The sequence below is a fragment of the Melopsittacus undulatus genome, chromosome 3, assembly GCF_012275295.1.
Source record: "Melopsittacus undulatus isolate bMelUnd1 chromosome 3, bMelUnd1.mat.Z, whole genome shotgun sequence".
In the NCBI taxonomy this organism is placed as follows: Eukaryota; Metazoa; Chordata; class Aves; order Psittaciformes; family Psittaculidae; genus Melopsittacus; species Melopsittacus undulatus.
Window position 1 is genome coordinate 75,555,732 of NC_047529.1, and position 251,683 is coordinate 75,807,414.

At 42.2% G+C, this 251,683-nt stretch overlaps 6 protein-coding genes across 7 annotated transcripts; 3 read left to right on the forward strand and 3 right to left on the reverse strand.

Moving 5' to 3' along the window:
- Positions 1-3,478: 3,478 nt before the first annotated feature.
- PHACTR2 (phosphatase and actin regulator 2) lies at positions 3,479-81,503 on the forward strand. 2 transcript variants are annotated; one of them, XM_031049827.2, is made up of 13 exons: positions 3,479-3,588; positions 31,226-31,393; positions 39,868-39,948; positions 43,179-43,337; positions 53,112-53,348; positions 57,022-57,559; positions 58,829-59,022; positions 60,788-60,944; positions 63,003-63,058; positions 69,271-69,332; positions 70,355-70,492; positions 72,724-72,800; positions 75,926-81,503. In XM_031049827.2, the coding sequence occupies exons 1-13, from the start codon at positions 3,546-3,548 to the stop codon at positions 75,939-75,941; spliced, it is 1,926 nt and encodes a 641-aa protein (XP_030905687.2). In that variant the 5' UTR covers positions 3,479-3,545; the 3' UTR covers positions 75,942-81,503. The 2 variants fall into 2 exon arrangements, with proteins under 2 accessions (XP_030905687.2, XP_033916833.1); XM_034060942.1 differs by lacking the exon at positions 53,112-53,348.
- A 4,755-nt stretch (positions 81,504-86,258) lies between these two features.
- Positions 86,259-94,926, forward strand: LTV1 (LTV1 ribosome biogenesis factor). The gene is made up of 11 exons (XM_031049859.2): positions 86,259-86,391; positions 87,523-87,654; positions 88,139-88,327; positions 89,398-89,485; positions 90,422-90,542; positions 91,041-91,284; positions 91,754-91,881; positions 92,841-92,980; positions 93,179-93,231; positions 93,962-94,162; positions 94,421-94,926. The coding sequence occupies exons 1-11, from the start codon at positions 86,389-86,391 to the stop codon at positions 94,532-94,534; spliced, it is 1,413 nt and encodes a 470-aa protein (XP_030905719.1). The 5' UTR covers positions 86,259-86,388; the 3' UTR covers positions 94,535-94,926.
- On the forward strand, positions 94,685-104,914 carry ZC2HC1B (zinc finger C2HC-type containing 1B). Its single transcript, XM_013129277.1, is given in 9 exon segments — positions 94,685-94,729; positions 95,462-95,543; positions 96,932-96,996; positions 99,034-99,153; positions 100,125-100,263; positions 102,124-102,242; positions 102,956-103,061; positions 103,915-103,993; positions 104,803-104,914. Coding segments are annotated over 9 exon segments (867 nt in total).
- Positions 104,915-106,578: 1,664 nt separating this feature from the next.
- On the reverse strand, positions 106,579-155,534 carry PLAGL1 (PLAG1 like zinc finger 1). Its single transcript, XM_034061173.1, has 8 exons — positions 155,428-155,534; positions 136,329-136,371; positions 121,510-121,665; positions 120,340-120,452; positions 117,902-118,051; positions 114,258-114,377; positions 112,266-112,756; positions 106,579-111,883 (listed from the first exon to the last, which is right to left on the reverse strand). The coding sequence occupies exons 2-8, from the start codon at positions 136,345-136,347 to the stop codon at positions 110,620-110,622; spliced, it is 2,313 nt and encodes a 770-aa protein (XP_033917064.1). The 5' UTR covers positions 136,348-136,371; positions 155,428-155,534; the 3' UTR covers positions 106,579-110,619.
- Positions 155,535-159,103: 3,569 nt separating this feature from the next.
- On the reverse strand, positions 159,104-169,090 carry RSPH3 (radial spoke head 3). The gene is made up of 9 exons (XM_031049868.2): positions 168,969-169,090; positions 168,602-168,689; positions 167,302-167,443; positions 166,581-166,723; positions 165,829-166,032; positions 164,654-164,816; positions 163,530-163,616; positions 161,058-161,395; positions 159,104-159,283 (listed from the first exon to the last, which is right to left on the reverse strand). Exons 1-8 carry the CDS (start codon positions 169,088-169,090, stop codon positions 161,058-161,060), a joined length of 1,287 nt encoding a protein of 428 aa, XP_030905728.2. The 3' UTR covers positions 159,104-159,283.
- Positions 169,091-178,485: 9,395 nt separating this feature from the next.
- TAGAP (T cell activation RhoGTPase activating protein) lies at positions 178,486-186,744 on the reverse strand. The gene is made up of 10 exons (XM_005150052.4): positions 186,659-186,744; positions 186,145-186,229; positions 185,983-186,036; positions 185,299-185,365; positions 183,686-183,858; positions 182,801-182,962; positions 182,223-182,332; positions 181,309-181,504; positions 180,675-180,789; positions 178,486-180,473 (listed from the first exon to the last, which is right to left on the reverse strand). The coding sequence occupies exons 2-10, from the start codon at positions 186,169-186,171 to the stop codon at positions 179,299-179,301; spliced, it is 2,079 nt and encodes a 692-aa protein (XP_005150109.2). The 5' UTR covers positions 186,172-186,229; positions 186,659-186,744; the 3' UTR covers positions 178,486-179,298.
- Between the last annotated feature and the right edge of the window lie 64,939 nt (positions 186,745-251,683).

Consider the following 251,683-nt stretch of genomic DNA (forward strand, 5'->3'; position numbering starts at 1 on the left):
GAACTGCATTTCCCAGAACACAGAATTAGTGCAACCACAGCTGATGTTCTGGTCTTCAGCAAACAAATTGATTTTGTTATCGCCCTCCCCAGAGTCTTCCCCTATGTAAATGCAAGTTCTCTACAGGAAGGTACAAATTCAATGTCACTATTAGAAACCTTAGCGTGACCCATGACTAAAAAAATTACTTAGGTTCTTGCTTGTGTTTGCTCACATGTCATAACTGAATGTCATGACTGAATACTAACTGTGTGTATTTTTTGTGAGTGCTTGTATTGAAATGTCAGTAGGATGCTAGAATCCCTCCTATGTGAAGGCAGTTACATAAATATAGCTCTACATACAAGAAATGTAATATGCTTTTCCTTTCCACAGTCCAGTTTCTCTTGTAGGTCACATTTTGGTAGATGCTTTTTTGTACACTGTTGAGAATTCAGGGTTCATACCAACTCATTGGTGATTCATAAGCTGAATTCTTTAATCAAATGGCTTAAATAGCAGGATCTAAGCAGGAAAGTGCTCTTTATTTTTCTAATTTAATGATCACTACTGTGAGTAGTCTGAGATGTGTACATTGACCCTTTGCATCTTAAGGCCAGAAACAAAGCTGGAAGAGACATAACTATTGTATTGACCAGGACTATTTATGTATTCAGTTCATATTCTCTCTTCAGGGAATTCACATTTTTGCCCATTTCACAAAACTGAATAAAGAATCTATTATGATAGTGTTGGATGCTCCCAGTATCTTGTCTACCATTAATAAAAATCCCCTTAATAAGACCTTTAAATTTTCTAATTCAAATAAATTATAACTTGTTTACAAGCTGCTCTTTTGGGTAAAATTTTAGAAGCAGAAACTTCATTTTCTTATTCTATACAGCACAATGCCTATAATCTGTTAGTGCTATAAACTGACATTTATGCTCCCTACTAAAACTGCCATTCCCTACTTTCTGCAGCAAGAACCATATCTAATTAACTCTGCAACATACCATTAAGCATTGCTGCAGTATGAAGACAGGACCCTTAAAAATGAGGTGGCTGCAGAGAAAACATGAAAGGGAGTTACCACTAGGTCAGTTAATTTAGGAATTAAACCCCCCAAACAAACCCAACAACCAAACCAAAAGAAATTGGCAACTAATTCAAGGACACTGGTGGATGTGATAACTATACCCATTTTATCAGCTTACAAATCGACCTTGAGGAGTTTATTACTTCACAGGTATCATTGCAGACAGATGATACGTACTTTTGCATTGTAAACTTGGCTTTTATGTAGCAGGGGAACACAAATTCCTTTGATAAAATTAATGAGATTCACTGGAGGCAGACAGGAACACTTTTATGTTCCTGTTTACAAAGTGGTAACTTGAGTTTCTCAAAACAAACCTTTCAAAAATAATTTTCGAGCTAAGAAGAATGAATGGGGGGAGTGGATGTAAAAAACCTCTCCTGCAAAATAAGTGACAGAAATCAGTTGTTCAACATGCCACCTGTCTGAAAGCCTTTTCTTGGGTAGACCATCTACCTCTGCCTCAACTGCCCCTGGTGCTTCTGTTATACACCCCACTCACTTGTCTGTGCTTTCTTTAGTTCTTTTGACCCTATTAAACTTACTTGTTTGAATGAGCTGAGTTCATTAAATAATCCATATAACTCTGTGGCTGCCTTGTCCTCATTATTACTCTGGTAATATTTACTCTGTCTAAAATTGCTGCTGGTGGTGATTTATTTAGTCTTTTAAAGCTGTTTGAAATAATACTGCTCTAGATTGCTGATGAAAACACTGAAGAGCCTCCCTGCAGCTCCCCAGCAGAAACGCCCTCATTAAATGTTAGTGCTACTTGGACAGTTGATCTGCTTTTCATTTAGTTCTTCATCTGCTTGTGCTTTTTTAACTTTGTGTTGTCCTCACTTTTGCTATCTTACTAAATCAAGTACCTATCATAAGTCTATTATGCTCAAGCCTGTACCTCTGGCAATTTGATGTATGATCATATAAAACAAGGGGAAAAAAAGTCCTGTTTACAAAGACCTGTTTGTTATAAAGCCCATGAAGATTAGCATTAGTTACTGTGTTCTCTATTCACCATGTATGAGTTGATGACCACATCTCTTCTGCCTGTAATGGATGCCGAGCCACCTAGACTGCACTTACTTGTGGTACTCCTTTTGCTTCCTGAGTGTCAGCCTCACACTAATACAATTCTCCATCTCTTCAGAAGAAACCATAGGACCAATACATACAAAGATCGGTGGGTCAGAAATCTCTTCAGCTAACCCCTCTAGAATTTGCACACTAGTCAAAACCATAGTTATTTCACCATATGTCTTGCTAACAAATCATAGGATCATAGAAAGGTGTGTGTTTGAAAGCACCTTAACAATCATATAGTTCCAATCCCCCTGCAGAAACATATTCCACTAGATCAGGTTGCTCAAAACCCCAACCAATCTGGCCTTAAACACTTCTAGGGGTGGGCATCATGTTCTTTAGATGAGCCTTGAGTGTCTTCCTGTGATGCATATGCATCTCCCAGGCTGTTTCTAGATACCACACAGTAATAGCTCTTAGGCACTTGAGCTTTTGTTGGTTATTTGTTGGTTTTGGGGATTGTTTTTCATCACTGGTAGCAGTTTTCTGCTCCAACATTAAGTCTGTATCACTGCTTAGATCTCAGTTATGCATTTAAAAACACTAGCAAAAAGAAAATAATCTTCGTTCCTTTTGCGCTTGTGCTATGCGCTATCTCTATTTCTTCCTATCTTCCCCATCAGATTATCCAATTTATTATGTTCCTTCTTGCCACTTGTTATGACAGAGTGCTGTCTGGGTGCTACTATTTTAGGTTATCTTCTTTCAAAAGAAACAAGGGCATGCACCTGTGAGGAAGGCAAGTGTCCGACTCTTCCTCAGACTTCTATCACAGAGAACAAAGGCTGGTACAAGCCCCGGGTGTTCCCTTTCCAGTTGTGACCGTAGTAAAGCCCTGAAAACTGCTCCCAGAGGAGAAGAGCCTCCGAGGGGATCATTGCCTGCAGCTGCCACAGGTTTTCCCTTTACTTTCCGAGGGGATGAGAAGGGCTGGAAATACCTGGACTAACGTTTTGGGCTTTGGAGAAGGGGGGGTTAAGCGGGGACTCGCGGGTTAAGTACCGACTTTTCCAATTTCCGTATAATTAAGGAAGGATTTTCTTTTCAGTTTTTATTTTCTTGCTCGTTAAGGATTTTCACGGTCCCTCCCATAGCAGAAACCTGGGTAGGGAACAGTGTGGAGCGGAGCGCAGCCCAGACCCCTGCAGCCGGGCAGGGCGGAGCGAGAAGGCGGAGGGGGGGCGCGGCTTTGGTGCCGTGGCCCCTCTCCGACCGGCAGCACAGCAGTATGACAGGCAGCCGCCGGCCCGCAGCCGGCCCCCGCCAGCCGGCGGGCTGCGCGGCCGGGAGTGTAGCCCCAGCGGAAAGTGCGATGGCCCCTCGGGGACAGCCGCGGCGGAGGCTGCGCGCCCCGCGGGCGGTGTGATCGCCCCCCGGCTAAGCCATGGGTCAGACCTCGGTTTCCACGCTGCCCGAGCCGGCCGGAGGTGAGTACCAGGGGCTCCGGCGGGCGGGACAGCGGGGCTGGGCTCCTCCGGGGCTCGGCAAGGCGAGGACGGGGAGCTCCCGGCGGCGGTGGGGCAGCTCTGCGTCCCGGGCTGGGTTACGGTGCCCGGGCTCCCTGGCGAAGTGCGGTCGTCTGCCCGCCTGTTCCCTTGGGCCGCCGTGGGGATGGTGCCAGGAGAGACGCTGCCAGTTCCTGTGCTGCCCTCCCGGCTCGGCAGCTCGAGGGGCTCCGCGGTGCCCCCAGGTCGCCGGGGGCCTTGGGGCTTCTGTTCCCCTTTAATAAATAAATAAGTACGGACTGGGGGAAAAGAGAGGGGGAAGGAAAAGAGCTCTGGCACCTCGCCCAGCAGCGCGGCTAGTAACCCTCCCATCTGGTTGCTTTTGGCTCCAGGACGTTCTGTGTTTAAGCACACTATTGAAAATAAATAAATAGCGTGTGAGTGAAACTTCCCCCCCCAGTAACGCATCTCGAGTTGTTTACAGCGTTTTGAAGATAGTACGCACTACTTGGAATGCAGTTTGGAGGCATGTTAGGATAACCCGGTGTGTTTTAGTTACTGAAAAACAGAGCGGGTCTCTTCCCACAATAATAGGATGTAGAATCTAAATTAACTCCAGTGAGGCTTGAAGTTTCCTGTGAAAATGTCACTGCACGCATGTTTTTCCTCACTGCCTGTTTCCTTTGCATCCTTTAAAAAAAAATAAGCAAATCCTCTTGTAGATTTTAATTCCGAAGGCTGAACTTTATTCTTCATTTGCTTGTTGCTGTTAATGGAAAACGTTCTGTCAAATAGGGGACAGCACAACAAACTTTTTATTTCCCCTCTTCTTTTTCGTCCCTGGTGTTTCAAAGAATAGTTTTAGTAGCAATATTTTCAGAGAAGCTCCATTATGTTGCCAGTGGTGCAACTTCCCCGTCATCCACCCCAGTCAAAATCTCGCATGATTTCTTCTCCTACCAAACGTCGCATAAAAGAGAAATTTGACCATTCTCAGTAAATTTCACCATTCTGTTGAATGTTTCAACCAGCATTGGAATTATGTTAAGGTAGGTGTCGGGACACAGATGTAGGGAAACAGATGGACTGGTGAAAAGTTTTTGTTAAACTTCCTGTACAAAAATGTATCCAAATTCTTATGTGCAGACTCCATTCTGAGATTTGCCTGGGAAGGGGGGACACACATACATACCTTGACTAATCATAGCTGTGATGTCTGTGCTCCCTCGGAAGAATGCTAATGGGCAATTATTGCACTGGATTTCTAGATTCACCTGAAAGAAAAAAGTCACCCTTGAATTCTTTCCCAACTGAAATCAGTGTTTTCAATCAGGAGCAATAAGAGACTGTTATCTGAAGATGTAAGTTATGGTGATGTTGCCTCAATATTGCAAAGTAAATTCCAGTTATCACCATTTTAAGAGCACTGTACTTGTGATGAGACACTGGTAGTGCCTCCAGGAAGTTTCACAGAAGGACAGTCCCACTACACATACAGCTCTGTTGAAACCGTTGGGAGAGTGTATCCTTAACAAGAAGCCACAGGGCAGGTAGATTTCTGGGTGGCATGGATTCTTGTGGGGGCAGTAATTTACTTTCTCTAGTCTGCTGTGCTGGTATGGTCTGAAGGCTTAATACACTATGAAGTTTGGAGTTAGGGTCCAGCTCTTACCAGGGCAGGAGAATGACTTCCATTGGTTACAGTTCAGATGGGTTTCCCCTTAGGCAAGTAGGCCTAAAATCTTCATTGATTTTGGCATGCCAGCCAACTACAAGCCATTTAAGTCTTTGACAGCTGCTAGAGATTAGAGTTGAAGGAGATCCCTGTCTTGCACATGCAGGGGCTACAAATCTGTTTTAGTGCTAAGGAATCAATAGCGCATTCAGATCCCCAGTGAGCCACACAAAAGCAGCTGTGAGAAGTTACTTGCCTGTTTGCTCCCTTGTTTTTCCCCCAGCCATGCCAGCCTGTGCGGACTCAGATCCTGCCCTCTGATCCTTGCTGTGCTGCTGCAGGCTGTTGGATGGGCATGGGGAGGGCATCACATAGTAAATCATCACAAGGCCTTTGGGTAGGCTGATAAGGTGTGCATTGTTTGATGTAGGAACCTGAAGTAAAGGATAGTACAATACTCAGTATGAACCCCAGCCAATGTCCTGATGGGTTTAAGACTTGGAGAAATTTACTCTTGCGAAGGGAAATATGTACCGGAGTACTGAAATAGACCAAGGTCCTAATGACACTTCCCCTTTGGGTTAAGTGCAAGACAGAGGTCCAACCATAAAAATTCCCAAGTCCTTCTCCACTGGGCAAATGTACTCATACCAGGTGGATTAGAGTGCCTAGAAAAAGAGGAAGAATTGGATTTTCATGCCCCATTGGAACTTCAGTAGCAATGCTGTTGCATTATAGTTTGCCATCAAGCTGAGGGTGAGGGGGTGTTAAAGTATTTTGCACAGAAGGATCAGAGCTTTAATCATCTCCCATAACTATGAGCCATACATGAGCAGCAAAGCACATCTTAGCTGCTGTGGACACACACCAGGCAATACTTTGCTTCTTTTCTCTTCCAGCTTTTCAGTCATTTAGATCATTTTCTAAAGCTTGTTATTTGTCATGGTTAGCAAATGTGAACAGTGATCATGAGAGAAGCTTGGGAAAACTGCATTCAGAATATATATGTGGAAAGGGAGGAGTGCATGCTGCCCTTGTTCATCTTCCTTCCTCTTCTGTGATTTTCCCACGCCTGGCAAGACTCGATTAACATGCCCTCTCCCCATTCATTGACTGGAGTTCAGTGCATTTGGGGGTTATCAGCCATTGTATGCAAAGGCTATAACTTCTGCTTTCTGATATACAGCTTATCAAAGGGCAACAGAGCCATGTTCTTTTTTTCAGTCATTTTTCTTTTTTTTGGCTTTGTTGTTGGGTAGTTCAGTACCAGCCACAGTACTGGGAAAGGTGAGTCCTCAAGTGGAAGCATGATCCCTGTATTGGAAAGATAACTTTTTAAAAGTCAGGTGGAAAAAGATTTTTGTTGTTTCTTGAATAGCGATGCCTTGTCGGGAATGAAACTTGCAGTAAAAACAGACCAACCAATGTTCCTAGGAAGAGGTCAGGCAGTTCAGCATGGAGTCTGTAGAGTGCAACAGAGGGTATCTGGTAGGGAAGGACAAGCTGCAAAGGGGAAGTCTCTCAGGAACCTCTTGCCCCAGTGGTCAGAGTGCTCAGCAGTTGAAGCCTGGGGTCAGAGCCCTGTGCTGACCTGCTGCACCAAGTACATACTCCATGGGCCTGTTTTCACTAGGGTGGTGTGGGGGGAGTTCCTCTCATCATATACATTTTACAGAAACAGAGCACAAATTATTAGGCTTATGTTTCATCCCATTACAGACCCAAAGTTTTTTAAGGATGTGAGAATGTACTTGGACAGTACAGGAAAACCATTTCCCACCAAGCTCCCCCCATGAGATGAAAGCAGTCGCTGGTAGGATCCTGTTTGTTGACCTTGGCACTCGGTGAAATTATTCTCATAGGTCAGAAATGAGTATGTTTCTCAGACTGCTCTTTTTCATCTCTCTCGGCTGTATGGGATTTCCTGTTCATTGACAAGGGAACAGCAGCGTCACCTGTGTCTGTGCAAAGGAGTTGTGATTGCCCTAACTGGGCAACTTGGGCAACTTGAGTAATTCTGACATTAAAAGAAAAACTATATTTGGAGCAGCTCCAGGTGTTGGTACACAAACTGTTTGTCAGTACAACAGTTTCAGGAGTGTCTAGGAAGAGAAGTTATTCTGGTAGTGCTCTGTGGTAGTAGCTACATGTGAGTCTCACTGAGGGTACTCCTGGAGCAAGCACTTCTGTTCTGAGGAGCTGGATGTGGAGATACTCAACCATAGACTTAAATTCTTATTCTGACTTAGTGCACTACAAATCTGAATGTGCAGAAAAGCACTTACAGTCATAATTCTTAATGAGTTTAAAATTTAATTTGATTTTTCACCACCAATTTTTCTTCCTTTCGAAAGTGGAACAACTTTGACATCATTGTACTTTACAGAAGGTCATCTCAAAGCATTTATAGGTGTGGTGAGCTATTCACAGCACACCTCTTAGCTGGTCATTTCAGCTTATTGCTGCACTTGAAAGAGTGGAGAGTCAAGATACTGAGATGAAATGTCAAGTCCCATTTGATGTGAAACCCTGAATGACTTGTCCACAGCCACAAAGGACATTCTGGGCAGAAACCTTCATCTTCCTAATTTTTTTTCCCAAGGGTTAAATTGGCTGGGGGCTTTGAGGTTGAGCCCTTGTAATACTGCATTGAGAATTTTATTTCTTTCCCCCCACACCTTTATGCTTTTGTATGTTATGGAAGAGTTGTAAGTACAATGCAAAGGGAATTCTGTTTCAGTTGCTGCTAAATTTACATCCAAAACTTTTCAGGTTTTGTGAATTTTTAATATGGGAAACTCTTTCCTCACCCTACCAGTGTCATCAGATGGGGCTACAATTGTGACAGCTCCATAATTTGAGTTAATTAAGTAGGCAACTTGCTGCAGACTTTTGGCTGATTGGGTGCGTATTTTGGAAACCTGGTCAAAGGCATAAAAAGCCCATGTTTTCAGACAGAATGGGTAGTCACAAATTTACCTACTACTAGTGGGAAATACAAGAGCACTTTAAAAACTTGGTCCTTGTTTGTCTTGAGCTGAAATATCAAAACTGATAGCAACTGCTGAAAATGTAGATCTTGGCACCCAAAACCATGATCCTGATTTTTGCTCTTGGTGGGGGCCCAAGTGTGGGCATATGGGGTGAATCACTATTTATAGAGGAAAAGTAGTACACACTTTCAAATATAACATGCTTACACAGAATGTATTTCTGTCTTCATGGGTGCTACTGTGTCATTTGTGATCTGCCAGAGTAAAACTGTGCCCCTGCTGCCATAGCAGTTGCTACTGGTTGGTCCAGACTGAGCTCCTCAGCTGTAGCAGTAACTCACTACAGAGGAGGCTGCAATCTGAGCCTTGGCTAAGGATCGTGGCTGAGAGCAGAGATCTTGTGAGGCTATGGAAGACCAGCCGCACCACAGGAACCGCATGTGAACCACAGGAACATTTGTGTGTTAAAAAGGCTCAACAGCTCTCAGCTCAGTATCTCACCTCTTCTAGTGCTGAGGCTGCTTCAAGAGTCAGCAGGGATTCCCCTCATTTAGCTGCCAGCGTATGTGACCTTTCATGTCAGACCTGCTGGCTGAGATGCCCTCACACACTGATGTTTGGTAGTCACTATCACCTGTTTGCATTGTTAATCATCAGCTTCCTCATCTGCCATGAGGAGGAGGAGAGCTGGCTCCCAGGAGGTCAGTGTGGGCAGGGTGCAGACCCCCATGGGCTGGATGGGTTTGTGTAGGGTTATCTTCTCAAATGACCACCCAATACTTCCCTCAGATTAAAGGCTGACAGGAGACCTTGTTTCTTCCTGAGCCCCCTGTGCTAAGCCCCACTGACAACTGATTCCTCTCCATTGGATCTCAGCCACTTCTTGGATCAGCTGTCCTTCCTTCCTAGATCCTCTTCTTTGGCTTTCTTATTGCTCATGGGTAATACTGCCTTGTCCTTAGGTAGTGTTTTCTGATACAGATTTCAAAACAATTTTCAGTCTTTTTCTTAATTTAACTGGGAAAACTGAGTGCAAGGAGGCACGAGAGCACCTAAGACAAAGTCAGGAGGAAACCAAAGAGCTCCCAAGTCTACATAAGTGTCTGAGCTGTATCACAGTCCTGCCCGTTAAAAACGGAAGAGACTTGGACATTTCTATTGTTCTTCATATGTTTTTACCTACATAAAGTTGTCTCTTATTCGTTTTGGACACTGATGCTTTTTGAGATTTAAAAAATGAAACAATAACATTGCTTAAAAATGCTTCTGAATCAGTGCTGTGTTTGGATTTATTTTTCACTTTGGTTTATTGTCTTAAAATGTAATCATAGAATTATAGAATGGTTAGGATTGGAAAGGACCTTAAGATCATCTAGGTCCAACCCCCCTGCCATGGGCAGGGACACCTCACACTAAACCATGTCACCCAAGGCTCTGCCCAACCTGGCCATGAACAGCACCAGGGATGGAGCATTTGCAGCTTCCCTGGGCAAAGTATTCATCATAATGATGATGAATAGAAAAGCTGGAGTGCACTTAATGCCTTGGGTCAATCACTGGTGGATTTTTAAAAAATACTTCAGCAAACAGTCTGATCCCAGAACTTATTTGTGCCCATTGTATTTAAATTTTAACAATGGCTAGGAAAATGCTTCTGACCCACAGAAATACCCCAACCAGCTGCCATTCAGTTCCACGTGGACAACTTTCAGAAGCGTTCATTCATTGCGTTCTCTAGTTGACATAAGAGGGATTCCTGATCCTGTGCTTTTTCTGATAGGAAAGGATTTTCATTCAAGTAGGTCTGGGCAGGGCAGAGGCATAGGGGAAAAGAGAGGAGGTAGTTTGCTGGTGACCATAAAATGTCTCTATTAACAGGAAGTGGTGGCTCTGGTCTGTTTTGCCCCAGGCAAATCCCAGAGAGCGAGGCCAACTGCTGGAGACAGCAGCCAGGGCATAGGCATATGTCATCAAGGAACGAGGCAGTTCGGTATAGTCTGTGTCCCTGAGTAGCCAGAATTCAGTTTCACCCATGCTGCTGAGAGGCCCTCGGTCAGGTCTGGTTTCAATCCACACAAAGATTTTGAAGTTAAAAATATGCGCAAAACTGAAGAAGGAAGAGAAAGGAAATACGAGTACAAACCATCAGCAGGGGAGGTAGGCAGGCAGTGAGGGTTCTTCAGATTTTATGTCCCAAAACAAAATCAAAAGCAAAGAACAAATGTGAGTCATTTATATCCTCCCTTATGTGAACTCTATAACCCCTAGGCTGTCCAGTGTATTTTGGGGCAAATGTAAAATTATGGTGGGGCTCCAGAGTCTGCTATTTTCTGCAATGCTGTAAGGTAGAAATGGTTCAGTAGGAACTAGGTAGGAAGGTCACTGTGAACATCCAGGTGATGTAGGGTGTGAAAATGGACTGTTTTCACTGTCTCTGACGAGAATTATGGGGATGTCCTGTCTTTTATTTTTGGTTTTGTTTGTTTGGGGTCTTTTTGTTTTTTTCCTTGTTTTGCTCTGGATTTAATTATTACAATATGTGGATCAATTTAACCTTGCCTATTTGCAGGCCACAGAGTGGTTTGGGCTAACAATCTGCACAGACAAAGCAATTACCTCTGTTCATTATGTGGAGACTCATTATTAGGAAGTTTGATTTAAGACTTGAGTTTCTTGCAGGCTTTATCAAGATCGCTGCATAGGAATGAATTTCTTCTCTCCCTGACTTGGTCTTCAGGCTTTTGGAAATAAGGTCTCTATCAAAAGTGAAAGTCTTATTTACCTTTATGTTATCTCACTGCTTTGAACAGGTGTGATGATCAGTGTAAGTAGGGGGGGGAAACAGCTAGGAAGAAACTAGCATCTAGGTTGCTCCCTCATTGTATGTTTGGGTATGCTGTCAGGTTGCATGCAAGTAAACTGAGAAAAAAATGGGAAGATAATGACTTGCTGACAGCTTTGTATTGATAAAGTTTTGACTAAGTATACATTGGTTAACACTTTTCTATATAATATTGTAGAACTATGGTAACACTTTGTTACTTGGCAGATAGGGAGTATTAATACCGAATTCCATGTCAATGATAGTTTTGTGAAAATGAAGTTTTGTATGAGAAGATGTAAACAGAAAGGGGTGTGCTGCCTTCTTCTCTGATTCCCGCCTTGATTTCATATGAATTAGAGTGGTGTTTGCTGAGCAGAGTTAGACTGTGATACAGCTGTCCTAACATTAAAAAGTGTGTGAGTAAAACCAGTTCTGTTCCCAAAGATCAGCCTTCATCCCTCACCCCTCGGAATGTGGGAGGTTTTCATATTAGTGTTGCAAGACGTCTTCACTCCGACCAGCTGCCCAAACCATCAGCAAAGCCTGATCATGTGGGTGGACCATCCTCCTTTCAGTATTATTTAAGCCTTTGTGCGTTTTCTGGATCTGAATGTTTTAGTGTGTTGCCCAGTAAAAGCCTGAATATGGTCCAGAGACCTTAGATGCTGGTTAAGCTTTTAAGCCTGGGCTATCACTGCTGTGTTTGAACAAGTCACATAGTCTAGAAATAATTAATGAAAAGTATGGACAATCTCTAATGTTTATTTATTTAAGCTATTTAGGTAATTTACACAATCAGAATAACTGTGATAGACCATGAAACTTGATGTTTTCACTGCGATCATATAATCTGTGTAATCTGTGTTTTCATCTTAAATTACTGCTGACAAGACTTAGAGGCAGACTGGGAATTTGCCGCCCCTGACTGTATTTCTGAGGTTTGCAACACAGAACTTTGAACACTAAAATTACTGTCATTTTGCTTGACCTTTTCTGCTGAAGAAGGCAGGACTCTTCTCCTTGCCTTCTGCTTGCATGGCTGTATGGTAGGAAACAGAAAACAATTTGGATCCCAGCTTCTGTTTGGTAGCCAACGGAACCAAGTAAAATAGCACTTGTCATGAGTGAAATTGGGCCTGAATACCCAGGAAACTTGAGAGAAGGACAGCCTGGCACTGAGTAGGATGGAATGTTGAAGAAACAAAATGCAGCGATGGAAGCTGTGCTTGCACTCCAGCTCGGCCTGCTGCAATAAGGTACACCAGTGATATTCCCTCTCAAACCAGCAGCTGGGAAGCCAGCACTGTGCATTAGTGTTGGTGCCTGCATCCTCAGCAGATTGCAGCCCCTTGGGATGCAGTCTGAGTCAGTATGTGTTGTTGCACGGATGCCAAAAGGCACAGCAGTTGATGGAAGAGTCACAATGCTGTTATGTGACAGGTTATGTCTGTTCATGTCCCACACTAGTTTCTGCTGGTAGTGTTGAGAGTGAGATGCTGGAGATACTCCTAATAAGTGTTTGCCCATGAGGCCCTGATAAGCCTCAGCATGGCTTGGAGATCTCCTACTATCTAAGGGATGCACAGAGATTTCTAATGCTTAGGCACCAAACCAGTGAAGTTCAAAGCAGCAGCATCTTGAGTTAAAAACCTGGTGTGACCATGAATAGTGAGGCACAGACTGGTTTCTCCCAGTTGCCTTCCGTGCTTATAACCAGCAGAGATCCACTTACCTGCAGCATTTATGCCATAACAAGCATTATAAAGTCACCCAGACTGAAAACTTGTTTTTTTTTTTTTTTTCCTTCTCCCAATCCTCCCCTCCTTGATCCTGGATGAATCAACAAATGACACTTCCATTGCGTTCTTATGAAACACAGACTCAGTGGGATACAGTCAAGTAGTCTTAGTCCCGTTACCATTTAAAGTTGTTGTAAGCTAGTTGGAAATGATTTTTAGATACTAGCTGTGTTACAAGGAGAAATTAAACCCCAAACAGTTCATTGCCAAGAAATTGGACATGTTTAAATTATACATATATAATGTGTGATAATGTATTTCATTGATAATAATTCAAAACTGGCTGCACATTTCCTTTCCTGTAAATTCATTCAATGTGTCTGAAGATTACTGGTTTGTTCTTGGAGTTTTATAGATTTATTGCATTTATGAGAGGAAGGAAGTATTGGTTTTGGCATGGATGCTAGGAATACTCTTGTTCTGAAAATGTGAAGCAGTGTTCTAGTGCACTGCTAATCTGGCCTCTTTTATGTTGATACAGAGAAGGGTGTAGTGGTTTCCTGCCCCACATGTTATACCCCCATGTGTGGTTCACCTCTTTTGATGCATTGTTCAACTGATTGATAAAAAGATGAAAAATATTAGTAATTCATATTAAAAATCTGTACATGTTTCAAAACTATTGCACTAATTGCAGAGTGGTTTCTGTGCTTGAATTCTTGAAATGAAAAGCTTTAGAAGGCTAGTGTGACTCTTAAAAAAAGACACCAGATTTGATTTCTTGGGAAGAAAATGCTGTTGTTTCTTGAATATTGCTGCTTTTGACACATGGAACTAGGGCATGGAAGAAATACATAAGGTCCCATGGTGGGACATGAAAGAGCCTGTGTGTGCAAGGGAGTGAACAATAAAATGGACAACTTAAGACTGTGGATAAAGCCAACTTGTCAGGAGCTGGACCAGGACCAAACAGAAATGAAAAATGGTCTGTAGTTGGAACACAAAGTCAGAGAGTAGCAGAACATGAGCCAGCAGGAAACGGAGAGAGATGCTAACTATAAAGCATTGCAGAAGCTATGTGACTGTGATGCTCGGCTTTTAAACCCTTTTGTTGGATAATACCATCATGTAACTGTGTAGTGTTATAGAGAGAGCATGGTTCTGAAGAGGAAGAAAGTTTTTGTTGGAAAGTTCAGGGGAATTCACAGAGGCCTGAAAAGTACAAGTATCTTGGACACATGCAGCAACACCCCTCTCTTAACTCCCCTCTGGCACTGTTCCTCCTGCTGATTTGATTTTCCCATCACTACTGGAGGCAGGGGAGGAGAAGAGGAGGAGGGCATATTTCAGCCAGAACCAATAAGACAAACGGTTTGCTTCTAAAGCATGTAGCGCACCTGGACAATCTCAGCTTAGTTTGAAATGTAGAATAAAAGACATGTTGAAGAGGAAAGTATTTAATGTCAGTATTGTATCTCTAGGAGCATGTCTTTTTGAAAGGAAGAGGAAAAAAGAATGCACCTTTCTAGCTGTCATCTATGATAGGTGAAAAAAAACCCTTGAGAATACAGAGCTAGGCCATTACAAAGTATCCAAAAGCTAAGCATTATTTTCAATGCATTTTTAAACCATTAAGCAATGGGTTGTGACTTTGCAGGTTTCTATAGTTAGTAGAATCTGGACACAAAATCTGGTATATATCACTGCATACTATTTATAATGCATAGATCGATTATTATTTTGGAAATGGCTGCAGTGACTTAAGATGCACACACTGATGTTTTCCTTCCCTTAGGCAGAAGTTACCCCTCTCCTGCAGCTCAGCCCTGCTAACATGCAAGCCTTTCTCAGCTGCTTCAGAGCAAAATCTGTCCGTGTGTAAGACTAAAGGTCACGGCTTATCACCCTGACATGATCAGGAGGGATTCATGTCCCCCAGCTGTGAGCACTGGTCAGTCCTGAGAGCAGGCTTGTGTGATAATTTAATATTATGGCCCCCTCACCTTGCTACAGACCTGAAAGCCACAGACCAAGGAAATAAGTGAGCACAAATGAACGTCAGGCCATGGATTTTTATATTTGTACCTTTCAAGCAGCTGTTCTTACGAGATCTGTTTAGAGAAAACATCTGTCTCTGTTGCTCAGCCTACAGTGCATTCATGGTTTTCTCAACCACAGAAGAAAAACATAGCAAGAAACATACCCAGAAGAGGAGATGAACAAGAAAAGTTATATATATATGTATATGTAAAGTGAAGTCCTTCATTAAGCATGCTCACCATGGTGGAGGAATACAGCTGGAGACAGTGACCTTACCCACTGCTGCACCTAACCCATCCTTTAGCTTTGTGAGGAGACAAGTGTCCTGAGCCCCTGCCTGTGCTTTAGCAGATAATATCATTGCACCCTGACAGTTCCTGGGTAGGAATGATGCTCTTTAGCACATTTGGCAACCTGTTTTTAGTTTGAGGGCATGTTTTGGGGCAGAACTGAGCACCAGTGAGCACCTGTCTGTGTGTGTGTCTGGTGGCACAGACCAGTTGTTTTTTTTTACCACACCCCACCCCCAGTATTGATACTCCCTCTGTATATATGGGGCTAGAGGTTTCTTTCTTTCAGTTTAATTTTTATTCTCTATGAAGTAAATTCCAAGTAAGAGTGAGGGGAGGAGGGAGGAAGAACAGATGCAGCACTGCTGATTAAGTTAGCCTTTTCTTAAAAACAAATGAATACCAGGCAGTTCAATCTCATAAAAAAAATACCAGCAGGGAGCCCGTTCTTTCTGGTTTAAGTGCTCACTTGCATGCCCAGATGTCAATGTGGGGAAAACTTGCACATCTAAAGAGACTTATTTTGTCTTGCTCTGTGTACTTCTTTACAACTCAATCTTTTCCTTGCATAAAAACCTACACTAATGTTTTTAGTTACTGTCCTTCCCCCATTTTCACTGATTACTCACCTGTTCCTACTGGCAAGTAGTTTTGTACTACAACATCCAGGTACACCCCAAAGAAGTACTTTGACCATATAAAATTGATTGCATTCTTTTCAACAGCTTGACTGAAGCACAGCAAGGACAGTGTTCTGCCACTGTACATTTAGCCCTGGAGTAAAGAAAATGTATGTACTGTAGTAATGCATTATTCTTTTCCACTCAAACCTTTGATTCCTAAAATGGATTAGAAGACAGAAGATGACTGGAGTGGGAAGTGGGAAGGCAGTGTTGGTGATGGAGCTTGGTAGGAAGGAAGCTGTTTGGATTGGAAGCTTTGATATGACATATCAAGGTTCCTTATCCTCTTCAGAGGTGGTGTTACCTAAAATAGGATTATATCTGCCCTGGGACCTTACACAATGTGTGCACTCTACCCTCCAACAGGCTGCTCCAGCATCACTGAGCCACTCTGGTGAAGGCTATCTTACAGTGGGTCACTGGCTGGGTGCTCAGCTGGGATTCTCCTCCTCATGCTGATGCCTGTCTGAATCCTACAGGGTAGCCTTTAAAATGTCCCTTTTCTTATGGGCCCTGGTGTTATGGGCATATGTCAGTTGACAAACCTGAACCTTCCGAGTTTTGGTTTAAGTGAAAATTCTTATAGCACCAGTTCCCATTCACCACTGTTCATAAATGCATGAAATGTCATAAGGTTCGTCAAAAGAACTTTTAGTTACATCATGCATACCTCTGCTGTTCAAGTTTAGCATATTATTCTTGAGCTTATAGAGGAATTAAACAATAAAAAAGCCAGTTAACAATTAATTTTAACTTAATTTTACTCCTTCTGGAACAAGAAAATATTCAGTGATGCTCTTCTAGTTCATGATGCTTTCCTAGTAAATTTTTCTAACTGGAGTCAGGCTGTGCTCTTGTGCTTACTTACATTCCTTGTATTATACATTTGTATTGATATACAGAAAACCTCCTACCAAATACAGAAATGTTCAATTTTAATTACGTGGCTTCTACATGTTTTATCGTGGTTTCAGGTTTTTCTCCGAAAAACCTTGTGTGAGCACCGCATGTGATGGGTTCAGTATGACTAGCCAGCGATGTCTTTATGCACCTTCTGTGTGTAATAGAAATAACAGGTCCACTACATAGGGCTCCCATCAGTTCAGCGGCTGCCACGTGTGGGCAATGGTTGCCCAGGGCGAGAGCTGTGTAGTGTGATGTTGTGATACCTTTTTGCATCCCTTCTGTGGTGAAAATTGGCACTCCCTCCCGGAGCTCAGCATTCAGCTAGGAGAAAAAGGGAGCATGGGGTTTAAAGTGTTGACTATGTGTGCTGAGTACTTGAATGCTGTCAGGAATGGGAGAGCAGTTTAGGGGAAATTATAAACCCTTTCTGAGGCAAGGAGGTGACTGAGCCCTTTATCACTTCTTTTAATTTCCAAAATGTCACAGCCACTCCCCTAAGCTCAGGAAAGCTGCTGTCCTTTGTTTGTAAGCTGCTTGAAAGCACTCTGTTTAATGAGTAATTGTTAACCTCTTTCTGTTTCAAAACTTGCTCTTACACAAAGTGTTTCCCTGGAGAGGGAGTTGCAGCAGCTTTGCTCAGCGTGGCAAACAGAATTTTTCAGGAGGTATTTTCTGAGGGAGGTAAATTTCTGGGGATCACAGGAGAGTCCTGTTCCTTCACTCGAGGTTGGAGCTGAAGGGGCTGCAAATCACACAGTTGAAGGGACACTGGGGGTTGGCTGTGACGTTGTGCCTTGCAGATGTGCTTGGAGGCTAGGTTCAACTCCTGGTTGCCAGCCCAGAGTTGCACTGTTCCACCTGAACCCACCGGAATGGGGACATGAACATCCATCCATGGGCTCTCTGCTTTCCTTTACCTCTTTTGGTCCCTGCAGTGATGCTGTTCTGGGGGCCACTGAGCAGGAAAAGCAGGGCCCTAAGTGAGCCCTGACTGCCAGTATGGGCTGCCTCTGGGCAAAGGCTCAGAGAAAGGCCCTGTGGGAACATGGTCAGTGGAAATAGCGTTTGCTCATTCCTTTGTGGGAGACTCTATCCCTGTATCAGTGTATTATTAAATGTGCAGATGATTAGCCTTTGCTCTCCTCTGTTGGGTACATCAGCTGCTGAGTGATTTGGAGTAAGCCCAGGATGAGAGCAGGAGAAATGCTGGGACAGGCAGAAACCACCAGCAGGAATTTCTAAAGTATTCCTGTGGGCTTTCCTAAGGGATGGCTCACTTTCTCAGGGACCCCTGGGAACAGGCGAGTGCTCCATCACATAATGTTCCCTCTCTAGGAAAACATTTGGTAGTAGTTTAAAAAAGAAAACTTAATTCCAAAGCTAAAGATGAATTTGGTGAACCCTGATGCTGTGCATACCTACTTGGAGGATTTTGAATTTCCAGTGCTGCTTGGAGTTGCTAGGAATAGTCGCAGGGCTTGCCAGTCATATTCAGGCTTTTTGCACCACCTTTTTTCATTAAGTTTTTACTATGGCACTTCTAAACATACGGCTAATTCCAAAGGCTTTTGTGTTCAGCTCATCTGTATGAGCATGGTCATGGCACTTACAGATACCACAGAATCCAAATAAACATAGCATTAATGAAATCCTAATAGTTGTGAGAATGACTTCAATTTAATTTGATTTTTAAAGTAAGCAATTTTCATGTTTTCATTTGTATTCTGGCTGGTGGTTACTCAAGGGTCATGTAGCCTGGTTTACCCCTGCACCCATAAAAAAGGTCTTACTGAAAACTGTTTGGTTTAAAAGACAGTCTTTATGAAAAAAAAGACAGTGAAGTGTGTCATTCCATACAGCAGGAGTGACCTCTGTCAACATCAGTCTGGCTAAATTATTCTCGACATCTCTATTGGGTTTTGTACAAAGTAAATAGATCAGTATACTGTCTGATGCAGGACAAGCTTGAGTACATCTTAGGAGTGGTTGGAAGACTTAAAATTTCTTGTTAGGCTACACTGACTGCTGACTCCCACGTGCACCTGGCTCAGTAGGAAAAGGAAAGAAAAGGTGTTGCCAGACACCACACTGCAGTAGTGCACCCTGATATAGCTGGCTGGGCTCAGATCTCCACATCAGGCAATCAGGCATCACCTCTGGCACCATTTGAAACTGTAATTAACACTGTGTGCTGAAGCTAAGTACTGAATATTGTTAGGCTCTGTGATAGTATTGCATTAAAATGCATTGGGGATGTAGAAGATGCAGTCTGGTATTTCTTCTGTGGGTAGCTGCCTTGCAGCTCAAGGAATGCACATCCAGCTCCAGCTGAAACAATTCAATTTAAAGTGGCACATGGAAGTCCAAGTTGGCATTTTCTTTTAGCCTGCAGGTGACAAGAATATATTTTATGGTGCAATGTCAGAATGAGAGGTGTGAGAAAAGGACATGCTACAAACAAAATCATATGGACTTTTGGGTAACTAAAAAAAATGTCTCAAAAATGCAACAGCTGAGCAGGTGGCAATGAAAAATCAGAAATCTGGTGTTCAAGCTGTTCTCTTTTGTTTTATACTTAGAGCTGAAGCAAGAACAGTCTTTATGGGTTTTGTTTGTACAGCTCTTGTCACAAAGATCTTGTCCTGATCTATGACCAGCCCACTTAAGCATGCAGTAATATGGTCATCCATTATTCATAGTGAACAGAGGAGAAGTGGGGACCTCAACTACAGCATGAAACAAGCAAGTGGAGAGTATCAATTATGTATCTGCCATGTTGATGGTGTTCTTGCAGAGCAGTTGTTTTCCCCTAAGGGAAGAAGAGTGTATTCTCAGCGTCTTCTCTTACAACAAGATGTCTCCCCACCCTTTTCTTTACCCCTTTTCTCTCTGAGGAAGTCTTCATCTTTTGGTTAGTCCTGGGCTAGTGGCTAGCCCTAAAAGGAGAGCTCTGCTGGTTCTTCCATAGTGAAGTAGGATCTTGGTTTCCAACCCCATCTCCATGTTGCAAACAGGGCAGTCTCCCAGCATGTCATCCCAGTGCAATGAGACAGAGGGAAGCAGCTTTCTTATTCATGATTTGTTCCAACCCAGGCTTTTTGATTATCTGTGCCTCACTTCTGTAAACACTGATTCTATGGAAAAACGTGGTCTAAAATGTGTCTGAATACAGCCTTCAAATCTGTGTGAAGATAGTATTATAATTCCACTGGGGTTTGCTGTAGTGATTTACATTGCCACCAGCTTGCCTGACGGAATTACTATTTCTTCATTGTGTAAGAAAGGGAACACACTGGTTTTTAGAGTATAACTGAATCCCATCACAAATAGCACACATCCAAGTTTAAATTTGCAAAGGAAGAGCAGCTGGGCTGACAAATATGTCAGCTTGTGCCTGATTTTCCCCACCCTGGCCCTAATAAAGAACAAGATACAGGGAATAAAACAACTGTTTGCTATGCGGCCGGGGATGGAGGGAGTAATGAAACATGATGCGGCATAAAAGTCAGCTGCAGCTTGGCAACTCCCATTTCCTCATAGCAGAGAAGATGACTTAGGCAGCATTCACAGTTGTGATATTATAGGTACAGAGTGATAAGAACAATTTTTACAAGCTGTGGTTTTAAAGTTGGCATTTTGACTGAGAGGAGGAACTGTGTTCAATCATTAATAGTTTCTTCTGAGCGTGTTGGAGTCTTATTATTATTGCTTATCCAAGCTGGTATCTAGCAACAAAGACAAACATTTTAAAGGCAGCTAAAAACTGAACTTAAAAATACGCATGGTTTTCTCTGCAAAAACTGAAGGTCTAATAGCTTGTACAAACATTTGCGATGACAGCAACACTCAGAAATTTGCTGGTTGGATTTAAAAGTGTCTTTGACCTCCCCAGCGGGTTCTGAGGCCAGCAGGGCTGCAAACAGAAACTATTTGCTTCAGGTTTGACTTATACACATTTGAACCAGTGCAATATGCTGTTTCCTGTACTAGAAAAAAGGTGTTGAAGTGGTGCCAGTATAAAATAAAATGTTACTTTTAAAAGGCAGCGCAAGCTCCGGACTGTCCTGTAACAGGGGATTTAATTACACAACTGATCAAATTGCTCCTAAAGGTTCTTTTGTGTACATGTTCTGATACTTGCAGATCAAGAGCTCCTTGTTACAGTACTTAAGTACAAGTAAGCATTGGGATGGAAGCCCACAAAACTAAACCTGCTCTTAGATGTATAAACACGTTAATTGTGAAAGATAGTAATACTACAGAGAAAAGCGTATGTGTAATGCTCATACGGAACTGTATTTAGCAAGTGGGCTGTGTGGTCTGGAATGAGTTGTGGTGGGATCGAATGGGATAGGGTGGGGTGGGATGTGGAGAGATGTGTCCTTCCTCAGTTTCCACCATAGAATCATACAATAGTTTGGGTCGGAAAAGACCTTTAGGATCATCTAGTTCCATCCCTGCTGCTACAGGCATTGACATCTCCCACTAGACCAGGTTGTTCATTGTGCAGAAGAGGAAAATAGCTAGTGGTGTTAGGTAGCTCCCATGCTGCGAACATGTGGTGAATGGGGTCGAGGTGAGGGGGTTGGGACATGCTGCTGTGAGGTGCAGCTCTCACACCCACTGGCAGTAAGCTCAGGTGCCGACTTCATGGCAGAAATTCTCTATCTCTTCCCAATTTTGTCGTCCATCCCCTCTTTTTCTTTTCCTGCCTGAGCTCCATGGCACACCACCCAGCTCAGCCTGGTCAGCAAAACCACTGACAAAGAAGCCTGAATTTCCTGTGTCAGTGGTAGGAGCTATCTCAGTTTTAAAAGCCTAGACAAAAGGTTATTTTAGTTCTGGCCCACTGCAGTGATAAAGTGCAGCCTCACAAATGGTCATGGCACAGTATGGAGAGCAGAGTAGCTAGATGTAATCCATAGTAACTTTGGCTGTGCTTTGACTGTTTTCTTCAGTTTTGACTCATCTTAAATAGCAAGCAGGGGGCCATCTGAGGGTATGCTAGTTCCCTCTCTGAAGGCAAATGGACTTCTAAAATGACAAGGTTTGCGTTCGCCTTGTGTCCTTCAGTTTTCCCCAAATTTCTGTGGACTGTGTTTCTTATCCTTTCAAGCTTCTCAGAATGCATGTGTTGGGACATTCCCTTAGGGCACTGACATAGCATACCTATCACCCTGGCTCTCTTGTTGGGATGAGCCAACGCTGGGGACCGTCCCTCACCTATCTGCCTCAGTGGGTGCTGCTGCTGCTAGGACAGGACATCCCGGGGTTCCTGACCCATTTGGGGCAGATGGAGAATTACTTTGCTGGTAGCTGGAGAAATGGGAACAGAACTAAAGCCTTCCCTGTTAAAACACCTCATTCAGTTTCATCTCTGCATCAGTATTAATACCTATTAGTTGTCACAGAACTGTTTTCTTTTAATTCATGTTTATTACAATACAGGAGAGGGCCCATGTTCTCACTTCAGTTGATTTTCACAGTTTTAGCCACTATTTGCTGGGAAGTTTTGCCACTTGCCTGTACAACAAATATTTTCAGCTAAACTTACTGCAGTTATTTTTTCTCCCCTGTATTAAGGCTAAACCAAGAATAGTCGGTAAGGAAAGGTTTCCAGTCCTGCAGTTCTGGTTTTCAGAATGTGACTTTTTAAAAAATATCAATACAGAGTTTAAGATGAGTACATGCAGCTTACTTCTAGGTGGAATAACAAAATTATCCAGAAAGTTTTTTAACTATAAATACAAATCTATACATTGTATTCCAAGTAGATTTATTCCTCAGTATTCTGACACAGGAAACATGAATTTTCAATTCTCAGCTGTTCAAAGAGGTTCAGTTTCTCTTTTATGTACAACACTTTTAGTTGTTGTTGGGTTTTCTGTCCTCCTAAATCTCTGTTACAATGTCTGGATTATTTTTTTCACCAGTTTTTGTGGCGAAGTTGCTTGGATCCAGAATTTGACCTTTGACCTGACGTTTCATATATCTGGAAAATGTAACTGTCTGGAAGTTTTCCATTTGCTGCTTTCCGCTAAAGTATTAGAATTGAGAAAAAAGAGCAACCAACCTGCATCCTTCTGGTCAGAGCCAGCTCTGTTCAGGTTAGAGAGGAGGTAGCAAGAAGAGTTTTGCCCAGATCAGTTTCAAACCTGTATAATACGGATTGCTAAGTGTTCACTTACTCATTTTGGAGGAAGTCAAAGGGATCGAAGTAAGCATTTAATTGAAGAGGAGGAGGAAATAATGCAGGTGTTCTAATAAGGACTTCATGATGCCAAAATGTAAATAATTAATTTGCAAACACATGCTTGTGGGCATATTGCAAGCATAAGGCCCAGTCTTTATTTTTATTCAGACCTGAAGAACATCCTTTGTGTGTTTTAATACAAAAATAGATCAGAAGAGAGGTGGTATGATTGCAGAGGTGTAACTGCAGTGTTTAATGCACTGCACAGTCCCCCCAGCTCACATGCCAGGTCTCTGCTTGCCTGCACAAGGTTCCTGTGTGAGAAGTGTAATGTAGTTAGGCTGGGTAGCCCTTCCTATCTGTATTGCTTGTGGTATTTCTACAGAGTGCCCTAAAACTTTGTGCTTTTTTTTTTTGTTTTTTTTTGTAGAATTAACCCAGTGGGAGTAAAAACCATACTGTGATGTAACTCTGAAGCTGCGCATTACAAGTGCATTATCCGCATTTGGGTGGCATTAGCAAGAGACATTTTGCAGTAACTAATATGATAATGTTATAACCTATAACTTGACAAAGCAACCAAGAGCCCTTAAGTTGGTGTGGTTATAGTGACCAGAAAAAATCCCCAGAACAACACTTAAGGTAACTAAAGCAAAGAGGTCCTTTGTGCTTTACCCCAGTGAAGCAGCAAGCATGTCTCAACCCCTAAAGTTAACACTTCTATTTACTGCACCTTGTGTAATGTAGTAAGTAAGAAGCTAAGATAAGGTCCCCTTGCTTTCTGGGGACCAGTGTCTTGCAGAGTGACGGCTTCTTATTTAAGAGGCAGGTAGCTGAACAATCTCTTCCAGGCTGTGAGCAAGTTAATCCCAGGTGTACAGGTGAAAGAGTGAGAACTGGAATGTGAGAGGCATGTGGAATAAATGCATGTGAGCTTGACTCCAGCAACTGAAAAGGCATTTGGGCATACATCCTTGCAGAAACCTGGAGTCATTCAGGCAGTTGTATCTGTTCCTGCCGTGGTTATCCCAGGAGGATCCCCTCCGGCTGTTTCAGGGCAGCAGCCAGCATCCCTCTGAAGTAGCCGCTACCCATCTTGTTTAGCTCATCACCATCAGGAGGTCCAATTAACATTTTGCAGTATTGGCTGTTCCATATGGAAACTACCATTCAGCCGCCTACATTTGAACTTCAACTTTTTCCTTCCATTTAATTAAAACACAATCAAGTCAATTAGGTCTTCACAGAGTTCCCCCAAAGTTAAACTCCAGATGTATGGCAAGGCAAAAGCATTCAGATGCCAATTCATTGTGCAGCTCAGAGGTAGATTATAGCTCTCCTATTTGTCCATTTATCCGCTGGGGATTAATTACATTTTTTCCCCTTCCAAGCAGAAAATAAAAAGGGAAAAGAAAAAAGACCCATCTTTCCATCTGGTTCTGGTCAGGAAAAACAGATATAACATTACAGAATTTGAGATATGTATTGAAAATTACACTGATAGTGTCAGAATGACTTCTGATTTCTAATGGCCTTGTCAAACATTTTACCATGCAGTGTCTTGAATTTTGCCCGTAAACTCCAGGAATAAGCGGCTTACCATACTCTGCAGCAAGTCGATGACTTATTGTTCTTGTCACTAAATGGGGATAATATGCAGCTGCATAAACTTGTTGATTTTGCTGGCATAAAAACTATGACTCCCAGCTCTGTGACCTTTGGCAAGACTGTACAGAAAATCATAACATTGTCAGAAGGGGTTTCGAGGTCTCAATAAACCAAGATTACTTTTACAGCACATCCTTGCAGGGCTGCTGGTTGCAGTGAGAAGGAGAAAAAATATCTATGCTAGGTAACCAGTAGTTAATAAGCACAGAAATCATTCAGACCCAAATCCACACATAAGGTAGCTTTTATCCCCATTTAGTGACAATGAGGCCATTGCATCTTCTGTTGCATTTCTAAATTCATTTATGGTTAGATGAGACCCTGATTCACCTGTACTCCAACAAAAAGGTTATCCTCACACACTTTAAGGGTGATGTAGTGATACCATGCTAATACTGCAAGATATCTAATACTAGTGACAGCATTATGTGTCAGTACTACCTTAGTATCTGGATATTGGTGGAGCACTTGGTTCTGTGCCTTTTGCCCTCTTGATGGTGTTCCCTAGAGGAGGAGAGGCAGGAGGCAAACCCTTCCTTCATCTGACTACTCTGTGCCTTGCTATATAACAAGGATCCAGAGCAGACCTGCAGGTGGCTAGTCCTCTAAGGGAAGTGGGTGGGAGAGGAATTGCAACATGCAAGGTTCAGCACCCAGAGGGGTGGGGAAAGAAAAGAATTTGCCACTTTGCTGGTACCATCTTGTACTTAACAGCTCTGATGTGCTGTTACTCACACTTCTGTAACATCCCAGGTCTCCAGCATGATTGGAACAGTTGTGGGGAACAGTGCTGGGGAGGGGAATAGAGAGACGGAGTAAAGAAAAAATCACTTCTGACTTCTCATTCAGAAGGCTTAATAGCATTGCAATCCTGTAATGCTTTTATTTCGTATCAGAAAGATTCAAGTGATATTCTACATTCTCATCTGAAGTACAGTGACTTTTTCTTGCAGAACGCCCATACTCATTACATCACCCATGTTGTATATAAATTCCCATACCTTTGTGAATGGGTGAACTTAGCTACCCTAGTACAGCATCACATTTCTTCTGCTGTTCTCTCTTGCTCATGGCTGAATGGCCCCAAAACTGCTTTCTGCAGAGGACAATGACTCCTGCTCCTAATTGGGATGGGTTTTTTTTTGGGAAGTGAAAGGATAATATGCTTCAACTCTGTATTAGGGAGGGGAAAGGAACCTAAGTCTGCCACCTACCCTTTGAATGCTGTAGGCAAAAGCATGCCTATTTGGTGGACTCATCGAGGTTCAGGCACATGGTATGTGCCAGGCTATGTAGAGCTCTCAGGTTCATAGCTGAAGTGTCCTGGTATCCTGGTTGTAGCTGTGAAGCTGATTCAAGTTCCTGCCCAGCCCAGGCACCGGCTCCTGCCCTGTGCCACAGCCCACTCCTCACCCAGCCTTGATACTTCAAGTGTTTGTAGGATCGTGCTGGAGACTAATTCACTGAAGTGTCCAAGATTAAAAATAACCTTTTAGAAAGGAAAGAGGGTGGAGGGCATTTTTGGTCTGGATCATGAAGGGATCTACTTACGATGAAGCCCAATGAACAGTTGTATTTTTGCAACTGAAGGGATGGCATATTTTTTGTGGGTCAGGAATGAGCAGATGCAAGTGAGGAGAAGAAATTTCCCAGGCTGCCTTCATCACCAAAGCAATTTTGCTGTGGAATTCCAGTATGGATGCTGCTTTATGTACAGAGATGCAGAGATTTCAGACAGCTTTGCTGTGGGTTACAGTATCTCTACTTTCAGAACCAGGGAGCATCTAATCAGAGTTTTTTCAGGCTCCCAATAGCACAACTTTTGACAAACACATCTAAATTCTGCTTTATTTCTTTTATTGGATATAGCCTTAAATGCTTTTTACTCCAGGATCTCAAGATTATTTGTGACAAGTATAAAGTAATTAAACTTCACTTACTAGTATTGATCCTGGTGTATTTGTTATTAGTGTGGAGTGTCTGTAAGATTAAATTAAGTGATCCATGTTGTTCATATCATGTGTTACTGTTGGCCACACAGTACAAATGTCTATTTAAAATACTGTTTAGATAACAATTATTAAACAGCAATTTTATAAGACATTTCCTACTAGATTACAACAAAGTCTGTCTAATAAACTCTTTCTCACTGGGACTGAATGTACATGTGGACTAACATGATGAGGAAGTTTAAAAGTATTCAGATGCAGTAAAGGATTCTTTTACCAAAAATATGTTTTTAATATACTCCTACTGTAGCTAGCTACTTAATTACTCAGGTTTGACCTTTATTATATCATCAGTGACTCAAGTTACTTGTAGTAAAGTACAAACAAGGAATTTTAATCTAACAGCTATTAAAATATAGTTTTACTAGAAGAAGAATAGGATAAGGACATCATGGTGTTGTGTTTGATTAGGGATTTTTTTTTCCCATATCTTTTGTATTGCTCCTAACATTCACTCATGAGGATAGGTTCTTCTACTGACTTTCCAGTTTCACTACCAAGAGTAAAAGCACAGAGCAACTTATGGCATAAATGTAGCTGTCTTTTTCTGATCATGAACTTTCTCTAAGTCAGAACTTTTAAAAATAGTCTTACTGCATTTTATAACAAAAGGTCTGGAACCAGAGAATCACGGCTATTTAATTCAGAGGAATTTATATTAGACTTTAGATAAGTTTTTTGTTGCAATTTGCTTTTGCAAAGTTAGTGGCTGCCCACAGGCTTGAGGAGAGGCTGTCCTTTTTGTATCCTTCATCTAGCTCATGGCCTGTGCCAACATGATTTGGCTTCCTGGTGTCTCAGACTTGCTGTTGGTCTGCGACAAAAGCTCCTCTTTGTGTGACATCAACATGCATGGCTTGTACATTTTTTATCCTTCAGATGTAAAATCTACACCTAGTGCAAAGGACTGGAATATAATATTATAAAATAGGCAGGTAGTATAGTTTAAAGCCTTAATGTCAAACCTGATGTTTACTGATGGCAGTTAAGTGATTCACTGGGTTTTGAAGGTGGTCGGAAGAAGGCAGGACTTCATGACATTATACAAAGAAAAGAGTAACACAACTGACCAAACTCCTCTAATCTTGGAAAGCTAAGATGCTTCTTTTAATTTCAGTGAGTATGTATAATGTTTGTAATGACTAATAGAAGGCACACAAGCTCTCTGAGGTGAAAAATACACTGCTTTATTTTTAGGTAATACTTGACATATAAAGGAAATAATCAATTTTCTGCTGAGTGTTTCAGCAGTGAGGAGTAATAGCTTTGGAAAAGATCGTTCCATAAATGTTCAGGAATGTCATTGCTGAACTTGTATTTGGTTTGGTTTTGTCTTTTTTTTTCTAGACAGTTTATTAATTGGTAAAATGTGTTATCTTATGATTGCTTTTGAATATAAATAAGTCTTTTTTTTCTAGAAATGTTACTCTATCTTAGATTATTTCTAAAGTCACTCTGTGATGTTTGGCTGTGCTTATTGCTCCTTTCCAGATCAATATTTGAGTCCTTTTTTTCAAATGAAGGAACTGGTATAAGGTCAGTGGATTAGTAGATTTTCAATTATGAGAACTTACTGAACTCATTTGGGAAATCAATTCCTCATCTTTTACTGTTGGAAGGAGTTATTACTGAATCCTGTTTTCAGAAGTGACAGTCTTCCTGAACAGAATTGCATCACTAAATGGATCCTTTTTCATATGTTAGCTCATTTGAAGCAGGCAGATTTCTTTAGGTAGGATGAATACCATTATTTCAGAGTTAAATGTTTTCAGCAGAGGGCAGAGCCAGGACTGATGCAACTCCATGTTTCTTTGTGAGGAGCTATTGGAGCTATAATTCTTCTCCATTCCTGCTGGTAGGCACAGGAGATAAAAATATAGATGAGGCTTTTGTGGAAGTGGTTGCCTGCAATAGGCTGGACTCCATGACCCTGGCGGATTTGAAAAGATCTATGTTCTAGTTGTCAGAAAGACCATGCTGTCTATCACCATGGTGCAGGCTCTTCACATCAATAACCCAGACTTTCTAAGCTGTTTGGAGACAAGAACATGGGTTTTGTCCCAGTGCCTCCAAGGGGTGGGTAGCCTTTCGCTCTAATGAGCTGATGGACTACCTCTGCCAGTGAGATAATGCTTGGCTCCTGTCCCAGGACAAAACTCTTCAGCCAACAGATCCTTGTGTCCTTTCTTCAGCACTTCACTTCTGATTCTTTGGATTTACTAACACTGATTTCACAGAGCAACAGAAAGATGTGTCTTTCCACATCCCTTAGGACCATGGGAGTCTTGATTGAGACCTTGGGGGGTCACTTGGTCCAGTCCCTCAATCAGAGTAGGGCTATTTACCAACGTTAGGTGAGGTCAGCCCTGGCTTGCCTGACTGAGCCTCCAAAACCTCCCAAGACCTTCTCGAATGCTGCACCACCCACCTTCTGAAAGTGTTTTCCTTACAACTCAATGGACATTTCCCAGCCACAAGTTGTGGCCCTTGTCCCTTCTTATATAAATTGGAATTGCCAGAAGAAGTTTAGGTCTCTTCTTTTGTAAGTACCCTTCAAGTAAATATACTTCTCCCTTAGATACATTGTTTTCAGCAGAGGCATCTGTATTCCATAGGGAATTGCACTCCATAAACAGTGTCTGTAAGCCTAAGCAAAAGTGCAATCCTAATTCCAGGCAAGGCACCCCTGATGGGGTCCATCTGCTGTCCCGTACACCTCTCTTTCTGCAGGGTTGCTTGCTGCCTTTGGTGGTCTTCTCATCCCCACATCTCACCTGACTTCTCAGGTGTGTAGGATGGCAGCTGGTTTTAACGGAGTCTTGGAGTAAACTTCCCTGAAGATTGCCTTGTTCTTTAGGGTGCACAAGTGAGGAAGCTGAGGTTTAGTACTCCCTCAAGGGTTAGATATACCTGAGTCCTTGCCATAATCTTGGATTTTACATTTCACATCTTTTTGCATGTCTTTCTTCCATCTTATCTCTGTGTTACAGATCAGAAAATACCCAAGGCAATCGCTTAAATAAAAGCTTCACATTCCAGTCCATCGGAATAACAATAATTTGTCATGGAGAATTTTTCCGTCTCTCTGGTCCTTCTCTCTGACAGTGCAGAGTTTGTTATATTTTATGGTATAACTGAAATTTATTGATGTAAGAGCTATCATTTTCATACAAATTTATCTCTGGTTTTAACTCCACAGACTTGAATGAAGGTATACAATGGATCTTTTTTCCCAGTGCTTTATTTCAAAACATTGGAAGTAAAGTTTCTTGGACTCAGTTTGCATTACATCAGCTTTCTCACAGGAAAGATATTTTTTTCTTAGCATCCTGGATCAATCTAAAGTCTAGGACAAATATAGGACTCATTAAATGCCATTTGTCTGAGAAACAGAATAATGAGATTGTACAATGATGTTATGTGTCTGAATATGTATCTTTTTAGCAACTAGGACACAGGACCAGGATTCAGGAAGCCATTTGGCAAACATAAAATTAAGCACTTAACGATTCTGTGCCTCATATCTTCCATCTGTAAAATGGGGACAGTGATATTTCCTTCTTTGAATAGCACTTTTTGATTTAATGATCTATGATTATCGTTATTACTGTTCAGAGTGGCATCAACTCTGTTCTGAATTGGTTATAATTAGAATGTTTAGATGAATGAAAGCAATTACAGAGTCCGTATGCCGCAAACATTTAAGCCTGTGATTAATTTTATGTACGTAAGTAACAGCAGTTACTGCCGTGAAGCTGCTCACGTGAATAAAATTAAGACCATTTGAAGTGTTTGCAGGTCCATGAATGGAAGGCTCTAAGAAACCTCAGTTCTAAAGTAGAAATAAATAATAGTAGACTTCTCAGGGAAATGTCCACAAAACTTACTTTAACTTTGTGCTACAGCATGTTGTGGAATGAGTCTTAATTTGGTTCACAAAACTCAATTGTTACAGCCATTGATAATAAGTATTGTCTTTCACATCACCCAGTATGTTTTTGCAGAAAAGTAATCCTCCGTTAAATTTTGGCTATAGCTCAAAAGCTTATTGTTAAATATGTTTTGTTGATAAGAAACCTGACTCATGGCAGGCTATGCTGTGAATGACTGATTACCAGGGGTATCAAAGAGACCTATTTCCATTCCACTCCCAGAACAGTTATCTTTAGACTCATTCAAGAAAGGTTTTGTTTCATTCAAAAGAAATAATTTCTTTTTTATGTTGCAAGAGTTTTGTTTTCTATACGGTGACAGCTATTCAGCTTTGCCAAAGGCAGGGAAAAAAGTCACCCAAAGATATGTTCAAAGAAATTCTCCAGTAGCAGTGGAAAACCATAGTGTTATGCAGACTTGCCAGATGTACATTATGAAAAGCAAATTCTGGCTTGCTGCAGTTGAGCAGTGGAACCCAGGGCTAGCTGGGGTGCAGGTTGGCTTCTGACCATATGCTGCAATCAGATGGCCCTTGGTTGCTGACTGGAACAGAAATCACATAGATCCAAACACAGCCTGCTGCAATCTGATAGTGGAATCGTTTAGCTGTTGGGTACCATTCTGTTTTCCATCCTCCAGTTACCTTTACTTTTCTTGTTTATACAGTTGATGGTTTGGATAAGGCTTCAATCGCTAACTCGGATGGACCAGCCCCAGGATCCCAAACTCCCCCTTTCAAGAGGAAGGGCAAACTGTCCACCATTGGCAAGATCTTTAAACCTTGGAAATGGCGGAAGAAGAAGACTAGTGACAAATTCAGAGAAACGTCAGCAGGTATGTATGTGGCCTTTTGGTGGAAAAGAATAGGAAACATTGGGATGGCTTTGCAGAGTAATATTTGAAAAGCTCTTGGTGCTTTTTAGATGGCAGTGATTGTTTAGGCACAGTATTTGACATAGAGGAAAGCAGTTTGATCCTTAGCAAATTAAAAACTTAATTTTTTTCAGCTTCTTTTCTGAACTTATCATCAAAAATACACAGTTTATTTGTTTGCTATACATCATATGTGATATTCTTTCAGTGTTGATAGTACTTTGTTTTTTAACCAAGAAACACTAGGGTGTGTATTACATATTCTCAGATATGTTGTAAATGTCCCTATGTCCTCCTAATAGTTAATGGCTTGTATTATGAAACAAACCTTGCCTTCATGGGGACAGAAGTTTGGTCTGTCTTGGAGGTAGAGAATCAGACATAGCCATGCCCAGCAGACGAACAAGGATCAGCTTTGTCACCACTGCCTTCATAAAGGCTGTTCTGCCCCTTCAGTCCCCTATTGGCAAGGTTTGAAAAATGGTCTGAAGTAAAATGCTGTGGTTGCATTATGTTCCTTCTGAAAAGAGGAATATGTGAGGGCTGGGGTTCAGTCAGCTAAACACAGATGCCTGGTGCCACCTGAGATGCTCTGGGCTGCTCCCCAGAAGGCTCTGTGTCATATTTGTCATTTCCGTACAGACATTTCCAAAACTGTGGGTCATCTCAAGTGGCTGTAGACACCCAAGTTTAGGAAACTGAACACTACCCTGCATATATGTGTGTGTGTCTTTGTGTGTTACAGCTCTGACCAAGCTTTCTCCAGAAAATCCCAAATTTCTGTTTCGGGATTCAGACACTTGATGCTGTGCTTTTGTAAATTTGAGTCAACTCAGAGTCCAGTGAGCATCTATGAACTCTTCAGATTCATTACCGCAGTGCAAGCCCTCTGTCCACTGTCCTCCATGGTTCTAGGCAATAAAACCAATACTAGTCTCCTAAGGTCTTATTAGCAGTGTCTCCTGAGCTCTTAGGAGTACACTGCTTGACATTTTAACACCATACCAGCCTCGGGCAATTACTGCAAGGAACATTCTGGTTTTACAATTTAACTTCTAAACCATCTTTTCTTTACACAAGAAAGCAAAAAGAAAACATCTTCTCTGGTGTCTTCATCACTCCAGATACCAGCTGAAGTCTTGCACAGCCTTTATGGGATCTTCAAATTCTCCCGTCTCTCTCTTTTCTTTTTCTTGTTTTTAAAATTTTCCTGCATACCCTGCAAGAAAACCCCCACAACTTCTTACACTGCTGCAATCAAAGAAATTCCCTCAGTCTGACATTTCCGTCATTGCTTTCAGTTTCCTTCAGCTTCCCCAGTACCTTTATCATATTGCTAGAGCAATGTTATTTCTAGTTAATGACTCCTGGATGTTCTGCAGCTGCTGTTGGACAGGTATGTAATTTTATATGCACTGAATTCTTCAGAATAATCACCATTCATAAGCTGTGTATACAGAGATTCCTCAAACTGTCACAACATATTAGCATATGTTAAATTGCTATGCTATTAAATCATAATGCATGTGTCATTTGGCAGGGTTTTTTTACAAATTAATATCTGGTAAATTCATGTTAAGTACAGTATTTCTTACATTGTACTGTCTTTAGAGGGACTCAATCTAGGCTTACAAGCACGACACATCAGTTCTTTTAATACCAAGGCAAATCATGTGATTGTGTTTCTTTTACAAAATGAAGAAAATAAGGACAATGTTTCCAAAAGTGCCTCTTTAGTTACTTGTGTGTACTTAATTTGATTGTCTCCTTTATGATGGTGTGGTCCCTCAAGTCCTTTCAGGGTTGTGGAGAACCCATGGTTCCCATTGGCACTGACTTCAGATGGACTTACTCAGGACAACTTAGTTCAAGGTGAGCACCTGAGAAATGGAAGTGCCCAGCAGTAGCTGTAATGGACAGAAAACAGAAACTCATCTCAGAACTAATTAAAATTCAGCTTTAAAACTATGCTATAGATGCAAATAAACAAACTTTGAGTCACAAACAGCCACACTAGTTGATAATGAAGGTTGTTACTTCTCTCCCTGGACCTTGCTGCATTTATATGCCTAGATCATCAGAGCTAATGTGCTAATCACATTGCAGCAGAGTATGTGTAATATTTTACATTTTGAGTCTGATTTTGCCCTGTGTGCTCCCAGTGTATTTATTACTCTTAAGAAAGAGGTAATAACTGGGAAGCAGCATCCGTCCTACCTACCTCAAAACTAGTTTTCAAGTGGTGACTTGTCTTCCCAGTTCTTTTGGCTGTATCTGTCTGCCTTCACTGCCTCCTTTCCACTGGCACCAGTTTTGTGATGAGCAGATCACAAACCTGATCCAGCTAAAAACAAATCCAGGAAAACTGAAGAAGAAGTAGTAGTTTTCACTGTCCTGCAAAGGTTACCACTTGGTAATTACTATCAAAGGTGATTACTCTAAATAAAGCACACTGAAGCAGAGAGGAAAAACAGACCCACTCTTTTGAATGACTTCTTAAAGTTTAGACAACCTGGGCTGTTTTGTTTTTTTTTTTGTTTCACCTGTGGTTTTGCAGCAGTGCATTTCAAGTCTGGGAGCTAAAGGAGGAATACAGACCTCCTTGTCTGTTTTTCAAAGTCAAAGCTTTATTTTTGTGATCAGTGTTTTCTTGAAAATGGGGAGTGTCAGTGTGCAAACATAAATGCATGTAAGTGAGGAGAATTTGCACTGCAAATTAGCAGAAGAGCAGAGTCTATGGTGAAAGATAAGTATAGTCCATAGATCATATATGTGGGAGCTCTTTTGGTCAGTTGAATACATGATAATTTATAATTATATATGGAAAAGTGGAAGTTAATTATCTGCACTATGGAATATCTCTGTAAATGCTAAAGCTGATGGCAAAAGTTCAGTGTAGGGGGATGTAACACTTAGATGACTGAAATCTCTGCTCTAAGTCCAGTCACAAGACTTTATATATAATAGGCCTTTGTGGCACAAAAGCAACTAACATAATTGATTCCCTAAGTGCTTAATGTATCTTGTGTATCTAAAACTATCATCTATATAGACTTAAATTATCCTGAAAAACCTTTAATTTTTTACTTCATTGTTTAGCTAGCATCCTGCTAGGTAGCCATCAATGTAGTACATACCAAGCTTTTATACATTAAGGACTGTAATTATATTTAATCACATAATACAAAATAGCTAATAAAGCACAAAACCTTTCATACATAAAGAGCAGTATTTCAGTGCCTAAATGGTTTGTGAAGACTAAATATGCAAAATTTAGTGCACGTCTTGGTGAACAGATCCTAAAATATTTTACAGGAGATTCGGGAACTTCTGATATTTTTTCATTATTCACTAGTTTAATCCCTTTTCTTTCTCTAAAGGAGTACTTTCCCTCGGTTTTTAATAATGTTCTGCTTATCTATCCTGCTACACTATAAAGTCTTCTTTATTTAGGTGGTGTTATAGAAACATAGAAATGTAGGGAATTCATTTCAGATTTTCAAAACTTTGGTATCATCTTGTGCTTTCAGCATATCAGCTTGTATTTGTATGTCCCAGTTTACATTCATTTTGTCAACCATCAGCCATCGCAATTTTCAGTGCTTTTTTTCTTAAATTGAAGCTAGGATTTTTGTAATACCTGCAAATCTTGACTCTAACCTCAGAAACAGCAAGACTGGCTTTCTAAGCTGGGGAGGTGAAAAGAAAGTAAATCTGGACAGGATGAGTTCTGAAAATAAATGAAAGGTTCCCAAATAGTTATCGTATCATATGAGAGTTTTAATTTCATGTGAGAGTTTTGTCCCTTCTGACTCTCTGTGACCTGCAAATTCAGGCAGTTGGAAATACAAAAGTGGCACAAGAGCAGTTCCCAGAGCTTTTTTGTTGACAAAGTAGAATGTATGTAAGTATTGACTTATCTCCACAGAGTGAGGATTTGGAGTACCTCTTTAAGGCATATAGTTTAGTCTTGCTTAAGTGTTACTGATGTTTACCCTCCTATCTACATACAAGGCACATGTTTTCTCCCAAGCCTAGTTGTACTTTCCAACCTCTGCCAGCTGCCTGCTGTAGCCTTTACATAACTTCCATTCAAGCTGGTTACCCAGTGTTAGTACTGGTAGTGCTCATAGGGGTGATCCAGAGTAGTTTGTGTTGACTTCCAGTGCCCTCCTGCAGTTTCTCCTCTGTCTTGGCTAGAAATGCAGATTAATTCCCCACATATTTCCTTATAGGGTATAATAGGTTTAAACTGTACTGTTCTACAGCAGTAAGGTAAGGGTTGTGACTCCAGAAATCCCAGAAGCAGACAGGATGCCAACCTCAGCTGCATCATGAATGAGCTGTACCTTTTCAGCACAAATCAGGTTAGCTTGCAGTGAAAGTATATCTTTAAATGCTTGAGGACTACTTTACTGTCAGGAAGGTCTAGAGCTATAGTGCGATACTTACTGTTTTTAAGCTCTACGTGTATAAGGTATAGAATTACTTATGTTTGTATATGTGCTTCATGTGAGGCTGTAATTTGACATTAAACGTAGTTTGGGTTGCATTCATCCTGACTCAGATAGTAGTTTTGGGGAGGGGAAATATAGTTATCCCTATATTTCTTGAAGAAACAGACTCAGGACCCAACAGACACTGAGAGGGTGCATTTACCTCTCAAGTTGACCCTTGTTGTGTGATAATTGACACAGAAGAAGAAACTTGCTTATCTAACTTGAGAAAGAAATGGGAAAAAATCCATAGAAAATAAAAAACCTACAGAAGATCCTCCTCCTCAGACTACTCAGTCAGACTTTTATTTACATTACAGAATGGGAGGTCTGTGTGTATGCATGCATCTTACATGCAGGAAGCCCGTTTCCAAGCCTGAGACCATGGGAAATGGTACAACGATCTGCATATTTACTGCGTATTCTCTTAACAGGGCTGCAACTTGATAGATCTGTGTGCAGCTGAAGAAAGAGTTTCTTCTAGCACAGAATGCAGGCTATCGGAAAGAGCACTTACTGCTTTCCCTTGAGTTTTTAGTAGGCTTTTTGAAATAGCTTCTTGCTCCAGCCTTGACAGGGCATGTACCGTGCAGTGCTTTCATAAGGTCTCACATGAGTCTCCTATGGTAGCAACTGAAAGGTGTTCAGAAACAGCAAATACCACAGACATAAAAAAAAAATATGGGGGACTAAATGTGGAAGTATCTGTTCCCAATGTGGGAATGATGGTTGGAATTTTTTCCTGTAGCAACATATTTTCCATGCTGTATCTCAGAAAATTTGTTCTCTGGGCATGGTTGTATACTTTCTGCCTAGAGGGCTTTCAAAATTAAGTAAAAACAAACAGTAAATGGCATCATCTCAAGGGTTTCTTCCGTCTGCAATGTTTTCCTGTGAAGGAAAAGAAAGCAGCAGTTTGTGTCTTGGCACGAAGTGGATGCCACTTCAAAGCTCTACAGCAAGAGTGTATGCAGACAGGGAGCAGAAGGCAATTTTAGCTCTTCCTAGGTCAGAGAAAAATTAAAAATCCAATTTCTCAAGCTTCTTTTGGAAGAGCAAAACTGAAGACTGGAGAATATCCAGAATCTCACAGCATTCTTTGAGTCAGGGAATGAGTTTTAAGACTGCCTAAGGTTTATGGGGGTAGGGAGAGAGGGATGGAAATGGCTTTCTGGGGTAACTTTTCTTTCTGATTAGCATAACTGTTATTTGTATTGGGCTAAAAATGCAAATGTTTGTGGGATCCCTTTGGTGTGTAAGATTTACTCAAGTACATGAAGCCTGCATACAATGGTATAAATGCACTTATTTTCTGACAGTTACACCTGAAGTCAGGTCAAACTTTGCTTTTGACTGCAGTAGGGGATGGATTTGTACATGGGATTTTTTGAGTCTTCTGGAGCTCAGTGCAATTGATCATAAATCTGGTCATAAATTTCTAATCTGTGAAATGGCAATAGTTATGTCTAAGGGATATTACAAAACCTATGCAATGTTGATAAAATGCTTTAAAGTTCTTCCAGTAAAAATGTAAGGAGTTAATGTCTTTTAATGCCAGTTGACATTTTTCATGATAATTCATTCAGTATTGTAGAACTGAAAAAATGTGTCATCCTGAAAACTAGAGAGACACTGATGTGGGGTCTGATTCAGTGTTCTTAAACTTCATGTAAAGGTTGTAATCGTTTTCAAGTGGTATTGGAATAAGTCCTACAAATAAATATATGAGAGACCATCTCATTTCACTGTCCCCAGGAAAAGAGATGTGGAAAGGAAAAGGAGAGGAAGAACAGTTGGAAGTAAATAATATTTGTAAAGCTGAAATAAGAGGATACTTGTATTCCAAACAACAAAAGGGATATAAAGTATGTACATAAAGAGTTCATCGCTGGGGTCTATGGCAAAGGAGATTTCACTCTGCTGGAAAATACATCTTTCTGGAAAGATTAAGACCCTCAATCTGTGCCTGCCCACATAGTCCTCTGACTTCATGGCCCCTCATCTCTTTTAAAGCAGTCTTTGTTGGACTGAATGTTCACCTATATTAAAAACCCTTTGCAAGAGCAGGGAATGCTATGTTTTGTTTGCCATGGCAATGTGTGACACACAGTTACAAAGCATACACCTTAAAAAATAATGGAGAAAAACTGGGATTTCTCCTAATCGTTTAAGATTGAGACCCAATCTAACCTGATCTGTGTTTGGTCTACCACACTCTCCCCAGGGTGTCTGGCTTGTACTGAGAGTCTGCAGCCACACTCATGGGTTCCTTTATATTGTCAGATGTGATTTGAAGGGTGTGAAGGTTTGATCTTTAACAGACAGATCCCACAAAGTACTTGAGTATACAAACACAGACTTAATGCCAACTTACATGTTCTTGAGCCAGTACTGTTTGCATTCGTGAGCTCTCGATCTCTCAGGCACAGGTAGTTTGATCTGGACCAGTCAAGATGATTACTGCCCCAGTTTTGTTGCCTGGATCTGGTGCTATTTTGGCAGGGAAATGCATCCTATTGATGCAGTTGCTGAGTCCCCTCACTTTGCAGTGTGAGACAAATTCAGTGCTGTAAATTTGAGGTGCACAGAATCTGCTTCATCCTCTGATCAACTGTCCCCTTCCATGGTGGAGGGGGGGAGTAGAAAGCCATGAGCAGTGATGTCATCAAACATCTGAGGTCAGCCAGCCTGGTGGTGAGTTGCTGCAGGGAAAGACGTTTTGCTGTACATGGAGGGTACCTTTCTTGAAAGAGCCAAACGCCTCTCTCTGTGCCTTCACAGGAGCCATCACTTCACTGTATGGGTGTTCCCCTCCAGCTGGGCTAGTGCAAGTGAGATTGACAATAATTGTTGCAGTATTTAATCTGCATGCAACAGTTAGACTGGCCCTAGAGACTGGATTATTTGATGACATAAATAACCCTGTCCCATAGAATTAGTAGGGTGAGTCTAGAGTGGCTGAAGCTTTGCCGCATGCCCTCAGTCTGAGCTCAAAGCATCACTCAGGTTTTGATGTCTGTGTGTAAACAGGATAAGGGTGAGAGGTTAACTTTTCCTAACAGTGAAGACAGGATCTTACAAATGATGCCCACATTTTATGGTCCATGAACCATTGTTTCACAGATCATTATGTTAGATTCCCAGATCACTGAGCAAATTGGTGTTGGTTTAGGGGTGGGGTGCAGTGGCGGCTTATTATGTTTTGCCATCTGTAAACACTTTTCCTTATAAAACTATTTAGCATTTTTTCCATGGGAAATAAACATAATAATTAAAATGCTTCATGACACAGTCTTTTTTGCTAGCTTGTTTGTTTTTTCTTTTTTTATTTTCTGCTGTATGTTGAGGTTTTTTGAAACTTAAAACCAGGATTCTGTATTTTTTCCCTGAAAGCCAACCAGCCTGCATGTTATTTCCTTTTAGAACACAACTTTCTAGCCTCTGTTTCAGGTTTGGTCGGTTTTGGTTTTTTTTTCCCTTTAAAACAGTTTGCTGCACAAAGGCTAGTCCATGAGTTGCTTCCTCTGACCAGGCTTTGTTTTTCTCCCAGCTCGAAACATCTACAAAGCAGAAGGAGGTATCTCCAGCTAAGCTAGTCAATCCAGTCCATGGGAAAGAGATGCTTTTACATGTTAAATTCCTACACTAGAGTGAGTTCAACTTCATTCTGGGAAGTACCTTTTTCCATTGACTGGAAAAGAAGCCTCGCAGAGTCTTGCTCAGCTGAAGATACTGGATCATATGAATCCTCACCTTCTGTGCCTGAAAGTGTGGAACAATACTTTCAAAGGGCATTCATGAAAACCCAGACTACTTCTACAGAATCAGAGGAAACAAGATTTCTCAGGGTTACTATACAATAAGAAATCTTTTTGTACGTGTTTCACAGGCATTGGCAGTATGAGAATAAATCTATTCTTAACTGTGCTTTTTCTTTAGTGTTGGAAAGGAAGATTTCGACAAGACAAAGCAGAGAGGAGCTGATAAGAAGGGGAGTGCTGAAGGAAATGCCAGAGCAAGGTGATAACACGTTAACTAGAATTTAGTTACTAAGTGCTAAACATGGATAATAAAACCACTATTGCATTGTTTCCATGTAGTGCAAATAGGTATGCAGAGACAAATATGAGTATGAGAGGATATTTCGGCCAGTTGACAAAGAACTGAAGTTGCAGTTGAGATTTGTGGTCTGTAACTCCTGCCACAGGTACATCATATGACTTCTGGTCACACCCTTAACTATTTTGGTGCTCCCTGTAAATAATGTGACCCCTGTGGTTTCTACTTACTGCTTGACAGAGTATTTTGAAGGTAGTGATTAACATGTTTTTTGAGTCAAGGTCTGCTGCCTGAAGCAACTAGGGTATAATGTCAAAAATCTTGGCTGAAAAATTAGAGGCTTTGGGACCCCAAGCAAATCAATAGCATCCATTTCAGATATCAAAAAGTACCAGTGCTGGGATTGTATAGGTCCTATCACTAGCACACAGACCACATTCACAAATGGCACAGGCATAAAACTGTGGGGAAGATGCCATTTGTTTCAAAATGCTGTAAGGTTTAGTAACTGATACTAACCAGAATTTGTGTTTCAAAAAAACATGAGTAAGCCATAGTTAATACCTCTGTGCTACATCTGTTTATATTTCTAATGGTATTCTTTCTAATATTCCTGATCTTGTGTGGAGACCTCATAGCACCCTATCTGAAGGGGGCCTACAAGGATGCCAGCAAAGGATTTTTCATCAGGGACTACAGCAATAGGACAAGGGGTAATGGGTTCAAACTTAAACAGGGGAAGTTTAGGTTAGATGTAAGGAGGATGTCCTTTACTATAATAGTGGTGAGGTACTGGAATGGGTTGCCCAAAGAAGCTGTGAATGCTCCATCCCTGGCAGTGTTCAAGGCCAGGCTGGACAGAGCCTTGGGCAACACAGTCTAGTGTGAAGCGTCCCTGCTCATGTCAGGGGGGTTGGAACTAGATGATCTTAAGGTCCTTTCCAACCCAAACCATTCTGTGATTCTGTGGTCTTCTGTAAGATCAAATAAAAATCAAGTGAGTAAAATAAACTTCCTGTAGCTTGAAATTAACCCATTTATCATGTTATCTCAGAGTATAAGAATTCCATGATCACCAGAATTATTTTTCTCCTAGAAATTGTGTTACTCTTCCTGAGTGGAAGAATCGTGAAAGAATCAGTGTGTATGGTTCATATCATATACATTGATATTTAGTAGTAAAGGACTTGTTTGCTAACGTGATGTCACTTGTCTTTGCAGTGTTTCGATAATTACCAGACTATGACATTCAGCATAGCTGGCTTCTGAATTTGTCTCTGCCACTGTCTTTGTCTTAAGACATGTAGTTTCTCCATACCTCAGTGTGCCCATCTGTGAATTTGTTATGTTTTACTATATGCTTTACTGGGGAGCTGCCTCACTTTGTCCATTGATGGTTGTAAATTGCACTTAGACTGCTGGGATAATTAATGAAATGTGCTAACATTTCAGGATGGTCACAATCTGAACATAAATAATATAATTTGTGCTAAAAGTACGTATGCTTTGGTCATCAGTGTCCTTGACCCTCTATTCCATTCTTAAAATGGACTTTGGCCCCTTATGGAGGTTGAGCAAAGTGAGAAAAGGACATAGAGATGAACAATTTTCTCTCCTTCCTCCCATCTTAAGAAGGCCATTAATCCAGTTGGTGTTGCCGTCATCATGCTGTACTCCATGTCTTATGAAAATTACAATTTTTTAAGGATCATTTTGAAAGAAGATAGAATTTGTTTGAAGATGCTAAAAATGGAGATGCAGAAAGATGGTTGTTGAGCAGTGTGAAGGCAGTTAGAAGGAATGACTGGAGATAAAAGCTAAATGAAGAAATTACATAGAGTTTTGAAATGTGAGAGGTAAGAAATAAGAAGTGACAGCGTTTCATGCTGATGAAGAACAACCAAGTGGAAAATGGCAAGTGCCACTTTGGAAGCAGGAGGTGTTTGTAGAACTGTGACAGAAATAAGTGCCATACACGGAAGCAGAATGGAAATAATGGATTTATGAACATTTGGAAGAGAGAAGCTAAAGAAATTGAATGTTACGGTAAGGTAAGAAGGAAATCTTGTGCAACTGTCAGCTTAGAGTGAATGAGACAAAGTTAAGAAGGCAGAACTTAGGTTTTACAGATCGAGTTGAAGTCAGTGTATGGGTGAGAACAAAGCCATCAGCTTAACCCATGGAGCACCTGAAGTGGTAAGAGAGAGGCTGCATAGTTGTGTTGAAACCAGAGAAATGCCAGTCATCCAGGTCGGATAGCACACAGCAAGGAAGAGGAGAAGAAGAGAGTGGATTTACCATAATTAATGAAGAACCAGTGGGAGAAACCAGAAGAGATGCCCTGTCAATTTGCATAATTTTTGGATGGCCAGCAATAGAATTCTGCAGAAGTAAAGCATCTGGGTTAACGGCAGGTGGGGCGTGAGCAACCAAGTATAGCAAGCCTTAGAAATGACCACAGAAGAAAATCACAGCAAAGAGAACAGAAAGCAGTAAATATGGGAAAAAAGCAAGCTGTGAACTGGCAAGAGTCTGTGGCATTTTTCAGGATTATAGAGAAAAATAAAAAGGGAAAGAAGTTTCTTTTCAGGTTTTAAAAAGAACCTTGTATTTGAGGTAGTCTGGGTAAGTAAAATATCATCAGAGCTGGGAAAGAATTTAATGGATAATGTAATAATGGTGTGTGATATGTGATGCAGGAAGACTTCACCTTGATTCTTGAATTCATTAACTGAGCACACATGTTCTGAGAACTTCTGTCTGAATTTACCTGCTGGGATGCACCACAGTAGTCATGCGATTCTGCCTCCTAATTGTCTATATTTGGGGCATATTGGAACACACTGCAGCTCCATTGTGGTCCATGCATGCATTTCTTTGCTGTGTAAATCAAGGTGCAGGGAGGAAGAGAACAGGACACTAAAGTGTACAGATGCAAAGCTGGACCTGAAAACCTACATGCACTTCCAGGCCCACTGCTGCAGAGGTGTCCACCTAGAGGATGTGGAAGCCTATAGAGTTCCTTTACAGAGTTACTTTTCAGAGCAGATCTGCAGACTGGATGTTTCACATCTGAGTAAGTCTTTCTGCTTTGCTTCCATGGAAACTTGAAAGCACAGGGATGCTGTGGGTTGTTAATAGGTGTAAGGAAGCAGTTAAACTAAGCAACAGCTTTTTAATCTTCATTTCAGATGGTGATGTAACAGTAAATTTTGAAACTTCAAATGGACACACCATAGCCATTGGTGAAGAAACCATACAGGAAGAAAATGTGCTAATAGCCAGTGGGGATAATGGTATTTCATCAGAGAAAGCATCAACACTGGAAGGGAAAACAGAGGATCAAAAAGGTAAGCAAACACATTCTTCACAAAGTATTTTTTACATACTTAAAATATTAACACAGTCTTCCATGCTTTGAGTTCTGTTCTGCCATGAAGAAGTCAGCAGAACCTACCGAAAAGGTAAGACTTGTGAAACATCAGTATTTCTTCACTGGTAGACATGACTTTTACTGTGGATGTAGTAAGGACATAAAGAGAAGCATGGTCTGAGCATGAAAATGTGTGCAAGGATGTTTGATTTCTAAATTCAATGTGAGCCTTCTTTCCTTGGCAAGCTTTGGTTTCAGGTTTTCCTTTTGTGAAAGAAGACACAAAACGCATATGCATCACCATGTAGTACCACTGTAGAAATGGCTCATGGGTTGAATGTTCAAAAGTGTTAAAGCCACTTAAAAACCATGTATCATTTTAAAAGTAGCTGCAGCAACTCATTGCTATTGGTTTTCATTAGATCTTAAACACTTGCTATCCAGTACTGTAGAAATATGAAAGGGGCTATATCACTACCATGTTTATGGAAAATATGCCTTATGACTGTGGGGTTTTCTGTAGATGAATTGCAGTAATACTGTTAAATATTCAGCATCCCCAGAGTTCATGTTAATGTCATTACCTCTACTCAAATCTACCTTGGAAACAAGAGTTTGACTGAGTAAGGTAAAAGTAAAAATTAATGCGGAATCACAAGATTTGGACCAGTTTTCTTTCTGTAGCATCTTAAATAATGCATCACTTCTTTTCCCTGCCAAAAAGTGTTCTTAAATACTATTCCATTTATCGGATTTTCCAAAAGAGCAAGGACACAAGCGATCAAGAACTCTATGGCTGGCTGTAAGACTGAGCAGCCTTTTCAATGCCTTCTGGTAACCTCTACCTAGTGATGAATGAGCCTCTGGAGGTTGAGAGGGTCAGTTCAGCTAACACAAAAATTTGAATTCTTCTCTGAGCTATGTAAATCACTTGACCATGTAGAAAGTGCCTGGATTTCCATGGAGAACAGCCTTTTTGATGAGATTTCTAGTACTTCCTGTCTCCCAGCAAAGCAGAAATACAAGATTAGCCTTTTTTCATGACATTTAAATATGTCTATCTTTTGGTGCCAACTGGAACCAGATGTGTCTTGGGTGAGGGGGAAAGAATTATAAAAGCCATGGAAAACACCTTTAAAATGGTTCAGGTTACCTTTGGGGTTAGATCAGACCACTTATTATTTTATGCATCCCTAAATATAGCCTTTGGAACTGTCAGGTCTTGGAAGTTTTCCTAAGGTACAGATTTTTTTTAGAAATACACATTTCTAACTCTGAAATCCCCTCTGGCTGACTTTGCAGAATGTAGAACTCCATTGAAGCAGGAAAGGTTCGATATCTATTTCAAACACATTATTACCCCCTGCACTTCTTATATGTTGGGTTGCCCTTACAGGGAGAAATTAGAGAAGATTTCTGTTCAGGAGTAGACCCAGTACAGAAGAATGTACAGCTATCACTCCAGTCCATCGCAGAAAATGAAGTATATATGGAGGAAGGAGAACAAAAAAGAGTAAACTTCATGTTTTAGGCTTCATACAATGCCAGTCTGACCATATAGAAGATGCAAAGCACTATAAGTATACTTTCCTTTTATATCTAAACATGAAGTTCTTCTACATGTAAACATCTTGACTTGCCCGAGAAGGAAAACAGATTTATTGCAGAGGAATATTTGCCCAGAAAAAGGTGTTAAGGATCAGTTCCACACATCAGCAGCAGTGTTACAGAGTGCAAATCCAGTACAATTGACTGGATAGTCATTGTGAATACACTTCGGTTATTCTGAACTGTTCTGAAGTTATTCTGAAAACACTGTCTTCTGCTCGATAAAATGTTCTGGTGCTTCAGATCACAGCCCTCTGTCGTGAGAACTGAGATAGGTGGAGTGAATACTAGCTGGACAGTATCCCAGGAGTAATGGATGCAAGGAGTTCATCTTCAGGAAGGCTAATGTTAGGCATTTTAGAGTCATGAATTCTTATAGGTAAATCTTAAAGGAAGTTATATACACTTTCCATGTTTGTAACATGGGATTAATTCCTGCTATGCAGTAGCACAGAGTGCTATAGTTCCAACTCTGGCTGAATCAAAATGTTCTAAAAAATACATCTCAGCCCCTGAAAGTTCTGAGGTTATTTTAAACGGCTTTTATGCAATGGTGGTGGTCTTTACTTGCTCCCTTGTTCAGCGGGTCTTGAAAATGGCCTTCTCATATGAATATGATAATGACCACTGGAGCTGGAAACTTAGAAAGAACAAGTGATACAGGCAGATTGTGACAATACGGCAGCAATGCGTGGTAAAATGCGTAATATGTTGGGACTTAGAAGAAGTTAAAGGAAAAAAGTTGTTTCAGCATGAGCCATGGAAATACGGTATCAACAGGGCAAAGAAAGGGCTCAGCAACACAAGGTAAAAATGAGTTAAGCAGAAGTGGGTAAAGAAGATGACCCCTGAAATCTGTTCCCTGTGTTGCCAGGCAGCTTCATAAATTGTGTACCCCCATCTGCTGCCTGTCGGTTCACAGGTGCCTTTGGTACTTGGTGAAAAAAGTTCCCTTTGGCAGTTTAACAGTGGAACTGTTACTGTTTGTAGTAATGATGTCAGTCATCCAGACAGGGTGTTTAAAAAGAAATTTCTCGTTTATGGCAGGATAATAAGAAGCTGGTGACCGTTTTACATAAACCAGGTAATCGATGGATAAAACTTTGCAGATATGGAATCAGAGAAATACTTTTTCTGCACCATTTATTCACATTGCTTGTACTGAGTTGAATTCTGAATTCTTTTATTTTGACTAAGAAAAGTCCCTAGCATCTTTTGCAGAAAATAAACAGCTGATCTGTACCCATTCTCTGTGAACACCCTGGTTACCTGGGCAGCAGACTGAACTTTACCATCATGGCAGGGCAGACCTGTGGCACTTGCCTGCAGTAGCCCAAGCAGACCCCAACGCTTCAGGTTCCAGGAGTGGTATGAGCATTGCAGAGGGGATCCAGGGAATCTCTGCCTTCTGCCCCTTTCAGCAGTGTTGAAGAAGATTAAAAGCCACATCAGTGGAGTAGGTGTCAAAATTGTCACTGTTTGCCTCCTAGGTATAGGGACAGAGCATGCTCATACAGCATGCATGCTGCACATTGTAAAACTTCACAATGCTGTGTCAGGGCTGCTTTTCTCCTTTCATGCTCCCAGAATGTTTCTGGCACAGAGATGTAACACAGAACCCTGAGTTTATATCTGAGTTCGGTTTGTAAACTTAGGTCTTGCTCATTTTTATCATAGCAAGGCAAATGTTTTCATGATTCTGGTAGATACTTTCACATTTAATTGTTAGCTTGTGCTTGAGGAAGTGAAAGGCTCAGTAACCCTTAGCAAGAGACTGCCAGGAAAGAAGTAGCAAGAAGTTTCTTTTTGCATACCATCAGTCAGGTGTGGTTGATAAACAGTTGCACTGCAGGAAGCCAGAGCTCTGTTGTGGATGCTGTGAGTGTTGTGGGTGATATGGAGCATGAGCTTCTGAAATATTCCTATGGCACTGATAGCAGACTGATCTGCTCAGCTTTTCTTTCGTCCTTCAGTGAAGGAAACAGTTTGTAGACCAGTTTACAAATTAATTCATAGGATAAATCTGCATAGTGTTTTTTCCCCACAAGATAAATCTTATATCAGAGCTGGCAAAAGTTCTAGATCTTAGTACATTGGGTTCAGAGGTTCTTTCCTCTTGGTTTGCTGTCTCTTAAGTCTAATGTTAACTTTAATCTTTTTCTCATGGGTATCAAAAAAAGACAAGCTCTGATCTTACAAGCATGCATTGCTGCTGACCAGTGCTTTAGTTTCTCTACCAAGGAATGTTCTTCAAAGTCAATTTTTCTAGGTTCATTTTCTCAGAAATCTTCGCTTTATTCCCCCAAGGTGGAACAAAACCTGTTGAATTTAAGATAGTAAGCCTCATCTTCCAGGATCTCAGCCAAGGGCCTGCTTTCTCTCAGAAAACTAAAGTTGCAGACCACTCACTGTGAGAGACAAGGCAGACTTTCTTCCCTCTTGCATGCCTAGCTGACCTCCTACACTCCCGATCTCTGTAGATTATTGATACGAGCATTGTACATAAAAGGTTTTTTGGTTATGTTCTTTTTTTTGCCTGACTCCTGAAGATTCTCTCACGCCAGCTGAATTATTTGCTGGCTAGAACCGGTTCTTCCAAGAATAGTGTATCTCCAATTCGTCACCTGAACTATGTAAATGAGGCTGAATCCAAAGCTTCCTAAAAGGAAAGCTACTCTAGATAAAGATGTAGTCAGGCAGAGCCTGTCCACGAAGTCAGCCAGGCTGGCTCATGCCAGTAGGATGACACAAGAGGCACAGGCTTTCACCCACAGAAGCTGAGTGGCAGAGGAAAGCCCCAGATTTGTAAAACTGCTACTACTTTCTTTTTTTATAGGAAAGATATCCTTAATATGGCTCGAAAAAGAAGGTGGTAGATATGATTTTAATGAACTAACCTTTGAATTATTTGAACATACCTGCACAGAAAGTGTAAGGGAACGTAGAAGCCTACATGCCTTTGACTTTCCAAGTCTTACATAGGCCAAAAGATGGTGAAGGTGTGCAGCTGACAGTGAAGATATTTTAGTATCCTCTCTTAATTTAACAGCTTACTTTTTGCACAAAAGTTGGACAGTTACCAGTGTAAAATTACAGTCAATGTTTTGGTTTGTTGGTTGTTTTTTTTCCTTTTTCATCTTGGAACCAATGCAAAATATCTGAACGTAGTTGCTTTAGGTGAGATGTCACACCTGTCCCTTGCTCCTCTCTCCTGTTTTCTACACCGTCTCTGTTACACAGCCTCTTGGACATGGTGCTGCTGAAATCACAGAGTAAGATCTGGAAGTCTACAGACATACAGATCTGCTCATCCATCTCTAAGAAAGATTAATTCAAAACTGAAAAGAGCTGCAAAAAGCATCATGAGACAGCTGTTCTTGTTCAGCCTAGCAAAACGGAGCCCGAGAGAGCCTGAGTGTATTTCATGAATGTAACAGTTGGTATATAGCCAGGAGAGAACATGGCTAAAGGACAATGCTGGCACAAGTAGAAAGGAATAAACAGTGCCTTGAAATACATTTAGACTGGAAATTAAAGGAAGCTTTCTAACAATTAGAATGGGTCTTTTCTTGAACAGAATTTTAGTAGCATAGCAGGAACAAAAAATGGAGCTGGCTGAATCTGAAGTTTATGAAAGGATTTGTATGAGTTGACCACCTGCATCAGCACAGTCAGTGAGTCCAAAAAAGAGACAAAAGACACCTTGTGTTGCCCTGTGTCCCATATTCCTGAATGGCAGCTTCCTGGGTTTTGATTAATCTAAACACAGCTCTCTGTGCAGGCTGGAAAGGAAACTCATGGTTCTCAAAACTCTCAGTGAGTTTCATTTTGCAGGAAGTTATCCTGCAAAAAGCAGCAAATCATACGTTATTTGTAACTTCCATTTTACACAGTGTTACTCCACTCAGTTGTGCTCATCTTCCAGGAGAAGGATGCTTTGCAGTTGATGTAGATTATATGCTTGTGCTACAGCATTACTGTTTTCCCATGAACTAGCTTCATGTCACTGCTCTAGCTGTAGAAACAAAAATATCAGCACTGTATGATAAAGTCCTGGGGTAGAAAAGCTTTGGTCTTTGGTTCCTTAGACGTTTACAAAGGTAAAGAAAAAAAATTGCATTATACAAACCAGTCATGTATGGCTTCTGTAACAATGGGCAGGATTTTCGTAGGTCCAGTTGGTCCAGAGTTTGTAAAAAGTCCCACATTTAGCATCCAAAATAAGTAATCTGATTTTCCAGTGCATACGACACATTGGCATCTTGCTGAAAGTCTTTGAGGTTTCATGAATCCCCACAAGAGCTGTTGTATACTGAGTACGTTCTAACCCTGACCATCATTTAGGTGTTTACATGAGAGCACAGCTTTCTTAAGAGTCTGGCCCCAATCCCAGTTTCTGGAAACAAGAAAATCTCATCTCAAAATGAGCTTTCTTGAAAATCTGACCTTTGGAAAACATATTCTAAACATAAACATATTGAATAAAATGCTTAATGAAATATTAATATTTGCTTTGCTTTTCTATTTAAAGAGTAATTTATAGACAGATTGGTTTTACAGCAGATGTCTTGATCAAGGCAGCAGGGAACAAAAAATATTCCTATCTGATGGTCTTTTGAGACCTTCAGTTAGAAGGTCAGGTTGTGCTGAACAGATGTCTACATTAAGAAAAACAGCGGTAATATGAATACATTGCAGCTGGTGCTGAGGTACCTGGGAGATTGGCTTGAACAAATAGATGGGTCTGAACTGACTCAGATGCCTCCTTGTTTTGGCAAAAGATGCAAAAGAAAGAGCAGGCATGAAGACCAAGGGTCCATATTCAAGCAGAATCATGGTAGGGAAGTACAATTACAACATAATTCTATCTGGAGCCATTTACAGACATCAGATCGTCCCTGTCGTGTTCAAGATCAAACCACTGTTGCCATTATTAGTTATTTGTATTGCTACAGTACTTGGTATATACCAGGAATTTATTGTAGTGTCTTACAAAAATGCAGAAAACCCTCAAAAAGCTTCAACATACTTGCACTGAAAGAGAGGACACTGGGGCTAGGCACTGAAAAAGAAGAGGGAACCAGACCAGGATAACAAGCACAATGCCAGCAGCCTAAGAATGGACCGCTTTAGCATAACAGCAAAGGGGAATTTGAGAGAGGACAGTGACTGTTCACAAAGCCTGATGGGCAGCAGAAGAATAGTAATGAAAAGCATCTGCTTCAAAACCTTGCTTCTTTGGTATAAAGTTCAGGTAGGAACTGGAAATACATATCCCAAGAGTAAATGAAAAACAATAGTTTGAGCAAGATCAGACAAACACTGGGATCAGTCAAGTTTATATCTGATGAGATAAAAAAGAGGAAGCTTACAAAGATAAAAACAACAAAGCTAACAAGATGACAAGAGGGATGATGTGGTCAAAGGTAATCATCTTCACTATAGCCTTCCTCATGGCTACATGCAAAAAGCAGATTCACTGGTCAAGGCCAAGGAAAGGGCATGTACATAATGAAGGGGCAGTCAAGACTCAGCGAGTGCTGTAACTGTCTGAGCTGATATGATGCTGCTGTGCACAAAAGGTCTGCCAGTCTTTGGTATGATGTACATAACAGCTTGGAAAGAGTGGTCCTAGGTAAAAATTATCTCAGTGATGGCATAATATTTAATTTAAAATCAATGTTACATAAATTGCCAGTTTTAATCATAACTGAAATCTACAAGCAAGAGTTTTGATGTGAATGAACCATTTAATTTTTTGTTTTCATTTATAGTTTTTTGTTATTTCTCTAAAGAAAATGTGAAAACTATTGGTTGGTTGTCACTAAGATATATTTATTTGCAACCAACTAAAGCTTTAGCCCTATATTTTGTACTATTTTTCCTGAATCAGAAGATAAGTTCTAATATACATTGTTTAATCAGTTACATACTTTAATGTACATTGACTGAGATTCTAAATAATTGCATGTTTTACTTTAGAATACAGTGATTGATGCAGTTCTTTTTACTGGGTTATTGTTTTCTTTTCAGTATTTTCTCTGTTAATATGACTGGAAACAAAACACGGTAATGGTGTTGAAGTACAGAAGTTTTATTTTTTTTTCTTTTTAGTAGAAAACATTGTAGTCTATTGGACCTGTAAGTAGAAGGTACATAAAAAATCTTTTACACTTGAAATTCTTTCTGATCATTGTGGCCTTCAAGATCTTTAAAATATAAAATCTTCTTTTGCCTTGTTTGTTATAAATGGAGTTAAAATTTGTAAGTGTCCTGCTTTTTCAGAATTAAATCAGTTTTTCAACTTTGAATGAAGGTAGGTAGAATTTCACAAGGAGATGCATTTTGCTATTAAAAAGGGGAGCAAACTAACAAATATGTATGTTTCTTTCTTTTCCAAAGTCTTTGTCTGGTTCTGAGTTCTTTCTCTGTAAAACAATAAGGCAGTACAAGAATCTGCTCAAAAGAATCTGTTTGAAAGCTGTAAAATGTTGCTATGCAATGGTTTTTGCAAGATATTAGCAAAACTATATTGGTCTATAATGGGCTGGAAATGAAGGACGAAGCCACTGGACTGCTGGTGTAATTCCTTCTGTTCATTAAGAGATATGATGTGTGCATGCTGCTTTTAATAACTGCAGGTGATGCATTAGGTCCATGTTAAAAAGCCTTAAGCCAGAGGTTGAAAAGGCTTTGTTCCTGAGATGAAGAATGTCTCTGTTGTCAAACACGTTACTTGTTTTTCATCTACTAATCTTAGAATGAAAAGGTGCTGCTTATCTCTTGGGAATCTTTTACATGGGAAGGAGGAGCATGAGGAATAGATATTTAATATATGTAACTGTGAGGCTCTAGTAAGAATATATTGCAAGGGATGAATTGGTTTTCTCTTGAGTGATAAGAGACTGATAGGAGTCCTTGCAATGTTTGCTTGGCTCCTTTCTTCCCCAGCCACTGTAGTTTATAGTAAAATGAAAATAAAGCAAATATGATTCTGGTGGTATGCTCTTGCTTTTATGATACTCTTTTTCTGGAAGGTTTGGGAAGGCTATCTGGAGGCCAAACGAACAGAGTTGGTGTAGGTGAATAGATAAAGATTCCCATCTAGGAACAGCTAGTCTTACAACCATAGTGATTATGTTGCAAAATTTTATGTTGACTGTAAATGGCTCACCTACATTAACAGTACAGTTGGCATTAGGCATGCAGTTTTGAAGTTAATTTCCATGACACATTCCCTTTTACCCTTCTTTGGTTTGCAGAACACACAAGCCAGGTTTCTTTTGGATGAAACTAAGCCAAAAGATGCATTCAGGAACTTGTGCTCCCAGCATTTCTGGGCATGCAGTCTACAGCACTAGCCTGAAGGTAGTCCGAAGCTGTCTCCTGAAATGCACACTGTGGACATTGGGTCCTCAGTGCTGCCTCTTTCACTCTACAGAGCTGTTTCTATTGCATAACACTATATATACAGTCCAAATTCCTGTTGACTAAGGAAAGGATGATTCTTGAAACTGCAGTCTTGTAACAGTACCCAAAGAGCTTGCAGGAGAGGAGAGCGTTCCCATGGCAAATGATACGCTATTTGATTTAGCTTCATCTCTTTGTGAAGAGTAGAAGTACTCTGGGGAAGATACCCAAAATAAAGTTGCTGTGAGTAAGCAGCTTGCAGCTTAGGAGCGTGGGTTGCTTCAGAGGAAAGTTTCAGCTGCATAGCCATATTTGAATCCATGGTTAAGAGAATGGCCCTGTTCACATTCAGGTTCACATGAATTTGAGTTTTCTAGCCTTTTGTTCTCAGAGGGCTGGAAAGAAGCTGAGGGGATTTGTTAGAAATGTCATTTCCCTTGTTTAGTTTTCAGCCAGTAGTCTAGTTGGGCATACTGAGCATTAGGAATGATCCTTGGAGGTCTAGAGTAGACGAGACTGAAAGAAGTGCCAGGCAAAAATCTTCCATGAGGAAGACTCGAATTGAGATGGATGGTAATTTTGTCTGGGATAATACTTCAGTAAGAGGCAGAAAATGAAGTCTCTCCTGATTCCCAAGAGCTCAAGCAGCAAAAAGTAGTCGTTGTTGTCGGGCTTGTTGTTGAATGTATGTGGCGTTATATGTGTTGGCTTCTGTTCACTTTCTTATCCATAGAGAGCACTACTGATCACTGCCCAGAAATACCGGCATCCCATGCTCCACCACTACCCAAGCCTAAGCCTAAATCTAAAAAAGCTCTGCTACCACCAAAAAACGCTGTTGCTGCTTCCACCACCACCAGCCATAAGAGTAACGAAGCACCTCATGCTAAAAAAAAGGGAAGGGCTCCTGCTAAGCAGCCTCCTCTCCCACCACCCAAGCCAACAAGTCACAGTGCAAATCGAGACACTGGTGAGTACTGCACAGGCAGTGCCAGTTCTGGTGGGCGCATGTGCATGGGGGTGCTTGGCTTGGTCTGACAATAACTTCTGCCTTTGCACATAGCAGTGTTATTAAAGAGCATGCCATGGATGTTTTTTCCTGCTCAGCTTCCCACCGAGCTCTGGTTCTGCTGTCTGCAAACACCCCGGACAGATCACTTTGCTGTTTAACGAATATGTGCACAACACCAAGCACACCAGAGACAATATTGAACTCCCAGTCCATGTGTGAATGCTGGCAACAAAATAACCCAAAGAACTGCTGAAGAATCAGCAGGGAAAAAGGTGACTTCTGAAAGGAAACACATGAGGTGTCCCAAAGTAAAATTGCTATGGCATTGCTTTAACTTTCTGCTGGAGATATCTACTATTACAGTTAATTTGACAAGATTATAAGATCTCAGAGAGATAAAAGATAGAACTATAACGACATCTTTGAAGACTGTTGAGGACCAGTTGCTTTGCTTGAAAAAAAAAGCAAACAAAAGCAAAAGAATTAAAAGAATTGTAACCATTAGAAATAGCCAGGCTTCCCTGAGATGGTTGCTGCCTTCCTGTGATTCTAAATGTGCACTGGAAATGGAAAATGTCAATCATCAGACACATAGCAGATGTGTTTATTCCTATACTTTTAAACTGAAATTCAGCAGTGATACTAGATTAAAGATTATAGGTAGCTGTTTTTGAGGTACTGATTTTGAGTTTGAATAGTTGTAATTTAGATAATGACCAAAATTAAAACCTCCAAATATAATCTGAACACAGCATTGTGATGAATGGGCTGTATATATGCACTGATAAACTTATATGAGCCTTTGTTTTCAATCCTCTGTAAGTCTTTGAAAGCCCTTCAGTCCCTCCAGTTTTCTTTCCAAGTATACCCCTTTGTAGCGTGTACATTTTGGCACATTTTGTATTTGAATCATACAGAAGATGACTGTTTGAAAACATTGCAAGACTGCTAGAGTCACAATAATAACTCTGCCATAAAATGTCCATTAACTTGGTATTAACTGTCCCTACTGCATCAGATGACCACAAGCATAAACATTTTGAAAAGCCAGAATTTGCTGCGTGTATTTCACATACAGCTGGAAAACTCAGTTCTTAGGTGAAGGAGCCTTATAACAGCAGAAATAAAACAGCTAGTTGCATTAAGAAATGTTCAGACCACTGGCTGGTAACAAACTCAGGTATCCAAGTTCTTAAATTCAAATACATTAATACTCCAGATTTGTCTTCCAGTAGTCTTCCTGTGAAACATCATGCAGTGCTTGAGACCACAGTGGTGTAAAATACGTCCATGTATCCTTTATATAAAGTAGTACCTGTTCTTCTGGTAATTTCTTCCAACATTAAAAGTACATTGTGATCATTTGAATTGAGGCAGTACTTTGTAAGTACAGCTGACCGGGAGCACCATTAGTACAAGAGGTTTGTTGGATTCCTGTGAAAGTGAATGCATGATGCAGCCAGTGATCCATCCTGTGAAGGAGAAAAAGAATATGAGTAACAACTGAGCCATAGCTCTCCGAGGGTACCAAAGCAGGTTTTCAAACTGAAGTAGTGGAGCTGGGAGAAGGGGACTTAAACACAAGCATGGACATGTGCCAGAAGGCAAATAACAGCCATGAAATTTTTCATTTAATCAAAATTCAAATCTTCCACCAACAAAGAGGCATGACAGAAAATTGTCAGCCAGCCCAGTCAAAAGCAACGTTAGCAATAGCACTTTTGACCTACAAAAAAATGCAGGAGGATTTTTCTTGGGAGAAATTATTCCAGTTTCTGTATCTGATTGCAGGTCCAGAAAGGTTCTGAGAATAATTTAAGGCTTTTTTTTTAATGGAACCATCTTTTGACATTTTCCCAGCAATAATTGTAATGTGGCTGTATATCTGTATTATGCTGGACTTCTTAAGTATAAACATGTAACTGGCTCTGCTGAACTTCCAGCCTGTGTTGAAGTGCTTTGCTGGATGAGAACCAGAGCCCTTTCTTACTACCATACACTTACTCCGTGAGGTTTCTGCTAAATAATATGCAGGTTGGAGCCACCATCTATTTCCACTGCAGTTAGGAACTGCTGCCTATACCATTTCTTTGCTTCCTTTTGATTTGCTGATAAATTAAGTCAGTGATTTGTAGTTGATGTGGATGCTTAGTGCAGTTATCAGTAGATTCGGTACAGTGCCCTTTACAATGACCTTGCAGCACAAAGAGGGACAGTGATTTGCCTGAAGTTTCTGTGGATTTTTCCAGATGTACTAAAAGCCTCACAGCACTGTTTATAAATCATAACACTCAGCCACAGAAGAGGACAGTATAATGTGTCTTTTGAATTGTTTTCCATCTTTGAGACTGAGAACACTCTCACTGTGAAAGCTATTTTTATATCGTGAGCTTGTTATGGCCAGTATCTGTATTTTGGGCCTATCCTAATCTGCTGGGGTTTGTTTTTGTTTAAATGCTTGTAAGTAAAGTAGGCCTTTCAGGAGATTTTTGTTGCAGCTTCCTGTTTGACTCAATGAGCTTAGCCGCAAGGCTGCTGTGTAGCTTTATAATGCTTTCATTTGTTCTCTGGAGTATAATGCATTTTTACTACAGCAGACGTGTTTGAGTTGGATGCATTTTGATGAAAAGGACTGGATCATAAGATGGTTGTCATTTTTATTGCTTTTTAAATGAAAGTCAGAAGTTCGAAGCTCTCGTCCAGACGATGGTTGCATCAACACAGCAATCAGAAATGTGGCTGGAATACACATGGGCATGCAGGCTAGATGAAATATCTTTCAAATTTAGGCATTGTGCATAAACGCTTCAATATGGTAAGTGTCGCAGGATTAAACAGCAGTGTCGCAGGATTAAACAGCAGCATCGCAGGACTAGCTTGTACAGCTAGTGTCAAAACCTTGTTTCGCTACATTTTCAAGGCTACCTGGATTGGTCAGTGGTAAGATTAAAACTCCCAGTATATGCAAGAGGCCTTCAATGCCTCCTCCCTTCTGGAGAGCATTTCTGCTGAGTGAGATCAGTTGTTTCTGCCTCTGTTTTATGAACATGCTCAGCTGGACTTGAAAGTACATCTTGTTTTGCTGTCCCTGTGCTGCTTGCCATTAACTAGGAGTACACCACTTGCAATAACATTGTGAAAAGTAATTGATATCTATAATGGTCCTGAAGTGTTCACTGAAAAGCATAAGGAAAATCATGCCGTTCTCCTAGTGCTCAGATGAAGATTCACGTAATACAAAAGGTCACACAATTTAATCTAACCTCTAGTAGTAGGGTTTTTCTTCTTAAATAGGGCACTAAACACATTGGGAATAAACAGTGGATTCTTTTTGTACAGGCAAGTTTTAATGGGCCAATGCAGAATGCTAGCATCACCCATTTGTAAGGTTGAACTTCTCCGCTGCTCTTGTGCACAATTTAGATTCTAGCATGGTTTCAGTTTTTCCCATCTTAAAGGTGAAATCTAAAGGGCAACATTTACTTGTTTCAAGCATATAAACGGATTGTAGAAGTATCAAGTGTAATATTTTTCATTTTTTAAATACCAGCATGTCAATACACACAGAAGGAATGGAGCAAAATTCATGCAGTTAAGAGACTGTAAAAGGCTTTTTCTTTTCTTCTTTTAGCTGGTTCCTCTCATGTGAAAAAAACGCTAGTCTCCAAGTCCTCTTCATCACCATCTCCATCCACATCATCTCATCCCAAAGCCTCTAAGGAGACTTCCAGCAAATCGAGCACATCAGGTACTCCCAGGGGCAAGAAAAAAACTGGGAAACATTCAGCCCCACGAACAGCACCAGATGGAGCTGCTTCTTCCCCCTCAGGTGCCACAGCCAACACTTTGGAAGTAAAGTCAAAAAAACTCGAACCTGAGCAACCTTCCATACTAATTTCGGAAACGGAGGATGCAAACCAAGCGAGCAAGCTTGTTGTTCCCCCTCCTCCCACCTCTGCCCCTCCTCCACCTCCACTTCCACCTCCTTTTCCTGCTGGATCTGGTCAGCCCACTGTCACTTCAGATGCCCAAGATGTGCCAGATGGCTGTGTGGCAGGGCCAGCTGTCCCTGGATCAGATACTAAGCCTCCTCTCCAGCCTGAGCATGGCACAGATGAGAGCCATGCCCGAGACAGCGGTCCAGATGCTGGTGGAGGAGACACAAAGAGGTAAGGTGGTATGGCTGTCACGGGTGAATGGTAAGACCCACAGCCAAGGAAGCCACATTTCTTCAAGTAAGGGATGCTGCAGGCACATGGGGATCTCTTCTGTTTCTTCTGCTGACTCGTAATGGTTTGTGTTGCATTCCAGCACATTTTGTTGTTTGCCAGTGCCTTTGAGCCAGTCACCTGCTGTACCTCATTTTTCCCAAGAAGATCATTGCTCATAACCTGCCTCCTACATCATTGTGTGTCTTAATGAGACCACTGTGTTCAGCAGTTCAGCCAGTAGCTGATAACGCTTTCATTTCTCTCTCATAAAGGCAAACAAGAAATACTACTGAGTTACAAGTTGGGTTTTTTTTTGTTTGGTTTGGGGGTTTTTTTGCAGATATCATTAAGTATCTCACTGCTAAAGCTCTCAATTCAATGGCTGAATTTACTTGCACACTTGAAAATGACAGTTTCAGACCTTGCTTAGTAGGTGTTTGGTCTGTCACTGCCTAGTAGCTTGTCTAAGTCTCAGATACTATAAAATCTACTCAAGAGAAAGGTCATAATTATATTTTTTAAAAGAAATAGTTGACAGAAAATGAAACTGGCTTATTAATCTATCTTTTCTCTGCCACAGGAACTTTCATAACAACCCAAGAGGGTTTAGTCTAGATGTCAGTGGCCTACAGACTCCTTTAAATTCCTGCTAGTACATCTGTGTCAGCATTATGATACTGTACTGCTTCTTCCCTTACTCTGCTCTTCCTTTCCATAAAGATTTTCCTAAGGCAAACGGTGCTCTGCTGCTGTTTTTAATGTTCATCAGTGATGGGCATGAATATTTTGGACTCAACAGCAGTAAAACTGTATTTAAAACACATAGAGATACACTTCCAGAGCAGGAAGCTTTGCATTCCCATTTGCTCTGTGAATTGCTTCTCTTACCCCCAACTTTTTGAGCTGTTTTTCTCTTCTTAGTAACCGTTGTACACTGCTGGTCACATCACACAAGCAATAAAATAGAATTAGGATTGTATTTTGTGCAGGCTTTGTAGCACCTCATTCCAGATCAATTGCAACTCTTTTCATAACATACATACCTACCTACACATATGTGTATGTATCTGCATGTTTTATATATGTTTTATATATGTAATTTTTTTAGAAAGAGAGAAGTTAATTTGAATAACAGAACTTTTCATACTTGCTTATACAGTCTGTCTCCCATTTGTGTTCTGTGCTGCTTGTGTTAATGTGACACCATGTCTGCTTATGAATTAACAGCTTGGCTACCAAAGAAGACCAGGAAGGGGAGGCACCTGACCAGGCACACACTGAGCTGGTGGAGGAGGCTTCTGACACTGCTGCTCCTCCTGAGAGTGAAAGTAGCAGAGAGAGCCACAGCAGTGACTCAGACTCTGATGGGCCAATACTGTACACAGATGATGACGATGACGATGATAATGCAAGTGCTGAAAGTAAGAATCCCATCAAGAAGTTGCAGGCTGCCTTTTCCACATTGCATTACGTGAGCATGCCTGACCCATGCTAGTGTGATGTAAAGAGAGGTATGGCTGCATGGGGTGGGTTTAGATGATTCACTATTTTGCCACTAAGGAGAAATGGGTGTTCCACTTCTCCCTAACAGCTGTGATCAGAAACCTTCTGGGATCTATGCAATGGTGGGAACAGGACTGGAAATAGGAGGAACAGGCTCAGAAGAACATGAGGGTGGAAAAAGGCCCACACTTTAGGACATCAGAAAGCCATTGATCTGTCTTTGCCCATGTCATGAACCTCTTCCCTTAAAACAGTAGTGTGACTTTCAGCTAGTCACACAAGAACTGCTCTAGATAACCCAGAGTGTCTTGTGGGAGTAACAGTCTTTGGTAGACAGTAGAGGAAGTCCGTCAATCAGCAGCTTCACTGTCTCAAAGTAATTTGTTCCTCTTTGATCAGGATGTTTTAAGTATTTGAGCACCTTAACAGGCAGAGGAGATCACAGTGGATTACATCTAATTTTACAGCTTTGAAATTTCATCTGGAGTCATGGCTATATTATCACCCTAATTTGACAGATGTCCTTGCTGCTGCTGAAGGGGGTTGTCCTGCCTACCTTCTGCCTAATCCCTGCTCCCAGCTGTTCATTCTTCCCTTAGGCCAGCAAAAATGTTTATTTTTGCACTGGTGGCTGTTGTTGAGCTGATTTGCAAGAGAAGCAGTTCCCTGATTCTGCTCACCCAATGACTGCACCTTTGCCTGAAATCAAAGTGCTGTGTACCAAAGGGGGATGAGGGAAAATGAACGTTTATGTTTTTTCCTTGGCCACTGGTGCAGCAGAAGCTGATGTGCCAGATAGATCAAGAGGCTGAAGTTTCTGCAGTTCTGCATTTGGTCTGAATACCATCCAGAGTGGTAGCGACCAAAAAATCATGTATTCAGACAGCAGCATGTGTCTTCCGAGAAGTGAGCTGGGAGCTTGTGGTGTTACCAAACTGTGTTATGATGTGGTGAAAATCTGCCAGCCTAGGACATAGGTACCCCCCTCAGTCAAAATATCAAGATACAAGGGAAGAACTAAAGGCCATGAAAAATACCCTTCTTTCCACATCTGGCTGTGGCTAAGGCTAATAAAATTGCATGGCCCTTGTTGCTACTACATCTGTTTTATGGACAAACTGATTGTTTCAGTGCCTGGGGGTTCCTTCCTAGGTCACTTTACAATCACTCGGAGCACTTTTCTAAACTGTATTTTGGTTTTAATTTACAAATCAGTTAAAGTCTAAAAGCACTATGCAAGAGCTAAGTGGTATTAGATTGAAAAAAATTGAGAGAGTGAGGGAAATTAAGACAGAATGAGATGAGACTAAACCATTTAAGGCTGAAGAAAAAGAGCAGCAGCTTGCTAAATATATTAAGTGGATAAATAAACCAACCTGCAATGTATCAAATTTCAAAGACACTTAAGTATAGATTTGTCATTTTTATCCTGTCACTTCACAGATGACAAGGGATGTTTGTGAAACTCCCTTATCAATGTGGTTGGTAGCTCTTTCATCCAAGCCTTTCAGCTTTTTATTGTTGTGAACAGACCTAAAACTACTTCCCTTTTGATGTTAATTAAAATTCTTCTGCATGTGGGAACATGGCTGCTTTGGGAAGGTATTCAAGTTCTTACTCAGAGTTTGTGTCTGTAACCTAAGTGTGAATGAACTGAATCTACCCTTCTCCTCCTTTCCTCAGGCTCTTTGGCAAGTAAAATTCGTCGAAGGGATACTCTTGCTATCAAACTTGGCAACAGACCATCTAAGAAAGAATTAGAAGACAAAAACATCTTGCAGAGGACATCTGAAGAGGAGAGGCAGGAAATCAGACATCAGATTGGAACGAAGCTAGTGAGGTATCAGTTGCAGGGTAAATGTGGTTTCATTGGGCTGAGATGGAGGAAGAGAGTTGAAAACACTGGGTTCAAGTTTAAATGCAGCCCAATATGCAGTGCAGGATCTTTGTGGTGCAACTGTCTGGAAAACATTATTTTTATTTCTCACAAAACTTTAAATGTCAGTAATGCATTTTCGTCCTGCAGGAAACAAATCTAAAAGCTTCGGGGGGGGTTGTGTTGTTTGGTTTAAAAATAAAAAGAATAAAGAGGACGAGAATAAGAGTGACCCCACAGCAGTCAGTGCCATGGTTCAGCTTTTTTCTCAAATTGGTTAGCAAAGACTTGCACTTATATATACCCATCTTAGTCAGAGCAGTAGTTCCTGACACACAGAGCATGCCTGTACATGTTCATTCATGCCTCCCCATCCTCCTCCTGTTCTCTAACTCTCTCATTATTCATGTGCTGGTTCCAGCAAAAGCAATGGAAGGAGGCAGACTTTGTTTACTGCGCCCACCTCTGAGGCATGTCTTTCTTATGCTGTTTAACTTTCTCTTTCTGGACTTGAGAACATTACATTAGAAAAGATTAATTTTCACTTGCATTTTTACAAGCTTTTTTTTTTTAATCCTTATAAATGTTAATTTTGGCTTTCATGATCTCTGAGAATAGACTACAAAATGTCTGGATTTTCCCAGACCTATCCTTGTTTCTCATGTACTCAGAAATGTCCAGATAGATTTGGAGGATGTCCTGTCTTTACTAGAGATTTCCAGTTACTGGGTGGTCCAGCCAGTACTGCTCCAGTACAGACTACTGCAGCCTTGCATCAGCACTTAGAAGATGAGCTGAGTTGCTCTATGGTGATGGGCTGTGTCATTTTTTTCATCCCTTAACCATGACAGTGACACATCTATTGTGTAGAGCCCATGGATCATTTTTCTTCTGCTAATAAAGTGGTGTGGTTGTTATCTCTGCTTTCCTGACTGAATCCCAGCTCTGATGATCACATCCTGCTTGTCAGTGTCCCTCAGAGACTTGAACTGCAGAAGCTGCTCTGATTCCTGCCCTGAGCTTCTTGTGCAGGGACACTGGTGGTTCTGCCAGGAAGCTTGGGTGGCAGGAGAATGATGCTGATGCATGCCAGGGCTGTGCTCATGCCTGAAATCACAACCAAGTTTGATGCCAGTTCCTTCCTGCTGTGGCAGTCAGCACCTGGCAGCATCAAGGTCTGATGGGAAACCTGTTCCCACAGCTGAGTAGAGCCAGATCAGGTCCTGCCTTGGTCACCCAGGATAAACCTGCCAGTCTTGCTCACCAAACCTGAAAGTCCAAGCATGGTTTGAATCAGAAGCTGAAGATGATCCACAGTGAACTGTGTGAGGTTTGCTGGACAGAGAGGCAGCTATCTTTAACATAGTAAGATTTTAATAAATGTTACTGCTGAGTATTTTCCTGACGCTTTTCTAAAGCGAACAAGTGAGCTTGTCTAGTAGGCAACATAAGCACAGCATCAAACGTATTCTCCACTGTGCAAACCAGAAAATTAGTTTGTTTGGTTTTTTAATGGCAGTTATTTGTAGGTAACTAAATAAAATAAAGATTTGATTAAAGCTCCTGATTGTACGTAGGAAACAGTGTATAATGCACAGCTTTTGTGGGTTTTCTAATGAACAAGATTTAAATTCAAAATATTTGAGAATAACTTTGCAATTTATTGTATATCTTGTAATGATGGTGCCTGGGAACAAAAAAGGTTTATTAATTTCTTTCATAAAATCATTATTGTAAATGAAGAATTTAAATCTGCTGATACAATTTTATTTAATATTATTGCAGGCATCAGTTATTTATGTGTTTGAGTGGCAGCAGTGCATACATTAAACCAAATGGCCATGCCGTACTGTAGGTACATGCGCAGTTATTTTAACTGTCTAGAAACTACCTGAATTGTTGAACACCTCTGCTGGCAAAGAATAGCCTGGCCATATGAGAAACACCTCTTAAGCTGTATTACAAATCATAATGTATTGTTTGGATCTGGGTTTAAATCAGTCACTTACTTTGTTCTCACAGGAGACTTAGCCAGAGGCCTACAACTGAAGAGCTTGAGCAAAGAAATATCCTGAAGCGTAAGTACTTTATTCAGGTTTCATCTACTATTTACTTAAAAAGTGAGCATATGTTGGATTCATCTGGAAGCCTGTCATTGTTGCTCCAGTGTTAGATCCATAACTGGAGAGAAATTATGTTCTAGAAAATAATGTGTCAATACTAGATTTATATACTAACCTGTAAATGGTTGCTGTGAAAAATGTATAGTCAGTATGCCAAATTTTGCTTCTCGCAATCCCACTTCTTGAAGCTGCTCCAAACACCAGGAATGACTTAGATACCCTTTAGAAGTAGTTCTAGGCTGGTTAAACTTCTGCCTACTTTTCATGAGGAGGAGTAGGAATATCAGTAGGAGGTGGGAGGTGGGAAATAAGGGCAGAGGTTGAAAGAAGGAGTAGAAAGGGGAAAGGCGAAGTGTTCAGGGGAAACTGAATAGGTATATAACAACTACATCAGCATGCTAGCCTTCATATCCACTTTTGACATGTCTTCTGTACTGAAACCTGCATGGGACATTCTCGCTGAATCTTAGAGGTCTTTTCCAACCTGGTTGATTCTGTGATTCTATAATATCTTTCTGTTGATTAAATACTTCCATAATATCCCTGGTGAAGAATTGAATAATTCAGATAGTCAGGGGTAGAGGAGTGAAGTGTGTTGAATGTTTACCCCATATACTTATTCTCCATTTACTTATGTTGGTTTTGTTCTTAGGCTGTCAGGCATTTCAGAACAGGAGGAGTTTTTTGTCCTCCTTGATGAATCTTTCCATAATATGGATGTTACCTAAACACATACTCTAACAGTTGCCATGCCCAGCTCCATCTAGCCTTGTGTTCATTCTGCAAGGGTAGCCTAGCACTTCGTGCCTAAGTAGAAGAAATGAATGAAGAAAATGCACATGCAAGTCTTTCACACATAGCAAGAAATCAAAAACCTCTTCTATTCTTAAGGTATAAGAACTTCCCATACTTGATGAAAAAGCAGGTATAATGCCATTATTTCCAACAATTGTTTGGCAAAGTTGAGAGTTCATCTGTGCAACCCTGGTGCACAACATGCTAATGGAAGAAAAGAAAATGGGCTGTTTACCTGACAAAATCCATGGACTGAGCACTCTGTCACCTGCTTAGGCCAGCAAAGCAAAGAGCCATAGCAGTTATTGGCTTTTGGACAGCCATCCATGCTAATAGAATCTTAGGGCTGTTGTCCAAGCTCTCAAAAGCCAAATAGTGCCACATCTTACTGAAAAGGGAAGCTGCAGTTCATGCATTGTGGTGCACAGGAGCGGGGTCAGGGGACTCCTGTCCAGCACGTAATGTGAATAGACTTTCTAAGACTATCATTTCTGAACCTATAGATTGTATGGTTAAATAAAGATAAAATATAAACCTCTTTTTTATATCCACTTGTGCTGGATTGTGTGAGAAAGGTAATTCCAAAACATGTTTGGTGGGCCAGGATATGGCCACTGAGCTGGGAGCACCAGCTGGGCTTCCTTACTGCCCTGTTCCTCTCATCTCAGGATAACTGATCTAGCAGTGAACCTGCAATGTATTTAATGTCCCTTTTGCCACTGTTTATTCCATCCATTGCTTTTGCAATAAGAGCTTAAGACTTGAAAGCAGTTAATGGATTTCTTCTCCTGTTTCAGCTTGTTTACTTTAAGCTTTTGGCAGCATACCAGGCTTTGCACTCAATGCCTCCCTCTGTCCTCCCCTGCTGCTGCCAGGGGGCTGTCTTAAAGAGGCAAGGGAGAGCAAAAAATAAAGGTTATAAATCACATGCAGTCACAGAGTCATTGGCAAGCACATAGAGAATCCAGAACTGCCTTTTGTTCATCACCGAGATATAACATATTCTGAGTTGATAGTGATCTGTAAAAGCAAAGGAAACTAAAGCAAGCCTGGGTTTGTGGTGAGTCTGACTCAGAGCCCCTTAAGGGTGAAAGTTCTCTCTCAGCTCCAGGGCAGTCATATTATTTATCAAAATTATTACATTCCCTTCCTGTGGATCATTTGAAAATGTTTACATCTCTTAAATGTCTTCCTTGTAGGCAGCTTTGGTGAACAAGTTGGAATGTCTTTCGTAAAGCTTCCTTCCTCCTATTTTTAAGCAGTAGGTGGGGAGAAGGGGTTATATTGTTGTGCATTTGTAAACTGCAACTAAGGAAAAGTAATATTTGAAAGTAGTATTTTGAGTAATATTTACCAAACTTTAAGATTACATTGAATGGTAAAGGTGCAAAGGTTTACTTCAAGATTAAGTCCAACCCAAATCTTTTAAGAAGTTCAGACATCAGTATTTTTTTCTTTTTCTGTATTTCCAGTTAGTGAGAAAATCTGTCTTGAAAGAAGTTTTGTTTAGACAATGTTTCCAGATAAACCCATTACTGAAAATCCTGTGACTGAGTACGATCATGCGACATTCAGGCAGATTTCTATAAAACCAATTTGGATAAAACTATTCAGATTTCTGAGTCTTCCCACACTAAAACAAAGTTCCAGTAACTCAGGGGTGAACGTGAAGGAATAGATAAAGCCCTGTGTTTTTAAATAAAGACAAGTTTCTTGTGCACTGGCTTTAAGCCAGTAGTATTTATAGTGTTGCATTATGGCAAAGAACCTTTTCATTCTTCCAGGAATTTTGGATTAAGATAACTGTATTTTTTCCTGTATTTGTAAGGGACAGTGAGCTTCTTGTGCTGTGCACCTGCATGCCTGCCAGTACTGGCTTTGTAGAAAACAGGGGTTAGCTCATTAAGGAATATTAATGGTTATCATTGCTTGTAAAATGAGGAAAGAGAAACCACTTTGCGCGTTCCAGACTGCTGCAAGAGGCAAGCACTTTGTTTGTCTTTTTCTCTTTCCCTGCAAGCCCACAGAGAAGTCTAAACATAGCTAATCCCACAGGAACACAGTGGAAAGTTCGGTTTTACGCTGCGGGAGTACTTTGTGGTCAAGAATGGAGCAGTCCTCAGGCAGAACAATTCTCTCTTCTCTTTTCCCCTTCTGCTACAAGACAAATATCCCACAGAACAGGTGGTGGCCAGATTTAATACGGCAAAAATTGCAGGAGTGCTAATGTATGGATGTCAGGGAAGCTGCTTGTTTCGCTTGCTGAATGATGCTAAACAGAATTGCTTCAGTTAGGAGTTCAATCCCAGTTTGACCTGCTAGGAGCTGCAGGCAGGGAAGGAGGAAAACCATAGTTTTGCTGGGATCTAACTGAGGACTCCTGCAAGCAAGAGTGCTTGCTGTGCTGGTCTTTTGCCAGTACAGCAGCAGCAGGACATCTGAGGAGGGGACTTGCAGCTGGGAACATTGTGTTTATATTTTCTTACCCCGTATCGCACAGATTAGATCGGTTTTAAGGTGGAAAGCAGCCAGAGTGTGTTCCTATGCATTAATGTGTTCCTGTTTGGGCAACTGAGTCAGTTTGTACCTGCAGCCAGAACTTGGCCCTCTGTCTGTAATTTTCCACAACACCTGAAGGAAGCAGCAGCACTAGACCCATTCTTTTTAGCATCACACATCTTCTTAACTCACTATGGTAACTTTCAAAACTTTTACCTTAAGAGAAGAAAAATACACTATAGGTTTTACTGTTGATAGGAATTTATATCCTATGAACAATGTTTTTGTAGCAGCAAGCTTAAAGCAGCCACACTGCCCAGCAGGCTGGAGATGGGAAGGAGGTGCTTTAGTGTGAGCCAGTGCCATAGATGGAGGGCCACTTGCAGACCAGCAGATTCATTGTATTAGCAGCAGCCACCAGACTTCAGTCTTTTTCCTTTAGCTCTTCAGTTTATTCCTAGAAGTGAAGCAACTTGGGTGTGTAGTGCCCTTCCTGCTTCCTGACCTCTCATACAGAAGACTGTTCCCCACATGTTCGATTGCCTCCTGCTTTACCTGGGAGTGAAGGGAGCTCTTGGTGCCTCATGTTGGAGTTGCCCTCCTAAAGGTGGGCTTCCAGCTCTCTTCAACAGCCTTCTCCAGGACCTGCCTGGATCCCCTGCCCAGCAGCTAAGATGATGGTCTTGGTCATCACCCATTTCTAGGTGTTTTCTTGTGTCCAGCATCCTTTCATGCAGTCATCTGCTACCCACTGTGATGTAGCTTTACAGCTTGAGATAGGCAGCTAACCTTCAACCTTCCTAAATGTCCACATCAACTTTTTTGAGTTATTTTATCCTCACCTGACAATTTCAGGTGGCTGTGCTGTTGGTAGTTTTCCCTTGAGGTATGAATTAAGCAGTGCAAGCCACTATTTCTTACACTGAATGTCTTATTATTGTACCTTAGGAGGCACAGTGGTTTAGACAGCAACAAAATGTCAAGATGTGAATAATGCAGAATGTATTATATGAACTAAATGAAGAAAAGGCAGTACAGTGATGTGTATATCCAGCTGCATTTTTTTCTGCTGTGTCTGCTGCTGGAGAATTTCTGAGGTGTAGGACCTAAGCTACTCAGTTCATAAGGGGACAAAACTTTTTATGCCAAATGATTTTTAGGTAAATGGGACCCCAGATTAATAGATTTTATGTAATTACCTCAGTTACTATGTCTGTTGATTGCAAACACAGTAGCTTTAAACAAAAGTCTGCAGATGGTTTACCTGACCTAAAACAGCTAGAGAGCTTTTGATTTTGTTAGGCAAAGTTGCTATAAAAAGAGTTCACATTTAAAGTTATAAGTCCTTAAATACACCCAACTTTTTTATTGATAGATGTATTAATTAAAAAATATTAAAATGTAGATTAATCTTTAACTCTCCATTCATTTTCTGTCAGTTTACAGTTCCTGTATGGAAACAGACCATCCTTATCTTCACCCATTATGAGAAAAGCTATTAACAAACCATAAACTACATCCACATTTCAGTATCTCAGTAAAATCAGCATCAACATGAAATCCAACCCAGTCCTGGCAGCAAGCCTGTGCAATTGCATCTTACTGTTGGAAACCTGGGGATAGTGTTGGATACTCCTCACAGAGCAGGTCTTTGGCTGCTATCACCTTTTTCCTGCTGCAACTTTCTTCTTTTTCTTTTTTTGTCCTTTGTTTCTCTTCCCCTTTCCTTTGTATTGTTCTTGCATGAGAGCCTTTGAGTTAGCAAAGGAAATCTTCAAATACCACAAGGTGTCCTGTTGTAGTGTTGCTTCCAGTGTATCAGTCATGATACAGAAACTCCTCTGTGGCCAGGTTGTCCATACTAACACAGCAGGCTTGCCACAGCAGACAGGGCAAATAGGACTACAGGATTTAAGACCACTTTTTTTGTCTATGTAACAGACAAATTAATTCCTTTACATTTATAGTTAGCCTTGAACTATAATATGGAATCCATAACCCCCAGCCATGAATAAAACAGGATCAGAATTTTACAGGTATCTCTAGATGGGATATTTCAGCCACAACAAAGTTAACGTTGCATATAACCCTCACAGGTGGGCTGAAAGGGCACATAATAGTCTTCAAGATGTACATTAAAAATTCTGAGTCCATATGAGCATGCCTTTGTAAGTGTGCTTTTCACTCAAGACATCAAGCTGGGTTAGCACAGAAATCTGTTGAAAGCATATTTCAGTCTCATGGCCAAGTACATTAAAAAATGCATATACCATTTCCTGCTGTACTTGTTGACCACTTAACAAAGAGGGCTTGAGTGCTGAGTCACATCCCCGCATTACAAAACCAGAAGAAAAACATTAAAGTAGCAAAACCAATTTGCACTAACAAATGATGGTGAAACAAATTGTCACTGATGCGTTGCATCCTGGAGCAGCAGAGGACACTCAGCTGATTCAGCTACTCAGAACAAAATTTTTCTTGAGCCTTATGAGTAATTAGACTCTAAAGTCAGTGGGAGGCATGTCAGAAGTAAAAGCAGCAGTGATTTTAATGTTAGGACAAGTAGCTGAAACATTAGGCAGCTCTTTCAGGGTACTACTTTGCTGTTACATAGAAAATGACAGACGCCTCCTCTGCTGTGTTCCTGACCCACAGTGGTGACTGGAGATGTCTAAAGTATCAGGGGAAATGAGGATAAGGAAAAGAAAGAGAGCACACAAAACCTAAAAAGCAGACAATGAAGGCAGGATCACTCAGAAATATGAGGAAACATGGGCCAGGATTTAAGTCATGGAGCTTTCAACCAAGAAAAACACAATATGTGCATTTCTAATACTTAAATATTCACTCCTTCTTATCTCTTCTGAAAACAGAGAAAAATGAAGAAGAGGAGCAAGAAGCCAAAAGAGAAATAAAACGTAAACTCAGTAGAAAGGTGATGATGTCTTTTTTGTATTATATATTCGTGTACAATTAGTTTAAGAACTGATGTATATACGTTACTGCAAATGTCCGTCAGTTCATGCCTGCAGTCTAGAAATCTGTTTAAAAAGCAGTACAAGCCCAGTCCACCTTGGGGGGAACTTCATCCTGGCCAGTTTCCCATAACTGCTGGAAAAGCATATAGAGTCTGGCCATGCTTAATGTTTGTCTGTGTAAGCAGGGGAGAGAAATTACACGTATTTGCTCTGTGAGCGTGACCACTGCTGTCATGTTCGAGGCCAGGTGTACCTGTAGATCCACTTTTCCCTCAAGCAGCAGAGAAGGCAGGAAAACAATGTGTGCCCCAAGAAATTCCTTCACCATTTTTCTAACTACCTTGGCCACTGCAGGTGGGATTGCACTCTCTGTCCTGGAAATAAAGCAGTTAGGGATGGATCTGCTGCCCTGACTTCAGGAGTTTGTTCTGGGACTGGATGGGGGAGTTTTCATACTTATTCCTAGTCTGCCCTTCTCTGCAAAAATACAGTTTCTTTAATACGATCATCCTTAGTTAATTAAAGTGAATATTGTTTTGAGGTGACTGAAACAATTTGGCATCATAAATGACCCCAGATACTCAAATCCAATTTTTTTAGTTAGACAGGCACCTCCAAATCCTGCTTATTTTCAGTATTATAGTTGAACATGGCAGACTGTGTAGTCATTAATGCAAACAGACTACTGCCTATTGGGGTAAATGGTGTGACAGTTGCAAAGTCACAATTAATATTCCAGGGATAACTGTCATGATTCTTTGTGACCTGCCCAACAAAGACTATTTTTATAATGGAAGAAATTAGGTTGTGCTGCTTCCCCATTCCCGTGCAGCACTCCCAGGGTGGTGCCTTTTTATAGCTACCTGAAAGTGACCCTGTTTAGAAATACCACTACAGTTCTCTTGAGATTACATCATACCCTCTTCTTTTGTTTTATTTCATCTTATTAAAAGTACTATTTTCTGCCTCCCGCTTACAGCTCAGCCTGAGGCCTACAGTGGCTGAACTTCAAGCAAGAAGAATCCTTCGATTTAATGAGTATGTGGAGGTCACGGATTCTCCGGATTACGACCGTCGTGCTGACAAGCCTTGGGCTAGGTTAACTCCCGCAGACAAGGCAAGGGACAAACTCTTGGATTATAAGAAAACTCTTGCATATGTCACTTCTGGGGGCCTTTCCTGTGGTTTACATCCTCTCAATGAATGACGTCTGATAGAAGCAGTGATATTGTCATGGTACTACTGGGCATCTATTGCTTGCACCTAAGAAAACCCACTCAGGTGCTTCTTAAGAGCATATTTGCCAACTGCATTATGGCAGTCCAGGCCAGTATTTCCTGTATTTTTAAAGCCTTGCTAAGCCAGGTACATACTGTTAGCAAAGATGGCCATGACCCGTGTAATTCAGGCAAGGTTTCTGCAGGCAGAAGCCTGTGTCACTACCACTGAGAGTTATTTTTGCAACTCATTGAAGTGAAAAATGGGAGAAGCTGCTCCATCCTCCTAAGAGTTCCTGGCCACAACTAGAAGTGTGGGAACTGACCATGTGCATGCAGCATATCTTGGGAAATCTGCCTCCAACGTGTTGCAGTTAATAGTTCCTCTGCCTGACTGCAAAGGATGAGACAAATGGTTCTGTGATTCTCTTTAAAAAACCAGATCAGTCAAAGAGTATCATAAAATACTCTTCCATTTGCCTCCTATACCATTTCATAAAAGGAAAGGTGTAAGATATATGTATCAAAAATTGCTGGACCTTTTAGCATTGGGTCTGAACCAGCTTTTACAGAAATCATAAGGGATGTGCTTGGCATGAGAACTGGTAAGTGCAAGAACCCACTATCTTTTAGCTATGCAGTGTGAAGCATTGGTTTTATTTTGACTTGTATTTTAGTATTAATGCCAGCTCATCTGACAATCAAAGGAGAATTTCATATGAAGTCAAGGTGGAGACCTTAAAAATATACCCAGAAGTGTTCGTAGATGCAGGCTCTGGGAGGGGCTGAGCACTCTCAAGTCCTTATGAAGTCTCTGTGGGAGGTTGGAGCACTCAGGTTTACCTAGGTTTAACCAGGGTAAACTGTACTAGAAGAAACATTGGTGTTTCCTGCTTACTTCAGGGTAGGAGCTTTAATCTTGATTCATTTTGTAATGAACAAGTGCCCAAGGCTGGTTCTGTGAGCCCCATGTTTGTTGGCTGAGCAGAAATGCAGACCTTGGATTGCCTGGAAAGTCCCTTGCCCTTTTTCCCAGGGAAGTAATTTTTCTAATTCCAGTGGGAGCAGAAAACTGTACTGTAACTATGTTAGGGAGCTGGAGCTCTGGTGTCTTTGCTGCTCACTTGGTGCTCAGAAATAGCTGTTTCTTTCCTAGCTATTACAGCAGTCTCATGTAAGCATCCTATTGTGGCAAAACAGAACCATCCCCTCCTCAAAATGAAGTTTCTCATTTATGAGACCGCAGTCTGGTGATGCTGTGATTTTATCATGCTGCTTGGCTGTTCTGCACTGAAAGGCATGCACGCCAGATGAGATTTCTTTAGGGATTAATGAAATGATACTGCTTTTATTTAAAATGGTGAAAGAAAAGAGTGCATAAAGATAAACTTTTGTCTCATTCCACAGTGAAGGTAAGAAAACTCACAGCATAGAAACAGAAGCCTTTGTATTATATATTAGAATATTTCAGAAATTATGTTCAACACTTGATGAAGTAAGCTGCTTGTCACTTTATTAACATAAAAAACAAGGCAAGTGTGCTGGATTTCTGCTTCGTTAGAATCTGCCAACTGAAAATGCAAGCCTGAAAGGTACAAATACTTCACATCATTTTTCATAAAACTAATTAAGACAAGTGACTAATTTCACTTAAGGAAATGCTACTCATCTTGCATTCCTGAAGTCCTTTATTCAGGGGGGAGATAGGAGGCTCCTGCTGTGTGTACAGTGCCTGTGCAGGCAGCGAGACTCACCAGCTACTCAGGGGCTGTGCCTGGATCCCATCTGGCTGCATACTCAGCGACTGGTTGTCCAGATAATCCAGTCCTGTGCCAATTTCTGTCTGTAGCAAGTGCCACGTTTCAGCAGGAGGTTGATTTACCCATTGCAGTAGATTTGGTGTTTCTTTGTTGACACTGAGTTTCTTTGTAGTGTATTACTGATCCATATAACTGTAATTGAAAAAAGTCATTCATGTTAAGGATCAGAAATATGTTGGTTATAGTAAGGGGGACAGGAAAATGAGAACTGTAAGGGAATATGCAAGACTAGGGACAGGCTCCTTTTAGAAGCTTTACTTTCCTTATGATTCATATTTCTTATGGTTGCATGTATCATTATTGCTTATTAGGCAGCCATACGGAAAGAACTGAATGAATTTAAAAGCACAGAAATGGAAGTACATGAGGAAAGTCGGCAATTTACCAGGTAGGTAAATCCCTCTTCTTGCATAAATTGGGGAGATGACAGGGACCCTCTGCCTTTCTGCACATCCTCTGCAGTTGTGTCATGACTTGTGTAGATTCCTACTTTAAGTCTCCTTGAATCCCACCACTGATTCTGTTGCTGGTGCCATCTCAGAATCTGAACTGTTACAGCAGTGAAGGTGACTGCAGTGGATCAGTTGCTTCATTGAAAAAGATCGTTTGGAAAATCTAAAAGACAATTCTTTGACAGGATTTAGCATTTCTTGCAGATGAAGTTAACAGTCCTCAAGCATGAAGTAAGGACTGTTCTTCTCTGGTAGTACTCCCTCGCTCATGAAAGTGATGGAGTGTCACAAGGAAAATTCACAGTGGGAGATGTGTTTGGTGATTTCTGCCATCAAGTAGTTAATTGCTTGATTTCATAACTTCAGTGGGGTTTTTATCACCAAACATGATTATTTTTGTTTTTAATACTACTGTAAAGTCACTGAAGTGTAAATATAGCACAAGAAAATTAACTTTCAAAAAATCAAACCAGTTTCACAAACAGCAACCCTAAGCCAGGAGATGAACTGGGAGGCATGGTTTCAATGTAGTGTTGCATTCTAACCATTAGGAAATGTCTTCTTCAAACATAGATATGTATATTTTCATTTGGCTTCTGATGTCATTTTCTCTTCAGCCAGTAGGTAGTATATCTTCTTTAGAGTATATAAAAATGTCACTTTAAAAAAATGGTCATCCTGAGGGAGAAAAGGAAAATGAGCAGGAACAGAAACCTGGACATGCACTGAGAGAGATGGAGTGTGTCCTCCTGCCTATGTTGTTACATTTTTTGAGTTGCACTGCAACACAGAAGCGTAAGTACAGATAGGCATGAGTCATACAAAAAGAACTGGGTATTTTTTTAGGAGAACTGAAAACAGTTGAGGCTGGTTACAATTGGATTCTTAAAGGTGAACCAAAAATCTCAGGGGTCCAGTGGAGGGAAAAAAAAATTAAGAAGTTAATGATTTGTTTTGAGGAGGGTCTTGGAAAATGGAATAAAAAATAGCCAAATTGTGATAAATACAGTCAATGATTCTATAGGGTTCTGGAAGAATTTAGACCTGAGGGAAATCGGGCTCTCCCTGCTCCCTCTTGACTCTCCTTTTTTCTTGGATTTTCAGTGGTCATGTTGTGGAGTCACTGCACAGAAGTCAGCAGAATAGCACTAGAAAAGCCAATTAAGAGCAGAATTAGATGCAGATGTTTAAACTCAATTGCAGTTTTGAAAATAAAAAGAGATTCCATTTCCTCTGGGACCTCTCATAAAAAATTATTGTAGTTCACCACTGCATTTGCATTGATACAACAAAACTGATTTATTTTAAGAAACCCATAGACAAAAGCTTCCAGCTAGAGAATGAATTGTTCATCTTTTAATTTTTTTCAAGGAGATCACTGAGAGAATACAAACTGAAAGGCACTTGTGTTGGCAGCTGGTTAACTGGCTGGTTAGCAAATGCTTATTTGGGTAGTTTTGTGATAGAATGAGACAACAAGGAAGCTACATATTAAACAAAAATAGCTTATAGCATATAGTTTCTTATTACATAATCAGTGCAAGGTGTTTTAATATTATAGTCAGTATTTACAATACCTTTGTATTGTTAAAATTTGATATTAAGCTTGGGAAAGGAAAAACCCTGGTTTTCATTGTTCGTTGCTTACTGTAATGACTGTCAGTTGAACTGCTTTTCTACGCCTAGTAATTTAGACTACTTCCTTCTGTTATTTCATAACAGAATCCAAGAAACTGAGTTCCTAAAAATAGAGAAATAAATAAATGTTTGGGAAGAGGATATTAGCAGATGTTTGTAAAGTGCTTCTAATGGAAATGCTATATATAGTCCAATATATCATTGTTCTACACAAATCCCAAAACCTGGTGTCCTTTTTGCATGCACTGTGCCCTCACTTAGCAGACGAGCTGCATCTCTGTGAATGTCAGCTCTTGTGTACACCTCCTTTATTTGAGAAAGACATCCCTGTGTTGTACTGTGCCACATTACGGGGGAATGTGTGGGTTGTTTGCCTTTCTCTTCTCTGGAACTGAAGAGAAAATACGTCAAACAAAAACTTACATAAATCTACTGTATTAGGTGCATCATTACCTATGTTTTTTTTTAAATTGCTGCATCTTTTACTACTTCATGGATAGGTAGATTTGTTAAACCTTTTAAACAGGCAGTTAGAAATCTGGTGATAGACGTGTTGAGCATATGATATTGGTGCCCTTCTTACCTTTTTGCCTGGATTCATGACATTTATGCTGAGTTAGAGTTTCAATTACTGTAGGTTGCTAACTTATTACAGAAAAGGTTGGTAACACCCTTTGGAGCAACCCGCCTCTCTATCCGTCATACAGACAATCTGGAGTGATGTACGTGCCCTAACTAAAAGTATAAAAACCAGTGAGGTGTCTTTGTGCCTTCTTGTGTCACAGCTGGCTGCTGTTAATTGGACAAAAGCATCTACAGTGCTGAAAAATTTGCTGCTTGCTTTAAAAAATCCAGATTTCTTTTAGCTTCATTTTGCGGAAGGATTAAAACCTAGAAATTTAAGCTTTGTGGCTTAAATTTACTGACAGTGTCCAAATAGTTGGTGCGATTGCTGCTAAATCTCTACTGGCAAACAAAAGAGCCAGGAAGCTGTTCTCTTGCGCTGAGGCCAGCAGGCTTGGCAGAGCTTAAATTCATACAGTTAACCTCTTCCCCCCACCCCAAAACAGGGCAATGTCCTTCTATACCCAGTCTGTCTGCTAATATCAGCCATGCCCAAGCAGTATGTGAAGAGTACTGGCTGATGCAAGTGAAACTGTGCCAGGGATCACAGTAACAGCTTAAGGGTATGGACAAACAGATGGACACCAGTGCTTCAGATACACTGTAGCCCTGCTTGGTTTTCTAGTAGAGATGGACAGTGGGGAATAATAGGGCTGACTGATGCCACACAGACCAGGAAAATCAGGAATAATTCTATTCAGGCAACAGAATTAAACAGCTGTCAGAGCAGGATGAGGATCAGTGTCATTGTCAGTTGAAATAATGTAAATCTAAGTTTCTTAATGATTTATCATTTCAGGTTTCATCGTCCATAACTGTTTGACCGCATCCTCTATTTCATGTAACAGTTTTCTTTGGGGAAATCATCAAGTCCTGAAGACCTGAGATTGCACTGGAATTTGACCGAGTATGAGTGTATGCTACAGCTTACCCTGAGGTTAATGAAGGATGTAGCCCTCATCTTTATCAATGGACAAATGCTTTGTCTAGGAGGAGAACCCACATGAAGTGTTTGTCAGTGTTAAGACAGACAATGGTTCTGTGGCTATCTCACACAGATGAGTTGGTGGACTTCATCAGAGCTCCACAAGTCAGGAAGTGCTGAAGACAATCGTTTGAGAGCCTGTCACCAGGAACTCATCAGACTTCATAGGGTTGTGAATGAGGGTAACTGAGTGTGAAAAGGACTGAGAGTGTGGGGGAAGAGAGACTTCACTTGTTGGTCCACAGAGAAGAGTGGAACAGATGGGACTGCTCAGCAATGCACTTGGCCAGTGGGAGAAACTATTTTTTAAAAGAAACTGAGAGTTCAAGCAACTGTGCATGTATCTTTTTTTCTAGTGGCCGCAGCCTGTCTTAGGAAGACAGCAAGCCACAAGTCCTCATGTCATCAGTACTTTAGTGAAGAACTGTAATTTTCTCTGGTGCCAGTAAATGCAGTTGCCAGAAACTAGTCCTAGTATAACACAGCTGTCTTTTTTAAAATCCCAATGAGCATGCTTCAAGAAAATACACAGAACATTCATACAGAACAAGTTATATATTTTTGGGGTTTTAATGTTGACATACTCCTGATACTCAGAAATACATAAACAGGATTTGAAGGACAAATAACGTGACACTATGAATGCAACAAAATGCTTCATGTTTAGAAACACTCCTTACCGTCTGTCACTTGCTATTCAAACCAGAGGGATCATCTTTCTTACCCGTGGCAGGCAGTGGAGACATCTTTGACATCATGCTAGTGTGAATTCAAAATCAGAATTTAAATTAGGCACAAAAGTCTTTACTAATAGGCTTGAGCAGTGGTTACTAATGGGACTTTTTACATTCAAGGACTCTTGCACTGCTTTGAGGAAGAACTCTCAGATGAATAAATATGTCTTCAGCCAGTGGTCCTGTAAAAGTGAATGGAAAGTCCTTAGAGTGTCTGCAGCCTGTTTTGTTGAGTTTGAAGAATGCTTCTTAGATTCATAATTTTTTATACTGTCTTGAAATTGTACATGTGAATACAGTGCTATTAAAATGAAGTGGTATGGAGTGTGAAAGGCAATACATGGTTTCGCTAAGTTGGCCCAAAGGCCTATTAAAAAGCCTGTGGCGTTGTTTACACTAAGAAATTCTCTGTCTTATATTAGCACTTATTTATCCTTTGAATTAATGTACACAACATTTGGGGGGGGGTCTGGAATTCATTTATGCATACATTTAATGCAGTATTACAATATATTTCCTATTTATCCTTTCTAATGTGTGTACATATTACAAATTATTTTTGTCTTTTATGTGCCCTTTTAGTTTTTAATTATGAAGTGTAAGTATTTCTTTTTCAGGCAATAAAAGGTCTGTGTAGATGTGATTTTTACCTCAGAACCTGCAGTAGATTATTGTGGAATGTTTTCAGTTTATAAAATTGAAGATGGTTGATTTAGATGTGACCCTAAAGGCAGGAAGGCAAGTTGGTGGCTAAAATTAGATCTCCCCCTTTACTGATATTACAAGACAACCAGGTTTGTATAAATGGGGTGGATTATTTTAGTAAAGAGCACTTCTAGTAACAGGAGAGTACTTTCCAATAGCTGTCACTCTATTATTTTTAGAGATTGACAAACTTTTCTTTTTTGAAAAGCTGGATTTATATGACTCTTAGGATTGCATACATTTTAGTAAAAATCTGGTAATGTTCAAACCCCAAAATATCAATAACCAAATAAAATAAGCATCTACGTGCTTGGAGCAAAGAAAAGGAAGCACCACCTTCCCTTCTTTAAAGGAATCAATAAAAGCCATTAGCATTCCATTTGCAGAAAACAGTTTACTTTCTTTGGGTCCCATAATTTTATAAATATAGAAACACCACTTTGACATCAAGGAAGCAGTGAAATGTATTCTTTGGCACTAAATCATATAGGAATGATGAGGCCACTAGAGTGAAGGTTTGTCAGCAATTCCGGTAGAATCCTAATTTTTACTTTTAGAATTTGAAGAGTAAACTTAAAACTTAACAATAGCACATAATAAACATTTCTCCTGCTTAAACTTTGTTGTTGTTTTGCCAAATTTAGAAGTGTGTGTCCAAAATCCTATAAAGGTCTGTAGTGTTGACTTTGAAGTATAAACCACAGCATTTCACTTCAAAGGAAACAAGTAGAGGAATTAAACAGACCTCAGTGTTGCCTTAATCACTTTGAAGCATTTGAAAGCAGCCACGATGCTAAAGGCATCTGCCTGTTGCACAGGCAGAATAAGTTGGACACAGGTAAGGTCAGACTATATAAACTTTATATAAGACAGTAACTCCACTGACATGCCAGAGTACATACAGGTTACACAAGCAAACCAAAACTTGCTAAATTCTTAGAATAAAGCAAATGAATTGACTTTGCAAGAAGACATTCCTCTATGGTAGGCCTGGAGCATAGATGGAAAGACATATGCTACCTTCTCTGTGTTTTAACAGTTAAACCTCAAACATGAGGATACAACTTCTGGCTCAGACTTCCTCAAGCTGTGTTTTGCCATAAGACATGAGGATATACATAGGTGAGCTGTTACTAAGGTTCTCCCTATCCTCCTTCAGGGTTTGGGTTTTTATTATTCACTACAAGCCATTGCTAGAGGCAGAATACTAGCCTGGATAGAGATGCTGGTTTAGTTTCTAATCTTTAGTTTCTAATGTAATTTTTTATTATTTTGATGATAAATAATTAGATGCATTCTTTGGCCCACAAGTCAGCAAACTACTTAGCCAAATTTATGTAACTGGACAAAAAGTTTTCTTCATTGGAACTTATATAAAAATGTAGTATACTTGCAGAATTAGAATGGTATCTATTGTGTACTGTACCCACACACAGACATAGAATTGTATATAGTATTTTTATATTCTAAGTATCAACTGTCAGAAAAACAACAGCTGTAGAAAGTAATCCATGCAATAAAAAATAACAAGATTTTGGTATGTTACTATGTGCAGTAAAGCAAGTTTGCTTTACCTTACTGAGCTGCCTAAAGTCGGTTTCTGCTGTATCTCCCAGTCCTCTGTATCCATGATTTTGAATGTCTTCAAGCTGCTACAACAGCCTGTTGGAAATAATGTTATGTACCTGTCTGTGGTGCTGCATGCCTGTTAGAACAGAAAAATCAGGACAAGTCCCGAAAAACGCCTGAGTAAGTAATCCTTGAGGATAAAAATAAAAAGATGCAAAAAAGGCAAAGAAAAAAATAACAATTTCCATGCAATGCATAGTACAGTTCAGTTGTCTGAAAGGGATCACTGTCAATTTTTATCAAGTTGGACAAATCATTTAAATGTCATCCACAGCATATGACAAACCTTCCACGCATACCTGCGTTCCACAGAGTCAGGTATGAGCTCAGATGTCTACATCCACACAAAGAGAAAATTTCTAGCTTGAAGCAGTGTTGCTGAAATGCCCTCATACATGAGATTTTTGTTGGTAGGATCACACATGACAACATGTTGCTGTGAGTGCAGAAAAGTGGATGCTTACAAATCCTGATTTCTTCTTCACATAATAAATTGAAATGGTTCTAGAATGTCTCTCTCCTTTCAGGCAATAGAAATAAGTTCTTATAACTGAACTTAGTTGTTTCAAATGAAAAATAATCTATCAGAATTTTTTCCAATTATATATGTTGGTTCAACAAGTACAAAAAAAATATATTTAAATGCTAGTGATTATTTAAGCTAAATACAATTTCAGCTGGTGATTTGGAAAAAGGTAGGACTAGCAGCAGTGTCTCTTCAAAATCACTGAAAGTATTCACAGACATTTGTAGGTCTACAAGAGTATATTTATTTGTTGGGTTTAACATTTACCTACAGTTGCGTATGTCCCTTGTTGTGGTGGATTTTACTGACCTCTGATGTGTGTGGGCCAGGGCAGCACCAGCTACTGCTTTGGCCACACTGGGCAGCTAGTGCTTTGAGAAGCAGCACAACCTCAGTGCTGATATGTAAAAACTGTATCAGATGAACACTTTTTTTGACATTGAAAACCAAATGAAAGCTGTGAAAGGAAAGGATGAAAACATCTCTGAAATCACAGAAATTTGTCCCCTCCTTCCAGGTGAGGTTAGCACATTGTTTCCAGTGGAGATGCTTCAATTCATGTCTGTGAAAAGTAATACCACAACAACATCAGAGAAATTGTTTCAAAATAGCTGTCACTAACCTGAGTGTAAATACAGTCTGAGACACAATTTTATATCATAAAATAGGAGGAAGATCCAGCCAGCAAGGGCTAAAAATGTCTTATCTAGTCTGGCAGCCTAGGAATCAACTGAAACCCCCTCATCAGCTGCAGCTGACAGTAGGTTGGAGCCAGGGTAGTGAGAGCCACACTGTCATCTGGGTACCTGGCAGACTGCATCATTAGGACAGGTCTGTCTGAGCACTGCTGGCGTCCTAAGTAGGTATCTTAATGCTTAGGTGTCCTAAGCCTGTATTTCAATGCTGTTAATGCTTTAATGATAAAGTAAACCATGCTAAAAGCCTACATTTGCATTAAATTGTTAGGTATGCCAGAACTGTGTCTTTCAACGCTTTCATGACATCTATTTTTATTTATATCTCTAGGAGTTAAGACCTGTGCCACTGCTATAAACTAAAATAAAGACATACTCAGGGTGAAACACAGAATAAACTTGCCTCCTGCCTTTAGGAGCTTCACATTTAGCTCCATTATTGTTACTATCTTAATTCTTATTGTACAATGAATTGCACTCTTGGAGCAATGCTCACTGCTGGGACCTAGGTTTTGATGAACAAAAAAGCAATTCTGAAGGTTTGTATTAGGTTGACGTTAAAATATTTTGAGAATCAAATTAAAAGTAAATTCCCCAGAATAGCTTAAAGCTTCTATTTAAGACACCTGGAAAAAAATATGAAAGTGTACCTATATAGAGAAAGGGAGAACCTGAATAAAAATAACATATCTCACTGTAATGTTTTGACAGGTTTCTTTTCATTAACTTTAGTGATTTATAAGATCTTGTTTCACTTTGTCAGTGTTCCCATTTTGTTGCAGGATTTTAATGGAAATAGAGCTCATATGAACTAGATACAGCATTTCACCACTATTTCATTATTTTCTAGAAGCTAAATATTGCATTGGGTAGGAACAAAGAAAGTAATGGTATTCTCTGTATCTCCTTGTTCAATCATTAAATCTTTATATTAAAAATATAAAGTCTTGCAATACTATGTCAAATTTAACCATATTTGAACCTTGTTATAATATAGTAAAATGTTGTTGAACATATTTTCCTTTCACTACTTTGAGTGGTGGTATATTGATTTGTAAACTTGTATAAATTTTGGAATTAAACAAATACTGTGTTTTGGACAATTATTTTAGCTGGTGTGATTTGGAACAGAAAGGTACCAGAGCAGGGGTGGGAAGGGTGTGGAGATAGCACATGCTAATTCATAGAATCACATAATGGTTTGGGATGAAAGTGACCTTAAAGATCATCTTGTGCCAACCCCCCTGCCATCAGCAGGGACACCTTCCCCTAGACTAGGTTGCTCAAAGCCCCATCTAACCTGGCCTTGCACACAGTAAAGAATTTCTTCCAAATAAAAAATTGCATTTAAATGTTCAAATAGCTGGTAAGATTTCCTTCTTTTTTTTTTCTCCCTGAAAGAGAAATAGAATTCTGTTTGCAACTAAATGAAAATCTAGGACAGGTGCAAGAACTTTGCAGACTATATTGCTGTACACTCAAGAGCTAGTAAGTTTGCATTGCTTCCCAGCATTTTATGCAACAAGTGCTCAAACAGTAAATCACAGCAGTATTAGTATGTCATGCTTTGTAGACCCAACTGTACCTTAAACACTGGGCATTCAAGAACATGTATGTCTCTGGCACAGCTGCAATGCATTGGGGAAGATACTACTCAGTAGTAGCAATCCTTGCACATGTGCCTCTTTCTATCAAGTCTGCAAGGACATCACTGAGAGATGACTTCAGGAACGAGGACTGATAACCCACCCACACCAGTGCAGGTGCTTAGGCTCCAGAAGGGTCTTTCTAGGGCCCAGTAAAGCCAAAAGGTTCTTAGGTGATGAATATACTATAAGCAGGCCACAATCCCCTGAAATTAAATTTTCACATGAATTTCCTGCAATTAAAATTTTGCAGCACATAATGGAGACTGTCACTTATAAATAGGCACTGGGACAGTTCTTAGACTTCATTGTTTCTACTAATTTGCTAGAAAAAAGAAAAAAATTATGCTCAATATAACTTGCTTGAATTTCACTACATGTTCCTATTTACTAATAAAATAAGGCAAACAAAATTCCAGACTTGGTTCCCCACTTGTTCATCATACTGTATAGTTACTGATAACTATAAAAATGTCTCTGAAACATTATCAGCTTAGCATTGCTGACATTTTAAAATGTACTTTCCACGTGTTTAATGACTTTCAAAACATCTGAGGCTGTGGAGAATCAATGCAAATAACTTTTCAGCTTATGCTGTGTGTATTTTCTATAACAATTATAAAGTGAATGCCATTACTTGTATTTTGGCAGCTTGACTGAGATTGAATACGGTAACTATAAAGAAGTGGCTGATCTGATACTGCATTTTACACAGGTGTGTTGGTATCTGTGAATATAAATAACTGGAGTCCTTACAAATCAATGGTAGCTGCTTCTTGGTGTTTTATCTGTACTGTAGTGTATAACTATATATATACACAGACTCAAATATATTCCAATATTGTAATCTGAAAAACAGAATATGTATTTATCTTTTTGATACAGTACATGTATCATGCTTGGTTTATGGTGGTTTTGTTTAACAAGCAAAAAAGATGTGTGTTGCCTAGTTGTACAGTACTGTAGGATACTCTGCTGTGCACAGGTCCAAGTGCCTTAGACAAGTGTTTGGCTCGTTGAATTACAGGTCTGTATGAATGGATATACATATAAATATAAAATGAAGAAAATTACCTCAATAAAACCGTTCAGAAAACCTTTACAGAAAATATTTTGTTCCCGAATCTCTAGCAAAAACATGGGTGTGTACAACAGAGTTAACTTCAGACAGCTGTTACTTACTGGAAAAAGGCCTCCAGGGACCAAATTACAAGTCTCTCTGCATGGAAATGAGATGAAGGAAGGCTCCTGAAACTCCTTTCAATTTTGAGAGTCCTTCAAGTGTATCTGGTGGCTCTCTTGTGGATGGTATATTCATGTAGAGGTATGTTCAATGAGGTGATAGTTATTTTAAAATTATAAAGTTAGTGCTCCTGCTCAGTGCTTCAGAGACCTAATTCATGCTCCCAGTTCCCAATTTTATTTTTTATTAGCAAGAAGTGGCTTTCACTACTTTATGTTTCATTTGCATGTGCAGATTTGCACAAGAATTACACCTACTGCACATGAACAAAACTGATGTTTCACTGCTGAGTGTGTTCAACCTAGTCTGCTGTATATCTGCCAGCCTTTTCATATTGCAAAGTGACTGACGATAACTTCTGCTTTTTAATTACTTTGCAATAACTTCTGCTTTGCAAGAACTAAGAGAAAATTATTAGCATAAGTTTCCTCACATGGAAGGCAAGCTGTTGATTATGTTAAGGCAACAGCATGCTTCCAAGAATATTATTTTTCAAGTGGCTGCCTCAACGGTGAGACCATTCCAATACTGACCATTCTTCTTCCGTAAGCATTAAGTAAGTGGTTAGCAGCCTGAACACTTTTCCCCTCAGATGCTCTTCATTGAGTTTAAATTGAAAAGTGTCTCAGCAGAGAACACAATGAAAGGGTACAGTGGGATGGATGGCCTTGTAAGGCTTAGATGAAATCAAAGGCTTAAGTGAATTCTCCATCTGAGACATTCGCTCATACACATTTCACATACATGTGGTACTAAATTTCAATATTTTTATATGCTGTAAATGAGTTGGAAAAAGATGATATCCCTTAGCTGTTAACCAAGGAGGCAATAGAGTCATAGGTTCGAAAAGACCTTTAAGATCATTGTGTTCAACCATTATTATGATGCTTATTATCGCTAATCCCTCTATTTTAAAACTAATCTCCAGGTGTGTTACTGTTGGCATATACTATCATTCTTCTGTGATAAGGGACCCTGTCGTTTTAATCACAGTGTGAACATATAGTATAGATCCTTCTCCCTAAACACTTAGAATCTAAACAGGAAATACAAGGTGGGGAATATGAATCAAAGCAAGGCAGAAAACCTTGAGACTTAAAAAACTGAAGAAGCGAGTTCAACTTACACATATGAAACAGACGATTAGCAACAGAGCTCAGAGTGAACAATTTTTTTCCCACTTCCAGACATGTACGATGCTCCTAGACCAGATTTGGTGTATAAGAAATGACAGTACTACCACTGTTAGATAGGGGGTCACCACGTTTAGGGGATTGCCAGTTGTAATCCTGTTACCACATCTGCATACAAGTACTTGGCACATTTATGGATGCCAGAGCTACCTCAGAAACCTGGAAGCAGTAAGGAGTAATCTAATCTACTTTGTTTCCTACAGATAAATGTATCTTTAACAGTTGGGCAATTCTGCTCTCAGCTACTTTGTGAAAAGCTAGATTTGATATTCCACCTGTCCCTGCTGCTCCTGTAAGGTGCAGTCCTGAAAACCCCATTCACAGTATGCAGTCAAAGGGTTGCTAACATTCCTGTACCACTACAACCTTCAGGTGGATGACAGCAGCAAGACCTTGTCTTGTACTGTTAGGAAGCAAGAGGAAAGTCTAGCCTCTATGCAAATCTACACAGAGGTAATTTAATCTCTCTGAGTACAGAAGTTATTTCCATAAGAGTGATGTGATGAAACTTGATTGTAAAGACATATGATTTCAGCCAGAAGACTGAAAATCAGGCTCTTTTGGAGCTTTAGTGACATCTACTGAAAAACAATGAAATGCACTCAAATATGATTAAAGCTAGTATTTTATGGTATACATATACATATAGCTGTTTACAAAGACACATATCAGATGTGGATAACTCTTTCTTAATTTTCAGGAACAGTCTTTCCATAGTCGTCACAGATTTAATTGCCTATATGCACATGGAAGAAATTGCTCTCCCCTGCATTTTACACTTGCTTTTTGTAATGTAACAAAACAGTTTTACCTATTCCTAAAATACTAAGCATCCTTTCCTTTTTCTTAGCAGGGAGCATGTACATGTGGGCCTGCATGTTTGTGCACAGGCATGCTGTGTGGCATAGGTGTTAATTTATACAGCTACAGTGTCATAGCCAAAGACATAGGAACTTATATATGGCAAAACACGGTTAATGTGAATACATATTATTTATGCATAAGCTTTCAAACTCAGCCTAGGTATGAGCTCGGGCAGAGCCATACTGCAGAGGCGTGTGCCCTGTGGCCCAGGTAGTTGAAGAGGCGAGCACTGCTGTGCTGTGCCTCCTGTCTCACACAGGCTCTTTATAAAAGTTTATTGTGTTTTATAGCCGCGCCTAAGCACTTGGTGGAGACACATGACTAACGTCTGTCACATCACCTTCTCTCGCCTCCTTCGCTTACACAGCAGAGGCGAGCCGCTGCAAGCCGCTGCAAGCCGCTGCAAGCCGCTGCAAGCCGCTGCAAGCCGCTGCCGCTCTAGGTCGCGCTGGGGACTTCCCGTTTGTGTGGAGCCTGGGGAACACCGCCTCACCGCCCCACAGGGCCGCGCTCCCGCCAGCAGCAGGAGGCACTGCAAGGCAGGGCACAGGCCAGGGCGGCTGAGGTAACGCCGGTCCCTAAGCCCCGCCTCCTACCTCGCCCCGCCCCGCGAGCGACAGCTCTGCCTCTGCGCACGCGCATAGTCTTTTGGTCCCCTGCGAAGCCTGCTGGCAATGAGGTCCGCTGGAGGGTGGAACCATTCTCCACCAGTCTTGGGGGGGATTAGGGGGAAAATATGACTTTAGAGGGTTGGAGAAGGTACCATGCTTGCGTTGACGGAGCTTTTCTTTTATTAAAATACTAGTTAAGTTTGAGGAAATTCTCGCTGTTTTGTTACTGGGTAACAAAAAGCCCTACTCGGTCTGGCAGCCTATCACCTTTTCCCCCCTTTCCGTTGGTCACTGGTTTATCCCAAGATGGAGGCCGCAGCTCGGCGGCGCTGACGGCCGGCCCGCGTGGGAGCGAGCAGGACCAGGGTGCTGGGTGGTAGCGGTTCTTCTTGGTGGTGGGCAGCGCGGGCTGCCCGGCCTGCCCTGGCGTCATGGTGAGGAGGAGGATAGGGACAGGCAACCAGGCGGCCGTGAGCTGGCTGTCGTGCCCCTCCATTCTCCCTCAACGTTTGGGTTAAACTCGGCCGTTCCCGTAGCGCGGTGTGGAGGGGTAAACGGCTGTTGGCCGCTTTGCTTGCTGGGCTCTCCGGGAGCCTCATTCTCCGGCATCCGCGCCGACAGTCCTGGGCCCGCTGAGGGGAAGGGAAGGGGCAGCCTGCTTCCCTGAGAGCCGCCCAGGCGGTGGGCATGGGAGGGACCGTGAGTGGGGTTAGGTTCCCTGTGTCATGAGCACTTTTCCTTGTGCCATCAACCACCGGCAGGTTTGTAAGGGTAGCAAGTGCCCTGCTTCCAAAAACGTACTGTGTTTCCTTTTTGGTTGCTGTGAGCATAAGGTTTTAAAGTGTAGTTTGGGGGTTCTAACTCCAAACATATGTCGGCAGTTCATATGCTCTGAGCTTTGATATGATATAGTATGTCGTGTTTTACACTTAATGTTGCCAGGTAAAGAAGACAGGCTAGATCAATAAAGTAGTTTGCCAGATGCGTGTATCTGTTAACACTTTTGGTATGTAAGTAAAGCTGGACACTGATTAAAGTGTTTCCCCAAGTCAGATGTGCTGACTTGTAGAACAGGCTTGTACTCAGAGTGCTGAGGATTTGTGTTTGTCCATAATGTAGGTACATTTTTGTTATTAGAGCTATGTCTGTGTAGTGGTGCAGCCTTCATGATTGGTAGTGAATTACTGGTGTAGGAGCAGATGTCTGTAAACAATTTTCAGAAGGCTAGGTGTGTCTAGATGAATTTCCTAAGGTCATTTTCCTACCTTGCTCGGGTGAAGTTTGTTTCAGGTTTGACCTAGTGTTTAGAAAGTACTTACTTAAAAATTCCTTTCTAGAGTTACATGGTAAGGTGTATATGCTACAACCAAATATATATTGTACCGATGTATTGCTGTTTTGCAGCTGAATATAGTATTAAAGTATATGAAATGGCTATTGTGAAGGTGGTGAGAAAACTTAAGCTACTCTTAGTCTTTTTTTGCACACTCGAGGCAGAATACAATTCCTTTTTAGGTGCATTTAATTTCATTTTTTTGTAATGATTAACCAAATGTTTTTTTCAGCCTCACAAGAAGAAGAAACCCTTCATAGAGAAGAAGAAAGCAGTAACATTTCATTTAGTGCACAGAAGTCAGAGGGATCCACTTGCTGCTGATGATACTGCACCCCAGAGAGTTCTACTGCCTACACAGAAAGTAAGTACTTACTTTTAATATGGAGGTTGATTCAGATAAGAAGTGCTGCAGGAGAGAAAAGTGGGTATGAAATTGTACAATTCAAAACATAGTCTGAGAGAAGCTAGTTTTGAGTCCAGCTTATTAAAAGGAAGGGGGTGTTGTGGGGAATATGATTGTTGTGAGTTATGACCTGCTAGCTTACGTCAACTGGCATTAGAAATATAAATGTATTAAAAAAACCAATAAAAATTGCCTCACCTACCCTGAAGAAGCAGGGTCTGTCAGTTATGCTGCTTATGGAAAAAAGTTTAAGGTCATGGTCACACAGCACCTGAACACTGAACAGTTACAATGTTCGAGTAGGCTGTGAGTTAGGGTAATGACTGGAGAGAGGACTGGAGGACTTTATAATTCAGTTATTCTCAATAGAGGAATTGCTTTTCTTTTTGCTAGTGAGTTTTAAATGGACTTGAGTAACTCCATGTATTTCTACAATTCCAAGGGGCATGAGGAGCGAAGGAGGGAAGAGCAGCGGAAATATGGAGTCTTCTTCGATGATGACTATGACTATCTTCAGCATCTAAAAGAAGCCTCTGGTCCCTCTGAGCTTGTCCCTTCTGTTCGTGGGCAGCAAAGCAGAATTGTTGTCACAAGTGAGGGGCGCATAGAAGATGAAATTCAGCGAGTTCCAGTAAGCAGTATTTTTGCTCATAATTATTTTAGCCTGTTCGTTGGAGTTTAGCATTCTGTAGATGCATTAATCATATTCATACAGTGACTGTGATCTCTATTTATATATAAGGATACTTCTGACCCACAGTAAGACTTTGCTACAAGTGAAAATAAAAGTTGATGAGCGATAGTTTTTGCTAGCACAGTGTTAAAATGCCATGTACCCATACCAAGTTTTCCTAGAAAGAGATGGCTTATTTGTTTGAACAAGTCATGCGTTTTCCTGGGGTTGGCATTTGTTTTTAAGTTTTTCAGAAATCTTGAATGCTCTGGGAGTTACAAATATACCAGGTTCTGTTACCAGTGTTCCATGTTTTTAAAGTGAAATGTGACAGAACCCAGAGGGAATAAAACCAAACTTTTCAGTTCCTTGGTGACTCTTCATCAGGGACTCTAGTGATAGGACAAGGAGCAATGGGTTTAAACTTGAAGAGGGGAAGTTTAGGTTAGCTATAAGGAAGAAGTTCTTTTCTGTGAGGTTAGTGAGGCAGTGGAATGAGTTGTCCAAAGAAGTGATAAGTGCTCCATCCCTGGCAGTGTTCAAGGGCCAGGTTTGAAGAGCCTTGGGTGATATGGTCTAGTGTGAGGCATCCCTGCCTATGGGAGGGGGGTTGGATCTAGATGATCTTAAGGTCTTTTCCAACCCAAACCATTCTATGATTCTATGAAGACTTTCAATAAAAGGGTAATTTCAAATATGTGTTAGAGTTCTTCAAACCAAAAAGTTTTACAAATTTAATTGTTCTGTACAACCATTCTCTAAAAAGTTTGAGAGATGCAAAAAAATACTGTCTCTTTACCTGGAGAATATTGACATGAGAATGAATGCTGCCAACACTTTACCTGGCTTTCAGTGCATAACTTTGAAAACTTGCCACCAATAAAGTCAGGCTTGTCTTAACACTTAACAAGCACTCACAGAGTTTCTTGTGGTCATGTGATTGTCTGCACATTTTCATAAATGTGAACTCAAAAGGAGAAACTGAGAACAAGTATATTGTAATATTGTTTTTTGTTTCTTTATCTAAGGCACCATCTATTAAGTTACCTTCCTCAGTATTTGCCACAGAGTTTGAAGAAGATGTGGGCTTGTTAAATAAAGCTGCTCCTATTTCAGGTATCAAATCTTTTACCTTTCTGTAACTTGAGTTGCCATCTAGGTACTAGATGGTAATGATGGCTTCAATTACAGTGTCACGTTAGTTTTGGTTTAGAACAGGCTTGATAGCAGACATAAATAATGATCTGCAAGATACCTGTGTTTCAATTTGAGACCTCTGTGATTCACTAATAATAGCTTTTTTAGCTTTGCTGGGGCTGTCAGGGGGTGCAGAATCCTTGAGCTCTTACTATTGTGTAGCAAATACAAAATAATAACAAGGGAGAGCTGTAGCTCAGACTATTGATTTGTTACTCCATCGGTTTGAATCAAAAGCTGAACTGGTTTTCATTCTCAAGAATTCCCTTCCTTACATAGGCTGAGTGGTGTTTTCTTTCCTTCATTAGTATCATTTCAGTGTTACAGGCTTTAAGTACGCTTTTGTTACGTATCCATGTTTGCACTGAACATTCACTGCGCAGCTATCTAATTCTTCATAACAGAAGGAAATTGTGTTAGGTTTCTGTCCTAACAGAAGAATGCTAAAGACACTACTGTTAATTGCATTAGAGAAACTTTCTGACCTTTTGTGATGTAGGGAATTTAAAGGGCTGGGAGCTAGGCTTGGCAGTTGATTGTACAGTACTTTAATTTAGATAGTTTTGCTTTTACAGTATTCTAAGTAAAATGTATTAGAGTACATTTATGGAAGTGCAAGACCTCTGGAGAATTTTCATTTCTGGATGAGGAAAATTGACAAGAGGCTGGTGACTTGCCCTGGCTTGTATCAGATCTACAAATGTTATTGAGGAATCTTGCGATATTTAAGTTGAATCTTTCCTTAGTGCAAATTAAAAGTCTAGATGGATTGAATATTAGCCAGGAAAGTAGCTTGGTAATGTCAGAGAAACTTATGTATTTAAGTGGTGGTTTGTTTGTCTTTTAACTTTCTAGGACCACGGCTAGATTTTGACCCTGATATTGTTGCAGCTCTTGATGATGATTTTGACTTTGAAAATCCAGAAAATATCCTGGAAGATGATTTTGTTCTACAAGCAAATGACCCACAGAAGGGGTAGATACAGCTTTATAGAACTGTTTGTCATATGTAAATAGGAATGATGCTATTTGTTGTTTTATGTTCTTGTAGGAAACAAGAATGGTTTAAGGTTTCAAACTGAATGCTTAGGTGTGTTAAAAGGAAGAAGTATTACCTTGTCTTATATGGGTGGTAGCTTAGAAAATCAAGTTTTCATGTGTTGTCCAAGACATAGATTTCATTTGTTACTTTGAGCTCATGGATTATACGTATTTGTTTCCAGATGCAATGTATGGAACAACAGGATTCTTGAATTGAAGTTATCGGGAATGTTTTAGCTTTCAGACAAAATTAGTATGCTAGCTTTGTTACGCTAAACTCATTTTTTCTTTTACTGGCTTGAAGATAATAAGTTTTATCTTTTCCCTTCAAGATTTAAATTTATTATTGCTAAATTGTTTCAGATAACCCAGCGTTGGTCAGAGCTATGGAAAGGTCCTTGTATTACTCTAAAACTTTTAAACTTCTGTTCAGGGGATCAGATGCTGAGGATGAAGATGAGTGGGAAGATGTGGAGGATGATAGTGATGAAAAGGATAGTTGCAGTAATGACTGTGATTCAGAAGAGCCTTTATCAGATGATGGTGTTAATGGACAGATGAAAGAATTTCTTTTTATGCAAGAAGAAACCAGAAGTCGTTTCACAGAGTATTCTATGACATCTTCAGTAATGAGAAGGAATGAGCAGTTAACCCTGCTGGATGACAGATTTGAGAAGGTGAGGCAGCTCAGGAAAGTGTTAAATATAAGGGTGCTCTCACAGTCAAAATGTATGCAAGGTGATATTCTGTATGCCTGTGCAAATGCCTGGGAAAGACTCACTTCTTTCACCCTTTGTCTTCTCCATGCCAAATATACCTTTGTGAAATGATGTCAGTGGAACTATGATGTAATTTTTGTCTTTAGCAGTGACAGGGTTTTTAATGTGCAGATTAAAATAATGTATCAGAGTAAGAAACATTTTATGGAAGGTGATCTATATATTATTAAAAGATAACTTTGTGACTCCTGTGCCATAAGAATACTGACAGGAAGAAATCCTACTGCAGATTTGTTTGGCAGTTCTGCAAATGAGAGGGGAGAGGGGAAAAGGGGCAAATAGAAAGAAATGTATAGATCTTCTTTAGGCTATCAAGAAGTTGCATGACAAATGTGATCTAATTACAGATGCCACTTCTTTATTTTAGTTTTTTGAACAGTTTGATGAAGATGAAATTGGAGCCTTGGATAATGTGGAGTTAGAAGGCTATATTAACACAGACAATGCTAGGTTGCAGGAAGTCCTGAATGATTACTACAAAGAGAAAGCAAAAAAGTATGTATCCCCAGAAGTACTGCTTCACATAAGATCTTTCACTAAAGTAGTCTTGTGTTTGTATTGAAACTTTGGATATGCTGTTTCCAGTTCTTGTACTCAACAATTACTTCCCATAGTAAAATCTGTTATGTATGAATATTATCCATTTTTTTTATGTCACTGAATGTAAGTCTTACCTTATGAGATGATAAAATTAAGTGGAGGCATTTTGATGATTTATGTGAGATTATGCTCCTTTTGTATAATTGTATTGAGGGTAGTGCAAGTAATAGTTAGAGACTTTCTTCGTTTCCCTTTTTAGTGTAACTTACCTTTCTCCCTACACCTTTACCTTGTTTTTTTGCTGTTCTGGCAAAGGATATTCTGTCCCGCTGGTGTGCAGCTGATTCCATTGTATACTTAGTTTCATGATAACAAACTTGCAAGTGACTATTATTGCTGTTGTAGCACTGCAAAAATTAGTGCTTATAAAGCAGCCCTCTGACCATGTAAGACTGCATTTCCATAGTATATTCACTTTATCTTAAAGCAGGTGATAATATCCCAAAGTTAAATGACTAAGTGTTTTCACGTTAGTCTTGTGTTTCCTGATTGAAAGATACAGTAGTGTGTCCCTTGTGGTGAAAGATGACTGGTTAGTAGCAGAGTACATATTCTCCTCCAGAGCTGCCTTGCTTACAGACTAAAAAATATATCCTCTTCTCTTCCTGTCCTCCAGTCACAAACATTACGTGTCACGTACAAAATGCCAGAATTCTTTTCTTGACTGTACCTCTTGTCCTGATGTTTTAGTGTATTTTGTGGATGCTTACTTAAGGAAACTTAACTTTGCTGCAAGTTCCATTGGGAATAGCTTTCTTTAGTTTGGGGTTTTACTGAGAGGACACTAGGTTTACATAATTACACATTTTCAATAAAAGATAAACCTTAGTTTTTTTGTTCTTTGGACTTCAAAGTTGCGTGAAATTGGATACTCTTGAACCTTGTGAAGATTTAGACTCTCCTATGAATGAAGAAAGTGAAGAAGAAAAGGAAGAAATAGTAACCGTAGTTGTTGAGGAACCAAAAGAGAAATGGGATTGCGAATCCATTTTGAGTAAGTATTTTGGAATTCTCTGTGTCTTCCTAGGATTTCAAAGTAAACGATAGGTGATGTCAGAACTTTTCTGACAGTGCTTTAGATAAAATAGTTAATGCTTGTGAATTTTCAAGGACTAAGTGGTAATATAATTCATAATAAATATACTTAATGTCTGTTTGCAGGCCTTCACTACTATTTCTTTTTGTGACCTAGGTACATACTCAAACTTATATAATCACCCAACACTTATTAAGGAGCCATCAAAGGTAAGATCATCAAACTTATTCTGAGTAATACCCTGGCCTGGAAAAACTTGAGACCAAAATGATTGTTTTCTCCATGGATATCTGTTTTTAAAAGAAGAAGTAGAAAAGAGGGTTGGGAGGATGTTAATTTTGATACTGATTCTGTACTGAAGAAGAGTTTGGGTATATTTTTTTTATTAGTAAAAGGAAAATAGCTTAAGTTCAAAATTTCTGTAATGGCAGGACAGAAATGTAGAGTGCGGAATTTGCTTTCTTGTTATCTGTGATATGCCCTTATGTCATCTGTGTCTCACAAGCACACATTGCTTGGGTTTTTTTCTTGAAAATACCCTTCTATTTCCCTGCTATGGTTTAAAACAATTTCTTCTAGTTCTTTTGGTCTTCTAGACATTCCCCATCATTGGAACATAGATTCATCTTTGAAATTGTGAAAGGAAACCTTTTCTGTGGGAGTTTCTAAAGGAAAGTTAAGTGCCTTTTAGTAATATTTAAATAAAAGGGAGATTATATTATTTTCTTATTCTAGGAAGCCAGATTTTCTTCACAGGTTAATTTCTTACTTAGGGATTAATGAGCATTTTTCTGAGGGAAGAAAATAGTGTGAGGAAACTTCCATGTTTATTACTGTTAAATCTGAATCTAATGTTTTTATACTGATAAGGCAGTGTGGTGTGCACTCCTTGCAGACAGAGCTGGGGGCCATTCATATGTAATTTTCACTCTATTTTAGCCCAAACCCATAAAAATTTCCCAGAAGACTGGAATTCCTCTACACATCTTGCCTCAGAAAAGTCTTACTGCTAAGCAGATCGAACGCATGCAAATGATTAATGGCAGCGACCTGCCAAGAGCATCAACACAGCCCCGTTCCAAAGACGAGAGCAAAGAGGATCGCAGAGCTAGAAAACAGGCAATAAAAGAGGAGCGAAAGGTACGCTTTGTTTTAAATAAGAACCTGAAAAAACATGTTATATTATCTGAATTCTGTCTCACAGACTTTCTTAAAGCTCACTTGTTCTTGTGTCTGGAAATCAATGGGAAAGACTTGCTGGTCTCAAAAGACTGGTTACTGCTAATAATATTATTGTCCAGATTGCTGCTGTTTTCATGATCTTGAACTGTTAATTAGAATGGTGTCTTCTTGCATGTCATGCCTATTTTCTAAATCTTTAATTATTGATATGCACAGGAACGCAGGATGGAAAAGAAAGCCAACAAGCTAGCCTTCAAAATGGAGAAAACGAGGCAAGAGAAAGAGTTGCTCAATCTGAAACAGAACGTTCAAGGACTGAAGCTGTCTTGATGAAACTGCTGAACTTTCTTTGGAAACAAACTCAAGTTTTCATTTGGATTGAGAAGGGAACTGCTAGCTCATAACTTTGCCAGTTATGCTCCAAGGGGGTTATTCACATACTACTGTAACAAGAACCAGGAACTTGTTATTCTTTCTGAAATGCAGTTATGCATAAAACCATCTTTTAGTGATGTCTATTCTGTCGTGAGTGACGTGGCAACTTTTGCAGATTTTCATTACAATAGAAAGGTACTAAAATTATAAAAAATGTAATTTTCTCACAAACTATCCCTGGACAAAGTTTTATATACGTATTTGTATATGTATTCAACAAATCAGCAGAATCTTACTGATCTATCTGCTTAAATTCTTCTATTAAATTATCTCAGTTTACAAAGCAATATATCTGTGTTCTGTCCCTTATATTCATGGTTAAATGCAGCAGAAGGACTGGTGAGGCCTTTTAATGTACAGAAACAGTTCAAAGTACTTGTTTTTATTGGAAGAAGGCATTTATAATATATTGACAAAGTAACGTGATTTTAGTGAAGGGAATAAATAGGCATGGCAGGGGGGTTGGAACAAGATGATCCTAACGTCCTTTCCAACCCTAACTATTCTATGATTCTGTGATTCTATTTAAAAATCTCTTGATCACTGCTCAGGAAATTGAAGTGTCAGTGGAGCTTTCACATCTAGACTAAGCATTTTCAAAAACTGTTGAAGTGACTGTGTTAACCAAATCAGTAAGAATCATCTGTAAGATTCGAACAAGTTTTCATTTAGCCGATACCTGCATTAGTTTTCAGGTGCTTCACAGGCTTGAAGGTCTGCCTGTGTCATAATTGTTAATTACATAATGCTGATGTGTGGTAACTTGGAATGGCAAGCTCCTGAGTAAAGAAGACACCAGCTAGTACTCATGTTTCCTGACAGCAACACAGAAGAGGACATCTGAGAAACCATTCTGTTGAGATGAGTCAGGTACCAGGTAAATAGTTAAATGGAAATGGAACAAGTGAGTAGTAGATGCTGCTCAGTGTTTTGGGTGGCATGTGGTTCTGTGACTTACAGAATCACGGAATCCCAAGGGTTGGAAGGGACCTCAAAAGATCATCTAGTCCAACCCCCCTGCAAGAGCCTTTAATAAAGACAGTGCACATGTTCTTTACTAGTCCTTAACTCATCTGCTGTGGTACATGTCTAAAGTAACTCATCTGCTGTGAATTGTCCTTTTCTTTGACTTCTCATTGCTTATTCATTGATAACTGTGCTCATGCCTAAACTGTATCAGTCAAAACCTTGAGGGGATGAGAACAGAGGAAAGGGTGGGGGAGGCAGAGGAAGACACTTGAAAGGAAGATGATATCACAGACTAAGCACAGACACACAGAAAGATGTTGCTGGGGAACAAAAGTGGAAAGACATTTAAACAGAGTAAGCATCAAAAAGGTTATAGAATTGCTTTGTTTATCTACACTTGTTATCAATGAAACACTGTAGTAACCTTAACTCTGTGCCTTGGAATATGGTAAAATCTGAAGGAAAAAGAAAGAAACAAAACAGTCACACATCTGATCAGTAAGACAAGGTTTCTTTTGTCTCAGCAAGAGCAGGTAAGGAACACTTATATTTGAAGTCTTTCTCTCTGTAGGTTGCACACCTTGTGAAAAGGGATCTTAAGTTATTGTTGAAGTTTTCCTGAAAGCTGGTTTTGTTTAGTACAAGTTATGTCTGCGCTCTGAAATGAGAATATGTGACTGCCACTGGAGTCAGAAAGGCTTTAAATCTACTTTCTGTGTAACTTCAAACATTTAAATTCTTTTTTTAAAAAAAAATTACTGATTTAAAAAAAAATCCCCACAAACTTGACATTTACAAAGATAATCTTGGAATGCTGTCTGACATGTTATGGAAACTTCTGCCTTAAGAATGAGGATTGCATCCACTTAATGTGACACCTGCAGCTTTCTGGAATAGCAACAGTTTACCCCAAGACATTGCTGGGTGTTGCTGGCTCCTGATGATTTACAAATGGATAAATAGAATTGCAAGTCACCTGCTCTGGCTTCCCAGCAGCCCCTCTCCCTGAATTAATGCAGCAATGAGCTAGAGTACTCTTCCATCATCTCATCCAACCATGATGTCATTGTGAAAGGACATACCTGAGCAGTCATGTGGAAAACCAAAGGCTGTCCATTGTAGTAAAGGTGAGCTTGTGCATCATAGGAACAAGGTAAATCAGGTAACTCTGTGAAAGGGAGCCCTGGCAGATGACAGGAAATGTCCCTTTCTGACAGTGAAACACTGTTGCAGCAAGGGCTCAGTTCAAACGCTGACTCTGTGCTAGTCAAGCCATCTTGTACTGTGTAACTGAGACTCTTGCACGTTTTGCATTTCACACAGCTGCCCAAAGTCAAGCTCTGGCTCCTTGCAGAACCTGTGGAAGACGTTTTGCACAAGATGTTCTGGTAATTCATTTTTTTAATGGGAATGTTAATGAGGAATGTTGATGAGTTCAGCTGAAGGGTGGTGAGCACTGGGCAAGGAGGAGGTGGCTGCTAGTAGAGAAATGGGTTAAACACATGTTGAAAGAGCAAATGATCTGATGAATGATTAAATGAATTAAGTGAGCTTGATTAGAGGATTACTGAATGTGCACAAATCTTCATTTACTGCTTGTCCAAAACCAGGTGATTACTATATATTGTGTTTAAAATTATGTTATCTCTTGGTGAGACATAAATTCCTAACCTGAAGCTTCCTTTGGTTTCCAGGTTTCCAGGCAGAACTTGTTATTTCAGGCATCCTGGGAAAAACAGACTAATAAACCATCTGATAAGTAGTCCCTTTGACAGCATAATGTGGGCACCAGGCTCTGTTCCAAAGCCTGCAGAAGTGAATGAAAAGATTCCCCCTGACCTCGCTGATCCCTGGATTACAAACTAGGTGGCTGCACAGTTTGCCTGGCACAACCCAACAGCAGGGTTTATCTCCAAGGGGTGGGCTCTGCATGTACCCCTCCCCTCCTCAGTTTGCATTACTGATCCTGTGGCTCTGTGGTAGATCAGATCAGCCCCACGATAGAACTCAAATCTGATTTAGTGAAAAACCAAAAAACAGACAAGAAAAGTACACTGTAAGCTGAGTGATTATGAGTGCTGAGATGAAGGTGGAGATACCCTGTGCTAGTAGTTCCGTGTTTGGTATCTGTGATCAGATACATGAAGAATATGATGGTTTACTCTAACAAAATCATTTGAGCAGACAGCTATCTATGTTCTGAGGGAGACAGGAAGTTTCTTGTCACTGTGACTGACATGAGATGCAAGTCCTGTAATGCTTCTCTGTGCCTTGGTGATGCAGGACTGGCATGGTCCTCGGTACCTGCTTGGTAGGTATCTGCTGCCCTCTTGGTTCTGCAGAGGAATCTTCAGGCTTGCCATCAAAAATATCTAGAATCAGAAGATAAGGATCTGAAGTACATGAGTAGGAAGGTTCAAAGGAAAATGTGAATTTAGAAATTTGTGTTGTAGTGGAATGAGGTGGTTTTGGCCCAGCTGAGCTGTAACCAAAATGCAGGCAGCTGCTTTAACTCTTAGAGGAAGAGAGTGGATGGCATAGAGAAGTTAATGAGAAGGTTGAGAAGAGTAACTGAGAACTGGAAATGGGAATAAGCAAAGGAAAATAAGAAAGAAGTCTTTAATTTAGCAGCTGCAGGTGGTCTCAAATAGGCGTGATCCACAGTACAAAAGAGGTAGATTGGTCCTTGCTTTCACTGTGTTCCTCACAAAGGGGATTGCCCATCCTGTTGCAGAAGAGTGAGGCTGATGCTAAAATCTGAGACAGTTCTGAACCTTAAAACCTCTTTGCCATGAGGTGTGGCTCTTCCACAGATTCAGCACCCGGTATCTACCTACCTAAACTTCCCCTGTGCTCTCAGCGGTAGATGTTACCCTAGTTCTCCTGAGCTGTTGGGTTATGTGTGCTGGTAAGCAGCTGCTTCCCTGCAGCCTGGGGCTGTCACTGTTTCAATGGTGGTGATGGAATGGACAGTGCTGCTGTTTGCCCCTGCTCTGGAATACTTATATAAATTTAAAGAGCTAATAATATAAATATAGGCCTCTTGAGCAGGATCAGCCTGTTTTCCTTTTAACAAAGAAGGACAGAAAAACAAGTGTGTTGGGGAGCAGGGGGAGCTCAACAGGACTGTTCCTTCTCACAGCCCCAGTCTGTTCTTCTCTGCGAGTCATTATTTGTGCTGGCCTCCAGCATGTCCCTGAGCAGAACTGGAAATGGCTTCTATTTCTTATTTGCGTGAAACTGCTGCTGTACTTGGACAGCTTTTCAAAGTTTTGCTGAACTCCTTCAGGAGTTAAACTGAACCTGAAATAAATACTGCTTCAGCTCCTGCTGCTGAAGAGCAGTGATTTTAAAGCCTGAGTAAGGAATCATTGCTAACAAAGGGTGACTTCAACCTATAAATGACTTTTTTCTTTGCATCCCAGCTGAGGCATGATCCAATATGCAGGAAAGTCTTCAACAAGAAGCGCAAGCCCTTCAGCTCTATGAAGCAGAGACTGCAGGGAACAGAAATCATGACCATTAGGAAGCAGCACCCACAAAAGGTATAGTTGAAATTGAAGCTTACGTGTTATCTCCATATGAAGTCTTTCATTCAGTAATGCTATTGTTTCCTCTGAGGACAAAGCCTGGATGTTGTGGATGAGTCTCACATATGTGCTTGACTTGGTGCCAAATTCTTTCCTCCCCCTCCCTGTGCTGCTAGCGTTTGAGGATATTTCCTCATTTGGAAGCCAAACCAGTAGGTGTTGTGACTACTCTGGGCACGTTAAGTACCTCTGCTCTTCCAGGAAATGCTTGTGCATGTATTTTAGAGACTATGTGAGTCTGTCAGCTTGCTCTTCACTTAAATCTGAAATAGAGTGTGATCCAATATTGCTGGTGCATTAATGCACCAGGTTGTACCTGAGAGCTGCCAGTAGCCTAGATCTGCAGATGGAGCTATTGAGATTCATTGCTATTGAACTCAAGGGTCTATAAATGTATTTAAATTTAACTTATTTACAAAGCTGGAGGGCAAAAGGCTTAAGCTCTTACTGGAACAAGGTTGTTTTCATGCATTGCTGGGGAGGAGGGAAATACACATGGACACACATGTGTGTGATTTTACCCAGAGATGCCAAACTGCTGCCGATTTGGTATCCATGCAGACTGACATAAAATATCCTTTAAAATCAATTATGGAAAGAAACAGAAGTGCACAGAGGTTTAAAGCAAGAAGAAGAATCTGTCAAGCAGAGGAGAAGATGTGGATGATAGTGTCAATTCTGGTCCCTCTTAAGCACCTTTTGTTCTGCTGCAACCTCAGCGTTTTGTTTGAGTGCATTGTTCTTGTATCCATCTTCAGATGCTATCAGTAGACAGCAAAGGGTTGTATCAGCGTTTAAAATGCAAATTTCCTTTCCCTGTAATATTTTCCCTTTCCCTCAGAAAGGAAAAACGCTCACCCTAAGATACTTCTTTGGCCCTTGCAATGGAGAAATATAGTTTGTGCCTTCCTTTACTCCCATTACAGAAACAGCTGGAGAAGAAATCTAATTGGAGGCAGCACCATGAGGATTTTATTAATGCTATTCGATCAGCCAAGGAGGTCACCAAAGCTCTGAAGGAGGGCCGCCCTCTTCCACCTCCTCCCCCACCAAGCATCAACCCAGGTTTGTGGTCTACCTTATCTTATTGCCATTCCTGTACTGATCATTGGTAAAGCGGTGACCGCTTAGTATGCACTGCTGGGCTTCAGTTGGCACACCCTGCCACAAAACAGTGTCAACATCATTTCATTTCTTGGCTTAAATTGAGTAGGAATGCAATGCAGAGGTGATGTGGAGGAAGGGAAAGCTAACTGCGCCTTTTAAGTTTAAAGGTAGCAAGTTTGGAGTCGGGTATTAGTGCTTTGGGAGGAGATTCAGGATGCCTGTGCTCTGGTACAGACTGTACCACGGTGAAATGTACCCCCTCACCATCCAGAACAACTGTAGTGCCCACAGGCTTCCCCACTCCCATGTGGTGGTTTTTCCACTGTTCCCTTCCCCACCCAGCTGTGCAGACAGGGGAAGTAATTTAGAAAAAGATGGGTCTGGTTTACTACTAATATCAGGTGTGGTCTCTGCACAGAGCTCACCATGGTAGAAGTCATGGATCCAAAAAGAGGCACATACAGCCAATATTTCTCATGAGATGTGATTTATGAGATGTGGGAGCAGTCTTGGAAAGGGTCCTAGTGGAGTCCTGCCTGCATTAGGAAGGTGGAGGGCAGGAGAGAAAGGGGGGCTCTCTGGGCTTACTTCCAGAGCAGGAATTACTGACTGATAGCAAAACCAGCTGCTGTGATTCCAGCCTTTCTCCTCTTGTAGATGATGGCGATGCAGTATAAGCAACTGGATACCTCTTCCTTCCTTGATTGGGGTCAAGCTCCTCTCTGAACTTCCACTGCTGAACTCTTTAATGACTCCTGTAATTTCTTGTCTAACTCCTCCCTTTCCTTCTCCCTCTTGGAGGAAACCGAGTTGTGCAAGAGCAGTGGTGGCTGTGGAGAAAGGAACTGTGGAGAACTGCTTTTTAGGAAAGACACATTGCTGAGGGGCCTAGTGAGGATGTATATCCTGTACTTACAGGATATACACCCTGTACTACAGGACTAGAGAGAAAACCCATGGATAATGGGGACGAGAGTAAGATATTCCCCTTCCTTCTACTCCTTCTCCCGATAGAGCTCCCTGTTCTCCCCTAAAGTGCCAGGTCCACCTGACAGCCCCTCAAAGCATCTGCCCCATCTCATCTTCTCCCCTGCATTCAGAACCATTTTGCCCATGCTGCTGGTCTGGAGCTGGCTTTCAGTGACTGCTTGGGCCACCTTTTCTGGGCTGTTACTGAGAAAAGCAATTGGTAAAGATACTGTATCTGTAATATTAGGGTAAGGACACTTGGGCTGTTTTGTACTGGTCAGTATTGGTCAGGGGGGAGAGATCTGAGAATTGAGAGGGGGGTGAAAAGGCTGAATGTGACTGTGTTGACCCTGAACACTGACTGTTCATTGAAACAGGTAGGACTGCACCAGAGATAAATGTCACTGAATAGCTTTTACTGGAATCAGAACTGTAACACTCAAAACTGACTCTGTAAAGCACTGCTGTGTGTTCTTCACAGTGCTGCTTCACACTCAAACCTGGCTCTTGGATGTGGCTCGGCTGGTGGGGCACAGCTTCTTCAGCAGTGTTTTGCCAAAGAGAAATCTTGATGACCAATCTCCAAAAGTCTTAAAATCATTGGGTTTGACTACTCCAGGAACTTCTGAATAATGCTTTTTCTGCAGACTTGTTAATTGTGAGATTGGGGGTGGGAATAGGACAAAGATTATTATCTGCCTGTATCAATCCCGAGGGACTTATTTTTGAAAGCAGATACTGTTTACTGGTTCAGTACCATAAGCCTGTATTTTTTGAGTGCTCCAGTAAAGCAAGGCAATCCTTCTGTAGTGTATAAACTGACACAAGTTGTTCCTTTCTTATGGCCAGATTACATTCAGTGTCCATACTGCTCACGAACATTTAATGAAGCTGCAGCAGAGAGGCACATAAAGTTTGAAGAACAAGCCTTCCGCCGTGCCTTTGCTGCAAAGACCACCAGACCAATGGTAAGCAAACATAGTCACACTTGCCTTGCCCTGCCCTGGAGGCAGATTTGCTGAAGGGTAGCTTAGGGTGAGTAAAGGCCTGTATTACCATAAAAGTTCAGATTCCAGGGAAGTTGGTAAACTCTTAAGGCAAGATACATGGTGAATATCGGCTAAGGGTTTCCCCAAACTGAATTCTCTTGTCTCCAGTTATATAAAAAATGATAGGATATGGTAGTAGTATGAGAAAGTTGGTCACCAGTTTCTTCAGATTGTTCCGTGAATGGATTCCAGGGGAACAGCTGTAGGGAAGCAGGAACCTGTCAGCTTTTGCAATACATGGAGAAAGCTCTTCCTGTTCATTAGGGCTCCCTGCTGTTGGCAGGTTTGCTGTTCCCTGCAGATGTATAGCTGATTTATTCCCCGGTGGATAGACACAAGGCCAAAGGGCTAAGTCCCTCTGGGGATCAGCAAAGTGGAGCTCATCAGCTCCTATTTTATACAAAAAAACCCCAAATTAAAGTAAACAGATCCTTTAGCAGGGTACTGATTCTCTTTCATATGTTTGAAAATCTTACTACTCTTTTACTTATGTTGGGCAGGAAAAAAGCTTCCAAGTGGGAGGGGGTGCACCTTTTTCCACCTTTCTTCCTGGCACTGCTTCAGCAGCAGTTTGGAGCTCACACCAGGCTCTTGCTGATATTCAGTGTGGATTGTGGATCTTCTTCCACCAGGGCAAGCAGCCGGTGACTCGGAGGAAACCCCCAGCAGCTGCTTCATTACCGCTTCAGAAGAGAGCACAAGAAGATGCCGGTACAGACAAACCTAGGCCAGACAGGAGTTCATTTAGCCATGTCTGTTTTTTGCATAAGAAACTCTGATGTATTTGAGGCAGGGGTTGGCATTTAGAGCATATCCTGGGCTTTGGAATCCAGTTTTCTGATAGAATAAAAAAAATTGATTTATTTTTTATTTATTTTTGGTTAGGTTTGGGTTTGTTTGGTTGCTTTTTGGTTGTTTTTTTTTTTCTCAAGCCCAGGATGTGAAATCCCAACCTCATTTCTGTACAACACTTATCAGAAATGAGAAAGATCAGAAATTTCCAAGTGGATGTTGTTGGTGTTAAATGCCTTGCCCAGTCATTATCCTCATCTATTCTGCTGAGTGCAAAAACAGAGATTTGCATGCAGGTACTCAGGAAGCACTTAGCCTTTTCAGTTATAGGTCCTCAAACAGAATTATCTATATAGAACTAAAATATGCAGTCTGGGTGTGAGGTTTCTTCTTTCTCATAAAGGACTCCATAACCCTTAATCTTCAATTCTAAGATTCATTCCATCTTCTTTAAGTCCATTTAGATGAAGCATCAAGTTTTTATGTTGTTTGTTCTATATGAATTTCCCCTTGTTGATTCAGCCTTAAAATTAACATTGCTGCATTCCTAAAACAGTTCCCTCTAAGCAGGATACTATATAATGTGTTTGATAGCACCCATTGCTACTGGTAATCATGACCTGTGCTCAGTCTATGTTTAGAAGATGTTTTGCAAAGTTATTTTAATGGTTATTTGCATTATAACCTACAAATGGTAACACACAGTGCTCTTTGTAGCAGTATCTTTGATCCCTACATTTCTGGGTTTCATGTTGAATTTATGTGGATTATGATGTTTTATTTTAACAATGATCTGCAGAGACCTCTTCAGGAATACTACAGAAACCCAGAAAATCTTTGGGTGCATCAACTGGACAAAAGGCTTCAGGAGCATTTGGGTAAGAAATTATTTCTTTTTATTATTTCAAATTTATAACATAAAAGGACCTTGTGTGCTTCTGTGTATGCACAGTATCTTGTTGATATCGTACTTGATACGCTTCTTGCTATACTTGTGTTTGCAGTATGAACTTCTTTGTGTTAATTGAAGCAATCAACTGCACTGAAAACTTGCAGAGCTCCTCATGTCCCCAGTATAGGCTGCTGAGAATATTCTTTTGTTGTTACACAGTCTCTGGTTTGGAGCAGCTCCATCTCAAGCAGGCAGCGACTATTCTTCTGTAACATGCATCTTGAGAAGATTTACTGTTTGATAATGCAAACCTCGGTAGCACAATGTGCTTCCAAGTGAGGAAGATGCCAGCATCCATTTCAATATGTCAGGATGATGGTGTGGAGGTTCTTTCTTCTCTCTAATGTTTTCTTTCCCAGACCATGGTGTTTGGTGCTTCTGCTCTTCAGACCATGCAGTTAAAGTGTTTTTCCCATTTGGGCCATGCAGAGCCATGTCTGAGCAGCACAAAAAGCTTCCAGCCCTTGCATAAGGCGGTTGTGGTGCTTTTGTACAAGGGGGTGGCTCAGATGATCAGCATCTTGCACCCCTGTGAGATGCATATGACTGCAGAATATGAGATCCTGTAGCCAAGATGTTCCCTGTAGCTGGCAACACATCTTGAGCCTGAGAGATGAGCTTATAAAAGTGCTTAGAGAGTGGGATGAATACTAACATGCACAGTCTGCTGCAAAAACTCAGACTCAAAGTCTTTGCAGGGTCTTTTTATGTGGAGCTTTTCTGCCTTGATTGCAGATGGTCAGTGGCTGTGGGGAGGATTGCAATGGGCATGGGAGCATTCAGTCCATGGTCCATCATTGACACTACTGATCTCCCTGACTTTGCCAGCTACAGCAAAAACTATTGACAGTATCCAGTGGTCTCATCTGGTGTTCTCCACTCCCCTGATTACCCGTGACTGTGTTAACAGTGTAGTAACTTTCATGGTTATCATGCAAAGTCTTGCAGACCAGTAGGGATTTATTGATGCCACCACTGCTCTCTAGGTTTAGCCACTGAACTCTGAAACTGGGGGTTTGATAGGCTTGGGGAGGAGACACCTCTTTCCCTATGGACAGTGATGAGTCCAGAAATTGCTAGAGTTGTGGTTGCAGCCAGTCTAGACACTTAGGACAGTCAGTGCTTCCAGCAGGTCCCCAGCACAGACACCCACACCAGCACCCAAATTACAGGACAGAGTTCTTTATGTCCCTGGGAACTGTGGAAGCAACTGGCCTGTGTGAGCTTGTAGGTGCTCAGCTGTTGGCAGCTGCATCTTCTGTAAAACTTGCATGTTGCCAGGTGCTTTACAGAGCACTTTGGGCTAGCGAGAGATCAGCTTCAGTGCTACCCAAGAGTGCTTTTTAGCTGAGAAAGCAGATGTGAGAAACTGGCTTCAAGTGGTGCAAATAAATGTTCTCATTCTTAATGTGCCTGGAAGTAGCTTCCAGGATGAGCTGCTCCATCCATAAACCTTCCCAGGGATTAAGGTTTAATCTTGTTAGATAACATAGAGTAAAATATAACAGCAGTTTCTATACAAATAACAAGTATATGGCTTGTTGCTGCTTTCAGACTGCAAATGCGCAACAGAAGATAGAGTGGCTGGTCAACAAGGCTGTGTTAAGGTTTTCCTCTGATGATGAATTATAGAAGACCTTAAGCAACTCGATCTTCCAGCACCTCTTCCACCTAAAGCGCTACAGCTACCACATTAAATAAAATCAGCAAACTGAAGTTCACTGTCTTCTTTCCTTCTTTCCCTCCAGGCACAAAGCTTCTTATGCTGTCCTTTCTACAGTTGTGACATTTTCTGTATCAGTTGCTAGGGTGTAATTAACGGACTGCCTACAAAGGGGAGGGACACTGCCAGTGCTGCCTCCAATGCTTTTAAGAACACGTAGAGAGATCCAGTATGATGTGAACATTTTTTTCCTCTGAATGCTTTACTTCGGTAATACTGAACAGAACAAATGGACATTTTTTAATTTCATGAATGTATTTAATAGAATTTTCCAGTAAACAATCAATGATAGTGATTGGTAATTGAAAAATGGCCACATATGCTGTGCATCAGCTTCAAAGCATGTCAAGTTCAGACTAAACCCAAATCTCATTTTTGCATTAAAAACTTTAATTACTTTCAGAAATTGATTGATATAAGGCAGAAATGTTGTGGAGGCAGATCCCTTCTTATTTTTTGGCCACCTGATCCATTAACAGTCTTGGATCACCTTGATAAACTCTCAGTGTTACAACAGGTTGGGCTTCTTTCAGCCCAACAATTTCCAATAAGGCTTTCAATTAAAATGCATAAGGAATTTTCTTGCCTATTAAATGTTTATAAAGTAAATGAAGATGAGAAGTAGCTGGATTCAGCAATAATAAATATCAGACTTTAGAGAGTTTCATTAAACTCTACTCAGACTCTAACTAATAGTGATCAGATAAATACAGAAAGGATGACACTGAAGCAAGTTTAACTCCTAGAGCTAGACTTCTTAGAAACAGCAGGCACAAAATTAGCCCAAATACATTAAAGCAATGCTTAGCCTTTTATTCAATACAGGAAGAAGAGGGAAAAAAACCAAACTCTCCTGTGCAATGTTACCACAATCATTGTCTTTTACAACCGGTTAAATGAATCCTGAAAAGTTAGAGCAAGTTTTACTGTAGTTCTTGTTGTTCTCCCAATATTTCCTGTGTGTATTAGTGTTGGACTTCACAGCTCATTTTCCAGTATCTGACAGAAAATACAGAGGCAGGAATGGTGTGTTGAAGGACAATACTTTAAAAATTCTGTTAGGAGGAAATGAATCAATCATTAATACATAGAGGATGTCCTCCTATGTCAGACTGGCTGTGAAAAACTCTGGAACTAACAGCAAGTCACTGGTTAAGAAAAGGGAGAGTCCCAACAGCACCAGTTGGTAAAAAAAATGAAGGAAAAAGAAAGGAGCATAGCTTCTGATAGGGGATGTGAACTGAACACTAGCAATACTTCTGTTTACATAGAGGCTGCAGTCTTTTGTTCTATGTAGTATACTTCTAGCTCCTTATTTCAGCAGGTTTACATGGCTCCTTTTTTTTTTATATACAAAACGATTAGTTTTCTTGTATGAGACCAAATGTTTATTAAGTTTTGCTCTTTTATTATTTCATTCAATGACAGTAATTTGTTGTTAACCACCACATGTTGATCCACTTCTACAGATTTTTCAAGCAGAGTTCAGACACAAGAGTATTTTTATCTCTGTTAGGGTGTGAGTCAGATCTTTCTGTTCTGCCTCTTAGCTGCTAATCTATGGTCCATCCTACATTCCCTATGCTCCTCTCTGCCCTTGCATCCTCCTCTCCCACTCGGAAGAAGGATGTTCCAGAGAGGAGGGAGGACCGGCCACTGGTTGTGCTGCCTTCTTCCTCCACTGTGCTTCTGGCTGCCTCTCCCTTCACTGGTGCTGTTGCAGCCCCATGTGAGCAGTGTCACCAGACAGATGTCCTGCAGCTCTTGCTACCTTCTCCACTGCTGCTGCCTGAAGCCATGCCTGCCTGCCTGCCTGCCACCACCGCATCCTCTTGGACACCTCAGGTGAGTCCAGGGAGACTTGCTGCTGTCTCCTCACCAATCCTTTAGCACTGGCAGGCCTATGATCTTACGGCCACCAAACGCAAACTGTTGCTCTTTCACCAGTGAGATATTCAGGTGCGCAACAGGAAGGTCTACTGAGCCCAAAGTATTTGTTTTCTCAGGAAAAAAAAAAGCATTCTTGAGCCTCAGCTACTGCTGGCCTCCCAAAAATGCTCACAGAAGTCCCCCTGACAAAAGCTATGAGAAAGTCCAGCCCTACTTAGAAGTATTAGATGACTTGAGGGATCTCCTGAGTTGTGAGAATTTTGAAACAAAACCATTTTTCTGCAAACATAACCTTTTGAAATAACTTCCTTTCCTTTGTGATGAGACATCATCAGCTTCATCTGCATTTATGATGTCAAGAACTCGAAAAAGAGATTTGAATGGACTGAAGGGATAAAGCTGTACTGTTACACACTTAAGGTTTGGATCTGTATAGCTGCAGACACCATCAAATGCTTCTTAAGTATTTTAATATTGAAGTGGTTATTTTCTTCTTACTTGAATGAGACTTGTTAACCTGTAGTTACATACGATAAGCATCTCTCACCAACACATCATCAGGCAGCAGTACCTCCCTTAGCAGCTCAGAGCTCAGGCACCCGGCTACAGTCAAGCAGTTGAAAGAATGTGAGCTCCAGTCTAGCTCAGTATTTGCATAACATTTTTGTTTTAACCTCACATTTCAAACCAAAATGACAAGATGCCTATTAAGAGTATATGATCAAGCAGTGCTACAGAACTTGTGGGTTTTTTTGTTATTTGTTATGTTTTTTTTACAAGTACATAAGCTTAGATGAAGCCAAGTGAATTCAATTTGCATCAACAAGGAAAACAATGAATTAAAGGTACATACACACAACTTTCCAAGTCCTGATGAAAATACAGGCCTAGCTGTAGAATGTGCATTTAACTTTGTTTGCAACCTTTTCCCCCTATTCTGGAACTTGTAATTTAAATCACTGCTAACTGGGCATGACTGCAGCACCTGCTCTGCCTCCTGCTGTTGTCATTACATGAATGATTTTTTAAATTCCTTTTGGCTTGCCTTATGCCAAAAGTTTTCATAGCAAAAAGTCCCAATCAACAGCATCTCCTAAGAACACACTCGCATGAACTGCAGTCATACAAGATTTCCTTAATCCAAGTACTGATAAAATTGTAACAATATTCAGATCATTGTAGTTCATGTACAATGTCACTGTAATTCATTAACAGCAATCACTTAAAAAGCATTTTTTATTTGAAGCTGTCTGGAAATATTCCTGTGATTACTGGGGGAGAAGAGAACACACTTTGTCCTGTATTTGTAATGATCATTAGGTACTATTAACTCTTTCTTGATTTAATGGAAGAGTAGCTCTTGGGGTGTGAGAATTTACTCCAATCCAGAAAGTCTGTGTCTGTTTTAGTTGCAACAGAATCCATTAATCCACTGCATTATCCACTAAAACCAGGATTATTTTTACATTATTTATAATAATGGGTTAGGCAAGAAAGGCAATGGAGAAGAAAGTGGTTGGTTTGTGGGGCTGTGTTGCTTTTGTTGTTGTTGTTTGGTTTTAATGTCATCTACTGGCAGATATGACTTTTGCAGCTTTTGCTAGTTCATGCATCAGGTGATAGGACTGTCACACCAACACATCGCCAACTGGAAATCTACACAGACAATTCACCCCAGGAAACAAAGTTGGAAGAAACAAAGGCTGGAAGCCCAACTCCACCTGTCCCAGTGCTACTGAGCAAACTCCCTGTGATTAGCCTGGCCTCAACTATTATTATGCTTACTAATTTCAGGCGATACCTGTGAGGCAGGCTTACAACCTGGTTTCATATAGGACACAGTGTCAGCTCACCACCACAACCCTTCTGTGTGGAACTGCCCCTGGCCCCACAGAGATCCTGCTTGGGCACAGGCTCCCCTAGGCCAGGGCTGGCTTTCCATGAAGAAATCCGTATTTCAGATGGCTATGATTAATAATCACTTCCTGGACTAAACAAAGACCATTTTTTATCAAGAAAAGGTGAATACAGGCCCCTTAGGTAGGAAGCATTATTTATTATTGAGTGTTAAATCAAACTGTTGACCCAATGGGGTAACAGATGCTTCAATTTAAGCAAATGCTTAGGTGATTTACGAGAGAGAGAGAGAGAGAACAGTGTTTGGGATCTTGCCAGATATTGCTCTAACTTTTGAGAAAATTCTCTTCCCATTCTGACAACTGCACATAAAACATCAGTTGTTACTCAGTCATGCAGAAGTGGTAATTATTTGCAACCCCAGGAAAAAAACACAGATGATGTACACTGCTGAAGTGCACTTCAGAAAACAAAATCTAGTCAAGCATAATCACAAAAGTGATCTCCTTCATTTAAAAAAAGCAGAACAAGGAGGTAAGATTTACTCTTGGGATGATTCTGATTTGAATTAAAGATTCATCAAGTTCAGTAATTAAATGCTTAACAGAAATCTATGAGATGCTGATAAATCGGTTGTTCCATTTGCCATGTGTATAGATCTGCTGTGATTTATGGCTCATTATTTTGCTGTGATTTCCCCCTTCTCCCCATTCACCGTAACCCTACTATCCTACCACAGCAGCCATAGGTTTATTGTGCCTGTTACAATGCTTTGCTATCACTGAAGATATTTATTCAGCTGTTTGTGCAAAAGGTAAGAAACAAAAACATAGAGGGAAATAGGTTAGTTCTACTGCTGTCATAATGCGCTAAAAAACTAATAGTAGTATGAAAAATAGAGCTTCTTGTTTATTAACATCCTGAATTTGACTACCAGCCATGGTTCATAATATGCTTTGAAAACATTTTGGGGAAGTTTTTGTTCAAAACAAAACCAGAACCACCCCATCCTAACAGCTTTAAGTAAGAAGCAGAGTCTTAAAAAAAAGAAGGAAAAAAGCCCCCTCAAACCATGGTCATAGTTATTTGAAGGCATGATGAAAATGAGGCAATGTTACAGAATTTGTAGTGGATGGAAAGGAGCGAGGAAGATGATGCAGCTGGTTTATGGCCATCCCACCAGCTGCTAGCTGAAGACCTTGCTGTTGGCCAAGGCCATTTAGCCTGTGTAATGGTTCCTCTGGACCAAATGCCATTGTGATGTCCCCAGTGGTGTTCTGGTCACCTTGTGGGAGCTGCCAGAAACTCATCACATGAGTGAGATCCATGAAAGGCAGGCTCATAGTCTCAGCTGCCGCCTCTGCCTCCTTGTGCACTGGGTACTTGTTAGTATCCCCTACAGGCCCTGAGGAAGCTTCTTCCAGACTGATTTTGTGGAGAGACTGAGGTTCTGTTAATGGCAGGTCCTCTGGAAGATGCACATTATAACCTTTAACATCCACTTTTATTGGTAGATTTTTGAGGGATGCTGCTGCAAATGAGGTAGAACTAAGGTCGTATTTATTAGGCTGATGCAGGTTCAGGTTGGTAGGAATGGCTGTTGAGCATGGTGTGGTATGGACAGCTGGAAGGCTGTCTGCACAGCCCATCCTTTGCAAGTGGGGAGAAGGGTCAAGAGGAAGGGCAGTTGGTAAGCTTGGCTGGGAATGAAGAGTGTATTCCTCTGATTGTGAACTACTCAAAATCCCATTCTGCACAGAGACACTTTCAGGAAAAGGGGACAGTATGCTGGCATCTTGTTTCAGTCTTAGTGGAAAAAGCTGGTCAAGGAGACCCACTGAGTCACCATTCTGCAACCTGCTCTTCAGCAGTTCTTGTGGATGGGTCTTCCTAGTATGGCGAGTCAGGTGGTCTTTCCGCCCAAACCTCTGGGCACAAAACTGGCACAGAAAGTCTTTGCAGCCTGTGTGAACTACCATGTGACGCCGCACATCTTTACGAGTATAGAAGTGACGCTCACAGTGGTCACACTTATGTTTCTTTTCTTTTGTATTGCCAGTTGGTCTCCCTGCATGGCTCTTAAGGTGTTCCAACAAAACTTCAGTACCACCAAACTCCTGGGCACATACCCTACAGGTAAGGTCCCCACTGGTGGCTGCATGAAGAGCCAAGTGTCTCTTATAGCCTAGCTTGGTGTTGTACTTCTTGCCACACTCTTCACACTTGAAGGCCATCTTGTTAGGGTCATGAGTCTGAAGGTGATTCTTTAGATGGTCTTTCCTGTGAAAGGTCTTTTCACAGTAGCCACACTGGTGAGACTTCTGTGGAGAATGAATGGCTGAGTGCCTAAGACAAAAAGAAATAGACAACAGAAGTTATCTGCATTTAAATTTACTCTAGTACCTTTACTCTGGCAGCTCTAAGACTTGAAAAAATTGTCACTCCTGAAGAAAGGCATTTTCACAAGTTCTCAGATTATTAGTAATAGCCTAACTTTTCTGGGGGAAGAAGGAAGGCATTAAAGCACAGAGCAGGTTGAAACTGCTCAACGTAATCTTACCAAGTAGCCGCCACAGTTGCTACTCAGTTTTCTCCAACTCTACCAATTCAGGACTAATAAAAACTGGAACTCAGGGATTAACTGTCACTAGGACACCCCAAAATAAAGAGATGTCCTTATTTTTTTTCTCACGCCCCCACCAGAAAAGGAGTGCCTTTAGAGCTGTACCTGAGCAGTTTATATCTGGAAATGAAGGCTTTTGTGCATCCGTGCTGTGAACACTTGTAGGGGCGCTCCGCTTTGTGCACGTAAGTGTGGACTCTGCGCTTGTTAATGGAATCAAATATCTTCCCACAGAGTCGGCACGGGTAACTGTCCGGCTGCTTCACTTCTCTTCCCTTCAACAGTGAAGACCGGCCATTTCTCCATTTAGGTATAAGCCTCACAAGGGCATCACAAGGGCTTCCTGAGCTGGCACAGCTAAGCTTCGCAGCAGAAGAAATGGTCCCAAAGCACGGAGCAATGCTTTTGCCTAATGCAGCTCCTCGCAGTTTCCCTTTGAGTTTGCTTTTTGCTTTTATGGGTCCCAGTTTATTTGGTGGTCTGATCCTGGTGGTCAGGACTCGGTCTTTATGGGTGCACTGGTGAGATTCCAGCAAAGCAAAAGTTGTGAAAGTGCCTCCACAGCTGGAGCATATCCAAGGGTCTGCGGGCTCTTTCTGCAATGAGAACAGAAACAGGTTTTTCTTATTAGCCATTCTAAGGAAAGGTCATTCTCACTTCTCATCTTCTGGGCTTTGCCAAGAGTTGTTGTTGTCTCTGACGATACTTACTTCAATATACTACCACACAGCTTTTCAACTGGAAATGGATTCTCTAGGAGTCTACAAACTCAAAGGAAAAAAAAAATGGTTGGCTAAATAACAACTTCCATGTTTTTGTTTAGTGTTTATTGTAACAGTCCTGAATCCTTCACCTTTGTTTTTCTGTGCCTACTGAATTTCAGAGTCTCTACATATGTTTGTTTTACATAATTACTCATAAAAGCAGTTGCAAACTGTACTTTATCCTTAGACTGATGCAATTTATCTGCTATTGTGACCATACATGAATTAGGTGGGGTTCTCCACACAAATGTAGTTTAGCCATACAGGATTTCCCTGTATTTTGGGCTGACTCCATGGTTTACTAGACAGCAATGGTCAACGTCTGCAGGCCAGACTTCCTCACATTTGGCATCAGACCTCCTTAAATTCAACAAGAAACACCTTTGGTTTGTGGATCTCAAGCCTATCCTGACTTAGAGGCATTATTGTTTTTTGGTAAACACTGCATTACTTGAAAGTACTATTTCCATGGAAAATGAGTTACACTGGATTCAGCTGAATTCACTTTAAATATTGACATTCTAAAAATTCCACAGAAAAACAATTACAAAAAAAAACCCAGTCACTGACAAAATATACTTCAAATTAATACATGACCATGTACTTTGTTAACTGTCTCTATGTTTTACATAACCTTCTCATAACCCATATTTAGTTTCCCTTGCTTTGGGGCTATCTTGCTCTGGAGAGCATGGTGAGTCTATGTCCACTCTGTCTGCAATTACAGATTGAGCCCTCCTCTCTTACCCATGTCTGATGCTGTGGCCCTCCTACACCTTCTTTCCGGGCCTCATACATGAAAGCAGCAATGGGATTACTTCCCTTCCTGTAGCACCTCTGAATTCCTGGTTCATTTGTATTCCCTGTTTAACATTTCCTTCTAGCTTAGGTATCCATCTTCATGGCCACATTTTCAACATGTAACAATTTTTTCCTATCAGTTTAAGGATTCCTATTGTCATAGGAGGGGAAGGTATTAAGATTAGAAAAGTTACAGTGCAGGAAAGACTGAAATAATCAGTGCATCAGCTGACCATCTGGACAAAGCATAACAAAGGTGACCTGATGAAAAAAGTCTGAGGCTGGACAGCTTGGTTATATATAAATTAGTCTTTCCAACACATCCCACTTACTTCTGGCTAAATCTAATGGCTCCATTGGATTACAAACACAGGAAGAGTAGCCTTTCTCTGAGTAGCTGTTTGGTTAAAATTGCTCTTGGCTTTGTGGTCTACCTTAGCATTACATGAGTTACATAAACAGAGACAGCATGTAAATAAACCATAATTTACTATGGCTGGTGATGGCTTATATGCAGATTATGGGTACTTACTGCTACTGGAGGCAAAGGACAGACATCAGATTCTTCTTTAATGAAGACTGCAGAAGCTTCCATAAATTTGGCATAATCGGCAGCATACCATACTTTCAATTCTGTGTGCGGTTCAATTGGCTGTGAATGGAAGAAAATGGTACATGTTTACTTGTGTCAGTTTTCCTACATCAAGTAATACACAAGATTGGAGGGGTGGGAGTGTGGGAATTTTTGTCCTTACCCAAGTTGCATTCTTTGAATCTCTTTAAATCTTTGGTAACTTAGTTTCAAGATTTAAGCACTTTTTGAGCATTACTATGCCCTAGGGCTTGTCACTTTCACAGTTTCTAAAAGCAGAAATGTGTATGTACAGATTGTGAGGGTATGAGTAGCAGGAGTGGTGCCTCAGCCCTCATGACCTTTGCTCAGTGAGATTACAGAATCAACTAAGTTGGAAATGTATTTGTCTGTGATGTCCAGCCATCCAGCAACCTTTCCAAACTATATCCTATGCCTATTCCTTGTTATCTCAAAGCCTACTGGACACAACACTTAACTACAGGTACAGGCAAAGGAAAAATGCCTCATGAATGCACAACAGCTTGGATGCATGTTGCACTCACTGAGCACGGATGCAGTGCTGATCAATATGTAGCCTGCAAGTGAAATTTGCATGTATCCATGCACTAGCTCTAATGTGTCAGGCTCACTATGCATGTGCGTTACTGCACCTCTGCCCTCTTCACTGAAGCCTTCACACACAGGACTAAGGGAGCCTATAATCTGCAGTCTCTCATTCAGTCATGCCTACCCAAATCCTCCCTTGGACTGGACTATGACCTCCTCTGACAAATACTTTCAGTCAATAATACAGCAAATAGAAAAAGAGAGGGATGATTACACTTGCTGGCTAAAGATCTATTAGTTATTTAAAAGCAAAAGAGAGAACTAACTTTGGGGTCATGATTTATATGACACCCCGGCTCTGTACACTATTTTCTCAATCTATAACAAAACTCAACATTGTTGCAACAGAGGTAGAGCCAATATGCACTGTACTTCTAGTTTTATTTTAACTAAGCTAAACTTGTGCCACCAAAAAGAACAAACTAACATGGAAGGAGAGCAGCTGAGTCTTATTCCACATGACAAATAGGATATCTTAAAATGCACTTATTTTATACCACTGGTGTTGGATAAGTGGGGTAGGTGAAAGACAACTTAGATTGCGAATGCTGACAAATGACAGGTAATTGTGTGTATAATGTCAAAAACTGAACTTTGAACTCCCAAGCACAAGCCTGCTTGTCAACTACAACCAGTATGGGTTGGTTGTATGTTTTGATTAATACCTGGCCTAAACAGAAATGGTACATGCTGAATTTTCTATTCAATAAAAGACAAGAGGCAGGGCCATCTCCAACTAAGAGGCTGATCATCCATTCCACTCCTGCATATAGTCTGTTTAGATGGAGGAAACCAAGCCTGGGGGAGCTCCATAGAGACAAATGCCTGGAGGTGTCCCAAGACCTTGGCCGGTGACCACTGAGACTGGTACCCACAAACAGCTGTACAGCATGATACTGTCATGACCTTCTGCCTGACACTCCTGGACAAGTGGGAAGCTGAGACCTAGACTCTCTCCAAGTCTCCTCCTTGCACTTGGAGGGAGAGCAAGTGCATCAGTGTAATGTAAAAGCTCTGATCTCAGTAAAACTGAGATTAAATACCAGTATCTGAATCCACAGCAAGTTGTCATTTACTCTGTCACCTGTGACAATAAGAGAAAGTGATGGCAGTGCCCACATGAAACCTTCCTGTGATTAGACTGAGAACTGCAGATGATTTTTATTTCCTCACAATTCTATACTTTAAAAAAGTACTTATTTCTAGGGACTGCAGTATTAGTTCAGCAAGTATGATAATGGTGCTGTTAGCATGCCACTTGCAGGTATGCTTTTGTAGCTGATTTTTCAAGTCACCGAAATCCCATATCTTTGTAGAACAGTGGGGAGAGGAGCCAATCCTTTTGCTGCCAATTTAACAGACTTTATTCAAAGTATTTTGAGAAAATACCTTCATAACCAAGCCTAAGGCAGGCTCATGCTATGACCAGCAGGATGTGCCTACGTGTAGCAAAAGGCTATCACTTTCACTGACCAGGAAAAAATCTGCAGGATGCCTGAAGGACATTGAGACTTAGGAGAAATAAGCCACAAGTCATTTCCTATGATACGCAGCATAGTAACGGTTCCAAGACATATTCTTCATCCTAAAATACTCTTCATGTCAGTATGCATGTCAGGATGCAACTCTCCATTAATGCCAATAAGCAGAGTTCTGCTTAAGTCAGCAGAGAGCTGGACAATAGTATTTAAATTACACTGGAAACTCTAAGTTACCAGTTCATAACTACAGCTTCTTAGAAGAACATTTGTTAATTCTTTCCAAATACAGTATTATTAATCCTGGCAGTTTTACAAATACAGCATACATTTAAAATCAAATTGAAACCGTGAATGATTTGGACTGCACAGCCTAAACAATGTTTCAGATTAGCATATACTGGTTTACGTTGATTTTGTTTTAAAAAAGCAATAATTTTAGTTTGACTCTAAAAGCAACTATACTTCATACTGTTATAAAGGACTTTGAAGATGTGAAATGTTATCACTATTAACTTATTTTTACATCATCACTGTGTGGTAAATATTTTTCTCACCATGAAGGTGGAAAACAAAAACAGAGGAACAAAAGTAAATACATTTCTGTGGGACAGCCACAGAAATACATGCCAGTCTTGGAAATTAAACTGAAATGGTGGATTTATAACTTCTTTTGACTAATTTTTTTAATGTTGCTCACAGTGATTTACAAGCACTAACTTAAAAATTAAAAAGGAAAACAAATGTTTAACATATAGACTTCATTTTCTTAAGGGTATGAAACAGTAACAAACGTTTAACATATAGACTTCATTTTGCTAAGGGTATGAAACAGTAAATTCTGATTAAAACAAACCTTGCTGAGAAAGTGGCCAAAACAAAACATAAGACTTAATGTTCCACTGTCTTTTATAAATACAGAGTACTTTGTTCTGTCTCCTCAAAGGCACAGCTCAGAATATCACAAACTGATCGTTTCATGGCAACATTGCAGTAAATTCTGCAGTTAAGTTTTCAGAGCTTTAATCAGCACAGAAAATAGCATGTAAAGAGTTTACTCAGCACCTGTGCCTGAGCACCCGGTAATGTACTCAGAATTTGTCTCAAAAATGTAATAAAGGAAAGGAATGTCTTTGTTCTTTCCAGTATGAAGTATTGTTCAATGTAACAATGCTAAATAATCTCACTATGTATGTATCTGGAACTGAAGAAGTTTACAACATTTATGTTTAAACACTGCCATCACAAATGATATTTCTGCTTCCTTCTGCTTGGTTTATTCACTACCCACAATAGCAAGTACACACCACCTTTTACTGGAAAATGCCATATGCTGCTTGCTTTATTCCAGATTAAGTGATATAAAAGGTGTTTTATAATAAAGATCCATTTAGCAGAATATAATCAATCTTTCATCTGTAAAAGTGTTAGTCTTTCAGGAACTTTGCTTATAAATTTCCATTTGGACGACGGTTGAAGCAATGTGAGTTTAATTACCTTAACAGTTGTGAAGTAGACTTCTCCACAGTGCTGATAAGCCACAAGGGTCTGTTCTTCTTGGTTCCGGGCTAGCCGGACAAACATCATCCAGTTTCCACAGTCTTCATTGGGAGTGTCCAAAAAATACTTCCCTCCATCTTTCAATACCTGAAACAAAGGAAGAGGACAGGAGAAGGAACATGATAAAATAAAGCCCTGTAGAGAGGCACATAGTTTTCTTTAGATCAGAATCACAGTTATCAATTATTTACTCTCTCTTGGTCATACGTTGTGGTTGTTTTGAACTAGATCACTCTGGAAGAATACCGAGTGCAAAGGAAAGTGAGGAATGAATACCTGCTGAGCACCCAACTAGTAAAATAACTGCATGCTTTTGTATTTCCAGTTTGTATTTCATAATTTTTGTGTTATATAAAGATAATACTATAAGAACTAAGTGCAGGCAGGTAGAAAGATAAGCTTTGTGCCTTAATGTACTTCCTGAGTACTTGATAATCTCGAACTTCAATGCTGTATTCATACTACATTTTGAGCGGCACAATTGTATAGCTTGTGTAGTAAGTCCAAAGAGGTAACATACAATATAATGGTATTTTAACAGTCTTCTCTTTTTCCCCTTAACAATGTAAAAGTAAATACAAATGAACAATTGTGTAAGAATGATTTTTTTCCTTTACTTCATTCTTTGAGACTCCTTTCCAAGACATTGCATCTCCAAGACAAACGCTCCCAACCTCATACAAGACAATTGCTTTTCTGCAATATAGTCTTAAACATGGACAGCTGAAGCTGCACAACAGAAGTCTGCACAGCACATATCTGTTCTACCAACCATGTAACTGAGAAATTAATTGCAAAAAACCCACTGTATTTCCATTGCTTCTGGGAACTATTTTATCAAACTCCATCATGTGTCTGATGAAGACATCTGCCTCTTGGACAAGTCTGGTCACATACTCAAAATGCTGCTAAGGAGAATCAAGGCAGCCACTGCTGTCATATAGGAAAACTGCACTCTTTTGAAGAAACAGTCCATTCATCAGCCAGAGCTACGCTTATCACTGTATGCTTTTAAGCAAATGCGGCTGACTGATAGAGGATAGGGTGTGGTTTACAATGGCTTGGTGAAGAGGAAGGAACTGGGTGCTTAGCTCATCCATGCTTGCAAGCTGGTTAGAGAAGTACTTTTGCTGCAGAAAGAAAAGCACTAGCTTCTGCTTGTTACAGAAGTATGTTTAATTCCACATAAGAATGAAAGTGTCTCATAAAAAGAAGAGATTTATTTATGGAGAAGAACAAATCTTCTCTGGCATCAACTAGCTATGAAAATCCCATAGAAGGATAGCATTACTTTCCTGGAAGATCATTCACGTGACTTCCATGAGCAAATGAAGTTTACAGCAACTACTGAAGCTAATTACTTTTTCTCTCAAATGCAGCTACAGAAGTATCTGTATCTATGCCTTCCTCCACAACTCACAGTGTTTTCCAGTCCCAAGCCTCTGGAGAAAGCTCAAATGAAGGCATAAAGCATGTTAGACAACAGCTGCTGCTTGTTCCCCTCTCCTTAGGGGGTGAGAGGACCTGATTCAAAATGCAGTCCTGATGGAGGCTGTGGCTTAACCACAGATTTGCTGTATAGCAGGTGTGCCCAAGCATGATCCCATGCAGCAAAATGCAAAGATGGGTCTAGAAGATTACAATCAAATATCACTCCCAAGGAATTCATGTGGGAAAGCATGTGCATGTAGATGTGTCTAAGTTAGGTTGGTCTTGACAGACCATGGTTTATGCTGGATAAAGCACAAACAACAGTGTCACAGTCCAGATGAGACGATCAGTATCTGCACATGCAACAGGGGGTGGTACCAGCCCAAATAACAACCTAACTAAATAAACTGAGTTAGTGCACGGTGTGTCAAAGTTTATATGTAATCACATCGTTAAAAAGTGCTTCCCCATCCCTGCACTGTTCCTCCCTATTAAGCAAGTGTCTTAGCACATATTTCTGTCACTATTGCTAACTCAGTGAATAAGCTTAACCCTCCTCCCAGTGGTATGGTGTTAATCATAAATCCTATTTTTTTATCTGGGTAGACACTACTATCCTTGGATACTTTCAGTAGCCATGTTCTGTGAATTATCAAGAGCTGTCAGACTGAGAGATAAATCACTCTGAAAGTGGCAAAACTAGAAAGCAGGAATGCAAACTTCTAGAAAACACAATATAAATTAGCGTTTTGGTACTTCAGGTTATGCTGTGCTCTCCAATAATGCAATTTGCATTCATACATACAGATCAGGAGTAAAATTCGTTCACTAAATCAGACAGCAAACTGAATGGTTAAATGACAAGAATATGAACTGGTTAAAATACATGAATATGAACTGTTAAAGAAATATACACACTTTATAGTAAGTCACTGGGTTTTTACCTGCAGGACTAGCCTGCTGTCATCATAGCAGGTCAGTTTTGTAGACAGTTGACCAACATAAGGACCAAACTGTGTTCTCTTCTGTATTACTTTCTTTGCAAATACTCCAAGGACTATGAATTAAAAAAAAAAAAGTCTAATGTTAACATATAGATAACAAATTATTTCTTTTATATTGACTGTTGTGAAAACGGAGATAAACCCAACAGTGCAGAACACATGGATTCTTCTTCTAGACAACCCAGGTAAATAATTCTAATGGGAAGAATATAAAAAAGGATTAAAATACACACAAAGCTTTTTTAAAATGGGCATTACACTGCATACAAAAACCTAAAATCATGACAGGATATCAAACTGAGTATGCTACATGAATTTGTTGATACTTTTCAATCTAAAAGCTGATGTTATCATAGTGCTCTGTTTGTTGACATAATCTGAGGTTGTTCTCTCCCACTGTGAGTTGAGAGAATTTATAAAACACAACATCAGTTCTGTTAATCATTCTCGTTATTCCTTTGCCTAATACCAATAGTGTGACATAAGATGTATCTTGTCATTCTCTTTTTGAAACACAATCTAGGAAAGACTAATTTTACACAAGATAGCTTTGGAAAATTTGCACACTAAAGATGTTGTTCCCATGTTCAAGTGTGAGCATTCAAATTTCCCTGCCCTCTGAAGGAAACAACAGTTATTCTAGAATATGAACTGAAGATGGTGCAAAAGGTAAATTAACCTCTTGTGTTGTTTTGAGTTTGCAGGGGTGGATGAGGGATGCTATTTATCATTTTGTTTCTGACATCGAATACTCTTTCCTGTTTTGTATGCTTAGGAAAAAGAAAAAAATGATAATGTAATAGTGCATGCTATTATTAGACACAAATTCAACATTCATTAAACTTGTATTGACTGACAGAGCTAACTGCTCACAGCTAAATGTCACACCAGGTCTGGCTAATGTCCTACCGTCAGTCTTCATCAGTGCACTGAAGTTACTAGAAGTCAGTCATAAAAAAACAGTAGCTGACTGTGAGCTTTAGTTTTGCTCAGCTGAAAAGAAAGTAGTCTTCATACTGTTAATACCCAGTGATTATGACTTGAGTTACAAAAAAAAAGACAGTGTTAGTCCTTTTTCTCAAATGTGGGAAAAAGAACTAAAATACTTACTCTGCTGGTTTCCAGCTCGCAGCTCCAACACTCGCAAAGTGAGGTAATGAGGTAGGGTGAGACGGGCTCGGCTAGGAATAGCCCTGTCTTTAGCCCTGATGAGTGGTCCGTGGAGTTTGCATTCTCCTATAAGGCTTTTACCACAATCCTCACACCCTACAAATCCAGAAAAGGTAGCCTGTTAATAAAAATGACATACTGCTCTCCAATAAAGCCATTTCTAATTCTGTCAGCTTGAGAACACATCTGGTATTACCAATGATTTTCTTCACACCACTGTTCTACCTTAGGTAGTGAAAAGACTCTCTGCAATCCAGAACTGAACAAGGACACTTTGAAATAACATCTCCAGTTTGTGCATTCTCTTTGTACAAATTGGTGGGTCCTGATCTTCAAAGATTTATACATGTTTATTTGGAAGTGTTGCAAACTGTGCTTCTGAAGACTAGAATGGCAGCAAAGCTGGAGCTTGCAGCACATACACCTGTAAATCGAGATGCATACATTTATACAGAAATGAGAAGGGTAAAGTTGCAAGTAATAATAATAATAACCAAGGTAATTTACAGAGATCCAAGGAGTCCAAGAAAGATCACTGTAACTTTGTGAGCCTTCACATACCATTCTCAACAGAAGACAAGAACCTCATTGTACCATGAAAAATGAGTACAATGAGTCTTACAGTGACAACTCAGTTGACAATCACGCAAGGGCAGCCTTCTCATAGACATGCTGCCTGTGGAAGTAACCAGAAGGGGCACGCCGCATCTCCCAGTCATTGGTTTGCAACAGTGACATCTGAAGGCTGAATACACAAACCATCCAGAGGAGTCGTTAATGAGAAATACATGTCTGCAGACTGACTTTCCCCCAGCACAGTGAGGTATTTTTGGTTCACTGTAGCTCAAACTGGTTGCCAGGGAAACTCATACAGAGCAGAAACACAACTGAGCAATGAGACTCTCAAGCAGAAGGTCATCCTGGCACTGGTGTCACACAGGGCGATGGGAAAAATGGGACTTCTTGCACAAAACCTTTTTATAGACAGTAGAAACCAAACCAGTGAGCCAACAACACTTCACGACTGAATCAAAAGGAACAGCTGATATTGGTCATCCATGACTACCTCATTTTGTTTTACTTCTGAAAACTCTGCTGAGCAAGTTTATTCAGTAAGCGACAGTAAAGAGCAGAGGAGGGGAGCCAGAACAGCCCACGAGAGTCCAAGGGAGCCATGAGACACTAGCAGAGACTGCAGCAGGAGAGGTTAGGCTTCACCTCAGACAGGGGCTTGTAGCTAAACAGAAGCCAAGAGAAGCGTAAGAGCTCATGCGATACTGCCTAGAGAGACATTGGAGATCATCTTCGAGAAAGGACAGTAGCACCACAAATGCCATATTCAGGGTAGCTCAAAAAGGCTTCAGTTTGTAAATACAAGCAGGCACTTCACTAAATTACATGCCTCAAGAGCCTAGTCCAGAATCGCCCCAAATAAGCCTGAAGTGTTCATACTGAGTGCTCTGGGCTCTCCATCAACTCTAAATGAGGAGACTTGCATGTTGGTCTGGCTGTAGGCACTGCAGCAGTCCACAGTTTTCAATCTGGGAACCGTGTAATAGTTTTCTTTTGCCATGGCTCCCAGACTGCACACCTGCACTATGAACAGCTGAAATACATGTTTTTTTGCTACTGCTACAGATAAAGAACATAGCACTCTACAGCCATCACTTATGATGCACAAAAAAATAAACTATACAGATGCAAGGCAGATTCTTCTTGCTACACACTGCTTTATGTACCTGGAAGTCCTTTACAGAGAGACTGCAAGAAAAGAAAAAACTTTCTTGGTGATCTAACTTAACTTTTAAATAAATTCCCATCAGTCTATGTCTTCCGAGGGCAACAAAATTATTATGGCTTCCTGAGCTTACCTAGAATAATAGTGACTTTGTCTCAAGTCAAACAGCTCCTGCTTGGAGAGTTGTTGTATGCAAACTGCTGAAAAACATTACCAAAAGTAAAATGGAGACAAAGAACCGCTGTTCAAGAGAGGATGTATCTAATCAGAAAGTACACGACCTTATCAATCTGTGCCATGCCTCTGTGATTCATCACTACCGAGCTCCTGAGCAAACTCTCCAGCTGCCCTGGGGTGGGAAGCTCACTGAAAGGCTGGAAAAGGAAAGCAGGGATAAAGGGTCTCCCTTGAACTGGCCTCCAAATTAGGTACTCATGCCCCACCAGCTAACCCACCCTGTACCTCCGGAGCCAAGATGTAAGGTCTGAAATGATTTGTGCGGTTTAGATGCTTAGGAAGAACTCCTCCATTAATTAAGGATTGCTTTACATCTAAATGGTGCCGAGCATGCCACAGAGCTTAGTGGCCACAGAGGTGACTCTCCAGGTGGCACACTAAACTGGCCTGAGGAAGCCATCAGCTAGCACTGAATGAAAAGAGCTGGAAGTGTTCTTTTAAACAATTTGCTAGTCCGTCTTGGGATTCTGATCTGCATCACTGTGTGGCACCTCGAACTACGCAGAGCTGCCCAAGGCTTGTTCTGGGATTTTCTATATTTCATTACATGTGATGTGAAGATCACTAGATGATTTAGCTATTTAACAGGCATCCCAGAATTACATTCACCACACAGAATTTCTATCCCCACACCAGCATGTTAATATCCATGACTCTGAATTTACTGCACACTAAAAATTGCCAGCTGTAACAGAAACACAGGACTACCCTGGGGAGTGGGGGTCTTTGTAATTTCTTCCCCCTGAACTAACAGAAAACTGTCAAGTTCATATTCTTCCTTAGAGGCAATTACAGACCAAGTCGCAATCCTTTGTATTTGAATGCTAAACTACAGATCCCATTGGTGAAGAAAGCATGCGTTATCATAGCTGCAGCATGGCACTGGTTTGCAAAGCTCACACAGATTTCATGTCCCCTTTTAACTTGGCTCTTAAGCAAAATGTAATTTGCTCAACAACAGCCTCAGAACACATTCTAACCTGTTTTGACACATGGAGCATCCAGCTATGGAAACAACACACGCTTGGTTGTATTAGCACTAGGAATTAAATACACTTGGTTAGAAAAATCACCTGTGAAGAAGTTTTTTTCTGCTTTTTGTGGATGCTTTTACGGATTCCTTGCTTCCTAAAATTGCATTTACACAAGCAAAATTAATGGATTCAATATGTTTACAGGAATACTTGATAATGCGCAAGCATGAAAGAAAAACTAAAACTGCCCCCATTCCTCTGCTTTGCTGTGATTTAGATAAGCAGACAACAAAAAGAAAAAAATGAGATTCACACGAGTTACACGCTGTTAAAAACCAGATTGTGTCATTTACTATATCTTTAAAGCAGCAGTGCTATATTGTCCCCCAGAGGGTATTTCTTTGTACTTTCTCTGTCTTTGCAATGATTATGAAAAAGTTCCAAATAATGCTTTTTTATCTATCTGAAGATAAAACTACACAAGTTAGCAGATCTTGTAGCTGGTAAGACTCTTAAATTGCTGAATTCCACCACAGCACTGGGGAGGCACACATACAGAAGAGCCCATCACAGGTGCAGGTCCAGACTCTGACCAAGTTGCGGGTATGCAACCACCACTTTATTGCATGGATGAGGTGCTCATGCCCTGCAAACAGGCTAAGAGAAGGGTACATGGTACCCCTGCGCCTGAATGCATCTGCTCCTACTTCTGCCCAGCCACAGGGAGGCACGGCTGGCAGCCATGCTCTTCCCCTGCAGTTTGGGTCACCAGAAAAATTACACTCTGCTGCCTGCAGGATGCATTCCCCCCACATGGGCTGACCAAAACAGTCATCAGCATTCCCAGGGACAAGAATGAACTGTGAGTGTGGCTTACCTGTACCGTTCTCACGATGCTGGTGCTTCCCCCAGTCCAAGTCTAGGTCTCGGTGACAGCTCTCCTTTGCCACAGACTACAGCTTGCCTTCTCCTCCAGCTGGCTCTGGAGCGAGCCATGCTGCATGGGGACAAGCTCCCGTGGCCAGCAGTAGCCAAGCCTGTGCAGCAGCTCGGGCAGGCTGGACTTGAGTACAGCTAACAAAGTCACGTTTCCAAAACAGCAGCACAGTCGGAGCACAGTGCCACCCCACAGGCACAAGCCTAGTGCTGAGGAGAGCTCGTTAGTGTGGGCAAGGAGCCACAGGCTGCGGTTAAACAAAGTCCAGCTGCAGAGATAACAGGAGCTATACATAGCCATACTAGGAACTGCAATCACTGTCATGATAGCTCGAACATACCACCAGTTCCTCGACCAATCCGTGGCAGAACACCACTTTTTAAAACCCAGCGCTAAAAACTAGACGCCTGTCAGGCAGTCCTGCATTTTCTCCAACCTCTACTTTCAAGCAAGACTTACAGCACATGAACACTCCAGTGGACAACAAGATGCCTGCAGTACAATTTATGTGCCCTGTGAAGGCAGTTAAATCATTCATTTTAAAACACCCACTTCAAGGAAAGATGCCCCGCAAGAAATGACTGTTGGCTGAGCAGCACCCAACATTTGCTGTGCTGTTTTGCAGCAGTGGAATTAGATCCCATGCACAGTGGGAACAAAGATTGGTGTACACAGCAGTTCAAATCCTAGCCTAATTACAATCATAAGATTTGCATAGAAAACAACAGTAATTTATCCCAGAGTAAAACTGTACTGCTCCGTTAGCTTTGTTCAACTTTCATGTAGAGGAATGCTGCAAAAATACCTTGTGGATATTTTCTATCTAAAATATATTGCACGTGCAATACACATTTACACAAAGATACATGAGGTTTTCCTGCCCTGTGATTTGCTCTGTAGCACTTCTGCTTGAAAACCTTGTTCTACAATATATTTGGCAAAAAATTCAAAGTACTCAATTAGCAAACAGTTAATCCCAAGTTATTTTCCCATTATTGTGGGCCACTGCCACATTTCCTCTGTGAAAAATGTTTATTGAAAGCCTTACGTGTCCCAAGTTTGATGTGCAAAGTGCATTTACAAGGAGGCTGAAGCTCTTAACTGATTAATAATTCATCCTATTCATATTATAGCAAACCAGAACTTGTTATAATTAGCAGACTTCAGAGTAATTGTATTCAAATCTCATTAGCTTCTGATATTTTGTCATGCTCAATTTTCTACTCACTGATCTTCACTTTTTAACTGTAATAAATGATCCCTGGTCCAACACAAAAATAGATTAACATCTCCTTTTCATGTCTCTTCCATCTCATACAACAAAACCTTGTATTAGCAGAGTTACAACTGCTCAGATATGTGTATGAAAAAGATAAACAGATCAGGAAACCACACTCCAGGCTGACTTTGCAGTCATAACTGGTCACGTGAGCAATGAATGGAAACTTGCACTTTCATGTACCACACAGCATATTATTTGGGAAGCATGTATTGTATCTTCCACGCTCAAAATAACACACACCCCCAGACCAAAAAGGTTAAAAAAAGGGGGGGGGGGGAGGGATGGGGGGACGGAAACCGGATTTATTCCTAAGCAATTGAGAGGGAAACTTTCAACAGATTTAAGTGGTGAGTTCCCACGTCTTTGACACACAGAGACCCTGAAGCCTCTCAGTCTCTACCTGGTGGCACCAGCACAAATACCGTGGGACACAGTGCTGCAGCCTTGTGCTGCCAACTGCCATCCCTGAGCCTGCAGGCAAGTGGATCAGAGTCCCTGAGAGAGGGAGGAGTAGTCCTGGTCCTGTGTAGGGGTGAGCAGCACCCTGTGAGTAAACACCTATGCCTCGCTTAGGACCCACTCTCCCCAGGGAGGAGAACAGTAGGTGGTTTGCAAACATTCCAGTAATCATTCTTAACATTAAATATATTCATGAATATGATCTCACACTACTGAAATGTAAAACTTTAAAAATTAGATTACTGTATTTGGAGACAAAACCAGACAAATAAAACAGCAAACATGCCTTACTGCTTCCCTATACGTTCAGTCAGACCAGCAGGTCAAGCTAATTCCCTAAAACTGGGACCCAGCACTGCAGGCAAGCCCAGCCCTTAGGCACTTTGACTCAGATGCTGCTCTGTAGTGACACTTTCCCTCACCTCACCTCCATCCTCCCCTGCCTTTGTTCCCAAGAAGAAAGAAGATTCAGAGGGAGGGCACATCCTTGGGTCTTCAGCAGTGGGAGATCATCCACCACGGTACCCACTCCTGCCTCACAGCCTTATGATCCTGTCTAGCACAGTCTGTTCTTATGGAAGGATGCCCCCAGAAGGGAGGCTCAACACTTACCTAACTGTAAAGAAATCGAATGCAAGGCATATATGCATTTTCCTGGCAGACCCCAGTTCCAGTATGTACAATCTTCAGAACTCTAAGACTATTTGTTATACAAACATATAGAAGATAGCAACAATTAGGATTCATTACTATTTCCTAACAGGGAGAAGTTGATGACAGTAGAGCACATCTGGGAACACTATGTTTTTTGCCTGGACTATGAAATACTAGAACAGGCATAGTCAGAAGGAATTTAACCAGCTTCCCATAAAAAGTCACCCTCCCACCAATCCCAGTGAAGCTTTCTAATGTGCTCCTTAGTGTCTAGCAAATCCTGGGAGCAGAACAGTTAGACAAGACTCAAGGAGCACAGCCAGGCTGTGAAATTCAGCAGTGTTGACTGCACACAGCAGCTTCAGCAGGTTAGACAAGCCTGTGCAGCAGGATACCTGTGATACTCTGATGTATCTTACAAATTTCACAGCTAGGAGGAAAAACAAAGTTACCTTCACTGTTTGAATACCTGAAAAGGAAGGAACTTCTGAGATTTTCCTGCAAACTAAAAGAAATAAAAAAGAAAACAAAATCTAACAAACCAAACAGCAAGGAAAGTACATAGATGTTTATTCTTGGTAGGTTTGTTCATTAGAAATTAATTGAGATCAAAGCACTGACTGCTTAATTGAAAGCTTATTTCAAGAATAATCTTTTTTTCTGGTTATTCTTGGGACTAAAATGCATGTGCCACAATTCTGGTACACCACATGGGGTTTGGCTGCCATCAGAAGCCATACGCATAATGAGCATAGTTCATGTGAAGTCACTTCCCACAGTTTACATGTAATAGCTTCTAATCAGCGTGAACAAAGGAACTTCTCTCATTGCTGAAAGCTGAATACATTTCAAGCAATCAAATTGAAAAACGCAGTTTGATTTTTCAGCATTTTTTTAATTCCTTTTCTCCCTCCACTGGCTTGGCATGAAGTCATACAAAATTAGATCCAGAAACCACAAAGGAGGTTAACAGCAAATTCACAGAAACAACTACTATTTTTTATGAGAAACATCCTCAGTCAGCATAGCCTGGTTCTACAAAATGCCCAGCAAAACCTTACTGAGAGCCAAGCCTTTCTGTTACACTGCTCATCTCCCCCAGCAGCTGGTCCTGGTGCAAGGCTGTAGCTCCTTGCCTTGCCTGGGATACCTTCTTGCTTTAGGTCTTCACTAGCACTGTCTAAACTACATTGTTTTCATTCTGCAGACAGCAAAACTGAAATACCCCGTCCACAGAAATACAGACAGCCATCAAGAGAGTCATATTCAAACTGTTCATAAGCACCCTGTGAATTCTGGGCCACATGTTGCACCTCCCACAGCAAAAGTAGCTTTAACTGGTCCTCATGCACTTTTTCTGAGGTTTTTGGCAGGCCACTTGATTTATTTAGTTGATATCTTAATGCTACTGCTGTGATTTAACAAACACCAGAATTTTCCATCTTTGTTCTAGCAGAAAAAAATGCAAGCACATATGTCTTGCTAAATGTATGTATTTATAAATACACAGGTCAACACCACGGTTTCAATTCTGATAAACAAAGTGCAGCAATTGCAATGACTAACACTTCATATTATTTCCAACCCTTGCAACACTCCCTTAAAAGGGAACCTTAGACTGGGTCTCCCTTTCAGTGAACTTGGTTGTTACCAGCCACCAAGTCAGATGTCATGTGGAGGAGACTAGTGGAAGGTTCAGTGACAAAGCCACCTCTTTACTTAGTTACTTGCTCTTCCACTTGGGACACAACTTCCAACATGGATGTGCAAGAACTTTCCCAGCAAAGATGTTAGTGACTGGGATATATTTCCAGCTGCTTACTGGTAGAAAGAAACAGGCAGGTAGACAAGCTTTGAAAAAGGAAATATTAGTTTATTGTCAAATATGGCAATGAGGAAGCCTGGCACAACAAGAGCGAAGAGATGCTGTACTCATCCCGTGGCTGAAGAACTTGAGGTACTTAGAGGCAGTTACAACTAAATTAAGCAAGCTACAGCTACTGGGAATAAAAGGACAGTGTAAAAACATTGGGACTTGCTTCTGCAGGAAGAAGTCCATATACTCAGCTCTACTTATGTGTGAGCAGCCATATTATGAAAGAAATAAGTCTGTGTGGAGAAGTGAGTTATTACGGAACTTAGGACTGGTAGGGGCTGAGATTTTGGAGGGCTGATCCTGAAAGAACACTCCAATCCATATTACATTTAGTGGAAACTAAATCTGAATAAAACTGGAAAATCAGTTAGCTTTCTCAGTGAACCATCCAAACTTCCTACTGGTATTTCAGTTAACCCAAGAGAAAAAAAAAGTTTTTTTGGTGTGTTTTTTTTAGTAACAAAACCTAAATCACATATTTAAAATACTGAAATGTAGGAGTCTTCTTTTAAAAGCATATATATATATTGGGTTTTTTTGTAAATGAAGGGTCATTAACAGCTTAGCAGAACAGCTTTAGTTCTTAATATGCATCACCTTCATAACAGAGGACACAGCCAAGAACTTCTGTTATTGCTTTCCTGATTTCCAACACGAAAAGGATGCTTAATTCCCAGCTTCTCTGGGAACAAAATGGGTAGGAGACTCCCATCCTAACCTTTATGATCCTGTTAAATTATTCTCCTCTTTTAGGGCATAAAGTGATTTCTTTTTTAAAATTAAAACCACAGGCATTGGAAAGCTCTGCTGTTAAATAGATGCAGAAGTTTGTCTTTGTGAAAAACATACTCACACATGCAACTTTCATCTGTGTTTCCATTTACTTGTTCTCTTTTTCCTGTGATCTAACATGGACTTTTTCCACTCTAAAGAAGTTAAATGAGAACTATAAGACAATTATCTAATGTCTTGACTGATACTGTACAAAACAAATTATGTCCACCTGAGCTTCTTTAACAGACTGACTAAGAAAGGGTAATAAAACTGGCAGCAATAAATTAGGTAGAAGTATACTACATTTCCCATACAATAACTATTCTTCTGAGGTGTAAGGAGAGCCTTGAGTCTAGTTCTCTAAAACAGAGAATGACAAAATATGTGATTATAGACTATTATTGGAGAATTACATCTGAAAGTTAGAAAAATTTGTGGGTTTAGGAAAAAAATTCAGCTCTTCTGCAGATTAAGGACTCTAAGCACAGATTATAATGTATGCCCATAAAGCCTTATATTTTTTTTCCTATTGAGAATCTCAGTGTGAGATTAAGTAAAATCCAAAGACATTTCTTTCATATTTCTGATTAATTTGTAGTTTCTTTAAACTATTTCCAAAAGTCACAAAAATAAAATTAACAGTGGTCTCTGTCATTAGAATCTAAGAAGCAACCTTGTAAAGCAAAATTGCAAAGAATTTCTTTCCATTTTCATACTTCCCTAGCTCGAAGAATGAGATCAACAGATGGTAAAGGCATCACCTTGGAAGAAATGTACCATTCCTCTGTTATGTATTTGTATAACCCTGGTCACTTAATATGCATATTTACTTAGAGCTGTGTATGATCACACATCCCACTTTGGTATATCTTACTCCATTGACTGGAAATCAATTATAATATTCTCCACCCACTTCAACAATGCCAATAGGTCACACTGATATTCATATTTTATAAAGATCCTTCATGTTAGAAAAGGAAAAAGGGAAAACTGTCCTGCCAAAACACCCCCATGTACTTCCTTCCACATGAGTTAAATATAACACCCTCTGCCCTGCCTTATCGCCCAAGTAAGGCAGAACAAATGCCACCTTCTGTGTCACACATGAATCATCTACTTTCTTCTCCATTATACTAACTAAAACCACTCAGATTAACTGAGCTTTCCACAACCGCAATTCTTTTCTATTTATGCCATTTTGACTACTCAATAGCCCTCACCCATCAACATTTTCGTAAGACATCTAGGTTAATGCTCTAATGACCTATAAATGTATCTCCTTTCCAACTTAAATGTTAACTGTAAATTCATTTTAAATTTTAGCAGCTTCCAATGTCTGTCATTTATAAATACACTTAAGCGAGGTCAAAACCTACTCCGAACACATCTGGATAACAATAATTGCAACAGAGCCCACAAACACCAATACCAGCCTGCTTGAGTTCAGGGTTTTTACATCTTTGTCAAAACTGTAAATGCATTTGGTTTTTCTGCTTTTCTCTCTGCAAATCTTGGAAACTTGAAGGCAGAAGGCACAAGCAAAAATATTGACTCTCTACAGTTAAGCAATGTATTTTCATTTTCAGGATCACAAAATATTCTGAACAAAGCATGTTTGCATACAGAGCCCAGATACTTGCAAGAAAAACAGGTAAGCTATCTGCTGCAGAGGAGCACAAAATGAGACAAAGCTAGTATGACTACCAGATCAAAGTCACTCAAAGAAAAAATGCCAGACTGAGGAACACGAACTGCTCTGATAAAACACGAAACTTCCCAAGCCCTTGCCTTGAAATTAAGGGACTACTCAGGAATTTTCAAACAACTGTATGCATGCACAGACACTTTTCATCAGGTTTGCAACACAAGCTCAGCAATTCCTACTGCCATGTAAGAATAAGGCAGCACAATGGAAATTATTGTGTTCAGAGCTTGCCCTTAAACTGACGTAGGAAGGAATAACATTACTTAACGTTTTTTCCTGCAGTCATAAGTGGACCACACCTGAAAATAGTAGCTGCATGAGCTCAGAAATATTTTTCTTCAGTCACCACAGAAACTAATATAGAAACTCTGGTGATTTGTTCTCCTGTTTTCAGTAGGAAATTTACATATGAATTACACACCAAATTCCTTTGGTCTGATAAATTGTGCTGGACTCACACACAGAAAACACTGCTTCTTCATTATCATCCTCCTTTTGCTATTCTTTGCTGTCTTTACAAAAATCTGTACATCTAAAACCAGCAAGCATAATAGCAAGTCTATCTCTTGCCTTGAATATATGTATAGAAACAGAGGTTTGGAAATACATCCTTACATTTTGAGGGATTTTAGATTCCCTGATTTTCTGCCAGACAGGCCCACTTGTTAGTCACTGCCTTGTGTGTAAGTCCTAACACAGCAATTTGTATCAGTCAAGAAATCATCTGATGCAATTTGGCTGATTCTCAAAGACATAAAAAATTTAATACAACAGCCTACACAAATGACTGATGTTCAGAACCTTACTGCAAGACCCAAATACCAAATTGTTAACTTTCAGATTGCTTAATCACCATTAGATAAAGTACTAATCAACACAGACGGAGCCTGGAAACTGCACAATCGTCACTTAGGTGTTTCCCATGACAGAATACAATTCAAACATTGGTTTTGCACTCAAGAACAGAAATGCAAACATTTCACAACCACACTACATATGGGAAATCAAAACAATCCTTACCTTATTCAAAATGGCATTTTCAGTAAAAAGTCAGGCTATGCTAGTGCAAGGTGGCAGGAGACATGCCATCCTCCTTCGGCAGACTTTTCCAAATGCTCTTGTGTTCAACTAAGTCTAACTCCACTCTGTTTTGTTTCCCCAGGAGGACCCATTCAGCACCATGTGCTCCTTTTCAGCTGTCAATAAACAGAAGCGGTGAATTCCCCAGCGCTTCACAAAGCTAGTTAGGCATAGCCATTCATTTCTTCAGGAAAACAGGGCATTGATTTCAGCAAATTCCCAGGGAGCAGCTACAACAAAGAGATCAAAGACCCACCTCCTTTCCTGCATGGCTTTGGCAGGCCAGGCCAAGAGGAGCAGCAACAGGTTTCCTGAAGAGTGGGCTCAAACCCCACCGACCACCGCATGTTCCATTCATGCCCGCTGCCTTCCTACATTCCCGGGACAGCCCCCGGCGCTAACCGTGACAAACCCTACATTCAGGCAGCATAATATACTGCACGCTAGTTCATCCAAGGATAAAAAGAAAAACAAGCTCCAAGGGAAGTCCACTGCTTCCCCGACCAGCCGAGCCTCCGTAGCTGCCAGATATTTTTAAACCCTCTCTTTTTACTTAGCTTCTCCATCTAAAACAGAGAAATACTCGCTACCTCAAATTCATCGTGCCGAAACTTCACCAGGATGTTGGCTTTTTCATTTTATTTCCACAGGCTTGAAGACTTAGACGCTGGAGTTTAAGGCCTAACTGCAGCAGCCCTTGTATTGTGAAGCCATGACATTTTCTTTGTGCAGTTTGCCCCAGACTAGTGTTTTTTTCCTAGGAATCTAAAAGGTTTTGTTCTGGTTTGATTAGATTTTTTTCTGTTTAATTATACATCTAGTCTTCATTAATGTGACCTGGAACAAGATTTTTAATCCTAGAATTTGACCTTGCATTGAACCAAGCATTAGTGAAAGATGATGCTGGGGTCAGGCTTAGGGACTATGTGGTTAGGCTACATGTCTGCTTCTAAATAGTAAGAGTCAGAGACTGTTCCCTGGTGCTGAGACCATTTGGCATCACATCCTTGTGTCTAAACACTCTTTATCTTCTTCCTTTTTCACCCACAAATAGTGTGGTTACATTCAAATTCCTTACCTGGAACAGAGTAGATGTTATCCCCAAAACACACCCTGGTGTTGCTTGTTAGCATAGGCCAGTACTGAGCTCATGGGCTGGCTCTGTACTATTTATTTATATAAAAACAGACATAAAGACCTAGAATCATGTCACATGTGTACAGATTTGTCATGTTATTCTTTAGTGTTTTCCCACCAGCTGGAACCTGGAAGGTTCCACCAGCACTGCTACTGCCTCGATGCTATTTGCACATCTCCAAGTCAGAAGACAAACATCTACCCCTCTAGTATGACTGAGTATCACAAGACCTGTCACAGCACAAGCAGTACAATACCAAGATGACCAAGGACAGGTGGTAGGAATGATGGGTCACTGCACAGAAGATAGCCAAGGACACAAGGGAACACAGAACCACAAAATTATCCATGCTACGAGACCTGTGGAGATCATCTAGACCAGCCTCTCATTGAGAGCTGGCCCTTAGATTAGTGTTACCCAGGGCCCTGACAAGCCACCTCTCGAGTATTTCCAGAGTGTGAAATTCCACTACTTCCCTGGACAGCCTATTCCAATGTTTATTCAATCCCACAGTGAAAATGCCCCTTACAGCCAGCAGCATCTCCCCTGAAGGAACCTGTGGACATCACCCCTTGTCCTGTGACAGGCATGACTGGGGAAAGTGCTTCTACCTCCACCTCCATAACTACTATTTCTGTACGGGAAGACCCCTTAAACCTCGTCTTCCAGGCTGAAGACACAAATCTCCTTCAACCTCTACTCAGGTGACAACTTCTCTAACCCACTAGTCATTAGGAAAATGAGAGAGGTGATGAGGCTGAGCTGAGGACAGAAAAATGAAACTGCCAGGACATAAGATAGCTTAAACAGTAAACCAGTTTCCACATCTGAGTAAAGCTAAGGAGCCTTAAGTGATTTTGACCATAACTACTGTGCAGTCACCCTGCTCTCTCTCCTTTCTTTAACATTTCACTCCTGATAGCAGTTTTGCCTGTTGTAGATGATGCAGTCAGGTATATTACAATCCTCAGTTTAGAGTTCTTCCTGCATCTAAATGGTACTCAAGCATGCCCCAAAATTGCCAGTTAGCAAATAAATCTCAAAAAATTGCATTTTAGCAAATAACTTGATCTTGAAAATATTAACCTTCACAGACAGCTGCTATCTGCCAGCAAGCCACTGATGGTTTTATATTTATTAAATGATTATAGTTATTGGGCCCAAAAAATTGTTTTCTTTGTTCCTGTGAGGAAATATTGGAGATTGATAAAGTGGGTTTCTGAAATTCCCCAGTCTTCCACTGCAGTGTGCATGCTGGGCAGCCCTCAGAGGCCATGATAAAAAATGGCAGCTGATGCACTGGAGGACCTCCAAAAGAAAGCGTGTAGATCAGTTCAATAAGCATAGAAAATGTGCTTAATGCTGCAGATAGCTTAAGCTGGAGCGAGAGTACAAGTACTGGGGAGAACTGAGCAGTAGTGTTTTGTGGTAGTTACGACAGGAAAGTATCCGGACATGCCACTTGTATATTCTTTATTGTAGAAAGGAAGGATGAATAATAGTGATGAGACGTGAGATTTGGATGTGACTTGGATGCAGATGCATTCGAAACATTAAGTTCATAAAGTGATTAAAAAACACCAAGCACATCATGCAGTAGTAATCTGGGATGGTATCTGTGCCAAAGATAGATAAAACATTTTAGATAGAATTGTCATTTTAAGTCTCAATGAACCAGTCTGTTCTTATACATAGGCCAGATTTTTACAATTTTACTCATATTAAGTCATGGTTTACTCCAAGAATAATCCCGTTGATTATAATGGTAATATTGTTCCACAGATGTCTCAGAAAAATGCAGACTTTATACTTAAGATAAAAGACATCAATCATGCGCACATCTGGGAATCTGATAAAAACATATGGTACAAAAAAATCACTGTGGGATGATGGAAATGTACTTACATAGCAGGTCTGTGGACATGTTTACAGATCAGGCAAAGGAAACCTACATAAAATAAATGAAAAAAGAATGATCAGTGATCTGAACTAGCACTATTCATGCTTAAACCTCATGCCAGTTATCATATGCATAGTTTCTTGGTTCTTTAGGAAATGAGGGGAACATATCTAGGTAAATATAAGAAGGAAGAATTTCTGTTCGTAGAGGGAAAGAGTAAATCCATCTATTCTTACTATTCGTAATGATTCCATTTCATGTCACAAGCAATGTGAACTGACAATCTTCACATTTTAATTAAGAGCAGTTCACTGTATCCCACATCTTCATTAATTATTACAACAGAATTTTCAGGTGACATCTATTTTATCCCATTGCATCCCATTCTGTGTTTATGCCTGCTATTTCTGGTGTTCAACTTGAGTCCTCACTCTTGCAAAGTCAAAGAGAATACTAACTAGATATAGGATAAGACATTTTATTTGCTGCCTTGAAAAGACTTATGATGACTTCTAGCTTTCTGCTGAACGCTGTTCATCTTGTTGCCTTTCCATTCACCTACTGGTTTTTGACTGAAATTCTACCATAAGCACATGGTAGCAGAGTGAGTTTTCTGTAGCTGTTTGAGCAGCCTCCAAGACAGCTGGGTCCTGATGTGTGGGGGATAAGGCTACTTGGAGCAAGAGAAATAATAAGGTGCATAATAATGCGGGAGCACGGAAATAACAGTATGAATCACACCAGCTTATGTAATTCTGTTGTGTCTTGTACAAATCTTGAAAATGTTGGGCTGTGTTTGAAGGTGTACATATATGATATAGGGTGAATTGTATGAAGTTCAACAAGGCTCAGTGCCGGGTACTGCATTTGGGCCACAACAACCGCATACAATGCCACAGGCCTGGGGAAGAGTGGCTGGAAAACTGCTCATGGGAAAGGACCTAGAGGTGCCGACTGACAACCATTGAACATGAGCCAGCTTGTGTCCAGGCAGCCAAGAAAGCCAACAGCATCCTGGCCTGTATCAGCAATAGTGTGGCCAGCAGGGCCAGGGCAGTGATCACTCCCTGTACTCAGCACTGGTGAGGCTGCACCTCAAATACTGTGTTCAGTTCTGGGCCCCTCACTGCAAAACCTTGAGGTGTGTGAGAGACTGAAGGGAAATCAGACTCCACCGCACACTGTCTCGGGGTCGGGGAGGGAAGGGACACACAGAATCTGTGACTCTGGCAGGTTGTCCATAAGCAGGGTGAGAATCCAGCTGATCCTGAGATCCAGCTATCTGCTAAAATCTAAAAGCACACTGTAGTGCCATTTTCAAGTTTGAGAAGACTAAGATAAAAACTTCTAGTGATCCATTGTAAGCAACTCTTAGGTTGCCATTTTAGCTTGAGTTTGTCCCTGCATAAAAAAGCAGCCATGCTGAGCACTCCCCTCAGCGTTTACTCAACAAAGATGTACATACAGATCATCATTACTGGGCAACATAATGAGCAGGCTGATTACATTAGCAAGTTAACTATTTATAATCTTCCATATCCTCATTTAAGTACTCACAGACCCAATTCCAAAACCAAGACATCTGACTTTCTATCTTACCATGTGTCTCATCACAACATAATCAAATCCCCAAGGATTTAAATTGTCAATCCTAGCATAAAAGACAGTATGTAAAGAAAATATATGTTACAGATGCTCTGCACTCTGGAATTTGGGAGAGTTCTGATGTCAAAATATAAAGAGCTGCCTGATCTTTCCTTCTCATGTGTTTAAAAATGCCTTTCAAGCCTATGGTGCCTTCACCAAACAGAAGACAAGCTTTGCATTTCAAAGAGTGATTTGCTGTGCTGGGTGGTGAGGGGTAGTTGACAGGTATACTGTAGACTTCATTGCAGGAAATTCATATTTTCAACAGAAAACCATAAAGATTCCTCCCACCTTTGGGCTGCACACATTCTCTAACATCAGAGGGATAAAACTGATTGGGAGCAGCTCATCAGAGACCTTCAGCAGGGGAGACACTACAAAGAAAGATGTGTCAATTATCAATGCACAAGCATCCTGTGTCTTTTGAGGTGCCCTAGCACATTTGAAGCACTCACATGAGATTGACAGCTGGTTACACAGGAAAAAGAGTCCCTCCTGTACTAGGAGCTAGAAGCCAGGCAGGACTACCCAGGGCATCTCAAACAGCACTCAACACTTTTGTTTCAGCAAATTAATCAAGCCCTACAGTACTGCAATTTGTATGTTCTTACAAGCATAGAATACGCAGGCTGTTGGTACATCACTTTTGTCTGAGATCAAGAGGATTGAAGATGAGGCACAAAACACAAGTGCCAGCATACCAGTTTCTCTTCTGTAACCTCTGTCCTTTGCCGAAACAGCTGCCTTCAGTGAACATAAGAGCTTATAAACCGGTTTTTTTCTCTGACTTGGACTGTGTGTAAATGTAAGAAAGCAGTAAAGGGGCCCACAGGCTAAAAGGACATCAGTGAGTCCTCTTTCCAGGTGAAAACACACATAATGAGAGCATGCTTTCTAAGCAACAAGTGTCTTAGCCTGATTTCCATCAGCCAGAAAATTCTTCCTGCAAAAAACCACTCTGCAGTTTCACTCCATTCTGACTGAGAGTGAGACACTTGTCTGTGGTGTTAACATCTAAGAATTTAGGCCTTGCATAGGGAACTGGACTTTAATGGCATCCATATGTGACTGTACACATGCCAACCTTTGTCATCCCCGGACACAGCAGGCTACACATTGTCACTGTCAAAACTGTGCCACCAGCTAATAAAGATTTAATCCCCCCCACTGAATTACTAGGCAAAATTATTTAATCATGCTGGCATTCAATCTGCAGGGCAATTACCTGGTAAACCACTACAATACAACAAGCTCTCCCCTTCCATATTGTCTGAGTCAGCAGTATACCTTCATTCTCACACATATGGTCTGCAGCAGTCTCCTGTCATGAGAAGGTCCACCCTCAGGCCATCCTCTCTCTGTCCCACACACATCTGCCACCCAGCCATGCTGCAGTGATGCTGTGGCCAGTGAACACCCCAATTAAGGTCTGGCTGAATTGTTCTGTGGTGTCATGTTGGTGGGTAGAGGAGAGAGCATGAAGAAGAAAGAGCACATTTACTAGCTGGGGCAGAAGACCATTCCTCTTGACAGAGGCTGTGACAGGTCAGAATGAGATCAGAGGGACTCAGATGAAGGGCAGCATGTTCCAGAGCAATACAAAAACCTATGAGAACCCTCCACTGCAATCAAAAGACTAATCAGAAGCATAAGGAGGTTATCCATTCATTTATCACTTAAAAACAGCTATTAGAAACACAGCAGAAAAGTGCACAGGTTGGCTTTCCTCCCATCACTTTTGTCCATATTGACAGGGCTGCCTCCTCCTGTGGTCTGGAGCCAGGAAGAATAGGACTGTGACATTGCCATCTACCTGCTGCCCTTCACAGTATTAAAGGCATTTACCAGTACAGGTGGGCCACCTTGTACAGACCTTTACTCCTAACAGTCCCCCTAGGACATGGTCAAAGGTACAAGACTGTTGCAGAAGATTTGCCCCAGGGAATCAGGGTACTATGAAAAGAATAACCATAAATCACCAAAGTTTTTCTCCACAGGCCTCTGAGAAAGCAGCATTAGCAGCAGCAATCCTATAGTGCCCAAGTCCAGCCCTTGCAGAGGACACAGAGATTACAGGCTAAGAGGGAACACCTCTGTGAGTTCATCCCAGTCATTGCAACACAAGCCATTTGCAGAACAGCAGAGCAGCACGTACACCAACACAAGCAACTGCTCCTCTGCTAGTAGCCTGTCAGGATGCTATCTCTGACAGTGTGGGGATAAGCACAGCAAGGTGTATTTGAGAGGCAAGGGAGTGTAGGCAGAAATATATGCTCCCTCATAAGCTGTACCAGTTTTGCCCTGTAGCTGCTCTCAACATGGACCAAGAACTGCCTGTCCTCCTTGCTGCAAAAAACCACCACTATAAACCTCTCTCCTGGTTCAGGGTCAGCCCTCTGGTGCATGAGGGCACCTCCTGCACAGTAAATTGCCCCCCAACCAAAGGGGCTTCAACACAAGCAGTCATGGCAGCCACTTATGCTGTGCTGACCAGGCATAGTGCCTGGTGGTTTCTAACCACATCAGTCGCTTCTCAATCTAAACTTAGGTGGCTGGCCAGTGGCCATGCTGGCCTCACTTTAACAGTCCCATTGGCCAATCTTCTGTGGTTTTGCTCCTTGTAAACCACACTGATGTATCACATTGAACTTTATACGAAGTGTTGCAGGTATATTGGACAAATTTGCTGTTCTGCCACTCAACCAAAAAAGGTTGTTTCTGGCTGCTCTTAAATACTGTCTTTTCTCATCAATGAATGGGCAGAAAAAAACAAGGAGCAGAATGGAGAATGTTTTCCATACATGAAAATTGCAGCCTTAAAAATGTGAGGCAAAGCATTATGAGGTTCTTTACAGGCTTTCAGGTATCAGGAAATTAGCTTATGCATTTAGGTTGAAAAGGACTTAACAGGTCAAGTGTAACAGATGGTTAACAGAGTACAGATAGCAAAGCAGTGGCTACAAGCACACTGGGTGATGAAAAATTTAATGTCTTGTGGTGGTGAAGAGTGGTTACATGCTGGTTAGAGGAAGTGAGGACGGCTTCTGCACTGCCTGTCAAGAAAAGGGACATGTTGCAGAGTACATCTGTGTAGAAGCCAGGATTTTAGGTTTTGTTTTTCTCAGCTGTTCCACCACTGCTGCAAATTCACAGACTACACATTTTGTACTTTAGAAGTGACTGTGGTGGGTAAACTTTGAGCATGTAAGACTTGGGACAGGTACACATTATGGTGGTGGGACTGCCCTGGGATGGGAAAGGCAATGCCTGTTACCCCTTCTGTTCTGATGCAGAGGACATGGGGGTAATTAAACCAAACAGTTTCCAGGTATGGTGCATAAGGAGGACCTACATGAGGACCGGGGTTACTGCTGTGCCTGGGGAAAAGTGACTTCACAAGGAAATGCATAGCAAGGGAAATCAGAGCACATGGGGCCTCTGGGGCTGTTCATTGTGCATATGAGACATCCAGGATGGATGCTAACAACAGCTTGCATAGCTACCTTGTTTACCAGTGGTTTGCACTGAGAGGCAGCAAGAGGGGCAGCAAAGGCTCGACTTTCTATTCTTCCTGTATCTGGAAAATACTATGATGACACCTGGCCAAGGTTTCTGAACGCAGTTCTCACCCAAAGTCCTGTATCTACTGCAGGTCACCACAGATTTCTAGGAGAATAACAGTTTTAGCAATCAGCACTTGCTTCACTGGCCCCAAAGCTGATCTTTATCAGAGATGACAAACTTCATGCCAAGGGAGGTCAGAAAACTGTTCTGTGAGAGAACTTCGCAATGTTTGCAACGTAAGACCAAACTAGCTGTTCAAGACAGCCCTCCTGCATTAACACACCAGCATTCTCACATAGGCTCATGTGACAGAGTATTTCCACTGACCTGACTCTCTTTCAGAGAAGTATGTTACCCTTCCCTGGCATTTATGCCCCAGAAAGCCAGGGGAAACGCAGACACTGACATGGCATTACTGGCAGCATGGGGAAAAGCTTTCCTACTACCACACTAACACTGTGGGTGATAACCTTATCCTCGCATCATGGTGCCATCTGGATCTGACAAGAGAAAACGCTGTCTGCAGGAGACCTGTGCCATACAGAGACAAAGACCTGGATCATAGCTTCTACATTATGTATCCACTGTGAGTGGAAACACAACTGTTCTGAACCAGCCAGCATCTGCCCCTCTCCAACCCCTCAGAGGTTATTAAAAAATTCCTTACACCGCTTTCCTCACAAAAACAATGTCAAAACCCAATGATAACTGTCAGCACAGACATACTCTTCCTAATCATCTGACATTACACAGTGCAGTTGGTTTCATGCTGCATGCAAAGAGACACATCAGTTACCCAGTTATTTAAAGATTCTTCTCCTGATGCTGTGAAGTCATCTGTCCACCTTACTCGTGGCAGCTGACAAGGGGATGCTGCTATACTTCAGATACTCTGGAAAACATCCAGAACAACACATTTATAGATTCACAACAGCCCCACGTTGATGATATTGTTATCCAAGTACCTTTTATCATATTTTAAAGTAAAGGTAAAATGCAAACAAAACCAATTTTTCAAGACATCCATGGTAAGTAATATGCTTGCGGATGTGTTTAAAATACACAAGCAAAGATGTGACAGGAAAACCACACTTAACCTACTTACACTGAGATTAAATCAACAAGGACTCTCTTCACCCATTACAGAAATCAGTTTCTGGGGTTTAACTTTCAGTATACCTTATGCCTCAGGTTGCCTCTATCAGAAAAAAACATACCTTCAGGAGACAACACATATATCACATGGCATTAGCATTGCACTAGTGTCCTTCCTTGTTCTCTTTTAGTTTCTGCTAGTGCTCGTGCTGGGTTAATGGCATTTCTGCTGACATAGTTTCTCTTCTCCTGAATTCATGAACAGGAAGGAAAACCATAATGATACAGAAATGATTCTATGATTAACAGAGTACAAACAGGGAAAAATGAAGATACAGTGCCAAAATCTCCGTTCAGGGAAATCTATGTAGATTTTATGAAGTCTGTGTTAGTCCCACATGTACATTCACAACTAGGATTTGGTACATGTTAAGTACAAGCCATCAAACATGTCCAACAGCAAAATTCCATGCATTTTCTACCTACCACATTTAGAATCCCTCACTGGAGAAAACATGAAATTATAAATCACTTTATAATTTATCACTGAAAATAGAATATACTTGTAGTTTTATGAAATTAATTTTTTCAAATCATGGAATTAGTTTAGAACCATACAGCAGAATAACTGTTTTGCCATCATAATGTTTTTCTTCGTGTACAGGATTCTGCAGGTTTCCCTTCATTAAGCAGTACAACAACTTGAGCAGAACAATACAAACACTTGTGTTCCTGATCCAGTCTCCAGCTCACTGATACTGCAGAAGTTCTTCAAATGTAAGTCCTACTAGTCAGTGTGAAAGATAATGAAATTCCAAAGTTATATATGCAACATCTCTTTTACGAAGGGCTATGCAGACGTAGAAGAACAGTGCATAGAACCATAAGGCAGACTATGGGTGGATAAAAGTCATGCATTCAAGATTGTTTTCTGTAATGTGTTTACTAGGAATATTTTGTATATCTTCATGTTATTGTGTGTGTATACACACACAAAAATATTATACAAATGTATAAACTAGTCCTGTGCCTGGAGGAAACTTTATATACACATCTTCACAGATTACACAAGCAACCAAGAGTACTGTCAGTTTCCAGTGACTTCAAGACATCAGGCAATAAGATATCATATTGATTTTGATAATTCTTGTATCAATTTGCTATCATTTTGCCAAAGCTATACTGAGTGTTAAATCTGAATACATAAAGAAGTTCTGCCTTACCATTCCCTGCATCAAAAGATCAATATTCTAACCTGGTTACAATCACCTCAACGTGTCATCATCAAATAGCGTCCACACATGCACCTAATCTATCCAAGTCTATTTTCAGTTTAAAGCAAAACCCCATTAGTCATTAAAAGTAAGTATTTTATATTCCATGTCCTGATAACAGAAACACAAAGACCAACAAATCCCACTCCTTGTTTCTAAGCTAGTTTTTCTTGTTCTCAAATACGGCACTGTCCCTCAACATAATTTTCTTACCCTTGTATCACTTGATCTACTTTGGCCAAAAAAAGTCCCATAGCAGACAAGGCATCAAGTACAACTCTGCCTGCATCAATGCTTGATGACAGATGAGATGCCATTAAACAGTATTTTTAAAAAGAGGTAGTAATAAAACAGAGACAAATGCCTAGGGAATGATACCAAATGGTATCTTATGCCAGCCTGCCTAAATGAGGGCTGCTCTTGTTGTTTGGCTTTGCAAAGCACTCAGCATTTGACTGCGATCCAACAAAGCATTTTTATATTTCCCATGTCTTTCCATCACTGACATGCAGGGAACTATTTGTACACATGAAGGCAAACCTACGTTTCATATTTTGCTGGGTCAGGATCAAGGCACCAATCCTCTTTCTGGATCCTTGTTTTATTATGAGAATTATTTGAAATAAGCTAACAAAAAAAAAAAGGCCTTGAAAGTGTGAGTTTTAAAAAGCCTCAAGACCCAGGAACATTCCTAAAATAATTTGCATTCCACAGCAGGAGGCAAAACCATTTCCATTTCAATGAGCCTGTGAAGAGGACTCTGGTCTACTTACAGCAACTCAGGACTGAACCCCAGCACAAAACAAACACCAAACCCATTTGTACAAGGTCACGTGAGAAAGCACTTTTTCTATTCTTCCTCAATACCTTGGCTAAACTCTTTTCATCACTTCATGACTGCATCCCAACACTCATTTCAGGAAGGGCACTGCTGTTCCTCTCTGCTGGACAGGCTGATGGCAGGGAGATTTCCTTTCCTTTCCTTGCACCCTCCTCAGGCAGCCTTCCCCAAAGAGTCAACAAGTCTCCTGCAGCTTCAGAAAAGGTTTTACGAAAACCTTGGCTTGAAAACTCTCCCCTTTCATACTCTTGCTGCAAATAAAACGCATTAGCAGCAGCCAGTTTTCCAAACGTGGTGAGCAAAACCCACAGCGGAGACAGACGGACTGACGAGTTCCCACACAGTGCAACAGCTGCTCCTGAGAGAGCAGAGAGGGGGGTTATATATTTAGCCAGTACTTCAGCAATGTCAGTGAATTTCAGGAAATCATAAAAACAGACTTGTCATCTGGTAGCCAACACCTTACCTCACACATCTTGCTTAGCTTACGATAATCTAAACTTCCCAACCTCAGATATCACAAGCTTTGCACTTACCTACAACATCATCCAGATGTGCCCTACGGCACTATTCCAATAATATAATGCAGTGTGTAATGCTGCTGCTAGATTATGTAAACATTAATGTTCAAATTATTTGGTCAAATTTCACTTTCAGAGCCTTGCTCTAGCTCTTTAGCAGCTTTAAATTTCAATGCTGTGAAATGACCATTCAGAAACTTATAAAACTGAGAAAGTTTTACCTGTAAGACTATTTCAGGTTGAGAATATTGGTATTTTTACAGGCATTTTACATGCAATTACGTGTGATCTGAATGGCAATTTCAACAGATTTAGCAGCTTTGTCTCTTTAGGTGATTCATAAAAGCTGGACGTCTCTATACATAAATGACGTATCAAAGCATAATTAAGGCTCTTCCATAATATGCCCCACTGTTTGGTAACAGTATCTTGGCTAGTAAACATGCTTTCTCTCCTCTGTCCACTCCTAAAGGCCTCAGAGAATTGCTTGAGCCATATGAAGGCAATAATAATACTAATACATCCTCAAAACTCAACTAAAGTATAAGCAAAGAGATTTCACTAGGAACTTAATACTTGAGACCTAGAGTCAACAGTACCCAATTTGTTCAATTGAACGCCACAAGCCTTGTACTGGGTAACAGCTGCCTGTCACATCCCTCAATCTGTTTGCTGCAACCTGCACGGTCAGATTTTCTGCCAACAGCAGCTGGATTTGCCAACAGCAAACTCAGCAGCAAAACCACCCACCTCCTTTCACTCCCATTCACACATGGGAATGGAATTGGCTGGAGTGAAAAACGCAACCTATCACTTCATATGGCACAGATGAAAGGGGCAGTTATTAAAGCTAATTTACAAAAACAGAGAGATCACATTAAATGTTCAGGAACTAATTCTGTTGGAATTAAACTGTAACTTGAGGAGTGATTTCTTATTACCTTTTCTTAAAGGATATGTTATTTTCAGGGGTTATATTTTCACAGTAGTTCTTGGAATATCTATGGGTGCACAACTCTAAAAATACCCAATTCCCTCAAATACTGCATATAGGCTTGATTAACGAAAGCAACATATTTTCCCCAATATTACTTAGCTGTTCCTTTAATTGACTATGAAGCCATATGATGATTCCAAAAATCTGTAAGTTGTGGCTCACAGGTTATTTTTGAATAAATGTAGATATAGACAAAGAATCAACACAATGAATCACCATTCATATTCAGCACAATAACCTGTTAAACAGAAAAAGGAGAGAGAAAAAGTTGCTTCCCACTGTCAACTAGAGGGCAGTTGAACCTCTTGCTCCGAGGCTGACAACTTTTAACACAATAGTTATACCTGGATTCCTGCCTTTCTGAGGTCTGGACTGGAAGCCTTCTCCATAATTGTATGGTATACAAACACTCCTGGGATCCTGTGATATTTCATGCATGTTACTCAATTAAGACACTAAAAAACATGGCATTACATGCAGAGTGTTTGTGCTTGTTTAAAATTTCATCCCTCACAGTAATGCAGTTCTAACCTTTTCCCCAGCAAAATGGAAACTTGAGTAAACTAAAGGAGACTAGCTCTTCTCTACACAAGCTTGTTTTATCAGTGAAGGGGAATATGAAAGTAATTACAAAGCTGGAATAACAAGGCCAATGCTAAAGAGCCCTATAGAAAACAGTAGGAAGAGTTCAGCCACACTAAAAGAAAAACCACAGAATGAAAAACCCTACATAAAAATAAGTGACCACTAACTCCCATTAAATTAAATTAGGAACTTGCAATCCGGCACACCATGGCATAATGAATGCAAAGTGCAAGCAGATATAAAATATACTTTGTATTTCAACAATTTGGCATTTTTATTACAGACACTTGTCTGTATGCCATGTATGCCATTTTTCAGAGACAGCCTTGGAATCCCTCTACCTCTTCAAGGGCTCTAGTAACAGGCAAAGACACAAATTCTTCATTTAATAGTTACCCTGATATAGAAAAGCTTGTTACAATAATGTAGAAAAAAATCCTGTGATCTCTAACCTTTTATTAAAAGTTCACCAGGAGGTCATTTGTCCTTATTCCTTTATCCACTTGCATGACCTATTCAACTCCAACTTTGACATCTGAAACATCCATTCAGTGAGTTAATGAAAAATAACCCCAAACAACTCAGATACTTGACATTTGCATCCCAAGTTACCAGAAGGTCATTTTAGTAATTTATAAAACCAACATGAACATATTCTTTCAGATGTTTATGTGGGATGTGAGGTCTTCAAGTAGAAGAATTGAAGGTTATCTAAAAGTGTCCACTATCCAATATTTAAATGGTTTCAGTCAACAAACTACTGAAGCATATTTTACTTTTTGCACCATGACATTCTAGCCTCCAACATCTACTACAACAATAAAGAAACCCAACAGATTTCTAATAAATGGTCACTGATGACTTGCTAACCAGGTTCACATTGGGAGAATCAGTATGGTTAAAGAGGCAGAGTTCTGCTGGGACAGACTGAAAGCAAAGGTCACATTCTCCTGTTTTAAGTTGTCCTGTAAGCTCCATGGATTCAATCTCTGAAGAACATCTCGTCAAAATAAATGAAATTAAAATCACAATTTAAGATTCTGGGACCAAAGTATATTATCAGAAGCATGATAGCAACCGTAGCACCTAAGTAGATGTGTGCTAAATTTTGCTACCAGTCTGGAATTTAATTTTTAAAATTATAATCTATGGGTTTTTCTAAATTAGATTGTTAATAAAGTAATCAGTGAAAATCACTGACTGTAAAGACAATTCAGAAACTCATATAGTCTAAAAAAGTAGTGAAGTTCACAAGAAAAAAAAAGCCCACATTTTAAAGTAATAAATCCTGCTAGTATTTTTACAGATTGAAAGTTGTCTATTCTACATTGTCTTCAACTGTTTTGTGAACTATTTTACTGATTTGGTACAAAATATTTAAAATAACCTTATTTTTATACTCTGGTTTCCACTAGTTTAATAAGTCTATACTCATTTTTGCAATGTCCTATTTTAAAGTTAAAATATTGCTAATTTTAATACTGATAAAAGTGGTATGAAAAACATAGCAATAATGTGACAATTTTTTTTTACAGGACTGAGACCCACAACTCATTCTCAACTAAGTCATTTTGAGGATCTCTAACATCCCCTTATACACTCTTAACTCAGTATTTCATCTTTGCTAGGGGAACAGATATTGGTAAGTATTTGCCTACATGGGTGCTGAAACTGAAGTGTTCAGGGATTATGGCTTCAATGTTGACATATCACTGGAACTATACGAATGACTTACAAGGGGAAAAAAAATCACTTAGTCTTTTCTTTTAGAATAAAAAACGGAGGGAAAACCAATTTACTTTCTCATTTATCCTTGTCTTGTTTTCTTTGTCAATCTCTGTTTTGATCAGAGCAACATCTCTTCCTTTTATTCAACAAATGCCTGAAAACTAAGATACATTTTTATTAAGCAAAAACCTCCACATACCAGATTCAGTGAAAAATCTGTATGGCAAATTCATGCATTAAAAAGGGACATGATTCCATCTATCACTCACACTAGGAGTATTTTAGGGAGAAGAACAGCATGTAAATGTGCACAGGTCAAGTAAAGATGATTTCCAAGCGTGAAAATTATTCTTGTCAGTGGCAGCTGTTATGCGAGAAGTAATAAGGTCCAGAAGCCTTGCTGGGCACGACCAGTGATAAGAATATCATTATGATCCATCTGCAACCTCCAAAAGACCTAAAATGCCTCTGCAATCTTTTGTTCTAAGCAAAAAGTAAAAATCCAAAGCAACAGGTTTCCAAACCAGGACATTATAAGTGTCTTCACAGCAATAAGAAACTTTCCACAAACAGCCCCCAACAGGTTTGCAGAAGGGAAAGCCAAGAATACTTTTCAGAATTACAGAATTTCAAGATAGCAGATTTTAGAGTAAACGTGTGCTTGCTTTGTCTGCTTATTTACTTGTCTTGTGGGGAAAGGAGTGTTAGGTTTGTAAAAACACATGAGTCACGAACAAATCAAAATATTTCTAGTAAACTTATTTTTGTCTAAATACACTGAGTTAACTTAAACCAAATCATTTTGCAGAAAATGTATCGATTTCACTGGCTTTGCAATGAATCAGTGCTACAGGCTGTTTCATACTTCACTGGAATCAATGGCTTCATCCCCCTTCATGTGGGATGTAACAGCTTTCCCCCCAGCTGTGGAAATCCTCATTTGACACAATTTTTCTTATTTTCGTTGACACTACCACCGGGGACCAAGCACTGAGCAATCTCATTGCAGTGCTTGGCACTATCAGAAAGAGAACTATTTGGCTGCCAGGTTTACAAGAAACAAATAATGCATCCACTTGGGGATACCTCATGTGCTAATTTCTTTTCCACCGAAAGAGGGAGGAGTAGATTTATCATAGCGCATTTGGATTAATTCTAGCCAGCAGTCCCAGTCTTTTCTTGGATGAGCCCTGAGAATACAAAAAGGTAGTGTTTCAACAGGTAAATCACACAATTTCAGCAGGCAAATCACCTGCTGCTGTTTCACTGTGAGAGGCATTAAGTCACTTGTTTAATTAAAATGGATGCTGCTGAGATACCTAAGTGCAGTTGAAGCAGAAAAGGATTATGTTACCTTTTCTTAGCTTGCCTTAAACACTTGAAAAGGGTTTAACACCTTTACTTATTCAGTGATGCAGGTGAGCAATGACTCTCACCAAGATACAAGAAAAAAATCAGAAGTCAGAAATCATCCTGCACCACATATGCAGAGGCTCTTTGCTGTCTAAAACATCAGAAAGATTCCCTCTCTGCACAGAAAGCTGAGCTGGTTGCTAAGACAAAATGAAAACTGAATTAAAATAGAACTTCTTATGTTAACAAAAATAAATATCTGGAGTTTTTGTACTGTTCTTCTATCTAAGACTTTCTCCTTTCATCAATTTCCTCAATCCAACTTCAGTTATGTTCCTAGTAACTTCATTCCTTTAGCTAGTATTTTCTGGTATTTCAGTATCTTTCCTTTGCCTTTCACTTACCCCCTCTTTCCAGATCTTTGTTCAGCACTGCTGCTTCCCTTAATTAATTAATTAATTAATACTCCCCTTGGTTCTCTGCACACTGCATCTGTGGCTATGACAGCAAGTAACTACACCTGACAAAGAAGGAGCATCTAGCTCTTTAGAGATAAAACAAACTTTGAACTAGCTCAGCTGTGTATTTAACATGTGCTTCACTGGTCCTTCCACTGTTTATTATTGCAGGACAATGTAATGAATAGATACTTAGTATCTTCTTTGGGCATCAATCTTGTCAAGGCACCGGCAAAACAGAACTTCAATGCATTATAAAACACCTGTTTACTGCTCAGCCTTGCAGCACTCCTAATTGTCATCTCAACAATGCCGTATTATTCTAATGTTACTTATTTCTCTAACAGGACACACCAACGTTGTTGATCACATTATACAGCTGCAGTGATTGAAATGAAATAATATTCTAGCTGAAGTAAACCAACAAAATTGCTGTGACAGTTTATGGCCAAAAAAACATGTGGGACTTTTGCTGCTGCAGTTCTCTCTGACAGATACACATGACACTCTTGCAGAAGATACCCCTGCTTATCCTCAAGAGTCCCTCAACAACATTCATAGCAACAGGAACCTGGAAACAAGAGACCAAGTGGAGGAGCAAAGGATAACATTGATCACTGCACTACATTTGCATTCTATCGTACATGCTAGCACAGGTTGAATAGTGATACTCTATTCTTTTCCCAAGTGCAATTGTGTTATATGCCCTGAAGAAGAGTAAAGCATATCTACACCAACTTTGTAACCTGTGCCATGGTACAAGACTTAAAACAAATGCCGTGCCCTGTTTTTGTCTGCTCAAGCTACCAGACAGCACTCAAGAACAAGATGAAACACACACAGTTCTTCTGCACAGCTACTTTTTCAGGCTCTTTGCTGATACAGACAAGAAGTAGAGCATCCATTTATATTTGTCTAGTGTCTTGAAGGATTTATTAGCAACTCAAAAAGCCAAATCTTTCTATACTTGAAACTTGAGGCATTCCAGAAAAAAAAATGACAAGGATGTTGAGTTACCAAACCATCATGACAGAGCTAACTTTAAACCTCCCCATAATTTTTTTTTTGCGTTTTATTTCCACTGCAGTTTTTTCAGGGGCTTAAGCAAGCACATACACAGCGTCAATGTGTCCAGGGATGTCCTCTAAAAAATCATGAAAGCAAAATGGGAGCAAACACTGGAAGGTAATCAGTGTGATCAAGTTGTCTTTCCAACTCATTAGAACTATGAATCAATGCCTTATAACACAGCCTCCATTCTTTCTTCATTTCAACTTGGAATTATGTATAGTTAATGCTATTTGGAAAGCTTAAAATTTGCCATTTCAAGTTGTTTGTGAAACAGCCTCTCCTAAAATAGTGTCCTAGCTGCAGGAAGGAGAGAGATAAAAGCAAATCTACTCTGTCCTCAAAGACAGAATTAGTTTACAAAGGCATTCTTGATCCTTATTTAGCACTGCAACTCACCATTTTACAGAAGATCAATTGGTGCAGGCAGAAAAGGCAGTAAAAAAAAAAAGAAATACAAAAATCATACTGACAAAGACTACTGGAAAGAATTGTCACTTTTAGATCATCACGTCAGAGACATCTGGAACCCAAAACACTCTTTCACAGCAAATTCCAAATAGCCCATATTCAGAACGCATGGAAGAAAGAGGTAAGATATTAAAAAAGCAAAGCTAGGAAAAAATACTTAGTTGACTATCCTCAGGACAGTGTCTGGACTGCTCATAAATCTTACAAGCAACTATCAAGATTTTCCCATACAGAATTCAAGTAGACTGACCTTCTTTCTGTCCTAACTCTTGTTTTTTCCTGCTAGTTATCATAAAATAGCAGTATCCTTGGCATCATTTAAAGAGATTTCCTACTTCTTTCCCCACATGCAAGGAAAGAACAAACAGGTTCTTCTGAGTTTAATAATAATAAAATGAAGGAGCCGGGTGTACGGTGGCACGTGCTTAAGTAGAAGTGTGTGGCTGATGTTCCCTTGGTGTTTGGAGCAGTCTCGTTTGCTTCACGCTTATCTTTGAAAGCAGGAACATCTTAAAATAAAAACTCAGTGGAGCCAGTAGGGAAGTAGCTGACAATGTGTACTTTAAATACACTCTGGTCTGCAAAGATCTTGTAAACCACATTGCTTGGATTGAAGAGGGCTATTTAGCTTTGTAAAGTTAGGTGTAATATCAAGTGCTCAAAAAAATTAAAACTTGTATCCACATATTAAACTTGCATCAAACACCAGCATAGACTGTCTTAAGTACAGAGTGTGTATTTATTTATGGGCAGGACAGGGACTGATGTTTTGGGGTTTTAATCATCAGCCAAGAAGGGGTTTGAGGGAAAAGGGACAGCAGTTCAGGTCCTAGCCCCTGCAACACATTGTAGAATAAATGTGTCTCAAAAGTCATGGGGATAATTACCTTACGCTGTTTTCTTTCCACTGAGTCCTGGCAGAAGGGCAGGCAGGGAGAGAAGACATGCATGTGCTCACAGAGCTTCATAACAAGGACATTCTTGCTGCAGAGCAGATTATGGAATTGAAAGGAAATAGAAGTCATTGTCTCTAGTTAGACAGCATTAATTTGTGACCTGATAGCTTACATGTCTGCAAAACGACTGCGAAACAAGTGTCCAGGATAAAAGAAAGTCTACCTACAAGCAATGCACTCAAAATGATTTAACTTTTCATTTTTATCTTGAACGCTAAGCAATTTTAAATCAACCTGAAGATGCCAATCTAAGACTTCAACCTGGTTAAACCTGGAGGACTAACCACATGATTCAATGGGCCCTTCTGCCTTTAAGAAATAATTATCTACTTTCTTGTGTTTCCGTGCTTTCTCGTATTGAACGCTTCCACTGTTGTTCTCACTCTGATGTGCAGGACCAAATAAACTAGTATAATCTTTCTGATCTTATTTTTAGCTTTTATGCCCACTCATCCCATCTTTTGCATCTTACGCAAATAATCCTATTATTGATTTGCAGCACCTGCATGATCAGAAACATTAGGTCCTGTTTAAATGTCACCTTGAGAGTACTCAACAATTCAAAAAGTGGTTGCGATCAGCCTGTTAAGCAGTTATACCACTCCAGGATCTATAGCAGCTACCATTAGGCTTGCAAACGAGATTTTGACTACTTTGACTGATGATGCAGGACAAGTAAGTGCACACTAATAGTGGAAAACATACTACACATCCAGTGGCACCACAGCAGCAAACACACACAGTATCAAGCAATCCTCATACAATTTGTCACTGATCCTGTCACTGTAGCTATACTTCTGTTCAGCAGAACTATCCGTGATCCACTCAGGGGCACCTGCCTCACACAACCCCACTCTGTGTTGCACAGCGTGACTGCTCTCCTTGCACAGAGGTGAGCAATGCTCCATGCGCTGCTTCTCCAAACAACTGGGATGGAAAGGACCAGTGAAGTGGAATTACCAATGACAGCATCTTTGCTTCTCCTCAGAAAATGGTGGGAGCACAACAGAGGTGCTATGCATGAAGGGTCAGTGGAGTACCACAGAGACTCTCATCTTGCAGAAGTTGCCAAGTCAGAATGGGACTGCTTGATGCTTTATGCGGCTGCATGAGATTAGATCTCTCAGACTTAAACAGTCAGATTTTCTGCTAGGCACTGGGACAACCAAGGATCAGGTTGCACGTGTTGATGTTAATTTAACTGCAATACCGAGAGATGCAAATGCTCAGATTGGGAATCTCTTCCTTCTTCATTCTGTCAGAGCTGGATTTCCTAATCTTCTGGCAATAATGTCAAGCACATCCTCTCCTACCACTTCCTGGAAAAGGAATGTGTATATGCACACATATACACATTAATAACGTACACTATTTATATTTTTTCATGCAGACTGTCATCATCAATGTGATCCTCATCACGAATACGTATGTAGATATATCACGTATGCAAAACCATAGCTTGGTGTATCCTATACAAGCCTTTATAAATTAAAAATATCAGCTGAGGTGAGAAAGCTACATTCAGAGTCACATTTAAAGGCGGACGCTACTTTGTGCTCTTCATCAACTACTTCAAATGTTCTACACAAAAGCAGTTAGCCTTATTGGCCCTCCTTTGCAAGGAGGCACATGCTTGTTATGCTCAAGTCACACAAGGAAAGGAGCAACCCTCAGAGAATAGTCTGCCTGTCCTGAATTCACCATTCTAGAAAAACAAACTGTCATTTGGCCATGAGACACAGAATTTTAAGGGGGTGTTGGGACATAACACCTGCAAGTTTAAATTTAACAACATTATGTACTAAGAAAAAATAAATCATATGATATGGTAAATCCCTCTTCCCCACCAAAAAAAAAAAAGACGTCTCCTGCAGGCGTCAGCGACAACTCCAGACTTGACAGCAATAAGCTGTCACCCTGCTGAAGAAGGATGAACAACTGGTTTACAGGGTGCTGCGACTGCCTCTGTTGGATGGATTTTGAGGGAGGCATCGAGACCCGTCCATGAGCGGCGGTACACACTGGGACGAAACCCCGGGGGCCACGACCGGGAGTGTCACCACGTAACGGGCATCGGGGCCCGGGCCGCTGCCCCAGCCCATGAGCGTCGAAAAGCTGCAGAGAGGCACGAACCGAGATGTTCGCCCTCCTCATCCCCGCTCCTGAGGCCTTTCTGCTCCCGGAGGCAAGAGAGGCTGGTGCGGGCCCGAGCGCGTTAGCCCGTCCTGGGCTGGGGTGCGAGGCTCAGCGGCCGGACAACGGAGAGCTGGCGCAGCGGTGGGGCTCGGGAAAAGTTGTTAGGTATTAGTGTAAAGTAATAAATAAACAAACACAAGAGTCTCCTCCTGAAGGCGGACACATGTGGCGCAATTCGCTTCCCTGCGACAGCGGGCGCCCCCCCTCCCCGGCCTCCGCCCCTCAGCGCCCCGCCGCAACGGCCGGCCGGCCCGGAGCGGCCCGACACGGCTGTGGAGCGGCGAAGAGCCCCGGCCCGGCCCCGCACGCCTGCCCCGCTCACCTGCCGCCCCCGGCGCGGCCCCGCTCACCTCATGGCCCAGCTCCTCAGGCACCGCCCGCTCCCCCAGCGCCGGGCCGGGGAGCGCAGCGGCGGCGGCAGCTCCTCCCGTCCCCGCGGCGGTGCCCGGCCCCGGGGCGGCAGCGGGCGGAGCGGAGGAGGGCCGGGCCGCGGGGCGGGCTGGCGACAGGGCGGTGTCCGCTTCCCGCCCCACGGAGAGCCGAGCAGTGCCGTGAGGAGCTCGGAGGCCGTGCCACAGGAGCCCGAGGGCTTGTTCTCTAACGGCGCTGTCGGGAAACTTGTTACAAGCGAATGTGAGCACCCCGGCCTGGGGCTTTCCGACCGCCGCCGCTGCTGTGGCCGTACGTTGTCGTACTCGCAAGGATCCGCACAGCTCCCTCACCTGCACTGGTGGTAGTAAATTACTTCCAAGAAGGCATCTCACGGCATTAAGCATTTCCTTTACACACACCGATTTTACTTCCTGACTGTGGGTCTTTACTGCTGACTTGCACTCTGGCAGAGCAAGGGGTGTAGGAAGGGAGACCATGCATACCCCAGGCCAGCTGGTGTGTGAGCATATGGCTTTTGTCCTGCCGCAGGTCATCCTTGTGGAGATGCTTCCCTGTAACCACCAGTTCAGTGCTGGAAAACCACGATGAGATCCAGATGAGCCTCCTCTTCCCAGGTTGAACACACCCAGCTTGTCCAGTCTTGCTCCTTGTGGCATTTTCTCCTCAGTTAACCATCTCTGTGGACCTCCATGGGATCTCTCCAATTTTCCAGTGCATCTTCTGAACTGAGAAAGACCACAGCTGGGCTCAGTCCTCCAGGTAGACCAGCAAGTGGCAGGGTAGCATTACGGCCTTCTGTGATCTGTTGGTTCTGCTTCTGCTGTCATAGCCTGGGGCACAGTTTGCCTTCACAGCTGCAAGGGAGGTAGGTGTCTGCTCAGCTGGCAGGGCACCAGCCCCCTGCTCCTCTTTCAGCAGCACTACACCCCAGCCAAAGACCCTCCTGATCTACGGCCCTGCTTTTAGAGAACGTTGGACCAGATGACCAGGGAGCTAGGGACCTCTCCCACTCTACTTGGACCTTCCAGTGATCACAGTGTGGTGTGGCTTTGGGAACTGTTCATAAGTGGAGTGTTATGTCAACTCTGTTTGAAACAAATGTGTTTGATCGATTAATTACCATTAATTGAAATGGTGATGGTTGGTCTGCTAGTATTTGCCCATGAAATAATCTAGATGTACTCTGAAACATGATCATCTTAAAAAAAAAAAACAAAAAACCCACAAAAGCTCTGTTTAAAGTAGGTATAATTTAAATTGCCCAAGCATGATTAAATCACCTACCCATCAAGTCAAGTTTGACTGTTAGGTCTCTTTTAACAGTACATGTGGTCTCAGCAGTGGCCACCAGATCCAGCTAGGATGCTGGTAGGTAACAGTAACCTTTCTGGGGCAGTTTCAAGCCCTACTGCAGCAGCCATCTCTCCGCCAGACTCTTTGCCAGAAACCATGAACCCCACAGCAGTCAGCACCATGGGATATGCCACTGCTGCCACTGCTACAGTTCACTGTCAAATTTATTAACCTAAACTACCAGTGGCAGTATATGCATGCTAACATTATTGTATGTTATGAGCTAAGGCTTGGGCAATTTGAGAGCACCAAACATCTGTGGTGGGGCTGAGGAGGACTGAGGTGACCAAAGGCTACAGTGATATTGCTATGCTGCTGAAATGCACCCTACGTCACATCCAGCTTCTGGTTTGTACCAGTAAGGACACCATGGCAGTGAGAAACCACATAGAAATAGTTCCAGTATTTTGCTATGATAAATACCATCATACTGCTCTAAAGATGTCTCCTGCAGGATGGCAGGACAGGAATCTCCATGCCTTCATGAACACCACAGGACTGTTACTGTACTCTGCTGCTGTTAAATACAGCATCTGTGGGCTCCCAAGGCCTTAGCCATTAAAGATGGGTGAGGTTGATTTTTAACATGTGCATACAAGCAAGCACTTTCATAGGTGTATTCTTTTTATTCATTCTCAGCTCTTCAAAACCCATGATTTCTGACAGCAGCAAACCAGCTATGAATTTTACACTCACCAGAATGCTCCCACTCTGACCGCGTCCAGTGGAGAAATGCAGAGTTTAGGCTGGTGCACCAATATCAAAAGGATTCCCAAACTGAATCAGGCCAGGAAGTAAGTCACAGTGTCTTTCCCATTTCTGAAGTGGGTATTGAAGTAAATATGGAGCTAAGCTGCTGAGCTGGTTGTTGGAGTAATGCTCTGGCTTTATGCAGAGAAATCAATAGATGGAAACATATGGATACAGTCATGTTATAACCAGCTGCTTTGGATAAAGCACACAAAGAAGCCTCACTCTGCACACATGCTGCAGTTTGAGGCCTTTGCTGACAGACACCCAGCCTGAGCCTGACTAGAATAGCTACAGGCTCCACTCCTCCATTCTACAGGTGGTCCTTTGGCCACAATTCAATGACAAAATGAACTTTGTGTCTCCTTTCTGACGGGTCTGGGAGAAAGCACCCAGGAGCCTACATACTAGGTCCAGCACACAGCTGTGTTACAAGTTGGTTATCATCTGCAGAAATGCATTTTTCCTCCAGTCTCATTCAAAGGACAGGCTGAAACACCTCTGCTGAACTTCTTGAAGTGGTTCAGCCAAGGGCTGAGACATGGAGTGAAAAACTCTGCAACTGCAGTTAGAAAGCACTGAAACCCACAATGCTTAGAAAGGTTGTGTATTTCCCATCCCTGGAAGTGTTCAAGGTCAGGTAGAATGGAGCTTTGAGCATGGAAGCTGTCCCTGCCCATGTCATGGGGGTTGGAACTACATGATCTTTAAGGTCTATTCCAACCCAAACCATTCTGTGGTTCTAGATCATACTGTGGACAGTGTTGGGTGACTCTAAGTGTTAGCGCCTCACGTTAAAAGTATGAACAGTCTGTGCAAAAGACTGTGGCTTAGCAGAGGAGGGCAGTCCAGCCGAGCGTCACTGGTGCAGGGGGTGTAACGTGCAACAGGTGACTTCAGCGTCTTTCTACGTTTTTGCAGTGGGCTGTCCTGCCCTCTAGTGCCTGCAATGCCGTCTCCCTCGGTAGCGTCTCCTCTCCCCGTTGCACTCACCGGCAGCAGCCGCTGGGCCATCGTGAGTGCAGAGCTGTCCACCTCACCTGCTACCGGGGACACTGACCAGAGAATGGGTATTTGGACGGGAAGGTGTCGGGAAGGGTCCCTGTGGGGGATGTGACAGATGTGGCGCTCACACTAGAGCTCACTGGGGTGGGTCCCCCAGCCACCCTGCCAGCTGTCTGCTGGCATCACTCCAAACAGCCAACAGCTACACCATTACCCCAAATCCCTCTTCCCCTCCTTACTGTTCTTACGGTTTTCCACTTCTCCAGTGACTGGCAGGATGCAAGGGGTCCCCCTCCCTGCTAACCAGCCCTCACTGGGGGCTGGACTTTAAGTACAGGTCCATTGATGGAAAACTGCTACTGCAGCTTCATAGCTATATGGCCCCATAAAAACAAAACTTGTTACAGCAGCTCTACCACAATACCCAATGCTCGAGTTGTATCTATTCATTCTATTGAAGTAAAAATGCAGGGCATACAATTAATTATTTTTTATGATAATTTATGAATACATGTTAGTGTCACAACCTGTTTAAATAAAATAATTCAACACTTAAAGTAAGTTTTCCAGTAATTAAGCACAAAGCAGGAGTGACAAAAAATAAAATATTCCAGGTTCCTCTTGGAACATTCCAAACCTGAATATTCAAGTCGGCATTTGTTTGCATCTTTTCAAGAATGATCCACATCAGTCCTCTAGGTTAATCTGTTAATACATGACAAAACAACCATTCAGTAATGAGGAATCCTTAAACCTGACATACAGCATTCCAAAAATGAGCTGTAACATTTACAACTGTCATAGTCATGCCACAAAGGGTTTTTATTTCTTTAGATAAAATTAGCCTGATGTCAATTACCTGATTTATATGAAGTCATGACGGGAGGCTCCATCATCATGGGAAAAAGAAAGCCATGCAAAATCTGTGTCCCACTTAAACTGAGGTAAACTTACCACTGGCTGCAATGCCTAAACCAGTTTAATTTCAAGCCTTCAGTTCTAGTCATGTGCATAAAATAAATTCTTCTTAGAAACTTACAGATAGATGTAGTGAGAACCAGCTACCTTAATGCCATACATATAATACATTTTGGTGGATGCTTTGAGGAATCAATCATAAATGGAAAAAGACCCTGTTGAAATACTATCAACTTAGCAAACAGAGGAAGAGTTTACACAGGAATATTCCAGTTTTGAGAAGCATCCTTGGGTGTGTCAGTCTACAACCTGTACTATGCAACTCCAGACATTTAGTTTTAACATATCCATATCACATCAACCCCCTGAATATTTGTTGGTGCTTACATTTCATTACTTCTTTTTTTCAGCTGCCTACAGAGAGAGGTCAATACCTGACACCTTCCAATGGAACCTTTTCACAGAAGCAATAGCTGCTCTTGTTATCAGTGGATGTCCTAGCCCAGGATGGAGGGAAAGCAGGGTCTGCCGTTGAAACCACATGTATAAATGATCCAGTGAAAAGTCTAGGCATCCCTTTTGAGAGTATGAGATGTGGAGCAGGTCCACATCCTCTTCAGGTGTCATGCCTGACATTCCACTCTCAGGCTGGGATGTGGCCTGCTGGGTTAGCACACATCTCTAGCCTGCAGAGAGGAGGTAGCACACAGCAGTCTGGGCAAGGCAGGACTTTTACCACAGCCACAGATACCAAGGAAACAGTGTGCTGCAATGGAGCATAGCTGTACTTTTATGAGAGGAAATGCCCCACTTGAGGAGTTGGCTTATGAACAGACAGGTACACATGGCAGTGCAAGTGCATTTTGTCAGTCATGTATGATATCATTGCAGTGAGCCAGCAGGAAAGAATGATTACAAAGAAAACTGCATGTGTGGTTCCAGCCCCCCATGAATGCTCTGGGAGTCAGGACACTGAGAAGGATTTTGCACTGGCAGAAATTTCCAGTGGTAGACAACTCTGAACCTAAAGAGCTTCAGGAACAGCAGCTTTTGCTCTATTGCCTGCTGAGATTCCCATCCAAGTTTGTCAGGAAAAGAGATACTAACACCAGTGAAAAGAAATTGAAGTGCTGTAGTAGCTACTTTTCAAAACAGGGAAAGTATGGAAACTGTTCTGACACTGTTATCAAAGCATTTGCAAAGGTAACGTGGATGCTTTCTATGTCCTTCTCATGATCTTCTGGCACAGGGTGTGGGACAGCATTACTTTTCAACTGTAAATGTCCCTGTTTTTTTATGGATTGGATTGTAGAAGGGGATAGAATGTCACTGACATTTGTTGCCTAGTAATCTCTCTGTTGATTCTCACAGTCTGAAATCAGCAATATCAGCCTATAGAAAACTTACTTTAATCCTCTACTGTTGCTTAGGTTCATCCTTGAGCATGGCTAGGGCACAATACTTGTAAATCAATAAGAATTCATTTCTTTTAAGATATTAATCTCCTTTTACTTGATGACTTGCCTGCTTGTTACTCAGTTTCCAAATCCTCAGTGCTTACCTATCCCAATTCTAACTGGAAAGACATACGATGTGAAGACTGTTGCACAGTAACATGTTGGTCAGTCTCCTCTCTCTCTGTGACTGGTTGGTCAGTAGCATCTGTCTCACCAGATATCTGGGGTTCTGCATATGCTGGCTGAGGCTCTTCTGGTGGCTGAGGCTCTTCTGGTGGCTGAGGCTCCTCTGGCGGCTGAGGCTCCTCTGGAGGCTGAGGCTCCTCTGGAGGCTGAGGCTCTTCTGGAGGCTGAGGCTCTTCAGCAGGTGCCTGGGGCTGATCAGATGGAGGTTTACAGCTAAATGCTTCTAAGCGGTTTTCAACAACTGTACGAACCAAGGCTGAAACAGAAAAAGACACCAACAAACATGGAGGGGAAACAAAGTAATTTGAGATTATTTTATATTACTGACCTATAGCTTCTTAAACAGGGAAAAAAAATGAAATAACACTAAAAATGAAAGAACACTTGAATTAGAACAACTATCCCTGCTACTGTAGCCTAGTTGCAGCCAAATGAGTGGTTTACACTGAGAGCAGTGATTTAAAAGAGTTCACCTGGATTGTTTTGTTCATGTCCTCATAGTAGTTCCTCTCTTCCAAAGCATGTCAGATCGCCAGGAACAAGGACTGGCCAGGTTGTACACAGCATGATGTTTTTGGTAGTGGGAATTACTGGAACTATGGGAGTCATCGAAAGATTTTCTCTTTCTGAAAAGCAGCTGTAAACCACCTATTCTTTATTGGTTTTGCTGCCAAGGCTTTGTAAATTTCTCTAAACATCATGCCTTTCTCAATGAGTCCAACAACAACAACAAAATCAGCACTTACTTTGATATCTGTAATTTTGACTATAAAAATATAGAGCCCAACAGTGAAAGAAGAGAGGTTTAACACAGAAGATAGGACAAATAATGAAAGAGCGTCATTGTTGGGTTGTAAAAGAAGGAATGGTCACCTCTCAGATGACAAACAACATAGCTGACTTCCACTGAGGGTGCTTCCTTTGTAGTTCATAGCTCTTTTACTGGACAGTGACAAAATAAATCCTTTAAGTAGCAAAGTAGCTTCTTAATTCAGTTGGGTTAAAAATGTATCCTTAGAGACTTTTCCTATGCTTCTGCATAAGGGGGCAAAGAAGCCACAAACTCTCTCAGCTAAGGTTGTGTCTGCCTCCATGAACTTGAAGAATGCAATTTATGATTCCTTTTGCAGAGGTGATGTTTACTCAACAATGGGTGACTGGCTATAAGCCAGGAAATACAGAGGATAAATATCAAAACAGGGATGGCTGATATTATTTATTAGCCTGCTCCAGATGCTTTGTATCTTAGAACTGGTGCAGGACCATGATATCTGGTTAAAAATTAAAGAGAAAGATTTAACAGGGATATGATAGATGTTCTCATCATTAGTGCATCCTGCAGCAACATTCTTCTTGGGATGTTTGTTTGGTAATTACATACAATACTTCTACTTAAAACAAGAGAAAATTCCCTTTCCACTGAAGAGCTACATAAAGAAGTGGTCCTTAAGTGTACATACCAGTATTTACATCATAGGATAAAATTCCTAACAGACAAACTGGACTAATCCAGATTATACCCCGACAACAGAAAATAGACACAAAGGAAACAAACCCCAAAATCACAGCTTGAGAAAAACTACAGAAATGATGACTCAATTCAAGTATAAAAAGTGGTTTGATTTAGGACCACCATGGTGAACACACATTCATCATAATGATGCGTAAGACAGAGTTTAGATTATTCAGGTGCTTCAGCTGCAGCCTCTGAAGACTGACTAACAAAAGAACCTAAATACTAAGCTTGAACAAGTCCAAAAGATGGATGATATTTTAATCTATGTCAAAAGCAAGTACATAAGTATTGACTGTTGAGGAAGTAAGCCCTTGTTTTGAAGAAAAGTGCTGGTCACCTGAGTTCTGTCAACCATATCATACAATTATCCTTCTCCTTTCACACAGGATGAACATATTACTCCATAGCCCAGGGAGCTTACACAAACAAGAGACTTTCATGGTATACACATGGCTGTAGACAAGATGGGCTTTTCTGTGATCACTGGCACAATCTGGCACAGCATAGCAGTAACATGTGAGAAATAACAATTTTCTAGCGAAGAACTGGTGTTCTTTAACCATTCTGCTCCTGCCAAATGTACTGCATCTCCCAGTATCAACACATCTCAAACAGTGTAAAGACAGTAGAGAGGACAATGCAGAATGACTGACGCTTCTATTATTTAATCTGAGAATCAATTACTTAGAAGTATGTTTTAGTAGGTTTCCAACATTAAAAACTCCACAACCAACCACAACATAAAAAGCCATGGGTACTTGCTAAAATGACACCTCCTACATTAACCCCACCATGATCTTGTAAATATATTTATTTTTTCCCCAGTCAGAACAATCAAGTAGTCCAGACTGCATTCCAGGATTTAGTAACTTACAGTCAAGCAATACCCTTGCCAGAACCTTCCCCTCTAGTTCTTCTTCTACTTCTGTCATCAGCCATGGAAGGAATTCTGTCTCAATATCTGCAAGAATTTAGCAGGAAGAAAGAAAGAAAAATATCTTGTAATCAAAGATGAGCAACATGATCTTGGGACTGCTTTTAATTTGCTACGACCAAGAGATTAACATCCTTGCCAAAAGACACTTGCTTTGCAAGAGCTAGAAGAAATCTCTCAGGTGTTGTTTGGTTTCTTATCTCCTGCCTCTCTTACACATTGTTATGGACCCAGAACAGACTTCTCTGAGCTGTAGTGATTTTTAAAGAGGTCTGGCACCCTTGAAGGGCAGGCACAGATGAGATGCACAGTAATGCTCCAGGAGATGAAAATAACTATCCTGAATAAGTCAGGAGAATAACATTTCCTGCCTTGCTCTCCAAAGACGTCTGGCTTCTGATCTGCTGAAAGCATTTGTTCCCTCTGACTTAAAGAGCTCTTGTTTACCCATGTATTTCTCAAATCATGCTCTTTGTACACCAAGGTCCCTAAGCCTGCCCTGTTTGCAAAATACACTTGGTTTCTGCATTTACCCCATGACTCATTCGGGAGAGACTGTAAACATTCCTAAGCTGTGGTCTTTGCAGGGCCTGTGGAAGTGAAATGCAGCAAGGTAACCCACAAGAAATGTTGCTGATTCTAAAAGCTTGGGGGTCACTGATTTATAATTCCAAAATTATTTTCAGGGCCCAATTCTAACCTTGCCCTGATAATCATTAAAAAAGATTCAGTGACATATGGCTTGCTTTGCATGTCCTATCGAAACACATTCAGTTCAGTTTGGATCTCTCTACCAATCCTAACCACCCACTATTTCTCTCCAGTTCAAGAGCAGTCCCACTCATTATCACACTGTCAGCTCCTGCTTATTCTTCACTATTGTACAGAAGACCAATAATGTTTGTGTTAAAAAATATGAATTTGGAAACTATCCATCCAACCACAAATGTAAATAAAGTCTTATGACATTATTCTAAATATAGGACAATAAGCTATGTGTTCATGGTGGTTTTGACCCTTAGGTTACTTAGTTCACATGTGAAAAAAAAATAAAAAATACAAACCCCTTTCTATAGGATCATAAAAAAATCCACCCTCACGAAGATTGTTGAAGACCGAGGGAATAAGATCAGCCAAGTAATGCTTAGTGAACGCCTGAGCTGCAATTTTCTCTGCAGTCTCTTTCTGTTTCTTCAGCATTTGCATGTGCTGGCGTCTGCGACGTTCCTGTCAAGGCAATATTGTGTGTAAAATTTTCAGGCCTTTAACTGTTACTCGTTTGATCTAGACTTTGAAGAATGATCACCGTGTGAGAGTCATAAATAGCAAAGATAATCAAAAGTACAGATACTTATGGTCTCTACCTGGTATTTGAGGACTCTAACTTTCACAAAACCTCATCTGAAAGAGTGCTTGAAAGCAAACTTATACTCAATTTATGGAGTACTATAATCCACAGGGACTAGAGGGAAACATGTTCCTTTGGTATATGTTTTCTGATTTTGCAGCTGGACAAATTAAGCCCTTCTCCGATATTGTAGTATCCATTAAACTCATGACTCTTTGCTTTACTACTGCAGATCATACTGATCATTGGCCTTAAAAGGAGATGAAATTGGGTCAAGATTTCCTTAACTTTTCTTCTTCCAGTACTATATCCTATTTGATACAAAATTAAACTCAAATTGGTCCAGAAAAACATTGAAAAAAGCAATTATACAAGGCTAATAAATAGTAAGGAAGACTTGCCTTCTGTGTTTCCTATTATTTATTATTATTTCTGTATTCCTATTTACTGGATAATACTAATACATCTTGATACTTGGAGGTCTTGAAAGGTATGCATGCACATTTAGTAGTGCATGTGTTGGGTGTGAAGGACTAGAGGGCATCTCTTACTTTCAAGCACTCTGACATTTAACAGTTATTATAATGAAAATGCATGAGTAACAGCTGCACCAGGTACAGAGAAAAATGCTGTTGGGTTTGGCCTCTCGATCAGAGGCCTGAGTCAATGAGCATGGCTGCTCCAAATAAACACAATAGCATGGTGCTGGTGCATAAGAGTAAATGATAGAGTGCAGGTATAGCACCAGAATGCTTTGAGGCATATCAAACTTGACAGTACATTTTGAGGCACAACCAGCTTACTTCACAGCTTGTCTTTCAGTACTGGAAGTAGTTTTCTCCCTTCTGACAAGCATTCAGACAGGCCTGTTCTGCTCTTGGGAAGTCCTACCTTCTCCTCTCTGTATCGCCTGTCCTCCTCTTCCAGGCGCTGTACTTCAGCAAGCTCTGCGTTGCGCAGCTCTGCATAGGCACGCTGATGTGCCCACAGCTGGGCCAGCTCTTCCTCCTCCATGACTTCCAGCAAAGCTTGCTCAACCGTTTTCCCAACCAGCACTTCCAGGATCGGCTTGACTTCAATGTCAAAGTCAAACAACTGAGGATGGGAGTCAGGGAAACAGAGATAAATGTCCCTTGATCACAATCAACTCTTAACAACTTTGCAAGGACAAAAGGATGATGACTGAAGCCCCTGTACTCAATGCAGGGCTGAGAAATGGGGGTGGGGAGTGGTGTGCTGTGTCAGGTAAGGCAAGAAGCATGAATGCAGCTGGGGCCTAAGTGGGCTGGAGTGAGACACCACACACCCTACCACAGCCACTGTGGGGCTGCCAGGGAGAAACAGAGCACTTGCCTGGAGCTGTTTCCTGTGTTAAGCCATTCTCAGGCTGGACACATTCTATAGGGGAGAGCATTTCTCAACTTTAGTTCTTATCTGAAAGCAGCAGAACCAGTGCACATGGAGAAACACCTTCCTTAATTTTGCACTTAACCTCACAGCAGACTTTGGAGAGGTTTGTTGGGTTTTGGCATGATCTGTGAGGATAAGTTCCTTTCTGTTTCTGCCCTAATTTTGCAGCAGAAGTGTGTTTTGTATGGGAGATGTGTTTTGACAGCACTTACAGACCTGACTTTGCTCCATACCTCTCCTGCTAATTGCGTGGCCACATCTTTTCCCGTTTTGGCTGGTATGAAGAATGGACTGGGTGGTCTGTCCAAAAATGCATCTGTTTGACACTCTACATCAACCTCTATTATCCGGTCACTAATCTCTTCCAAATACAGTTCTAGAAACAAAAGTACAATGAATGCTGAAAGTTGGATTCTTTTTATTTTAATTCTCAACTATTTATGACTCTACAGTGTGACTTATATCCAAAGAGTGCAATAAAATGACTTCTATGAAGTTAAAAAAAAAAAAAAGCCAAAAAGACACCTCAACTTAAACTCTTGACAGTAAGAGATACCCAGAGCTTAGAGAGGGATCACAAGTCAGTACGGGAGCACCTGAAGAGCAGCACAAAGTACTTCCAGGCACTCCAGCTAATAAGGCATTTTCATCAGGGGCCCAACTGAAATATCTCTATGCCAATGCAAGAAGAGTTAGAGGCATTCACACACCTGAAGGGCCATGACTCCACTGGCATCACTAGTGATTCTATGAAAACATAGATCAGTCAAATAAGAGTGTTATAAGGGGCTATAATAGAAATTATTAGAGAAACTCCAATTCTATTATTCTGCAGTTCTAATCTTAACCCTCTGTGATTCTACCAACTGTATCACAAATTTAGTAAGTGAATATAGAACAGCAAGTTTTTGGTTTCAGATTAATTAGAAAAAAGAAATAAAGTCAGCCTTTTACCTGTTTGCACCTGAATGTGCTCTCTGCCTTCCACAGGCTCAGGTGTTTTTGGTTGCATTTGCTCTTTTGCACGCTTCCTAGCCAGTGCTCTTTTCCATGCTTCTTTCTGCCTTTGAATCTCAAAGGGAGTGGGTGGGGTAATCTGAGCAGGGATGAAGAAGATAATAATCCTTACAAAACAGAATACACTTTGTACTCTAAAATGATACTAGTTTCTCTCTACACAAAAAATAAAGTGGTTGCTTGATTTTAATACTACAAATATAGCATTTCAGGTTGACTTTTCTGGGTCTTGACCCTGAATTTTCAGTTACCTTAAAGACTGTAGGGCATGAAACTAATAAATTATGCTAGCTGCCTAAGCATGTGCCAATAGCATCTCACACTAAGAGCAAATAGTTGTTATTTGGAAGTGGATATTACACACAGAACTTTGCTTTGTGAGATAAAGTATATTAAAATTTCATGACCTTGCTGACAAGTGAGAGTTTTTAGGTAACGCTTTAAGAAGATCAAGTGGACTTCAGTTATCATATTATCAACAGTTCTGTTTGCTAGACAAAAAGTATAGGTTCTTCACTGCTGATGAAGTAAAAGTAATGCATACTAACTTTTAAATTTCATAGTCCTTTTATGAATTGAAATGAACCTCAGTTTCAAACTTCTTAACAGAACATATGTGAAATTCATTCTAAGAAACAGCTACCAAAAAAGTTATTTCCACAAAGTAGCTTTTAAAAATGCAGACTGCAATTCTTATATGATCAGATTATCTATGTAGAAATATTCTCTGTAAATAAAGCATCATTAAAACATTTGCTACAGAATCAAGGGAAATTAAATACTTTCACCTCCACACAAGCAGCTTTTGCATACAGCTGGATCATTTGCTTCTATAGTAGAATGTCAAAGAGTACCCCAAGATATATTTCCCAAGAGCTGCTATTCTCATTGATGACACCTTACATATGATAACAGATTATACAGCAATGACCTGTGCCCAGAATCATTACACTAAAGAAAGGGGGGGGGGGGGGGGGGGGTGGGGGGAGGGAAGGAAATAATCAGGTACTTAATGTGGAAAAAAAAACAACTCAGAACTACAGAAGTTCATGTGAAACTAAGTGCTTTAAGACAAGCTGAACGCAGTCACATGCTAATTTAACTAGAGAGCCTGTGGCTGTGTGAAGTGTTTTAAGTAAAATCACAACCTCAGTAGTTAAAATCACTAATGAGGAAGAGCTCTCCTGCCCTATTACTTTTCAACAAAGCTGTAGCATGACCCGTAAAAAACACTTACCACAGGTATGACTTCCAGAGCGTAAGTGTTGCCGCGCACCACTCTCGGGTCGTACATGAGGTTGGTGTAAGGAATAGGCTCCTTTCCTCTGCAACATAAAGCGCAGACAGTCGCGCTTACAGAGCTGTAACCGGTACGCTAATACCTCAGACAAGGTGTCGGGAGGACTCTGAAAGGCCAACCCCGTGCAAGTCCCTTCCAAAGTTACGGGAGGAAGGACCTGCAGGCAGGGCGGCGGGACTCCGTTTCCCCGGGAAGGGCGGGGAGGGCACTGGGGTGAGGGCGCGGAGGGCAGGAGGGTGCAGCAGAACCCCGTTCGGGGAGCGGAGGCCGCGGGGCTGCACGGCTCGACCCGCCGGACACTCACGACTCGGCGGCGTCCGGCGGCGGTCGGTACTTGGGACGGGCAGGGAGGGTGCGCGGGAGGCTGCTGTAGCTGTAGAGGACGGCAGGGACCGCCGCCACCTCCGGGTCCCGGAGGCGCGGCATGGCGGGGGTCGACCCGGGTACCCAGGACGCTTCGCTGCTCACACCCGCAGCAGCCGCTCGCACCGCGACACCCGTCTCCACGGTAACGTACGGGCGGGGCGAGGATAGGGCTCCGCGCATGCGCTAGGGTTGGGTGGCATTGGCTGTTGGTAGTTGTTCCTCAGGCAGGTTTTCCTGTCAGGGGAGCGCTAAAGGTGAGGGAGGCTCCGGGAGGACATGACTGCTCGAGAGGCACCGGCGTGCTTGGCGGAAAACAATCGCTTTAACTGCTAACGGGCTTGCGTTTGGTGGTGCCGGGGCTCCTCCTCCGTTGAGGTAATGAAGCAGTGTAACCGCGAGGTGTCAGTGTCCTTCTTCAGCCCCTGCGCAGGCTACCCAGGAACTGGAAGGCTGCCGGTTAAACTGACAGCGCCTTAATGCGATCTGTACTGCCACTGGGGATCAAAAATTGGCTGGAGTACCGCAAAAACCTTGTAGATGGCGTGCCGTGGTGTAAGTGCCGCTGTCCGGAAAAGCAGCACCAACAACTGCGCTCCTAATTCTGTTTTTCCATCCAAGCAGCAGCTTTGGATGCTGTAAAGGTGTCATACGATGGGAGGTAGGAGTGTGAGGGGGGCTCTCAAGTACATCATCACCTCCATCGTAAGCTGCACTCTCTGTCCTGACAAACCATGAGAATGCATTTTCAGATTCTGTGAAAAAAATCTGTTAAGAGAAACATGAAAGTAAATAAGGGTTACTAATACTGTGACAGCTCTTTTTTTAACCTATGTAGGTAGTCATATGCCTTGATTACTTTGGCAAGACCAAATACACAGAATAATCCATCCCTTTGTGAAATCTTTGGTTCAAACATAATTCCCAGGTATCCTGGTTTCAGCAGTAGCAGTTATTTTTCTGCTTCCTAGGTGCAATGCTGTGTTTTGTCTTTAGTCTGAGAACAACGCTGATAACACACTGATGTTTTACTTGCTGTTCAGTAGTGCTTACCCCAATCAAGGATTTTTCAGTCTCATGCTCTGCCAGTGAGGAGGGGCATGGGAAGCCAGGAGGAAGCAGAAACAGGACATCTGACCCAAACTAGCCAAAGGGGTATCCCATACCACAGCGTGTCATGCCCAGGATATAAACTGGGGGGAGTCCAGAAGGCCAAGATCACTGCTCAGGTCGGGCTGGGTATTGTTTGGCAGGTGGTGAGCAATGGCGTTGTGCATCACTTGTGTTTACTGTTTTCCTTTTCCCCCTTTCACTTTCATATTCTGTCCTCTTATTATTTCCATTATCATTAGTAGTAGTAGTTTTATGTTATACTTTAGTTATTGGACTGTTCTTGTCTCAACCTGTGGGGTTTGCATTCTTTCGATTCTCCTCCCCATCACACCCAGATATACAGTATGTACTGGGAAGTGAGGAATGAATTAGCCCATCTCCCATATGGCAGCTAAGAAAGGCCTGGAGTGCCTTCAGCTGACTTGAAAGCTGCAGAACAAGGGCTTTTTCTCCTTACAGGTTTGCTATAGGTCTGTTAAAATGCCTTGGAGCCACAAACTATTTTTTTGTTTTGTTTTCATGAGAATCTTCTGGCATTGTACCATGCCTTATTGCTTGCTGCTTGCAATGCATTCTGTAACTACTGCATGACACCTTGAAATACAATATAAAGGTTTCTACAATGCTGAGGCTGTATTCCTAGGGCTCTAACTTAGATGTTGCTAGCATGGGAGACCTTGTACCACAGTGCATTGCATAATGTGATGCTGAGCAGACTAGCTGTGTCCAGTTTCCACTCTTAACTTTCTGCAGAATTGCATAATTAAGTAAGGAAGGAGGTTTGCAGAGCCTCCTTTGGAGACAGACTGCTTAATTGTCAAGTAAGGACATGAAGGGGCATATTGCCTTCCCAGAGGATTGCCTTCTGTCTGGAGAGCACTATGGCTGCTTTTAAATTTACAGGAATGCTTCCCTAATTTAATACTGTGTAGTTACCTACATTTTGAGTTAAAGTTGGTTCTCCATGGTCCTGAAAACTTTAAGCTGCTGTTCTTAACCCTCTGGGCCTGCAGATAAAGGGATGGAACTCCCAGTCTTGGGAGTAAATCTATTTAAGGCCAGAATGCCTTTGCCTTCAAGCAGACACACAGAGTCACAGAACAGTCTAGGCTGAAAGGGTCTTGGGAGGTCTCTAGTGCAACCCCCTTGCCTAAGCAGGGACAAATTCAAAGATAGATCATATTGGTCAGGGCCTCCTCCTGCCAGGTTTTGAAAATCTCCAGGGATGAAGATGCTTGGAATAGCCTTGAAAATCCCAGAAAGCATCATGCTACTGCTCATCAATGCCTTGATTTTAAAAGATATGTGTCAGCCTGAGGGTTTTGACGTATGAAAGGCATAGAAGGAAAATAAATATGTGAGCTAAACTTGAGTCCCTATAGTGGCACCAATATTTTCTTAAGAAGGGTTGTTAATCTTGATATATAATTGCGAATAGGAAAAAAAAACAAACAAAAAAAGCAGATTCTATCACTCATCTCTGCAAAACAATCTTATTAATCTTCCTTTTCTCTCTAGCAGCACAACTTCCTCTTGAAGCCTATCCTGAGCTGGTGGGGTTGGGCAGGACTAGGAAACTCCAGTTCTGAGGGCTTTCACTTGTCCAACACTAGTGAATAATAAAATCTGAGTTTTGACGGTTTCCAGCCAAAATTAACCATCTTGCTTCCCTCTATCACTTCACCTCTGACTCCTAGCAGCATTTTCCCTGTGTTCTCTTCCCTCTGTGTCCCTCACAAGCTCTGTTTTTCAGTGTAACAAGCTGCCTCTCAGGGCTTTCATTCTTGCCCTAGCCGGTGTCTGAAAAGAATTATGGACAGATGAGAAAGCACCTTAGAGGATGGAGCAGTGCACGCTTAAATTTAAACTATCATTAATTTTACTGCTAACTGGAAAATCAATTGTTTGGTGACCTTTTTATTTAAGCACATATAGACTGTGGGCTGCTAATCCTTCTCCAGCCCCTTCTTCCCTCTTCCTTCCTTGAACAGGGTTCTCCCAGTGCCTTCCTTTTGCCTCAAGAAGCTCTCCCTTTTGTTGATGGCAGTTGTTCAACTGCATGAAACTTGCAGAGTAAGGAAGAAGACTAATCTGCTTCTGTCACCCCTTCACTGCAGCTTCAGTGTTTGTCCATCCTGAAGTGAATTGCTTCTTATCACATCTCCAGGAAGTAGAGCAGTATCTGTGTTTTACTGGAATTAAACTGCACAGTCCAAGAACTGCACTGGGCAAAAAAGCAGGCCCAGATACTGAATAACCTAACTACAAATCTCCAGTCTCTACCTCCAGACCATCCTCCCTGATCACCTATGGAGAACTAGTGACTGCTCTGCTCTTTCACCTGCCCAAAGACTTCTCAAATGACATATCTTTTGGTGTCTGTAGCTCATGGGATGGGTGTGCATCTGCACATCATATCATGTAACATTGTGTGCTCCTTGGAGTACAGCAGTCTGTGAACGTTCTTGAATCACACTGTTGTTACTTTCTCACCTCATGACCAGTTGTGCTAAAGAAAACTGGTTGGTGTGTTGTAAGCAAAGCTGTGCAAAGTGATGGAGAGACAGAATTCACACCTAGGGAGAGGAGGTGAATGAGGAAACCTTTTCCTTAGTGCGTGGAGGAAATAGGGGGGCTATGCCCTACATATTATGAGGTTGAACTGCATAGTCCAAGAGTGCACAGTAAGCATGTGGAAAAGCAGACAAATCTCTACTCTTTTCCATAAGAGCATCTTGTCTGATCATCTGTCTGGGAATCTGTTTGGGTTTGGCCTTAACATCTTTGAAAAATAGTTTTATAATTTTGGCCTATGTGATACTGAAAGTGCAGGGTTTGAATGTGGACTGTAGAATCTGTTAAGGAAGTTGGTGTGAGGTTTGTGGGTTGTAGGAAGAAAGAGTTTAAAGCAGCCGTTGGATCAGTTCTGTAAATAGCTGGTTGGCTAAAGAGCATGTTCTGTTTAGAAAGTGTGAAAACCGTCATAAAAACCTTTTCGTATTATTACCCAGCGGAGGAAGCAGAGCTCGATAGAGTCAACCATTTTTGAGATTTGTGAACCACTTGTTCCGACTTATGCTCTCTCCCCTTGTAGAAGAACACTAAGAATTTGGAAGTGGTTTACTCAGAAATGAGTTTTAAACTGGTATATTTATCACAGCAAATAGACTAATTTAAAACAATAAAAGTGATATGTTCTATTAAAAAAAAATAATAGATAGTTAGCATTTCTGAGTAACAGAGAGGCAGAAAAAACAATTGTTCATCCAACATCCACAGCAACTTCCTGTTGGCTATGTATATGAGAGTCAGCTGTCTGTATGAGGTTTGTATCACTTCCAACAGTGGCTGCCTTTTTCCCATGGATTTTTCTCTCTATTATTGTCAGACTTTATACTTTAAAAGTTAATTCCTCTTCTGAATTTTTAGGCTTCAGAAGTTCCTCTGAAGTTTTGACTCTGTTCTGATGACACAAGTGATAAGGACTAACTGCTCACAAAATTCAGAGAAAAATGTAACCAGAGCGCCTAACCGAGGTGAATTTCCTTTTCCTGTAATCAGAAATTGTCCTTGTGGAGACACACAATAGCCACAGTAACTGTTATCTGGCTAATGCTAGCAGGGTAGCAGCATGTTTTAATCACCTGAATTTTGCAGCTGGATGTGATCAGTTATGGACATGAAATGCTTTCTGTGTTGGACAGCTACTCAAACCACCTTCAAAGTGAACTTGGTTAGCTTTGAGCCTTAGTTTCCATCCTCATGTAATGACTAAGATTCTATGCTGCTTTGCATCTGAGACAGGCATATTTGCCATGCAGAGGGCATGCCTGCTTCATATACCTCTCAACGCCACATGAGCCTGCAGAGCAGTGGAGTAGGAGGCCTACTGTCTTGAACATGTCTTAGTAGGCAGGTGGAATGGCTTATGCACCCGTTATCGCAGGCATGATTTACATTGAACAGGAATGTAGGATTGCAGGATTCTGTTGAACTCCAAGTGATGTTTGTCAATGCAGGGCATGCAGTCCTGTCCTCCATTTACATAATGTCCAAAGGAGATTGCAAATCCTCTTTCATCAAACTAAATGAAGTGAAAGAAACTCTGAAGAGCCAAGTGCACCTGAAAAAAAGCCAAATGTCTGTGTTGTAAAGAATAAATGCCAAGTACAAAGTGGGGGCAGTAAGAAACACTCCACCCTACTAGTTAGTATAAAGTTTCCTTTATACTGTGGTATATTGTGTTATTCCTTCCATTATTTTTTTTGCCACAGGTTTGTACCAGTAATCTCAGTGTTGCATCTTGTGTCTGGGGTATACAGGTAACAGTTATGGGAGGAAAATACAGAAGAAAAATTTTATGTAGAAAAGCGTTTCTGTTCTGTGACTATGTCCAATGAGGAGCTTTCCTGGACTGTTGCAGCAGATATTACAGAAAGAGACCATGGTAGTAACAGTTCTCTTGTGCGTCATTGTTAAGTGGTCATCAGTTGTTCTTCGTGAGGCATGGAGGATTCACAATCTCTTTAGTTTTCACAGTTCTTAGAAAGAGATACCCTTCAGATAACAGCTTGGAGAGAAGGTCAGAGAGGTGAGAAAGCTTCTTCCCCAGGAGCTTGCTTGTAGAGGCAGAAAAAAAATCTATGTACTTGACAATGCCTTTTCCCAGAGAAGGTGAGTGATTTACCAAAAATATCCTTAGCATCATAGCTGGTGAATTGCTTTGGTGAGGCACGAGGAAAAATGGCTTATTTTGTCTTGGTATTTATCCTAGCTCCAAATCCAAATCCTTCCAATGTAACTGACAGCCCATAATTCCCCACAGGAGATGTGCAGACCGCTTGCTGAAATCCCATAAAGTCAAGGACCTCTGTCCATGGAATTTTCATCCTAGAGGCTTTCCATAATTACAGCTGTGAATTGAGGTCATCACTGGACTTTATGAATTATACATTTTCTCTTCTAGCTTGCAAAGATGCGTCATTCTATGATTCTCTGCATGTGCAGAGACTAAAACAAGGGAGGTGTGTTTTGGGGACTGAAACTAGATGGGTGTTGGTAGAGCTTATTGGAATAACAACCAATGCAGATACAAGGGGAAAATGGAGAAAAACTGGAAAACAAACTGTCTGATTGAGAAAAATGGGTCTAAGGATGGAGAGGACAGAAAGTAAATTGGTACTTTGACAACAAAACCACAGGGATAGACTGGGCTTTGTTCAGTTGAAAGGTAAATAACTGGATGAGGTGAGGTACGCAGGCTGGGAATGGGGAGACAGTAAAAATGAGGCAGAGATGAGGAGTCAGGAGTAGAGAAGAGAGAGATCTGAGTCAGAGATTTCTATGGTGAGATGGAGCAGAAGGCACCAAGCTCTGAAGGGAGGCAAGCAGGAGGGCCTATACCTGCTGAAGAATGCTCCCCTTGAAGGCTTCGGTGGAGCCTGAAATCCCATGTCTTACTGTCAGGAAAAGTGTCAGCCCTAGGTTACAGAGACCTATATTCATGGCATCTAAATGTAGCATCTGTTTAGTATATTTCACCTCTAAGGTGAAACACAAAGTTCCCATCACAGTCAGAGAAGATTTTAAGGAAGGATTCAGCTGCCTAAGTATCTGGATCTGCATCCACTTCTGATGTCATAGAAAATTACTGAAGGTGCCCTAAGGTACCCAAATGACTGCAGACACCTACTCTCAGGCAACTGTGTTCCACCTGTGCTCAACTTAGACCCAGGAGTCCAGAGAGATATTCAAGTGCAGACTGTGGACAAAATGAGACACAGGCTTACATAAATGCTTGCATATAGATAACTAAATCTGAGATTTAAATATCTATATCTATATATAGATATAAATAACTAAACCTATAGATAACTAACTCTGTCTGCAGTCTGCATCTGGGTGCCAGACTGAATGTCTGTGAAACATGCAGGCGTGGTGTTTCTCTCAGCCTTCACTAATATTTGATCATAGAGTTCATGACAGTGTGCTCTTGCTGCAAGTTGCTGTCGTAATTCAAGTACCAGAGAGCAAGAGGTTTCAAATCCATGATGCACAACATGGGGAAGGCAAGAGAGGAGCGTATTTCTTCATTAAGAACTCCTTTGCTCATCTGTCGGCTCTTTCAAATCCCAGTAAATCAGCCATAGACATACGTCCAGCCCTGGGTGCTCTGCTAGCCAAGTGTGCTGGGGAATGCCAGACTTCAAATTTTCTCCTTTGCTGCACAACCTTGGTTCCTCCACAGAACAGGTGCATCCTGTGGGGAAGAACAGAGTGCATCATGTGATTGAAAACAACAGCAGGATGTAAGCACTAGGAGCTGAGTTCAGGCTGCACCAATGACTTGAATTCCAGCATTGCCTCACAAGGCAATTACTTGGATTTTCTGCTTTAATACTTCTGTTTTCCTCTTCCAGTCCTATATGCCTTGCATGTTTGGAGTGTGTTCATCAAATCTATTTAGAAAATTGGATGTGTGAAGAAGGCAATGCAATATGATGACGGAGTAACCTGTGGAGAATGGGAGGCTTACTGTCATCATTCAACTCTTGTGTCAAAATCAGTCTCCAACTGACCCAGCAGTAAACAAGTATTTGATCTTTCTGGCTAAGGAGTTAAAGGCAGCTTTGACAAAGGCACTCAGATAATTCACTTTTTAGATATAGCAGTAAAGAAGGGGGGTCAGGAGAGCTGGAATAGATCTTTCAATGTAGTAGGGTGGGCTAGTAACATGATAAAACTGTTTCCTGGACTGAAGGCAGATAAGTAAGTGCTAAAGGAAAATTCTCTGCTTTCTGTGTTATTCTGGTCTTTTGGGATCTCACAAGAGCTTACATAGAAAAGAAATCACATTCTGGAGGAACATGACATGAAAATAATGATGACTAAACAGGCAAGTCTTGAGAGATAGAGGAGAACAAAATTCATCTGTCAATGAGGGAGTAAATATCTTTTGGGGTCTATTTACCTTTAGATTTTGCTTAATCTTGGTGTTTCCCTGATTTAAAGAAATGCAAGAGCAAGGTTAGCAAGACCGGCCACTCTTGTTCACTCCTTTACCTCACCCCTTGTTTCCTGACAGTGTGTAGAGATCATCTCTCTTCCTTTTTCTCCATCTGTTGAAATGCCATACAAGAAGTTCCAAATAGGCTTTCTTATACAGAAGTGGGAAGATTTAGGCTCATCTATATTGAATATTTAGAGCGGAGGTAAGCTTCATGAGTATTATTGTCATGCCTACCTTAGGACACCTTAGTCTTAGAGGCTTTCCTCATCTCTGGTGAAGTGACCATGCTTATTCTCCCTAGGTTTTCTGTTGTAGTTACAGGACAGGAAACAAGCAGTTTCTCCTCTTGGGATCCATAGCCTTGTCACACTCAAAAACGACTGAGTTACTTACTAAAGAAATAGCTGTGTTATTGTTTGGAGTACATTCTGAAGTTCATGTTTTCTTATCTGTGGCTTCTGCATGTGGATTCTCTTCACACTTGTTCTCCCATGAGGGCAAGATGCTTGTGTTCTTTACAAAAGAAAGCTATCATTCCCACTCAACATAGGACAAGAGGCAACAAGCACAAATTAAAACATACGAAATTCCATCTGAATGCAAGGAGACACTTCTTTACTGTGCAGATGGTCAAATATGGGAACTGCTTGCCCAGAGATGTTGCAGAGTCTGCATCTGTGGAAATACTTAAAAGCCATCAAGATACGGTCCTGGGCAACCTGCTTGAGCAGGAGGGTAGGATGGGAGGATCTCAAGCATTGCCTATTCTGTGATTCTGTGACTCAGGAGTTGCAGGCTCTAGAAAATGAAAAATGCCTTTTGCAGCTGGCAGCAGTGCCCACTCATTCAGCATGCTTGGAAGCAGAGTGCCACTGCTTAAGGACCTGAGTGAGGTGGCATTTTCTCTAGTTGCAGCCTATCAGTATGGTCCTTCTCACATAATTTCTCCTGTCAGTCCAGGTGCTGATCAATTACTCTCCTTCCTGCTACTTAGGTATGCCATGTCATTCAAGTAGACCTGCAGTACCTGCAGAACACTATAAAAGCAAGTACAGTACGTGTAGGGCCTGGATGTGTTAAAGACAGACAATGGACATTTTAGCATTCATGCATACAAATGTTTTATTGTAGTGATGTTACACAGGAGAAAAACAGAAGTCTCCCTGCTCCTGGTTCAAGGCTATGCTGAGCCATAAAAGGACAGCTAAGTGCTAGCCAAAACAAGTTCCTACATGTAAAAACACATTGCACTTCCAGTCAATTTTACAAGGTTATAAGGACAGTACCTTTTTTTTTTTTTTTATTTTTTTTTTTTTTTTTTTAATGAGCTGTAGCTTTAACTATTTAAAGCTGGAATCCAGAATGTTTCTTTACAGGAGTTTTTGTTGTTCGGGGATTTTTCCCCTTATAAAACCAACCCTGAAGGTACTCCTTCTTTCTTCCTGCTTAGCCTCTCCAGTTTACATAGACAAAATGCATCTCAGGCCACACAAGGTTTACTTGATAAATATTCATAATGACCCTCTAAACCCAGGCTTGGTATACAACACTAATGCTGTTTAGTGACCAGACCATTCTCATCACCAGCAAGCAGGAAGAGGGAACTGCAGCAAGTACAGGGGATTTATGGAAAAGTGCTGAAATGGCCTTAATGGTAGAACAGCTCTTCCCCAGTTCTTAATGCAGAATCCCAATTCTTAATGCAGAAGCCCACTTCTTGATGCAGATAATCAGCGAGGATTGCATTAGCCTGACAGACACATGACAAATGGCATGGAGTCTGTGACCATACAAAAAAGAAAAGGATTGTGGGGCAGGTTTTGGACCTGCCAGCCTTTTAGTTGTCCTTTCAGGGATACAAATACAACACTCTATCAACAAATAACTAGTTTTTCCACACAACAGGTTATGTACAACATATTCACTTACATTTTTACATCATACACAGGTCTTCCCCACCACCACCTCTTGTGGTGAAAGAATGTGAAATGTCAAGCTGACAGACACTTCAAGAGAGCCTCAAGGAAAAAAAGTTCATGCAGAGCTAGCTTATTCTTGGTCTCTTGAAAGTAAACCTTGCAAAGAATGAGCAAGATATCTATTTTTACAGTATTTACTGTGTACAGTACAAAGAGGAGGGATAGGCTTTTTAAACATAGGATTCCTTGGCATACTGGATCTGTTCTACCTCAAAAACTGGCTGGCTGCACCTCCGAGCCACATACTCCAGTTTGTTCTTTTGATAGGATTCAGACATGGCTCTCAAACGGTAGACTCCTGGGGTCACAGGCAAACTCACACGGGAGTTTATTCCGACAGTGACGCTGAGGGTTTCAGTTTCCACATCAGAATTCTTCACTGCAGAAACTCTGCCACTAGGTAGATCCTTTAAAGCCATACATGCTGTGTCTTGTGCACAGCTGCTGCTTGGATGAGGCAGCAAAGTGTCCTGGCTTGACATTTTTAATCTCATAGTTTGAACTGTAAGACTCTGAGAGGCAACCTTAGTGGCCACGCAGTTTTTAATAGCTTCTTCATAAGAGGGTGGTCTTCCAGGATTCCTCTGGTCTACCTCTCTGAACACTTCATCAACTGACTTGAAACGGGGCCTTGGCTGATGCTCCACAGGCAATGGTTTGTTATCATCAGGGATGTTCTCCTGGACAACCCTGCAGGAGAACTGTTCTTTCTTTGTGAAACTGTCTCTCTGAAAAAACATGTTTTTTCCAGGCCCCCAACTCTGGGTTTTGATTAGTGTTTTCCTGCGGTTTGCAAAAGAGAATGACATGGAATGCTTTTTGATCTCTCTGCTAGGCACACTGCAGTCTTCAGTGGCCTTTGTGGAAAAGGACTGGGGCCTATTTAAAAAGTTTTTTTTGGGACTAGAGGGTGAAACTACTGGGGAGCTGGTGAAGACTGAGCCATCAGAGCTCTCCAGGGAGCAACTGGAGGATGTTTTAGGTAGAGAGTCAGTTGATAATTGTGAAGGTAAGACTGCAAGCCGTTTCTCCAGTGCCTCCAAACCTAGCTGTTTCTGCTGAACTGGAAAATTGTCCTCACTTTTGTTTAGCTTCTGATTCCTTATCTTGCCTTCAAGGCGGTTCTGGAAGGACAGGTCTGGCTCTGAGTACCTCCTGTCCATCATGCTGATGTCATCTCTGAAATTAGTCAGTGAAAAGCCAGAGGTGTGTGTTGGGCATCTTCTGCTCACACTAGTGCTCCTCCCTTTGGGATGCTCCACCTGAGAGGTACTAGGGCTGCATTCAGCTTCTGGATCTGGGCTGTCATAGGCAGAGTCATTCTGATGAGCAGCACACAGGTATTCTGTAGGGAAAGAGCACCTGTTAGTTTCCACTGATCATCTGAGGATGAAAGGGAATTATATGGAAAGAGTTCCTGTAGAAGAGCACTGGAACAATGTCTTGAGCTCTCTACAACTGTGTTCCCACAGATATATTCCCATATGGAATTAAAGAATTTAGCCCAGCAGCCCCAGTCTGTGACATCCCCCATCCATTCTCATACCTGTGGAGCTGTCTGTGTGCTCCAGCGACTCAACTGAGGAACACACAGGCAAGGCAATGTCCTTCCCAAATATTTCTGAGCAGTTGTTTATGAGGAACTCCACCAACACTGTCACCTGCAAACAAAAAACAGTTTATTTCAGTCAGAAGGGCTGAAAACATATTTGACAGTCTTTCCTGCCCCTACCTGCTGTCTTTGTGTGAAGGGCAGCACAGAGCACGGTGGCTTCTGCCAAAATCCTAGCTTAAAGTCAGAGTGAGTCCTTTTCAGGAAGATAAGGTCTGATGCTGCAGACAAACTGATCTGCCCCAATACAGGCAAAACATCAGCTACAGCTTTGGCCTTGATTCCAGGGGGCCCATGGGTATCAATGTCCACTGGTGCCCCTTTACCCTCTGCATGCAAAGAATGCAGGAGCTGTACTATGATGTAGGGAGCTGTGGGGCAATTACTGCTTTTTCTCAGGGAGGTGAAACAAGGGGCTACCTTGCCCATCACATTGCAGGGACCTGAGGTGAGGGGCAGTCCCAATATGCAGGGGTGCTCTTTTGTTCAGCTTTTGCAGTGGCAGTGGGATCCCTCTGGATGTTCTGAGCTGCATGGAAGGGGATGGTTGGGTGGTGAGTCAACACACCTTGTCATTCATCTCCTTCTGCACTTCCAGAGGGATTGTGTTGTCTGTCTCTGGGCTCAGCATATTTGGGCCCACGCAGATGGCCAGATTGCTGGAGTCCATCCTGTTGGTCTCAGCATTTTGGCTGATGTGGTGGAGCAGAGAGAGCAAGTGCTTGAGCAAGGCCAGGTTTGGCCTAGCAAGTTTTTCGGCCACCCTGCATGGACAGAAATAAAACGTGATGTTAATTCATGGTGCAGCGGCCACTGCTTCTTCATTTGAGCAAGTTTCAATTAAACTCAGACAGATGACACTTCCTCCAGAAAGAGGCGTGTGTGTGCTTTTTGTCACTGCTTAGCAGAAGTGTCATCCAGAAATCCCCAGCAGCAGCTGAGTGTGTGGTTAATTAGAAGTCCTTGAATTATAAGGTCTTAACGGAAAGGCAAGCACTTACAGCAGTCTATATCCTTGAGTAGATGGGACGACATCAGGAGATGTCACTGCAGGCTTCCCAAAGGCACGTGAAAGCCTGCGGTTGTGCTGTGCAGCTTTCAAAGCATTCCCAGCCAGCCTCCACATCTGCTCCTTCTAAAGAGCAAAACGTGGTGGTGGTCTCCATGTGCCTGACCTCAGCCCCAGCAGATGTGCAGGCTCCCTGTCAGAGCCTGTCCCACAGCACCATGTCTGCGTTAGTGGCACACTGCAGCCTCTCTCCTCTTCCTACAGTAGTGTTTTCACAGGGCAATCTCAAATAACTTCAGGCAGTTCTGTTGCTATAACCCTCTAAACCAAACCCTGTGGAGCAATAGCAAGCTGATATAAATAACATGCTTTTAAATGAGACTCTCATTTTCGAGAGATATCATTGGCCCCTATCAGCCTCTCCATCACACAATGGTGTGATGGTTGCAAAACTTCCTGGTTGCAGAACTTACTCTTTCAATTCTTCAATTTTTTCCTGCTTGCTTGGCTTCTCCAGAGCTTGCATCCACTTCTCGTAGAGTTCGGCTGACAGCAGTTTGCAGGGAATATTTCGGAGGAAGTCCTGCAAGGCCAAGAGATTTAGCTGAGGCTGTGGACACTACTCCTGAGTACAGAGGGAGTATCACTGCGATGTGAGCTCACTAGGAGGCAGGCTGGCTTCAGCTACCAGACCACCATCTCACTGGCAGAGCAGTGCAATACACAAATACCTGCCAGGTGCACTTGCACTTGGGGTAACAATAGGACCCAGGACTTAGCTTCTTTTTGTTCACCCATACATAATCTCAGTATTCCTCCCTGGGAGGATGCTGAGGAGGACAAAGTGAGTTTCCTGTGGTCACAGGAATCCACAGCACAACAAATGGGACTGAAAATCACATGGAAAAAGCAAATGCCAAACTTTTCCAGCCCTGAAACATTTAGTCTGTCTTGGCTCTGGCTTTAGCTTGGAGTCCCACATAAGCCAGCTCTGGCACTGCAGTGGGCCTGTGAAGATTAGCAGTCTCTTCCCAATGTCAGAGGAGCTCACCTTCAAGACCACTGCCAGCAGGTGCACAGATTTGCCTTTCAAATCAACATTCACGCCTTTGTTTAGGTCCTCCTTTAACTCCTTTCGTGCTTTCTCATTGGCAGCTTTTCTGAATATCCCTTCAGTGGAAGGTCCTTTCCTATACAATATAGCAAAGAGATCCTGCAGGGAAAAAGACAGGAATGGAAGAACACTTATTGAAGAAAGGTCCTTTAGTATCTGAACATTTCTTTAGAAACAGAAATACACTGTGCTCTGGTTTGGTCATTATCTAATTCTTTCTCCAAGTAGATTACATGAATAATAACCTGATTTTCCCCCAACCCACCCTGTTTTTTGACTGATGAATTCTACTAATTTAATTGGAGGCATCCCTGCTCCTTTCCAGAAGCAAATAAGGGATGTCTTAAGTCTTAGTTCAAATCCTTTCCCTCTGAAGCCAAGAAAATATTGCCTAGAAGAGACATAAGCCTATCTATTGGAAAAGACAAATCAGTGGGAGTAAAATCACAAGAGTGTTTTTATCCAGAAAATAGGTATTCACAGCTGAACACTTTTTTAAGGGAAATACTGAAATCCTTGGAAGTTTGTGCTGCTGAAATGACTTCTGTAGGATCACAAATGTTTATACTAAAGAACAGAACTCATATTCCTGGTCCTGGGTTGTCTCCACTCAAAGTTACTTCCTGTGGAAGCTGGGTGAGCTGGACAAAACCTGCAGACCTGACCCTTTCTACATCTGGGATGGGCTCTGAATTTATCAGAAATGTGCATGGGGGGGAAACACCAAAATCACTCATCTCTTGGGTGCTGCTGTGCGAGTATCAGGGACCTGCCTCACACAGTTAGCCAGGGTATGATGTCTGTATCACCAGTCTTGCTTACCTGGATGGGCTGGGGCAGTGTGTCGTCTTCCCCACAGATAATTGCCAGAGGCTGGCCAAACAGAGCGATTTTGGCATCTGGGTCTAACTGCCCTAGGGAATTCCCATTGGCAGAGCTTCGTCTCAGAGTAAATGACTGTGGTATCACCTTCCTTCTTTTCTTTGTTCCATCTGCTGCAAGGAAAAGGAAAGTAAAAAAAAAAAATCAATTAAAAAACCCCAAACCAAAACAGAGAGCGCTATGTGGTTGTGTATGTTATTTCATGTGTATGTTATTTCATCTGTGTGCAGTGGAGAGATGTATGTTAAAACAACTCAAACTAAACTGGGAGAAACTGAAAAACAACTAAGTGGTTACTAAGGAAACAACCGCCTAAACTGTGAAACTGTGACCATCCCTCTAAGGACACCACCTTTCCTGTTTGGGGTGTTTTCTTTTACATTCTAGTCACCATTTCTTCTTAGAGAGTGGGAACATACAAGGCACAGAAATACAGCATTTACAGAGATTTCTGATATTGCAGTGGTTTCTGTGATAAATATCTACTTGGGCAGCTCACAAGGACATATCTCACTACACAGTCTGATTGTGCCTCAGCCTTAGGTCAAGAGTGGGACTAGGGGCTCCTGCTTTTCAGCATCTTTCACAGGCTCAAATAAGAACACATGGCTCCAGCTTTGCCAGCTCTGGAGCCAGCTCTAATGATAATGGTCCGGCTAGAGCTAGTGCTTGTTCCCTGTCAACCAGAAAACAGAAGAAATCTCTTAGCATCAGTTTTGCATCTACATCTTAAAGAAGAGAGCATACTAGGAATCTGGATGTGACAGTTGTATTGGGATGGGACGTGCCTTTTTTCTCCTTTCAGAAACAGTGAGAAAAGGAGGATTCTTTTGCTAGAAAGCTTTCTAAATCTTTCTAGGAAGCTTAAAAGAAATTTCTGCAAATTTTCTATAAAGGATTTGCCTTTCTACTCCAAAGTGAAGTTGTCTTTTATGCAGATAAGTTCTCAGGACCAATATTTGTGGCTTAGCAAAGTCCTTGGCAGGGAGGGGTTAAAAGCTATGAGAAAGTCATCTAATATTATAGTGTCATGTAAAATGGCTGCTTTTGATACTCCTGAAAAATGGTCTGATACGATGGTCTGCTCCAAATCTGGCCCTTCCCTGCCAATGTTCTCCTCTGGGTTGCTTATGGGTGGGCAAGAAAAAAACAAGTGCTGTTGCTGCTGCCAAGAGGGTTTATTTGCTCTGGTGTGCAACCACTGATAGCAGTACTTGGTACTTCTTTAAAAGCCACACCTCAGTGGTGATGCTCAAGTGAGAAAGGAGCATATTTATTTCCCACTGCTGCCAGAGAACATAAAGAAACAGGGTTCTGAGGACCAGGGAATAGGGATCCAAGACCTCTGGCACTCAGCACTGTCACTTCTGCCACTGAGCATAAGGGAAAGAAGCCATTTGCAAGTGCGTTGGCACTCCAGGGCTAAAGGTGCTGGATGGCGCTGAGTGCTGTGGATTGCTCTCGGGGAGGTGAAGTGGTCAGGTATGGGTTGTTTTGAAGAAGCTTGTAGGTAGAAGCTTGTAGAAGCTTCTCAGTTTGTCTTTAAAACTCACCAGCTGAGTGGCAAAGTCCATCTTCAGTATCTGCTGGGACCAGCGGGGGGCATTTCTTGGTATCAGCCTGCAAGAATCAAGTTGGGGCTACAGAGCTGCCACCAGCAGCAAAGGCCACCAGTGAGCTGCTGCAGCTCCTCGGAAACCTGTGGGAGGCTCCAGGAACAACCAGATCATGCCCAACACCCTAAGGTAAAGGGCACAAGCACCCCGAGGCTGAAGAGGTACCTCAGTCCAGGAGTGATACTGCCTCACTGCCCAAGAGAGGGATTTGTGGTAAACCCTTTAGCCAGCCACCCTAGACCTGCTTGGCAGGTCACAACCTCAAGCTCTTTCAGGTGTTCTTTAGATCCAGAGAAGCCACAGTAGGGCACAGCCTGCTCTTCTGTGTACTCCCCTGGCACTGGAGAACACCTCCCAGATTCCTCCAGGAGCCCTGATTGCTTTGGAGCCTGCCAGATTCTTCAGCAAACCTCCTTGGGCCCCCAGGGAATGAGCTGGCTGCTTACAGCCATGCCCAGCTCCTTCTGCACTGTTGCATGGTTTGCCTTTGAAGGGCTCTGCCCACTCTTGGATAATGGTAGGCAGCCAGCAGCTCCTACAGGGGACACCGCCACTTTGCTAAGATATTCCACATGTATACCCAAGAAGGATCAGGGAGGGGAAAATGTAGCCGCTGCTTACCTCTGACTGGCACTCAATCAGATTCTCCATGTTCCCAGTATTTAGTGTCTTTGACTAGGCAAGAAAACAAAGACACCAGGTGAGTAATTGAATGCTACGGTTTAGAAATCAGAGCTTTTCAAAATCACTGTGTTGACAGAGCTGAACAATAAAGACACTCACAGTATTACAGCTGCTTAACACTTTCATTAGGAGTTTGATCGGGGGAGCTCTGGACACTCTGCTTTCCTTTGGTCCTTTTGTTTGCCTGTTTATTGAACAGGGAACAGAGAGATAAAGAGCTTTGTGAAACTGCACCCTTCTTGTCTTTCTTCCCTGCAGTCTAGTATTTAAGTATGATCCTGAACCAGCAAGATATCCCACACAAGTCAGTCATAAAGCCCTTCTGCGAGTGCACTCAGCCCAGCTGCCCTATCTGACTCTTGATTAAAACAGAAAAGAAGCAGCTTTCCTTTTCTGATCCATACAAAAAAAAGAGCAAGTGCTGACAGCCACACGTGGTTGTTAATCTGCAAACCTAAGGCTCAGCGAATCAGTCAGCACTACCCAGGAGCTGCACTTAGCAGTGGGTGCACCTCTCCCCTCTGTAGTTTTGTGCCTCCCTGTACAGCTGTGTCTGGAGCACCCCACCGACTTCCACCGCAACACCGCAGATTTTATCCCAGGCAGTACTTACCCAAGAAGAGAGTCCAGCCAGAGCTCCTTCACCTCCCGTGAGCTGCAGAGGAAAGGAGAAACAGCATCACTCCCCACTGCTACTAATCCTTTGCACAGAGGCAGGCAACTAAACAGTTCTACCCCACGTGTGCTGCCTTATATATGCAGAAGGGGCAGGTGGAAATTCACAGACAGGAAGAAGCATCATGGGGCAGGACTGAAGAGCTACGAAATTTCTGGCTTCCTCTTTCCTTTTAGGGGAGTTGTTTTTTTTTTTTCCTAAAAGAATAAAAATAATTAAAAAAAGCACCCTTCTAGTTGTTATGGATGGAAAAGATGAGACTCTTGACAGGTAAAGGTTCCATCTAGCATCATCAGTATAAGGTGGGATGTGTAGAGGGGGCTGCAGTGTGGGCAGCTTCTCCTTACCATTAAAGGGCAGTGGGTACAGCCTGTCCTTTGCCTGCTCAGAGATCTTAGGCTTTGCAGTTTAAAGACGCATCACAAGATGAAGTTGCACCAGGAATAGTTAAATAATGGGGGAGTGCAATAGCCACAATTCAGGGAAATGTTTCTGTATATTTTTTTTAAAGCTAATGGGAACAGTTTACTGTCTGCAAGCAGATGCAGACACACACTTTGCCAGTGCCACCTAGTTCTTGCAAATGTAAGCATTGAACTTCTATAGAAGTAGTATTATGCAATTATTTAGTAATGTATAACGATATGCAATTAAAGTCTTGCTTAAAATATTTCTTAGTAAGAATTATGTGTCCAAGTAATAAAGTTTAGTTCAACTGAAGAGATCAAAAATCAGGAAAAATCTACCTCTGGTCTCCCTCTACCTCTTCAGGGTCTGTTGCTGACTTCCCCCCAACCTGGGAACATCAGGAACATAAGGGCAACAGTACTCACTCTAGCAGTCCATTATGAAAATTCACCAATGTTTGATGTTAAATGCCTGATATTAGTTCTACTGATTCACTGATAGAGGCAAATTACAACCTGGTATTCTGAGTACCAGCTTTTAGTGAAAAAGAGGAGCTAAGGCTGAGCATCAAATGTTTGGAATACTTCAGTGGTGGATTTAGGTGGAAAACACTTGTAAAACTGTGGTCTGTCTGGTGCTTCCCACGGTGGATCCTCCATTTCACAGGTGCAGGAGACGTGGCTGTGTCGTAGCACAGCTCTTTGTAGATGCACATTACGTCTACATCCGCTGCTGAATTCACCCTAAAAGCCATTTTTTTGCTTAACCACATCAGATCTGATCCATGTAGTATTGACCCTGGGTTGTCACGCAAAACTGATGGGTGGTGTCAGCTTGACCCCAGCAGAGATCCAAAGTGCAAAATTCACTTTTGTTCAAAAGGGCAAAAGGAGAGCTGCCCTGCTTTGCAAGGACAGAGATGCTGTAGAAGACTTTTGAAGTCTTCCTGAGACCTATCATTTCTTCTCATTGCTTCTCATTTCTTCTCATTGCTTCTGTAGTCTATAGACTTGTTTGGGACTGAAACTTACAGGAATCTCAATCAATTGCTCTGCAGCCCTGTACATTTACCACTGATCTTCCGCTCACTCCTGTATCTGTTTTTTTGTTAGTTAGTAGTCCCATGATATCTGTAATTCCCTTAGTAAATGCCATGGGCAGATGCACATTCTCACAGAAATATTGTCATCCTGCATCACATTCTCCTGAGAATTTCTTCTAAGGCTCCCTGGCAGCTGCAGCACCCCTGCTGATAGTTCCAGCAGGATTCCTGGGACAAAGCAGCATATTGTTCAATTAGTCTGTTAAATGTGCATCTAAACATAGAGAGTATCTCAGAGACCTATGCAGTTCAGTTCTGTCTTGCCTTCACTTCCAGCAGTGTACATGGACATATTTCTGAGCTCAGTATGTTTCATGATTAAGACATGGGGTTTGATATGGAAAATGTGTGACTCATGAAGAAAATGGGAGTTTAATGGGTGGTGAAGGCCTGAAGCCAGGCCAGAAACTTAGGTTACAAATAGGGCACAGCTGTACACAGGGCATAATGCTTTCAATTTTACTGGAGGAAAAGATACAGTAATGGGTATTGATAGCACATCCCCAAGCTGTCCATTGGCACACACACTGCTGTATCTCTATCTAATTAGTTCTCACCTATTAACAGTCCTGGAAATATAACGGCCACTGTGTGTGGAAGGTATGTTATAGGCCTGCCTGCCCATATGGAAAACAATTTGAGCTCTTCCGCTCCTGTACATCAGGTTGTTTCCCTCAGTTCTGCTGAAGTGATTCACTGAAGGGAAGGCAGGAGTGGAGAGGTCCCAGAGCCATGACCTCTGAGTCCATGGCTTCTTTCGTGGTTCAGTCCCAAGCACTTTACCCAGCCAGTTTTGGGAGTGAGGGCTCATTGCTGCCAGCACAGACCAGACGGTTATTTCCCCCTTTGTGTGGGTGACAGTCAAGCTGGGTAGTTTCTCCTTTTTTAATCCTCTCTCCTCTTACACTGTGGCTCACTGAAGGACTCCAGACCCTACCAATGAAGGGGCAGCATGACTTGGGAGGAGAAAGGAATTGGGAGCTGATAGTAAACAGAAGAACAAATGAACAAATCTGCCGTGGCTGGAAAGCATCTGTTTTCTTCTCTCCTTACCAAACCACAAGTGGGAAAATCCCAGCCACAGCTCACTTTTTTATTTCTACTACAAATGCTTGACACAGTAGCTCTTAGAAATGAATGAGCTTGTGAACAAATCCTGAAACCCTCCTTCACCCTTTTGTAGTACCAGCAAGGACACAGCAGCAGTGTAGCTGTGAGGAGGGGACAGCAGGACATGCCTGGAGCAGTGACTCGAGCTCATACAGTACAGAAAGAGCCTTTGTCAGTACCTCTCTGTGTGGAAAAGGGTCTGTGTTCCAGTTTTGCCTTCACTGGCACAACTGCAGTCTCTCTGGGGGACAATAGGGATGGTTATGAAAATAAGGACAGCAGTTCTGCCCAGGTCAGAGAGTTGTTGTGTTGTTTGGGTGGGTTAGGTTTTTTTGGAAAGGAGAGCTCTGCACCATCTCTCCATGGATTCAAAGAACAGGGTGGTTGCTGGGGACAGATTATGTTTCTACATGACTACTGAAGGTGGCTCTGATTTTTTACTACTCTCCAGAGGTGTTGTGGATTGCATAGGCACAGTTCAGGGTATGGTCACCAAAAAGAGGGTTGCCTGAATTTTCATCAGACCAGTCCCTACCTCCTACTTGTAACAGTTTAGAGCAAGATCCATCAACCCAGCTGGTGCTGAACTCCTGCAATTTTAGTCAGGTCGTGCTAACCCTGCCTTTGGAAAGCGAAATCCAAGCAGTTTTTCACAGCTCTGTTCAGCCAATTTCTATCCTTAAATAGCCATCCAGGTTAGATTGCAGTGTCAGTTAGACTGCACCACCTTTCCACACACTGGGTTACATAGGAAAAAGTTACAAATCAAAAATAATACCATAAATACAGCCCAAAGTGTAATCTGTGCCCTTTCCATAACAGCCTTTTGGTTGCATTTGCAGGATGGTTTCTTTATTCTTTCATAGGTGCCACCCCTAAAACTCAGTTGGCAGCTCTGAAATTCTTTACTCATCATCCAGTGACTGGTTCTAATGGGTAGTTTTTTAGCTGTGGAGGGCAGGTGCATATAGGCCATTTTCCCAGAGGGTCTGTGCTGGTCTGACTTCAGGTTGATGTTGCAGGTTGGTGGTGCTTGGGAATCACTCCTTCCTTGGATTTCCTGAGGTGGCCAGGTCAAAGGCACTGGGGAATTGAAGTTGTCTATCATTTCCAACTGATGCAGATTTAAGTCTTTGCTTGCTTACAATAAACAGCAAGATAATAGAGAATGTGTGTAATTAAGTCTGAATTCTGTTCTTTGCAAGATTTCTGATTGAAGGTACTCAAATAATATTGAGAAGTGAGATGCTACTCACTTTTTTTGTTACTGTAGCAGGTTTCTCGCTTATTTTGATCCTTTATGTTCTCCATTCACAAATCAGGAACTGAGATGGTGCTTTTCTGCCAAGTTCTCGGGGACAGAACGCATTTTTTACTCTATTTCTTACTGAATCCGCAAAGGTGTGAATCTTGACTTTGCTTTTCAGGATTAATGTTTTCTTTCTGATTTTGGTTGATACAGGCTTGTATTTCTTCGTGTTTTGCACCTTCTGTTTTGCTTTGAATTTCAGGTTCAAAATGATCTCAGATCTCAAAGTGAGAATCAGTGGAAACCAGAGATAATTTGGATTTCACATTGAATCCTAACTTGCTTTTTCATGCATAAGTCATCTCACTTTCACACAAAAGGTGATCTGCAGAATTCCAATGGCTTAGGAGCCAGCCTGAAATAATACCAAGAAAACTTAGCCCAAGCGTAATTTTGGGTTTTGTTTTGTATGTGCCCCATTGATACAAAAACTAGAAAAGAAAGCCAGGTTCAGGAGTGGCAAGACCATATGACTTCCCTGGTAGAGCAGGAGCTGCCTCAGGCCTAGAAAGTGTCCATGGCTGTGAACACAGCTGTCACCACAGATGCCCATGAGGAACAACCAGGAGTAGCTGGAATTTCCCCATTGTTCACCTCCAGTTGGCCTCCTCCAAGCCCCAGTGGCATGATGGGAATATCCTAAAACTCTTCATCATAGTGATGCCCTTGTGAGTTTGTCACTCCTGTGTTGTACCTCCTTCCTAAGTAGTAAGTAGAACCCGTAACCAGATCCGCATCACCACTAAATTAACCATTAATTGAACCATTTATGACCACACACCTGGACTCCATCCTCAAGACAAAAGCAGTGTCAGTCAAAGCAAAGCCTTCCAAGCACAACTCTGCTGGCTGCAGTTAAAATCCCCTGCGCAAATCTGACCCTGTACTTTTGGGAGAGTTATTTGCTGTCATGCCCTGTCCTTGTGCATGCACATCCAAACACAGCAAAATAAAATGTTCTTTTGGGAAGTTTTGGCAACACATCAAAATCAAGATGATAAATTTGAAACAAACATCTCCATATTAGCCAGTGATTGCCATATTGTTGCTACTAGCAACAGCTGCTGTGTTAGTGTTTTATATAAACACGTTTGTATTGCTGTCCTGTTTTAAAGCGTGACTACCGTATGAGGAGTTCAGAAAGCAAATGCTTCTTATGGCATGAGCTGCCTCTTGCCTCAGGGAACCACGAGGTCTCTGGGCAAGCACAACTGTTGCTGCTGCTGCTGCTGCTGCTGTGGGGACATGTGGATAGTGTTGCTGTGGGGCAGGACAAGCTGGCCTCAGGCACCAACGCTGACTGGCACAACTAGGGTGCATCAACAGCTGTCCCCCCTGGAACCAGGACAGCCAGGTCCTTGCCTCCACATTTGCAAAAGCACAGTGACTTTTCCAGGCCAGGAATAAAAGAGGAATTCCCACTCTCCAGAGCAAGTAGGAGCTGGGATCGCTTGCTAGCAAGAGTGGGGTGGGGAGAAGAAATCATATTTTTGAGATTGAGTTTAGCTGTATCAGCTAATTGTCAGAGACAGGTTGGCTTGAAGGCCAGGCTGTTCTGTTCTGGCCTGTGTTCCTGTGAAGCTGGCCATTAATTACTGGTGCTGCCATGCAGACCAGGTTCTGTTCTGGCTTCATTTGCTTATTCCACTTGCGTGTGCCTGCTCTGAACCCTGCCTTTGCTTTCAGATCTGCAGTCATTGCACAGAGATGACAGTAAGGAGTACGCAGAGAAGGTACCTGCATGCTGCCATGTCCATTTCCCCACTCAGTGGTGGCTGAAGCCCGAAAAGAAGATTTTGCTCTCTCTTCCCTTTCCTTTTAAAGGTTTACTGGTGCTTTGTTTGAGCTGTACCTTTTCTCCCATTTATCAGATGAGTGTGTTTCTTTGGGATTTTTCTCTCTGAAAGCAGTCACTGTATATGGTCTTCAGGCACTATAAAATATAAAAATGCTAAGCAAAAAAGATGTACAGCAACTGCTGTAACAGTTGTGTAAAACAGAGACCATATTGCTACAAAGAGTCTTAGTATTGCTTGTGCAACATTGTGAACTGATCCTGTCCTTGTGTAACTTCATTGAATTTGCTATTAAGGGAGTAAAAGTGAACACTCGTTATCCTGTAAGTAAGTCATGCCGAACCTAAGATGCTGGTAGTACTTCCATTTGGTAAGTAACAAGGCAAAGTGCTTGTTCTTACCGCATTATACACAGATCCCCAGAGTGTATCTTTCAAACATAACCCGCTGGAATTATAGCTCTAACTTAATCACCTCCTATGCTATATTCAGCAAAAACATTTGCTAAGCTCAGGCACTGAAATACAATATATCACTGTAATTGACTCCTTTCTGTGCTATTTTAGGAGAGCCAGATGTGCTAGAAGAGGAGTTTGAGAGGCCTGTGTTATGTCCCAGTGGTTTTCCCTCCTTCCCTTACCATTTCTGTTTAGTTCCAGAACTAAGCATTCCCACAGTTTTCTTTGGAAGAGCGTGCTGCAACATAAACCTGTCACAACTGTGAGACTGACATGAATAAACAATGCAGATAATATTCCTGTACTGACCTTAAAGGAAAAATCCTAATGAACATCATAATCATGGAAAAAGTTGTTACTTTAACAATTGAACAGGCTTACTTATCAAACCTACAGCACACAGTTATCCCCTATTAGGGAATTTTCATCTTTGTGTCAGGGTTTTGGGTGTGAACTCCAGGGTATACTCTGTTTTGCTCTTTGATTTTCCATGCCACATCTGAAAGGTAGCTTGCCTTCTTTCTGCCTCAGTTTGTCACGAATAAAATGCCAAAAATAAAAGGTCACTGCACAAGGTGCTATGATACCTTTTGGTAAAAAGTGGTACATACAGGAGAACCCTGTAAAGAGTCTGTTAGCTGTTACCTCTATTGTCTCCTGTGCCACATAGCAAAAAGGCCTTAATTTTAATCTTCACAGTAAGTCTTTGACAAGTAAATGTGTTTTAAGTGTATCATCTGTGAAGACAATATGTTATTTTCTGGGCATTACTTATGTCCCTCGAGGTCTTTGCAGTTCTACTTACTGTATCGAAATGCAACAGTCACCTTCTGGCCAGATCAAATACTCACTTATTTTAAACATGCAAGTTATTGTCAGGAGGAAATATTACAATGTCACAATGAAATAACCATTCAATATGGTAACTGAGCTATCTATTTTATCTACATCCTGTCATCAAACATTTTCTGAGCATGAACTCCCCTCCCTTTGCCTGACCTCAAGAAACGGATCTAACATGGGGACTACAGCACAGTCACAGCAGATGTTATGCTTTAAACATCAGACAGAAAGTGGGATAGATACTTCTTTCAAAGTGAGCTTGGGAAGGGTCATGTGGCACTGCAGTCACTGCAACTGCTGTGTACCTTCAAGATTCTAAGAAGGCCCTTAGCCTCCTTAGCAAGAAAGTTTGAAAGACCCCTTAACAAGAAGGGTTTAATTCTGTAGAGGGCTGAGGACCCCCAGTGGCTGCTCCTCAGAAACCCCCAGCCCACAGTTATCCCCTCTAAGGCGCTGGTGTCTAACTTCTCACACATAATATTCTTTGGCCTCTAATTTTTGCTGTCCTGTGCTACATTCTTTAACCATGCAGAATCTTTACCAGGTTTAACTGGATTTCATCTTCTGTATGCTTTTATTCTTGGGCTTCTAGTCTCACAGGCAAGGCTTATGTGATTGCATTTCTCCTCCCCCCTCCCAAGGTGTTTGTTTACTTTTCTATCACCCCCAGTAAGTTATAGTCTTGACATTAATTTCAGTCTTCAGTCACAACAGGCAAGCAAGCAACTCTTCCCCAAACCAGTGAATTTCCTAGAGGCATTTGGGAAACTAGTGGTTCTTGTTCTATATGCTAACAACAAGCCAGACAGCATCCCTTTCCACCAGTGCAACACTGTCTGTGTGAACACTGAGATATCTGGTGAACCAAAGCACTTGATTCAGTTTATCATTTTTCAGCAGAGCATGGACAAGTGCTTAGTTGAACACGTTGTGCTGGAGTTAACAGTGGGAGAAGAATCCAGTAACAAATAGGAACAGCATCCTTTCTTTGGCAAACCACTGATTTTTGCCTTACTTAGCTTAGAGAATGTTGACTGGGATTTGGCCAGTATTCTATGTAGATAAAGAGATAAAGAGAATGTAGATAAAGATAATGGGAAAAAATGCCTACAATTTGCTGTTTCTTATCTTAATGATGAATTGTGTTGTACTGATAAAAAAACCCAAAAGCAAACAAACAAAAAAAAAACAACAACAAACCAACCAAACCTTCACCAACTTGAAACTAGTTGCTAAATTTCTTACACAGAGGTAATCCTCTAAAAGGAAATCATGGTCAGACACTGTGGTTGTTTTTTTCTCTTCCTTCTCTTTTTTTTTCTTCTTTATTATTGCTTAACAGATCACAGTTTTACTTCCTCAAGATGCGGTTTTTGTTGGTTCTCTTTTCTTGATGTGTAAGATACCATTCGTTTTGGAGAATGAGTTTTCCTACCAAAAAATGCCTTCCCTCACAGTGGTTTGTGTGGTGGTTTCTGTATCCGTGTAGGTATAACTGAAAAGGGCCCAGTCCCTGCAGCCTGGCTCTCCATGCACGTCAGGCCCATGTGTAAAACACCACCATTCTGACTTAGCTGGTGCTTGAAATCAAACAGGGATAAGTGACAACAAAACTTGGAACAAATCCCAGGCTTTTGGTGTAAGATCATGCCTTTATGAGAGAATACCTCTAAAAGCCTGCTGACATTAAATACTCTATCACTTGTAGTAAAAAGTTTCTGTCCTTAAAATAAAGGATTTCCATTAGAAACCACAGGTTCTTCCACAATGATACACATGCATGAGAGCTCCACTTTATACAGTCAAGGTACCACCCTGGCCTCCGTTCCTTAGAAGAGAAGAAGGAATGGAAACAACATTTGCCCACTTGTGGGGTTGTATCTCCTTTGCTGTCACTTCTGCACTGTCTCTATGTTAGGAGGTTAGAGCTGGTCTTGGAAGCTGTGGGCAACGTGGTGCTGGGGACTTACCACTGAGGGCTCTGGTGAGGAACTGGAGTCAAGGATCAGATCCTCAATGATACTTAGGGAACTATTTCCTTTTTAATCACCTACCCACCCACCTGCATTTTAAACTGGAGTTGGGAACATACCTGCCTTGTCAAATTTTGGATGAGAGCAGTATCAGGGAGAGGGCAGACAGGCTTTTGCAGTGGGAGGTGTAACTCCCTTCAGCTTGCTCTTCTTCTTGATAGCTATGCACAGAGCATGGCTGAGGTAAAACTAACCTGGGGCAGTGCTTTTTATTGTGCTCACTTTTATTTTCAGTACCAGTGAAAGGAGATACAACGGTTATAGACTCTATTTAGCATTCCCCAAATTGTTTTTACAGAAAACTAAAGGTAAAAACATGACTGCATCTGATAATTAGTGAGGGTAGATTTAATGTCATGGTGTTTGCCTGGAATACCATGTCTTGGGACATAGAAAGGAAAGGAATGGGGATCAGCATCTAGATTTCTGAGTTGTCACAGAAATATCGGAATGCTGCAAAACTGTGATTCAGAGACAAGTTGCTCCAAATGGTGCTTGAATCAAGTTTCAGTCAATGACTTGTATCTGAAAAAAATGGGTACAAGTCAAAGATCTACTACCAGTCAAAATCTTACAAAAAAAGAGTTTTCATTGTGTCCCTAGTGGAACTGCTCTGAATAAACTCTGCCTTGGACTAACTTATGGGGCCAAAGCAAGATAGATGTTTCCTTTAGTGTAATTTTCTCTACTGTAAGTAGGCCCTGGATCACTGAGATCCTTTAACACATCTCCACCATGCTGCCATACTGTACAAACCTTTAATAGGATTAACTGTATAACCTTTGACAGACTAATAATCTTGTGCATGGACAGAAGCTCTTCCTTCTCCACAAACTCAATGCATTAAGTGATATGCATGACCACAGGAAAACAAGGAAAGTACCATTTCTTTTAATAAGTCATGTTATAATGCAAAATGTAAAACACGAATCCTGCTAAGGTCTTTCAGGAATTTAGGAGGTGTTTGAATCTGCCCATAAAATATGCAACAATAACGAAAATGTAGAGAAAACTAAGAGACTGTCCTACTGTATCGGCTGGTTATGGACAACAGCACTTGTACATGTCATAGCTGATTTGTTCTACAGACTTCCCCATTGTCACTGAGCTAACTGACCCCTACTAACTTGTTGTCCTATGGGACAGTGCATGTACAGTCACACTTGTCTCAACACCGCCAGTACTGGTTGTGCTTCAACTTAAGAACATTGAGTAACAAATCTTCAATGTGCATGCTGACTGTAGCTCTCTGAAAAGGGGACTAAACATGTTTTAAGAAGGAATTGATTGTGAGCCCTGATCTATGTATCTGAAAATCTTTAATCTGAGAGACCAATATACCACACTGTCTTTGTGGTTCAGCATAAGAAAAGCTACAGAGTGATACAAATACTTTCATATTATTTTCTTAAACCCCATTTGCCTTTTGGGGATGTAGAAAGTACCAAACATAGTCAAAGACCTTCCCAAGGTTGCTTTGGGTTGCCTTGGGAACACTTTGTTGGCCTCCCCGAATGACAAATAAATACAGGAACACTTAAGGCAAATTTCCCATCAGTGCAAATCGAGCAACAACAGCAGCCACCGTGCTAAGAACATCTGACAGCTGTCAAATCAACTGCAACAGCACAGGGAGGAGAGAGATGGTTTAGTCACTTGAACAGCTTCCATCTGTACTGGCACATACTGCTCCTGCTCCCACAAGACAGGGAGGCAGCAGTTGACCGAGATGCTAGGTAAGGAGCTGGCTGACTCCTCAGATGCAAATATGCATCCTTATCTTTGAGAGAACAGCCCTTACTTGGTGCAAGCCACCACAAATTGGTTTTTGACTCAACCCTTACAATGACAAAGGGTTCAAATGGGAGGGCTTGTGGCAAGGACATTTGGCTGACATCTTTGAGGAGGCAAACACAGAATCATAGAATCATAGAAACATAGAATGGTGAGGTTTGGAAAGGACCTTAAGATACATACCCAGTAATTATTAGCAGAGAGAAAGAATTCTTTAATTCTTGTGCAGGTATGGTATTTTCTTTCTTTTCTCTCATTTTCTCTTTTCAGACCATGGTGTGATGATGGGGTAGAGTAAGAAAAGTAGATACTAGTGAAAGTTACATATAATGATATGCAGAAGCTGGGTAGATGAAAGAAAATGTTCAATGAGGAGCAAGCAGCTCTGATCACCCCCAGTTACGCAGTTAGTGCACTGTCCATGCTTGAGAGCCATGGTAGCATGGAGGTCAGAGACCCTAGGAAAAGTGGCAAGCAGAAAGAACCTGTCCTCCAACTGCTCAGCTGTTTACATATGGTGTTGCATTTGCTCTTCCTCTGGGAGGGAGATCAAAGTCACAGTAGAGACTGTCAAGAGGGCAAACGGGCTGGAATGGGTCTGCAGGATTTCTGCAGAGCCACCTGAAGAAGCTGTGCATCATTCTTGTTCTGAACAAGAAGGACAGTGGAAAAAAGGGTTCCCTGAACCATGTCTGTAGGCTGTCTTTATTAACTCTTACTGTTCTTTGTTTTCTCTTCTTTGTGGACACTTTTATCCCAAACAGAAGTAGAACAAGAATCCATGATGTTAGTGGGACTGATGTCCCGTTTTGCCCATCTCGCTGGACTTGGCTTAAGCTGCATTGTCACTTCTGCTCAGATTTATAAACATAGTTGATTCTACTTGCCAGGAGCTTGGAAGCACCAACTTTCAAACTCAGGCTCATAAACAACAAAGTTTGAAGTGAAAGGATGCATGTGCCTGCACAACAAAGCAATAAAGGTGACTCTGGTTTCTCTCTTGGAAATTATATTGAAGAAAGAAAGTGATCTTGATTGCTGAGTCAAACTCTGAAGTGACTGAGAAGTGTCCACTGGATGGACAAATTTGTGTTAGCTGTTATGTGCTTTCATAATGTCTCTGGTCATATAACTACATAGATGTTTTTAATAAGGTCCTTGTCTCAATCCGGATTTGAAATGAATACATAAGGATTTGGCTTAGGATTAATGTAAATAATATTCTTACCTTCCTTATTTCAGTTTTTTTTAATACATCTCATAATAACTCATGTTTTTCAATACATTTTTATTTCTGCATTGATATATGTGGCTACCACACAGCTTTCTGTGATTGTATTTCACCTCCACACTCCTCAGTTTCTCTTATCCTTGGCCCATCCAGGCTGAGGTTTTCTTCCTGGAAATAGATTCCTCACTAGACATATTATTTCCCTTATGATTTCCTGGAACATGTTTTGCAAGAGGGGTGGAAGGGAAGTTACTTCTGCGGTTTATGGAGATGTATTTCTTAAAGGCTCAACATATTCATAAACCAACATCACAGAGAATGATGTTGCAATTAAAATTCACCCACTGAATTTAACTTTCATTTTACTATTTTTCAACCAATGACAGGAAAGTGGCTCAGTATTGGTAAGTCTGTGACTGACGCTAAGTGTGTCTAGCCTGACTTTTCCGCTTCTGTTTATTCAGTGCAGCCTTTTCATCTTCCCTTTCCATTTCTTAGAAAATTACCTTTGGAAGCAGGAGTTTTGTGCAGTCTGAATAGAAATTTATTCTGAAAAATTGTAAGACTCAGAAACTTTTCATGGGATGGGTGAAGAGTTTTTCACCCAGCTCATCCTGTATCCCTCCTGAAAACCAGCCTCACTGCTGTGGTGCTGCACACTTACTGCATTGCCTGTTTGCGAAGGGGAGAAGATCAATTCAAAGTAATGTGGTCACAGTCTAAAAACAAAGTGGTGCCTTCACTTCCCACTCTCTGACACAAGCCTGAGGTATCCCAGATAGGACAGTTATGCTGTCCCATAACAGGAATGTTATGCCACACAACCTAGCACAGCTGTGTGAAATGTCACCGATTCACCAAAAAATGGCAACAGAAGCTGGTGGTCCAGACAGGGATAAGAGGTGAACACCTCCTGCTGTTCTTCACACCTGAATGCTGCCTTCTTGCTGCACGCAGCCCACAGCTCACCAAGACCCAGCTTGTGGTTCAGGAGGAAGGTGTGCCCCAGCTGCAGAGAGCAGCAACAGGGACTCACTTATAGTTTGTCTTCGTAGGGTAATCATGGGAACAATCTCTGGGAAAGTCATTTCATTGAGGCAGAGCCTCAGGAATGGAGGCTCAGAGTCTTGGATGGCAGAAAGCAGCCACAGTCAGTGCTGTGAAGACATGCTGACTGGCACTGCCATGGTTTCTGACCTCTGGCATCTTTCTGGTTTTTCCCTCCATCCTGCCATTTATGCTAGCATTGGTATCCCAACACTGACACCATAAAAACATGAGACAAACATACCTTAATTTTTTGGGATGATGGTTTTAATTAGTTTTGTGTGTGCAACACTAAGGGTTCACTGAATGAGCACAGAACAAACACTTATTGCTAAAGGTACTTTTCAAACACAGCACAAAATAACAGCTTTCACCCAAAGAGGATACAGTCAAAAGCTGAGGCCTGAATAGTAGCACGCTTCCTTCAAGGAGGAAAAGTGGTGGGAGACTAATTCCCTGATGAAGTATTAAACTGAGATGGAATAAAAACTTCTTGCTCTTATTTATAGAAAAGTGCTTTCAGTTCCTGATAAAGGCAGACATTCTCCTTGTGCAGCTCTTAGGAAACAACCATCATTTTCCTTCCAGCTATACTGCTCATTTAACAACAGTAGCACCCTGTTCTTAAACTGTTCTCTGCTCTTTTATGCTGTGAGGTTTCTCTCATATACTGACCTAGGTTCCCTTCAGCAGCCTGGGCCTGTACCACCCTCATGCAAAAGAAGCCTGGGATTCCCACATCTGATTTTTCCTGACAGTTCTGTAATAGCTGCTTTAGGCTTCTGTCATGCTGCTGGGGATGCTCTAAGCTGGGTTCTCCCCTGCTTTGCTCAGGGCACGGTGAGTACAAACTGTTCCCAGGTCCAGAGAGCATCTGGGTTTATGCCTCCAGTTTGATTAAGCAGAAAGAGAAAGGCAAAAAAAGAATGGGAGCAGAGGGAGATCTACAGCCATGACTGCACATGTCAGCAAACGGCTGCTGTGAAGGCTGTGTAATACTGGTGCCAGTAAGAGGACATTCCAGCCCACCAGTGCATTCAGAAAGCAATTGCTGGTGACATTTCTTCACACCCTCCTCCTCAGAAACTGTCAGGTTTTTGTTTGCATGTGGGAGGCTGATAAACCAGAAGTGGGGTCTGCTTCCTTGTGCTGTACTAAGCAACCAAGGAGGCAAAAACCAGTCCCTCTAATCTGTCCCCTTAAATGATTCTGACAAGTAGAATCATTTTTAGGCTTGAAACAATCTACGCTATGGTACGAAAAGGTAAAAGTTTTCCCACTCTTGCCTAACAGAGATTGAGGGCCTTTGCCCATCTCTTTCTTTAGCCCTGCCAAGGACTCCTGATAACAAGGGTTTAAGCATACATAGCACTACAGAATGGGGAAGATAGAAAACCTTCTGCAAGGTCCATGCCAGATGATTTGCTGAGTAACTGTCTAAGAGGCACATCAGAGATTTTCTTTGCAACCTGGTTCATGTGACCAACAGCATCATATGATCTGTGGCATCTTCTTGCTGTCTTGTCTCGGTGTCTAGTGGCTTGTTGTGCAATTGTGAAAGTTTTCTACACCTCAGATACACTTGGTTTCTTTTAAATGAGCTCTTCACCTTGTTGCCACTCAAGTGATTTAGCTTGGATTGTGTCACTATTCTGAAACCAACTACGAGCCTTTTGCTGTGTGAGAAATTGGATGAGTTGCTCATTCCCATGACCAGCATGCTCCATTTACAATGTTGGTCATTATTGCCCTACTGAGTCTTCTCCCAGTGCTGAGATGACCATCACTTGTGTCATCCTCACAGCAGCGGACTGACTACTTACTGATTACAAACCACAGCAAATCTGAAAAAGCCAGAGGTGGGTATTCAGGTTATCTGGTAACACAGATAAAAGCCTGCAGTTGTCACATTCATGCCTCATCAACTAACATGCAGCCAGCCCAAACTGAGGCAAAATCTCTCCTCTTGGATCCCTGAGAGACTGCAACAGACAACCTCCATGCCATTGCTCGGAGCTGATGGTAATAAAGCAGGATTCTGCTTTTGGACTGGGTGACTGTATTTCACTAAACATGTTATTTTTATTCTAAATTGGACAAGAAAACTTGAATATTGCGGAGTCTCAGTAGAGGCTCTGAGCTATCTGAGCATCATTATCTTTTGTCTCCATGTAAAAATGCATTGTGTAAAGAAAAGCCAACAGGATCCATCCCACTAAATGCATAGTTACATGTAGTGACATCCATCTACACAGACAGGCAATATTTGTGTGCCTACAATATTCTGTCAATTTTAGTTCTGCCATTCTTAGATGGAAAAAAAGAATACAGAAATGCAGGACAGATTTGTATTTGTAATTCATGTTCATAATAGTTCTAAGCCATATAGTACCCATTTAAGGGGACTACCCTGCCTTTTTTTCTCTATGATGGTTGTGTTGAGGGGTCTACAGAGCAAATCACCAAGTAACATGATCAAATAGCCTGAAGAATTTTGTGGTGTGTGGGGTGATCCTGGAGGTTTGTGGTTCTCTGAACAGCCAACCATAGTGCTTTTACATTATAGTTAAAATATACTCAAGGATGGGGAAGCCCAAAAATCTGGGTGGCAGAAGCACTCCACAAGAGTGGTGTACCTTGTGAATGAGTCTGCCTTTGGTATTAGTTCTAGAGGTCTTGACAGCTTTCTTTTACTTCCCAATTTTAGAAACAATTTGAGGAACATTCTTTCTTACACTATTTGGGAACTTCTGCTTGTAGTTGCAATTGAAAATGTTGTCTGTGAAGATGCGTGGTGGTGGGAAGCCCCTATAGGTGACCACAGCTAAGCTCTGTATCCAAATACTCAGCAGCCCATGAAAGTATGAACACCGCTGAATTTCCATCTTAAGCCATATCCCTGTGGAAAACCATTATACATAAAACACAGGAATGTAGGAATTGGTAGGTTGAACCAGGCTCAAAAGACACTTAATCCAGGTTTCTATCTCTGGTGGCAAATTATGCTACTTGCTTCAGAAACAGGTGCAATTCTCATACGTTTGTAAGAAGCTTTTTCTTCCAAGCCCCTGGTTTATTAATTGCATTTATTCTTGACAAAAGAGTACAGGAAAAGGCTGATTTAGGTTCTATTTCATTAGCAACTGTTTGCCAAAAAAAAAAGCAGGAATGATAATACACTGGTAACATTTCAGTTTTAAGAGTACATCAGCCTGTGTCCCTATGGGCAGAAGAGCACAGTGTTCAAAGGAGACACTGCTGGTAAGGACAAGGAGCATTCTTCTGAGGCATCTTCTGCCCTCCAAAATAGAATCAATTTGCAACTGTTTATCTAATCCATGCAAGCTGTGACACATATGGTGCCCTTTTGCATTAAGTCCTCTCAGAAGTATGAGCTTCCTGTCCTTGGATGGAGAAGAGCCTTCCTCTCTGCCAGAGCCTATTCTTTTTGCATCACTTTGCTCTCAGTCATATCCAAAGAGACCTTTATCAGCACAGAGTCCTGTTAAAGAGTGACTAACAAAGTGAATGAATGTATTCCATTATTTCCTTAATCTTTTCACGCAACATAGGCAGGGTGAAAAACGCTTGAATGAGCTTATACTCAAAATTCTGGGGTTAATTACTCTTTATTTTTTCACTGAAGGCTCCTGAAAATCATACTTTTTATGCTGTCTGCTAAAGGAAGTAGATGAAAACATTCCCATTAAAGACTCAGCCTTTCTTCTAAGTGTCAGCTGAGTTCCATTCACCTTCCTCTGTCACCCAAGAAGAGGCCAAGAAAATCAAGGAAAACATTTACAACTGCCAGTAGGCCTACCAGGAAAAGAAACTCCAAAGCAAATAAGCTACCCCAAAGAACCGGGAAAGACTGTTACTCTTCCTGGTGTTTCTCAGCAGAAATAGAAGCCTAAACCTGTATCACAGTATCGCAAAAGTGACATTGCAAATTGGTTCTAAGAATTCTGCCATGGGTATCATCTAGGGGATTTTCTGATCTAATACAATAACTGAAACTTTTTTCATTACCCCAAACAATGGAAATTAAAAACTGCATCTGAGCTGACTGTGAGAAGAAATTAGATAGGAATACATGTAGATCTTTGTGTTCTTTTTCAGTCAGCTCTCTCTGATCAGTCACTTCTCAGCAGAAATGAATCTCATTGATGGGAAACACAAGATGCACTTCGTCCATTATTAAGACAAATATTGCAGTTGAGGCTGAATCAGGAGGTGTAACCTCTGTTGTTTCCCAGACCTTAACACCAATAAATTAAGTTCCCCCCTGAGTAATATAAGAAGTAAGGGCTTTATGAAGAGCACCAACTTGTCTGAATGTAGGAGGATTGTGAAAAGCCAACACAGTGCAGTGGGCTGCCTGACCTGTGCGCGGGCTGAATACTTTGCCTGTGTGAAGAGAAAGGTGTCCAGGGGTGTCTGCAGTTTAAGACTACGGCAGAGACTCTTTCAGAAAAGCTGGTATTTTTTTCACCCCCCCAAGGATTTAGAGTTTAGGCTGATAATTCTACCTGAGGAGAAGATCTTCCTAAGAAAAAAATCAAAGCCTTCGGGCCCTGGAGCACAATCAAAGTCCCTTCCTCCAGTGTTGCCAGGAAGAGGAAAATTAGTCTGATTTGTGGTGCATTTCCAAGTACATGGCACAGTTACCTGGGCAGGATGCAGGAGGAGGATGCAAACATTCTTACTACATGTATGAGACACACAGAGCTTAAATGCATGCATACGGGACAGTTGCAGGGGAAAAAAAAATCCCAAAACCCAACTGAAAATCAAACACACCAGATGCTGGGCAACATCATACTTCAGATGTCTGAAGTACTTTGTGTCTGCTAGGGTTCAGAAAACCTTTCCTTCTGTTGCTACAAAAGAGCTGTCCTGGTCCACTGGGCAAAAGCTTTGCTGCAAATCACTAGCCAGCTCTTTTCATAGGATGTATTGCAACACATCCAGCTGACACGTGTTCAGAGTGGCGGCATTTTCTGAATAATGGCCTATACAGTGTACAAGATTCCTGATGCATTTTTGTGAGGATAAAGGGCTCAAAAAGCATCAGTCCCCTCAGGGTACATAGCCTCCTTTATTTTCCTCTAGCTGTGAAGCTTACAAAAAGCAAGACCTGGGACTCTGAAATGAGCACTTCACCCAGCACAGAGTCTACAGAAACATTTTTGATCTGTGGAGTAGATGAAATGTATTTAAAGGTTGGACCCAACTTTGTCTGTGCCATGGAGTTCCCTTCTTCATGTAGCTGTGCCAGGAGCACCCCTCAGACCAAGCCAGGGAAATTCCCTTTCTGCCTTCAGTATCCTCCTGAATTACTACATTTCAAAGTTTCTTTAAAACAAACAGAGCTGCTTGCTCTCTCACCCCATTCGTTTTGAAGGATCTGCTCATTAGATAGCATCTGAACCACAGACTGTGTTACCAGGGTCCAAATGGAGAGTTCAACTAGGAAAGTGGGAGCTGGAGGAGGAGCTGCCAGTGGCTGAATGCCAGTGTGGAAAAGCAGTGGATGCCAGTGACCCTCCATGTGAGAGCAGGCTGTATGCAAGTCACTCTCCTGAAGTGAAAGCTTACGCCCTTCAAGAATATATCAAGAAATGTCAGATGGTTGTTTTGAAAAACAGTGATGAATGCTTAAATGCTAGATAAACAGCTATTTTGATAAGGAAAGGTTACTGTGTCAGTATATGTAGAGAGGCTGGGTTTGAGATCTGAGGGTGGGCATGATTGATTGACTCTGAAGTTAGCATCATTAGCATCATTATTACTAATCTTATTACAATGTCGTGACTGGAGCTTAACCAAATCAGGGCACCACAATTGAAACAGGCACCAGGCTTCTGCCTAAGCAGGTCATAGCCTGTACACAGCAGGTACCTGGGGTCTGTGCAAGGAGAAGGTTATCAGTCTGAAGGGATCTGGTAATCCTTTTCAAACTAAGAACCTGCTGTCACTTTCCTGGGAAATACTGTTATAACCTAAGCATAACAGCCTGGAGAGGTATGCTGTGAGGAGGCTCTCTGAGTGTAGGATACAGGTGGATTTCCCTGCGGTGAGGACGGGGACAGTGACATGCCCATTTGCAGGTCTCCATTAGTGAGCAGGTGCTGATGGGGCAGCTGCACCCAATTGACTGGTCCATGGTGAGGCCCCATGGGGGTCAAAGTGGTACATCTATCGAGGAAAAACAGGTTAGATTTGTCTCTTTGCAAAATTAAGGGAAGAATGAAATTGTTTTGGAAATTACCTCTGCATCATGAAAAGTTTAATTGAATGTAAAATGCTTTCACTGAAAACCAGCAGTTTACTTCAGCTGAAAACCCACTATTTAAAATAGGAGCCAACTTGTATTTCTTTGACTTTCGGCAAGAAAGTCCCAGCAGCCTGCTAAAATAGGATTTTGAGCAGCTGTTCTTAAGAAATTGAGCTCCTTTCAAATTTCTTCTTCAAGCCAGCACCAAAATGACCTGTTTGGTTTGTTTGGTTTAGAAGGAAAAGGGGAGTCACAGATTTACCCATCTCACCTGTGGTTGGCTCAGCAGGGCTCCACTCAGAGCCTGATTTTCACTTTTGGTTTGGTTCTTTGCTCGCTCATGCAGAAGTTGAACTTTGAAAAATCCCCAAAGACAAGGCCTGGCCGCAGTGCTACAGTTAAGTCAAGTGCAGGATTTTCCCGTCATCTGTTTATAACTGGCTGGAGAGTTTTTTGGGGTTTTTTGTTATTTTTCAAGAGCCACTTCAGGTAGGGGGTTTCAGGCATTATTTTTAGAGATATTATATGAAAAATAATAGAAGTATTAGAAGAAAATCCATTGAACTTGCTATTTGTGAGACATAATGAATGTACACATTTTCTTGTGTAGAAGCAGGGTTGCTGCTCTTAGCCAAAGGGAGATGGATGCTTATTGCTGGAACTCTGTGACCCAGGCCCACTGCAGGGCCAACCTTACAGCTGCAGGGAAGAGCAAAGTGTGGCTGGCTGCAGTTAAATGTTGCTGCTTGCCCAAGAAAGCAAGAACTTGTCTGTTTAGATGCCTCTTGATGCGCTTGGTCCCTTTTAGATGCTTATTCTTTTGCCATCTTGCAATTAGGCCCTTATTTTTGCAATCACATGGTGGCACGTCAGAGTCATGGTCTGAGCTAGGAGAAGGGCCAAGAGTGAGATCTCTTTGCAGGAGTATGTGAACAGCACTTTGAAGAGGCTGATGGAAACTGTGCTCAGGTGAGGACTGCAGGATGAGGGAATGTCAAGCAGAAAAGAGGTGTTTCTCTTTTTTCCTTAGGATAACAGGTGTCACGTCCAGTCATGTGGACATGAGTCCACAGAATCATCTAGTCTGGCTGCATGTCCACACTGGAATTTTGTCTGGTTAGTCTTGGAGTGAGCCCAGTCAGCAATGTGTGCCTGACTAAAATACTTCTGCTTTAGTTAATGCATACATCCTCTCAGAAGGCTCTTCCTTTCTCCTGCAGATCTCAGCAGAGAAACCACTATTTAACTTGATGCTTTTCAGTGCAGCTCTAACTTTCACAATGGCTTATTAACACTGTGGTGTGGTTTTTGCACATCTGATTTTTCCCAGCTTGTACAGATATAACTTCTCCTAATGCCTATTTCTCCTACGTTCAAGAGCTCCTTGTGGCAGCTGTTTCTTCTCCATGAATGAATCCACACACATAAAATGAGTCATATCCTAATCTTCCTTTTAGTAATTTATCTGGGCTATCTACTTAGCTTCCTGGCAGTGGACAGTGGGATGTGACTGCTGCCTGGGACAAGAGAGAAGACAAGGTTGGTGTTTGAGAATGTAACAGGTCCAGCAGCTGGGAGGTTGTGTTTCCATATAAAACCCAAATATGCAGCCTTATTTGCAGTACACCAGGCTCCTTCATTGGCTGGGGTGGCCTATACATGCTTGCACTTGCCCCAGAAGGACAGTAAGGACATTTGTTTCTGGCAAACTGAGGGTCTGTCCATGGCGCCAGTGAACTGGGCTGAGATCAACTTGGGATCCTGTGCCTTCCAGTCTGCCCTCTCTCATGGAGGGGAATGAAGTGCAGATGGATTTTGTACCACATTTACAGCTAGTTCCCATGACACTCAAATCTTCAGGAACCTCAAAGCGAGCAGAGTCAGAGCAATATGGTGTGAAGCAACCTTCAAAGTGAATGAAGGTTCTCTTGCGTCATCTGGTTGTTCCCAGTCACGACTCGGCTCATGCCTTTTCCTCTGCAAAGCAGCTGACAGCATCACGTGTGGAATGAGAAACGGGAGTGATACTCCAGTAATGCCCTCCTCCTGTGCAGCAAGAGGAGCGCACCTACATATACGGTATCTGCTGGTTCCTCCAGAGCCCCTGCGTGCTGTGCTGGCTGCAGGGTACCAGGGAGCTCCAGGATGCTGCAGAATTGAAAAGGTTCTGCTGCTTTGGTTGACATTTAACTATTATTAACTGGTTTTGTGGAGACTGAAGTAGAACGTGCCGTTTGTGGGAGGTGATGTGTGGATGGGAGAAAGAGCAGAAGCAGTAGGAGTCTGAAGCAGTAAGAGCTGTCTGAGTGTGTTTACACATTTCAGTCTTGGTTTTCTTAAGGACAGAGCCTTTCTGGGTCACTCACAGCCATGTGTTGCAGGCACCCTTCTTCTGCTGAACCTGGGTGCTAAGTAGTCCTGGGCCTGGCTAGCAGGAGATTGCCTGGGAGAAGACGCACTGCATAACTGTGTGTCTGGGCTTAAAAGCCTGGCAAATATGAGAGCACAGGCAGCAGGTGAGTGGAAATCCTCTGGCTCCATTCATGACAGTAGCTGAAATAGCCCATACAGGCTGACAGCATGGCATGGGTTGAAGCGTATTTCCAAACAAACCTGGAGCCACCTCGCCCTGCCCAGCATTCCCAGCTTCAGTGAGCAGCAAAGGCTCTTTCCCAGAGAACAGAGACTGCTTCAGCTGCACCTGAGCTGAGGGAGGATGAGTGTTACTTGGCTTAGCTCAGCCCTGCAAGTTATCATTGCTGCAGCTTATCACTGGAGAGAGCACTGTGGGCAGCCAAGGCAAGTCTTCAGCATCCATGAGGAAGCTAGGGCTGTCCTGTGCACCCTGTGAAACCCTTTCAAAGGCTGAGATGCTGCATAGGGCAGCCCCAGCTAGAGGAGGTAGGCAGTGCTGTTCCTAAATGCTCTGATAGCACCAGGGAATCTTGCACCCAGGTGTGACCTATGAAACAAACGGGGAGAAAGTAGGGTTGCTGTGTGGGAAGGCAGTTAAAGAGGCTATGGATGCACTGGCCGTGTGGCCAGGTCCTGCCCATGCCCTTGGCCTACAGCACAGTATTGTCCTTCCTACTGCAGTGACTGGGGAGACACCAAGCACAGGCTGTGACAATGCTGGCACATTGCATGGCCTGGTTCTGGCATGACCTAGTGCAGGGCAGCCCATGTCTTTATTGTTCAAGGCTATCGCCCTGCCAAACAAGGAGACCTTGTCCAAGCCACCTGCTGGGGACAGCCAGCTCATGCCATCTTCCAGATAGTGCCAAGGAGCTGCTGGCAGGGGCTGTTTGACCCTGGGCAGAACTGTGCTGGGAACACCTGAACACCTTCTGAGAAGTTTGATCCTGTGCCAGTGATGAGGAAAGTCCCCAGGAGCATGCCATTTGCTAGCAGAGCTGATGCCCCAACAAGTCCTGATCTAGTACAGGAGAGCTCTGCAGGCTGCCTCGTGCTGTTGTGCATGCGGAGATCTTGACTGGAGGCTCTGGAGGCATTACCAGCAATGATCAGGGTTACCAGAACTCCTGGCAGGCTCAGGAGCACAGGTTCTCCTGTGCATTAATGGCCTGTATGTGTATGTGCCTTTCCAAGATTGCCAAGTGCAGCAGCAAACACCATGCACAAAGCAGCTGAGGCAGAAGGGACAGCAGTTTAGCTAGGGGTAGGCATCAAGTAGGTAGCAGCAAGTACCCCCAGTCAGCCTGCAACCCCCATCGCAGCAATGCTGCCTCTCCTTATCCCCCATCCCAGCCGGGTGTCAGGGGTTTATGTGCCAGCACACTACCGGCTGTGCTGCCCACCTCGCTGTGGCAGCATGGGGAAAATGCCAGGCATGAATGTCAGCCCTGGGACGCCCACAGCATGTTTCCTTTCTACCAGCAGACAGGATGTAATCTGTCATGGGTGTTAATTAGCCTCCACAGAGACCTGCAGTGTGATGCTCCTGATTTTCATCAGCACATCTCTCAGTTTGAGGCTATCTCTTCTCAGACCAGTCTTTATATGGGGCCACAGTGCTGAAGGCCCCATCCCTCTAAAGCCTTCTATAAGCTCTCCTTTCTAGGTACATTTTTCCAAAGCATGCAGAATCCTGTATTCTAAAAGCATCCTGCGAGTGACAAGGAATGCTGGCTGTTTCTGGATAAAGTTTGTCCAGATGTCTGCAGTACTGCTGGACCCAGCTAAGTCCTAGATGAATCCAGTAGCAACACTGCACTTGCCCCTGCATATTTCTTGCAGCACATAGGTGGGAACAGCTGTGTGTATGCAGAAAGGTCAGCACAAACCTTTTCTGACTTGCCTAGGGGTTTAATTTAGAAATGAAATTGTCAGCTGTTTAGCTGGTTACATCCGAATGGCTTGAACACATAATAATGTTTTACTGCTTTAAGCAAGGTGTGTTGGTGGAAGCACAGACTCTACCATGTGTGAAATAACTGTACAGTTCAGTTTCTGGGAGGGCAGCAGCTGCTGCTGGATGCTGCTTGTTGCTGGCCAACTGATGAGCATCCTGCTCCCACCGATCTGCAGGTAAAACAGAGCAAGCAAGTGCTCCCAGGTTTTCTCCAGGGGGATATCTCCAGCTTACTTCAAACCCCACCACTCAGCACTATAATACAGAAGTAGCAGATTTGGTACCCAAGCTGTGAGGTCCCAGACACTAGCCTTTGCTGCTGGCTATAACTTCCAGACAGGGAATAGCAATAAGTAGGAACAAGGCAATAACACCTGAAGTCCCTCCAATCATCTTAAAGCTGCATATACACCTTGATAGGCTAGTCCACTGCAATCTGGACACCTCTTGCTATGCCAGCAGTGTGGCTCTGGAGGCCATCCTGCTGTGGGCTGACCCATATACAAGAAATGCCTTAGCTCCCATTTTGCTCCATCAAATTAATCCAGTCAGAGACCCCATAGACTAGTCTTGGAGCCACACATATGTGAGTGTTAACATCAGCCACTGGGAGGGCAATATTGTTCCAAATCGTGCTTAGCTCTCCTAGTGTGAAAACTCTGGATTTGGTGTTCATTGAATAAAGTTGGATTGCAACTTCCATGGTCCTGTAATTTATCAAAAGTAAGAAGGGAAGTCATGCAGATCAAGCTTCTAGAGCTCACATGAAAGTTAGAAAACAGGTAGAATGAAAGCTTTAAGGTCTCTTATCAACAACTATGACAAGGTTTTCCCATTGAGAAGCTCTTTAGTTTGGGTGATATTTTTAGTATTGGGTTTTTCTTCAAGAAAAACCTAACAATTACAAAGAAAGCAGACACCTTCTGTAATACCAGCCAAACTCCTGAGTTTCTCATCAGAACAGTTTCTATGAACAGTTTTGTACTAATCTGCATGCAAAGCTGAATACGTTACTTGTGTGTTTATAAATAGCCTGTTTTCACACAACTCTTTCTCAAGTGCTCTCAATGAATATGAAGTACTTTCACTTGTTACTTGTATTATAACAAAAGAGAGGTCCTGCATGGATCAGAGTCCTGTTATGCCAACAGTTAATAAAGGGACAAGTCCTACCCTAAAAATCCTCATCTCTGGATTTGCCCCAGGTCTCTGCAGCTTCTGATTGCGTTATAGCTACCTCCAAATGGATCAGCCCTGTTACTGTACTGAGCTGTTAACTACTCCTTTCCTCACCACATCCCCACGAGGAAAGGCAGCATTATTAACCTCATGTTACAGATGGGGACTTGTGGTGCAGAGAGGCCAAATGTCATGCTGAAGATGATCCAGGTCATCACCCCAGCTCCAGGAGTGGATGCCCGCTGTTGCCCTGAAAATCAGTACCCTGCCCACTCTGCTTCCACACAGCTGGTGCTATGATAATGTTATTTTTTTACTCATTATTTTCCCATCAGTCAGCCTGTGAAAGGAAACTCACAGTGCTATATCATCAGCTGGTTAAACAAGGGAGCTAAAGTGTTCAGCTAACATGAGCACACAAAGGATGAAAAATGGAAGAGAATAGAAATGAATGAAAAGTGCAGGGCAGGAGCAGCATGAATGTCAAGAAGTAGTAGGAGGGTACAGAAAAGAAATCGAAGCTTTGAGCTGACCCATAAAGCTCCTTATTGTTACCCACAACCTCGCTGATTTCACCCTCAGAGAGGTTGTTCTGACACAAGCTTCACTTGACTCATCTACACCTGCCCAATTCAGTCCTGTGGCCAGCAAGACATCCTCCTACCTCCTTTAACCACAGCCTTTCACACATGGGTCTCTGCTGTCAGCCCCCAGACTCTGCATGATTCACCCCCTCTGCATCTCTGCAGATATTTCCCTGAGCTTTGTCAGCTTGGCAAGGCAAATCTGTCACGCCACTGGAGGAAAAAGAAGGCAACTAAATGTGGTTGCATGATGACAGGAATCAGATCTTCAGTGTTTGGATGGGATCCAGCATCTCTGTAGGAGAGTTCGGTACATACTGTGCCTCCGCTTGGACCTGGCTGCCTGGGCAGGGGAAGGAGCCAGGACAACACAGAGAAGAACACAGAGCCCAAGCTCCCCCACTCCTTGTTCTATCAGTGTGAAGAAGCCCCCAGAACCGATGATTCTGTAAGGAAATGCAGTGCTAGCTTCACTATCAGGCTGTAAATCAAGACAGTGGTTAATTATATTACTTTCCCAATGTCACGATAAAAGCTGCAGATCAGATTTGCCTCACTCTCATGGGCCCAGTTAAGTGTCGTCTTCAGGACACTGCTCTGCTCATCTTCTGCAATTGCATCTGTGCTCATGGCAAGTGGTCTGGGTCCACTGAGCTCTCCAAAATGACCTCACTGGAAAACCCAGTGGAAAACCTTTGGGGTAGGAATCCTGTCTCCATCAATGTTTGAAGAGGATGCATATTGTTTAATGTCTTCCCTGCCAGGAGTGGGCAATGGAGTTAGCACCCGATGAGCAACACACAAACTCAGTCTCAGAGGTACAGAAGATGCAAAGAAGATATGTGGCAATTCCAACTTATGACAATTTTCCTGCCATTGAGGGCCACAAGGATGATCAGGGGTTTGGAACATCTTTTGAGGGAAGATTGCTGGAGCTGGGCCTGTTTAGTCTAGAGAAGACTGAGAGGTGATCTCATTAATGCATATAAATATCTCAAAGGTGGTGGCAAAAGGATGGTGCCAAACTCTTTTCAGTAGTGCCCAGTGGCAGGATGAGGAGCAACGGACATAAATTAAAACCCAAGATGTTTCACCTCAACACGAGGAAGAACTTCTTTACTTTGAGGGTGCAGGGCACTGGAACAGGCTGCCCAGGGGGGTTGTGGAGTTTCCCTCTCTGGAGACATTCAAAACCTGCCTGGACATGTTCCTGTTTAACCCGCTGTAGGTGCCCCTGCCTTGGCACAGGGGTTGGACTGGATGATCTCCAGAGGTCCCTTCCAACCTTAACGATTCTGTGATTCTATGTAGTAGAGACTTTTCTACTTATGTTTCTGCAGGTTCAGATGCTTTGGACATGTCTGCAGGCAGCAAGTCTGGAGCATTGCACAAGATGTCAATGTTTTCCAGAATACTGAAGACATTTTTCAAGGCTGGTTAACCTGTGCTGATCACAGACAAGCAAAAGGCTCTTTCTGTAGGGCTTTGTGGGCCTTCTCTATTGCATTATATCGCAATGAAGCCACCAGTGGCTTGGCCACAGGGCTGGGAGGTCCTGGGGAGGAACTCTGTTTGCAGCACAAAGGAAGCTGAGTTTAACCTGACTTTCACCTGAGCCTCTTCTGCACCTCAGATCTGTTGTGTGTTCATTGACTCTAATGTATTCAGTGGAAATGATACTTCCTTTTGAGAGATGGGCTGACTCAAGGCCTTTGTGGCCATTAGTGCGGTGAGGCAGGTGCTGATGGAGCAGCTGGGGCTCTGCCCAGGCTGTTCAGCAGGATTAGCACCAGCTCAAGGGACAGGCAAAGCAGGCGGTCACACAGGGGGTTGAGCTGCTGGGAGAGTGAAAACCATCACAGCTCTCCTGCCCACACTGCCTGGGGAGCAATGCTGCTTGGGCAGCCAGGAGGCAAGGTCTGGGGCAAAGGAAGGCAGCAGATGCACCTGGACTGCTGCTTGGAGGAGTGGTAGCTCCTGCTCTGCCCTACCCCAGGAGCTCCACTCCTGGAGCACAGACAAATCCAGGGCCCCGGGGCTATTTCTCCTGGTGCTGCTGCTTGCCCTCTCCCTCCCTTTCCCAGGGGCAGCCCAGTGCTCGCACCTGACATTTGCTTGCCATGCTCAGTTATTAAACTGGCTTTGCCTGGATGGGTAGGAAATAGGGGAGACTGCCAGAGCACACCTCCCTCCTCCATACACACAGGCAAATTAACTGTTGGCACCAGCTGCAAATTAGTTGATGGCACCAGCAACAGTGTGGATCACAGCTCTGTGCTCTTGGTAAATGCTGACTCCTGCAGAAACAAGAGGGAGGACCCAGATCGTGCATGAAGAGGGGATGAGGCACTGGGACCACTTTCCTGCCCAGCTGGGTCTTCTATCACAGATAGGGGCCTGAAAGCCAAAGCCAGAGGCTGGAGGAGGCAGGGATGCAAGGTGCCCCTTTAGGGAGCACAACTGCCCCTTCAGCTGATCACCCATCACCAGCCAGCACAGGGATGCTGCTGTCTCCTTTCTATAGAGACATCAGCACCTCCTTTTCCTTGCAGGCTCCTGGAGTTTGTAGGGCTTGTAACACCCAGTAGATTGTAGCATCAAGGAAAACAGAGCAGTGAGTCCTGGCACTAGTTCAGTATTTGAGTTCCACCAGCTGCATATCCTTTCCCCCTAAAGGCTGCAGGATGATGCTGGGCTCTGAGATGGAGCCGTATGGCATGCCAGGAGGTGTCACACAGAGCTGCTGCACAGACTTCAATCAGGAATGTTTCCAGTGAAAGGAAAAGTGTTAAACTCAGCCTTTCTCACAGTCTGACAGCTCCTGATGTTCATGTCAAGAAACGAATGCAAAATATGCGCTCCCTCTGAAGAAACGTGTAACTGAAGAATAATTAACTGCAAGTGCTTGTACAGCACAACTTTCCCCATTCCCAAAGCAAGGAATGCTCAAGTACTCAGACTTTTCTACCCGATGACCGGAGATATTGCTGCCCTTCCTGTCTTTCTTCTGCAAGCTTTTTTTTGACACATAAGCAGCCTATTTGCAACACCACCATGTCCTGTCAGCAGTGCCATTTGACTGAGTTTATTAGAGGATAGAAGGGGAGTCTGCAGGGCACTGCAGAGAAGTAGCTGCAGTCCAAATGATAGCATTCCTCTTCTTACTGAAAATCAGTTTAATGAAGGAAGGAGGCACTGATACTAACATCATCAGAACTTTACCATTGGTTTGGCTAGGCAAGCCATGACCTATAGCAAAATAAGGCAGTAAATGCTATCACAGCCAGCTTCTGCCTGTTTTAAAGGCTTTGCTACCCAGAAGAAAGAAAAACAGCTGTGGAAAGCAAAGAATCAAAATGCTCTGCAGGGGAAACTGCCAGGAGAGGCTTCTCACCAGCATAGGCAGAAACTAATACGAACAAGGAGCTAGCACTGGCAGCCCTTGTCATGGGGTGGGAGAGATGGGAGGAAGAGGCTGAGCTCCTGCAGGCTCACATGGGCCTGGTGGGAGGGCAGCACCACATGATACATGCATAGGCAAGCTAAGGTATATCAACTTGCTCCTGGGCATTAAATGTCTCTGTAGACACTCTGTATGTGGCGCACAAGGTACCTACCTGGGTGAAGGCAACCATGGCTTGCTCAAACCTTTGCTGAATAAGAGTGATGGTGCTGAACACCGTCGGGAAGGAACAGTCTTGGGGGTCTGAAAATGAGAATGGGTTTGTTATCAGTTTCCATCATCCAGCAAAGTTCTCACAAAGGTCCCTCTGGGGGAGGTTTAGCTTGGATATTAGGAAAAATTTCTCCACAGAGAAGGTGATCAGGCATTGCCCAGGAAAGTGGTGGAGGGTGTGGGGACCAAGCCTGTGAAGGGTGATGGGGAGTCGAGCTGGATGAGACCATCCCCATGGTGCTCCAGTCTGTGCAACCCAGGAGATGGGCAATGCTTCTAGTTGTTATCAGCAGAGAAAAGTAAAGCAGCAGCAGAAGCCATCTCACTCTCATTGCAGGGAAAGGTGCTGGTACACATGGTCAGCTGCAGCAGCACTGTGGTGAGATACTAGAAAACCCCTTTCTGCTAGGAACAATGAAAGCAGTGACACTGGGATATTGGATGATGGTTTATAAGTGGTTTATGCCAGTTTGACACTGGTATATTTCTACTCCTGTGGCCTCTCTGTATTTGAGAGCTTGCATGGCAGGAGTAGGTAACACTGATTCATACCTCCAGAGAAGCTGGTTTGTGAATGCAATGGTTGTCCCCAAGCTTGCTCTACCATGGCCCTTTTTGCTGGCTAACTTTGACAAATACCTTAAAATACACAATTGGAAGCCAGAAAAATTAACACTGACATTGCTTATTATGCGCATGTGTCTGATATCAGGCAGCAGGGCTTTTCTTTGATAAACATTGACTTATTATTACTAGAAGCTCTTCTGAAGCCAGCTGCTCAACAAAGGTCAGTACGTGACAAAGCCCATGTTGCTGTCCTGGTAGAACTGCAGAGCACAGGGAGTTATATGTGTTTTGGGGAAAGATGATTCTCTTCAGATGCTGCAGGGTGCTGTCCTCATGCTTGAGCCCACCAGGACCCCAGCATGGGGGTTGCCCTCCAGCTCCAATTTAAAGTATGGTATGTTCCAGGGGCATGGTCTGCCCATTGCTGGTTTGCAGTACCAGGATAAAGCACCAGGCTGGGGATAGAGTGACAGCTGCACACTGCAGGGGAAGTGAGGATGAATCCTGACCCAGGCGCAGGTCTGCTTTCTCCCCAGCTTACTTCCTCATATCATGAGCTCTGCTGTATCAGCTTATAGAACTGTCAGTGTTGTCTGCCATCCCACCTCCGTTTAAACCCACTGTTCAGAGCAGGCTCCCAAACAAGCTGCATGTGGGAGGGCAGACACCACTTTCTTAATCTGGCACAACGTCTGCCAGCAAGTGGCAAGGAGAGGTCAGCCAGGAACCACTTCTGAACCACCTAGAGCCAGCCAGAGGCATGCTGTATGCAGGGGAGATGGGGGATTCTCAGGGAAAAGCAGCCTTCTGACTGTCGCCAGGGTTGGGGATGTGGGCTACAGCTGGTGGCAGCACGATGCTCAGGCTGTCTGGATCACTGTGTCACCAGGAGGGCAAAGAAAGAGCACTGCACTGTGGGGAAGGACAGGTTTGCTCCTCTGAACCAGTGTGAAGCAAATTATTTCTGTTACTGTTACTCCTGTTATTCTAGAGCTGCCACAATTTCAGCTATATACAGCAAAGTTTAAATGAGCAATGTGTTTCAAGTTATGTATGTACAAAAGTACACATTTTGGGACCAGTGAAAACATCAGACCTGATGTTCCCCCTCTCACTACAAATGCGAGGGAGATCAAGACCTGGCTCTGGGCTGTGACACTGGGGGGTCTCCTGAGAGGCTGAGGCACAAACCCAAGTGTCACCCCTGTGGGGTGGGAAGCTGTGATGGGCCCTGCAGGACCTGCCATGCTTTGTAACAGGGTTATGTGCTTTAGCAGTCCCAGCTCTGGTGAGGGACAGGCAGTGGTAGTTCTCTGCCTCCCTGCAGAGGTGGGAAGCAGGGCCCCAGGCCCAGCAGTGGAGATGGGGTGCAGCTCTGATGCTTGTCACCTGTAGGAGTGTGCTGGCTGCCAGCGAGGACTGGTGAGACGTCCTTCCAAACTATTCTCTTCCTTAGGCTTCTAGGTGATTCTTCTCATGGTGAATTGAAAACAAATCCTGTCTGGATGGGGGAAGAGGTTGCCTATGGAGATTCAATAGCAAAGGACTGAATCTGGGAAGTGGGAGGTACTGGGTTGTGGAGAATGAATCCAGCGTATGCAGTGTGTTTCAGGTAAAAGCAATAAATTATTTGACCAGGATCCAGGGTCTTGGAACTGGCTATTTCCCCATGGAAACAGCAGTCAGTTTTTATGGCTTTAAAAGTTAATGCCTTGTTAGAAGAGTTTGTACAAAAGATCCTACATAGTCTGTATATTTTTTCCTTCTGGCCCGAGTCCTTATCAGAACAAGAAGAGCTCCATGATCTGACCCCACTGGCTCTCTGGGACTGCTGAGACATCTGGGAAGCCTTTGTGCTTCTTCATGGATATTGAGCATCTTTACTGGGAACACCATCCCCTCCCCACCCTCTTGTGCGATTCCTGGTAAAACCTCCCTGTCCTCTTCAGAAATCCCATAAAAAGCCAGTGCAGGTGGACAAAGCCAGTGTCAGGTTGGTGGTGCAAAACCTGGACCTGGACAGACTTAGACTCATCAGATTTTGTGTTTGGTCTTTAACTGACATGGGCAGGATGGTCATTTTCACTTGATGTATTGAACCAAATGTGTTACCATGAAGAAAACCTTTATTCCCAAGTGTTGTTGCTACTTTGGTGGAAAAAGCTACATATGATTTTTACTGAAAGACCGCAGCAGGTACAGAGAAGCCAAATTAACTTTGCCCTGTGCTCCAAGAGCTGGAGAATTTGAACCTATTTATGTTATTTATGTATTGACTATCAATTACATCATACTTTCTCTCTTCAGGTGATTTCCTCTGTTTAACAGAAATCTTTTCTTGTTTCATTGTATTATCTATTATCTATATATATTGCAGTATCTGCCACAAGTTAAACTCCAGCCCTTCTCACTTTAGCCTGTAACCTGCTCTCATTCTGAGACAAATAGCAGACAACGCAAAGAAGGCATCTGCAGATGGCAGGATTTCAGGTACCCTTACTCAGATCCGTTTGCTTAATGAAATCACCTGCATGCACCACAAAAGGGCTCCATCTCAGGCACCCACAATGAGAACTACTTGAAGACTCAGCCTTAACCAAGAAAACAAGAGAGAGCCTAAAAACTGTCCTCTGCACGTTGTGGTGGGATAGAGAGTACTGAGAGTGCTGAACAACCCTGGCACCAAAGGCTTTGCCTTGTGAAACTGGCAGAGAAGTCAAAACTCCTTTATTAGCTCAAAACACTCCACCAAAAACCTGAAAATCCAGAGCTCAGTCATTCTTCCTCAGAAAAGCTAACCACATGCAGCTGGTTTATAGGTGCAAACATGTCTCTTGGGTTTGCTCATTTGGAAAGCCTTTCAAAGGGTCACCTCCTTCAGAGATGAAGGGATGTGATTTGTTATCTGAAGAGACTTTTGGGTGGCCAGATTCTTCAGCACACAAAGACCAGCACTAGCTGAAAATTAAACCCACTTCTAAAACCTTGGACTTTTGTTTCTTTGGGACTTTCAGAAATGCACCCACATCTACCAAACCTACTTCTACAATCCCCAAAGATGAGCTAAAAGCCTTTTCACCACCACAACACACACACACACCATGACAGTGGGACACCCTGTGGAAATGGCAAACCTATGTTCTTCATTCTTCTCCTTAGAGAATCCATCACTCGTAGGAACACAGAAATTTCACACGGTTCTCATTAAATGATCCCTTTAACCAAATCCCACAAGACACCAGAAGCAGAAGAGGGAGCCTGGGGGGTTTCCAGGAGGAGTGCTGGCAGGTAAAGCTGCCTTCCCTTGACCAGATTTTACCTGGGGCACACCAAAATTCCCAGGGACTTTCCCTGGCCACATCATGCATGTGCACCTGCGGAGGAGGCTCAGGAAGGGGCAGTTGTGACCAGCCTGGCACATCAGACCACCAAAAAAGGGTTCCTGGGAGGAAATTAGTCCATTAAATGAGCTTTGCCTCACCTGTTTGTCCCCCATAGACCAGGGCACCTCTGTACCCGCTGGGACCTGCCCTGTGCCCTGCTGCTCTGCTGCCCCCAGCAGTACCCATAAGAGCTGTCTTGTAGGTGCTTCCCAAGGGCAAGGGGTTGGTTTGGCTCAGTCGGGTGGGCTGGGAAAGAAGTTATAAATACATGGAAGAGGAAGATGTCTGGGTTTGGTTGAGTCAGTGTGGGCAGAGAGCAGTTCCTCAGAAATAAGGAAGAGCACTCTCAATTTAAGTTAGTCATCCCAAGGAGTTGCTCCAGGACTAAATGGAATAAACCAGACTAGAATTTGCCTTGAGCTAGTCTATATTAATACCTTTCCAAAGCTCCTTTGTTCTACTAGCAATGCTGGAGATAGCACAGCAAGAAAGAAAATTTTATCTGAAGAGGTTTAAAAGCCAACAGCCTGGTTATGGGGACTGGTGAGATTCTCCTTATTGATTGTGCAATCAGTGTGATTAAGAGCTCCTGTGGGGGCCCTGCTGCAGGCTCTCTAAGAGCCAGCTGTGACACATCTCCCCCACAAACTGCTGGGCACTGCTGCTGCCCCCATCAGTGATGACACTGGGAGGTTCCTCCTCATCTTCCTCTTCCCCTCCTGGTCCTGCCTTCCCGATGTCCTGCCCTCCCGTGGGGCTGGTTATTTGTCTGGCACCATGCTCTTGCTCTCCAAGGTAATAAATTACTGTGGCATGCAGCTTTGCACTGGACTTCATTAACCACAGTCATTCCTTTTCTTCCCACATCGTGCAAGCTGGATATCCATGACTATCCACAGTAAACATGGATTTCTCAAGCTCCCAGGAGGACTCACTGGTTTGTAGCAGATGGTGCACTGGACTGATGGATGATGCATGGGGCTGGGGAGGTGATACAGCCTTCCTGTCTCTTGGGATCATGTCCCAGTATATCACTGCACTCCTGTGATATTCCATTCCCGTGCCATTGCACTAGATTTATGTACATTGATAATATAAGAGAAAGCAGGATGTAAGTTAAGGAGCTTTAGTCAGTATTGTTTTCTGGTTTTGGAGACCACTGGTAGTCTGAAAACATACTAGGCATAAGTAAAACAGCGGGGGGACAGTTCCATTAAACTAGAAGAGAAGACAAGACTGAACACCAAAGTGCAGAAAGACAGATCCAGCCTCACACTATGGGTTCCAGTGCTGGGGCTGTGCCGTGTCCAAAGAAAATACCATTGTTTCAACATATATTGAGGGGTTACCTTTGAAAAAAGTTAAGTGAATATTGCTCTCGGGGCAGTCAGCATCCTGACTTTCCTGCAAAATAGTCACCTACTCTTTTCTTTTTGTTTCTTTCCTACTTTCTCACCAGAAATAGAGAAACAAAGAGAGGTTAAAAAGAAAGAAATGGGATGAAGAGAGAGGAAAAAAATGCTTATCTGTAATTTTGATTATTTTAACAACTTCGAAGAAAATGTAACTATTACTTGGGGATTTTTTTCCTCTTAACTATTTCTTACCCCTCCCCCGTACGCTCTTTCTTATTGGAAAAGAGACTCGGTTTCTGCTATCAGCCCTTGTTTTAAAGAGCAGGAGGAACAATGGAAAACCAGATCAGTTGGTATGTGAAATACACTTCCAGGCTTTATATTTGGAAGCTCCGAAGTTGCTATGTGTAATCCATGCATCTCTGTGTAAGTGATTAACGCAGTGAGAACCTGCCAATAATCTCATGTTCGGCAGAGTGTCGGAGCTGAAGTGCATGAGAAAACGCCGCGTTTCGGTGCAGAGATTCAGCCCCAGCAATTATCTTTTTGTTCTGCAGCCAGCACCTCTCTGCTGTCTGAGGTCAGACTGAATGATGTAACGGTCCCTTCTGGCCCCGCAGTCGATAGGCTGGTGGCCGGGGCTCCTCTCCCTGCTGACAGGAGCGATCGCTGCAGCTGAGACCCCCCCCGGGACCAGGCTTTGGTCCTGGGCTCACACCAGACTAACCAGGTGCTGCGGGACAGAGTTCACAGCGTGCACTAATGGGAAACATGTCTCTTGCAATGACGGTAAACCTCTCCATAGCGAGAAAAACAACGAGGACAATAAAAAGCCCTCTTTAGCTCTTTCCCTCAGATACAGCCAAGAAATGTTCCGGTTTCATTTCGACCAATACCCATTTACTCGTGGCTGGGATTGAGTTCTGTTTGTTCTCTTTCCCAGGACTCTGCTGCCCTAAAGCGGCGTCTGAGCAGTTTGACCCCGCAGTGCTATCGTCAAGCAGCCTCTTCAAATACTGTCGCTGGCACGGGGTGGGGGCTGCGCGTTTGTCTGACCCCTGACAATCCGGCCCTGGTAGTCCCCGACTCCCGTGGCCCCTTCCTTAGGGTAACGAGTGCCCTGTGGTCCGCCGCTCGGAGCGCGAACCGGCCGAGCCCAGGAGAAGGGGACTGGTCCAGTGTCCCGGGGAAGAGGATGCATAGAGTTAGGCAAGAGAAGCCTCAGGCTTTGCTTTGGACCAAATCTAAGCCCAGGCTCAGCGGCTCAGGCCCCCCAGCACCCGTCAGCATCACGTTCACCCCCGCGCCCCTCTCCCTCTCCTCACTCACCGCCTCGGCCACTGGGACCCCCCCGCTGCCGCTGCCGCCGCTGCCCCTCCGCGCCGCGCCGCCTGCCCACGGCCCCGGCATCGCGCGGGTCCGCCTCGGGCGCTGAGCCGGAGCGAGTGAGCGGAGGGAGACCCCGCTGCAACTCCCCCTCCTCCCCGCCGAGGGAGGAGGAGTCTTTCCCCCCTCCCGGCACCAAAACCCGGTGGGGGACCGGGATGCCGAGCTGTCGTTGGCAGAACCGCCGGGGAAGGGGAGATACGGATCAATAGGGTAGGTGGAAATGAAGAGTGACTTACAAAGAGAAACCCCCTCACGGCTTCTTACTTATTAGTGGAGCAGCCTATCCCCCCCATCCCCAAGGATTATTACTGTGGCAGGTATGGATGTGACACTACAGGGTGTCAGAAATAATGAGTGTTGGTGCTGGAGAAGTTATAGCCCAAATTCGAGTCCATCAGGCATTCAGGAATGAGTCCAAGGGACATTAGGGACAGGGGTCTGTGACACCACTGGCCCAGAGGTAATGGCTCTATAATGTATTCATCACCCCTGCAAATGTCCAGTTCTGTCTGGAAAACAGAACCTCAGCATCTTCCTGAGCACAGGTTTGGGGAATCAGCTCTTTAACTCTGATAAGAATTGCACAGGGCTCTTAACCAACGGGATTGTCTAATACCCATCACACTCAATGTTCTTATTGATATAAAAGTGACCCAAGTGCAGGGGAGCTATATCAGTCTGAAGGTTCATTCTTCTACAGACTTGCCTGCACTTACTATTGTATTTACAAGTGACCTGCATTCACTGAACAGTGCTGCTTGGCAGTTAGAGATAAAGTTGAGGGATTTGTTCCATGTAATGATGAATTGCATTCAACTGGGACATTACCTCTTGCAGTCCAGATTATGGTATTTTTGCTAGGAAAAAGCATAGAAACTGCTCTTTCCCATGAGAAGGGCAAGTGTCCTGTCAAATGTGGGCTTCTTAATAAGAGCTCCAGTTTGTCCTTGAGGAGGAGGAGGAATAAGTTATCATTTCTCTGACTGTCCACTATGCACTCCTTAGGAAACAAACCCTACCATAAAACAGCACCTTTCAAGTCCGCTTAGACCCTTTGACAGAGCAGGTAGATACAGACTCCTGCAAAAGTTGCATGTGGTCACAGCAGCTCTGCCCTTGCTTGTGTACAGCCACAAATAAGACTTCAGTCGTGCCAGTATCACACTTCTTTTCCCGTCTCTGTGGGATCCAGAGGGCGATCTGGGGGGTGTTGGTTTGTTTGGGTTTATTTCCTCTTGTGTTTTTTTCAGCTTTATTGCTGAGCACTTCTCTGTGTAAATTATTAATGAAACTTCTTTCCAAGGGGCTGGGTTCCCCTCGTTACACCCTCTGGCAGCCTGCAAAAATCAACAGGGAAGTTACACGAGGTTTGGCATCATCTGTGCAACTGTTGTGAAGGCTCAGTTAAGCCCTCCAGGACATGAATGTGGGCCAGCTTTTCTGGAAATTGCATGTTCCCAGGCGGCATCATCGGGAGTGATTGATTTCTACATTTAGGAATTTGTTTGTTATTTGGTATTAGCTCAAGTTGGGCAGATAAAATGATGGCGTGAGACCTTCAGAGGAGCGAGACGGACCACTGCTCCCTGCCTTTTGTTGTATAGATCAGAAATGTTCCCTGGATCACTGCAAAGGGAAGAATTTTTTCCTCAGCTCACACAAATATCCTGGCCAGGACCTACCTGCATGTACAATACTGGAGGATTTTGGAGGGTCATAACTGAGGACTACAGTGAAAGAAAGAAGATGAAAATCAGAATTGCAAACGCGGTCATCTTATTTCTTACAATTCATATTTCTTTTGGCGCTTATGCTAAGAAAAAAAACCCACCATATTTTGCTCTGCACAAAGCCTCAATATGTGTCAGCAGTGTAAGATTAACTGTGATGCCTAATTAAAACAGGCAGTCACCAATTAGGATAATAAAAGTTGCAATTTGAAATTCGTAAGAGACTGAGAAGTTAAAGAGACACTTATCTTATCCAAGAGCTTAGCAGGCGCTCATTTGCAGATACTTAAGGGGAAAAAAAAAGGTGAAGACGCACTCTGGAACATCGCCCAGTCAAATCAGAGAGGAGCCTGCGAGCTCCTGTGATGCTTCATTGCTAAAGTGCCTGCTGGTAGCCAGCCCGTTTGCTTTTGCACTCCATCTGCCACGTCTTGTACATACTGAGATCCAGGCTCTGATACCATCACTTCTGTTGACAGTTACCCCTCAGGTGTCCCTAATGGCACTGCTTGGACCACCTGAACAGTGCAGGACCTGCACTGGCACCTGGATTTTCCTTGGGGCAGGGACAGCATCTCACTGGCATCCAGTCAATACTGCTCACTCTTCCCCCACCCATCATCCAGAAGCTCTATACAATACAGTAATAATTGAATAAGGATAATAGGAATAAGGATAATAAGAATAAGAGTAAGTTCAAGGAATTCTTATTAATTTTAATAATAATTATTAAATGAGTTGATAGCAATTCTCCAATCTGAAGTTTATTTCAAACATATTTTCACCATCTGAAAAGCTGACTTGGTCTTCTTTGCCTGCTGCTACTAAGTGAATTAGCTCAGAGAAGAGCATATGTATGTTCACGTATATCAACATACACACAGAGCCTGTAAGTATGTATGTGCACAAGTGCAATGGGTTAACCTTGTCCAGCTGACAGACACCCACCCAGATGCTTTCTCACTCCCTCTCCTCAGCAGGGCAGAGATTGAAAATGATATAAAAAACCTATCATGGGTCAAGTTAAAGACAGTTCAATTAAAAAAAACCCAAAAGCTGTGTGTGCAAGCAAAGCAAAAAGAGGAATTCACTCCTTACTTCCCATCCACAGGCAGATGTCCAGACACTCTGTGGGAAGCAGGGCCTCAGCGTGCAGAATATCTGCATGGGAAGGCAGACGCCACAACCACAAATGTGCCTCCCTTCCTGCTTCCTTCCCTGAGCTTTATATGTTGAGCACAATGTCACGTGGTATGGAATATCCCTTCAGCCAGTTGGGGTCTGCTGTCCTAGTCGCGTCCCCACACAACCTCTTGCGCGTTCCCAGCTTATTTGGTTTTGCAGATGCAAGGAAGAAAGAAAGCCTTAACACCATGCAAGGAGTGGTCAGCCATGGTGTGTTATCAACATTGTTTTAGCCCCAAATGTAGAGCTCAGCACTATACAGACTGTGATGGGGAATGTTAACTTTGTAACTTCAACCTAGCCAGACCCAGCCCAATCTTCCTCCCTAATTCCATACCATTTGTGTCACACTCAGGTTCCAGGTTATCTACTACATCAAGGTATCCTCTGACTACACCATTCTCTCTGCTTGTTATTCCTGAAATCTCCTCTTACCAGCAATTCTACTACATACTCAAACTTTTTTACATTCAACATTAACCAATATACCACATAGAGAGGTGTTATTCTCCCATTCCATAGGCCTCCCCCCAGAAAGTCCATAAGAACAGGGAATTACTCAGGCCCCATCTGTCAAGATCATCATGCAGGACATGAGAAGCAGCATGTGGAATTTTTGGGTGCCAAGATCAGTTTGGTTTGGGTCATCACTGCACTCACGTGGTTCCTGGTGAAATAGAGAGTCCAGTCTACTCCATCAGCTCAGGTGGTTCCTGCTACATCACTTACATACAATTCAATTCACAGATTATTTTTCTCTGAAGATTAAATCCCCTTGAGATAGACACTAGCTATCTCCCCATCCTTGCATATTACCCACCAAATACACCTGGATCCTTGAGCAAAGACAATTCCTTCAGTGGGTTTTCCTTTTTCTCAAGGGAGGAGCAACCCGCAACGGCCCTTCCCAGCCACTTCCCTTATCTCCTCACAAAATATGCAGCGGCAGTGCTTGGGCAGCAATGCCCAAGTCAGCAGATCCTCTGCTAAATTTATATCCTAGTGTTTTCGTGCCCCAGCACTCAATTCTCTCAGCAGTCTTTAACAGTTCATTGTATTATTCAGCCTTTCCAGAGGCTTGTAGGTGACAGGGAATGTGATACACCCCATCAATGCTGTGTTTGTTGGCCCAAGAGCCTGTGAGTCTTATACTGGAAATAAGCCCCATTGTCTGACTCAATTCTTTCTGGGGTACCATGTCACCACAGAGCTTGCCTTTGAAGGCCCTAATGCTGTTTCAGGCAGTGGTATGGGTTACAGGGTGTATTTCTAACCATCTGGTAGTGGCTTCCACCACGGTGAGCATGTCGCAGTACTTGCCTCATCAGGTGGTCCAATCTAGAAGGAACAGTAGCCAGGCTTTGAAATCTCAACAACTCAGCTACTTGCCCCTCTTCCAGGGATACTTTATTCATATAGCTGTCTTGATTACAGCATGTTTCACATTCATGGCTGACCTGTTTGATGGCTTCAATATTCAGGTTCATCTTTGATCACAAGCCTACCTGTACACTGCATCTCTCCCTATATGTCCCAGTGGTCATGAGCCCGTTGAGCTATAAGTAGCTCACTCTTATTCTCCCAGTCCAGGCCCACATGAACTACTTCAATTCTGTCAACCTGTCTACCTGCTCATTGTTTTGACGATCTTCAACAGCATGGTTCTTGGGTTTGTGAGCATCTACATGACATACCTTCAGAACAATGGCAGCAATGTCTTGCCACAATGCAGCAATCTGGATCGGTTTACCTCTGTGTTGCCAGTTGTGTCTCCTATTGCTGTAACTAGCCCCACAGGGCATTTGCCACCACTCGAGAGCCAGTACAGAGATAGAGTACTGGCTGCTTTTCTGTCAGCAGTCTCAAGGACCAGCTGGATAGCTTCCACTTCTGCAAACAGACTTGACTTGCCTTCTCCAGCAACAGCTTCAAGAGCTTGTCCTGTGGGACTCCACAGAGCAGCTTTCCACTTCTGACGGTTTATTGCAACACAAGGGATTCGTTGGTAACCAGAGCACACTGCCTTTCACTTTTTGATAACTCATACAGGGGTGCTTCTTGGGCAGGAGTCACCCCCTTGGGCAATGCTCCACAATATCTGCCTTCTGGCCAGTCCATTGTCTCTTCCAGGATTCCAAGGTGGTTTGAGTTCCCCATGCAAACCTGTTGTGTGATCAGGGCTACCCACTTTCTGCACATAGTGAAGGTTCTTCGATGAGTAGAGATGCTTCCTTTGAACATCCAGCACTGCACATGTAATTGTGGTGCCAAGTGGATTTCTGCTTCTGACCTCTAACCCTAACCCTAACCCTAACCCTTGTCACCTCACCAACAGTTTCCTCTTAACACCAGACCAAAACCAGTTTCTATGCACATGACAAAGAAATGATGACATGAATCAAGCAGCTTAGAATAAGATGTGTGAGGACCTCTGAAGCCTGTGCAATAAAGGTGGCAATATCAGTCCCAGGGGGAAAGAGAGAGGTGCAATCCCTCACCTTTCCTCAGGACAGCCCTCCCAGCAGAGGATCTGTACCCATGCCAGGGCCAAGTGCATGGCTGCTGCTTTTATCAGAACATTCCCAGGCATAGCTAAACACACAGATAAGTGATGCAGCAAAGACAGGAGCTGAAAGCAGGCACTGATGAGCCCTAGGCTCTGTCATACCATAAATCAAGAGAGCTCTGTGATCCACACAGAAGCCTGCCAATTATCAGCTACCACAGCTATAGTATGCCCAGATCAAAACTGTTGTTATCTCATGTCCCACATTGGGCAGCAATAAAAAGGACTGGCGGGCTAACCCTGGACAGCTACCAGACTCCCACCCATATGCTTTCTCACTCCCCTTCCTCAGCAGGAAAGAGGGAGAAAATAAGATGAAAAAAACCCCTCATGGGTCCATATAGCAACAGTTTAATAAGAAAAACAAAAGCTGTGATGCAAGCAGAGCAAAAAGAGGAATTAATTCCCTGCTTCCCATCAGCAGGCAGATGTCCAGGCACTCTGTGGGAAGTAGGACCTCAGCATGTGTAACGGTGGCTTGGGAAGAAAAGCATCATAATCCTTCCCCTGAGCTTTCATCAAAGAGATGTGCAGGCTCTCATTCATGTGCTGTTTGGTGTGTGAAGCTCCATGATCAGATCAGAGGGGTGGGAAGTGTGATCTGCTGAGCCCTTGGCAGGGACCCCTCAGTGAAGGAGTGTCCTACTCCATGTGTGTGCATGTCATGGTGTGCCTGTGCAGCCCAGTGGGTCTCCACCTGGGAATAGATTCAGCAACAGAGAGCAGCTGACTGTATTGTGCCACACGAACGCTTTGCACCCTGGAGAGATGCTGCCTGCAGTGCTGGTGGCCGGCAGAGAGCAGTGTGGGTGAGGAAACCTGAGCCTGGGTTGGTTTGTTCAGCCACCACTTGTTCCTGAGGGACTCTCCTGGGGTTTATTTCCAAGCCTGGAGCTCACGTCATCCCCAGATGGACATTTCTGTTAATGTCAGCTAACAAGATGGGGGTATATTATGGATCATACCCTGAGATGCTGGGTGTAGTTAGGCACTGCAAATGCTGTGAATCTGCATATGCCAGGATGTTTCACAACAGATTAGGAGCCGAATACTGAAGGGTTTGTATACTTTGGAAAAGAGGCATGTCTGCACCCTTTTTTTTTTGTCCCCAGCCCTAACTGGCAAGACCTGGTCGCAAAAGAGCCCATGGTCTGGAGATAAACAAGCATCAGATGGCATGGGATGAGGCAGTATTTGTCCCTGTAGGCCAAAGAGCACCAGAAGAATTGCTAGCAGATCCCAAGCAGTGAGAGAGCAGGAATGCATTCCTTCTGGAAACATTGCTACAAGCACATAGCATAATGCATAGTTTAATCTTTGCTGAGCACTCCCTCCAGGTCTCCGTAAGGAGAATATGTTAGTGCCTTATGCAGGAGCTACTTAGCATGGACTGAGATAGGAGTGGTGTCAGGGTCTGTGCTGGGAGATCTGCTCTTGGGAAAGCAGCCAGAGGTGCTGGAGGAGATGAATCACCAGCAGCAGCTCTGGGACCACAGACTAAATGAGTGTAATGCAGTGTGCAAGCAGAACAAGGCTGCTCTCTGCACAGGGTTTGGTAATGAGCCCACAGTAATCCGTGTTTTTTGAGGCAGTGCATACATTTTCCAGGTGGCTGTTGAGCATTTAATTTGGTTTCATATGGCCTGCTCTACTTGCCATTTGGGTTTCTGTGCATTCAATTTCAGATGGGAAGCAGTAACAAAAAGGGAGCATCCTGTCATTTCCACGAGCTATGTGACTGTATTTTCACATGGACAACATCCCTGGACATCTTTTCAAAGCAGCCAGAAACTTAAGCTCTTTTGAAAATTTCTCCTTTTTTTTGGAGCCCACATGGGATGCAGGCTTTTTGGAAGATCTGCTCCAGAGAATAACTTCTGTTTTCAGCAGTTTGATTCTGCCACTTCCTTTTCCCCCCTGAAAATTGCAGGAAGATTTTCATGAGAACCAGAATACAGAGCAGAAGTCCCCCATCCTGCCTGTCTGTGTGCTAAAGCCTTTGCTTTACTCTCACAAAGTGTGCTGGAGCTGTACTGCATAATCTCGCCCACCTCCTAGCTGAGGCATCTCATAGTGGTGCTGCAAAGCTAAACCACCAACCTCTGGCAAGGAGGTGACTAGGGTTACTTACTGGGACACCTGCAGAGGTGGCTGGTTATAGGCAGGGAAACATCTTTCCTCAACTCTTGCTCAAAGGACAGGCTGAAACACCTCTGCTGAACTTTTTGAAAGGGTTAGGCCCAGGGCCCATAGATGGTGTAGAAGTACTCAGCAGCTGGAGTTAGAAAGACCAGAAACCAGGATCTTAGTGTGGACATGTCAGGTGCATTGTACCAGCTGATCTTTAAGGGTCCCTTCCAACTCAACCCATTCTGGGTCTGTGACCTTCGTATAGACAGTGCAGAGTGACCCTGCGTGTTGGCTCCTCACCCTACAAGCATGAGCAAATGGTGACGCCGCTGTGGTTTAGCAGAGGGGTCAGTCCAGCCGGGGGTCGCTATTGCAGGGTGTGCGGTAGGTGACGAGGGGCTCTATGCACTTCTGCAGCCGCATTGCTATGGGCTGTCCCGCCCTCTAGTGTCTCCCGCTGTCTCCTCTGCGCTCCCCCTCACATTCACACGCACTCAAGGGATGCTGCTGTGGTTCTGAGATGGGGCCAGGAGCTGGAAATCCGCGGGGCCTCCCCTGTGACCCCGTGGGTGCAGAAGCCCTGTGGGGAAGTGGAAGGATTCTTATCAAACCCACATGCGTGGGTGGCTTCTTATCAAACACTAAGTCAAAACTGCTCCCTTCCAGCGGACACATCCAGGACTGCATTTTCCTTCAACTGCTCAAAACCCCCAGCTGTTGACACTTCCTACAGCAGCCAGGTATCCTGCAGCACCCAGGCCCTGGCTCTGCACACCCATGTGCAGATGGATGTAACATGCCAGCCCAAGTGCCCTGGGAAGCAGCAGCCCCTCCAGAGGCCCAGACCCACACCCAACCACCCATTTCATTTATGTGTCTCCTCAGCTCTGGGGATGACAGTTCAAATAATCACAGTTTCTTTTTGTAAAGCATCTGCAGAGCGTGAATCACTTTTCACTTGGGACTTAGTGGTGGCATCCCTTTCAGAGAGGAAGTCCTCATCCCTCTGTATATTCCTGTTTTCTGGGATCACCTGGCAATGGCTATTACAGCCTTGCTTTAGCCACATATTTGCAAATCTTTTGTTACCCTCCCAGGGAGCCTCTTTTCCCACCCTCATCCTCACACTCCACTGTGTTGAGGGTAGACCCTGCTGGTGCATGCCCTATGAAATGGCTGGTGTGGGAAGAAGAGAGAGGCTGCAGTGTGCCACTAACACAGACACGGTGCTGTGGGACAGGCTCTGACAGGGAGCCTGCACATCTGCTGGGGCTGAGGTCAGGCACATGGAGACCACCACCACGTTTTGCTCTTTAGAAGGAGCAGATGTGGAGGCTGGCTGGGAATGCTTTGAAAGCTGCACAGCACAACCGCAGGCTTTCACGTGCCTTTGGGAAGCCTGCAGTGACATCTCCTGATGTCGTCCCATCTACTCAAGGATATAGACTGCTGTAAGTGCTTGCCTTTCCATCAAGACCTTGTAATTCAAGGACTTCTAATTAACCACACACTCAGCTGCTGCTGGGGATTTCTGGATGACGCTTCTGCTAAGCAGTGACAAAAAGCACACACATGCCTCTTTCTGGAGGAAGTGTCATCTGTCTGAGTTTAATTGAAACTTGCTCAAATGAAGAAGCAGTGGCTGCTGCACCATGAATTAATGTCATGTTTTATTTCTGTCCATGCAGGGTGGCTGAAAAACTTGCTAGGCCAAACCTGGCCTTGCTCAAGCACTTGCTCTCTCTGCTCCACCACATCAGCCAAAATGCTGAGACCAACAGGATGGACTCCAGCAATCTGGCCATCTGCGTGGGCCCAAATATGCTGAGCCCAGAGACAGACAACACAATCCCTCTGGAAGTGCAGAAGGAGATGAATGACAAGGTGTGTTGACTCACCACCCAACCATCCCCTTCCATGCAGCTCAGAGCATCCAGAGGGATCCCACTGCCACTGCAAAAGCTGAACAAAAGAGCACCCCTGCATATTGGGACTGCCCCTCACCTCAGATGCCTGCAATGTGATGGGCAAGGCAGCCCCTTTTTCACCTCCCTGAGCAAAAGCAGCAGTTGCCCCACAGCTCCCTACATCATAGTACAGCTCCTGCATTTTTTGCATGCAGAGGGTAAAGGGGCACCAGTGGGCATTGATACCCATGGGCCCCCTGGAAGCGAGGCCAAAGCTGTGGCTGATGGTGTTTTGTCTGTATTGGGGCAGATCAGTTTGTTCCATCTGTGTGCAGGTGACAGTGTTGGTGGAGTTCCTCATAAACAACTGTTCTGAAATATTTGGGAAGGACATTGCCTTGCCTGCGTGTGCCTCAATTGAGTCGCTGGAGCACACAGACAGCTCCACAGGTATGAGAATGGATGGGGGATGTCACAGACTGGGGCTGCTGGGCCAGATTCTTTAATTTGATATGGGAATATATCTGTGGGAACAAAGAGCTGCAGACAGTTCAATATGTTGTTGCAGTGCTTTTCTACAGAAACACTTTCCAGCTCAAAATTACAATACTCACAAAACAAAATCAAATCCTGATGTTAAGCATCTGCCCCAAGCACTTTCTGTTACAGATGTGCTGATATCTCGAGGATCTTTCTGGCAGGGCTTAAAACAAAGCATCTTTCCCCTAACCTAACAGATTCAGAGGTCTCTGTTTTGCCACTGCTTTTCAGAAGGAACAGGCTTAGAAAACAAAGACACATTTTCAGCATAGCTGATATGCTATCTGTGTCCTTTTTTGAACTTGCCTTATCAAAGCTAACTCCTCCAGGAACTGTTTGTTCTTCAAAGTGAGCTGAAACTTTAAGGTCTAGATGCTGGCTTCAGAAGCCTGGTTAGTGAAATGTAACTTCAGGAACAATTTCCAAGAAGAGCAGCAGACATTACAGAGAACACAGCATCAGAGCATGTACAGTCTGAAGCTGGGGTTTGAGATTTGTTTCTGGCTTCACTAAAGTAATTTTACTGTTCAGTTGCTGGATAACAGTTGCCTTACTGAACTGTCAGGCTTAAAAAACACAATGAAGCCCTGCTTTCTAGAGCTGCATTTGGAAGAGGTGCACCTACAGTCAGGAAGGTGCTTTTCTGGACTGACAACTCTCTCTGTTCTTCACCCAAGAAGAAAGAGGAGGACAGGGTGGCCATGGAAAAGGAGATGTACAGTCCCCAAGCACTGTCAAAATATGTTTTCTATGTGAGACAAATTTCTGATGCAAAACTGGAGTGAAACCAGAAAGGAGCTTTTCTCACAGAAGGTATTAAAACACAACTGTCTCCACTGCATGCTGTGAGGTTAAGTGTAAAATTAAGGAAGATATTTCTCCATGTGCACTGGTTCTGCTGCTTTCATGTAGGAAATGCTCTCCCCTATAGAAATAGTGTTCATCCTGAGAAGCGGTTGAGAACACAGAGGTCAGCAGAGATAGGGTCCAGGTAAGTGCTGTTTCTCCCTGGCAGCCCCACAGTGGCTGTGGTAGGGTGTGTGGTATCTCACTCCAGCCCACTTAGCCCCCAGCTGCATTCATGCTTCTTGCCTTACCTGACACAGCGCACCACTCCCCACCCCCATTTCTCAGCCCTGCATTGAGCACAGGGGCTTCAGTCATCATCCTTTTGTCCTTGCAAAGCTGTTAAGAGTTGATTGTGATCAAGGGACATTTATCTCTGTTTCCCTGACTCCCATCCTCAGTTGTTTGACTTTGACATTGAAGTCAAGCCGATCCTGGAAGTGCTGGTTGGGAAAATGGTTGAGCAAGCTTTGCTGGAAGTCATGGAGGAGGAAGAGCTGGCCCAGCTGTGGGCACATCAGCGTGCCTATGCAGAGCTGCGCAATGCAGAGCTTGCTGAAGTACAGCGCCTGGAAGAGGAGGACAGGCGATACAGAGAGGAGAAGGTAGGACTTCCCAAGAACAGAACAGGCCTGTCTGAATGCTTGTCAGAAGGGAGAAAACCACTTCCAGTACTGAAAGACAAGCTGTGAAGTATTTCAAACTGGGAGATGAATTATTGTCGTGATCATTGACTTAGAAGGTCTATGAGGCTTGGAAAACTTACAAAGTCTATATGTAGCTATGAATAATAAAGGACAGGTGTTCATCAGCTGCTTTTCAGGCACACTATATACTTTGGGGGCTTCCTTGGTCCCAGCATTTTCCACCATCAAAAAATACCATGCAGTGTTCAGGCAGTCTCCTGGTTAGTTCTTGCTCCTGACATGGAGCATGGTCTTTATATAGTTTTGTTAGAAAGAAATGAGTTTTGGGAAATACAGCTTTGCAAAATACTTCCATCTGGATTAGATAATTAAAACTCACACATAGCCTTTAAAAAGATTTTAACTGAATTTACTGTCTATTACCACCAGATGTCACTGATAACACTAAAGCAGAGCACATTCACCTGTGCTTTAGTTTTCCCTCAAAGGCAGGCTTGCACACCCACCTATTGTCCAACTGTTTGCACCATGGCCATGGGTGATTGACATTGCAGGCATTAATTTAGCATTTGTCATGCAGAGCTTATTCAGTGTAAAGCCCTTCCTAGTATTGTTCCTGCTTATCATGCATTTTGAGTTGTGTAATATTCTGGCCAGGATCTCCCTAGGTTGGATGGAGATAGGCTTAGGGACCAGACCGGGACACCAGTGTAAGGCCTATTGATACAACCTGGCAAGGTAACAAAAAACATGCTCTCCATAGTTTCGGGTCAAAATCAAAAACCTGAAAACTGAAATTGTGATAAAAGACTATCTTCTGATTTATACCAAAATGGTTGTAGTGGGAAACAGAGGATTAGGCTCATCCTATAGAAATCATCATGGGGCTTGATGTGGCTGATGCAGAGGGGATAGCAGTGTCCACTCTTCCCCCCTTGCTTAGGGCAGGCAGAGGGGACAGATCCAACCAGAGTAGGCCTGTAGGGTGGCACAGTGCTGGGAAATTACTAACAGGAAAGCTATCATCTCATTTGCCTCTTCTGCTCGGACAGAGTCTGACATGAGCGTCTCAAGCAAGCAATGGAGCAAAGGCTACTGCTGCTGGAGCTCTTGGAGTTGAGAGCATTATCTGCCACAAGTGCTAACCCAGCAGGCCAGATCCCAGTCCCAGTCCTGAAGAGACAAGGACCTGCTCCACATCTCATACTCTGTAAGGGGACATCTACACTTTTTACTGGACCACTTGTATAAGTGGCTTCAAAGGCAGACCCTGCCTTCCTTTCATCCTAGATTAGGATATCCACTGATAACAAGGGCAGCTATTGCTTATATGGAAAAGCTCCCTTGGAAGGTGTCAGATATTGACATCTCTCTGTAGGCAGCTGAAATCCAGAAGTAATGAGATGTAACCACCAACAAATCCACTCAGAGGTTTGAGGATGAGCAGATTTGAATGTGTTAAACTGAGCACCTGTAGTCAGATGGTTTCAGGTCAAAACTAGGCAATGACCATGGACATTTTCTAAGGATGGAATATTCCTCTGTCAACTCTGTTTTTTAAGTCACAGTCATTCTGTTATACACAATACACTGTGCTATTTTTTTATTATCATTCATTCCTGAAAGTAGCAAATATATGTCATCTGTGAAATGAAAATTATCCATGCTCACCACACCTGGCTGTTAGTATTTGAGAACAATTGCTCCATTCCTTCTGGTGACATACAAGATGGGAGTTAAAGGTTGGCAGTGAAAATTTCGTTTAGGTATTGAAGTCAATGGGACTAAAATTTCACAATGGTTTTGTTCCCACAAGGATGGAGACTCCTATAATGACTTAACATAAATGAGTCTTATTATGGCTTACTTTATCTAGATTACAATAAATAAAAGGACATTAAGGTGTGGTTTGTGAGAACTGTAAATGTTTTAGCTGCTTTAGTGGAATATTATATGTCAGTTTTAGGGATTACTCATTACTGCATGTCCTCTCATATCTTTACAAGAGATTTAGCATTACTAAGAGGATTGTTGTGGATATTTGTGAAAAGACTCAAGGAACCAAATGCTGATTTGAATATTTGTTTTGAAAATTATCCAAGGGGAAAGTGGTCATTTTGAAGATTTTCATCTCTGCCATTTCTGCTCTGTGCTTTATTAGCTGGAAAATTTAGTTACAGACTCTTGAGTTGTATTTAAAGTCACATTATTTTTATTCTTAAATTGCTGTCAGAAAAATTAACTAATTGCATCCATTGCAATAATTCAGGAATATTGGGTTCTGAAAGTTGAAGAATATGTTTAAGAGAAAATCCAAAACTCACACATAACATCTGATTTTCACATAACATTAAAAGTACTGTTCAGAAAGTCCCCATCCTAACACTTACCTGCAGTGATGTGAACAATGCACAACTATGGAAAAGAAAGCAGGTTTGGTCATTTCTCCTGACTCTTTATCAGCTTTGGGGTTTGGTTTTGGTTTTTTCTTAAGTAGAATATGAAGAGCTTGTTTGTTTAGTCAAGAGACTACAAGGTCAGCCTAAGGTGTTTTAGTTAATGCTGTTTGGGATTTCACCCTCCACCTGCTATAATTTGGGTAATGGGTACTGATGGAAAGTTATGTGAGATTTTAGGTTTAGACATTACTCCTGCAGCATCATTCATAAAAGAGTGCCATTTTACTTCATTAGAATTTATAAATACAATTCTACTTAGTAGTCTGCATTTCAGAAAACAAATGTGGCATTAAAATAACACTACACTGTAAAAAATATCCTACAATAAATTTGCAAAATGTATTAGAATAGGGTAACAAATTCTTTTAGCTCTAAAGTATGGTGCAATCTGTGTTCTTTTGTCAATAGCTAATAGTTGTGTTTGGTAAAAGAAACAATAAACTTCCTTCCATGCCCCCTAAATACAGTATTTAATGATAACATCAGTATGGGCTCCAGGAATGCTTATTTGACAAAAAATATTTCACATGGATAAGGTGTACCTAAGTTTAAAAGAAAAATATTATAATGCTCCTCCCCGAGCCACCTTTTGTGAGTGAGACTTTGCTGGTGGAAGAGCATCACTATGCATGGCCTCCGCAGTCAGCCTCGCAGTCACATTCTTTCGGCTGAATGAGAATTATTTAACTTTGCTCTAGCTTAAAGATATGAATATCAACAGAAATTACTTAGAAACCTGTCTTGCTCCTATGCCAATAAAAACTGCACTGCACTGACCCAGAGAGGGCATCCTGCTTCCAGACAGACCTGTTGCTGGGCAGGTTCTGCTGCATTTCCTTCCATTGGTACAAAGCAGCACTAGAAACATGCAGGAGGGACAAAGTGACATATGGAGAGGGAGCTGTTTGGTAATGAGTGGTGGAAGAGTTGTGTACCTGACAGAGTTACAACTGATCTCTGGGCCTCTGCTGTGTAGCAAGTGAATGTCTTGGGGCTGAAGAAGTGAGGTTACTCCAGGGTGAACAACCTTCATGCTCGTGTAAACTGCCTGCCAAAATCCTCATATGGCCAAAGGTAGGGAAAAGAGCTCCAGCATGGGTTTACCCACTCCCCATGGGGCTATGGGGCTGGACAGCTATCTCTGCCAATGTACTTTTTCACAGAGCTGGTGCTTGAGGTCACCTCGCAGCATCTGTGCCTGCACAATGCACTGCTTACTGTGAGAATGCTCCAGCTTGGGAACCACAACTTGCCCTGATGAAGGATCCACTGCTGGCCACCCCTGATCTGTACTCCCCAATGACTCAGTCCTTCCTGATGCACACACTACTTCTGAAGGGTATTTTACCAATGTGTCAAAGCCAATCCCACAATCATTAGGATTTGCTAGAGCAGCCCTCAAGCCCACTGGGCACTGCACAGGTGCTTATGGAAAGTCTCATGGGTCCCTACTCCATGCAGCACCAAGGATGGACTTGCCATGGGAGCCACTGGGGACCACAGCACTGCAAGGGGTTGCTGGGGACAGTGGCGGGTTTGTGGCAGAGGGCTGCAGGCAGAGAGAGAGCAGGCTGGCAGTGACACTAGTTGTGGGCTTCCCCAAAGCTTGTCTCTTTCACTGAGGTTACATGTGATGCTGGGTGGTCATGACTGAAATAACTGAGAAATGCGTTTTTCTGCTCCGCGCAGCTATAAAAATCTACTCATGTAAAAAGTCTTATTGCTAACTATCAGTGCACAAATACTGGAATCTACACTAGTACAAAACCCAGTAGTTTTGACTATGTTCAGCAAATACTGATTCAGTATATTATTTTGGTAGGTACGCCCAGATTATTTCCAACAAACTACTTTAAAATCGTGGTTTTCTGACCTTTGAAATAAATTGCAATTTCCCTCCAACAGTGTCTTGACACACTAAATGAAGAGCAATTTACAAAAGTTTTCCTCTTCCAAAGACTCCCAGGCGCTGCCCCACTCAAAAAAAAATGTTACTGCCCTCCAAATGATATTGAGCCACAAGATCTCCTGTCCATTTCCAGCTGGTGATGACCTGGGATTCCCACAGAAGTTGGGCTGATGAGCTGCTCCATGGGAACACACCTACATCCCACATCTTGGCTGCAGGAGCTGCCCAGCTGCACAGACAGGCAGCACAGGGCTGCAGCAGCACCTGTGGGAATGGATGGGATGGGCTGAAGAAAAACTAAAAGGGTATCTACATCAGGCCTTGCTCAAGAGCTTAAACTCAGAGCAGTTGGGAGAGCTTTTCCTTGTTCCGCTATGGATTCTGCATGAGCTGAGTAAGGGCCACAGCACTGTGGGACTTTAGACTGAAAACCACTTCAACAGCAGGGGCACAGTGCCAACATCCCTGACCTCTCCTCTGTTCCTATGGGACCTCATACCCCTGACTTTTGGACATCTACTAAGTCTGAGGTTTGTTACAAGTAACAGGAAGAACAGAAGGCAGCTATGCATGTATAGCCAAGGTGATATAAACATAGCCTGAATGTGGGGTGGGTGGAATACTGTTCTGCAGCCCTTTCTAGATTGAAGCCCAATCAACACTGCCAGTCCTGTGGGACTAAGCTCAGTGACCTACCCCATTCCCTCCAGGACTATGCCCTCTGGCTAAAGAATAAATTCAGTTTTATTGTCTATTTACACTATATGCTAACTCACTTGTGGAGAAAAGCACTACACAAAGTTTCCACGACCAAGGTGCAGTTGCCTTTTTAAGGAGCTGTTGAAGAACTACTTGTTCCTGTGAAACGGTTATCTCTGAGGAGCCATAAGCTGCATTGGCAACACAAATGGCAATGGCATACAAGACTGGCTTCCATCATTAATCTCTATCAGAATGTGCTGTCTCTCGGTCTGTGTATATTGCAGCCTCTCACTGATCTTCTCCAAAATCAGCAGAGCAACAGGTACACAGGTGAGATAAACAGAAAGAACAACAGGTTTACCATTTGGCTTTTGCTGGGTTACCCACATCCATCTTGAGCTGGATCCTTGTATATGTGGGAGGCTGTGCATCCAAGCCAAGAGCTGTACACTGATAAAATCCTATCCATGCGGCATGGACACTCCTCAGCAGAATCCCATGCCCTTCCTCTTTTCACTTCCCCTTAAGGGTATTGCCCTAAGACTTATACATTGTGTTTCCATTAAGTTTAAAAAGAGCATTAGAGCATATAGTGGTTCTGCAGCCTTGGCAGGAAAGGAATTAGGGCTTTTTCAGAAGACCTGTGTTGAATATTGTTCAATAAAATGGGCCGATCACACTCCTAGTCCCCTTATGATCTTGCGGCACTTCCATTCCTGAGCACTACAATTAGACTTCTCTTTGGAAAGAAATATGAATATGGATTACTTCAATGGAAAATATATGCATCAATCCGTTCCCTTCCGGCAGCAAGGCTGGAACAGGATCTACCTGTGTCACGTGAGCCAACTCTATCCCCCTGCTAACAAGGAAAAATCCAAAGACCAAGCCCAGCTGACCCCATTTCCAACATCAGAGCCTGCTGTAAGCACACAGCCCTCAGTGGGTGCCTGCTCAACCCCTCACAAGGCCCTCTATGCCTCTTTGGAAACACCCCGTCCTCCCTGCTGCTGGCACTGCCACACACAGACCTAAGGCTGGGGCACACCTCTGGTGTGCATGGACCCACTGTGGGCCCACAGGCAGTGCCAGCTTCCCTAGGGCAGACAGCTCAGGGCAGAGGTGGGGCTTATGGCTGTTGTGCTCTGCTGCTGTCTGGCCCTTGGTCTCACCCTTCAGTGTCAGCAGGTTCACAAGGTCTGGTCCTGTGCTCCTAGATAATAAATACCAGCCCTTGGAGGAGTGTGGAATTTGTAACTCTTTAGGCAGGTATTGCTGGTATTTTAATTACTTTCTCAAATGGCCCATCTGGTTAACTCTGCCAGCAAATGAGGACTGGAGCCCCATGGATCCTTACTTAGGGTACTTATATGAGCAGCAAGCCTTTTGGTCTGTGACCATCTTCAGAAATATAGGTTATTAATATGTATTTATAACAAACAATTATGTAGGAAATAGGTACATGACCCAGTGCTCAGCTTGGTAATGTGGCATTATACAAACATATAGCAAAGCAACCTCTCATCCCTCAGCCAAAGTAACAGGCAAGAAAGAACAGAGATGTACACAAGATAAGGAAATATCATTTATGTATCACAAAAGTTCATTGCAAGAATTGCTGTTTATGATTTATTAAAGATTAGGGGGAAAAACCCAAACACATTGAATGAAATTACAGTCAAACACAGGATGACCATGGTGTGTCAGAACAGCAGCATTTCTGGTCTAGTCCAGGACTGTATCTCCTGGAGCAGCCAACAGGAACCACCTAATGATAGTGTGAGGAGAAGGGAGAGGCTGCTGTCCAAAAGGTTTCCGCAGGATGCGCATTTGCACCTCAAAGAGTTCCTGAATCAGAGGTGTTTGTGTTGAACATCCCTGCATGGATTTTTCCTCCATGATGGTGCCTAATTGCTTTTTGAACTTCTGGCATCCTCGACAATGCAATGACTTCCAAGATTTAATTGTTCCATGTTGAGGTACCTTCTTTTGAACCTACCACCTCCTAATTCCATTTGATGATCCCTCTTCCCCTCAGCTGCTGTGTTAAGCATTCCAGTGGCAACTTTGTAAAAAACTAAATAAAAAACTTCATATTTATTCATTTGGATTAAAGTGTATATACATAATTAAGTAAAATAACACTGCATGATATCTTCCCAAATAGCAAATGTGTATTCTTTATTATCTTGCCAATGTCTCACAAAAAAAGGGGAAGGCAAAACCAAACCACCCATCAAAAACTAACAAAAATCAACACAGCAAAAGCAACCAAACAAACCCTGGTGATCTTACAGCAGATACCTTATCTGATATGACAGCAGCAATGCAGTACAATGCAACCAGTAAGGTCAGAACATGTGTAACACAACTGCACAGTGCAGACCAAGACCAGGTATGCTACAAGCATTTCCACAAACCCAGCACAGGTGAAGCAAGTAGAAACACGTCTTCTAAGTGACCTACTGCACTCCTAGCATTTGCAGTCTTGAGTATAGTCAGGAAGTCTGCTCATTTTTAACGTCTTCCTGACCATACATTGAAAAACACAGCAAAAATCTTCAAATAGAAGACTATTTGCTTTCATCATGAGTCATGTTTGTTTTAACGCAGTTCTCCTCAACTCACCACCATACAATGTGTTCCCATCTTTTCCAGAGGGAAAGGGGACAAAAAGGAAACCTCACCTGATGCTTCTCCATTTGTGGGTATGAGCTTATATATTCACTGTGCACATCTGTATAGGATCAGGAGGCCTGAGACATAAGCTCCAGCAGGGCAGGGCTGTATCTTTCCAGCAGGATCTTATCCACCAAGGGTCTGGCTCTAGAATACCTCTGAAACCATTTTCTTTTGCAGCATGGTTCAGAGAAATGAAGGAGAAATAGAATAAATAGGCCAACATGACAAGCTTTATCACTCCACTTCCTTCACTGGCAGCAGTCAGTCTCACACCTTAAACAGATGCTGTTTTAAAAGTACGTACAAGACATTACTGCCAGGAACGGTGTTTTTTTTCACGATGGTATAGCACTGACTACCCCCAGCTACCTCGGAGAGACGAGGAGAGCATCCTTTAGAGGAAGAACGTACTGTAACAAGCAGCAAGAGTCACCAAGTCCCTGAGGGGAGGTGAAACAACGAGGCCAGGCCCCGAAGGCGTCGCACCCTTGTCCTGGGGCTCCACACGTGGGAGGCGGACGCGCCTCCCGCCCACCACCCGCCGCCCCGGTGGCGCCCAGCCGGCTCCGCGGCATGGCGCCCGGGATGGCAGTGACAGGGAGGCCACGAGGGGGCGTGACCAGCACGGCTGCTCCCGCACCGCACCTGCGCCAGGTGGCACCAACCCCGGCCCGCGGGCTGCTATTTATACTGCGCTATTTTAATCGCGCTCGCTCATTGGCTGTGGCCGTGTGACGACATCGGCTCTCCCAGGGCAAAGTTCCACCGCTCTGCTCCTCCTCTTCGCTGGGTGGCGGCCGAGGGCGCGGCGCGGTTGGAGGGGTCAGTCCTATCAGCATGGTGGGAGGGGAGAGCCGGGGTCACCGCGATGGGGCTGCTTCTGCAGCAGTTACCGGCGGTGCGGATCTCTCCATCGCAGCCTCACCAGGTTGGGGAGGAAGCCTGTGGCTCCCGCCCCTACTTGAGGTGGGGGAAACATGGGTCGTCACTGTTCGGAGGCCCGCTGCCACCTGCCTGCTCAAAACGGTGGCTTGGCTGACGGGACGCTCCCCCCAGCAGACAGGCTGAGGACTCCTGGGGCAGGGTGGAGGGGGCAGCAGAGTCCGGGGTGGAATTGTGAGGGATCTGGGGTTTCATCCTTAGACCTTCTTGCAGAGGGCAAGAACATCCTGTGATGGTGTTTCCAGTTGTGTGTCCATGGCCTTGCAGAAGCGAAGGGATGAAAGACCCACAGGGACAGCTGGGCTTAGGCACGAACCAGAGAGAAAGGGTGTAGCCACTACTGCCTTAGGTTAGGTGTTAGTCCAGCCATGAACATGTGCAATTATACCTTTGCATACCCCTGATATTGGTTAAATGAGGCTGCAGGAGGCAGCCAGGTTGTACCCATCTCTAGATGTACAGACAATTCAGCTTTGCTGATTTTGGGCTCTACATAGGAGCATCCTCACGCCCCCACTCCTCCATGACAGGATGGCTAATGATGGATCAGGTCACTGCAGATTTATTTTTTGCATATAGCACAAGCACTCTGTGAACATTCAATGAATGGGCTAAATACATTATCAGGATTTAGTGCCACTCAAAACCAGCCTCCAGAACACCTGGCCCATACAAGCCATGTGTGACTTCCATGCTCCATTTTGTTCATGCTTGGGATGTATGCTTTTAGCAGCTGCAGTTCCTAATGTCTCCGCTAGGTCTGCTGGTATATCGGTGTGCACCTGAGGTCACTGGTAAAGGTGAAGGACTAGATTGCCATTTCACGTACTCGAAGAGCTCAACAGTAAGTGGTGTCAAGGTACAATTACCTGGCGTTCTTACCTGGGTGTGGAAGTTTCTTCAGTTCATCAAACTGTTCAGCTAAGACAGCACTTCAAGAAAAGTGCAAGTATTAACTTGGCAAATGTAGTGTGAGACTGAAAAAGCAATGCTAATTGCCTCCCTTAAGTGTTGCAGGAATCATCATCCCTTGAGTTCTTGGATGTTGCATTTGGGCGGATGCAGAAGTCAAGCCACATGGAGATGGAGGTTCTGGAAAATCTCCACTGTTCTGCATCCAGTGCAGTGGGACAGGTTGGAAATGCAACAGCATATCAGTGTGGCCCTGGAATGCTCTTCTGTGTAAGCCCTTTGTCTCCCACAGGAATTTGTCTGCGCAGGCAAGATCTGTGCTAATCTGGAGACAGAGCCAAAAGAATCCTGAACAGTGTCTGCCAGGTGGTAGGCCTATCACATGCTAAGCACACAGATGGGGAAGAGGGACTTTTTACAGTCTCATCTGCTAACAGCTATAGTAAAATATTAAGTGGTTGGACTTTGGCTGGTTTAGTTCACACCATTTCCTGGTTTAGACCATGTTTTTGGCAAGTGGACTGCAATAAATAAACTTTGCAGAAGCTGTTCCTATTCAACTTCTGTTGTAGGACTTCAGAACCTATTTGTGTTATGGCTTAAAAAATATTCTCAAAATTATCAAATTGTTTAAAGATTATACTACAGTGCTTTGTAATCTCAAAAGAACAATCCATCTTTTATACATATATTTAGAGGTTTATTTTGCTTTATTTGTATTTACTTCTGAAGCAATATTGAAACACAAATACATTCCTCCCAGCATCTGCTGCATGTTAATTCATTAAAAGAAAATCTTCTTCCAGAAGGCGGTTCACTGGGGAATTACCATATTCTATCCTATGAGAGTTCCCAGTCTGTCACACCTGTACCACTATCAGCCATTTACAACAGCATACTATAAAACCTTACACGTTTCTCAGAGCTAGGCACTTCCATCACTGTTGATTCTATCTAGAAAACAAAATTGGGAAATCTGACTCTTACATTCAGAGCATGATTATGAATCCATTGAAGCCTATGAGAGTCTTTTGAAGAATTTCAGTGTATTTGGGGGCATGTCTTCATTGCATGATTTTTTTTTATAAAGCCCACTGCTAAATTGTCTTCACTGAGGAAGAAGTTTAGGAGAAAGCTGAAAGTAAAGTTTCCAGTTTTAGTATAGGTTGCCTCAGACCTGGTTAACTCTGTTAGCTCCATGTCATATGTCTTGAGTTGATTTATCGAAATATAGATTTTATAATAGTCTTATAATAGTTTTATAATAGTCTTAATTTAAGACAGTTTATGATGATTGGAAAGTCAAGGTTCACTGACATTAAAGTTTATGAAGAGGCAACATAACTTCAGTATGGTTTCTCAAAGAGTTGTTTTGGGAAGACCCACACTTTCCCAAATGCTTCCATTAATTAAAGTTTAAGAAGAAATTAAAGATTGTAGTATCAACTTATAAATTCATCTGTCAACTAAGATCTCTCAAAAGCTGGTACTTGGATGCAAAGATTTTATTGCCTTTGAGCTAACAATATCAACTGCCTGATAAGTGGAGCACTTCTGCTTATTTTTGGAGAATAATCCTTGACTGCTGAGCTTATCCCGTATCACTGAAGCAAACCGAAAAATTTGCCAGGCTCTCACTGACTTAACTGGGAACTAAATCAGAACCTGTGTACACAAGTAAAAGGCAAATAATTTCCCAACTTTAAAATAGTGAAACTGCATTGTTAGCAGAGGTGTTGATTTGTGTGGGTTTTATCACTTAAATGTCAATAATTGTAGGTTACTGGGATGAGCTGTTTTGCCACCACCACAAATCAAAGGCATTATCAGAGAGTGTCAGTGAAGTTTTGCACTCACTGTATTTCATGTACTGTAGGGGAAAAATGATCCATGAGTAGTGTTTAAGAATTAACATAGATCCACTTTCTGCCTTGCCAGTGCCTTGGTCTCCAGTGTAATCATGACTGTTTTCTGAGCCACCAGATTGACAAAGAATGAACTGTAACCATGTAGGAACAGCATGTAATTGAGGGAAGATTGGGAATGATGTTACAGTCATGAAAGGTGCTAATTTTAGGTTCCAGTTGTTAAGATATGTTCCTGATCAATTGCATAAAATCAGGTTCTACCTGCTTCATTAATAATTTGTAATGCACAGGGAAAGGCAGATGGAGCACTTGTGTCTGCTTTTGCTCTTTTAAAAAAGTAATGGAAAGGGTTGCTTAAGTAAAGTGAATTTTCTATATGCAAAAGATTTCTCACCACTCTGACCAAATTCTTGTCAACCTACTGAGAGGCTGAAAATCTGTTTGCAAAGCCAGGCTTCTTGCAAATGTTGCTGCACAGAAAAATAATTGCACCTTTTAGCATGAAAATGTGAGCTCCAGAGTTCAGGGAAACAGTGCACAATTCTACAGAAGGGAACACAGAAGTCATTTTGTGTGCATGCTCATTAAGGAAAGGAATTGCACCGGAATGTGGCAGGGTGGAGAGTAAAAGTTTGAAGCTCCTGTGTCTGCAAGAAAACAGGGCAATATGTTTGCCACAGTGATGTACAGTGTACATACACCACACTGAAATGATTCTAGAAATGCTACTGGTGAAAGTTAGTTTTACTGAAGATCACAGTCAAGTTGGGCATCAGCTCTCCTCAAACTGATTAGTCACCTATTACCCGTGAATGTATGCAGGAATGTCTGCTGGACCCAGGCTTTATTCAGGCACCAGTTCAGCAAGACCAAAGTATATGTACAGGGTTAACTAAGTATCGTAATATCACTAAATTCTGGAGGATGCTGGTTCCAAGTCAGTAGCCTCACAGTGAGATATATGGGTTCCAACAAAGAGTTCTGATATATACTTTAAGGCAAGGAAACACTGCAAATCTGAGGAGGGACTTGCAGATCCTGTCTCCCTCTGGATCAGTTCGTTTGCTGTTCAGCAGTGAAACTGCACTGTGAGAAATGGTGTTACATCTATGGGGAAAGAAACAGCTGAATAATGACATTTGAAACCTGCTCTGTGATTTAGGGCACAAGAATAGAGGAAAATCTGCCTCTCATACAGAGGCAGCTTAAGCAGGACAATACAAGGGTTGTAGAATTAAATATGTATACATACTTGTAATTTTTGAGAGTATTGTAAGGCATTTATAAGAAATCACTGTGATGCTGGAAAGTAATGACATCTCTTGGGCTTTCTTCCTTACCCTCTTGGTTTCAGGCGCCCATTGTGGGCTGATCTGCTGAAATCCATGAGAGTTTTGGAGTAAGGCCAGGGCCTCTCCAATGCTGCATTCAAGCTGCATGAATCAGAAGTCCTGTGGAAATAGCAGAAACATTTAATTTTAAAGTGTATGTTGGGATCATTTTTAGTTCCTTATTTCTTTAACAGCATTGATTTATTTTTACACTGTCATGGACTGGTAGCAGTGTGGCTTGGGGCTGGACCCAAAGTGCTTGGTTCTCCCCACAGTGTTGTGTTTGCTTGCCTGAATGTGCCACTACTCCCATAGAAATGCAGTATTTAATGCAACTCAAATATTTACACAGCACTGTTGTAAATCAGGCAGTAAATTACTTCCTTTGTGCATAGACCTGTGGGTACATTCTGCTCACTGCCCTATTAACTGAATATTAATAATTAGTGAAAAAATTACATGGAGTGTCATAGTAAAATAGTGTCAATAGTAAAACTGATTTGTTATCCTGTTAGGATAGTCTGATGTTTACTGGCTGCTATAGCAGGCCCTCTCTGTCCTACATGTACTGCCCTGTATATGTGCTCCAGTGAAGGCCCTGGTGCATCCCACAGCAATCTGTTCACAGCCCAGAACACCAGGATCCAGCTCACCCTGCCTATGGGCAGGTTTTTTATTAACCATATTGCACAAAACAAAACTCTTAATCCCATGAAGCCTGGCCTTTTTTGTAGGGCCTGGACAGGCAATTCCAAGTAACCCTTACCTGATAAACCTTCTTCCTGGCTGACAGCTGTCCTTGGATGAGACAGGGTTTCAGGCAAATTCAGGATGAGCCACACCTTACTTCCTTACTTTGAACAACAGGGATCACTCCATTGTGCTCTCCTCTCCTTCCTTGCCTGTGGGAAAACCAAGACCCTTGGTGCAGCTGCCTCCCCAGCTCCCAGCTGGGGTGAGGAGGAATGGGGAGAGTTGAGAGGAGCTGAACCATGCAGTGCCTTGAAGGGCACCATTGTCAGGCTGTGAAAGGAAACAGAGCAGGCACTGGGTAAACAACTATTGAAAAAGCAGCTTCAGGTTGGAAGATGCAAAAGGAATTGTTGAGTGAGCTCTAGGAAGCAGCACATGGGTGCAGAGGAGCATAGATCCAAATTGGAAATCCTCTGTAGATAATAATCCCAGAAGGAGAAGTAAAGAAGATACTTCAATAATTCAAGGAGCAGGCTCATGTTTACCCTCTCTATCCTTGTGTGATGTGAACCAAATTTGGCTGACCTTCCTCACTTGAGCAATGCCGGCACCACTAGTCTCCTCAAAGGAGTGAGAGGAATCTGTGCATATCAAAGCCAGATGTAATTAATGTGTACATAGAACACATATATATATAGAATGTGTATGATATTACAAAATATATTGGAGAAAAAAAAAACAACACAAAACCCACCAGAAACCTGGAAAACATTACCTTAAAAATCAGATTAAAAGGAATCTGTTATTTTGAAGAATTTCACATCTATTTCTTTCCAGCACAAAGACTGTAGGCACTTGCTTGAGTGGAAAATTACCAGGGCAACTGTACTGGCCAAGACTGCTTCAACTTCCCTGAATTACCTCAAGTTTTTGTAATTGCTGAACCACTGATTTGCTCCATTCATGTCATTTCAAGTTTCCTAGAGAACACAGAACTCACCTCTTCCACCTCTACTGGTGTTTAGATAAGATTGCATAAGAAATCAGGTAATAGCACCATGGCTAAAAGTAGCAGAATCAGGCCGGAAAACTCTATTTGCAGACTAGCACACACAAACAATCTCATGTTTGATAAGGCCCATAAACAGCTGGATTACTGAGATTCTGTGATCAGGCTGATAGACTCATCTTGATTCTGACCCCACACAAGTGCAAGAATTTCTGACTTTGTCCCTGTACGTTATGTGCAGGTCTTTCAATGATACTTAAACCATGAACACAGTTCAAGGTTATCATTTCATATTAACAGGGGTTGGCTGAGAGAGTAATCTAAAGTAACCAATTAAGAATTACAGTGGGAGCCTGTCCTAGTGAAGTTATGGAATTTTCTCCACTAAATCTCTTGGTTACAGACCTGGTCTTGACTTTGAAGGGCTTTGACATTGGGTTAGGATTGCAAGCTTGAGTCCTGTGGGAATGGATTCACAAGCATCACTAGTTCACACTAAAGTTTGCAGCTTTCATTCTCTTCTCTATAAGTAGGGTTCCCCTGCAGTTCAGTTTCCTGTAAATGGGGTCCACAATTAATTACGGAGTCTAAGAATTATTCCTTTCTGCTAATGACCTGAAATTGCTTATGGAATGTGAGTTTGAATCCATCTGAGTACATATCATTGCATTTCTTCTAAAGGGTGGCATAATCAGGTTATAAGAAGAACAAGAAAATAACTTAAATTCACATTTCAATCCTGCAGTGTTCTTCTCAGTGCAAGTTCGACTGGTTCATTTTTTGGGTTTTGGTTTGAGTTTATTTTTTTAAGGATACTCATTACCAAAATAAGAATTTAACCATGTGTAGTTGCTGCCATTGTTTTCCCATGCACTAAAAATTTAAACAAAAATGTTACACCTGAAGTTAAAAAACTCCATCTCAGAATTTTACAGCCATGATAAAAATCAGTGGTTAGAGATTTTAGAGCCAGGAGAGATCATTTTGATTATCTGCTTGTCTAACATGAAATTCAGGTTGTCAGGAATTCCAGAAACTTTTGTTTAGGGCTTTGTTTGAGTTAGATTGTCCTGCTGAAATTTAACACCTGCAAAAGCAAACAAATATTTTTCTTACTTCTTATTTAAGCCATTATTTACTCACTATTGCTGTGTGGTGGCATTTGAAACACAATACTTAATTGCTGCTTGAAACACAGAAAAAAGATCATTTCCAGTATTACACATTGGTAACCTTGAGGAAAATGGTGGCCATAATCTTACTTGAAAGAACACCACTATTTCAAAAGTCCTTAGCACTGCACTAATGATACTGCATGCTGCATTTTAAGGTAATTCCTGTAAAGAGGGGGGGTTTGTTACATCCCTTTTTAAAAAGTAAGGGTGCAGACTGAACTCTGAGACAAGAAAGAACTTTGTGCAAGACTCTGCTGTTATCTAAAGAATATTGTTTCTTATCTCCCTGGATTTGTACAGCATGGCTAAACCCACTAAGGTGATGAGTGAGCAGTTATTTCAGGTGACAGGGGTGGAGAGTATTGAGAGCAATGCAGGGAAGGAGCACATTTATATCTTAGGGGAGATAATACATTAGAAAACTGTTCCTTGCTCTGACATTGCTCACTTATGGGACAGTCTCCTAAAGGGATCACTAGAGTTCCCATCGGTTTGAGCACAACTGGAAAAAATTCTGTGTTGCTAGAAGCAGTCGCACTCATTGTTTCCAGCCCTTGTGCTCCTGGTTTCTCTCAGATCCAGAGATAAATAGTGCAGTTGAAGGGCTTTCATTAGTGCTGTCCACATTGCTTTGTGGGAGCAGCTCAGGTGCAACTCTCCCCCCGAACCCTTACAGGCACATCTGCTCTGTCGGGGGTACCCACCTGTGAGACCAGTGTCTTTCTTTGCAACGTCCAGCTGTTACTCCACCCCGTGAATCAGCTGCATATGCACACCCTGTTTCGTCGTCTCTAAGGCCCTTCTGGCATGGTGTCAGGCAGGTGAAGGGGAGCTAGGCCAGTGGCCAGCACTGTTTTCCCACTTGATGTTGCTGTCCCGCTTGGCAGAGCAGCCATGGATGGCAGCACAGGGACCTCCCCCAGAGGCCTGGCCTGGAGTGGGCTGAACCCTTCTTGCAGGCTTTTGCAAACCACCCTTAATGACCAGTTTCTCACAAACGGTCAGCAAGGAGACATTCATGGTCCTAGGCTCAGAGCACTTGGACACTCTGAACTGAGGCCATTCCTGGGGTGACTAGCTTCAACAAGCTGTGCAAAAACAGGCCATGTTACATGGTATGGCCTACTATGAAGCCCTTCTTGTAACAACATGCCAAGTGCTTACAGCACTTCACCTTAAAACTGAACTCTGCAAAGTAAGGCCATAGCTGATGTACTTGCACATCATTCTACATCTGCCCTGGCAGGCAGACCACAGTCAGGGAGAACAACTCAGGAAACCCACTTTCTCACAGGAAAATGCCACACGTAACAGAGTAGCACACTTTAGTGACAATACGGTTTGCTCATATCTACAAGGTGTTTCCCGCCCTCCTGCTCCTGGTCTCTCTCAGATGCAGGATTGAGCTGGGTCTGCCTTTGGAGATAATCCAAGGCAAGCCTATGAATGTCTCTAACGGATACATATTTGTGCTAAGCCAAAGCGAAGTCCTCAAGGCCAAATGATGTAGTTGGGGAAAACAGACAATCTTATTGGATACAGAAACTGTGCTTCATGTCTGGTTGCTGCAACGACAATGCTTTTTACCACTTCAGGATAATTAAACATACTGAGCAATTAGCTCATGAACCACTAGCTCTGGAGTCACCTAGATCCTCACCCTCAACTGATACCAGGTGAAGGGACACAACACCCTGCTTCTGGAGTCCAGCAGCACCTCACCCTTCTCCTCCCACACTGTAAGCACTTGAAGGTCAAACCAGAACAGTGGACTAACAAGCCCGGCTCCAAAGGCATTGCTAACAGTTGTTGAGAG

Coding starts and splice junctions, on each gene's coding strand:
- PHACTR2 (XM_031049827.2), top strand. CDS start 3,546: ATGGGTCAGACCTCGGTTTCCACGCTGCCCGAGCCGGCCGGAG. Junction 3,589..31,225: donor GCTGCCCGAGCCGGCCGGAG/GTGAGTACCAGG, acceptor TTGTTTATACAG/TTGATGGTTTGGATAAGGCT. Junction 69,333..70,354: donor AACGTAAACTCAGTAGAAAG/GTGATGATGTCT, acceptor TCCCGCTTACAG/CTCAGCCTGAGGCCTACAGT.
- LTV1 (XM_031049859.2), top strand. Junction 91,882..92,840: donor TACAAAGAGAAAGCAAAAAA/GTATGTATCCCC, acceptor TGGACTTCAAAG/TTGCGTGAAATTGGATACTC. Junction 93,232..93,961: donor TTATTAAGGAGCCATCAAAG/GTAAGATCATCA, acceptor ACTCTATTTTAG/CCCAAACCCATAAAAATTTC.
- PLAGL1 (XM_034061173.1), bottom strand. Junction 120,453..121,509: donor GCGAGCTGGAAACCAGCAGA/GTAAGTATTTTA, acceptor TTTAATTCATAG/TCCTTGGAGTATTTGCAAAG. Junction 111,884..112,265: donor TCCAGATATAAACTGCTCAG/GTACAGCTCTAA, acceptor TTTTTGTCTTAG/GCACTCAGCCATTCATTCTC.
- RSPH3 (XM_031049868.2), bottom strand. CDS start 169,090: ATGCCGCGCCTCCGGGACCCGGAGGTGGCGGCGGTCCCTGCCGTCCTC. Junction 166,033..166,580: donor CCACGCAATTAGCAGGAGAG/GTATGGAGCAAA, acceptor TCCCATCCTCAG/TTGTTTGACTTTGACATTGA. Junction 164,817..165,828: donor GGCGATACAGAGAGGAGAAG/GTAGGACTTCCC, acceptor TTGCCTTGACAG/GAACGTCGCAGACGCCAGCA.
- TAGAP (XM_005150052.4), bottom strand. CDS start 186,171: ATGAAAGTGTTAAGCAGCTGTAATACT. Junction 186,037..186,144: donor TGTTAAGCAGCTGTAATACT/GTGAGTGTCTTT, acceptor TTTCTTGCCTAG/TCAAAGACACTAAATACTGG. Junction 183,859..185,298: donor TGGACTTTGCCACTCAGCTG/GTGAGTTTTAAA, acceptor TTTTCCTTGCAG/CAGATGGAACAAAGAAAAGA.